General features: G+C 39.3%; 5 protein-coding genes across 7 annotated transcripts; 1 reads left to right on the plus strand and 4 right to left on the minus strand.

Annotated features, from left to right (window-relative positions):
* The first annotated feature begins 2,768 nt into the window (after window positions 1-2,768).
* On the plus strand, window positions 2,769-50,925 carry GLMN (glomulin, FKBP associated protein). Its single transcript, XM_032218912.1, is given in 20 exon segments — window positions 2,769-2,862; window positions 4,722-4,780; window positions 5,188-5,313; window positions 8,440-8,559; window positions 9,224-9,332; window positions 10,122-10,368; window positions 12,071-12,173; window positions 21,065-21,255; window positions 24,948-25,001; window positions 27,957-27,987; window positions 35,244-35,333; window positions 36,826-36,867; window positions 36,958-37,031; window positions 37,276-37,360; window positions 41,280-41,389; window positions 43,516-43,579; window positions 48,016-48,139; window positions 49,604-49,686; window positions 49,801-49,868; window positions 49,870-50,925. Coding segments are annotated over 19 exon segments (1,800 nt in total). The 5' UTR covers window positions 2,769-2,862; window positions 4,722-4,744; the 3' UTR covers window positions 49,913-50,925.
* Window positions 50,926-50,957: 32 nt separating this feature from the next.
* On the minus strand, window positions 50,958-59,802 carry C5H1orf146 (chromosome 5 C1orf146 homolog). Its single transcript, XM_032218913.1, has 5 exons — window positions 59,734-59,802; window positions 58,139-58,232; window positions 56,053-56,221; window positions 51,799-51,877; window positions 50,958-51,083 (listed from the first exon to the last, which is right to left on the minus strand). Exons 1-5 carry the CDS (start codon window positions 59,800-59,802, stop codon window positions 50,970-50,972), a joined length of 525 nt encoding a protein of 174 aa, XP_032074804.1. The 3' UTR covers window positions 50,958-50,969.
* A 9,371-nt stretch (window positions 59,803-69,173) lies between these two features.
* On the minus strand, window positions 69,174-116,340 carry BTBD8 (BTB domain containing 8). Of its 3 annotated transcripts, none has more exons than XM_032218270.1 (18): window positions 115,915-116,340; window positions 111,369-111,566; window positions 104,320-104,606; window positions 100,408-100,510; window positions 97,051-97,140; window positions 94,369-94,449; window positions 91,818-91,914; window positions 90,324-90,412; window positions 90,024-90,126; window positions 87,621-87,803; window positions 86,009-86,146; window positions 82,534-82,663; window positions 79,554-79,615; window positions 76,414-77,041; window positions 75,093-75,183; window positions 74,595-74,731; window positions 71,227-73,500; window positions 69,174-69,864 (listed from the first exon to the last, which is right to left on the minus strand). In XM_032218270.1, the coding sequence occupies exons 1-18, from the start codon at window positions 116,058-116,060 to the stop codon at window positions 69,395-69,397; spliced, it is 5,307 nt and encodes a 1,768-aa protein (XP_032074161.1). In that variant the 5' UTR covers window positions 116,061-116,340; the 3' UTR covers window positions 69,174-69,394. The 3 variants fall into 3 exon arrangements, with proteins under 3 accessions (XP_032074161.1, XP_032074163.1, XP_032074162.1); XM_032218271.1 differs by having other exon boundaries at window positions 69,772-70,403; XM_032218272.1 differs by lacking the exons at window positions 111,369-111,566; window positions 115,915-116,340 and having other exon boundaries at window positions 104,333-104,411.
* Window positions 116,341-119,523: 3,183 nt separating this feature from the next.
* On the minus strand, window positions 119,524-145,716 carry EPHX4 (epoxide hydrolase 4). The gene is made up of 7 exons (XM_032217206.1): window positions 145,519-145,716; window positions 136,859-136,944; window positions 129,912-130,069; window positions 126,425-126,553; window positions 123,291-123,394; window positions 122,067-122,215; window positions 119,524-119,755 (listed from the first exon to the last, which is right to left on the minus strand). Exons 1-7 carry the CDS (start codon window positions 145,714-145,716, stop codon window positions 119,524-119,526), a joined length of 1,056 nt encoding a protein of 351 aa, XP_032073097.1.
* A 7,532-nt stretch (window positions 145,717-153,248) lies between these two features.
* Window positions 153,249-196,435, minus strand: BRDT (bromodomain testis associated). The gene is made up of 20 exons (XM_032217711.1): window positions 196,429-196,435; window positions 192,960-193,213; window positions 183,527-183,664; window positions 182,342-182,471; window positions 180,086-180,243; window positions 177,613-177,948; window positions 175,476-175,604; window positions 174,316-174,492; window positions 169,968-170,137; window positions 169,591-169,886; window positions 169,379-169,477; window positions 167,208-167,351; window positions 165,200-165,261; window positions 164,843-165,026; window positions 162,709-162,818; window positions 161,734-161,881; window positions 159,608-159,747; window positions 156,421-156,626; window positions 154,336-154,498; window positions 153,249-153,317 (listed from the first exon to the last, which is right to left on the minus strand). The coding sequence occupies exons 1-20, from the start codon at window positions 196,433-196,435 to the stop codon at window positions 153,249-153,251; spliced, it is 3,120 nt and encodes a 1,039-aa protein (XP_032073602.1).
* Window positions 196,436-230,400: the final 33,965 nt, after the last annotated feature.

The raw sequence follows: 230,400 nt of genomic DNA on the forward strand, positions 1-230,400 counted from the left end.
CTACTGTTGAGCAAGGTACCACCTATACTGTAACTGTGCATTTCATTTTTGTTGCCTAAATGTAGAACCTTACACTTTTCACCATTGAATTTCATTTTATTAGATAGTGCCCAATGTTCAAGTTTGTCAAGATCCTTCTGTATTTTTAGCCTATCTTCTGGAGTGTTGGCTATTCCTGCCAGCTTGGTGTCATCTGCAAATTTGATGAGTTCCACATTTATTCCCTCATCCAAATCATTGATGAAGATGTTGAAGAGTACTGGGCCCAAAACAGAGCCTTGGGATACTCCACTGCATACTTCCCTCCATGAAGATGCAGTTCCATTGAGGACTACACGTTGAGTGCAGTTGGTGAGCCAGTTACAAATCCATCTGGTGATTTTCCCATTTCTGCTTCTTTAGGGCCGAGATAGAGTATCCCAAAGTCACCTGGGTGGCTTTGTGCCAAAGTCAGGACTAGAACTTAGATTTCTCAGTTTCTACTTTGATGCTTTAACCACTGTGCTGTAATGTAGCGTGTCCCTAATCTGGTTGCTGTCAAATGTCCCATTTGTAATGTTGGAATAACATCTAGCTGGGAAGCCAGTCAGTTTTAGTATATGCAATGGGGAATAGCATTGTTTTCGGTCAGGCTTCACCCCAGGAAATCACAGCTCTGCAGATACTTAAATTTGGTAATTTGGTTTAACTTGACAGAACTGTCTCCAAAGTAACAATGATTAGAATCTTTACTGAAAACAAAATGATTGGTCCTCATCAGTGCAATGAAGTCCGTGTAGTTATGTTATCTGTGATGTAGAATTTAAACTTGAGAGTTTTCCTTCTACCTGAATTAATAGATATTGGCTCATTCTCTCAATAGCCTTGAGACACGGGTGAGCTATATTTTATATAATGTTTTTCACCTAAATATATTGGGCTAGCTGTAACTAGGATGGGGCCCAGTCTGAATCAAAACCAAGCTTCATGTCATAAATGGGTGATCATGCCACCCTAGGGTACTCTTCAAGGGTGGATTCTGGCAGGCACTACTGCCGGTTCACTCGTGTGCGCCTTAACATGCACGCTGTATGCACAGTGCAATAAAAAATTGTTCTGCGCATGCACAGAAGTGAAAAATAAGATGGCGGGGCCCAGAGAACTGGTTCGGGGTTGTGACCCAGACCGCCAAACCACTGCTGGTTCGGCCGAGCCGGTCCGAGCCGGTAAGAACCCACCACTGGTACTACTCCAAGTTAAATCACAGCTTGCCTTATAATACACAACCTTGTTCTCCCACACTTATGAGTATGCACACTAGCTCTGGTTCTTCTTGCACTGCCATTGGCAAGGTCCAAGGGAATTGGATAGGGTTCCACCACAATACCGCAAAGCCCTTATCCGCGGAGACATAAGCGCGAACCCTAATCCACGCTGTCCGAATCGCTAAAGCAAATGCGACCTTACCGCGCTGACATAAGAGCGGAGGGCAAATCCGCGCCTTCCGAAGCACTCAGCACCCTAAACCTAACCCTGAACCTAATCCTAAACCTAACCCTAAACCTAACCCTAAACCTAACCCTAAAGCAAACCCCTAAACCTAATCCTAACCCTTACCTTAATTTAAATCGGCTTTCTGCCACCGCGCTGTTTTAAAGCGCCCTTCTGTCGTCGCGCTGTTGTCGCGGCGGTGATGATGCACGGTGATGATGTCGCGGCTTTAGAGACTCGGTTTTATCACCGCTATTTTGACGAGCGCGGTTTTGTCGTGCCACGATTGGATACACCATGTATGATCTTTCACTCATATGTAGTTCCTCATAATACTGGAATGGGCTGGGAAAGGAATACTTAATTAATTTGATTTAATTTTATGTACCTTTATTTTTATAAATAACTAACTGATAATCTGGTATTGCCCGGGTATTTATTTATAGGGGGAAACCTAATTTCTTTTTTTTTTTTTAATAAAGATTTTTATTAGCAAACATGTAAAATACACACACACAAAAGTTAGACGTACACCACATTTATATAATGCAGTACGAACAGGAACTTCCTGTTTTTATAATAGTAATCATCAATTGATACCGCTCACCTTATATTATTTCCCCTTCTATTGTATTTCATTTGGATTTCACCATTCTTAACCCTCTTATTTTACTCATAACTATTATTTTTGAGTTTTGTTATATTCCTTCATTGATTTTTGTTTCTTTCCTCCATCCACCTATACCATTTATCTCATATCTGGTAGAATTCTGATTCTTCCTTTCCCTGGATTTCTTTAGTTAGTTTATCCATTTTGGCACAGTCCATAATCTTTCTTACTATTTCATCTTCGCTTGGGATTAATTGGTTTTTCCATTTCTGGGCAAAGACAATCCTTGCCGCCGTAATTATATGTAGTATTAAATACTGGATTTCTTTTTTGTATTTCACAGACATAATTCCTAATTTAAAAAAAACTTCAGGTTTCCATTCTATTTTAACCCCTGTTATTGCCTCCAGCCAATTTTTGATCCTTTTCTAAAAATTTTTTGCCTCCTCACAGGTCCAACATAAATGGTTATATGTTCCGTATATTGATTCACATTTCCAGCATTTTGGGGAGGTATTTGTTAAATTTTTAGCTAACCTTGTTGGTGCCAGGTGCCATCTGTAAAACATTTTGTACTGGAGGGGGAAACCTAATTTCTAATGTTGGATTTTCCCCTTTACCAGAGAGAGCCCCCTTGTGGAATACTGTGAAGCCGTTACCATGGCAGCTCCACTGTGCTTTACAGTAGAAGCCAGTATGGCACAACAGGCTGCATCTTAACAGAATACACACCCCAAGGGACGGTAGGGGTGTGTTACCACCACAGTATTTTTCTCCAGAGAGTAAGTCATCTATGTACCAAGTTTGGTTGAAATTGCTCAAGGTGTTCCAGAGTTATGCTGGAACCTACACACACACACAGAGCCGTTTTTATATAGATAGATAGATTCAAGGTAGAGAACATACCTTAAATACTCCTTCCTCCCATTTTACCCACCAACAACAGCCCTGTGGGGTGGGTTGGTCTGAGAATGACAAAATCACCCATTTGCTTTCATAACTAAGGCAAAACTAGATCTCATAGTCTCCTGGTTTCTAGCCTGCTGCCTTAACCACTAAGCCAAACTGGCTCTTATATATTTGATTCTTAGTCCCATAGGTGATTTTTCAAGAGGCAACTGGACTTTCTGGTTTTCTTTGAAGACATTTTGGTTTCGCCGAAGAAGCTCCTTGGATGAGAAGTAAAACGTCTTCAAAGAAAAAAACAGAAAGTCCAATTACCGCTTGAAAAATCACCTATGGGAATACCATAACCGAGGTGGTGCAGTGGTTAAATGCAGCACTACAGGCTACTTCAGCTGACTGCAGTTCTGCAGTTCGGCTGTTCAAATCTCACCGGCTCAAGGTTGACTCAGCCTTCCATCCTTCCGAGGTGGGTAAAATGAGGACCCGGATTGTTGTTGGGGGCAATATGCTGACTCTGTAAACCGCTTAGAGAGGGCTGAAAGCCCTATGAAGCGGTATATAAGTCTAATTGCTATTGCTATAACCGGGATGACTGAGAATATCCATAGACATTTGACTCTTAGTCTGTTCTGCATTTGATAGTAGTATATCTTTAAAATTGCAAACAAGGTGATACAGGTAGTCCTTGACTCATGATCATGACTATACTTTCTGTTGCTAAACAAGGCAGTTGCTAAGTGAGTTGTGCTCCATTTTACAACCTTTCTTGCCAGAGTTGTTAGGTGAATCATTGCAATTATTAAGTGAGTAACATAGTTACTAAGTGAATCTGGCTTCCCCCATTGACTTTGCTTGCCAGATGTTTGCAAAAGATGATCACATGATCCTGGGACACTACAACCATCATAGATACATGCCAATTGCCAAGCAACCAAATATTGATCATGTGACCATGGGGATGTTGCAATGGTCATAAGTGTGAAAAATGGTTGTAAGTTTAGGACTGCCAATTACCTCCACTAGACCAATTAGATCCCACAGACTAGGCCTCCTCCGAATTCCATCAGCCGGCCAGTGTCGACTGGCGACTACCCGGAGGAGGGCCTTCTCTGTGGCTGCTCCGACCCTCTGGAACGAACTCCCCGTGGAGATTCGTACCCTCACCACCCTCCAGGCCGTCCGCATAGCCCTTAAAACCTGGCTGTTCCGATAGGCCTGGGGCTAAAGACTCGCTGCCCCACTTCGAATGGTATGACTGTTGTGCTTTTTTAATTATGCATAGTTTTTATGTTTTTTGTAACTTTGTTTGTTTTTCCCCTCCCTTTGAGTTGTGAGCCGCCCTGAGTCCCTTTCAGGGAAAAGGGCGGCATACAAATAAATTAAAATGAAATGAAATGAAATGAAATGAATGAATGCTTGTTCGGCTAGGATAGAGACCTAAATAATAACTGATCCTGGAAGCAAGGTATCAGCTGTAGACACTAGTAAATTATTCAGTATCCTGGATGCTGTGAAAAATTGTACAGTATCTGAAATCCTGAATATTGTTAAACATAGGCAGAATTAAGCTAAGTGGACCAATATGCCAACTCTGCATAAAGCTATATCCTTTCTCACATCTTTCTTTCTCCTTAACTTTTTCATAATTTTCCTTAAGAAAATTCACAGCAGTGGGGGTAGAGGGGAGGGAGAAGGAAACTTGCACTTGTTCACATCTGTTTTTATTTCACGATAGAATTCTTGAGAAGCAAGAAAAAAATGGCAAAAGAACTTCAAGAAATAATACAAAGATGTGTAAGTACTTTATTGCTTGCCGAGTTATCAAGTTTGAAAATATTGTTTTCATCTTGAAACATAATTAAATCTGATCTTCATTTTTTCAACTTCTAATTTGGGGCTGTATTATCATTAAACTAATACAAAGATGGAGATTCTAAATGTGTCTAAATGATCTTGGATTAGACCCTGATATTTATTCATGCTGTTAATAATCTTTGGAGTGCATCTCATTGTGTAGTCCATACTGAAAGAGAATGTTTGTATTAATAGTAGTTTGAATACAATACTCTGTAATTGAAATATTAAGAGACTTACAAGTTCTTATATCGTCTTTAAAATGTTTGCAATAGAACAATATCAATATCATATGTTTCTGAATACCTTTATATTGTGAATTATAATTAAAAGATATATTCTTTCAGCAATTTCTTGACGAAAAGAATTTTAAAGGGGAAGATTATAACCTTTTTCAAGTTGCTGCACATAAATGTTTCGAGGAAGGGAATATAGCTGAAGTATTGGAAATTGTACAAAATGAAAAAAATGTGGTAAGTAAAAAAAACATATTTTTGTTTTATGTCTGATTACAAACATGAAAAAATAGGAATTATGTATGTTCTTACTGTAAAACAGAGGCTAAACATCTTAGTATGTTATTTCAATTTGTTTATTCAATTTGGATGCTGCTCAACTCCAAATCTGGTGGCTCAATACATCATCAATACATAACAAAAACAGTGGGATGCCAAACATGAGCTGAAGCAAGTACAAATATAACCAGAAAATTACCACAATATGGTAATACAACGACAAAGCAAACATGCAGGTAGTCCTCCATTTATGACTGTAATTGAGCCTACAAGGTTGATTATACTTGTGGTAGTCCATAAAGCAGATCACCAAATGACTGCACTTGATTTTACAACCTTTTTTTTGTGGTGGTCATTAAGTGAACAGGGTGGTTAGAAAGTGAATGCTGTAGTCATTAAATGGACCATTGTTTGTTATGGGTTGTTATTTGTCCAGAAATCTGAAGTAAAGACATAAACCATGGTTACGTGCTCTACATGGGGCAGCCCTTGAAGAGTGTTCGGAGACTCCAGCTGGTCCAGAATGCAGCCGCGCGAGCGATTGTGGGTGCACCCCGGTACACCCACGTTACACCTATCCTCCGCGAGCTGCACTGGCTACCTATTGGTCTCCGGATACGCTTCAGGGTGCTAGTTATTACTTATAAAGCCCTACATGGTATTGGACCTGGGTACTTGAGAGACCGCCTTCTGCCGATTACATCCCACAGACCCATTCGATCCCACAGATTAGGCCTCCTCCGTATTCCATCTGCCGGCCAATGTCGGCTGGCGACTACTCGGAGGAGGGCCTTCTCTGTGGCTGCCCCGGCCCTTTGGAACAAGCTCCCCGTGGAGATTCGGACCCTCTCCACCCTTCAGGCCTTCCGGACGGCCGTGAATACCTGGCTGTCCCAGCAAGCCTGGGGTTGAGTTCCCCCCCCCTACTCGAATTTGCTGTGTCTGTTGTGCTTTTAAATTGTTCGTATTGTCTGATTGTCTTTGTCTTACTTTGTGTAATTTCCCCTCCCTTGGCTTTGTTCAGCCGCCCTGAGTCCCTTTGGGGAATAGGGCGGCCTACAAATTGAATAAACTCAAACTCAAACGTGCTTTGGGGCACTGCCAGCAGCCCATAAATTGGGCCAGATGCTGAGTGCCCAAAAGTCAGTCATGTGACCACAGGGAGGGATGTTGGTACTTCAGATCTGAGTTGTAAGTCTCTTTTTCGGGGTCCTTGCTAACTTCATATTGGTTGTAAATTGGGGACTACCTGTAAAACATCATAAATGGGAACCACTCTACTCCAAGACCTGTATGAATAGCCAGAGTTCTTTGGGGCTTTCTGGAATGTCATCAGGCATTTGATACCCATTCAAAAGGACCAGTGGGAAAGGTCCATGCATGAGATGGATAAATTTGTTTTTAAGTCAAGCTCCTTGGTGGTCTCTGAGCTTAGTTTGTTTTCTTGCAGGCGTTTCATTACCCAAACTAGGTCAACATACTGATGATGTTACCTTCAGTAGTTTTGGGTAATGAAACCTCTGCAGGAAAGTAACCAAACTCAGAGAGTATCAAGGACCCCTCATTTCAATCATGAGCTACAAATATTTTCCTTTATATTGTCTTTGTTCCATATGTTTGATGATAGCATGCATCCAGTATGTAAATATTCAGAGTTTTAATGGCATATGGCCAGAGGTGGGTTCCTACCAGTTTGCACCTATTCGGTAGAACCGGTTCGTCAAATCTATTGAACCGGTTAGAAGAGGTTCCACCAGTGGACCCGGAAAGCAAGCCACACCTACAGAAGAGGTTCCAAATTTTTTTGAAACCCACCACTGGTCCTTGGATATGATTATTCTACACTATCATGCTCATATTTATAAAACTCAGTGCCTCTGTGAAAGGTAAGGATGACTACTGCGTTTGTGGTGCAATCAGAACATTGCGTGTGTTGAAGTTGTTTTAACGCAAACCAAAGATGCCTTTTAAAAAACAAGTTTACATCATATTCTTATGCATGCCAGTGCTGTGTGTGAGGTAATTTAAGGTGGTTCTGACAAGTGTCGTCGGCCTCTTCATATCTGGTCACATGAGCGGCAAGCCACTCCCATCCGGTCACATGGCCGGCAAGCCACTCCCATCCGGTCACATGGGTGGCAAGCCACACCCACAAAGGAAGCTACACCCATAGAGTAGGTTCGAACAATTTTTGAAACCCACCACTGCATATGGCCATAGCTAACTAAATATCCATAGCATGTTTCCTATGTTATTTTGTTAGGAAAAATATTAACTAATCTTTTGTTAGGAAAAGTATTTCATGTGAAAAGGGATAAATACATAATGAAGATTGGATTTGCATACTGTAGCAAGCCATGGGCAATTGAATGAATTGTAATTGATTGGGTTTGTACAACATGCTAAGCAATAAACCCTTTTTTATGCAGCTCATTGGTCAAATTGACATAACAGGCTATGGCATAAAACAGATTGCATATTTTAATGCACTGTATAAATTCAATCTATGTTTGAATTTATCACAATAAGTGTATCTATTATAATTAGCCTTCTATAAAAGAATCTTGTTTGCACCTGAGGCTAAAATCTTATCTTAATGTCGTATGAGCAAACCTGTGAAATTCTGCTGCCCAACTATAAGTTTATTTGGGAAGATGCAATTTAACTGGATTAACATGAGCAGAATGGCATGAAACAAAGATATTTGTTGATGTTTCCTTTTTTTAGACTGTTAAATGCCAAAATATGATTTTTTTAATGTGCATATTTGGGGTTGAGAGGTAAAGTTTTTGATCTTAGCGTATTCCTCCTAATTTATCACAGGCCTTGAGAACTTGGTGCTTATCATCAGATATTCTGAACTACCACTTCCAAAATATTGTTTTCTGAACCTCAGTAATTAGAGCTAATGAGCTCTGCAACATCTGGGGGGCACTAGATCATCTATCCTTGTAATGGATTTTGGAGAAGCTTCCTGATTAATGATATGTGATGACATAGAACAGTTTGAATGTAGAGCACTGTGTTTGCCTTTGATGTCTATTTTTAATTTTTTGTCTGCAACTGAATTTTCTCTCTCTACAGGTTATTATAAAAAATATGGGCTGGAATCTTATAGGACCTATGCTCAGATGTATGCTGAAACAAGGGCAAGATGATGTTGAGAGACAATATTGTATGAAAATACTAGGCAAGTTGGTAGAAGTAAGTTGCAACATTTGTGCTGTAAGCTGTTTTGTAGTAGTGTTTTTAAAGATTGTCCTTTGGTTGTGTTCTTTCATGCTGATATAGACAATAGACATTCTCAGATTTGTAGGCAACTGATCAAGACATGGGTACAGAACTGTAGAAACTGGAACATTTAATGTCCCCATTTCCATAAACAGAGTGAAAAGTGTTTTGAGAATGTGAATGAATGAAGTGATACTCAAAAGAATAAGAGCATCGTTTAGACGTGTCAGCCACTTATGTTGCACAATCAGGATTTCTAATAGAACATAATGTAAATTGGCCGATCAAAACCTCTCATTTGAATTGCTATTGATGCTATTTAAATAGCTAAATAGAATCAATTCTGTTTTCATAGAAGTAGAATGGTGACATGTATTTTATTTCACCAGTTATTAAGTAAAAAAGTAACTTCATGTGTAACTTTTAAATATCATGCAAAGTATATCCATATAAAATATCTTTAACATGGTAAAGATGACTATATAAGATAGAAATTAAAAATGAAGTTGCCTTCAAATCTGCTCAATTTCTAGTGGAATAACGACCAGGTAATTATTCTGGCAGCCAAGAAAAGCGGCTTCCCCTTATTTTCCTGCAATCTTAGAAGTTTTGTTCTAGCTTTTCTTCTTTCTTGCAGTTGTGCAGTGCAAAAGAGCTTATACTGGGTTTTCTGGAACAGATTGAACAAGCTTCTAGGGAACAGACATCCTCCGTTATTTTACTTCTGCTTAAACCTTTGCAAAAAGGTAACAATTGTCTTACTTTTCAAACTGAATTGATAATAGATGGACTGCTAATTTATTTGCAGCAGAAATACTTGGGAACCCTTTGCCTGATAGCTTATCCAGTTGCAGTTAAGTGGTATCACACAAGGTTCTCAAAAGTCTTCCAAGGCTATAACTGTTGGAAAATACTTAGAGCATCCTTTATAAGTAACAGGTATTCAATTTTGATTTCTTAGAATATGTCCAAATCTACTTATAGGAAGGAGAGGCAATTGAATCCCACTTAGTCAATTAATCTTTTGAGATGGGTGGAAGGAGAAAGTTCTAGGACGCTGAAAATCGGCCCTTGTACAATATAAGTGAAAATCCTGAAGTGTTTTTTAGAAAACAATCTAAAATCACTTCTAAATCTCTCCCAATATTCAGGAAGTGATGAACTATAAGGATGGCAGTATATTTTATGGTACTAGTTTACTACTTGTTAAATCATAATCCGATTAATTCGAAGCCACAAATTTTCTAAAAATATGGCTGGTTTAACACCTCCTGTTTCACAATTTGCTTTAATTACAGTTTGTTGAACAAGACAAAAATGGTTCATGTAAAATGAAGCAGAAAACATAGTTCAGGCATAGTGTTCAAATGTCATGGCAAACTAAACCAAGCAAATCACATTATGACTTGATAGCTTTGAAGCTAGCTAATGGTTGTTCTTTTCTTAGATCTGTATGCCAAAAGTATCTCGGTGTCTATATACTCAAATAATAAACTTGAATGTTCTCTAACAAGTATTTTGCCTTTTTTTTTTAGCACTTTTTAAACTGAATACTAAGAAAGCCTATTCAGTGGGGTTGTCACTGTCTACCATTTTGAGCCAACTTTCCCTTCTGCCCATTCCTTACACAAAACAGCAACTACAAGAAGACCAGCATGGACTTTGCCAGTGCCTCAATGCTCTAGCACAGTTTGTCAGACCATTTGTCCTTGAAATTGTTCAACACATGGATATCATATCAGCTGGCAATCGCAACGATCTAAAGGAGGAACTACTAGGATTGTAAGTAAACCACTTTCTTTCGCAGGGGCTGTGTAAAAAATCCAGCACCATAGGTTTTACAGCTACTTGTAAAGTTGCAAGTAGCAATTTCAGAGACAGATCTGCAAAAGAAAATGTAGGCTAAAAGCGTTTTGGCTCCTCTTCCACCCTTTTTTCTACAACAAATGCTAATTTTATTGTAAAAGTGCACAGTTGTCTCAATGACAGGCAAGAAATAGTTCTAGAGGACAGGACCATGTTGATCATAGAGTGTGGACGTTAAAAAACAGGCCATGTTTCAATCATATTGTAAGATCCCAGAATATGTTTAAGCCCAGACAGAGCCAAAATAAGAACTTAAACAGAGGCTTGAGAAAGAATCAGTATTTAAAACCGTCTGGGTCAATGGTTTCAATACATACTAGAGGATATGCAAGGAAGAGCTACACTTAGAGAAAGTAGGATTCCCCTACAGTTAGAAACATAAGTAACTCCCCCATAGCCCAGATCAAAGGTGTAGGTTTTAGGGTTGTGGAGCAACTCCAACCTGAGATACTGTATGTGCTAAGTCCTAGATTGCAGGAAGAAGGTTGGCAGGAAGGAGATTTGATCAAATCTTCAGATCAAATGGCAGGAACTAACGTTTGACAATTACCAGATGCTTTTCAGAAGCCTAATACATCAGGAAGTTAGTTACAGGAAACAAATATATAATATACGATACATGTGTTACAAGAAACAAATGTTTACATACTATATGTGTGTTACAAATACAGAAGTTTACAGAACAACAGGTTTCTACTAATTTTAGTATACCAGTATTTTATATTCTGTTTTATTTAGTATATCCTTATTATTATTTCCCTACAATATCATCATGGCCACAGTCTTAACTTTTTCTACCATATGTGTAGAAACGCCAGAGGCTGCCTCTTATCCATCATTTTTTAGCTGGAAAAGAAATCAGTGTAAAACCTAATGCTTGAATTCATACTTGTGCTAAACTCAATGCATACTGTTTCACTTAATATGTTGCATGAAATTGTTTTGTAAATCATGATTCATAGTTTAGCACAGGTAAACCAAGGCAATAGGGCGTATTAAGCAAAACATCAATTCTTGTCAATTTGTGAATTTTTGTTACTTTTTTATTTTTAGTTCTTTTTATTGAAGCTCAATTACTTTAGTTCTATTGTGAAATTGCTAGCTTCATTTTCATTATAGCCAAAATATACCAGCTGTGTCTTAACTCATATTTTGGGAGGAGAGAGGGATTGAGATACTGGTCCACAATGTTTCACTAGTTTCATGTTGATTCTGGATAATACTAATAGATTCTGTAAAGAAAAGTTTGAGATTACGTAACTCTTTCTTCTTTGGCCATTCCACTAGTTCTTAGTTCTAAATAGCAATAGCAGTTAGACTTATACACTGCTTCATAGGGCTTTCAGCCCTCTCTAAACGGTTTACAGAGTCAGCATATCGCCCCCACAGTCTGGGTCCTCATTTTACCCACCTCGGAAGGATGGAAGGCTGAGTCAACCCTGAGCCGGTGAGATTTGAACAGCCGAACTGCAGATAACAGTCAGCTGAAGTGGCTGCAGTACAGCACTCTAACCACTGCGCCACCTCGGCAATACCTCAAATAACAAAGGCCTGTACCGCTGCTCTTATTATTTAGTGTCTTGACTGATTCTCTGATGTGCTCTACTTTTGTTTTCAGTTGCCTGAAAAGTTTAAAATATCCATTGCTAATGGCAGAGCTTGATCCATTGCCTGAAGAGATGGCTGAGAATCCACTAAGGCAGTTTGCAGCTGAGATAGTTGTAAGTACCCCTTGGGCGTGTTATCTTCTTTTTCTGCCCCAGTTGTAAATGGAGTTAACAGTTATTTGTAAAATGATTTGCAAACTTTGGCTTCCTATGTGTATTTATCAAGTTTTATGAACTCCTGAAAGCAGGGTGATTCAGATAAGGGAACTACAAACAGTCCCTTGAGGTGAAGACTTGTGAAGATAGTTCAAATGAATTTCACTTTACCATGCCGAAAGAAGTTCCGATGAGAGTTTGTTCTATGCAGCTTCATTAGTAGTATCTCCTGGAGGGGAATCTCAAGGGGTGGGGAATCACATACACATGGTTACGCCATCTCAAAGATGTGTGTTTCGTATATAGATGGCATTACATAAGCATGCCATTTGTGCAATGCCATCAGAATGTTATTTTTTTGCATCATTGCTTGCTTATACCGTATTTGCTGCTGATCTGATTATTTACTACCGTATACATTTGTCTGTGTGCTTTTCATATCAACATGAGCTTACATATACAATTGACTTACTGGTACTGCCACACCCACAAAGCCACGGCCACAGAACCGGAAGTAAAACATTTTGAATCCCGCCACTGATCCAGTGTGTTTAGGGGAGGTAGTCATTCAATTCTTCAGCTTGGTTTGCATTCAGTCTGACCTTCCTTTCTAAGCCCAGATTTAGCAGGAAAAGATGCTTGCGTTCATCTCGCAACCTACATGTAGTTTGCAGTTCAGTGACTAAACTAGAATAATAATTATAATAGGGGGTGCATTGGCTCAGTGGTTAAGGACGCTGAGCTTGTCAGCTGGAGAGCTGACAGCCCAGTTTGAGACCCGAGCTATCTCCGTGCAACAGGATGAATTCCTGTTACTTGCCCCAGCTCCTGTGTACCTAGCTATTCGAAAGCATGCAAATGTAAGTACAGCTATGTGAATAAGTCCTGCACGCTTTATGGTTTACAGTTTATGACATTTTTGGACAGGCCATTGATTTTATGATATTTTATGCTAGCTGCTATGCAAATATTGTTATTTAAATAAATTCTGGTTTTTAAGTGAAAAGCATAAGCTTTTTGCAATTTGGTGCTGCTTGCATGGGGATTGTGAATTTTCTTGCATGCTTACAATGCATGCTTACAATGACTATAAAAACAGATTAACTGATGCATACCCAGTGGCATATGTGGTATAGAAGTCTTATAATTTAAATATTAAGCTTGGGGAAGTGAAAAATGAAAGTTCATTTTGTCTTTTTGTAATCAAATGCCCTAAAACTTTGCATAGCTAGAGTAAGACACTTAGCATTGATCCAATCACAAAGGACATCTCCAACATCAGTCTCCTGTAGAACAGTATAGAGAGGGTAGAGTTCCAGTGAAGGTTTAAATATCTTTAAATGGGACAAAATGTATATAAATGGAATTTGCACAAAGGCAAAAATTTCTCTTTTAAAAATCAGATGCAATTTTTGCAAACTGATGGACTAATAACACCAGACTTCCTGGGAGGAGCTTACTGGTGGAAGCAGCAAAAAATCAGCTGCCTCCGAATTCCTGGCTACGTACCTGATTAGAGGATCTTCCATCTGACGTCTTATCAGGTTTTCTTATCCTTCAGGCAAGAGGGAAAGAAGAAACTGTTTTGCTGGCAAATGCTCTTCGATTTTTGCAGCTTTTGTGCTTGCAAGGAAAGGGGGGCTAGCCCAAGGCAGAACGGCTGTCCGTGCTGGGAACTTCAAACTGCCTTGTGCAGGACAAAGTAGGTCTCTCCCACTCTGCTCTAAGTTTTGTTTGATTTAATCTTATCACGAGCTGAATCCGTTTACTGCAAGGACAATAATTGCTTATCAACATTTTAGCTTCTTCTCTTTTTCTCCTCCGAAAAATTATTTACTCAGAGGCTTTTAAAATGGCGCCGAGCAGGCTGGTTTCTCCGGTAATAACGAACACTTTTTGCTAATTCTCACAAGACTTCAAAAGAATTCAAAACAAAAGAGATAGCTTATCACATGTTTTGGTTTCACAATAGAAGAATTTTACTCCTTCATTAACTTTGCTTATTTGGAAGTTAAATGGTGATGAATCTGTTGAACGGTCTTGTTACAATGTTTACTCACTGAAACTTTTGCCAAGCCTTAAATTTCAAAATAAAAGCCTCTTTACTTAAAGCTGCATATTTAGGCAATAGAGTTTTATTAACTGCAGGCAGACAAATTTTGAAATGGCCTCAAAACCAAATATTAACTTGAAGTCGTCACCCTCTACTTCCAGGGGCACATCCTCAGTGCCTGGTACAAAGCTGCAGCCTCCGCTTCCTACGCCCCCTGCTGGGGATGTGTTAACGAAAGAATTTTTTCTGAGTAATCTAAGCGAGGCTTTTAATGCACAGACAATTAAAATGGAAGATAAATTTAGAGATAATAGAGAGGAGAGAAAAGAGGAAATAAAAGAAATGAAAGAAGAAATTAAAAGTGAAATTAAAAGTGAAATAAAAGGACTTAAACAGGAGTTGTATGAGAAATTTGAGGCTAAGGTTGATAAAATTAGAGACGACATGCTGAGTCTTGTAACTGTATTAACAGAACATATTTCTGGAGTGGAAGATACTCTAGAGGTTCTTAATGATGCCAATGCTAACTTGACATTGAAAACAGAGGTGGTGGAACAAAAAGTGGAAAATGCTGAAAAAGAAATTATTATGATACAGTACCGACAAATGGAGTTCGCATTAAGAGTAAGGGGGCTGCGTGAGGAGAAACAGGAGAACCTGAAACAGATCCTATCGGAAGCTTTTGACCGCCTGATGGGAAGACCAGGGACCAACCAAGGCTGGCAAATTGACAAAGCTTACCGCGTTAACTCCTGGCTGGCAAAGCAGAAGCAGCTTCCTCGAGACATCGTTATATATTTTACTACAAGAGAGTTCAGAAATATGGTACTGCAAGCGTCTTATAACACTAAGCTTCAAATTGGCGGTCAAGACCTGGCTGTTTTGAAAGAGATACCACCTCAAATGTTAAGAGCCAGAAGAGACTACGCTTTTTTGGTCGAAGAACTCAGAAATCGTCAGATACAGTATAGATGGGATGCACCATTTGGCATCATATTTACATTTGATAAGCAAAGGTACCGCCTCAACTCTGTATGGAAAGCCCGAGATTTTTATTATAATATATTGAAGGCCGGACACCCTGCACCATCTGGACCTAGAGAAAGACCACAAGAAGGACAGGATAGACAGCAAACTACACAACCACCAGACAAGATGGAGCATCTCTCTTCTCTAGAAGTGCAAGGTGCTATGGAACCAAGACCTAGCCGCATGACTACTAGACGTATGGAGAAACAAGCTAAGAGGCAACAGCATCAACAATCATCGGCCATCGATCAAGGAACTACAACAACAAATCTGGAAGCAGTGGGAGGAGCTAGACCTAAGGTTAAACAGGCCGTGCAGGAAGCTCTAAAAATGCTTCAACCAACCAAAGATGACAACTAAGATTTTAACATGGAATGTCAACGGACTGAACTCTCCACAGAAGAGGAAGAAAATATTTCATTATCTTAAACAGTTTAAGAACGATGTAATTTGTTTGCAAGAAACTCATATCAAGTCAACTGATCAAAAATATTTGATCAACTCAAAACTTGGTCAACATTTTGCAGCTTCTGCTATGGAAAAGAAGAATGGTATAGTTGTATACTTAAGAAAAGATATGAAAGCTGAATTAATAGAAGCAGATCCCTTCGGAAGATATATTGCTTTAGACTTAATCTTAGAAGGGAAAAAGACATTACTTTTGGGAATTTATGCTCCCAATCAACAGCAAGATAGATTCTATAGAAATCTTCATGCTAAATTAGTACAGTGGGACTATAGTTCCTGTATACTATTGGGTGACTGGAATGGAGTGATAGACACTAAGAGAGATAAGAAGATTTCCCGCCTAAATACCAAGATGCGAGCAAAGTTACCCAAATCTTTCTTTGACATTATGGATGATTTTGAATTGAGAGATATCTGGCGAGAAAGAAATGCAGAGGAATATGACTTCACTTTCTTCTCGGACAGGCATCAATCCCTTTCAAGGATCGATTTTATTCTAACCACTAATGATTTGCTTTCTAGGGTCAAGAAAACAAAGATTGCAGCTAGAGTCCTTTCGGACCATAACCCAGTTTGGATGGAGTTGGGAAGGGTAGTGCAGGCAAGAAGGTTTTGGAGACTGAATGAAAATTTATTTAGATATGAAAACTATATTAATGATTGTAAAAAATTACTATCTGAATATTTTGTTTTGAATATGAATAAGGGTACATCTATGGAATTTGTATGGGATGCAAGCAAAGCGTATATGAGAGGAGTTTTGATGAATATAAATAAAACACATAGAAATAAGCAAGGGCTAAAACGAACAGAACTGGAAGAGGAAATTAAGAGAAAAGAGCTGGAGTTAACAAGGAAACCAGACGATACAAAGGTTAAGGAAGCTATTAACATATTAAAATCTCAATTTGACATGTTGATCTCTGACCAGGTAGCTACTAATTTATTATATGCAAAACACAATACTTTTTGTAATGCAAACAAACCTGGCAGATGGTTAGCTTATCAGATTAGGAAAAAAAGGAAAACTCGAAATATATCTAAACTGATTTACAGAGGGAAGGAGGTGTTCCAACAGGAAGAGATTCAAAAGGCTTTCTGGGAATTTTTTACAGAACTGTATAAAGGGGATAAAATTAATGGTTTAGACATAGACAAATATTTAGACAAGGAGAAAATACCTTCAGTTAGAGAAGAACACAGGCAAAAATTGAATCAACCAATAACCTCGGGGGAAATCCTGCAGGTAATTAAGCAATTAAAGCCAGGGAAAGCACCAGGTACAGATGGCTTGACAGCGGTTTACTACAAAAACTTACAGTTAGAAATGGTAGAACCTCTTAGAGAATTATTTAATATGATTCAAACGGAAGGTAAAGTCCCTCCATCTTGGAAGACAGCGTTTATATCTTTGATACCCAAAGAAGATCAAGATACTACTCAACCCAAAAATTATAGACCCATTTCATTACTGAATGTAGATTATAAAATTTTTACTAAAATATTAGCAAATAGGTTAATGTTGGTCATTCAACAATTGATACATACGGACCAAACAGGTTTTATACAAGGGAGACAGATGAAAAGTAATGTCAGATTAATTATTAATGCATTAGAATATTTGGGAAAGAACAACCAGATCCCTGCTGCGTTTATATTTTTGGATGCTGAGAAGGCCTTTGATCGAGTTAACTGGCAATTTCTGCTGAAGATATTGCAAAAAATGCAGATAGGAGATAATTTTTTACAGTCAATTAAAGCAATATACCAACAGCAAACAGCACAAATCATAGTCAATGGAAGTTTAACAGACTCTTTTCAAATTGGAAAAGGTACAAGACAGGGTTGTCCTTTGTCCCCATTATTGTTCATTATAACTTTGGAAGTATTGTTGAATAAAATACAGGGCTTGGATGGTTTAAAAGGGATCAAGATTAGGCAGCAAGAATATAGAGTCCGCGCTTTTGCGGATGATTTGGTCATAATATTGGAACAACCGCAGGAATCCAGTATGGTTTTAATGAATACGATTAATCAATATGGTCAAGTGTCTGGCTTTAAAATAAACTTAGGAAAAACCAAAATATTAGCTATAAATATGAATATTAAACAAAAGGAAGAATTAGGAGTGATGCTAGGATGTGAGGTAGTTAAAAAAGTCAAATATCTTGGAGTTAACATTTTAACTTCAAATGGGAAATTATATAAGCATAATTATGAACCACTTTGGCATAGCATACAGACAGAGATGAAAAAATGGGAGAAATTGCACTTATCTTTGCTGGGCAGGATAGCGGCAGTGAAAATGAACATTTTACCAAAATTTTTATTTCTTTTCCAAATGTTACCTATACTTAAAAAAGATGCGAACCTTTTAGAATGGCAGAAGGGTATCAACAAATTTGTGTGGGCAGGAAAGAAGCCGAGGGTAAAGATGAAAATAATGCAAGATGTACGTGAGAGAGGAGGATTGAAACTACCTAATTTAAAACTATATTATGATGCAGTGGCATTATCTGTAATTAGTGATTGGATTCATTTAACCAATGATAGAATATTGAACATTGAGGGACACGATCTGGTATTTGGTTGGCATGCTTACCTGTTATTCAACAAAAAATTGGATAAGAACTTTAAAAGTCATATTTTGAGAAATGCTTTATTGCGGGTTTGGAAGAAATACCAATATAAATTAAATGACAAGATACCCATGTGGGCAATTCCTAGATATGCAATTGAAAATATGAATACAGCACAAAAACAGGACAGATGTACTTACAGACAGCTTCTTACCTCGGAAAGGGGGGTATTACAATTAAAATCTTTAGAGGTATTAAAAGAGGAGAAGGTAGTTCAAACATGGTTCCAGTATGGGCAATTACAGGCTAGGTGGAAAATAGATCAAAAAATTGGCTTTATTCAAGTTGAGGATAATCTGTTTAAACAAATAAGAGATCAAAGCTTAATGCATATAAAGAGGATATATAATGTATTAATACAGATGGACTCGGAAACAGAATTAGTTAAAGATTGTATGATAAAATGGGCTCAAAATATTGAGGAACCAATAATGTTGGATACATGGGAAAGAATTTGGGTAAGAAATGTGAAATTTACACAAGCTCAAAATCTGAGAGAAAATTTTTACAAGATGTTTTATAGATGGCATTTAGATCCTAAAAAGTTGGCTTCTATGTATCCGAATGTACAGCCTAAATGTTGGAGGTGTGGTTCTCTCGATGCTACATATTATCATATATGGTGGACCTGCCAAAAGGTTAAGGCATTTTGGATAAAAATATGGTGGGTCATGCAAAATGTTTTTAAAAAAAGGATAAAGTTTATTCCTCAGTTATTTTTACTAGGTATATGTACTGATTTTACAGTGGTAGAGACCAATTTGATTCTGCACCTGATAACTGCAGCAAGACTGTTGGTGGCGCAATATTGGAAGAAGGAAGACTTGCCTACAATCCAAGAATGGACATTGAAAGTAACAAACTTAGCTGAAATGGCTAAAATATCGGCATATCTCAAAGATCATTCAAATGAGAGATATAAACGAGACTGGAAAAAATGGATTGACTATATACAAAATAAATACGGGACTAAGAAATTCCAGTTAGCCTATGCTTAAGATCAGAAATGATTTAAACTGTTAAAAGTTAGTTCAGTAAGAAGAAGCTAAGTTCAATCTAGAATGTCATTAATTTCTTTATTTCTTTTTTCTCAATAGATTTTAGACTGTGTTAGTTAAAAATCCATACCGTGTACGGGTTCTGGGAAGTCGGGGGGGGGAAGGAGGAGGGGGGATGGGGGGGTGGAGGGAGGGAGGGGTACACACAACAAAAAAAAATTGTATTTCAATGTCTTAATGATTGACAAATGATGACATATTTGTGTTTGTTTTTTTTAAAGAAAAATAAAAAAGTTCTCTTAAACAACACCAGAAAACAAAATACTATAAACACAAATCCACGTCTAAAATCTTTGTTAGAGATAGTCCTTCCTTATCTTTCTTTTCTTGGCTAATTTTATTTATTAAATTTGTTTGCCACCATCTCTCCACAAAGGTGACTCCATACACTACATATTTGTGATTCCTGTCTCCATAGATTGCATCCTTCAGGTGAAGTTTCAGAAACAAATTGCTTAAGGTTTTGATGATTCCCGAGAGACATTTAGGTCATATTTCAGTGTTTCCCTCATTTCCTATCCCAGGGAACTTTAATTGTAAGAGAAGAGAAAAATAGCTCAGGGATAGACTCTGGATTTCTTGGTGCTGTCTGAGCTTGATCGTTTTCTTGCAAACGTTTCATTACCCAACTAGGTAATCACATCAGTGTGAGTGTGGAGTTTGCTGCCTGTTTTGCTTAGTTTTGCTCTTGTCACAGTTCCTGGCAGTTCCAGTTACAGGCACTCTGTTTGCCTAAAGCCTTCCACTTGAGCATTGCTTTTCTCTGCTTCTCAACTTAGAAAAACCAGTTCATCTTTTTCCTTTCTGCATTATGCATACAACTTTTCCTCCCCTCCTTTTTCTCCCAAGTATTCTCCTCTTTCTTTCAACCCAAAGTTTTTATCCAGAAACAAGAAGTAAAGGATGTTGGGCATGCTCCAGATTACCTATTCTGGTTTTTTAAAAATGATTGAGAATCTCTTTCACTTCTTTCTCTTTGCTTGCCCTTCTGCAGACATGTACGGTATATCACCATAAGAGGGAGATGTTTCTTCACTTCTCTTACTCAGTGAGACTAGATTCTAAATGAGTGGTTTTTGGATCTAGGTAGCTAAGAAAGGAAAGGCCATAGATCTATTTCCCTTATGTCTTGTATTTGAAGTCATTATGAACTTCTTGCTCTGGCATCTGAGCTATGGTGTTTGAAGCCTGAGGATTTTGATTTTCATGAGGCACAAGGTTCCGTGAATGAGAGCTGGCACATTACTACGCTATTATATGCAGTAAAAACTATGAATGTCCTTGAAATATTATATAAAGCAGTGTTTCTCAACCTTGGCAACTTGAAGATGTCCGGACTTCAACTCCCAGAATTCCCCAGCCAGCGAATGCTGGCTGGGGAATTCTGGGAGTTGAAGTCCGGACATCTTCAAGTTGCCATGGTTGAGAAACACTGATATAAAGAGATGAGATATTAAATAAGGAAGGCACATATATTTTTCTTTATAATAGTTTTAGGGGAAGTGAAATTCATGCTTAGACATTATGTCTGGGTCAATATGTTTCAGTATTAAGATACTTAGTCTTTATTTGCAGTACGAGATATTTTGTTTCTTTTAACAGGGAATTTTAGCGGATATTAAAGAATTATTTCCACAAGTGCATTTTCAGCCAGTATGTAAACGTGAAAACTGGAACGATGAAGACATATCGGAAATGACCAAGGAACAATCTTCAGATGCTTTAGCGTGTCTATCTTACATAGTGTATGTTCAGGACTGCTTTGGTGTTGACGGTCTCCCAGTAGTTTTCAAGTAAGCACAACATTGCTTTTATTTTTGTTGGCTTGGAAATTACTATTTGGCTAAATGGCTGAGGCATATAAGACTCTGTCTTATATGGTATATTAGCAAAAGTATGCTTAGCAAAAGATCATTCTCATTTTGGGGGGGCGGGGGACGAAATTAAGGATCAGGTGATGGACAAGCAGACAAGAACTATTTAAGGCAGTGTTTCTCAACCTTGGTAACTTGAAGATGTCCGGACTTCAACTCCCAGAAATGCTGGCTGGGGAATTCTGGGAGTTGAAGTCCAGACATCTTCAAGTTGCCAAGGTTGAGAAACACTGATTTAAGGGAATAACATTTACATCAGGCCCCATAGGCAATTTTAGTATATACTTTATTTTAAATGTTCAGATTAGTTACCATAGCTCCTTACTTGTTTGATGCATCACCTTTGAACATTCCTAAGAGCAGTTATATTTTCTCTGAAAAAAAATCAGTAAAATGTAGTGGTTGGCATACAGTAGCTAACTTTGGTATACCCTGCCTATAGTTTTTGAAAGATACTAATTTTAGTGATTTTTAAACCATCCCTTCCTTCCATAAGAGCATGAAGACTTGGTTCTGTCAGTTGGCTTGGAGCTCCAATGGAGGGGTATCATATTGGAGGTGGTGGATACCTTAATAACGGATCCAAAGCTCCCTTTGCATCATACTCCCTCTCTCTACCTTTTTAACTAGGTTTATTTTTTTATAGTATTACATACATACATGCATGCATGCATACATACATACATACATACATAATATAAATTCACAATATACCCACACATACCCATATAAATGTGTTTATATTCGATAGCAACTTTATATAGTTTTATCTTTTAATATTGTAGCTGCTCAGAGTTACTGTGCAGTAAGGTGGGTGGCTAATGAATTTTACAAATAAATCAATAATCGCATATAAGTAGTATAAAAATTAGTAATAGTTGAGAAAAAAGGTCATGCCTTTAATTTTATTTAAGCTACTGCTAAGTAAATCAAATGCCTAAAGGTAGAAGTAATATCTAATCTGAAATATTCAATTCTATTGTCAGATATTAAAATAAAGTCAATGCAAAGTACAAATCCTAAATTTGTACCTACTTCTTTAGGAAGTTGTTATCGATTCGCATGGTATTAGATTTATTGTAAAAGTATTCTAATCCCAAAATATTTTCCACACAGCTACCGTATTTTTCGGAATATAAGACACACCTTTTTGCCTCAAACAAGAGGCTGAAAATCTGGGTGCGTCTTATACACAGAATACAGCATTTTTTTGCCTCCCTTCACCAAAATGGCCATGCATAGCCTTATGGAGACTTTTAGAGAACTCCTGGGGGCTGGGGAGGCCAGCAGCACCATATAAACTTCCTAAAGGCTCTGCGTGCAATTTTTTTGACAAAAAACGGGCAAGTTTTTGCAAAAAATAGACAATTTTTTGCTTGTTTTTGCCCCATTCCCCACCCCCAGGAGCACTTTGCAAGCCCCCTAAAGGCTATTCATGCCTTTAAAAGGGGGGGGGGCATTTTCACAAAAAAACGGGCTGTTTTGGGGAGGTTTGCAGAGTGCAAAAACTTTTTTCCCCCTTTCGGAAAGTTAGAGTGGTTGATGAGAATTACATTACAAGTGCTTCGCCAGCAGAAACAAAGTCTTAGGTGCTGCAAATTGTCAGCGATTTCCTTCTCCAGCACATGGATAAATACACCTGGAAACATCTATCTACCTACCTACTCCATCTCTCTCCCTACCTAACTACTATATTTCTCTCTTTCTCTCCACCTATCTACCTTCTCTCTCTCTCTCTCTCTCTCTCTCTCTCTCCCTACCTACCCTCTCTCTCCCTCTCTCTCTCTCTCTCTCTCCCTTTAACTACCTAACTACTCACTCTCCCTACCTACCTACTGTATTTCTCTCTCTTTCTCTCTCTCTCTACCTACTTTTTGTAAAAAAAAATTGCCTCTTCAAAACCTTGGAGCATCTTATACTCCGGTGCTCTTATACTCCAAAAAATACGGTATATAGTTTCCACAATTTTAAATAAAAATAATTTATAAGTACCAGAAATATAATCAGTATTTAGCACTGACATACATTCAAAATCTGGTCTGCAGTCCTTGAATGTGGCAAGATTGTTTTATTAAGTGTCTGAAAGATTACTTTATTAAAATTAGCAAAAAGTGGGGGCATTCTTGGCATGTGTCCTGTCTCATTTTTATTATCCCTTTAGGATTATCTCCACCACAATAAAAATGGGACAAAGTTACTTCTTTTTACAGAAATAAATTGTAAAGAAAATCCAATTTCTTTATCACTTGTACCAGAAACTTGAATTACATATTTTCAAAACCTTTTTCTGCATCTAATGATGCCAAAAACTGCTGCTTCATTTTCTTTCATTGTGGAATTATAATAAATCTACTAGTAGTCTGACATGCCCTTTCATAAAGCCAGATTGTGCAGGATGAATTAATGAAAGTAATGCTTTCGTTAAGCTTTGCCAAAGTAGCTGTTTCTGAAAGATTAGCTCTATTTAAAAAGGCTTCCCTCTGGGACTTACAATATTTCTAGAATATATATTCTTATAAAATTCCAAAAAATGACAATTAGTTTCTGCTTGATCACTATGAATTATCCCTATGTATCTCTTATTATTGTTGTCTTACTTTGTTCCAATTGTTTTAAATGAGAAGTTAATAGTGTAGCAGATTTCTGCTTAATATGCTGCAATATATTCAATTTTTAAAGTATATAATTAATCAAACTCCAGTTAACTTGATCTAAAGTACAATGTGCTTCCAGAATGCGAATCATAGCATACATGGTTAAATTGTCATGTAGAAATTCTTTAAAGGCTCTGTATAGTTGGGAAAAAATCCATTTTTTATTGTTGATCTTAAGTTTATCTGTTGTAATATTACTTCCATTAGTTGATTTTTTTCCCCATGATCAGCGATATTACTTGCTTGTGATAAATAATTGTAATTTTCACTAATTGAGCATCCATCAAGGTCCTTAGAAATAATGCCATCATAAACATGTGTCACATACAAAAAAGTATAGCCTTGCTTGTTTGAATATAACTGCTATTATATATCAGGTAGATTACACTTTTAGATGTAAGCTTGAAAGGTATTCTAACTCTGCAGACTCCCCCACCCCAAGTCTTGTCTCACTTCACTAACAACCAAAATTAAATCAAATTTCCTAGGAATGATAATCTGCCCAACTTAATAATTCAAATAAATTTGCAAAACAGTTATGTTAATGTGATATCATCTTCAATTTATAAAAATCTTCTCCAGACTTAGTTATGCCTCTGATTTAAACCAAAGGAAAATCAACAGTGTAAATATTTATTGTGAGGAATTATGATTAAACTAACTTTTGGTTAAAATACAAATATTCTAGCAGTTGAGACTTCTTCATCACTGTCAACAAATATAATGCAAATGTCATATAATACAAACTCCAATTAGCATTTCTATTTATCAGCATCTTTATGAATAGTGGTGTATTATGGTAGGAACCATAGTCATAACTGAAGAACAGCCTTCCTGTTTTTATATGAATAAACAAAAGAAAGAAGAGAGATATTATTATTCTCATTGTTTAGATGTTAAAAGTGACTGCCTTTATCTGATAAATTATTCTTACATGAATATATCTCTCTTTTGTAGCCCATCATATATTTTGCAATGCAATATGGTACATATTAGAGCTCTGTTGAAAAAGTAAGTACGCAATGTTTCTTGTTTATTTCACATGTTTCCAAAGATTTAAAATACAGTGTTATGGGGAAAAATAGGGCAATTAATAGTAATTTGTTTGGAAACAAGGAACATGTATACTTCAATCTTATTTGGCTAATTTGTGTTTTAGTTCATATACAGGTGAAACTCAAAAAATTAGAATATTGTGCAAAAGTTCATTTATTTCAGTAATGCAACTTAAAAGATGAAACTAATATATGAGATAAGACTCATTACATGCCAAGCAAGATAGTTCAAGCCATGATTTGTCATAATTGTGATGATTATGGCGAACAGCTCATGAAAACCCCAAATCCATCATCTCAGAAAATTAGAATATTACACGCAATCAATAAAACAAGGATTGTACATAGAACAATATCAGACCTCTGAAAAGTATAAGCATGCATATGTACTCAGTACTTGGTTTGGGCCCCTTTTGCAGCAATTACTGACTCCATGCGGCATGGCATGGAAGCTATCAGCCTGTGGCACTGCTGAGGTGTTATGGAAGACCAGGATGCTTCAATAGTGGCCTTCAGCTCTTCTGCATTGTTCGATCTCATCTTTCTCTTGGCAATGCCCCATAGATTCTCTATGGGGTTCGGGTCAGGCGAGTTTGCTAGCCAATCAAGCACAGTAATCCCACAATCATTGAACCAGGTTTTGGTGCTTTTGGTGCTCTTGGCAGTGTGGGCAGCTGGAAAATGAAGTCAGCATCCCCATAAAGCTTGTCTGCGGAAAGAAGCATGAAGTGCTCCAAAATCTCCTGGTAGACGGCTGCATTGACCCTGGTCTTAATGAAGCACAGTGGTTCCAAAGTCCTCTTTTCTGATGAGAGCAACTTTTGCCAAAAGCACCAAAAACTGGTTCAATGACCGTGGGATTACTGTGCTTGATTGGCCTCTCCATTCTTCCTCCATACTCTGGGTTCTTGGTTTCCAAATGAGATGCAAAAGTTGCTCTCATCAGAAAAGAGGACTTTGGACCACTGAAACGAAACACTTTTACTTTTCTTACTGATTATCCTGACTTGGCACTCCAAGGTATGACTGCTTGTTTATAGAGAGTGATAAGAAGAAAAGCATACAGATGTCCCTTTGAAGTATATCTTTAACCAGAGAAAAGTGAAAATAAAAATTTATTGTGAAGCTATGCTTAATCTTGTAAAAACCTTCCAAGCTAGAGCAGCAGTGTTTGTTAGCTGGAGATAATGGCACAACTTCAACAGCAGAAAGAAACTTTAAGCCTGCAAAAGATATTCTTAGAAATTCAGAAATTATCAAACATATTTGAGAGGACGGAGAAGAAGTTGGAAGACCTAGAGCATCTAACAGTAAAATATGATGAAGAAGTTGGAGATGTCTATCAAATGGAAAAAGTGGAGGTTAGAATCCTAAAAACCAAAGAGGAAAATGACCAGAAAGAAATTAAATCTGCTGATATTTATGGTGATTGGTTTGTTTCTGGAAATGGAAAAAGTGGAATACTGAAAGAGGAATTAAATGGAGGGGAACTCTACCCCAGATGGCAAGACACAGAAGAAGAAAAAACAAAAGAATTTATGGATTTAAAGAGAGAAATTTTATTAGCAACATCATTGATAACACTACTGACAATTAAAGATAAGCTAATTAAGGAAACAGAAGAAGAGCATCGAAATTACATGAAAGATTTTATAAGCAAGGAGTTGCTAAGAGGAGTCCATACAAATTTGATTAAGGAGATGATTAGAGGACTGACACCACAAATGACAGAAGACATGAGACTGTTTTGCTATTGGAAAGATACAGGTTGATAGATGGAAGTGTATAATTTAAAATTAGTTAAACTTAGTGAAATTTAGTGACAATAGATATAGTTAAATAAATAATTGATAATGATAATAATCTATACATTGTGTAGTGTTATGATAAGTAATAATTGGATATGAATATTGAATGGTACCCATGAAAGGAAGATTAGCAATCTTTTTGGATTATATATAAAGGTTAATAAAAAAGAACTAAGTTAGATTCAGTTAAGTCTTGATTATTAGGGGGGAGGAAATGTTATGATACAGGATATAGTCAAATAAAGGAGGGATAATGACAACAACATATATATATATATATATATATATATATATATATATATATATATGTATGTATGTATGTATGTATGTATGTATGTATGTATGTGTACAATATAAGGAAACTGGATATAAATTGTAAACAGTAATTTGGAAAGGAGGATTAGAAAATTTTCTTCCTAAATATTACGGATGTTTAGCTAGAATAGGACATAACGATTCAGTGTTATTGGAGGATTTTAGAAATAGTAAATGAAATGCCAGTATGTGGTTATGTATTAAATCTTGGTATATTTTATGATGAAGGACATTTAAACAATTATAGTCAAATGAAAATGGAGGTATGATGATGGTAACATGTATAAATATCTGAGTTAAAGTATTTGAGTTAATATGAATTATACTTGATGACTGTGGAAGAGAAGCACGAAAGTCTTTTGCAACCAATTGATACACTTTCTACAGTATGTAAAGAAGGAAGATTTTTTGTGTTGTGTTTTGAAAATTAAAAATAATTTTTTTATTAAAAATATTTAGTTTGAATTTGCACTGAACTATAAAAGCTCTCTCCTTAACACTTGAATTTGAGAACATGTGTACAGTATTCCGTTTCAATAGTTGTGAGAGGACTTGACAAGACATGCTGTCGTGGATAGCTGGCCTTGAAAAATATGATCCAATAATCCTGTCCTTACCTCTATAATCTATTCTCAGAATAGGTTTAATTTGAAAGTCTGTGCTGTGTCTTGTTAAGGAACAGACCATATACCTTGAAAACATTACATTGGTGACAAGAATCTGACATTGTTTCTGAAAAAGACAACAAAATAAAAACTTCAACAAACTAGGTGTTATTTATTTTGCAGGACAGAAGAACCTGTTTTATCAAAAGGACTTGTAAGTATATAATATGCGTACATTATTTTTCCTTGTGTTCTCAGAAAATAAAAGTTCATTCCAACTTTCTTTAAAATTGAACACGCTTTATAAGCAAGCTTGAATTCATGTCAGCTTGCTTGAAAATGAATCGGATTGAATTTTTAGGTTCAATTACGCTGAATTACTCTAATCTGACATCTAATTTCATGGGTGGTTAATAAAGGCTCCTCAACTCAAGCTTGACTTCTGGTGCCTATGTAGTTTTTGTAGCAGCAGTATAAAAGTGATTTTACCATGGCCACTGATTTCATCTAGTATGCATTTTCAATTTCCAATTTAACCTGGGATTTTTTTGAAAGTCTCTAGTCCAAATATTCATTACATTCAACCTCACTTAACTTTTTTAAAAAATAGTCCAAGTTAAACCAGATGTTTAGATATATACTACATGGATTTTATATATTGTTACAGTATAACATGAAATTATTCCTAGAAATATAATTTATTGTTAATCGGTGCGGTTGTATAAGGTGTCATATGCCATATGATCTAACAAAGAAATTGCCATAGTCAAAACAGACTCTTTAGCTGGGTTTGCACATAGCCTGAAGTTATAGTGTAGTTTGAACTTAAGATTTTGAATGAGTTGAGTTATTGGGACTTATAAAACAGATCAAGATTAGAACAATCTACTTACCTGTTATAAAATTAAGCTATAAAGCATGGTTTACAGATGTTGGATTTACGCTATCAACTACATTCTTATAAATTGCTGAACTTGCTTGATTGCAGCAGTTTAAAAATTGGATAATAGCAATAGTTAGACTTATATACCGCTTCATACGGCTTTCAGCCCTCTCTAAGCGGTTTACAGAGTCAGCATATTGCCCCCAACAATCCAGGTCCTCATTTTACCCACCTCGGAAGGATGGAAGGCTGAGTCAACCCTGAGCCGGTGAGATTTGAACAGCCGAACTGCTGAACTGCAGTCAGCTGAAGTAGCCTGCAGTGCTGCATTTAACCACTGCACCACCTCGGCTCTAATGTAAATGTAATTTAAATAAAGGAGAAGAATTTATTATTCTCCATAAGGAATCTGAATACATTTAAAAATAAAATACTTCCGGTGACTTCCTGGGAGGAGCTTACTGGTGGAAGCAGCAAAAAATCAGCTGCCTCCGAATTCCTGGCTACGTACCTGATTAGAGGATCTTCCATCTGACGTCTTATCAGGTTTTCTTATCCTTCAGGCAAGAGGGAAAGAAGAAACTGTTTTGCTGGCAAATGCTCTTCGATTTTTGCAGCTTTTGTGCTTGCAAGGAAAGGGGGGCTAGCCCAAGGCAGAACGGCTGTCCGTGCTGGGAACTTCAAACTGCCTTGTGCAGGATAAAGTAGGTCTCTCCCACTCTGCTCTAAGTTTTGTTTGATTTAATCTTATCACGAGCTGAATCCGTTTACTGCGAGGACAATAATTGCTTATCAACATTTTAGCTTCTCTTTTTCTCCTCCGAAAAATTATTTACTCAGAGGCTTTTAAAATGGCGCCGAGCAGGCTGGTTTCTCCGGTAATAACGAACACTTTTTGCTAATTCTCACAAGACTTCAAAAGAATTCAAAACAAAAGAGATAGCTTATCACATGTTTTGGTTTCACAATAGAAGAATTTTACTCCTTCATTAACTTTGCTTATTTGGAAGTTAAATGGTGATGAATCTGTTGAACGGTCTTGTTACAATGTTTACTCACTGAAACTTTTGCCAAGCCTTAAACTTCAAAATAAAAGCCTCTTTACTTAAAGCTGCATATTTAGGCAATAGAGTTTTATTAACTGCAGGCAGACAAATTTTGAAATGGCCTCAAAACCAAATATTAACTTGAAGTCGTCACCCTCTACTTCCAGGGGCACATCCTCAGTGCCTGGTACAAAGCTGCAGCCTCCGCTTCCTACGCCCCCTGCTGGGGATGTGTTAACGAAAGAATTTTTTCTGAGTAATCTAAGCGAGGCTCTTAATGCACAGACAATTAAAATGGAAGATAAATTTAGAGATAATAGAGAGGAGAGAAAAGAGGAAATAAAAGAAATGAAAGAAGAAATTAAAAGTGAAATTAAAAGTGAAATAAAAGGACTTAAACAGGAGTTGTATGAGAAATTTGAGGCTAAGGTTGATAAAATTAGAGACGACATGCTGAGTCTTGTAACTGTATTAACAGAACATATTTCTGGAGTGGAAGATACTCTAGAGGTTCTTAATGATGCCAATGCTAACTTGACATTGAAAACAGAGGTGGTGGAACAAAAAGTGGAAAATGCTGAAAAAGAAATTATTATGATACAGTACCGACAAATGGAGTTCGCATTAAGAGTAAGGGGGCTGCGTGAGGAGAAACAGGAGAACCTGAAACAGATCCTATCGGAAGCTTTTGACCGCCTGATGGGAAGACCAGGGACCAACCAAGGCTGGCAAATTGACAAAGCTTACCGCGTTAACTCCTGGCTGGCAAAGCAGAAGCAGCTTCCTCGAGACATCGTTATATATTTTACTACAAGAGAGTTCAGAAATATGGTACTGCAAGCGTCTTATAACACTAAGCTTCAAATTGGCGGTCAAGACCTGGCTGTTTTGAAAGAGATACCACCTCAAATGTTAAGAGCCAGAAGAGACTACGCTTTTTTGGTCGAAGAACTCAGAAATCGTCAGATACAGTATAGATGGGATGCACCATTTGGCATCATATTTACATTTGATAAGCAAAGGTACCGCCTCAACTCTGTATGGAAAGCCCGAGATTTTTATTATAATATATTGAAGGCCGGACACCCTGCACCATCTGGACCTAGAGAAAGACCACAAGAAGGACAGGATAGACAGCAAACTACACAACCACCAGACAAGATGGAGCATCTCTCTTCTCTAGAAGTGCAAGGTGCTATGGAACCAAGACCTAGCCGCATGACTACTAGACGTATGGAGAAACAAGCTAAGAGGCAACAGCATCAACAATCATCGGCCATCGATCAAGGAACTACAACAACAAATCTGGAAGCAGTGGGAGGAGCTAGACCTAAGGTTAAACAGGCCGTGCAGGAAGCTCTAAAAATGCTTCAACCAACCAAAGATGACAACTAAGATTTTAACATGGAATGTCAACGGACTGAACTCTCCACAGAAGAGGAAGAAAATATTTCATTATCTTAAACAGTTTAAGAACGATGTAATTTGTTTGCAAGAAACTCATATCAAGTCAACTGATCAAAAATATTTGATCAACTCAAAACTTGGTCAACATTTTGCAGCTTCTGCTATGGAAAAGAAGAATGGTATAGTTGTATACTTAAGAAAAGATATGAAAGCTGAATTAATAGAAGCAGATCCCTTCGGAAGATATATTGCTTTAGACTTAATCTTAGAAGGGAAAAAGACATTACTTTTGGGAATTTATGCTCCCAATCAACAGCAAGATAGATTCTATAGAAATCTTCATGCTAAATTAGTACAGTGGGACTATAGTTCCTGTATACTATTGGGTGACTGGAATGGAGTGATAGACACTAAGAGAGATAAGAAGATTTCCCGCCTAAATACCAAGATGCGAGCAAAGTTACCCAAATCTTTCTTTGACATTATGGATGATTTTGAATTGAGAGATATCTGGCGAGAAAGAAATGCAGAGGAATATGACTTCACTTTCTTCTCGGACAGGCATCAATCCCTTTCAAGGATCGATTTTATTCTAACCACTAATGATTTGCTTTCTAGGGTCAAGAAAACAAAGATTGCAGCTAGAGTCCTTTCGGACCATAACCCAGTTTGGATGGAGTTGGGAAGGGTAGTGCAGGCAAGAAGGTTTTGGAGACTGAATGAAAATTTATTTAGATATGAAAACTATATTAATGATTGTAAAAAATTACTATCTGAATATTTTGTTTTGAATATGAATAAGGGTACATCTATGGAATTTGTATGGGATGCAAGCAAAGCGTATATGAGAGGAGTTTTGATGAATATAAATAAAACACATAGAAATAAGCAAGGGCTAAAACGAACAGAACTGGAAGAGGAAATTAAGAGAAAAGAGCTGGAGTTAACAAGGAAACCAGACGATACAAAGGTTAAGGAAGCTATTAACATATTAAAATCTCAATTTGACATGTTGATCTCTGACCAGGTAGCTACTAATTTATTATATGCAAAACACAATACTTTTTGTAATGCAAACAAACCTGGCAGATGGTTAGCTTATCAGATTAGGAAAAAAAGGAAAACTCGAAATATATCTAAACTGATTTACAGAGGGAAGGAGGTGTTCCAACAGGAAGAGATTCAAAAGGCTTTCTGGGAATTTTTTACAGAACTGTATAAAGGGGATAAAATTAATGGTTTAGACATAGACAAATATTTAGACAAGGAGAAAATACCTTCAGTTAGAGAAGAACACAGGCAAAAATTGAATCAACCAATAACCTCGGGGGAAATCCTGCAGGTAATTAAGCAATTAAAGCCAGGGAAAGCACCAGGTACAGATGGCTTGACAGCGGTTTACTACAAAAACTTACAGTTAGAAATGGTAGAACCTCTTAGAGAATTATTTAATATGATTCAAACGGAAGGTAAAGTCCCTCCATCTTGGAAGACAGCGTTTATATCTTTGATACCCAAAGAAGATCAAGATACTACTCAACCCAAAAATTATAGACCCATTTCATTACTGAATGTAGATTATAAAATTTTTACTAAAATATTAGCAAATAGGTTAATGTTGGTCATTCAACAATTGATACATACGGACCAAACAGGTTTTATACAAGGGAGACAGATGAAAAGTAATGTCAGATTAATTATTAATGCATTAGAATATTTGGGAAAGAACAACCAGATCCCTGCTGCGTTTATATTTTTGGATGCTGAGAAGGCCTTTGATCGAGTTAACTGGCAATTTCTGCTGAAGATATTGCAAAAAATGCAGATAGGAGATAATTTTTTACAGTCAATTAAAGCAATATACCAACAGCAAACAGCACAAATCATAGTCAATGGAAGTTTAACAGACTCTTTTCAAATTGGAAAAGGTACAAGACAGGGTTGTCCTTTGTCCCCATTATTGTTTATTATAACTTTGGAAGTATTGTTGAATAAAATACGGGGCCTGGATGGTTTAAAAGGGATCAAGATTAGGCAGCAAGAATATAGAGTCCGCGCTTTTGCGGATGATTTGGTCATAATATTGGAACAACCGCAGGAATCCAGTATGGTCTTAATGAATACGATTAATCAATATGGTCAAGTGTCTGGCTTTAAAATAAACTTAGGAAAAACCAAAATATTAGCTATAAATATGAATATTAAACAAAAGGAAGAATTAGGAGTGATGCTAGGATGTGAGGTAGTTAAAAAAGTCAAATATCTTGGAGTTAACATTTTAACTTCAAATGGGAAATTATATAAGCATAATTATGAACCACTTTGGCATAGCATACAGACAGAGATGAAAAAATGGGAGAAATTGCACTTATCTTTGCTGGGCAGGATAGCGGCAGTGAAAATGAACATTTTACCAAAATTTTTATTTCTTTTCCAAATGTTACCTATACTTAAAAAAGATGCGAACCTTTTAGAATGGCAGAAGGGTATCAACAAATTTGTGTGGGCAGGAAAGAAGCCGAGGGTAAAGATGAAAATAATGCAAGATGTACGCGAGAGAGGAGGATTGAAACTACCTAATTTAAAACTATATTATGATGCAGTGGCATTATCTGTAATTAGTGATTGGATTCACTTAACCAATGATAGAATATTGAACATTGAGGGACACGATCTGGTATTTGGTTGGCATGCTTACCTGTTATTCAACAAAAAATTGGATAAGAACTTTAAAAGTCATATTTTGAGAAATGCTTTATTGCGGGTTTGGAAGAAATACCAATATAAATTAAATGACAAGATACCCATGTGGGCAATTCCTAGACATGCAATTGAAAATATGAATACAGCACAAAAACAGGACAGATTTACTTACAGACAGCTTCTTACCTCGGAAAGGGGGGTATTACAATTAAAATCTTTAGAGGTATTAAAAGAGGAGAAGGTAGTTCAAACATGGTTCCAGTATGGGCAATTACAGGCTAGGTGGAAAATAGATCAAAAAATTGGCTTTATTCAAGTTGAGGATAATCTGTTTAAACAAATAAGAGATCAAAGCTTAATGCATATAAAGAGGATATATAATGTATTAATACAGATGGATTCGGAAACAGAATTAGTTAAAGATTGTATGATAAAATGGGCTCAAAATATTGAGGAACCAATAATGTTGGATACATGGGAAAGAATTTGGGTAAGAAATGTGAAATTTACACAAGCTCAAAATCTGAGAGAAAATTTTTACAAGATGTTTTATAGATGGCATTTAGATCCTAAAAAGTTGGCTTCTATGTATCCGAATGTACAGCCTAAATGTTGGAGGTGTGGTTCTCTCGATGCTACATATTATCATATATGGTGGACCTGCCAAAAGGTTAAGGCATTTTGGATAAAAATATGGTGGGTCATGCAAAATGTTTTTAAAAAAAGGATAAAGTTTATTCCTCAGTTATTTTTACTAGGTATATGTACTGATTTTACAGTGGTAGAGACCAATTTGATTCTGCACCTGATAACTGCAGCAAGACTGTTGGTGGCGCAATATTGGAAGAAGGAAGACTTGCCTACAATCCAAGAATGGACATTGAAAGTAACAAACTTAGCTGAAATGGCTAAAATATCGGCATATCTCAAAGATCATTCAAATGAGAGATATAAACGAGACTGGAAAAAATGGATTGACTATATACAAAATAAATACGGGACTAAGAAATTCCAGTTAGCCTATGCTTAAGATCAGAAATGATTTAAACTGTTAAAAGCTAGTTCAGTAAGAAGAAGCTAAGTTCAATCTAGAATGTCATTAATTTCTTTATTTCTTTTTTCTCAATAGATTTTAGACTGTGTTAGTTAAAAATCCATACCGTGTACGGGTTCTGGGAAGTCGGGGGGGGGAAGGAGGAGGGGGGATGGGGGGGTGGAGGGAGGGAGGGGTACACACAACAAAAAAAATTGTATTTCAATGTCTTAATGATTGACAAATGATGACATATTTGTGTTTGTTTTTTTTAAAGAAAAATAAAAAAGTTCTCTTAAAAATAAAATACTTCCAGTGTTCTGTTCTATATTTGGGGATTAATATACTGGGAGAAGTGTCCATAGTTTTTAAAATTAATATATCCATTTAACTTATAGGCTCTTTTGGAGAACTGTCTCCTGAGATTGGAAAATAATAGTCTTTTTCGTCAGTATTTGGAATTGGAAGGTTGTATTACAACACCTCAGGTAATGTGGGAAAACCATAAACTTTTAATTATATGAATGCATTGGGTTGATATTTCTTAAGATGATTGTCAATAGTATTTATTTAGTGCTGTAATGGGACTAATTAAACAGACTAATGCAATGAGGGTCAAACCCCCCATTTTGTTAAAGAATTTAGTACCTTTTTAATCTTGTGTTGTTACTGTCATTTTAATAGAAAAATCATCTTTACATCCCAAAATTTATATGGAGCAAAAATAAAGCTCTGTCTCCAGACACTGATACTGTACTGCACAATATGCTTTCTACTTAGATAAAATTAATTAATTCTGCTTCTCCTAAAGGAGAGGTGAAAGTGATCAAATATTGTAAGTAGGCACCAATTTTTATTTCAGTATCATACAGAGAACATGAAGTATTGAATAAAATATTTTGTATCCACTTTTGGGGACATCAGTCCACATTTTTAAGTACAAATACCAGTTGGCCATTTATATTGGATGTTAAAAAAATTAAAGTGGCGTGAAAGGCCAAATTGATAGTGTTGTGATATTAGAAGCAAGAGTTTTTGCACACTGTACAATACTGGATTCTGGTTTCTTCTAAACATCTGCTATAATTTTCTGGCTGGCTATGGTATACAATATTGGGCTTGATATTTCAAACACTTATTCCATAATACACTTCTTTCTGCCTTTGTTGTAAATCATATTCTGCCTTTCCCTCTCCAAGCAATGTGCTCTACATGGGGCTGCTCTTGAAGAGCATCCGGCGACTTCAGCTAGTCCAGAATGCGGCCGCGCGAGTGATTGTGGGTGCACCTTGGTTCGCCCACATAACACCTATCCTCCGCGAGCTGCGCTGGCTACCTGTTGATCTCCGGGTGCGCTTCAAGGTGCTACTTACCACCTACAAAGCCCTTCATGGTAGTGGATCTGGGTACTTGAGAGACCGCCTCCTGCCAATTACCTCCTCACGACCCATTAGATCGCATAGATTGGGCCTCCTCTGAGTTCCATCTGCCAGTCAGTGTCGACTGGCAACTACGCGGAGGAGAGCCTTTTCAGTAGCAGGTCCGACCCTTTGGAACGATCTCCCCGTGGAGATTCGTACCCTCACCACCCTCCAGACCTTCCGCACAGCCCTCAAGACCTGGCTATCCCGTCAGGCCTGGGGTTAAAGAGTATAATCCATCCCCGCCCGAATGTTGAATGAATGTTGCTTTACTCTTTTAATTATGTATTGTCCTATATGTCACTGTATGTTTCCCCTTCCTATATAAATTGTAAGCCGCCCTGAGTCCCCTCAGGGAAAAGGGCGGCCTATAAATAAACTTAACCTAACCTAACCTAATATATGTAGTGCGGCTTAAGAAAGGAGTCTTTTGTTTTTGTGAATTAAAGATGGTTCCCATTGTACTTCATAATTACATTGCCTAACTAGTTTATAGGTAAAGTGTAACATATACTATATTGCTGGAATAATTTTTATTTTGTATTGTTTTTAATGGCAGGATTTGGTCAAGATTATGACTCAATGCCCTTTTGAATCTCTGGTATGTAATAAAGTTTTCTATGACTTTTAAAATTGTTGGGTTTAAAATGCATATAAATCTCACCTGTTTCATATTTGTGTTTCTATGTAGAGAAAAAAGACCCTTAAGATTTTGCAGCTGTATTTAGATAAGTTTGATGAAGAGGGAAAATACATATTATTTAGGTATGTCTCATATTACTAAGTATTTTAACCGAAAATATAGCTAATGTGATTGTAGTACTAGTCTTTTATACATTCAAAATACAATCTTTAAGAAAAATTGTACCTGATTTAGATTTTCCACAATTTTAGTCTGAAAATTCCATCAGTTGGCATACCAATTGTCAGAAATAATGAAACCACGAGGATGGAGAAAAATGAGTTGGAGCATAATTTTTCTTTTCTTTCTTGGGTCTTCTGGTTACAGATGTTTATTGAAGACTAGCAACCATTCTGGCGTGGAAGGACACATTATTCAGAATATTAAAAATCAAATTGATTTGTCCTTAAAGGTGAGGAAAACTAATGAAGGCAACATAAGTGAAGGAGAGAGATTTAAATCAAGTTTGGAATGTAAGAAGCACAATGTTGTAAATGCAGACTGAGGGAGAACAAATCAATTTTTCATTAGAAGCACAAATGAAATTGCCAACTTATCATACTTTATGGTATACATTGTATCATAATGGATTGATTTGTTCTATGATCCATTTGTTTTCTTCTTATTTAACATTTTCAGTACACCTGTGATGGAATACAATAGGCTGGATTCCCAGGAGGGAGGGGGTACATTGTAGAGGAATAAGAGGCAGCTGAATCCAGATGTTTTGTGTGAGAGGAAGAGAGGGAAGACAGCTCCTTCCTAATAGTACTCAGAGTCTTTGGTAGAGACAGATGCTAGAGAGCTTAGTCTGGCAAAATTCTGTAGGTGGGTGTAGAGAAAATAAAGAAATGAGCTTGAAAGTATCATCATGCCATTCTTGGGGCTTGGGCCTGACACAGAGGTGGGTTCCTACCAGTTCGCACCTATTCGGTAGAACCAGTTCGTCAAATCTACCGAACCGGTTAAAAGAGGTTCCACCAGTGGACCCGGAAAGCAGGCCACACCTACAGAAGAGGTTCCAAAAAATTTTGAAACCCACCACTGGTCCTTGGATATGATTATTCTACACTATCATGCTCATATCTATAAAACTCAGTGCCTCTGTGAAAGGTAAGGATGACGACTGCGTTTGTGGTGCAATCAGAACATTGCGTGTGTTGAAGTTGTTTCAACGCAAACCAAAGATGCCTTTTAAAAAACAAGTTTACATCATATTCTTATGCATGCCAGTGCTGTGTGTGAGGTAATTTAAGGTGGTTCTGACAAGTGTCGTCGGCATCTTCATATCCGGTCACATGGGTGGCAAGCCACTCCCACAAAGGAGGCCACACCCACAGAGTAGGTTCGAACAATTTTTGAAACCCACCACTGGCCTGACAACACTTCAGTCAACTAATTATTACTGATAATAATGCTACAAATAGAAATACCTATTTCTTCTATGCTATCTGCTAAAATACATATATTTTCAGTGAGTCCAGGTAAATAAAAGAAGAATGGAAGAGCAGAATAAAGTATTCAACTAAATATTTGTAAAAGGAACTACGATTTATTATCCTTTTGGTTAATGAAGGTTAACAATACAGAACAAATTAATGTTTAATTAAAACTGATGATAAACAGCTTAACAAATCCACATAGAGCCATATGCTATATAGTGTTGTGACTCAGCAGATGTCGGCTGTGAGTCTTTTCAGGATACAAGATTCATTATGCAGCTGGGGCTGGTTAGAGGCAAGTTTGGAGATAAAAGGACAGATGCTGCCACGCCCCAGTGGCAGGAGTCAACGTTCCTTCATGCCTTGGTTTGTACAACATTGTTTGATCATCAGTCGTGGTTTATGTAAGATTCCCTTGGATAAGTGCTCTGTATTTCTGTAACCCTGATTCATAGAGACTTTGGAAGAAGTGTTTTGCTTTCGTTTTGTTCAAATTGAGTTGCCGTAAGAAAGATTTGTTTTCATTACGTTATCTGGTTAAAGACTGTATTTATGTTATTTTTGGGCTCAAAGCCAGTCAGAGCCGAGAACTGATAAAGAAAAGTCCTTCTAAGTTTATTTGTCTGGCTGTTTGTTAAGAGCCGTGAAGGGGGGACAGAACACTATAGTATAAAATCCAGATAGATCCACATGCTATAGTATAAAAAAAAGTTCAATTCTCAACTGAGATTTCAACAGAGACTTTAGGTGGTAAGATAATTTTCAGCTATTGCGGGATTGTGAAAAGAAGGCTTCATTCAAAGATTTGAGAACAAAAATAACTGGATACCTCATATTTAAAAATTTCTTTGAAAAGTATGATGTATCCTTCTAACAAATGTGTTTCTATGATAGTGAATTGCCTTAACATAATCTGGGCAGAGCATAATACCGGATTTATTCTGTCCTCATTAAAATAAATGGCTAAAGCTTATCAACTGAACCAAAAAAAGAGGAAAAGCTGGAATGCAATGGGTTCTCTAGCAGATAATATTCTGGCAGAGTTAATACTTCCATATATTAGTGCTTCTATAAAAAGCACTAAAAATATTTTTCCTCTCTTACTCTGAAGTTCCTATCATGCTTAAATTAAACTGAAAAGATTGCTATTCCAACATTATATTAGTTGTAGAATTAGCTGTGAGACTTCCCCAGCCCTCCAGCCAATATAACCATGTTGAGTTGTTTAATTTTGTAGTTACAAAGTGAACATTAGTTTTGATATATCTCCCCCCTCCAGCCCCCAATTTATATAAGGTCAGGCATCATGTCTCTGCAATTATCATTATTATTATTATTATTATTATTATTAGTAGTAGTAGTAGTAGTAGTAGTAGTAGTAGTAGTAGTAATAGTATCATTGAAGCTATGAACATATGTGAAAGCAGAATAAAAATAATTACTTGTTTCTGGTTTAGTGATTATCTGGATATTAAAACTGCATGGCATGTCAGAATACGCTCTGATTATCTGTCTTGGTTGACTCTTTTCAAAACTTTCCATGACCTCATTTAAAAGCGAGATTTTTGAATAAATAGTTTTTACAAATCTTGAAAAATGTGGGTTGAACCCTGTAGATTAAAATACATTTAGGATATTTTATGCAATGAATTCCAAATATGACATTTGGGTTTTATTGTTGTGAACCTAAATGAAGATAAGGCCTGTTTAACTATATCTATCTATATACTACTAAAACTCCAGTCTGTCTGTCTGTAACCTTCAGTTACCCGAAATGGTGCATCATAAGGCAACAGTTTTTGAATCCTAGTATCTCAGAAGAATGTGTACAGAACCTGGGACCCATTACTCCTGTGGAATTGAAATTTCAAAGATCTTCAGACCCGTTGATTTGCAAACTTGTGGTGACTGCAATAATGCCATAGTCAGCTATCAACGAAGGTCACATGTTTGTGATTTCTGAAATTCCCCGCCAGCCTCTCATGACAATGCTTCAAAAAGCTTTTGTTGCCCTGCTTCTGGTCATTCTGTTTAGAAAAGGAAATACCTCTGGAAGGATGACCCAATGGGTCATCAAGTTTAGGCTACGCACAATGCTTTTGGAATTCAATTTAAATTGAGAGAAAGAAGCAATTAAGGAAAGAGATTAAACAGAATTATAGTGATGAAAGAAATGTCCTTCCGGGTTCGGCTCCAAGTGGGGAAAAAGACACTGGAGACATGGAGGCTGCTTGGAAAGATGGTTTATTGTTGGACGGGGCCACATGGCTTGAGCCCTGAACAGAAAAGGTGATCACATGCTTCAATGTTGGTGGAGAAGAAGAGAAGGGCTGAGGGAGGGGCTTGCTAGGCTTTTTATAACCTGTTCAGTCCCACCTCTCTGTTTCCTGTTCCTGTGTAAGAAATGTATTCTGATTGGTTGTCAGACTCCCATAGGGCCATGCAGGGGCAACTCTCTGGGCTGTGTTTTGAATCCAGGTTTAGTTGAGTTCTCAGATGCCATGTGGTCAGTTGAGTAAAGGGCCAATATTATCATGCCTTTACTCCCATCCCCCGAGGCTGCAGTGGAGAAGTCTTTATTATGTAAAAGGGACTAGCTTGGCCTTCTTAATGGCCCATTAACAGTGGGGATGGGCAGGAAGCTACAGGCAACTATTCTGTCTTTTAAAGCATGTTTCTTTATTTTTCATATCCAGAGAAATATTCTGCCTTTTCAATATTTCCTAGCATATTTCATTTTTCTGGGAGAGGGCTGGGTGATAACTTCCCACAATAGGTAGTTGGAATAAAAAGTAAATTTGTTTTCGGAAACCTTTTAGCTATAATAGTAATGCAGGCAGCATATGAAGCACTTACTACTGTTTCCTGTGTTATATTTTTTCTCCCCAGAGGGAAGAAGGCAGCAAGTTTTTTACTGGACTCCAGCTGGTCTCTCTGTTGGACATGGTGCTCTCACTTCCTGAAGGTGCTGAAACTGATCTTCTCCAGCACTCAGACAGGTGAGATGTGACAAAGGTCACATAGAAGTATCTCTTTGTAGAGCTAGTCCTTGATTTACGGCCATAATTGAGCTTAGAATTATCGTTGGAAGTCAGTGTGATTGTTAAACAGGTCACCAGGTAACCACAGCCAATTTTATGATTTTTTTTGTTTTTGTGGCAATGATTTTTTTTTTAAGTATTTTTTAGTATTTTATTAGTATTTATAGGCCGCCCTTTTCCCTGAGGGGACTCAGGGCGGCTTACATAAAATGGGGAAGGGAGGGTACAGACAATAGACACAAAACAGTACATAAAAGTAAAAATAGTAAACAACATTCATTCATCATTCGGGTGGGGACAGATTATCTTTATCCCCAGGCCTGATGGGATAGCCAGGTCTTAAGGGCTGTGCGGAAGGTCTGGACGGTGGTGAGGGTACGAATCTCCACGGGGAGATCGTTCCAAAGGGTCGGAGCTACTACTGAAAAGGCTCTCCTCAGTGTGGTTGCCAGTCGACACTGACTGGCAGATAGTACTCGGAGGAGGCCTAATCTGTGCGATCTAATTGGTCGCAGGGAGGTAATTGGCAGGAGGCGGTCTCTCAAGTACGCAGATCCACTACCATGGAGGGCTTTATGAGTGACAAGTAGCACCTTGATGATTAAGTGAATACCATGTTTATTAAGCCAATCCATTTTATCCAATGGGCATTTTTTTTTGCTAGAAACCAGAAATAAAGGCCAGAAATGGATAAAAACATAGAAAATCATGGTCACGTGATCCTGAGATTCTGGCCATGAAAATGAATTGGTCCCAAAATGCCCAAAATGTGATCATGTGATTGCAGGGGAATGTGTGGCTATTAGAACTTGGAAATCGGGCTTGTAAGTACCTTTGGGCGGGGGGGGGGGAGGTCACTCTTATCTTTGAACAGTTGCTAAGCAATTGGCCATTAAGAAAGGACTATAGCAATAGCAATAGCAGTAGACTTATATACCGCTTCATAGGCCTTTCAGGCCTCTCTAAGCGGTTTACAGAGAGTCAGCATATTGCCCCCAACAATCTGGGTCCTCATTTTACCCACCTCGGAAGGATGGAAGGCTGAGTCAACCCTGAGCCGGTGAGATTTGAACCGCTGACCTGCTGATCTAGCAGTAGCCTGCAGTGCTGCATTTAACCACTGCGCCACCTTGGCTCTTGTACACTACTTGTAAAGGGCTGTGAAAATAACCTTGAAGAACAGGACTAACAACTGCAGCAAAAGCAACTGTCATATTTTTAAAAAGTGAGTGCGAAGCAAGAGTGGAATTTGAGAAAATGTCTCCAACTTGAGTCTCCATAGTTCTCGCTGGGATAAAGACAGACAGACGGAGGCACATTCAGGCTTGCAGAGTTCTGTTACTTCAACCCTATAATGAAAATTAGTTTTAGTATCCATAACTTTGGTGTTTAAGCCTGGTCTGTCGCGAAGGGCTGACCTTCTCTGAGGTACTTCATTAAGGTTCTTATAATTTGTTAACAAAATAACTTTCTAAGAGTTCTTTGGCTTATTTGAGGTTTCACTGGAGTTTATAAGCAAATTATGAACTCCTGGTGCCAAAAAGGCACTATTAAATCAAAAAGATAATCTGTTAAAAATCTCTTGAATAATTGATTCACTAATCCAAATATGTAATTTTGCCTTTGCCATTCACTTAATCAGAACATTTATTGAGATGCTAACTATGAGGCCATTCAAATGTGTTGCAGATGTAATGCTGTATATTATAGATATACATTTGACAACAAGCGTGAAGCATATGTTATTTGTAGGAACTCAACATATGCTCAGCATTTGCCAGCACTCTTATTAAGGGTGAAAAATTGAGGCAGGGTATGAGGCTGCTAGGTAAGCCGGGAAAAAAATTCCTAGTAGAAAAGTAAAGATCAAAATGTTGTTACTGTTACTGGTCAATAGCAATAAATAAAATATCTGGAGGAATACACATTCATGCAAGGGAAATAATAAGAAACCTGTAATACAGTAATTTTTCTGTATTTGATGAAAAATTTATGGAATTGAGAATAGTTGTCACAAATTAATATATCAATGCTTGATGAATAACATTTTACGCAGCTGACTATTTGACATTTCTGATTTTCAGAATAATGGCCTCACTGAATTTGCTGAGATATTTATTTATTAAGGATAAAGAAGATGACAATAAGGTATTGTTTTAAGAAAAACATTATTCTGTAGTGATTGTATGGAAAAAAGGTTACGTTGCAAAGATTGGTCGTGTCATTGTAAACCTTTAAAAATGGTACAGCTGAAATATATTGAAATATTGGATTATTCTTGAATTTATTAATCAACTTTAAAAACTGCTCCTTTCTCTCACAGCAGGTTTCTGGGTGATGTACAAGTAAAATATAAAAGTGTATATAAAATTGTATTAAAAAGCAAACATAGTTAATATTCAGAATTAAAATACCAAGGGAATGATGTTGTGGGCATTTACGAGCCCCATGTGCTCTGCTTCTATGGGAGCCCCAAGCAAGGAGGTAGAAATTCTTCCTTTGATTTGCATGTTTTAGAAATTCAGATTACAATTTTAGTTGTGTTTTTTGAATAGCCACATATAACAATTCTTTTGAGTGATCCAAGAAACATCTTAAAATCTTTCCCCAATTTGTATCTCATGTAAGGATTTCTGCATGTGTCTTCATTATTATTATTATTTTTAAAAATATATTTCATTATATAGTTAGAATGAAATGCTATATCTTTTTCCAGTCTGTGTATGGAGAAAAACAGCATTAGGAACTAAAAATTAGTTCCATGAAAAATGATGAAGAACCTTGCTTTTCAAACTCCTGTTGCAACTTCATTCTCTAAACAAGTTCAGTTTGAACTGAATTCTCATGGTATAATTTGCTAAAGAGACCCCATCTGGTGTGGTGATTAAGACACCAGGCTAGAATCTGGGAGACCGTGAGTTCTAGTTCCTCCTTAGGCACAAAGCCAGCTGAGTAACCTTGGACCAGTCACCCATTCTCAGCCCCAGGAATCTTTAGCTTCCAAGATCTTTCCAAGAAAACTGCAGGGATTTATCCAAGCATTTGCCAGGAGTCAACATTGACTCAATGGCACACACAGAGAGATTTGCTAAAAGGAATAGCATGATTGGTCTGCATATATAAAATATCCATATTTAATCAGTCTATGGTGAATAATTCCTGATACAGAAATCAAAATGCCATCACTGCAGGAGTTTCTTTTCGCTCTCCAATCGATTTACTCTAATCTTCCCGATTAAGCCTGTTTGAGAATCTGCCCTTCTTTCCTCTGAGAATCATTATAGCAGTTCTTAGCATACCCTCTCTTAGGTAAGATGTAGAATCGAGGATGCCTCAAGACAATAAGAAGGGTAAATTTAGCATTTCAAGCATATCTTTTGAAATCACCCAAGGGAAAGAAGAAAGCGGGGACCAAAGGAGCCAGGACACAGCAATATAATTGCTGCTGGTAAATTATGCTTTACCAAACAGTCCTCCAGAGCTAAATCTGTTCTGCTGGAAGGTTGATAGCTGCCAGGAGCCTTTTTCAGAGTTCAAGTCTGCTCCAGCAGATATTTTATGCCTCTCAAGCAGCAAGGAGGGTATTGCCTCCATTTCTGAATTATTTGCTGCTCTTCTGTACATTCCTCTCCTCTTTTTTCGTTGAAAGCTTTACTCCCTGACCTGATTTTCAAATGTGCTTCTTTCTGTAACTAGTCAGTCAACATAAACCAATAATGCAAGCTATCTGACATCCCTGTTCTATTAAAAACAAATTACTGTAATTGCCCTGAAGTAATGTTGATTATTGAAGTGTACAACCTTGCATTCTGATTCTAGCTGCATGTACTAAGAAATAAAAAACTGGCTTTAACTGGATGTTTTCAAGTTTACTTCATCGGTTAGGCATGGTTCAGATTCACTTGGAAACTCTGGGATTCTAATACAAGATTGTACGTTTAATGTTTCATTTCAGTAGCACATGCTGGGTAGCCTGTGTCTACTAGGAAGTTAAATCTTATTTTTATTTGGAAAACAGGCCTCATCTCCATCCCAATGGGACTGGGTCTAGGCAGGTTTGCTGGCTCTGGCTGCCTATCCCGCCTGTGTTTAGCAACAATACTTCCTTCTCTTTCCCTCCAGCTATCATAATTTTAGCCTTGACTCAAGGTCTTACACATTGCTGCACCTAAGAAACCTCCATTAATCTTCTATGCTGTCATCAGACATAATACATCAAAGATATGGAGCTGCTTTTCTAGCTATAGCCAAAGATAAATATAAAGCCTCTATGGGAGCCATGCTGAGCCCGTAAACAGTGGGAAACATTCACTACCAACAAAAACGCCAAAGGGTTTGCTGTGTTGGTTCCATCTGAGATAAATCCCTAAATAGATGTAGGGCTTGTTTAGTGGTAGTTTTACCACTACTTTACTATGGAAAATAAAAGGATTTTCCATAGTAAGAGCGTCTGGAGATTCCTAAGAGATTCTGGATCCAGAAAGAAAAGGGGTGACAGGGAAATTTAAAAATAATTAAATAATTCAAAATGTTTTTTTTTCTTTTCTTATAAGTCAAGGAAAATAATTTAAAAATAAGATTTCACTTCTGATTACCGCTAGTTTTTACATATTTACAAATAAAGCATAGTAGGTAAATGGCTTTTTTAGGGTGGGGGGTGTATTTATACAGAAATTACTTCAGTATTTTTATATGACATGGTAAGACTCAGCTGCTTTAGCAATTCCATCTTGCATCATTTTTTTATAATGATGCTTATCCAGCTTAATATTCAGCGGTGGCAGCAGCTTTTCATAATGATTGATCTGTATTTTTTCCCAAAGCTTCTGCCTTATGCAGCTGGTATATTATGATGGGCAAATGGCTTGTGATAATCAAGGGAACAGTTTATATTAAAATTTTGAAACCAATTTTGATTGGATTTCCTCCCCTAATGTACTCTGAGTTTATGTTGTTCAGTTATTATTTATTAATCATGGGGTGTGGGGGTGTTGTTGCTAATTTAGTTCTTTGTCAGGCTCAATCTGAAGAAAGGGAGTTATTCCAAAACCACCAATGAATTCTATATCAACTTGAGGCTGAACATCTAATTAATTAGGAAATAGCAGGTTAATACTGCACAAAACAAAAAAAGGGAGAACTTGTCAATAAAGTAATATGCATTCTGTTGCACTGTGCATTTTTCCTCTTAATACTGCAAATAGAACATTTACAATAAAACATACTTAGGGTTGGTTTTGAAATATAACATCTATAAAATTTCTTCCTTAAGCTTAACTTGATTTCAAGAATGGAAAATCGCAATTGATGTGATTTTAGGGAGCAGCTGTAGTTTATTTTGCAATCTTTCTTTCTCTCAACAGTTTTTTAAATTCCTTATAGAAAGTTCTAACATGTTTCCTCCTAGTCTCTTCTTATCTTTGTCAGGTCCCTTTTGTAATGCCAGTGGGGCAACTGGGGCAAATCTCTATTGTAAATGAAATAAAACAAAATAATCCCATTGCTGTTCTAATTTATTATTGGTATAACGTTTAAATGTTTAAATCTTTGTCCAATTTCACTTGAAAATCCATTATTTCCTTCTCTTTCTTGTAGCTACAATTTTAAAGCCCATTTGTAAGTCAATTTCAGTTTTATTCAGTGGTGTTTTTTCCTTTTCAACATTCTGATTCCATTATAGAGTTAAATAACTCAGAGATCTACTGTACCCCTTCAGTAAACATTTCTTTTGAGGTAGCCATCTGTTGCCCTCTAGTATCCAACTTTCAAGGATCATATCAGCTTCCCAAGAAAAACGAGGAAATTTCCCCAGGAGAAAGAATCCTTTCAATTAACTTCAGCATCTTAAATCAAGCCCATCTGAGCCCTTAATCTGTTTACAACTTTCCAAGGCCAACAGTAATCTTTTATAATCTCCCTTTTGCTATATATTTGAAAAAGACTTTTGCTGATTTATATGAAAAGATGAGGTTTTAGAGATACGCTTATAGAGAATGGGGTGAGGTATGTAACAAAGAGGCATTTGGTTGTATTTTAAGAGATAGTGATAAGTTGTTGTTAACATTGATTATACTCTCTGGGAATTAAAGAGGAGACTTTTACTTTTACTTTTCTTCTTTTTGCTCTTTTTCTGAACTTTTAAATTTTTAATGTTTCGGTATTATGTACTTGAATTTGTAGTTAATATAATCTTTAATAAAATAATATTATTGGAAAGAAATCCAGTTCTTGCTACCTGAAATGGTACATCAGTTTTATAACATTAATCTAGTAATGGATATAGCACATTCAGTGATTACGGGAGCTACGCTCAGCTTAATGAATCACAATTCTCCAGGTCTGATTTGGAGGACATGTCAAAAACTGTGAAAAGATAATCTGAAGTTCAGTTATGAATAAAAATAAATGTTACATTATGACACTGGATTAACTGATTAAAATGCAGCTTAGCAATGCAGGTTAGGTCTTAAATCCTTTTCTTTTTAAAACCAGCAAATCATGTCATTGAAGGAAATATTTATTAAGACGTATACTGTAAATTATAGTGCCACTAATCTTATTTAATATTTCCTTTTTCACCCGAGACTTGTGTATGGACAGAACTTTACAAAATAGAGAGTAATTTCTTGAAGCCTTTACACACTGGACTTAATATGTCAAGAGCACACTATGAAGCAGAAATAAAAAGGAAGAAAGAAAATAAAAAAGGTTAGTTAACTTCATTATTTTATACATGTCTTAGTTTCTACAGGCACAAAGGAATACTGCACGTTAGACTAAGATATTTGGACTATGTGAAATTTAAGTAATAGATAGAGTAATAAATCTATTTAAGGGAGGGTATGTGAAACTTCTCCTTTCCATATGTAAATAGAGATGGCCAAAGCCTCAAAAGGATCTTGACGCAATAATTGATTTTAGGTTTGAATCCAGACACCTTTGGCAAAAGTACTGATATGTCATTAAATGTGATGTTTCACTATAAGAGAGAACTATTCTTTTCCATTACAAAGAGCAGGAATCTGTGACTTTTTAAAAATAGATCAAAATAGTTTTGTGTATTTTTGTGAGTTGGCTATTTAGCTAATAATACAGGATTTGCATTCTAATTTTTATTACATATCTTAATTAGAAGTCTGGTGTTAAATTCTATTAATGGTCCATTGCACAATATAAAGTGTGAAACACATTTTCCAGATGGGAAAGAGATATTCGTTGTCTTGCATAATGCTTGACTTCAGCATGACAAAATTGCTAATCCCCAGTAACTCTGTGAAAGAATTTATAATTTTGGTTATTATCTCAATATCTTTAACCTGTTCACTGTATGGAGGATACCATATACTTGGATACCACTTTTTGTTTTGTTTTGGGGCTATATATTCCAAATTTGAATTTAAAAGTATTAGAGTTTATACTCTAATATAGTGTTGGGTTGTAACTTTGAGTCAGTGTTGATTCTGCAAGTCTCTGACGTTTTCTTTGCAAGGGTAACTATTAATATTTTAGACAGCAAAAGCAACTAATTCAATGTCAGATGTAGTAAAAACACCAACTGCTCACTGGAAACAACAATAATGCAATTAAAATATTTGGAGCACATAATGCTAAGATAACAGACATCAGTGAAGGCTGATGGTTGGAAAGTACTAAAGAGAGTCTAACAGAGTGGGCAGCCAATGAATAACAAAAGTAACAAATTAAGTTAAATAAAGGCTGACAGAAAACATGGGGGTTAGTATTCTCATTGAATACACAAGTGTAAATTTACAAGGACTCAAAAAAACTGTTATATGTATCCTGGGGAAATGCTGTGCAAAGAGTTATAGATAAATGACCAACTGAACAAACATTTCTAAAAATAGTATGCATGTAAATCATTGGTTTACACTTGCCTATATTTTGTAAAATTCAAGATGATGTACATAGTAAGTAGCCCAGAGTTACCTGATCAACTTCCATGCCAAAGGGAGCACTTACAATCAACCCATTATTAACTTGCCATCCATTGGGTTGAGATGGGTGGGTATAGAAACTGAATGAATGAATGCTAGCTCTATGTTAAGAGTTGTCCTCTAAGGAATGCCAGGTAAGATTGACGGCAGGGATACTTAAATATAGTTTCAAGCCAAAGTGTTATATATTAATAGACTTTATTCTTTTCCATAGCAGAGCCTCACAGTTCTAAAAAGCCCCTTACTCAATTGATAACTAAAGCAAAGATGTCAGGAATTACAAAGGACATGGAGCTTCAAGTGAGTAATTTGGTTTTAGGGAAACTATTTAAAAGTGTGTCTCCTTTTACTTAAGAATTTGATACATCAGCATTCCCAAGATACTTCTAAATTTATAATGTCGATCTGTTTCAGGCTCTTCACTCTGCACTTTTCACATTTGATTTAATGGAGAGTGTTCTGGCGAGGGTAGAAGAACTCATTGAAAACAAAGGCTGCAACTGAAGAACCCACTGGAGTCAAATAAAATCTTTATTTCAGTATTCCACTTATCAAGTTGGACTCGCCGAAATATAACATGCCAATTTAATGCTGGTCTTGTTGTATCACTATGTAGTTTCACAGTAACATGTAACACTACCTATTTATAAAGGCATACTATGAAATAAAGTAGCAATAAAAAAGGAAGCAAGAATTACAAAAGATATTACTTGGTACAATCAATTTTATTCACAAGATTTATGATTAGATGGATTATTAAAAATTGAGGGAAACTATTGTTCTGCTTGAATCCCATGAAAATCAGATGCATAGAATTAGTGACTTTCTCCTGGGCAGTTTGAGAAACACAATGGAAGGGGTAGAAAATAATTGGCAAAAGTTGTTTGCTTTTTTCCGATCCTTCCCCTTCTAGACGCAAGTTTCAGTTAGATTGTAATTTGTTCTATGAATAGAAGGGCTTCTTCCATTAACAGAATCCAGCTGGTTCTGGATTTAATCCCATAGAATTAAGTCTCATACTAGTGAATTGATTGACAAAAGCTGCTTATAATTTAATTCCTATTTTTGTCACAGGCTTATATACAGATGTGTTGGTAAAAAGATTCCTGTTACTTAAATTTCAATCGGTATGATACAAGTCCCCATGGTACAGTAGTACAAAAAGAAGAAAAATAACATTGCTAAAATACAGAATAAGAATTGTCAAAAAGCAAAAATAGAAGCGAGTAAACAACTATTGTGATGTAAAACTGTAAAGTTAGAATCATGTCTATCAGCTGCTCTTCTGTACTTTTGAATAATGTCCATTCTCCCCTGAAATTAATTAGATGATATTGAGATCCTTATATACAAGCTTGTGGTTTATATCTGTCCTTCTTTTTACTATTGAAAGGAAAATGTATAAGGGTAATATTTCTTTCTTTATACTGGAGATTAAACATCTAACAACAGAGAGTTTTTTATTTTGAACATATCTACTAAAGTATATTTTCAGACAGGTGTTGATTTTTTTGTTGGATATGTTTTTTTAAGCACAAAATAAACATGGTCAATTTTTTGAATACTTTGGATGGTGTTTAACTTCAGTGCAATTGACTCTGATGAAGCATTTTCCAAACAGGGCTTTGTTCTATAATCTGTGTCTTTGCCATTTGCATTCTGTAGTGAATGTTGTCCAGATAGGATTTTGAAGAAGTCTTCCAATAAGAGAAATATTATAGTTATAGTTGTCATTTATGTATTATGTCATCAACAGTTGAGAAAGATTTGAAGATTTTACCATCCAATATCCAAGCAAAAATTGTACAAATAACATGTTTCAAGTGGTTGAACTCTTGGGCTTAATTCTGATTTTATATTGATATGATCTAAACAGAAATACCAGTGATTCAATACTATCTGCTCTTAAAAGCATATATTAAAATATTCTTGTAACACAATGTTTATAGGCATATTGAGAAGTAAGGTCTGTTGAAGTAATTTGGGACCTGCTCTCAAAATGGATTTTGAATGGGGCTAATGGATTGTAATCCAAAATGACCAGGTGGCATTCTGGGAGGGAGGAGGGAATGGCAGATTGAACTGAAAATGTCTGTGAAAAAGCAGAGTCGACAATTGCAGTATAGAAGACAAAGGGCAATGTGATTTTGTGTATGCTCAGCCCAACCAAATAATTGGGTAAAGACTTAGTATTATTTGTCTTTCTTCATTTTAAAGAAATTTTGGATTGGATGCATTTATAATTAATATTATAAGAAAAAGCTATCTTGAAATCGAAAATCTCTACTATGGCAGCAATCGGGCAGTTGTGTTCAAAGTACTGCACAACAAATGAATCTATTTGAGTGTAAATATTTATATTTAGATATTGCTATAGACGTAGAATTTTTAAAATACAAATTCTGCACTTACCTTTGCTATGGTCAACATTAATTTAACAGCTTCAGCACTATTATGGACTGGCACTATTCGTAAATTACTGCCTAAAAATCTTAAGCAGAGATTTTTTCAAATAAATATCCATTTGTACATTACATTTTTAGTACAGATAAAAATAGTATAACATTACATAAATGTATATGATAGTAACATTTGGGGACTTCATATTTCTTGGCTAAAATAGTGGGAGGTAGATATGTACTTGTTTAAAATGGGAAGTAGGCTGTTTTACTGATTATTTAATAAATGAAACACTAGTTCACCTACCTCTATTTTAGTATAGTAAATACAATCTGTTGGAAAACTGAAAGGCATACTTGCACCTTAACCCATGACTATTCTACGACAAACATTTTTGTGTCCATCCTCTCCTAAATCTTTGATCTGAGATCCTTTTGAGTTGTGATGTCAAAAATTGAACAAACATTCATGCAAAAAAAAAAATGTTATATTGTTGGATGCTATTGTTCTGGCAATATTGAATGTTAGCCTATGCTCTAGCCCAGGGCTGGTAAACTCACGTTGTCACGGTGGTGTCACGTTACATATCAGGACTTTTTCTCCCATTGCTAAACTGGGCATAGGTGTGGCCCGTGCATAATACATCTGGCCCGTGGGCCAGGAGTTTGACATCCCTGCTGCTGCCCCATCACTGTCAGATGATGAGTTAGAACTCATAGTTTAGTATATTCCTGGACCAGTGCATCACAGAAGACATAGTCTTGTATTTTTTCAGGATAAATGTTATCTGGAAATTATTATTTTCCCTGAATATGTACCACTCCTTTTGCCATTATTGGCCTTGTACTTGCTGTTAGTAACAAATATGGACACCAATCTTTCACAATTATTTATGAGTTAACCTGTGAAGCAAGAGTTTCCAGCCTTGGCAACTTTAAGATTTGTGGACTTCAATTCACAGAATTTCCTAGCCAGCCATGCTTGCTGTCGAATTCTGGCTATTGAAGTCCACGAGTCTTAAAAGTTGCCAACGATGGAGACCCTTGCTATATAGCATAGTCACCCACTCTCTTTCTTCCCTCCTAAAGCAAATAGAGGATAAACATACCTAGCTGCATGTTCACCTATTAGTTGTAGTTTCCTTTGCTGCTTTGTTATCTTTCCTCTACTGAAACAATGTTAAAGCTTCCTAAATCTAGCAGACTATTGTTTTGGTTATATTATTCTGTAACAAGCCATGTACTTGGATGACATAGAGTTACATTTTGTTTCTTCAGATAACAATGCATTCTATAATGAGAACCATAATTAAGAACCAAGTGCAAGGATGTCATGGTTTTACAATGGTTTAAGTTCCAACATTTCTAAATAAAGGGATCAGGAAATTGAAGTAAAATAGAATTTTAAGTAGACTGTCCCTTAACTTCTGCCAGTCACGATACTAGTGAGATAACAAAACAAAAGTTACACCTAATGTGATAAAATAAAAATGCCAAGTTGACAAGTATACAAAAATAAATTCCTTATACATATTGATATTATCTCTGCTAGGGCCAGTCTTCTATGCAGTAGTATTTATTCCAGAATATACATCCTACTTTTCATCCACTATAATATCAGGCTAGTTAGTTTGAGCTGATGTAGATCAATTTAAATATTTCTGTGTTGCTTTTCAGCTGTGAAACTCACAGCTGTTTTATAACAGTAGATTAAGCCCTGGAAAACCTTGTGTGTTTGAACTGTTTTATGAACTACATTTGCATGTCTAATTGCTTCCCTTTCAACAAAAATATAGAAATGCCAGCTGCTGCAATGAAAATGGTGATTCGGGATTGTACTCTTGCTAGCATAAAACCATGGATGGAGGCTTGAAATTAGGCAAAGATTGGTCTGGTCATGCTGGCTCTGTACATATGATATCTTTCTTATCCTTTTCTCTAACTTTCCATATTTTAAATTAGAATAACTAATAAGTTATATTCCCTTCCTTTTGGAAGGAACTGCATGCCTTATTTTCACATATGTCTATACATTAGTATTCCTGAATTTCTAGGAAATATAGCTCTTGCTGTAATACAATTTGCTAGCTGCTAACTTAATTTTAAAAACTTCTAATAAAAGATAATGTTGAATTTCTTTGTGCTTTCCAACCCACAAATTTAAGCACAAATTTGCAACATCATCAGGATATGTTCAGCTCCTGTAATATTCATAGCATGCTCCTCTTGTCATCCGGGATTTTATACTATGCATTTTGATCGCTTCTTAATTGGAAGCAAGATCACCCATTGTCAAACATAGGTAAATGTATGCTGGAAGTTTTGTAAATATTTACTTGGTAGTATATCTCACTGAAACCAGACTCCTGCTTTACATGAGTGTATATTTGGGAACTGCTAATTTGTTAAATTTTCTATGCAGGTCTTCACAATCTCCGGAAAGCTCAAGAGGGAGAAAAAGTGATGGCAGGTCTTACTGATTACCCCTACCTGAATGCTCTAGGCAACTAACTATGTCAACTCTTAAAATAATGATACCCCAAATACTTATTAAAAAATCAAGAAAGATAAAAAGTAGAAAATATGGTTCCACCACAAATGCGCGCACAACAAAAGCGCGCCTGACTAAACCGCGGTGTCTAAAGCGCGGTGACAAAACCGCGCGATGAATGAGTGACGAATTAGCCCTAAAGCGCGCCGACAGAAGCACGCTGTAACGTAACCCTAAACCTAAACCTAACCCTAAACCTAACCGTAAATCTTACCTTAAATTAAATCGCACTTCTGTCGGCGCGCTGTTGTCGGTGCGCTGTTGTCTGCGCGCTTTTGACATCGCAGTTTTAGCGCGCGGTGGTGTCGGCGCGCTTATGACATTCACGCTTTTGTCGGGTCATGGAAAATATAAATGCCCTATGCCCACCATCCGCCCGGGCAAGATGGAATGGATATTTGCAATCTTCAGCTTTACTAAAGTGTAAAAGATACAAAAGATGCCTACATCTGGGAGGGAGTTCCAAAGAAGCAGAGAAGCTACTGAAAACATCTGCTTTGGACACTCTTGTCAAGTACTGAACCTGGAGGGAATTAACCCTCTTTGATCCGGTTCAACAGGCAAATGCATACAGGAGGCAGACCTTTAGACAAAAACCACATGGGGCTTTAAAAATGCAAGTGGCAAGTCACATCTAGAAGCCACTGGAAACATGTAGCATTCAAGGAATAGCCTACAGACATACATACAATTCTAAATGTTCTTTCAAGGGCAAGTCAACGCAGAATCTGTTACAGTAGTCCAAATAGGAAGCTTTAGGGCATGAGTGATTGTGAACGGGGCTTTCTGATCCATAAATGGTCACAATTTAGATAGAACTGTGCAAAAGCCTCCATGCCACGGCTGTCGCTTGCTCTTCAAGTAGGAACTATGAGCCTATAGGAACTTGATTATCGGCCATCCCTGAGCAACTGCTCAGAGCCAGAGATGGAGTTTTCCTGAAAATAATTAGGTCGCAGATCCAAATCTATCTTGAAGGCATTTAACAGCTTTCAGCCACTGAGCCAGCCCTTCCATGGCAATGCTTTGGCCTGAGAATTAGACTGATCTCTCCCATCATCACCAACTGGCAACACAACTTCAGAAAGGAGGGAAATCGCCGCAGAACAGTACCATCCCCCCCCCCCAAATCCTTTAGAGACCATCCAGGAGATTACAATGGTCAATGGGAGACCAAGGAGGACCAGAAATTTTGCATCTCCCCAATCGCGGCCTCTCCAAAGGTTATCCACAAGAACAAAAATGCAATTTCTATGTGGTAACCAAATCTCAGCTATGACTGTAAAGGATCCAAATGATTGAGAGTCTATATATTATGAGCCGAGGTGGTGCAGTGGTTAGGGTGCAGTACTGCAGGCCACTTCAGCTGACTGTTATCTGCAGTTCAGCGGTTCTAATCTCACCGGCTCAAGGTTGACTCAGCCTTCCATCCTTCCGAGGTGGGTAAAATGAGGACCCAGACTGTGGGGGTGATATGCTGACTCTGTAAACCGCTTAGAGAGGGCTGAAAGCCCTATGAAGCGGTATATAAATCTAACTGCTATTGCTATTGCTATTATAACTTGCAATCTAATAATGTAAAGTGCTTTTATTATTTGGATTGCTTTCACTGAATGAACAGAAGTTATCTTAAATAGTATGAATCAGCAAATGCTGTAGATATATCCGTTTTCCATTAGTAGTAGAGCAAATTTCAAATTTTGATTTATTTCATACCTCTGTTGAATTCTGAACATCACTTCCCATTCTTTTGGTCCATGAAGGGCAGCTGATAAAAGTAAAAATCCATTCCTGTGAATGGTCATGAACTTTTTTATTCTGTCAAAAATGACTTCGCTGTTTGTCAATAGCAAATCTTGAGTGTCGACAAGCAAAAATGCAACACCTAAGCAAAAAGAACTTTTTATTAAATACACTTAACTGTTGATTTAAAAGAGTACACACAGTATATGGTTTGTATATGGTTTGGTATATACAGCTGTTGAAACTGAAAAATCTATATAAAGCTGCATCCTAACTCCACAATACTGAAGATTAATGGATAGTCCAAGAAAATAGATCTAGAAACAAAGATGAAAAATGGCAGTCGGCATTTTGGATAATATTTGTTACGATCGTATTTTACCTTGCAAGTTTTGTGCAGCAGTCCTAATACTAACGCAACATAAGAGAATTGGCAAGCCCCCCAACCCCCCCCCCAGAAAAACTGCTTTTCCAATTCAGAACCCCTCATCATCTTTGTATTATTCACTAATCATTTCATTATTTATTTTATAATCATCATCAAATCATTTATACTTTTCAAAACATTCTTTTCCGATGTTTGCATTAATATATTTATATGTACACCACCCATATATATGTATTCAAAATAATGTCTTCTTTCTAAGTGGAAATTCTCTAAATGTTTGTATCACTTTTTTTGTGAACTGAACCCATTCCCATTCATGTCACCTAACAGAGTAATCTTTTTACACTGGATCATATTCATTCACAATGTTTTGTAATTTTTCTCCAAATTCATGTTTAATATATTTTCATCATTCACTGGAGTTATAGCATGTTGGTCCATGAATCTATGAACTGATATTTTCATATGCATCCACAATAATTTATATGAGAACAACTACTTTCTGACATACTGTATTGTACCTGCTTCACTCATATGGGTAGTTCTCATTTAACAAGGGCAATTGGGAGTGGAATTTCTGCCACTAAGCAATACGATTGTATTGTAAAGTGTGAGGTCGCATGACTGAGTCCCTTAGCGATGTAATCCCACCAATTCCTATTGCTGTCACCAAATGTGAATCACAGTAATTAAGTAAGGAACCATTTACAACTTCTTGCCAGCTTCCAACAAGCATAGTGAATGGGGAAGCTGGCAAGAAATCACAAATCCTGGGCAGCTTGCAAGCAGGCTGGTGGGTGGCTAAGTAGCTGCTTTGACATGATACGAGCCTGGCTGAGAGTGGTGGCAGTTGTGATGGTGCTGACAGGCAGGAGGATGGGCAGACAGCTGGTACTGCATCAACATGGCTAAGTTGGCACATGTTATGGAGTGTGAGTAAGTAAGAGTGCTGCAAGAGGACGCATGCTGTAGAGTGGAGTATGACATCCCTGGATCTTGTACAACATAGCTAGGTTCCTCAGGAGTGGTTACAAAGGGAGAGACTTACAGGAGTGACTTGCAACCTTCCCTGCCAGCTTACCCACCGACTTTGCTTATGGATAGCTAGCAGGAAAGGTTGCAAATGGCAATTACATGACTGTGGAACATTGCAAATATTGTAAGTGCTAGCTACTTTCCGAGCACTCAAATTGCAATCACATGATCACAGGCATGCTGGAACAGCTGGACCTTTGAGGATGGATTATAAGTATCTCTTGTTCAGTGCCAAAGTATCTCTGAAAAGTCACTGAATGAATGGTCATTAACTAAAGAATGCCTGTAATTAAACCTACACTTTCACTTAATGTAGGAATAAATTTCACTCTCGTGAGATCAGTACGTTTTCATTTTGATCTATTATATCCTTTCCACTTCATGGAGAGTATTTTCAAAATGCATAAAGTACCCATTTTTCTTTCCTTTTTTTCATAAGGTTTGTGCTTGTTAATCATTTATCCCATTTAAAGTAGCCATTTTGGTGTAGCAATTAAGATGCTGGCTTAGAAACCAAGGGACCATGAGTTCTAGATCTTCCTTAGGCATGAAAGCTAGCTGCTGACTTTTTGCCTGTTACTCTTACACAACCCAAACCTTGCTGTTGTGGGAAAATGAAAAACTATAGTAATATACCAGAAAGTGAGAAAATAATAGATCCATCTTCCACTGAATCTGAATAACGAACTCGGTGTTGCTGATTTTGTAAGGTGGTTGAAATTTCATGATCCTAAATAAGTAACAAAATGATATATTAAAATACACTTGGTTCCTTAAGTAGAATGGTGGTTATTCACAATAGTTTTAATATATGAAACTACTAATTTTAAAAACCCTGCAATCTTTGTTATGCCGGATCAATCCAAGGCTCATCTAGCCAAGCCCTCTGTTTGCAAAAGCTGATAAAAATGTTTATAGATGTTCCAATCATGGAATAAAACTAATTATATTGTCTTTTCTTGTAGGGAGACATGCTCTCCTTGCATATCAAAGTATAATTTGGATTTGTTAGCTGAGGGTTATCAGATCTATCTGGAATATTTTTCTAACTTTAAAAAGTAAACAAAATTACTGTCTAAAATCCCACACTGTTGGAAGTAAAGTGTATAATTGAATAATTTGCTTCATACAATGCTTCAATTACTTGGTTTATGAGACAATAATTTTGCCACACTTTTTAGTTTAAAAAATATATTTTCACCTTCAACCCACTAAAATAAAATGCTGTGAGGTTGCAGTGTTTTATTTAAAAAGTTGGAGCATTTTTTCAACAACACAATTTCATTCTGAGTTGTTTTGAGCTTTCTAAAGAATTCAATATCATTAAAAACATGCAAGCAAACATAGTTAGATGTGTTACATAAGTATTATCATCTTGAGATAGGCTAATTACATTTTCTCATTTTTTTTCTACTTATCTATTCAGAAAGGCCTTTAAAAAAGTATTAGGTATGTTGCCATCTTGGGTTATTTATAAAAATAACTCTGGGATGCAAAGTAAATAAATAAATGGAATAATAATAGAGATAAACATTACAGATGTATCAAACTCTTTGAAAGCAAAAAGAATCTAGATAAAAAATTTTAGGCAATTTTCTCCATTGCATCTTTCTCATTAGACTATTCAATGTGCAGCCTGATTGCTATTAGCTGACTAAAGGAAGAATCTATAAGAGAAAAGATGAGAAAGACAACACATAGGTGAGCATCATCTCTATTCACAATTAATAAAAACAAATTATAAACTTTGTCAGGTAGCAAGAATAGTCTAGTGTGCCGTGGAAACATAACCCACTATTCTAAAATATTAAATAGCTACGGCTGCTTCTCTTCTCTCCAAAAAAAAGAAGCAATAATGTGATTCTTCAATAGTTATTTGTTTGTTCCAGTAACATAATTGCATCTAACATTGGGATAGACAATCTGATAATACTTGGGTTGGAGATTCCATATAGGATTAGAAGCATTACAGCTGAAACAAGGATGAGTGTCTGCAGCCCATGACTTAATTTAGACATAAACCACACCTCTTCAGAAATAAACAAATAAAAATAAATTATATTGACGAGCATATGTGAGGGCCAGAGAAGGATAAGGAGAAGTAACATCACCAACATGACTTTTATAAATTAGTGTTTGGTGTCTGGCCTTGCTGCTTCTATGTAACAAGTTTATGAAGAAGCAATCCTTCCAATTAGCCTTTTGGTGAGAGCATTTATGACATATATTACCTGGAAAGATGAACTCAGAATGATTGTAGTAACCCATCGTATGTTTTCTTGACCACAACTTGTAGACATTTTGGCAATCACTAATATTCCCGGAATGCAATCCTACTTAAAGTTACCTACTGTTGGACAAAATAGTAAAAAAAATATTATTTATATGTTGTAAGGAGCACGTGCATACGTTGTGATCCTTATTTTTAGTTGCCAAGATAATTATAGAAGCTGAGCAACACAAACAAGAAACTCCTCGCTGCCACAATTTTAAATGTGTTTAGGAGCACGTTCCTCTGGATTTTAACAAGACGGTGGTGTTATTTAAAGACAGAACATCTGCATATCCAGAATTAAGCTAACTTCTTGTGGATTAACTAATAATATCTCATGACTACGTTGCTCTTGCAATTAGGACGTTAAGGGGCACAGTAAAATGAATTAAAGACTGGGATTATAGTATAGTTTAGTCCCTAAAGTTCACTGGATGATGTGGGAATAACCACTATTTCTGAGCCTGGTTAAATGGATTCATACATAGAAGCTCAATGAGAAAAAGCCCTCCTCTTACTATCAGCAGCAGTAATGACAGGCAGAAATTCACCAGGTTCATTCAGTCTGGCATGCAGCAAAGAAAATGCCAGAGAGTGGAGAAATAAAAAGCATGCACCGTCCTTTCCCATTCTCAGTTCAATTTACTTACAAAAACAAGACTGTTAGGCAGCATTAGTTAACACGAATAAAAAGTGAGGTAGAATCCAAGGATGATGCAGTGTAAGCTTGGTGTAAGCTTCGATATGGGCAGTGGCTTAAATCTAACTCATTTAGTCCCTATTTTCGCTTCAGGCAGTTCATTGTTAAAAATGGAGGCCAGGCCACGATTAGGATCCCTCTCATTCGGCTAAGAAGGGGCTGGAAATTGGATTGTTTCGGAGGGCCCTATTTACTTACAGTCGGCCTTTATTATTTTTCAAAATAATGCCAGGCAGCAAACATATCCAACTTTCCTCCTCCTTATTTTCCCCACCATGTCCACCCTTTGAGGTGGGTTGGGCTGAGAGAGAGTGATAAGCCCAAGCTGGATTTTATGGTGAAGAAACCCAACATGTCTGCCTGTGCCGAGTTTTCCACACTGCTGTTTTTGAACTTAATCAACAGAAACCTCCAGATGGATTTCATCTAATATGATATGCCAGTGAAATGAGGTAAATAACAGGTAAGTAGACCATGTAGAATAATGTTTCAATAGAATTTGCAACCTGCTGACTAAGCCTGGAGTTGTTGTTGTTGTTATTGTTGTTGTTGTTTGCTAGTGGAAGAAAATTGAGTGGATCACCGAAGAGACTTGGGGTTTTTCAAAGTGTGGTCTGCATGAGATTTTGATCGGGTTTTATTGCAAACTAAGCCTCCCCCCCTTCATAATAACAATTATGATCTAAACAAACTGAAATTAAGCCTTTGTTAACGGTATGAATCCAGCTAGTCAGCAGTTCTACCTCTGGCTCCCAGAGGTACGCATTGTGAATCTCCCAGAGACAGCGAAAAAGTGCAAAACTCTCGTTTTTATACATAACGAAAGGGGGAGAATGGCTGGAGAATATTTGTGTTAGTGATGGTTAATTACAACAAAATATAATTAAGTTAAATAAAATTTGTCCTAGGCTAAATCAGTTTTTGCTCCCGGCATGCCTCTCAGTAACTAAGTGGAACCTTAAGTTAAGGAACAGTTTTACTGACAGAAAGCACTTCCATTTGTGCAAAATTTGGCGCCACAATAAAGAGAACACTGCTGGAATTTTCTAGGAGCAAGGAAAGTATCAAAGGTCAAAGGAAGGTTAGCGTAAGCCACTGGGTGCCTCCATGAGAAAGTTTGGAAATCCACCCAGAGACAGAGAAAGTTAAGGTGTGCTGTGAGGTAAATGTATTCAAACAATCAGAACTGATGAGGTAATCCGAGACCTGCTGTGAGGATACGCGGGGCAATCTTACTTTGTGGCTCTAATCCAGTGGTGGGTTTCAAAAAATTTTCGAATCTACTCTGTGGGTGTGGCCTCCTTTGTGGGAGTGGCTTGCTGGCCATGTGACCTGGTGGGGGTGGCTTGCCGGCCATGTGTTTTCTTTCTTTCTTTCTCCCTCTCTCCTTCCTTTTGTCTCTCTGTTCCTTTTTCCTTTTTTTCTTTCATCTCTCTCTTTTTCTTTCTCTCTGTGTGAGTCTGTCTGTGTGTGTGTGTTTGTGTGTGTGTATGTGTGTGTGTGTGAGTGGTGGGTTTCAAAAAATTTTGGAACCTCTTCTGTAGGTGTGGCCTGCGGTAGATTTGACGAACCGGTTCTACCGAACTGGTGCAAACTGGTAGGAACCCACCTCTGCTCTAATCCCAAACATTAGTTCTTGACTTCTGTACAGAAAGAAAGTTCTTAATATGTTCCTACTCATCTCTGTCTGATTATTGGCTAACTAATTCACGCCAGTTGAAACGAACCACCCAGTTTTGGCCTGGACTAACCCAAGGGCAATAATAACGATGATCTCTCAGAAAAAAAATGGAGGATTGGCGTTGTTTGCAATATTTTAACAAAGACTGCCAAATGCAAACCTGTGTTAATGGAAGCTGTTGTGTTCTGCCCAACGCGGCCAACAGATGGCGCTGTGTGAAGCACCTCTGATCGGCCAAAACGCGCCTAGCGGCCGGCGGGACAAATGAGGACATTCCATTGGTTCCCGTCTGACAGCTACAAGTATAAATAGCTGTCAGACGGGGTTTTGCTCACTTTTTGCCTGTTGACAGTTCTGTTAATAAACCGTTGCTGTTTACTGTTCTTGCCTCAGTTACTGACTCTCAAGACACAAAGAAGCAATGGCTTTGGGTACAAAGAAGTACTTTCTGATAGAGTTAAAATACTATTGTACAGGTATGAAAATTTAGCTACCAGACTCTGGATCATCAATAGGCAGAATTGTAAAGATAAAGAAAACTCTGTCTTTTTTAAAAGACATGATACAAGAAGTCCTCATCTTACGACCACAATTCAGCCCAAAACTTATGTTGCTAAGTGAGAAATTTCTTGAGAGTTTTGCCCCGTTTTACCACTTTTCTTGTCACATTTGTTAAGTGAATCACAGCAGTTCTTAAATTAGTAACACGGTTAAGTGAATCTGTTTTTCCATTGATTTTGCCTGCCAGAAGGATGCAAAACATGACCCCAGGACACTGCAACCATCATAAATGTGAGTCAGTTGTCTGTTATCCAAATATGAATCATGGGACCATGGGGATGCTGGAACGGTCATAAAAGAGCCGAGGTGGCGCAGTGGTTAAATGCAGCACTGCAGGCTACTTCAGCTGACTGCAGTTCTGCAGTTTGGCTGTTAAATCTTACCAGCTCAGGGTTGACTCAACCTTCCATCCTTCCGAGGTGGGTAAAATGAGGACCCGGATTGTTGTTGGGGGCAATATGCTGACTCTGTAAACCGCTTAGAGAGGGCTGAAAGCCCTATGAAGCAGTATATAAGTCTAACTGCTATTGCTATTGCTAAGTGTGAAAAACGGTCATAAGTCACTTTTTCAGTGCCATTCTAACTTTGAATGGTCACTAAGTGAACTCTTGTAAGTCAAGGACTACCTGTATTGGAAACTGGATGCCAGCTACATTAATTGTGAACTACAAACACAGTATCTACTGTATTTATTATGTGAAGTAAATTTGGTAAAAGTTTTGCATATAAAAAGTGATCGAGTAGTCACATTTGTATTATCTTTCTTCATTTGTGAGATGTAGGGGTTTTTTAAGAAATATTTTTATTTTTTAGAAAAAGTAAAAATTCCATATTGTTTTTTTTAAAAAAACACCCCTACTCATTCGTCATTTAGGTGATCCACATCTGATGGTTTTGTGTAAAGGTTTGCTCCCCTGGTTTTTATTTCAAAAATGAGTGTTTCTAAATAGTTGCCATTTTGTGGCCTCTTTAGACCTGTACCAAATATGTAGAAACTGGAATTATATGGCTCAGGCTTAGGAATATTTTCTTCTCTACTCTCAAAGTTTTAGCTTGATTCTTCCATTCCTTTTCTATATTTTTGTAATGAGTAAAAGTTATTTTTAAAAAATTAAACTTAGAACTATGTTTAATTCAAATGTTATGTGTTGCTACTTGCTACAATGTTTAACTGTATTATACAACTAATAATTATACAGTAGTTGTGAAAAAAATTAAAAATATTACAGTATACAATATGAATGATCCTCCCCCTCAAAACAGGAAAGCAAGCTCTGTAATGAGCAAGCTGAAATTATTTTAGAAATAAATATAAACTCGTCCATGGCATAGAAATTATATCTATATCTATATATATTTGAGGAGGAGTGGTCTGGTTGTGTGGTCTCGATGCTCTGAGACCGCAGCCCATACTTTTGCCGCTGGATGGACCTAAACCGTCCCGAAGAGACGGTGAACAGAAAGAATACATCTTGCTGATCTCAGGGATATCGCAAAATCCCTGAAAGAAGCAAGAGAAGTTCTTCAAACTGGCGGTAAAAAAATCCAGCCAAGGCTGACGAAGTCGGGGCGGCTCCAAAACAGAAGGATACAGAAAGAGAAAGTGTTTCCAGCTGGTGAGGAACTTTTACTGTTTTAAAAAGAGACTGCCCATAAAAACTTAAAAAATAATTTAAATTGAAGAATAGAAGAGACTAGCGGCGGAATTAAATTTGGAATGGTTTTGGACAGTGGTTATCTTACTTTTTAAATGCTATCTTCATGGATGGAATTTATGCAAGCCTTTTGAAATGGATGGATTAAGTTTTCTTCTTCTACCTTCTCTCTATGATTCTCTGTAATCTATAGGCTAAAGTTTTCCTCTTTCATTGCTGTGGGTATTTTTCTAATTCATTTAAAGGTTGGACTTCTTTTTCTAACTTGAAATACAAAAAAGATACAAAAGGAAAATTTTTAACAGTGTTAGCGCTGCTCGGAGGTTTTTGTTCTTTCACGGATTGTTTTTGACTTGGCACCATAAGGTTTTACTGCTTGGCTACAAAGGGTGATAAGAAGGGAAACACACAGATGGCCCTTTGTGAAACAACATCCTTTGTGAATCTATGCTTTAATCTTATTAACCTTCCAAGCTAGAGCAGCTGTGTTTGTTAGAATGGCAAATTTGCAAAAGATACTTTCAGAAATACAGAAATTATCAAATATATATGAAAGAATAGATGAAAAGCTGGAATACTTAGAGCACATAACAATAAAATATGATGAAAAAACTGAGGATGTTTATCAAATGCAAGACAGGGTGATTGAAACGCAAAAAACCAAAGTGGAAAATGAATATAAAGAGATTAAACCTGCTGATATTGATCGTAATTGGTTTGTTCCTGAAAATAGAAAGAATAGAATACTGAAAGAGGAAGTAAATGGTAAGGAAATCTATTCCAGAGGGCAGGATATAGAAGAAGAAAAAATTTATGGATTCAAAGAAAGAAATTCTACTAGCAAAGGTATTGATAACACTGCTGACAATCAAAGACAAGTTGAATAAGGAAACAGAAAGAGGGCATCAAGTTTATATGAGAGATCTTACAAGCAAGGAGTTGCTAAGAGAAGTCCATACAAAGCTGATCAAGATGATTAGAGGATTGGTACCACAAATGGCAGAAGATATGAAATTGTTTTGTTATTGGAAAGATACAGGTTGATAGATGGAAGAATATAATTTAAAACTAGTTAAACCTAGTGAAATTTATTGATAATAGATATAGCTTAAATAAATAACTGATAATGTTACTAATGTATACGATGTGTAGTGTTATGATGAGTATAATTGGATATGAATATTGAATGGTACCCATGTAAGGAAGATTAGCAATCCCTTTGGATTACACATAAAGGATAATAATAATAATAATAATAATAATAATAATAATAATAGCTGCTGTAAAAAAATCACGCAGACTGATTATAAATTGCGGCACAATTCAGTAGCACAAATGATCCATTGGAATTTGTGCAAAAATTATAATATTAAAACAGCAACAAACTGGTGGGAACATCAGCCTGAAAAAGTCACCGAAAATCAGATGGTCAAGATCTTGTGGGATTTCCGTATACAAACCGACAAAATACTGGCGCATAATAGACCAGACATCACACTGGTTGAGAAAAATAAGGTGACAATCATAGACATCGTAATACCAGGTGATAGCAGGGTCGCCGAGAAGGAACATGAAAAAATCGCAAGATACCAGGACTTAAAAATCGAAATTCAACGACTATGGCACAAACCAGCAGTGATAATTCCAGTGGTAATTGGCACACTGGGTGCTATTCCAAAAGTACTGGAATTACATTTAAAACAGTTAAAAATTGACAAAATCACCATCAGTCAAATGCAAAAAGCCGCACTGCTTGGATCTGCACGCATATTACGAAAATACGTAAAATACGGGCCCGACTAGTAACCAAATCCAGCGAAACAACTGGCCGCTGTGATACAATTGTATAATAATAATAATAATAATAATAATAATAATAATAATAATAATAATGAACTAAGTTAGATACAATTAAAGTTTTGATTATTAGGTGGGAAATGTTATGATATAGGATATAGTCAAATAAAGGAGGGATAAGAATAACAATGCATATATAGATATGAGTATAACATAAGGAAACTGAATGTAAACTTTAAACAGTGATTTGGAAAGGAGGATTAGAAAAGTTTGTTATTAAATATTATGGATGTTTAGCTAGAACAGGACATAAGGATTTACTGTTAGTGGAGGATTTTAGAAATAGTAATTGAAAGATCAGTATGTGGTTTTGTATTTAACTTTGGTATATTTTATGATGAAGGTCGTTTAAACAATTATAGTCAAATGAAAATGGAGATATAATGATGGTGACATGTATAAATATTTGAGTTAAAATACTTAAGTTAATATGAACTATGTTTGTTGACTGTGGAAGAGATGCATGGAAGTTTTTTTGTAACCAACTGATACAGTTTCTATAGCATGTAAAGAAGGATGATGTATTTGTTTTAAATTAAAAAATATATTAAAAAAAGAAATTATATAGATTTTATTGATTGTAAATTAATTCTGTAATTTTAAACATTTATTCAATTGGCAAGGTTGACACATTTAAGTTTCTAAATCTTTTCCCCCTGGCTGTTGATATCTGTATCAATAAGCAATTATTACTGCTTGCTTATTAATACTGGCTTAGCATATCTTACATCTCCTGCAATAATTTCAGAGCAGACTTTTCAAATAACAATACTCAATGTTTATAACATTGGAACTGTGTATTGGAAATGCTTCACACATTCTATCTCATTATCAATATAAGATTATAACCATGCTGTAATATCTTATCTTTAATTAGTTTCCACTACACACAAGGAGCTTTTTTGGATTTAGTATAACCGTATCAGTTGTGTAAAAATGTTGAGTTGTCTAGGAACACATAAATCAGATTTCTCTGACATGAAATTTGTGGAAATCTAGTCCAAACTATCTGTATAGTACCAGACTGGGGAAAACAAAACTGAAGGGTTTAGAAAAATAACCTTGTTTTTAATATCCTAGAGCTCAAGGCATTAATCCCTGTGCTACAATTATTTGTACCGGATGAAAATGTGGGGGGAAAAAACATATTCAATCATCTGAGATTCAATCATCTCAAACTCCTTTTATGATTTGAAGTGGGAATAGTCAAGATTTAGGTTCAGTGAGTTAGATGAGGCTATATGAATTGCCAGCCAACTTTTATAGCTGAGTGGTAGTAGAATTCTCATATCTTTGTGGAATTTTCTAAGTGGAAATGAGTGGAGTGTTGACTTACAGAATTTAATTATGTACCTTGCTGTACAGTACATGAAGTGGAGACCAATGGGATATTTATGGGTTTATATGTATGTCACAAGCATAATCCACTATTTATAAAGCATTATCATCTAAGCTCACTTCAAAAACTTGCTTCAATATAACTGAGCAAGCGGCAGAGAAACGTTTTTTGTTCCCTTCAGTATAAATCTATGAGCCATCCTCTGAGAATAGCAGTACGAATGTGGTATGGTATCATCATAACAATTTGCGAACAATGCAACCACACACCTACACAATTCCACTCCTGACCCCAGAAACCAGTGAAAATAGAAATTTCATCTCTAAAGACTCAAAATATTAGTTGGCATTGATGAAAAAAGAACCTATCAAACTTAAACTGTGCTCATCTGTAGAAGGAAGCAATAAAACAATGCCTGTAAAAAAGCTGACCATCAGGGACAAGGATTCTAATGGATTATATGGAACAAGTTAAGAATACTTCAAAAAAATGGACCAAACCCTTAAGTTATCCTAATCCTAAAAAAACAGTATCTAAAACCTGTACGATTATTTCATTATCTATCTAGATCTCATTTCCTCCTGTAATAAACATTCAATTAGTCTGTAGTGTTCCAAATTTGGCTCCTGTATTTTTTAAAGTACAGTTGAACTTAAAAATGTATGCATCCATATAAACATCATTTTGACCATTAATATTCACTTGTGATACAATTACTATGTCAACTACCACAATGAAGATCATCAACAGATCTCTCTACAATTTCCTTCAAAAGGACACTGTTGGGATACTGTAGTTTACAATACTTTCATTATAGCAACATAATAGTTCCATAGGAAGGGAGGAAAGTGGACCCAGGGAACATTCAACATATTGTAAAAGAAATAAACAATTTTCCACACTAAGGGGAGAATACAGCTATATGGCACCAAGCATACATCTTGCCATAAGTAAGTTGGATTTCAAGTTTCATCCTCAGTGATATTCCAAAAGAAGTCTCTACCAAGTTTTTTAACCATAAAAATATGGTAGCCATATTGCTTTGTTCCTGCACTTGCTCAAATCAATTTCCTGTAGCAAAGTTATCAATTGTAGTTCAAGAGAGACATACATGCGTCCTGTTTGATAATTGCCAGTCACCTTCATTTTCTCCAAAAAGAGGAATTGTTAATTACTGTATGCTCTTTTAACACTACATGTTTTTCTATAAAATAAATATCATACATTCCAATAATAGTTATGTGTAGCCTTATTTTTAAGCAATTTAAAAATTTATTGAAAGTTTTCCGAACAAAAAAAGATACAAAAACAAGTCAGAGAAAACAAATCTACATGCTGCTACTTATAAATAAATTCATAAACAGTTGCATCAAAACTTTCCTGCAAATTCAAACATAAATAGGTACATGTCTAGGATTTAAAATACCGTTGGCACACATCTTGACATAATCACTGTGAATTTCTTATTTGAAGCTACTAAATGCAGAATGATACAAGAAAAAATTGGTAGCACGACTTTTTTTTGCATTCCTATTTTAATTTATTGAGCATCCAGGAAGGTATGACTAAGTGATAAGTAAGAATACACTAAGCCAAGAGTTTTTCCCCACACAGAATTCTTCCTAAGATATCAAGAAAAACCAAAAATGGCTGCAAATGCTTTTTAGAAACATCCACTTAAATGATTTTACCTGCAAATAAATTTTATTTAGAATTGGATTGTTCATGCTTGACCAATATAATAGTTATCATATGGAAATATTGCAAAATATTTACTTGCAGAGGGAGGGAGAGAAAAAGAGAGGAGTCCTGTATCAAACAGATACCTTAATGATGGGTTTCCAGTTCAAGAATTGTCCACTCCCCATGTGGGGAAGAACAATCTTCTGAAGAAAAACTTGCCACGGTGATACTTGCTGAAGAATCATCCAGTGGAGATATTAATTCAGTCCACTTACTGAAAGTGTCAAACTGTGCTTTACCCTGAGGTTGTGAAGTGTCTCGCGCCAGAAATAGTGTTTGGTTGATGAGATACTGTGCTAAGTTAAGGTCTTCGGGAACAGAATTTTTGATGTCCAAGTTTGATTCCTGGTCAGATAGCAATTGCCTGAGAAGAGTCCAGTCCTGTTCGGCAAACTGGTGGTCTTCAAAATCCATATCTAGAAAATTCACTTCAGACTCCATGCTCTGCTCAAAAGCTTCTCCAACATCCATCTCGTATATTGGAGAAAGGGTTTTTGGAAGCCGATGCTCATACATGCAGGTTTGTGTCAATCTGTCACAATCATCTATGTCTCCTGAAATAATTCATAATACTACACATTGTAAAAATTGTACAAGTTTTCACTTTCTTTGTAGCGCTTCTGTACAGGTTACTTAATTCAGTGCAGGAGGACAATTACAAACCAATAAGAAATAAGAAGAAAATGTAATTGCATACAAAGTTCACAAAAGATTGTAACTTTTAAGTTACGTATTTTAAGAAAAGTTAATGAAACAAAATATGGCTTATACATAAAGTTACCATTGGCAATTAACAATATACTGTACCTTCAGAATTAGAAAAAATTCTAATACAGAAAGAGGTAAGTCGTGTAAACCAACATTTAATGCACATGGATTTCTAAACCACTGAAGCTGCAACTTAAAATAGGAAGAAATAGAGTATAAAGAGGAAAGTGGAACAAAAGAAAAGGAGAAAGGAAAGAGAAGGAAGACATGTTCACCGAGAACAATGACTTCAGCCAAGTCATCTTCAAAGGTGACAAAAACAAATATTTCCCCTGCTCCCATAAGCTTAGACTTAAAAGTAGTATACTGTACATGCAAAGGATAGCTGCAAGCAAGAACAAGCAAGCAAACAAAAAGAAGAGTTACAACTTGGTCAATTTTATCATTCAGAACACAAATTGTTTTAAATGCTTTGATACACGGAAATGTAAAAAAAAAAAACATTCAGGTGCACTTTGTGTATTGGGATATTGAGCTGAATTCCTGTTTCAAGAAACAGAAAAACTAGACAAGAAGTTAGCTAACTATATGAAGCAAGCATAGTACATTTAGATATATTTGTTGGTTTCTAAAGCATAGTCTTTCTCTTTCTTAAAAACTGTTCTCCTAGCTAGCATAATTTTAAGAATATCCTGAAAGTATTTCAGGTTGAAGACTAGTTTCCTCTGAAGTCCATGTTAAAACAACAGTACAAGACTAATCCCCAACTTTGTGCAAAACAGAAACTGTAGTAATCAATATATCTATTCAGCTTAACAATGCGGAACACTTTAAATTAACAAATTTATTGCACATCCCACTTTAATAGATTATATATATATATGTGTAAGTATATTTATGAATCATAGTTTTTCAAACAAATGGATATATGAGCTGCTAATGTCCTTTTGAAAAAAAAAATAGGCTCAAGAATAGAACCGCAGCCTGCTCTTTATTTTATCCAAGATCACATTACCAACTACCCACCAGAACTGCAAGCTACAACATATTCTTGACTATTCAGAATATGAATTGTATAGGTGTCTGCATAAAATTCCCAAGGGATTTACTAGAATTGAAACTCAGTCCCAGCATAAACTCTAATATTCCATTAATACTTAATATTTCAAGGAATTTAACTTTTTTTAATTTTTATTTCTGTACATTACCTGCAAGTAAAGCAGTGTCAGTGTATTCAGGGGATGCTGACTCTTTCATGGTATCTTCCTGAGCCAGGAAGTGAGTCTTATAAGGATCAACAGGTTTTGTAGAGCTGTTCTGTAAGTCAGTATTATCACGTTGATGAAGATCCAAGTGACAAGGTCTTCCTTGGGTTTTTGTATCATTGTCTAAAAGTTTATTGCACTGAAAGCCATTACTTCCTTCACACTTGACTTCTGCGGAAAGTTGGCCGTCCCCTATTTTCTCAGCTCTCTCCATGCATGTTTGCTCTGTAACTGAAGTAACTGGAGTATCTTTTAGTGTTTGATCACTGTCCTGAGGATCTACAAAGGGCTTTTCATTTTTGTCATCCCCCTTGCAATCCAGGAACCCGTCCTCAATGTCCAGTGAGTATCTTGAATAGAACGTTTTGCTGTGAGGCTCGTGGGAAACGCTGTCAAACACATCAGAAGGTGTTGCAGCATCCAGAGTACATTGCAGAGGAGTATGAACCTCTACACCATCATCAGATCCCAGTTCTTCACATTCATCCACTGACAGTAAAACGGAGCGCTTAAAATTTTTCGTGGCAGAGAATTCTTGACTTTCAATATCATTTTCCGTCGCATCATCAAATGCTAGATTCACTATCCCATGGAACTGCTGAACAGGAACTTCCGGTGGAGGCATTTTGTCCGCAGCATTTTCATTTTCAGACTTTTCCTCCTCGGTCTCATCCGCCGAAGAGGAGACCTGATCAGCTTCTTGAGGAAATTGTGTGGTGGCAAAATTAGTATTACCACCACTGGATCTACTTTGTCGTTCTCCACCCTGACGCAACCATGTTGTTTCAGGCTTTTTTCTAGGGATTTCCTCATCACTTGTTGATATTACCCGAAAGAGTTCAGAGTTTTCTTTTTTCATTTTTACTTCTATTCTTAGGCTTGTATCATACATTTTTAGTTCTTCAGGTGTACTTGTATCACTACTGCTTCTGCCAAGGAAATCATGGCATAGCATGGTGCTGCATTTTGAAATTCCCCTTTCATTTGATCCCTCATCATCCTGAGATCCTCCTGCGTCATAATCTTCGGATCTTGGCTTTATATCGTCCGATGATGTTGTTGCACTGCCAGTATCTGATTCAGGACTTTCTTTTGGATCAAGTCTGCTGGAACTTATATTCCATTGATCGGTAAAAGGAGCTTCTGAATTTTCATGACTTTCTGGAGTTTCTGTAGTGTCAGTATCTTTAGACGAGCATTTTTCTGCCGCTTGCTCTACGTAAGATTTTGAAGCAGGCTCTGATTCCACTGTAGCCAACTGCGAATCAGTCAAGGCAGACTTATCAGACAGTTCATCAGCACTTTCAGAATCTATCAAAAAGGTTTTTAAAGTAGAGGATTTTTTCTCTTCCTGTTCAGAGTTTGAACCATCGGATGAGCCATTCACCTGGCTAATATCCTTTTCGGCTTCCAAGGTATCAAAAGAGACAACTGATTTTCCTTGTACCAAATGGTTCTCATTTTTTCTTAAAGTTTCTAAGGAATTCTGGCAAGCAACAGACTCCGGAAGTGTTTTGCATTTTTCCATTTCATTTAAAGTCAAATGTGTAGCATTTTGGTTAATGTTTCCACGTGCAACACTCTCCTGACATTGAATAGGATGCAATTCAAGGGTACATTGCTCCATCTTTTTATTTATGGGAGATTTATCATCCTCATTTTTATGAGTTTGTTTGGCTGCCTCATCATGCTTCATTGACATGTTCCGCTCTGACATGCAAGAAGGTCCCAAATCTCTCTTGAAGGCCATTTCTTCAAGGGGAATATTTTTTCCCAAAATAGGTGTATTCTGCCTTTGTAATTCAGGTAAAGATGTTTCACTATCATTTTTGTCCTCTGGATTGAATTTAGGATCGCCACATGGTTGATCTTCCAAACTAGGGTGTTCAAGTTTAAGATCTGAATTCTTTTGCTCTTCTCCATGTATGTTCTTTGGAAGTAATGATTCACTTCTGGGAGGTTTCTGTCCTGATGGAAGTTTTAGAACACTAACTGTTTTCTGTTTTTGTTCCTTATTGTTTGTCATTTCAGTTTTCTTTGAATGAGTTTGGGTTTTGGTGGTTACTATTTTTGCAGTAGATTTAACTGAGGTTGCTTGTGAAGATTTAGCTTTTTTCTTCAGGGAAGTTAATGTCATATCTTGTGTCATACCATTCTCTTCATTCTGTTTTGGAGAAAGAGCAGCCTTAAGTGGATTTGACAAATCTCCCTGTAGACCTAAAAAGGCAACATATTAGACTTATGTTACATTCCATTCATCAAAGTTTATTATTAAGACAACCCCATATATCAAAAGAACCAATAAATTATCAGCTGGCAAAAACAGTAATATTTTATGTTCCTCCTTCAAAAAGGGGGAAAAGAGACAAAGACCAGGAAAAAAAGGATGTTCAAACAGACAAAGCAAATCAATATTTCATTTTCAAAAGAATTAGCAGGCACTGGGCCAAAATATAGGCATGATTAATAATTATCTTTTTTGAGGTATATATACATTCTGCTTTATAAATCCTAATATAAAGATTCCAGTTGAGAAGCCACCAGGGCTAAAAGCTATTGTTTCAATAGTTTCTTTTTATCAGTGAGTTTGTAAGAAAAAAGACAGAGAGGATGGATGTGAGAAGGTAAAGTATTCCAGATGATGTCTATAGCAATGGGCTAAATCATCTCGCACCATGAGATGACCAGCAATGGCATTTTAGGGACTATGAAGAGTAGAATGCATTTAAGGCAGTAGGATATTGGGAGCAAACTCCTTGGGGATCCAAGAGAGAAAAAAATGGAATTTGCTTTGGCCCAGCATTTTGATGATTCCCAAATAATCTTGTAAGAAACCAAACCACTGAACAGATGTTTGAAATTAAATTAATAATTCAAGTACTACAGTCGTCACATTAAAATACATTTTTTAAAAAAATATATGTAAATATACATAATTATTTTTACATGAATAGGTTTTGTTACAATTTTCTCTTATTTATTGGTTGTGCACTTAGCCTCCTATGTAATGAAATGTACATTCTTACAGACTTGAGAATATACGACTATGACTCTATCCATAATTATTATGCTTTGCCGCATAGAATGCAGTTGTCATGAAATCCATTGTGCCACCTATTCACAATCTCCCTAACTTTCTTAGTAGGTTCCAATACAACAGCCTGCTACCTTGGAATGGATCTCCTTAGTTTTTAACTAAGAATTTTACGCACACAAAATATACATAACATTGTCCATTCAGTTGTTAGACCATTGTGAACAAAAATTCCAAAATAGAAAACATAGTCAAATCATAGTCAACTTAAATTTACCTTGATTTTTTGTAGCATTAGCTATATTCTTTGTCTTCTGCTGAGGTACAGAACTGCCAGCTTCATTTGCCCTTTTCTTCACAACTGCTTGTGGTATGTGTTCATTGTTGCCTTTCCCAGTACATTTCTTTGTAACACTGAAATTATCAGACACTTTGTTTTATTTGCAAGTTTAAAGACTGGGAAACTTTGGCCTTCTGATTATTGTCAAACTATAGTCCCTAACCAAATGCCTGACTAAATTTTGAGAGCTCAGCACCCTTTATATTTTAATATTATAAATGAGAAAGGAGTTCATAAATCTGCATTTAAAGAGAGGATCCATACAGCCATTGATTTTGTGCTCTGGCTATATGTAAAGAGAGTTATTATTATTTTTTTAGTTTAAACATGACTGAAACAGAAAATTTGGAATTAAACACATGTTTCTACTAGGTAAACTTGATGCGATTTATTTTCAGTAGGGATTTAAAAGCACATGAAAAACAAATAACGTACCTGTTCGTTGGACTATTAGCCTCAAGCTCATTAACGTGTTTTTTGGAAAGGGCTCCATTAGTCATCTTCGTACCAGATTTTGTTTTCAAAGCTACATAATAAATAATAAAAAACAGAATTCAGGAAGCAATGAGCATTTGCTAAAAGTGTATGTATTTTAGCATATGTTTGTGCGTGCGCGCAAAAGTATTTGCATGTGTACATTCTTATTTACTTAATAAACTGTCGTTCATGTCAAGATATGGGACTATGGAGGACCATATACTTCTTGTATAAATGTGTATAAACAAGCTTTAAACCTTTTCTTATTCATGTTACAAACACTGATTATCCAAAAATCCTTCTAGCATTGAAGTTATTCCTATTTAATAATATCTAATAATGATTAAGATTTTTTTTTAAAATCCTCATATTATTCATTTGATTGATATAACAAGAAAAAAATATTTTAACTCTAATCAAAAGTATGTTCATGCAGCTTCCAATCTGTCTGTATTTCCTAAGAGGCCATCTATATTTACCATTGCCATTTTTCTTTTTTACTTGTGAATTAAACATAAAACAAATGCGATAATTACAACCTCTTCACAGAGCTGTGATGGTGAACCTATGGCATGCGTGCCACAGGTGGCACACGGAGCCATTTGTTAGGGCAAGCAAGGCACTGCCCTGTCAGCTGGCCAGAGCCCATGCACGCACTGGCCAACTGACTTCACCCTTCTTTTGAGGCCGTTTTTCGCCCTCCAGATACTTCCTTTAAGCCTCCGGAGCATGAAAAAACGGCCCTATGTGCAAACCGGAAGTTCAGGAACAGACTTCCGGTTTGGCCATAGGGCCATTTTCACCCTCCGGAGACTTCAGGGGCCTTCAGGAGGCTTTCCTGAAGGCTCCGGAAGTCGAAAATTGGCCCTACGGACAAACCGGAAGTCATTATTCCCGAACTTCTGGGTTCTCCGTAGGTCTGTTTTTTGCCCTCCAGAGCCTTCAGGGAAGGTCCTGAGGCCTCCGGAGGGCATCCGGGGTGGGGGGAGGCTGTTTTCACCCTCCACAGGCTCCTAGAAAGCCTCTGGAGCCTGGGGAGGGCAAAAAACCCGTGCCAAATGCGGTGGGGGCAGGGTGTTTGCTGGTTGTGCGGGCATGAGCGTTGGGTGTGTGTGTCCCTCACATAGCATTACGGGTATGGCATGCCCGCACATAACCCCCCTGTGCTCCCCCCACTTTTGGCACAGGAGCCAAAAAGGTTTCACCATCACTGTCATAGAGGAATAAGAAAAGAAAATAATTTCAGTGTAGCACTGCAGCAAATTAAAAGGGACTCTACCTGATTGCTTTTTGCTCTCATCTCCTTTTTCCTCTTTGGCGTCATCTTTTTCAATGGACATCCGCAGATCTGGACTTGAACTGTTTGATTTGCTTAGAGTATCTGTGCTCACGAGAGAAGGAGATTCCTTTCCAACTGATTTCTTCACAGGTTTTGCTTTAATTTGTACGTTTGAGATTCCTGCAAATACTTTGGGGCGGGCACCTGTCGTTTTACCTTCTTGGTTTTTTGACATTTTGCTGCTTCCTGCATTTTTGTGCCCGCTAGAAGGTAAGGGCCGGTCAGAATCTTGTTTGGCCAACAGTGTTTCATTCTTAGCATTCCCATTATTTTCAACTTTGGGCTTTATAACAGCTCTAGCCTTTGGTGAAGGCATTTTCTCTCCTATTTTGGATTCCTTCATCAGCTTACAAACTGCTTTTTTGCTGTCTTTCCCCTTTAAGTCATCATGCTTCAAAGCTTTATTATTGCTATTCCGATTGGTAGCTGAGGTCTGTCCAGATGCTCCTAATGCATCAGATTTCATTTTATCCTGATTAGCAGAGGGATCACCACAAGGGTTTTCCTTTTTACTTGCTTCCCAAGCAGTCTGTTTTAGAGCACAAGAACCACCAAAGCATCGGCTTAACTGAAGGAGAAGGGAGGAGAAAAATATAATAAGTGATCCAAAGTCTGGGAGGATCACTGTTAATTGCCATTAAAAAAACCATTTACACATTTCAGCATGAATCATAATCACAGTATATTCTTATTTTTTGAAAAATTCTGTATTTAATATGCAATGAATTATTTTGCAAAAATTTACAATATACCGTATATACTCGAGTATAGGCCGACCCGAATATAAGCCGAGGCACCTAATTTTACCACAAAAAAAACTGGAAAAGTTATTGACTCGAGTATAAGCCTAGGGTGGGAAATGCAGCAGCTACCGGTAAATTTCAAAAATAAAAATAGATACCAATAATGTTTTTGAATATTTATTTCAAAGAAAAACAGTAAACTAGCGGTGTATTCAATGAAATACTTCACTCACCTCATGATGCTGACGTCCCGCTGTGATGATGATGTCCCGTGCAGCCGCGGGAGCGATGTCCCGCCTCCTATGACACACGGCACAGTGATTCCTATCATTGGATCACTGTACCAGAGGAGGTGGGACATCGCTATGTGGCTGCTTGCCATAACAAGGAGGAGGTGGGACATCGTTGCAGAGCGGCAGGAGGGGGAGGAAGGGGAATCGTAAGACAGCCCTGCATTACATTAGAACGTGAGGAGGGGGGATGGTGCGGTGTGCGCTGCGCGGCAAACTGACACAGAGGGAGGGGAAACTCACAGGGGCACTGGGCCATTCACGAGTGTCACCCAGCGGCATGGCCCCGCCCCTTTTTCTCCTCCATTTCGGGCAAATTTTTCACTGACTCGAGTATAAGCCGAGGCGGCTTTTTTCAGCCCAAAATGTGGGCTGAAAAACTAGGCTTATACTCGAGTATATACAGTAATACTATATATTATAACATATGTATAAAAATTCATTCAGCCCTATTTTAAAATAAACTTTGACTACAAGAACACAACTAATCAGTCTTTCCATTAGAGTTCTCAGTAGAGAACTGGTTCATAAACGGAAAGTAAATCCATATCAAGAATTCTGTATTTAAATCTGGAGTCTCTTTTCAATGTTGAAATGTATTTTTCTTCTTCTGTCTCCTATGTTCAAAAGGAAGAACATGAGGTCCTCTGGATGCTGTTGAATTACATATTCCAGCAGTTCCAGTTAGCCTGGCTAATGATTAAAGATTACGCGAGATGCTGTTCAAACTTATTTGGAAGACACAAAGTCGCCATCCCTGTTAGAAGAAACTATACAATAATTCCATGTCTAAAATGCAAAAAACTACTGAAGGGATACTAGTGCACTGTCAAGATGAATGTTTTTGAAAGGAACAGGTAGAATCCCCCCCCCTCCACAAAATAAAGCACTAGCTTTAGGTCACCCTCATTTACGCTCTACATGGGGTTGCCCTTGAAGTGCATCCGGCGACTGCAGTTAGTCCAGAATGCAGCCGCGCGAGTGATAGTGGGCGCACCGCAATTCGCCCACATTACACCCATCCTCCGCGAGCTGCACTGGCTACCTGTCGATCTCCGGGTGCGCTTCAGGGTATTGATGACCACCTTTAAAGCACTCCATGGTAGTGGATCTGGGTACTTGAGAGACCGCCTTCTGCCGATTACCTCCCTTCGACCGATTAGATCGCACAGACTGGGCCTCCTCCGGATTCCATCTGCCAGTCAATGTCGACTGGCGACTACACGGAGGAGAGCCTTTTCTGTTGCAGCTCCGACCCTGTGGAACGATCTCCCCGTTGAGATCCGTACCCTCACCACCATCCAGACCTTCCGCACGGCCCTTAAGACCTGGCTCTCCCAGCAGGCCTGGGGATAAGTTCCTAAATTACCCGCCCGAGTGTTGACTGTTGAATGCAAGTTGTGTTTTATTAATTATTTAGTTTACTCACTGTTTGTCTTTTATTATTGCACCCCCTTCCCTGTGGTTGTAAGCCGCCCTGAGTCCCCTCAGGGAGAAGGGCGGCCTATAAATCTTAATAAATGTCTAAATGTCTAAATTTACCAAATATTTCTGTTCTAAGTTAAATGATTAACAAATGTAATCAACTACATAGCTCGGTATATTTTCCCCTCTCTCTTCATGCATATATTGAGTTCGATTCCCTTGCAAGAATATCTCTCAAAAGATGGATGACATCACAGGTAAGTAATGGCATGAATGAAGGGAATAAGCTCCATTTGCTAGCTATCATACCATTTACTCTGCAACTGAGAGTACTGCTGAGAGTTACTCAGCAGTAGTCTGAAGATGCAGCAAGAGAGTATGCAATAAATTTCTGCTATCTGATATATTGTGAGGTTGAATCTCAACATGATGCAATGAAATATTTCTCTGAGCATGGAAGTCAATAGATAGATATTTGCTTGTTAAAGTTACACAATAATTATATCCGCCTCAAAGCCATGTTCAACTTCCCAAATAATCACACATCATGTTTGAAAAACATATACAAATGTTTACGTACAGAAATGTGAATATCTTGAAAAATGTGAGGTGTTTTTTTTACCTGAGAACTACTGAATATGGGCTTATTGGTAGGTCTTCTGTCATCTCCTTTGTCAACAGCAGCTGCATAAGAAAAGGACATCTTTTTTTAAGGATATATTTAGAGAAAAGTGATGGAGGAAACCAAAGCTTTAAGAATTTTCTTCTTCAGCAGAAGAAGGACATATACACTTTTTAAAGTGCAAATTAATAAGAAACAAGTCATCCCAAACCTGGAGATTACAACAATGGGAATAATAAACACCACCAAATGCCTACCCTAGGTTCTTGGGAATGACTTAATGGGTAGATAAAAATGTCAAATCCAATTTAAATATCTGGCCAGTTGTACGATAAACAATAATGGATAATTATAAGTTTATAAGAAAGAAAAAATCCTAGTTAGTAGACATCGAAGTGCATGGAAACAGCAGAATAGAAGAGAAAGAACGGGAGAAAATCACAAAATAGAAAAATAATGACAAAATAGAAGTAGAACAACTAGTAAAATAAAACAAAGAGAAGAGTATCAATAGTAGTAGGTGCTTTGGGTGCTATTCCAAAACATCTGGAACATCACTTGAACACCATCAACATTGACAAAATCATCATCAGTCAATTGCAAAAGGCAGCTTTATTTGGAAACAACTTATATCCTGCAATAATACTGCTAAAACCATCAAATAAATTCTGCCTATCCCAAGGTTTTGGGGAGGATTGAACAGGTGGATAAAAATGCCAGTCTAAACATTTGGCTTATTGTGCAACCAACCACAATAATCATTGTTTTGATTTATACATCTTTAAATAATGTACACCCCCTGCTCTTTCCACATACAAAGTTTATTGCATGTTGCCAACTTATTTCACGTTTTTAATTTAAAAAAAGAAGGCTTTCCTCTTATATTGATACAGTAATATGCAATAAAATTATCTATGCTTTTAAGCGTAACTGAAAATGAAATACTGTTAGTAAGCAAGTCCAGTCTTCAGACAGTATATGAAATTATGAAATTTTCAGATGGAAATTGATTGAAACTCTCTGAGAAGGCACCCAAAATCAGAACTGATCAGAACTGATGAAGCTTCTTGGATGAGAAGTGAAATGTTTTCTTCTTTCTCAAAGAAGAAGTCCAGTTGCCTTTTCAACAAAAAAAGGCACCTTTTAAGACAACCATGACTTGGATGACCTGTGAGAATCTCCACAGATATTACACAAATTAAATTTCTGCAATGCAACAGCTTACATAACCTATACTAGAAAAATGCAGACTGAGGAATATACTGTATATATAACATCCTTTGCCAAAATCCTATTTTTATCTATTCCAAAGAATTCTACAAAGCATACAGTTCTACCAACCTATTTATCGTTGCCTGCAACTATTATTTATATATTTTATGAATATAAAACCTGTAAGAGTCAGCTGCATTCCCACCCTGCAGCGAACCTCTGATTTCCTAAGGGATGGCATGAGGCTGAAAATGGCACCTGGGGTGGCTTTTTTATTTCCTTAAGGGAATAAGAGTGTATGTTGCATATGCTGCATGAAATATAAATTAAAAAACATGTTCCAGTGGGAACCAATATCATGCACCAAGTAGTGTTGGAGGCAGCATTTAAGCTTCCTAGTCTAATCTTTTTTAATGTATGGGCACTGAAAAGGAATCTGAAGTAATCCCTAAATGGTGTATTTTTAAATTGCATGCTTCTTTAAAAGTTTATGTACCCATTCAAATAGCTCACATAGAAAAATAGGTCCTGCTCTGATTGTACAAAACAGGCATGCAATTACACAAAATGGAACATTTTTTAAAATCTCTCTGGATATTGTAATCAACCTGCAGTAATTAATGCTGTAGACTTTTTCAAGCAAAAAATCATCTGGATAGTTATCACAGCTGCAGTTTGGGTTTCCCAAATTTATCACAATATACTCTAATTAATCATATCAAGGAAAGATAGGAATTCTGGTCAAAATATATGCATGGGTTTATATGTATATATTAGAAAGCATTATTTAGAATGACATCATCTAACAACCCAATAAAATTGTATTTTTGGACATGACTGATCTGATTTCGATTTCCAGAAAGAAAGAAAAAAAGCTTAATATTCAAAGCTCGTAAATAACACTTTACAATGCAGGATATTGTGATAAGAATCACACCAAAAATTATTCATTTATATTACATGGCCATTTTATGTTTTTCTATGGAAATTCTTTACAGTAAGCTATAATCCTGAGCATGTATCCACTTCACCATACTAAAGAAATTACGTGACAACAGCAAAAATATTCAGGGATGCCCTGAAGCCATTTTCAATTATTTCATCTGCAAGATTTTATTCTATACATTTGAAAACAAAGGAGTCGAGGGGGGGGGGAGGAATGAGGGGGGTAGCAGAGAAAAGTGGGGAGGAGAGCAGAACAAGACTTCTTTTGTTTAGCTTCAAATTGTGCTGCTTAAATGTTTAAAGGCCACTCTGCAGCTTCTTTGATGAATCTTCCACAGCAGTCAGACAGAATCGTATCATCATATCAATCACGAATTCAAGGGACCCTTCATTTTCGACACAAATGAGATCGGCTGCTAAGCAAGGCATAGAACTCACATTAACACACACACACCCAACTACCCCAATCATGAAAGAAATGTATAAAATTCTATCATTCCTACGTACTTAACCATCCTAATGAATTACTTTTAATCATTCTAAATGCAAAGAAAAAGACAGCCTACCTATTCATAAGGCTTCCGTATAGCTGCATAATAACGTTCGTTCACAATAGGGAGGTGCAATCAGCTTGGCTTCCATACTTAAAGCGGTCTGTTTATTTTAATTGTTTATTTTTCACAATTCTTACATAATAATCGGGAAGCAGAAGGCTCATCAACAATTCCAGTTAACATTAATTACCAGCTCCGTATACCAGCTTCTCTATAATAAAGGCTCAGCTGTCATGCAAAGCCCTCAGCTCCAGCGATAGCTTGCCTACCTGCTTGTATTCGCTCCTGATCGGCTGCCTTAAGCAGTTTCCAGCCCTCTGTATGTCGAACGGCAAAAAATGACTGGAGCAGAAAGACCCACAGTTTATCACGCAGAGCCTGGATCCTGCACAGAAACCCCTATGAAAAAAAAATCAGCAGCTGGGAAAAAACCTTATTGTCATAGCAACCAGTCATTATTTCCTATAGAAGGTACTTGCTCCTTCAACTGGCTTAGATATTAATTGCTTAGCAATCATTTAGATATTACGATTGCTGAACAGATGTCGAGCTTTGCAGAGGCCAATTGTCCTGCATCATAATTTTGCTCTGCTTGAAGCCAAGCCACTCCCACAGATGCTGTAGCTCAAAAAAAAAATCACACCTACCTACTACTCTCCCCACTCTTCCAATTTTACACACAAATCTCTTTATAGCTTTGTACCCTTGGCTTTGTTACTACAAGGTCAAATCCTCTAGGGCCCAATAAAGCATCTGGTCAAATTTTCACTCCTGCTAAATTAGTAAACAACAGAAGAAATCTGCAACAGTATGGAGAATTTATATGTATATGTATATGTGTGTGTGTCTGTGTGTGTGTTTGTGTGTGTGTTTGTATGTATGTGTGTGTGTATGTTTTAAAATATGCCACCTGTCCATTGGGTCCCTATTGCAAAAATATGGTAATTTAATAAAGGTAATAAAGTTTTGTAAATATATATATTTTTAGTAGAAAGCCCCTAAGAATCTTTGTTTCCACGGCTGAAAAATAATTATCACAAATATTCAGTTTCCAGAATATGAAACCAAGGGAATGAGCAATTGCCTGAATAATAATTCCTTATTTTTTATATTGCTGATTGCTATTCACAGATAGAAGCAGTGCTATCACTAGAATATAATTTCATAGAAAGAAAGGCTCCCACTGGCCTGATCAATGTTCTATTTAATTTGCTACTATCTCTCTGGACTGTGATCCTCAACTCTAATTTTAGAGAATATCCATTGAGTTATTGATGGCTCAAATCTTTCATCTCCCACATTTTGAAGCTGCACTTTTACAGCATGTGCACATACATTTAAAGAGATTACAGCAGGGGGGGGGGGAGGATGAAAACACCAATTCCTGTGATTTAGAGCGAATTAATCCCATTTTATTTTTTAAAAAGCACATGAAGACAGATGTATAAGCAAGCCTGCTTAAATCCGAATGCAAGCGCTAATGATTTCAGCTATCTTCAGGACTAGTTTAGTTTATTCTAGTTTATTGTGTTTGTACGCCGCCCACTCCCGGAAGACTCCGGGCGGCTTACAATATTTAGGATGATTACTTTAAGCAGCAAAACGTCTCTTGTCCTACAAATTCCAATTGTTAGGGGCAGCCAGATGATTGTTCATTGTACTTTAGTAATTAAAATAGGACTCGGAAGCACATCATTATTAGTTCTAACTTTTAATGCTTCTAAGAGTTTCAGGTCCTCAGTTTCCTTTTAAGGATCCCACCCTTATTTTTTCTCAATGTGGTAGCTCTTCCAAAAGCTAAAGAGGTCAGGCTAAAGAGAAATTGTAGTATTGTAAAGATGAAGCATGCAGGAACAAAGAGTGAAGAAGGTGAATTAAGAAAAGAGCAACGAATGAGGAGAACTAAAGGACTACAGAGAATGGGTGGACAGCACAATCTGGAATGTAAACCTAGATCCTTAGTAGGGTTCCACCACAAATGCGCAAACGACAAAAGCGCGCCTGACTAAACCGCGGTGACAAAACCGTGCCGACAAAACCGCGCTGACGAATGAGCGCTGAAGCGCGCCGACAACAGCGCGGCAACAGAAGCGCGCTGTAACCTAACCCTAAAAATAACCCTAAACCTAAACCTAAACCTAACCCTTACCTTAACTTAAATCGCGCTTCTGTCGGCGCGCTGTTGTCGGCGCGCTTTTGACGTTCGCGCTTTTGTCGGGTCACGCCTTAGTAGACCAATCCTCAACCCATGCTCTGGTTAAGGTGAAGGAGCACAAACACTGGCCCCTTATTGAATTCTTAACAGTGGCAAGTACTGAAGAGATCTACTGTTGGTAACTGGATGTGGGCCAGGAACTGGCAGCTATGTATGGCCTATTCACAGGCATTTGAGCCCCCCCCCCTCCGCCCAGCACTCATCATGGAAGTACTTTTCTCTCAGGCACAAGAGTAAAGCAAAGCTTTCACAAGGGATCATCATCCACTATCACTAAAAAAAAATGCTGTAGCAAGGATGTGGCAATGACACCAGCTCCCATCACCCAGTAACACACCACATTTCAGCCCAAAGGAAGAGTACTGAAGTAACTCTCTGTGTCAGACCAGAAGACCAGTTAGAGAAAGCAGCTGGAAAAGGATTCTTACATGGGAAGTGTGAACTGGCTATCTTGCTAGAGGCTTTGGTGAGGACCATTTAGGATAGAAGAACTTGAAATATTAAATACAAGGAAATAAAATATGAAACAATAAGAGAAGCAAATCCCAAGTAAGGAGTGTAGGATTAAAACAGTCATATATATAAAATGTAAGTAACAGAAGTCATATAAGATAAGTTAGAAGATGATACAGGAAGGCACTTAGGAAAAGTTATAGTAGTATTAGGAAAAACATATGGCAAATACTTATAAAATTTTGAGGGACATGGGTGGTTTAGAAATGTGAAAGATAAAAACAAACAAACAAACAGGCTTATTATTATACAACTTCAATTTTGGATTCAAATCTTTATTTTGTACAGTTTTCCAATAAAGCCTTTCAACTTAAAAGAATTGCCTTGCCTCCTGACTGGTTCTGTTACCATCTCCTAAAATGGAGGTATTTCCATTTCCATTTCTACTTTATGATCTATGCTGATCTCCTAAAATGCCTTACTTTAAAGACAGTTATTGTGAGTAGGCTAAGAGAGCAGGGGGGCTCTTCTCCACAATGAGCCGAGGTGGCGCAGTGGTTAGGGTGCAGTACTGCAGGCCACTTCAGCTGACTGTTATCTGCAGTTCAGCGGTTCAAATCTCACCGGCTCAAGGTTGACTCAGCCTTCCATCCTTCCGAGGTGGGTGAAATGAGGACCCAGACTGTGGGGGCAATTTGCTGACTCAATTTGCTAAAAATCTGTAAACCGCTTAGAGAGGGCTGAAAGCCCTATGAAGCGGTATATAAGTCTAATAAATAAATAAATAAATAAAATAAATGACTCCATGCCTCTGGTACTCATGTTTATCTGCAAAGTCTTTCATTGCAAACTTCAATCCTTAACGTTTTATAGAGTTGCAATGGTATTTGAATTTGATATTATTTAATTAGTTGTTTTAACAGCTAGCATTTTAGAGCTGTATCATTATTATTTTATATCATCTATTCATGCTGTAGATCACCTTGGTACAATTTCTGCCCTTAAAGTTTGGCTTGAAAGGTTCTAATTAAAAAAAACAACCCTGAAATCAGTTTCTCTTAATTTTTAAAACCTACCATCTCGTTCACACTTGAAGAACTTAGCAAAGCGTCCACTGCTATAAGAAGGCAACAGCTATTTTCAACAGTAACCTCTTTTTTCACTGCTTCAAGCACTTGATCAAGAAGATCAGGTTTGCTGCTCATGGCCTGAGCCTGGAAGAAATGATCATAAAATCGAGATCAGCTGAAACCAAAACCGAACAATGCATTTTGATGGGTGAATCTAAAAAGGGGACACTTGTGGGACATGTGCTTGTCTCTATGTTCATGGATACTTTGTATGCTAGTTCTTCACACAAACACTAATATGCTAGAATATATGGACCAGCCTTAATCTATATACTTGTATCCAGGGGTGGGTTTCTCGCCCCGTTCCAACCGGTTCGGTTGGAATGGGGCCGGCATTGTCCTCGTGCACACGCGCAGTGCACGCATGCGTACTAGCGCCTGTGCGATGCTCCAGCTGCTCCTGGAGGATCGCGCAGGCATTGTATGCGTTCTGCGCATGCGTGGAAGTGCAGAACTCGTCAAAACCGGGTAAGAAACGCGGGCGGGCGGGTGGATCCTTTGGCGTTCCCGGAAGTTACTTACTTCCGGGTTCGCTGACCAACCGGTTCACGGGCACCGCTGCGAACCGCCTGAAACCCACCCCTGCTTGTATCTTACTTTGGCAAACTCTCCTTGACTATTTTCATTTTCTTTTTATTGATTGATTTATTATGTTTGTTTGCCGCTCATCTCACCGTAAGATGTCTCTGGGAGGTTTACAACATTAAAATGAAACCATAAACGTATGAATAAATATATAAAATCATATTAAAATTACAATAGGAAAGAAGTTCTTATTTCATTGTTGTGTTAATCCGATGACGGATGACTAATAAAACACTCTTAGGAACATGTATTCCAAATTAATTACACCAAATTGAAATGGAGTTATTCCCAGATAAGTGAATACAGAATTGCAGCCTAAATATTGTATCCGCTGGTTAGTCTGGCGGAAATAATACAGACTTTTTGCTTTCTTCCTATCTACTACAACATAAAAAATAAGTAGAATTTCATATTGAAAAAAATCAAACAACTGTTCTACTTAACATTATATTGTTTACTGCAACTGCTAATACTGTAACTCTTGAAGCAGCCTTCCCCAATGATGCCCTTATGGCCATTATGGGAATTACTGTTCCACAGTTCTGGAAGGCATCAGATTAGGGAAGATTTCTCTGGAGAGTAATTGCTATGTTTTAAGCTAGCAGGCTTCCCTGGGGCAACTTGTTGGCAATAAACAACGTGCCGTTAGAAAAATGGGAAAGTGGGATTGTCTCATGGCAGATTCTTATGAAAGTTAGAATAACCTGAAAAAGTATAATTTTGATCAACATACTTATATCAGCACAATGTGTTCACATTTCTTTTTAGGGCATTGTTACGTGGAATATTCGCCCTAATTAGGAAAGTTTACCTGTCAAACATGAACAAGCAAGATAAAACCCATCATGTGATCTAGGGCAACGTTTTTCAACCTTTGCTACTTTTAAGATGTGCGGTCTTCAACTCCCAGAATTCCCCAGTCAGCCCACTAATCTTTGCAATGCTACTACCGTATGAATTAGGTGTATTTTACCTGTAAGAGGGCTAAAAAGCTTTCACTCTGTATTATTTCTGGAAAATTGGTCACCATAAATGCCATACACTCTTCCTGCAGTCTAAAGGCCAACGTTCGAGCTGTTTCGGTCCATTTCACTTGGGGAAGACTATTAAGTAGCCTGTTGGTTTCCATCAAAAGACGGGCTGCATTCTGGGGGCTCTTAAAAGAAAAAAAACAAACACATATTCTGAGCAAAAATTTGACACAATTCTGTATGTACCCATTACACCATAGCATTAGCAAATTAATTCTCACGTTAATTATAGGTAAATGTAATTCACACATGCCAATAGGAAGGAAAGTGTTTGTGAGAATAAATGGAAAGCTTAGGAAATAATTTGACAATCAGCAAGGAGTCAGGGATATGCAACAAACATTAGATTGTAGAGTATAATGAGGTTTATAACTCTGAAAATTAATGTATCAAATTCAGGATAATTATGTTTGACAGGGGAAACAGTCTGAACAATTGAAAAAAAATCAGACAAGATAGTGGGTACTGTATGGATTTTTTAAAGGGATGTTTATCCAAAGTAGTAAAAAACGCAGTATGCAAGAATGTGTTTCTGCTCGTTTTGATTTTACAGAAGTGGAAAATATCTGTATGAATGAGACTGATATACTAAAGGAGCGCCTGCTGAAACAAGGAGGGAAGGAAAAAGAGAGAGAAAGATAGAAAGTTGTTTTGGCCCAGCAGGAGCCGTTGGAGCTGCCACCAGACTCCGACAGCCAGGGGCCCTATGAGTCGGCTTTGGAGGATGTGGAGGACCCTGGACAGGGTTCCGACTCTGAGCAGGGCACAGAGAGGCTGGTTGGCCACCAGGAGGCGCCTGAGCCTTGGACCAGTGGGGAGGAGACAAGGGAGTGTGATCCGGACGTCAGCAGTGGGGAGGAGCCAAGGGAATTGTTCCTAGATGCCTGGCACCGGAGAGCTAATAGGTGTAAGGAACAATAACGCAATTACAGGAGGTAATTGCACTCAGCTGGTGGTAATTAGGCTCCTCTCCAGACTATAAAAGGAATGCTTGTGCACACGCCCCTTTTGCAGAAGTCAACGCAGGAACTAATGTTGGAGAACATTATTGTGAAGTTGGCAGGCTGGATTGCTGCCATGGCTTATCTGTGCTGGATTGCTGCCCAAGTTTGTCTGTGCCGGTTTGCTGCCAAGGACCTGTCTGTCTGTTAATTAAATGCCGTAACTTATCTTTGGCTCGGAGTGTGTGTTGGTGTGGGACAAGGGGGGGGTCAGAACAGAAAGTGTAAAAATGAATGAGTATGCAATTAATGTAGACTGAATGGAAGAATGAATGGTCAGTAGAAAAATGTGCTTTGATTATCTACTTTAGACAAAATGAATGAGGCTAAATTGTAAACAAATAAAGGAAAGAAGAATGAGAAGACTAAAAAAATTAAAAATGGAGAGGGGTGGGAAATTTAAAGAACAAAATAAAATACAAATTGGTGTACAGACTTTTGGAAACAAGGATGATCTGGAAAGGAAGACGTATAGTAAATTGTATTAGTGTAAGCCAGATTTTTATTTATTTTATTTATATCCCACCTTTATTGTTTTAACAAGTCCAGGCGGCAAACATATCCAAGACCTTCCTCCTCCTATTTTCCCACACCAACAACCTTGTGAGTTGAGTTGGACTGAAAAAGATGGACCAGCTCAATGCCACCCAGCTGACTTTCATGGTTAAGGTGGGACTAGAACTCAGAGTCTCCAGGTTTCTAGACTGGTGCCTTAACCACTACACCAAAAAGAATCTAATTAGACTTTCTTTCCTTTTCTAGAATCAATTGCATTATTTCTTCATTCCTTGGCAGCCTCTCTGACATGTTGCATGATAGTACATTAGATGTAGAAATAACCAAAATATTTTCAGTCATTACACTGTAGGTTGTAAAATGGGGCAAAACTGTCTTGCTTAGCAATAGAAATTTTGGACTGTGGTTGTATGTTAAGCAATACTTGTATAAAAAGCAATGGATGGAGGGATTAAGATAAATTTCATTTACAGATATGGAGCACTCTATATTTAATTGGAATTCATTGTGAAACCTGGAAAGTTCAAGCAAGTGTGCCCAAGGGGGAAACGGGGGGGGGGACGGGACGGGGACGGACGGACGAACAGACGAAGACTTATTTCTCCAATGCCTTTCAGCAGCTGCAACAGAACTGTAAAATTTGAAATAGTGAACATTACTGATTAATTCACTAGATTTCAGTTTTGAGATAATCAATTATTTCAGTTTGAAGTAGAAGGAAATGTATATAATGAAAATAAATTAAATTACTCCACAAATTCAGTTCAGTTTCCCAAGAAACAAAATAATGTCAATTAATAAGAATAACTCAAACCGACACAAACTTACCAAAGAATCAATCAATGTAGTAAGGCAATTATTTTGAAGCTCAGAAGATAAATTAGCAAAGTTCTTTTCTGACCAACACCTTGAAAAATTTTGTATCAGCCACCTGTTAAAGGAAATGTCTTATTTAAATAAATCCATCAAACAGATTTAATAAGAAATGTATGTCTATTAGCATAAGCAACCAATAGCAAGGTGCACTTACGTATTGCATCAAAATATAAATAGCTTTCAAAAATTGTACTCCTAGTTTAAGATTAAGCTGTGAAAATGGAAATCTGTCAAATATTTTATCTCACTTACTTCATGCATGAATCATAAAGATGCTCTGATCTTGTTGAATAAGCTATAGCCAGACACTCTAAAACGGGTTGGTGCTTTCCGGGCACAGGCTACAATTGTTAGAATATAAGAGAAATTATTATCATTTAATATTTGCAGTAATTCATAAGCTAACATTTCCAACACAAAATTCATTGTTGCTGAAAGTATTCATTTATTAGACTTTTATCCCACCTTTATTACTTTAAAGGTAACTCAAAGTGATGAAGATGCCTAATACTTCTGCCTCCTGTTTCCCCACAACAAGTCTGTGAGGTGGGTGGGCTGAGAGATAGAGTAACTGGCCCAAAGGTCACCCACCAACTTTCATGCCTAAGGTGGGACTAGAACCTACAAACTCCTGGTTTTTAGGTCATCACCTTGACCACTACACCAAACTGACTTCCATGTATCATTCATATCTAGATTCTAATGGAGACAACATTATGCAATTCCTTCTGCAGCTTCATCTAAAGCAGGGGTATCACATTCAAGGCCCGGAGGCCAAATCTGGCCTTAAAAGAAGGCCGAAGTCAGTTGGCCAGCACACTGGAGCTGACAGGGCAATGCCTCGTGTGCCCTAACAAATGGCTCCATGTGCCACCTGTGGCACGCGTGCTATAGGTTCGCCATCACGGTTGTAGAGGATTCTAATTCCCCGCGACCCGACAAATGCGCGCACGACAAAAGCACGCCGATGAAACCGTGGCGCGAAAACTGCGACATCATCAACGCGCCGACAACAGCGCGATTTAAGTTAAGGTAAGGGTTAGGTTCAGGGTTAGGTTTAGAGCGCGCTTCTGTCGGCGTGCGGTTGTCACCGCGCTTCTGCGCTCATTCATCAGCGCGATTTAGAACTCACGGTTTTGTCGCCATGGTTTTGTCAGGAGCGCTTTTGTCGGGCGCGCATTTGTCGGGGAACCCTAATTCCCAACCACTAGTTTGAAGTTGGACAAATAACACTCACAAATGTTCCTTAAAATCCTAGCTGTCCCAGCAGACCTGTGGCTGTATGATTGCCATCTGACTGTTTGGCCTTCAACTTGCACTTATGATGCCTATAGCATCCTAAACTCCTTTGCGACTTCCCACAAGCAAAATTAATGGGAAAGCCAGCCGGAAGGACTGCAAGTTGCTCCAGTTAAGTCGCTTGCAAACTCACACAGCGGCAGCCACCCCCCAGCCTCCACAATGCTCACACTGTACCAATGCACCATCCCGCTTGGCAGATGCTCCTAATTCTTCTCTACACCACATTCTCAAAATGTTACAAAATGTAACGTATCTTAGCATTTGGATGAAAAATTCCTTGCAATGACCATTTGTTTAAAACAATTCATCTCCTTATTCAATATTGCTTAAGGCAATTCTAATTCAAATAATGAAATGTTTCTGTTTTATTCCCATCAGTAAACTTGTAATATTTGATTTACCTCTTATCAACGCAGTATCAAGACAAACAGATACATTAAATACCTTTTGAAAGAAGTTGCAGTAGTCTCTTTTCAGAATGTATATAGCTATTTCTCTTAAACCGTCTAATCCATACATATCTGCGATGCTTAGTATACATCTAAAGTAAAAGCAATAATGAAAATTAGCCATAAAATCATCATGACATAGTCACTTGGAAGTCCATAATGGAATTGTTCTATAATAGTTTATATCCAGGCAAAGATAATATGATAAGGCAAGCATAATTCATTCTAATTTTTGAAAGCCTAGTGAAGTAATATTTTTAAGGAAAGTTCTATTCCAACAATAGCAATAAATAGTTCAAATTAATAATTCATGTTGCAAACATGAGGTGACAAGTCTTGATACCTTAACTGTGCTGGGGTATGCATGGAAATATAACTAAAAATTCAAACTACATTTATTCATCTATAGCTATGTATTTTAAAAAGTAATAAATTTTAAAAAGTAATCTTTTTTTAAATTTCACACTAGTTGTCATTCTGTATAAGCCGGTATGAATTCCTTGAACAAGGTTGCTAATATAACCTGCTTTTGGAAATAAAATTAAAACAATTTTAAGAAGTTAAAAATCTTTGCTATATTGGTAAAGATTATAAATATTATAAATTATTAAATCATAGTCTCTTTAATAAACCATATCAAAAAAAGAAAGCCAGAATTTAGAGCCGGGGGAGAGCCTTCTCTGTTGCAGCTCCGGCCCTCTGGAACGAGCTCCCTGTTGAGATCCGGACCCTTACTACCCTCCCGGCCTTCCGCAAAGCCACCAAGTCCTGGCTGTTCCAGCAGGCTGGGGGGAGCTGAGAAGCATTTACCTCCACGGAAATTGTGAATGTTGGTTTTCTTTTTAATATGTTGTCTTTGTCTCGTTCCCCCCTTTCCCTTGTCTTTTGTGAGCCGCCCGGAGTCCTCCGGGAGTGGGCGGCATACAAGACAAATAAATAAATAAATAAATAAGAATGTTATTGATTCAGAGGCAGATGAATACAATTCAGTTCAGCATCCTATTTCTCACAGTCACATAGCATTTGGCTAAGGAATGTTTACAAGCAGAACATGATGGCAGTAACTGTCCTCTCCCAAGCAATCAGTATTTAAAAGTGCAGTAAAATTAGACAGATTTTACTGTTTTCAAATGGAGCCTTATTTTTCATATTTATTAAATTATTATGTTCTAATGTGCTGAAGACTGGGCTAAGACTTGACTAGTTTATCCCTAACATACAGGTAGTCCTCGACTTATACCAGTTTGCTTAGAGACAGTTCAAAGTTACAACCGCACTGAAAAAAGTGAGTTATGACCATTCTTCATCTTTGCAGCATCCCCATGGTCACATGATTTACATTTGGATGTTTGACAACTGACTCACATTTATGACAGCCGCAGTGTCCTGCAGTCGTGTGATCCCCTTTTGCATCCTTCTGACAAAGCAAAGTCAACGGGGAAACCGGATTCACTTAACAATTGTGTTACTAATTTAAGAACTGCAGTAATTCACTTAACAAATGTGGCAAGAAAAGTCGTAAAATGGGGCAAAATCCACTTAACAAATTTCTCATTTAGCAACATAAATTTTGGGCTCAATTGTGGTCATAAGTAGAGGACTACCTGCATTTAGAGTTTATCTTCTCATAGGTCTAGTTAAAATCTAATTAAAATTCTCTCTGGCCTGCTGTAGTCCTCAACTCTATTCTATTTAATCTGTTGGGTTGGAATAACCCAAAATATTCACCTTTTTAAATTGAAACATTCACCTTATCCCAGAATAGAAAACTTAATGCTTCCAAATGATCAGAGTATACTTCCTGTAATTGTTTGCCACTGACTAAACTGGCTGGTGCTGATGGGATTTGAAATATAAAATCTTTGAACAGTACCAGGTTGCTTAGCCTACTTCCTACTTCCTATTACCAAGGCAAGACTTCAATATCTCAAAGTAAGGTTAAGCACTTTAGATATAGTTCCTTAATTAGATAGAAGCTGGATAGAAGCTGGTTAGAAGCTGGTTACAACAAAGTCTGGTTAAGAGAGACAAGAGTGATCTTAATTATTTAGCTGTTTAGTTTCTAATTGATATTAGATTTCACACAGATTGGAATGAGGGAAAATTCACCCTTGAGATGGGATATCAGAGAGTTTACAAAGAAATCATACAATCATATATTCTGCTTAAAGTCCCTTAACTAGTAGCTAGGATCTGTATGTAAGAATGTTTGCATGCCTGCTTATTAAACCATAAACCAAACAAACCACAATATAATTTACTGCACTATGTGAACTCATTCAGCAATTTGCTGCAATAAATAGAAACATTCCAGCAAGCATTTTCTATCTGAGTCCCACCTACTTAGCATATGAATACTAAGAATAATTATCTCAAAAACACAAATACTATTATTCTTGTGCTAAAATACAGGTTACATTGCAAGGTTAATCATTTCTGGCACTATTATAACTTCATTTCTGGTTCTTAAGATGCTACTTCTGTTTAAATACAGTTTGTTAAGAGTTAGGAAATAGGCATGGAATGTTATTAAAAACAACACATACCCAGCGTTTACATTTTTAGGGAACTCCAGAACTGCTCCATAGATAAAATGCAGAATGACAGTCATTTCTGCATGACGTATGCTAGAAAACCAAAAGAAAAATTAGTTACACAAATGAGAATCTGAAGAGTATAATAGAGTCTTTATATTTTGTACATCCAATTTAACTCATCAAAAACTAGCAACATAATCTTATTATGCGAGAACCAATATGATGCTTAAGATGAAAGGGGTAGGGGTGATCAGGTTCTTATCTAACCTTAGCCACTGAGTGATTTTGGGCCATTCTTCCTCAGCCTTCTTTACTGGGTTATTGCTGGTTGAGGAATGATAAGCAGAAAACAAATGTACTAAAATAATTTTTATGATGCAAATCTTCTTCAGGATAGAACCCCATCTCTAAAATTTTGCATAAAGTTGTCTCTCATACTGCCAAAAGATCTCTGTTTGGAGAAACGTAACACTCTATCGGTCCACTAGAACTCTGATATCTTTTGAATGGGCTCTTCAAAAGAGTCAAGGAAGTGCTATCATGTTTATGCTCATGAGGTTCAGCTGTTCTTCTCTTGAACGTAGGAAATTTGTACTCCTTCTGAAGTATTTGGAACAAAAACTTCTACAAGATTTTCTGTTCCCTACATGTGTAAAATGTCGTGAAGATTTCTCTAGAAACTAGTGGGCAGAGACAAACACAATCAGCTGATACAAGTAGATGATAGCATACCATGTTTTGAAAATGGTATGCGGGGAACCTAATTGTAGCGCAGTAGCTGCGATCGCGTGGGCGTCGGCACTCCGACCCACACATCTCCTCCAACAGCTGCCTGCAGCCTCGCAGCGCCCATGCGAACCCAGGACACCGGAGAGGCTGAAGATGGTGAAAACGAGCCAATTAAAGGGAAAGGAAACAATTTGCTCATCAAGCCTGCTCACGAAGGACAAAAGGGAACCTAAAGAGGTAAAAAACAAAATTGGAGAGTCCAAGCAATCTGCTAGGAATGAAGAAAAAACTTGAAGCGCGTCCACTGGGCTGACTGAGTTGAAAAAAAATGGAGACTGGTCAGTACCAGAGGCATGGCTAAAAGTTTCAATTCAGTCCTGGGCAGATTGGCTATATTTAACCGACGCTTGGATTCTCCAAGCAGCGCCCAGGAAAATTACTCCATTTTGATCTTCCCTCCTTCCATCTCCTTATGATGCCTTTCAGGAAAGCTTTGGGGGCAGCATACCTCTGCCATGGCTATTCACAAATCATCCTGCATCCTTTTAGAAGAACCTCTTCTAGATTCTGCTAGTTCCCCTGAAATCTGAGCTTCCAGAAAAAGGGGGGAAATCTTTATTTTCACTTAAATAGCAAAATCCACACAGTTGTCTGACTGACTATGGAAACAGATATAACAGCAATAAAAACAGCCAAAAGAAGCAGCACGGCTGCCTTGACAGCTGGTCTCCTAAATATCATTTTCATTATTTTGGGATGAGCCATATGTACTCTGCTCTCAAGTGTTTATCAAAATTACACAAAAATTTGCAATTAGTAGGATGATATGAAACCAGCCATTTCTACTGTAGCAACAGCGCAGGCAAACTTTTGATATCGTCACAATTACATCCAATAAATCCCTCACAACAGTGGCCAACCTTTGTGTCACCAAGGAGCAGCTTTGTGGAATAATTTTTTTTCCACAGACCCGGGGGTGGAGGGTGGGGAGAGTGCAACCTAGATTCCTCACATGTGCAGTTTAGAGAAGGGTTCGCGCTTTTATAAGAATCTAATGCCTGATGATTTGAGGCAGAGCTGAGGTGATGATTCTAGCGCTGAGTAACGGCTGCAAATACAGATAAAGCTTTGCTTGCTCACCCATTGCTCACCTCTGGCTATGTGGTCTGGTTCATAACAGGCCACAGATCAGTACCGGCTTGGGCATTGGGGACCTCTGTCATGCACACTTTAAACTCCACTTAATCAAATGGAGTTTCTTGGATTAAAAACATATGTAGAGTGGCAACTTTACATAGGTATAAAATTACAAAGGCAACTCTGATTTCCCATTCCTAATCCATCACATAACCATTCTTCACACGACTACCATACAGTTGTACAAAACTTGCCATGCTCGTTGTTCTAAATCAGGGGTGTCAAACTGGCGGCCCATGGGCCACATGTATCACGCGCAGCCCACCCACCCCGGCTTCGCAAAGGCAAAAATGTCACGTCACGTGACACAATTGGGCTGACATTCATGCTCTAAGTCTAAGCCATCACACAGTACTATTCAGTGTGTGAATCTAGTCAGCCGTAGCTTATTCAACCACGATGGTTAAGCAAACCACCAAAATTGAAACCAGGGAAGCCTTTATACTCATTAATAGATAAATATTGCTGCATCTGCCACTGGAACAAAGAACAATGAAAACAAAGATGCAATCGCAATTAAATGCCAAGCAGACTGCAATCTAGCACAGCATGCTATTTTTACTTTTTTTAGACACCAGTTGTGCAAAACAGATGCTGACTGAATTCACAGATATTCTTACTCAGAACTCGGGCTCAAATGTATTCATCAAATACTATATCAAGCAGACTTAATATGAATTCTTTTACAGGTAGCTTCACTTCTTAAAATTTGCAGTGGTTTTAAATTGCCTTTTTTCCACATGATTTGTGAACAAGTCAGCTTACCCTTGAAGAGTGATGTGCTCTTGAGAGCTTTCTGCCCAGCTCCCATTCAGCATAGCATAAAAGTAACTAGATCTGGCACAAAGAATAGCCCTGTGAGAAAGAGAATTAAATATGAACTATGTTACTCAATAAAAATATTTATTTTAAAAGAATATCTACAGACTATTGAAATTTAATGTTCTTGGCATGCTAATGTATATTTGTTCACTCTGTACAATTCTGTCTAATATCTCTGGTATTTAATCCAATTTGCTAAAGAAAAATTAGAAAAACTCTCTGAGATGCTTCCAGTCAAAACATTTTATTACAGGGTACACACACACAAACATACACACCAAGAGGAATGGAAATCCCAAGTTCCTTTGGGTACACATTAATAATGCTTTCATGTTTTCGTCCAGAGAAGATATATTCTTTTCATAGTAGATTTACAACAAAGTTGTCAAACTCACGGCGTTACATTGTTGTCATGTGATGTATCATGACAACTCTTCGCTAAACTGGGGGTGGGCATGGCCAGGGTGTGATGCATCTGGCCTGTGGGCCGAACGTTGAACACCCCTGGTTTACAATAACACTATTTCAAATATGAATATACTGTAGCCTTAATAGAGATTTCCCTATATGTTCATATTACTAAAACAGATTTTGGGAAGGGGTGTTGGTGATGGAAGGATTTCTTGAAAAAGATATACAGCTCTGTTTTCATTGGCTGCAAAGTTTCATTTGAGGAATTTTTTAAAATTCAAATGGATTGGATGCCAGCTCTTAATTTAGTACTTAATTTGCTCTTTCACTCAAGAAAGTAAGAACCTCAACTATTCTACCATATTACCCTGTTGCACAGAATCATATAATGAATTTTTAACTGTTAGTTTTTTCATTCTGAGCAGTACCCCAAGTTCTTAAATATTTTGAATCAGTGGTAAAATCATACTATACCGTATTTTTGGAGTATAAGACACACCTTTTTTCCTCAAAAAAGAGGCTGAAAATCTGGGTGCGTCTTATACACTGAATACAACATTTTTTGCCTCCCAAAGCCCCGCCCCTTCACCAAAACATGCAGAGCCTTTAGGAGGCTTATAGAGTGCTCCTGGGGGCTGGGGAAGGCAGAAATGAGCAAAACACAGGCTGTTTTTTGCCCCCCCCCCAGCAACACTCTATAAGCCTCCATAAGGCTATGCATGCAATTTTTTTGACAAAAAACAGGTCTGTTTTCACGAAAAACGGGCCGACTTTTGCTCGTTTTTGGCCCCCTACTCCCCAGGAGCACTCTGCAAGCCCTCCCCCAAGGCTATTCATGCCTTTTTTTGAAAAAGAAACCAGGTCGTTTTTTGGGAGGTTGGCAGAGTGCAAAAACTTTTTTTTTCCTTTTGGAAAGCTCTTTAACTAATTGTGGAGAATTACATTGATCAAGTGCTGTGCCAGCAGAAACACCTACCTATCTACTGTATCTCTCTCTCTCTCTCTCTCTCTCTCTCTCTCTCTCTCTCCCTCCCCCCCTCTATCTATCATCCATCTATTTATCTATCTATCTATCTATCTATCTATCTATCTATCTATCTATCTATCTATCTATCTATCTATCTATCTATCTATCTATCTATTGTGTCACAACCCCTGGTATGCCCAAATATGGGAGGAAGCATACTGCTTCCTTTCTCTGTCTATCGACTCGTCACAAGAGACCATCCAGACAGAAAGCCATTATTTTTACTGTTGCCTTTGTTACATTTGTGTTGCATTTGTGCTGATAAATAAATAAAGGGAGACTAGTATAGATCTATTTCAAGCTATTTAGCTTCATCAGCTAGCCATACCCTTTCAAATCCCAGGAGGGTATGGGTAGCTGATGAGAGCTAAATAGCTTGAAATAGATCTACACTAGTCTCCCTTTATTTATTTATCAGCACAAATGCAACATATATATATATATATATGTGTGTGTGTATTTATATATATTTATATCTTTATATACATCTATATCTTTATATATATCTATATCTTTATATATCTTTATCTACCTACCTACCTACCTACCTACCTACCTACCTACTCTCTCCCTCCCTATCTACTGTATTTCTCTCGATCTATTTCTATGGCCTATCACTTTGTTGTTGTGTACATTGAGACCTTATGCATTGGAGACAAATTCTTGGTATGTCTAGTGACATTTGGTGAATAAAGAATTTTTATTTTATTTTATTCACTTTTCTTCTCTATTCTATTCTATTGCAAGTTTACTGGCAGGTTTGTATTAGCTATATCCCTCCTCCCTTTCTTCCTGTCATTATGACTCAATAAATAGTTTCCTGGCTTTATTCTTAGCAAGTAAAAAATGGTGGTATTGAATTTTAGCTTGGCAATTGGATGCTACTGAGTGAACAATATGCTAGCTTATTATTAACAGTAAGCCAAAGTCCTCAAAAAAATTCTAGGTTATTGGAATGGGCAAAAAATATGAATATTTCTCTGTAGTTTTAAACAAGCAACATCTAGAACCCAACATATATTCGCTTTTAAATAACATTGGCTGTCTTTCCAGTCTCTTATTTATGCCGTGGGCTGCAATAGTTCCTTGATATATCAACAAAAAAAATCCAGAAATAGGTGTCAGAGGTATCTGTGTAGTTTCTTATTTTTTCTTTTGCATTACTGATGATACGTTCTACATTTTGTGTTTTGAAAACTCTGAAGAGTTCCTGGCTCAAGCTACTATACTTCAAAGCTGTCTTCCTCTTTAAGCAAGACATTTTAAAGTGTTGATGGATTAATAACTGATTTTACCTTTTTCAATCTTTATAAAGGGTTATATGGATCATCCTCTTTTAACGATCCCATAATCCCTTGCAGGGTGTAGTCTGGGCAACTGAATGGAGCTAGCAGAATGTTTTAATGGCTGGATGCTCTTCCTGTCGCCAATGCAGAGTTTTTTTCAGCAAATATATTCTCAGTTTGCCCAGAGAGAGAAATATCTGCCTCTACCTAGGATCGAACTCACAGCCTCCTGATTCTGCACCTCTAGGTCATTGCATCACTCTTTTTTTTTTATTGAAAATTTTTGGAAAAAAAAGGCTTTTACAAATATTGTAAATGCCATTGCACCACTCTTAAAGGCCGTACAAATATACATTACCAAAATACATACAAGAAACAATACTGGATAGATGCAGAAAGCATAACACTACCTGTAATTCTACCCATATCAGAACTAGAAGAAATCACAATGTTTTTCATCTTTATACAGATGCAGTAACTTTTTAATACACAGTCGTATAAAATGTCTCTGTGTCTAATCCTTCCTTCTCCCTCCTGTACCCATAAAAGCCACCACAAAGTCTTTAAAGACAGTACCTGTGCACTTCAAAGGGTTTTCCATCAATCCAAATATTAATATCTGAAAACCAAGAATTCTGGTAGAGCATCAACAGGTCTTTTCCTAAGCCAGACGCGATTTCTGTTTTGAAATCAAGCAGACAAAAAGGGGGAAAAAATCTTTCTAATATATTTTTACTTGTACTGAAATTCAAACATTAATAGGTGAAAACATTTTTAAAATGTTCGACTGATAAAATATATACTACAAATCAGTGTTGGGATTCAAATAACTTAACAACCGGTTCTCTGCCCTAATGATTTCTTCAAACAACCAGTTCACCAAATTGCTCAGAAAGTTAACAACCGGTTCTCCCGAAGTGGTGCGAACTGGCTGAATCCCACCACTGCTACAAATGCTTAAGTTTTTTTTATATGAGGGAACCATAACTTAGCAGTGTTCATGCTATACATAAAGTATTACAAAATTCAAACTTGCCAAGAGTAAGATTCTGAATCAAGCAGTTCTGTAGCTTATAACCAATATAAATAAATTATTCATCTTTAAGTTTACGTGGCAATCTTTATAAACATGCCACCCTTAAAACAGATTAAACTTAAGTTCTCATTACAAGTAAGTACGAAAAAAGACATACCACAATCCTGGGATTCACAGTATAAAACAATTGAGAGGACTAATTTGGGTAAAGATTTACAATAGTGGTATAAAATATTCTACTTTGCAATAGTGGGAATTCCTATTCTTCCATTCTTGAGCAACAATGAGTTTTGCCGCATTTTATGATTTTTCTTGCCACATTTATTCATGCTATCTATGAGACAAGAGATAAACAACTGCTTTATCTGTACTGCAAACTTTCTCTCTTTGCATAGAAGGAAGAAATTCTGACCCTAAAATTCCTAATTATTTAGAATTAAGGTCTAGAATCTAAATATTGTAATTGGAGCAACATTTCAGTCTTTAGTGTTTCTGTATATATTCAGTTATTAAATATAGGTAGTTTTTGACTTTCAAATAAAATGGATTTTCAGCATAGGATAGAGGAAGAATGGCTATATCTGATGTCTAGGCAGGTCTCCACTGGGAATGCCTTTAGAAGAAACTGTTATCATTTTCTAAATTTTTAATTACAATTTTTCCTTCTTCACTTTCACAGTGACCCTTTGTGGGTTATTTTATTTCCCAGAATTATAGTAATATAGTTATGGGTTTTGTTTTATTTTTAACTTTATTATTACAAGTTTTGTATTTACATATAATCCTTTTTTTTCCTCAAGCTGGTTATATGATCTTTAGTTGATATACAAGTCAACTAAATTAATCTAAATAAGCACATTTACAAAAAATGCGATATATCCTAATTTTTAAAAAAATTATTTATTTTAAATTTTAGTATCCTAATTTATAATTAATTTGTTTGAGAATTACAATATCGCGTAAAAGCATTAGTAGTATTTGGCAAGAAATATCAAAGTGGTGCCTGAAGATATTTTAATATATCATTACTAGATGATTTTAAATTCTGGATTACCAACATGCATTTCATTATTTTTTCATTAAATAAATGGAGAAAAAAATATGACGATCATATGAGGGTAATTTAAACTTTTTATATAAGTTATGACTATAGTATATATATTCTGAAAAAAAAATCTGAAAGGTTTATATCATAATAATTTAGAGAATAAAGTATGGAAACTTTGAATAAGGAATCATATTTTAGAGTTGTATAATGCTTTTAAATCTGTTAAACTGTTGGGTACTTATCTGATGAGAATACTACACATGATTGCATTCAAATGCAATTTATTTTCCAATATCTATACTTGTCATTACAGTATATAGGCACAGCCCCTTTTATTGTACTTCACAGATATTGTGGTGTTTTTTTAAAAGACCCTCCACCATCAAAATATTATGATTCACTGAAGGCTCAGGTGATAAATAGTGTTTTTAGCAAAAAAAAGTATTTGTATATATGTATGTATGTATCAGGGGTGGGTTTCAACCGGTCCGTGGCGGTCCACGGGGACCGGTTGGTCAGTGAACCCGGAAGTAAGTAAGGGCCCTCCCTCCCTCCTTACCGGTCTTTGAAGGCTTCTGTGCTTCCACGCAGGTGCATGGCACATACAGCGCCTGCGCGATTCTCTGCAAGCAGCTGGAGTATTGCGCAGGCGCTAAGACACATGCGGGAACTGCGCGCGTGCATGAGGACGCCGCCGGCCCCATTCCAACCGTACTGGTTGGAACGGGACAAGCAATCCACCACTGGTGCGTGTGTGTGTGTGTGTGTGTGTGTATGCATGTATGTATGTATGTATGTATGTATGTATGTATGTATATTTTTAGGTATAATGATATGGTCAACTTAATAAGACTATAATATTGTGTAAACATAACTTTTATATGCACTGCAGACAAAAAATTAACATGATTTGCTTCATCATGATACTCACTTTATCACTAAAGGGACCCATATTTCTGAGATATGCTTGTAAATGTGGTGATACCACTCAAGCAGCTATTAATTTTGAAAATAAAATAGATCGTTGTAAGATTCTCATTTTCATTCAAAGTTTAGTCACCATTTCCAGCATTGCAAGACATTGATTTTATGAAATTTGGGAGGACCACTAGGGTAATTGGATTTTTGAAGAAAGGTATAAAAGCCATAGAGATCTTGGTTCCCATAAAAAAAGTTTTTTGAAAAGACTCCATGTATCATTTTATCAGACTTATATAACTGAATTTTAAGAGAGACTCTTTGGGGCATGAATATTGCAGAAGGTATAATTATCAATAATTAAACCTGCATAATTCATCTTTATGAAAGAATGCCAACCTTCTGGTAATGTTAGAATACTGGTAGATACTTTAACAATATATTCTGAGAGACTTGAAACTAGACGCAGAAAAAGCTCTTGATATAGTACAAAATAAATTTCAGAAACAAATTATGAAAAAAAAAAGATTCGCACAAAATTTTATTTCTTGGAAGCCAATCGTTCTGCAAGAATGCACTACTAATGAACTATTCCCATTTGTTGACTTTTATATTGTACGGGAATGAAAATTATATTGATAATATGCCATTATGGTCTCCATTAGGAAATTATTATTTGGCATCTTCAAAATCTTGGCAAGGCCTTGATTCTAAATACTAGGTGCTCAGTTGCATTACCAGCATTGAAGGAGGTCACGTACCTGACCTAAAATTAAATTACAATTTGATTCTTCCTGTTATGAAAAATTGAACTTTCAGACAAATCCTCATTTTAAAATCCTTCCCCCGTCTCTCTGTGCTCATGTCATACCAGACATGCATGCATGGGGTGCATGCATGTTGTATTGTATTGTATTGTATTGTATTTTATTATTTGTATGCTGCCCTTCTCCGGGAGGACTCAGGGCGGCGAACAATTCAAGGGAAAAAAAAAGGGGAACATAAAAGACAAAATACAAATAATAAAAGTAGACAACAGTCGCACAACCATACATGTCGAGAGGGGAGGGAACTCATCACCCCCAGGCCTGCCGGCAAAGCCAGGTTTTGACGGCTTTTCGGAAGGCCTGGAGAGAGGTGAGGGTCCGAATCCCTGCGGGGAGTTCATTCCCCGCAGGAATGGGTGTGGGTGGGGTGCATGTGAGTGAGTGCGTGTGCATACGTGGAACATGGGGGGGTTACGCATGAATTGCATTATGAGTGCAGGCGTGCATCCTGTCGCGCACATGCACTCTTTCAGCACATGACGCCAAATGTTAGCCATCCAGTCCAGTCTGACTAATGCAAGTCTCATTTACTCAGGAATCAAGTTACAGTTGTGAATTATTCATCTTGTTTGTGGAATAGCTGTAAATTTGTCTGAGGCAGTGAACAAGCACAAACTGATGTCTTAGATAACAATTCACACATTACATTTTAATCTCACCTGACATAGTTACCTCACTCTCAGCATCAATAGCTTTGGTTGGCATGCCACCAGTAGAGAAAGAGGACGCAGCACATTCTGTTTCTACAGCTCTCTTGCATAATATCCAGTGATGGTCAGATGTCCTTTCATGGTTTCCCAGCCTCTGCTCTGTACATTTTTGATCGCTGTGTAAACTGTCAACTTTTAACTCTTCATTTTCTTTCGCTAATTCAGGCGTTGAAACTTTTTTATTTAGAATCTCTTGTTCTTCCTCTGTAATGATTCTGTCCGATGAATACGCAGCCCTAGGAAGAGAACGTGTCAGGCTCCAATCCATCTGACAGTGTCTTGGCAATAACTTCCATTAATCTTAGTGGGATTTTGCTTCCTTTTAAATTACACCTACATAACATCATCTCACTGTACAACACAACATTGGACATTGCATCGTTCAAACGGTTTGACGTAAGAATTTTAAGATGGTTTCTTTTTTAGGAATATGCCCTTCCACATTATTATTATTATTTTGTTTTGTTTTTCAGTGTTACATAGACTGCTTGCCCTTTCGATAGTACATAAGGTCAAACAAGACAAAATAAAAAAGATACATATAATTAAATAATACTTTGAATTTCCAAGAGGCTTTTCCCAAGGAAACTTGGATTAGTGCTATAATTATTCTCGACCGTGCTTTAATGAGTAAATTCATCCCTTATTTCATCTGAACTGGTCAATTTTTCGCCCCATGTCCCGAGTTAAAAGCTGAAACTCAGCAGCGTACTGAATGTTTACTCCGCCAGAAGTGATGAATATCATGGTTGACAGTTACTTGTTCAACTGGATCTTTGAATTAACTCTCGGGCCTGCTACAAAATTAACATCGTTGTCCAAATTGCAGGCTGTTCTGAATCAGAAGGCAGATGTTGCCCATTTTACAGTTCTCTCTCGGTCACTGGTGACATTTTAGGAAGAGAACCATGACAATATATGACTATTAAAATTCAGAGCACTTTCTGAGCGAAAAAAGTAGCACCTTTCGAGGCTAATAATCTTATTTGAAGCATAAGCATTTGTGGATGCATTTGATGAAGTTAGCTTCACCCATGAATTTTAAATAAAAATGGCTAGTCTCAAAAGCTGCTACCAAACCCCTTTTGAATCTCAGCCATGGAGCTAATTTAAAATTCTAAGCTAGTTCTGCCTGCAGGGATGCCATCCAATTTTAAGGATGTATAGTTCCATTAAGCAAGGAAGGTAATTCAGTTGCCTGATTTCTTCTCATATTTGTTAAGCAAAAGTGCTAGTGCTCCCTGATGGGACTGGAGCTACTCCAACAAGTACAGGATGCTGAAATTAGTCCACAGAATACCAGCGGTGGTAGATTTTGTCCCATCTGTAGATTTTGTCCCGTGTGTCCCTAATCCACCAGTTAGCTTTTCATCTGAACTAATTAGTCCATCTGGTCACCACTTGGTTCTGAATCGAAAGCAAGACATTAGCAAACTTTAGCAACAGTTAACAGGACTCCCAGAAGTTGAATCACAGTTCTCTAGATAAAGACTCACCTCCCATATTGATAGCAGTAATTATGGGCAATCAAGCTAGCAATAGCAGTTAGACTTATATACCGCTTCATAGGGCTTTCAGCCCTCTCTAAGCGGTTTACAGAGTCAGCATATCGCCCCCACAGTCTGGAGGTCCTCATTTCACCCACCTCGGAAGGATGGAAGGCTGAGTCAACCTTGAGTCGGTGAGATTAGAACCGCTGAACTGCAGATAACAGTCAGCTGAAGTGGCCTGCAGTACTGCACCCTAACCATTGCGCCACCTCGGCTCTTCAAGCTATCCAGATTCACTTCTGAGCTCAGTATTAAATCATGACTCTCCAAACCCCACATGCAGGATTGATTAGTCTGGGCAAAAGATTCTCAGACTTGACTTGACTTGTCTAGCTTATAAAATCTATTGCTGACAAGAATGAAGTTTCTATCCCAATTGATTGTTCAAACAGTGTAATGAAGTCAGAGCCTGTATATCTATAAAACTGTGCTTCACAATTTAAACTCTAGGCTTTTTCTCTCCAAACTCCCAAGTCAATAGATACTTGGCCAGTCTCCTGCTAGCCTTTGGATATGACTGAGAAATGTGCATAAGGGGTTTTTTTTGGCTTTGGTTTCTATCTTCCCAGTCTCTGCTTGTAATTGTATGTTTGAAAGACCTTGGAAGACAGACTTACAAGATTCTTTTACAAAAAAAAGTAGAGTTAGTTCACCTGGGCGTGTTTCCTGTCTACACTATGTCTCACGGTTGATATCAATCTTGAAAGTCTGAAAGTACATTTCTCCCCCCATTGCCACCAAGGAAACAAGAGAACCACTTCTGAGATAATTGCCATGCCCACATTCCTTCTAAGGGCTAATCTGCCTCTCATCCAATCAGTATCGTGGCTGTAGTTCTTTCCAAGGTCATTCCAAAATACCATTACACTTCCCTTAATATATGAATGCAATTGGATTTATACTTGCTGGGTTCATTACTCAACAGATTTTGGTGAGAACTGTGAATCTAAGTATGACAAGTTTAAATAAAGGTTAACATTTCAAATTTGCAGAAAGGGTAACTAGTTGCGAACATCATTTCTATACGGGGAAAAAGCTATTTATTTTCAAAAGTTGCAATGCTAAACATTTTTTGTTATTTTTCAAAATAATTTTGAAAATAGCATGAAGCCCTAAAAATGCCCCAAATAAACAATCTCTTTTAAAATACGTAGTTATCTGCATTAATGTTGTTTCAAAAGCATTTTGTGGCTACTTTAATAATCATGTATGTTTGGTCAGTGCATTTGAAACTAATAAACATATAACAACAGACTGGAATATCTAAATAAACATATATAGATACTAAACATAACCTCATCATGCTATTTCCTTTCAGAGTAAGCAACTTTATGTAAAGTACAGTCAACAAGGAGGTACCCATTTTTCCCGAAAATAAGACATGTCCTGAAAATAAGGCCATGCCAGATTTCCGGGGTGGGCAAAAATATAAGCCCTCTGCCGAAAATAAGCCCCAGTGAAGGGGTGGGTTTAGCCAGAATAGAGGGCAGCCCTTTCCTTCCCCAGTCACCCCAGGGCTTCTCAGCCCCTTAATTGGAGCAGCTGAGCCGCTCCATCCGCTGATTCGCAGGTGCCGCTCCGGCGTCTGCCTACAGCAAACGCAGGTCGCTTTTACAGCCAATTGCGGTTGCAAAAGAAGCCGGAGGCCAAGCAACACAACAGAGCCAAGGTGGCGCAGTGGTTAGGGTGCAGTACTGCAGGCCACTTCAGCTGACTGTTATCTTCAGTTCAGCGGTTCTAATCTCACCGGCTCAAGGTTGACTCAGCCTTCCATCCTTCCGAGGTGGGTGAAATGAGGACCCAGACTGTGGGGGCGATATGCTGACTCTGTAAACCGCTTAGAGAGGGCTGAAAGCCCTATGAAGCGGTATATAAGTTTAACTGCTATCTATCTATCTATCTATCTATCTATCTATCTATCTATCTATCTATCGATCGATCGATCGATCGATCTATCCAGCAGGCAATTCCGTCCATGGAACAGGAAAGGAAGGCATGGAAATCAATACACCTGGGACATCGAAGAAGACCTGTGAGGAGACACCACTGCTGATGTGCAGGAAATCCACCACCACCACCACCTGCAGATCGTCCTTTCAAAGAGGAGTTTCACCAGGATGAAGGCGACACAAACGCCGCCTTCAGCCATCTCTTCGTCCTGGTGAAATTTCTCTTTGAAAGGACGATCTGCAGGTGGTGGTGGTGGGGAGATTTCCTGCACTTCGGCAGCAGCGTCTCCTCACAGAGCTTCTTCCGATGTCCCAAGTGTATGGATTTCCATGCCTACAGGAGGTTGCTTCTCACCAGCATATTCACATTGAAGGCTCGAAATGGGGCATTTTTGCAAATGGCTTGAAAATGTGGAAGAGGATATTTCTGCCTCTCACCCTGTTCTGAAGTTCAGCACAGACTGAGAACAGGATAAGAGACAAAATCCCCCCTCTCCATTTTCAAGCGGTTTGCAAAAAAGCCCCATTCCGAGCCTTCACATTATCCAGGATTGCAGGATTGAAGGATCGGAATGGGGCATTTTTGCAAACAGCTTGAAAATCAGGAGGGGGGGGGGATTTTGTCTCTTATTCTGTTTTCAGTCTGTGCTGACCTTCAGAACAGGGTGAGAGTCAGGAATATCCCAAATATCCCCCTCCCCATTTTCAAGCGGTTTGCAAAAACGCGCCATTTTGAGCCTTCAGAATTCCAAGATTGCAGGATTGAAGGCTCGGAATGGTCCATTTTTGCAAACCGCTTGAAAATGGGGAGGGGAGATTTTACTTCCTCTTACCCTGTTCTGAAGCTCAGCACAGACTCAGAACAGGATAAGAAGCAAAATCCCACCCCCCTTTCCTGGCAATCGTTCTTTCCTTGGGATCTCAGCGCAGACGCACATCCCCCAAATGCTCTATCCGAAATCTTCTCTGCGTCTGTGCAGAGTTCCCAAGGAAAGGATGGTGTGTGGGTGTGTGAGAGATCCCTACCCCCCCCTCCCAAGGCAGCCATATCCTTCCACTAACCTGCTTTCCTGCTCCATTCTCCACTGCCACATGTGGGGTAAGAATAGTAGTTTGTGGGACTACTTCCAACTTTTTTTTTTTTTTGTGAGAAGTTGGAAGGTATTTTCTGATTTTTTTTTTTACTATAGGCACACAGTCTACTTTTCTTGTCCTGCACATGGAGCGGAGAATGGAACTGGAAAGCAAGTTAGTGAAGGGATGTGGCTGCCTTGCAGTGTGTGTGTCTGTGTGTCTGTGTCTGTGTGTATGTTCTGCCAGGAAGAGCCCGCCGTGAAGCCAGAGCAGCACAGTCAGCTGTTCATCAGCCAGGAAGCAGGGCAGGCGAAGGCCAGGATGCAAGAACTTGGGTCATTGTGGCCACAGGCAAGCAGGTGGTGGGACAGAGAGGGTGGGGCTGATGGGCTTGTTGCCTCCTGCACCTGGAAAATAGTAAGACCTCCCCAAAAATAAGGCCAAGCCCTTATTTGGAGGGTCAAAAGAAAATAAGACCCTGTCTTATTTTCGGGGAAACACGGTAGTGAGATGCAATTAAGGATAGGAAATAAGAGGAAACAAGGAAATATAAGCAAATCTATTTTATACCACATCTTATTATTTATTATTCAAATTTATTTATTTATTTAAAGTTATTAGCTGGCCATCTTACCACAAGGTAAACTCTAGGCAGCTTATAATATTAATTTTTATATGTAATATTATTAGGTGATTTTATATTATTATATTGCAAATCATCAAGGTGCTGGTCATCACCTTTAAAGCCTTATATGGCAGAGGGCCAAGATATCTGCAGGATCCTCTTTCCCTAAGGACATCTAACCCTACCAAATTAGATATAGCGGATGTGCTCCTTTCCCCTAAATATTGCCATGTGGTGGAAGTTAGGAAGCATGCTTTTTCCACGGCAGACCCTGCCCTGTGGACTCTGCCTCTCATGTTCTGAAGGTCTCTAACCTTCTTAGACTTCTGTTAAGCTTTGAAGACTGGGCTGTATTACTGTAACATGCTCTACATGGGGCTGCCCTTGAAGAGTGTTCGAAGACTTCAGTTAGTCCAGAATGCAGCTGTGTGAGCAATTGTGGGTGCACCCAGGTACACCCACGTCACACCTATCCTCCGCGAGCTGCACTGGCTACCCATTAGTCTCCGGACCCACTTCAAGGTGCTGGTCGTCACCTATAAAGCCCTACATGGCATCGGACCTGGGTACCTGAGAGACCGCCTCCTGCCGATTACCTCCCATAGACCGATTAGATCTCACAGGTTAGGTCTCCTCCAGATTCCATCTGCCAGCCAATGTCAGCTGGCGACTCCCTGGGGGAGAGCCTTCTCTGTTGTAGCTCCAGCCCTCTGGAATGACCTCCCCGTGGAGGTCCGGACCCTTACTACCCTCCCAGCCTTCCGCAAAGCCACCAAGTCCTGGCTGCTCCAGCAGGCCGGGGGGCTTGTGAAATATCCAGCCCCACGGTAACTGTGAATGTTGCGTATTTTAAAGTGTTGTTTTGTTTATTTATCCCCTTCCCTTGTTTATTGTAAGCCGCCCGGAGTCCTTCGGGAGTGGGCGGCATACAAGACCAGAAAACTCAAACTCAAACTTCTGAAGGTTTGACTTGGTGCCAGGTCTTTGTTGTTTTGAATGATTTTCTCTGTTTAATTTTATAGTTTTAATATGATTTGATATGTTGTTGTAACTGCCCAGAGTTGGCTGGAAGATGGGTGGATATATAAATGTTCTAACCAATCAACCAACCAATCAACTGGCCAACCAGCTAACCGACTGATTAACTGACTTTTACTTCATTTCTTAGTTGATGTTCTTTGCCATTTATTCTTCCTACATTTTAAATTATATTTTTCCTGTGCCATGTTTATAAACAGATGGGCCTATAAATATTCATCTCTATTGCTTGTCATGACTTCATCAATCATGGATTTTATGCAATATTTTTAGTAAGAGAAGAAAAAGGAGCCCAGGTTAACAGTCTTAGTCATACCAATGCTAAATACAGAATTCTCTGCTAATTATAAGAATAGTATTAGTTAATTTTGGCACATTAAGGCTAGTATGACACAGGGCATTTAAAGACATATTCAGCTATGCTGAGATCAACAATCTAGATACCACTCTGTAGGACAACTTACTTTTATCCAAATTTTACCAATTATAAGATGCATTGGAATATGTGTAACAGGATGTTTTTCAAATTTAAACGTTAATTTTTGGAAAATAAAGCTCCAGGAAACTGCAGGTCAGGGAAAAATAAACAAAAAAATGTGTCTTAATATGCAACCCAAGGGTTAGATCTATCTTTGCAGTAGAAAAAGAATTCTGAACAATATAACTGGGCGGCTGAATGGGTTTCTTAACTTTCCATACAAAATCATAATTTCTGTTTAAAATGCAATTTAAAATGCAATGAGAAGAATAAAAGAAACTTACTGTAGAAAAGCTTTAAATTCAGAAGGTTCCAAATATTGCAGTTTTAAAGCTTCACAGCTGCTACAAGAATTTAAATGTCTTCCAACAACATGCAGAAAGAAATGTGGAACTCTTGCTAAAAGTACTGCTTTGTGAGCTTTGAAGAGCGTATTGCCCACATAGAAAGTGATGTCAGTTTGGATTTCTTCTCCAAGAAGTCTGCAATAGAATAAAAAAAAAACTTCACAAATAAGACAAAGGGGTGCTTGCAGATTGAAATAAACTGCTGTATCTATCTTGCTTTGAAATATAGGGGATTACAAATGATATAAAAGGAAAACAGAAAGAATAAAAAACACGTAAAACTGAAGCCCAATAACAATAAACTTCCTACCCATTGACACACTGTGGAAAACAACTATATAGCATCAAACAGCTGTAATCTACTCAGGAAAATATCTTGCTCTACAATCAATCCCTAGTGGGATTGGTTGTAAATCTGACTTCTAGTGGAGCACTTGTAGGAGAAAGAATGGCAGAATCTGGCAGCAGAATGAAAGGAAGCGCAGCCTAGAATCCCTACATGGTCACAAGCAGTGCCGGATTTAGATGAAAAGAGGCCCTAGGCTATTCCACTTATGAGGCCCTTTCACCTCCCATTTTTAAGTTTGTAAATTACATGAGAGACAATAAAATACATCATTACTGTGATATATATCAATATATATAGCTGGCTCCCGACGGAGGGCGCCTCTGCTCTGCGGCAAAGGCAGCGAGGCCAGCCGCCTCCCCTGCTGCGCTCAGCTGCCCGGCTCGGCCCCCTCGCCCTCACCTGCCTGGCCGCTGGTGGGCTCTGTGTCGACAGGGCGGCTACTGGGAGCGGCCGCGCCTCTTGCCCGACCACCGGTGCTGGGAACGTGGGCGGGCTCCCCAACTGCCGCGGCACTGGAACGATCTTAACTAATACATTTTTTATGTTTGTTTATTAGTCATATGCGTAGAATTTCTCCTTATTTTCGGTTCAGTGTTTTAGTGTTCACTGTTTTTAGAATAGTGTAATTTTAATTTTGCTAACAATTTGAATGTAGGCCCCTCTTGATCTTGAGGCCCTAGGCTGAAACCTAATTAGCCTATAGGAAAATCCGGCCCTGGTCACAAGCAACCCCTCCTTGAGTGCTGTTGACCCTTATCTAATTCTAACCAGATACTGATCATTAGTTGAGGAGATTCCTTTACTTTTAGCAATAAATCAGCTTAACTGAAACCTCATGTCTTTCGCACCTAATAGCACAGGGGTGTCAAATTGAAGGCTCGTAGACCGGATCTGGCCTGTACTTAGATCTGGCCCAAAGTGGAAACAGCAAAGGAGCAGGCCAGTGCCTCTGCCAGCAAAAACGGAGCTCAGGAGGGCCGCACGCACACACTCCAAGCTCCTTTTTTGCTGGCAGAGGCTGGTAGGAGGCCGTCACAGCCGAAAACGGAGCTTGGAGCACATTTTTGCGGCAGAGCACTCAGGCCACCACAAGCACCCCCAACACGAGTGATGTCAAGCTGGCCATGCTCCTTCCCCCTGCGGTCAAACCAGTGGTGGGATTCAGCCAGTTCGCACCTATGCGGGAGAACCGGTTGGCAACCTTCTAAGCAGTTTGGAGAACCGGTTGTTGGAAGAAATCTCATTTTGTTTTTTCCCACTTTACAGGGCTAATCCTGTAAGGAAGGCAGGAAGGAAACATTCTGGTGTTGTTTCTAGCCTAATCTTTATTGCCCTGCTTACAGAAACTGCCTCGCTGGTTAACCCTTATTACATTGTAACAGCTAAGGTGAAGCACCCATCAACATGAGTGATGTTGAGTTGGCCATGCCCACCCAGTCACATGACCACCAAGCCCAACCTACCCTGCTGGTCATTAGGGCAGAGAACCGGTTGTTAAATTATATGAATCCCACCACTGGGTCAAACCCAAACCTGATGCAGTCCTCAATGAAATCGAGTTTGACACCCCTGTAATAGCACTATTCTCAAGGGGGACAGGTACAGAAAAAGCACATCTTCATGGATCCTGAAGACAGCAAGGATAAAATTCATATGGTTCATTCTCAACTAGATCTTATTAGATAAGGAAAAACTGCTAAGAGATGGTCCCACAGATAACCAGGTCCTGAGCTATGTGGGGCTTTAAATGTGACAACTGGTATCTTGAATTGCATCCAGAAGCCAGTGGCAACTAGAGGAGTTCTTATGATGGTGACATTACTCAGAGAAAATTAAAAGCACTCTTAGCTACTCAATATGATCTTCTAGGGCAGCCCTGTGAGAATGAGTTAACCTCAACTGATGGAAGAGGTGACCAAGGTATGAATGAATAGGGTCTTCTGATTTAGGAATGGTCATGGCTTTGAAAAGCCTCCATAGCAAGAAAAGCAAATTCTAGAGGATTTAGTTGAATGTACGTTAGTGGTGTAGTATGTCATGTATGTATGTATGTACCGTATGTAAAATAAGGTTTGGGTCAGGAATACTAATGTATATTTTCAAATATTTCATCCTTTCTAGTTCTACCACAAATAGATCATGTGAACATAGCTTCATGTTTATGCTGGACAAAATTTGCTCAATCAGTGAAATTACTAACATTAGTAGCAACTTTATCTACCTTCTTATTGGAGCAGCAAAGAGCCTTAAATCAATCATGTCTTTGTTTCTCAAGTTCACCACTGCATCCCCTTTGGATATCCCCTTTTATTTTTTGTGTCCTTTTGGGGGAATTTCTTTACTTGGTAAGGAAAGATAATATTGGGGCAGCCTTTCTTATTCTGTTCTATGCATTTGCATTTTTAAAGTAAACTAATATGCAAATTTGCCTTTTAAAAAGTAATGAAAAAAGCATAAAAGAGAGACCAAAACAATTTACCAATTTCTTAATTATTACATAGGCCTTTGGAAGTGTCCCAAAACATGGTTGACTCAAGCTATTTTCAGAGTTTGATATTTTCTACCCCGAAACTATTTGCAAGCTTTCAGGAGGTACTCAGTTCAGCCTAAGCCACTCTCATCTTCTTAGCGCCTTTCAAGTGAGTTATTTGGATTTTCTAGTCTTTATTTTAGATTCTTAAAAAAATGAGATGGGAAGTGAGCAGGCTCCAAAGTCAAGCCCTAACGCATAATCTTTATTTCCCGATACGTTTCTGCCCATTCATATTCTGACAAAGTGAAAATGATGGAGCAAAACGCCACAGTTAGGGTGAAATGATAAGAAAGGCTGGTGGGGAGATAATGCACAAGTCTGCCTATTGTGAAAGTAATATATTATGAATGGTCAGACTCTTCCTGGTCATTATCCCAAAATTCCAAACATCTCATAAGTACAAAAAACCCACCATTTTGGATTTTTGCTCTCAATATTCCAGAACTGTTAAGAGAATACCATCTTCCATGTGAACCAAGTTATGTGTTCTGATGACAATCTAAATGCGTTTTCAGATAGATTGATGAACCCAACTGTTCTGTACTCAGGGGTGGGTTTCAACCGGTTCGCGGCGGTCCCCGCGAACCGGTTGGTCGGCGAACCCGGAAGTAACTAACTTCCGGGAACGGCGAAGGGCCCACCCGCCCGCCCGCGCTCCTTACCAGTCTTTGAAGGCTTCTGCGCTTCCATGCAGACGCATGGCACATACAGCGCCTGCGCGATTCTCCGCAAGCAGCTGGATGGCACATACAGCGCCTGCGCGAGTCTCCGCAAGCAGTTGGAGCATCGCGCAGGCGCTAAGACGCATGGGTGAATTGCGCGCGTGCACGAGGACCCCGCCAGCCCCGTTCCAACCGAACCGGTTGGAACGGGATTAGCAACCCACCCCTGTCTGTACTGGTACCCATCCAATGCCAAATTTTATCTAGAAAACTCTACTAATCTTTTTCTCACCAGGCTTTAACATGGTCAACATTCATCAAATCCTGTTGACCTCTAGGGAGTTTTACTGATGAGCTGCTGCTGCTGCAGGCTTCACTTCTTAAGGCTGTAAGGTGTACTACTCAGTGTAATTTCCAAAGGTCAGCTGCTGGGAAACACACAGGAAGGTACTATTGTCTTTTGTTTTGGGGGTTCCCCTGGGTGTCTTCTTGTTGTTTTCAGAGAGAGACTACTGAGGAATTATCTCCCTTTTGACCAATGTGGCTCCTGATGCTTTAGCAACAGTTGGTTGCCAAGCAGAGGAAAACCTTCTGTTTTTCTACACGGTGGCAATAATAGATCCACCGTATTCTGAGCAAACACTGTTTCAACTGGCATTCACATTGTCTTCCCCAAAGAGGACCAGAGAAGAGAAAGTGAGCTTCCACAACCCATCCTCCTGCGACTATAAAATTCGAAGAAAACCGCGGGTAGATGTCGTCTTTATAGACTGCACGTGTGAATGCATTTGACTCGGGTGCAAATCCGGGTTTTTTTCATTTCGACTCTGCTGCAGTGACACGCCCACGTGGGTTTCCACAGTCCTCCTTTTGTGAAGGGGCGAGGTGCAAAACAGCTAGTAATATGTAATATCCTGGCTTTTTTCTCTTTTTTTTTACCTTTCCATATCGCGCCTCAGTTGTTCCGCCACCAACTCTTTCAGCCTCCGCCTTTCCGCGGAACCCCTTTCGCCGCTTTTTCTTCCCGATTCCTCCCGGGGACCTCCGGAGCCTCTGGAGATCGAGTCCCCCCCACAACGCGCCATGGCGTGAATTAAGCACCAGCCGGCGGCGTGGCGGCATAGGCTCTTTTGGCCTGGAGATCGGATGTGTCACCCCAGTGGCGGGGTTTAACTCATAAGCGGACGGCTTCCAAACGCCGACCTTGGAAGGACGTCGGAAACCCCTTTTTGCCGATTAAACGCTTCCCTTTGTTGCCCTCTCAAAACAACCGCGCCGCTTCGTGTTGGCGGCGATCGCGCTTTGGTTCAGGAGAGGAGGAATGGCTTGGAACGGGCAGCAGTTTCACTAACGCCGGAAACATGTTTGTTCCGAGTCCTGTCGAAGATCATCCCGCTTCTCCGTTCTCATTGGGCAAAGCGGAGAGACCTAGACCAATCGCGGCGTGCCGTCCTCAAAAGGAATGACTGAAATCCCCGCCTCCCTGTTGTTTACCGTTCTGTGGAACACATGGCGAAGGGTGGTTCTTGCGTAGGTTGCTGTAGCAAGTGATGGGCTAGAGAGAATCTCTCTCTCTCATCTATCTATCTATCTATCTATCTATCTATCTATCTATCTATCTATCTATCTATCTATCTATCTATCTATCATCTATCATCTATCTATCTTATCTCCTATCTCTGTATCTCTGTATCTCTGTATGTATGTATGTATGTATGTATGTATGTATGTATGTATCTATCTATCTATCTATCTATCTATCTATCTATCTATCTATCTATCTATCTATCTATCTATCTAATCTCCTATCTCTGTATCTATGTATGTATGTATGTATGTATGTGTGTATCTATCTATCTATCTATCTATCTATCTATCTATCTATCTATCTATCTATCTATCATCTATCTATCTTATCTCCTATCTCTGTATCTCTGTATGTATGTATGTATGTATGTATGTATGTATCTATCTATCTATCTATCTATCTTATCTCCTATCTCTGTATCTATGTATGTATGTATGTATGTGTGTATCTATCTATCTATCTATCTATCTATCTATCTATCATCTATCTATCTATCTATCTATCATCTATCTATCTATCTTATCTCCTATCTCTGTATCTCTGTATCTCTGTATGTATGTATGTATGTATCTATCTATCTATCTATCTTATCTCCTATCTCTGTATCTATCTATGTATGTATGTATGTATGTATGTATGTATGTATGTGTGTATCTATCTATCTATCTATCTATCTATCTATCTATCTATCTATCTATCTATCTATCTATCTATCTATCTATCTATATGATAAAGGAATAGAGCCTGTGGCTTAGTGGCTAATATGACTGCCTAATATGTCATACAGCCCAGGTTCGATTCCCAGTAAGGGTATGGCTAGCTGATGAGAGCTAAATAGCTTGAAATAGATCTATACTAGTCTCCCTTTATTTATTTATCAGCACAAATGCAACATAGATAGATATATAGATAGACAGATAGATAGATATAGATATATATCATAGATATATAAGAGTTGAAATTATAGATCTATAAATCATTTCTGTTTACAGAAAGGATCTTATATAAACAGCTGGACAGGGGAAAACATGAACACTTGGTAGAGAGAATACTGGATGAACCTGACTCTGGAATAACAATTAAGAGTACGAGAATCTCAATGCATTATGATAAGGTTCCATAAATGCAACAGACCCATAATTTGTTCAAAGGGATTTTTGTCCATTGTCTAGTTTGGAAGGCATAAAGAATCAACTATTCACAAAAAAACAAAAAAACAAAAAACCCATGGCAAGGCTCAGGAAAAACAAACCACAGACATAAACACTAATTTGAATGCCTTTAATTCTGTATTTACAAGATTTGATGACTGAGCTTGTCTCCGATCTTGTTCCGAAGAGATGGCTTGAGGAAGGATGGGAAAAGCTTTCAGTTACTGATAATTCAACTGTTAAGTTTTGAGTTGAGATGTCACAACATCATCAAAAACATTCCTTAATTCTTGACCTTCCAAGGTGTGTCCTCAGCTATCTTAAAACTGATCTACAGTATATGATTGCCTGGCTACTCTTTGCATTAGGTTCCAAAGAGGCTTGGATTGTTTTGAGAAAACAATACTTCAAGATTTGTTCTAGATATATACCATTATAATTTAAATGTCTCGGACTCTTTCATTATGTACTAAGTTTATAGACTGGCCATACTCATTTGTAGATGCAAGTAAAAATTATCATGCTAAGTTATTTTTCAGAAAATCATATTTTGGACTTTTTAGTATTAAATGGTTACCTCAGGAAACATATATATATATATGTATGTATGTATGTATGTATGTATGTATATTAAAAGACAAAGTGGTAGTAATAAATGAGGTAAGCTAGTTATTGTGGTAGTGACCATTCAGATAAACCTAGTAATTGTTTAAAGGTAAAGGTTGCCCTTACACAAACGTGCTAGTCATTCCTGACTCTAGGGGGCGGTGTTCATTTCCATTTCAAAGCTGAAGAGCCAGCACTGTGCAAAGACGTCTCCGTGGTCATGTGGCCAGCATGACTAAACGCCGAAGGTGCATGGAACGCTGTTACCCTCCCACCAAAGGTGGTTCCTATTTTTCTACTTGCATTTTTACATGCTTTCAAACTGCTAGATTGGCAGAAGCTGGGACAAGTAATGGGAGTTCACTCTGTTATGCGGTCCTAGGGATTCAAACTGCCGAACTGCCAACCTTTCTAATTGACAAGCTCAGCATCTTAGCCACTGAGCCACCGCATCCCTCAGTAATTGTTTATTGGTTGGTAATGTCCACCTCTTCTGTCATACATTCAGAAATCTCATAATCAGAAGATACAGGGCACAATGCCAGATGCGGTTTATTAGAACGAGAGTAGAATATACAAGTCATGAGTGGTTCTTCATTTTCTATTTTAGTTTTTAAAATACTTTGTGCACACATATTATTATTATTTTTTTAATTTACACCACTGCACATGAAGCAATCAATTTTTTTTAATGATTATATCTGATTGATTTCTGGTGTGCCCAAACATTTTTAGACTTCTAAAATTATACATACTTTAGATCAAAAGATCTATTAGCATTTTTAATGATAAAAATATAGTTAAAAAAATTCCAACCAGTAGAATGAAAATTGATCATTTTACCAATAATTGTTTCTTTTACAACTGGTACCCCTGCACTGAGATAATTATAAATTCATAAAAGGCACCACACATCTTAAAGCAAGTAAGTAACCGAAACTAAGCAACTTTCTATGAGTTCCTTACTGTACAAGCACAAACATTTTAAGGCAAGTGTTCCATGTGCAAAATACACAATACAGGTAAAACCAACATTAATGTTACATAGTCTTACACCACCCTGGTAAGAATTTTGGCCTCACTATATACAGTACATTGAAAATATCTTCTCTAGCATAGTTCAATCTAACATTTTGCCATTAATGTGGCCCTCATTACACCGAACTTCGATCTTTTAATATTTCAGTTGTGCTTTCAAAAGAGTTACTCTCTTTTTCGTGACTCTTCTTTTAGAAAAGTCCATATCAACTTATTCACGATGTCGGGCTGATCTTCTTGGAGCCAATGGCTGGCTTCAGACAAAACAGTAAGTCGAAACTGATTTTTCACATACATTCTTGTGATTTCTGCCATCTCAACTTCCATAAAAGGATCTTTTTCTCCCCATACCAATAGGGTTGGCATGGTGACTTCATTATGCTCCAGCGGCAGGCAACTTCAACAAGAAAAGTTCAGTTTAGTTATAAATCACACGTTTCCATTGGTAGCTAAAATGGATGCAGATGTGCCGTTGCATTCTTATTGTACTCAAACAAACCCCTCTCCAGGGACACTAATTAATGCACACAATGGATCTGGTTCAGACCTTTGTATATTAGAATTAGTGACTGATCTGAAAATTTTACTTTTACTTTTAGCAGAAAGTATTTTGCCCTTTAGCTGTATAGGAAATCAGTAATATTAAGAAGATTCCATTAAGCTGTATAGAAGTTACATCAGAACACGTGCACAATTAATGTTTAATGCCTTATGCAAAAATACAGCAGCTTTTAATATATAGGTAGTCCAGTGACGTGCGGTCACCTTTAGCCCTGGTGAGGCACTTTTTAGACTTGTGGACTTCAACTCCCAGAATTCCACAGCCAGGCATGCTCAGTTCCAATTTAAAGCGACAGCATTTTTCCCCCTTGCAAAATAAGTTTTCCCATTCTTTTTCTTCTCCCTCCCCCTCCTTCCTCCCTCTCTCCCTCCCTCCCCCCTCTCTCAAACAGACACACACACACAGAGAACTTCGATCCCTCTCTCATTCACTCACTCTCAAACACAAACACAGAAGTTGGATTGGATATATTTTCCAAAGGCTTGAAAGCAGCTCCTCTGCCATACCCCCCCGCTTCCCCTGCTGCCTTCTGATCAAACTTTTTGAATTTCTCCCCCCTCCCCACACGCACCTTTTCCAGCTGTTTCAGAGACGATTTCAACTCTGCTTCTCCCTGCCCTGCCCTCCCCTCTTGAAAAGCCAGAGCTCTGTCAGACTGAGCTAGTTGCTCCCAGAGAACTCTAAAAAGCCTCTAAAAATGCCCTCTACAGGAGGCGAGAGAATACGTGCCTCATTTGCATAAGGAATTATTTGCTTGTTAACCCTTGCTTAACTCTTAAAAGGCGAAAAATTCCTTATGCAAAAGAGGCCCCTAGTTCTCTGGCCTCCTTCTAGTTAATACTGAGAGTAGACACCAAGCCACTGTGACTTGAAATCTGGTAGCAACTACCCTGGCTTTAATTATTTTAAGAAAATTATTTAAAATCCTTTCCTTTCCCAGAGGAGACTGGTGAGGCCCCGCCTCCCTTGCCTCTAGTGACTGCACGTCCCTGAGGTAGTCCTCATTTAGGGCCTGCCTTGTACAGTGATCATCTGAGTAACTTCAGTGGCGAGAAAGTAATTTTACGACCAATCCTTGTATTTATAACCTCTACAGATACGTAAAGGAAAGGAAAACGAAGTAAGATCATAAGCACAATAATGGTTTCACTTAGCAACTGCTTTGCTTACTAACTGCAAGTCCCAATTGTGGTCACTAAACAAGGGCTACCTTAATGCAAGGGTATCAAACTCTATTTCATTGAGGGCCACATCAGGGTTGTGTTTGACCTTTGGGGTATGTGTGGCCAGGTTTGGCATGGCCAGCTCAATGTCACTCCTATCAGGGGCACCTGTGATAGCCCAAGCGTTCTGCTAGCGAAAATGTGCTCCCAAGCTCTTTTTTTGGCTGCCACAACCTCCTACAACCCTCTGCCACAGAGCTCCGTTTTCACTGGCAGAGGGTTGCAAGAGGCTGTGGCAGTTGCCTCTTGAAAAAGCACCTTTGGGGAAGGTACTATCATACTTAGTTTAAACTTGTAAACCCACATGCATTGACTTGGCTGCTGCAAGATGGCTTGGCACGACAAAACCGCGGTCCACTAAAGCGCGCCCGATTAAAGCGCGTACCTGACGTCATTAGCAGCGCGACAAATACGACCGCGGAGAAAAAAGGGCGCTTTAAAAAGCGCTTTTAAAGCAAGCCGATTCACGTTAAGGTAAGGGTTAGGTTTAGGGTTAGGGTTAGGTTAAGGGTTAGGGTTAGGGTTAGGTTTAGGGCTAGGTTAAGCGTTAGGGTTAGGTTTAGGGTTAGGTTAAGGGTTAGCGTTAGGTTTAGCGTTAGGTTAAGGGTTAGGTTTAGGGTTAGGTTTAGGGTTAGGTTTTGGGGGGTTAGGTTTAGGTTTACGCGTTAATTTTAGCTTTACCGCTCACAGCGTGCTTTTTTCGTCGCGCTGTGATGACGTCAGGTACGCGGTTTTGTCGAGCGCGCTTTAGCCGACCGCAGTTTTGTGGTGGAACCGCAAGATGGCATGCTGTATTTAAAACATGATTATGGCTCTTACTTATATTATTGTGTATCATCAAAATCCAGAAAGTCTTGAAGGCAACAATGTATTGATGAAAAATAAGCCAGATTTATTTGCTTGATGTAAGAAGAGGAACTGACCTGAAAAAATTCCGATAGTGATTAATCGGACCAGTTAGTGCTCCTGGTTGGGAAAATACATAAAGATAAGCTTCAATATCTTCTGTTGTTAACCCACAGCTTTTCTTTCCAATTCTACTAGAATGGCTGGTAAAGATGTTTTTCAACACCTGTATCAATACATAAGCAAATAAATACAAGATTTTAACAGCTGCCCCAAATGATTCAGGGTTGAGTGTAACGTAATCCAAGTGTAACCCCACAAAGGAAAGACATCAGCAGGTTCTACAGATTTTCAAAATTAGCAAAATATATTGCGTTTGGGGGGGGGAGGACATTTCCACGCAGAAGCTGGTTTCAACCGAAACACTCAAAATTGCACTTGTGCTGCCCACAGGAATCTTGATTGCTGTGGAATCTATGGTAGTTCAGGAGTGCCCTCTCCAATTAGCCAAAGAGAGAATGTCAATATTGTTTGCCCTCTTAATCCGAATCTCATTGTATTTGTTTGGTTGCAAAGAAAAAACATGTGTGGAGAAAGGACAAAATAATCTCTTAGATCCACTAGGAAGGATGGATGAGGAGGAACCAAGACAAAGCAAGAATCCATGCCAGCGGGAAACAACCTGCAGCTCCAGAGGAAAATTTTCAGGATTTTCTCAGTCAGTACTAGAATTAGAAGCTTCATTGATAGTTACTAAAGTTTCACATTAAAACTGTTGTAAGTACAGATAGGCCTCGGATCATGACCACTCATTCAGTGATGGTTCAAAGTTACAATGTCACTGAACAAGGGGGATTTAAGAATAGTCTTTAGAGTTCTGACTGTCACAGCATCTCACAGTTGTTCATGCTAGCTTCCCACAACAATGTCAATGGGGAAACCAGCAAGAAGTTAGAAACTATTCTACATTCTGACGCATCTGCTTGTAGCATCCCTTTTCCCCTTCAAGCGAAGACTCTTGTAGAACATGCTGTAGTAATTCAGAGGACAGACAGAGTATGGACTTCTGAGTTACTTATTTAGTCAAACTTATTCTCAAATAAAAGAACAGCAAATTCAGCTGTGTTCATACGAAGTATCCTTATACCCACATATCACAAAACAAATATTTAAGGTATGCATTTTAACTCCAATATTTTAATGACTGTTAAATATTAAAAGCACACTTTTCATATCTGCATGCTTTTCCTTCAAGAGTGCATGGGAACATGGAAAGTCACCCATTCTCTAAATATGCTCACCTTAAAATCATTTATTGCGAATATAAGTTCCGGAAACCATGGCATTTGGAAGAAATAGTAGTTGGCAGATTTAATCATCTGTGATGGATGTCGCACAATGTATTCTTAAAAAGAAAACCATGAGTTAAAAATGAGAAACTATGGTCTTTGAGTTATGTTCCGTTATACTAATCTTTTCAAATAAGGTATTCTTAATAGGAGTAGCTCAATTTTGTACAAATTTACCAAGATACAAATCCAATTCTATTCAGTGCATCTTATTATTACTATTAGTACTCAATTCTTATGTCAAATATCTTTCTTTTTAGAGAAGCAAAAAGAGCTAAAATGTGTGTGTTTTAATTTAACACAGTGAGATCAGTGGTGGGTTCCTACCGGCGTTCCTACCGGCGTTCCTACCGGTTCGCTGCGTGAGCATGCACACTTGAAAGAAACTTGCTCGCACATGTTTGCAATTGAAAGAAACTTGTTCGGAAAGCAAGGAAACAGTGGAGGAGTGGCAATTCAATGTGCTGCCCCTGATCATCTGGGCTTCAGAAACTGAAATAAAGGTACATTATATTGCCGAAAGTGTTCGCTCAGAACTGCTTCTGATTATGTGGATGGGTGAGCGAATACTTTTGGCAATATAGCGTAGGTATAACCCAAAGGCAAGTGGACAGGCCCACTTTCAAAGCAATAGAGAACCAGTTCGCTCTCTGCTTGACAACAGAGCTACCAGTTCGGTAGAACCAGTGCGAACCAATAGAAACCCATCACTGACTAGATCCTGCACTGGTCTTTTTTTTTTTTTAAACGTAATTTTTATTAAGTTTTTTACAAAAACAAAAACCAAATTCAACATCCATTCTTCCCATTCCTAAGAATGTCCACTTTTGTTTAGCATCTTACATTCTTTCCATTCATTTTTCATTTGCGATTCCCTCTTTACATTTATAATTCCTATAATCTAATATTTACAAATATCAATATTTTACTTTCATTCATTATTCCTATTCTCTAACCACTGATACCATTTGTCCCATACTGTATAGTGTTCTTTCTCTTCTTTATCTTGCAGTTTGAGTGTTAATTGAACCATTTCCGCGCAGTCCATTATTATTTTTTAATTATCTGTTTTCGGAGGGTATGCCGTCTATTTTCCAATTTTGGGCATATGCTATTCTTGCTGCTGTCAGAATATGAATTATGATAAAATTGATTTCCTTTGTAAACATTCCTCTAATTATCCCTAACAAAAACATTCTGTTTTAAGGAACTGATAATGAAGATAAAGGTGATGAGGAAATAAGAATCAAAAAGGGGTTGAGAGAAAAATATAAATTCTTAATCTGGATAAATAATAGTTAAATAATTCTATTTAACTATTCTCGACTGCTGCTCAAATACCTCTTCTATAGGGAAGCATTGGGAATTTTTTTTCTGGAATATTTTACCTTACATTCCTAAGTAGCATATGGACCATTTTTGCATTCAATGTTTCTTTTGCAGATTTTATGCATTATATCAAACTTGGTCCTGTTCTATTCAGTTTTCAAAGTTATACTGCTGATGGATAGGTGGAGAGTAGTCCCAAGTGTCTTTCCATAATTTGTTTTCAACGTTATGATGAGTTGGAAGAAATAATAGATTGCAATTACATTTGGGGAAATTTTGCTATTTGAGAGATAGGGAGGGGTGTGACGTGCCACATCCCTCAGGAACTAAGTTCCATAGCTGTGTTCTATAGATGTTCCTATGAATTGAAAAAAATAGCTAATAGGTCCACAATTTAAACCAGATTTCTCTGGGAGACACTTTCAGATCCATGAACTTGGACGCAAGAATTTTCCAATCAGTGTCACCATTCCTAAGAATTTTGGAACTGAACACTATTGACAGGTATCAAGGTTAGGAAACATAGATTATAACATCTAACTGATAGAAGAAGCAGAAAAAAGTCAAAACAATGGAGCCATGTAAATAGTTAGGTTTAACTGCCTGTCTCTGGATATTTTTATATTATACATACTCCCACATTTGCTTATTTTCAATATTACTGCCTCCTTTTTTCCCTAGAACAGTGGTTCCCGAACTTGGCAACTTTAAGACTTGTGGACTTCAACTCCCAGAATTCTCCAGCCAGCAGAGCAGAGCTGGCTGGAGAAGTCTGGGAGTTGAAGTCCACAAGTCTTAAAGTTGCCAAGTTCGGGAACCACTGCCCTAGAACAACAACTATGAGATATGGGAGAACCCAAAGTTGGTAATAGGATTCACAGGTCTTAAAACAATTTCCCATATCTGGTGCCTCCCAGAAGTGTTTGGAGGACAGTTCCCCAAATTCTCCATCAGTATTCTGGGAAGTATAGTCTTGGCACATCTGGGAGGAAGACATCTTTGATACATTTATACTCACACATCCCCCCCCCACATATAGTTGAAGATTTATACCAGAGGTAGTATTCAGCAGGTTCTGACCAGTTCTGGAAAACCGGTAGTGGAAAGTTCGGAGAACGCCAGCTGACCAGGAGGAAATGGGGAGTTTGCAGTAACCTTCCCCTGGAGTGGAGTAGGGGGGAATGGAGATTTTACAGTATCCTTGCCCTGCCATGCCCACCAAGCCACGCTCATCAAGCCATGGCACGCCCACCAAGCCACTGGTATCAGCCACAGAACTGGAACTTAAAAAAATTGAATCCCACCACTGATTTATACATACATACAATTGCAGAACACGCAGTTTACCAATCAGGAAAAACATAACTTGGAGAAACCAAAGTACTCTACAGTTCTGTAATTTTTCCAAACAAACAAGATCTTTTGTCAGTTTTTCAACACATTCAAGCAATTATGGGATAAAGCAATATGTATACGTCCTGTATATTTCATTTCTGTTTATTTTGCTCCAGTTTCCTAAACCAAAGAATTTCCTAGTTATAATTGTTATGTTAGGGCCAGACAGATGCAACTTCAAATTACCACATAACTTTGCATTTGTGATTTTGGCCTAATAATTCTCTCAGATCTACAATTTAAGCTACTTGAAGTAAATGTAGGACATATATAAATGAAGATGATGGCCAAATACAAGCTGCTGTTTTTTAGAAATATTTGCACGGAATTTCTTAACGCTGCAGCTTTTCTTTTAAACTCACCTGTAAAAACGGAGGGATGCGGAAAATTCACAACAATAAGCTTTGTCACCATTTCTGGATAACAAATAGCAACTCGCCAAGCAATCATTCCACCCCAGTCGTGACCAATCAGCACACACTTGCTGTATCCTGTTGTTTAAAAATAGATTTTTGACAGATGTTTATCAACAGTTCCACGCAAATAAATTATCACATCAAAGGAAATGACAGTGGATTTTGCAGTATATTTGCAAATATCTCACATTTTTCTCCTTTGGCAAATGATTTACACCACCAGACGTAGGTGATCTATTAATAAACTTTTCAAGAATCATAGCTAACAACCTAGCAAGAACAAGGTGGGAAATTTCAATGTGTTTTCAAATGTGCCTTAAATTTCTACTTTCAACCTTTGTAACCCAAGAATATTTATAATTCTACTTTACCAGCTGATTTTAAAAATGGTTTGCAAAAATCTAAGAAGAAAACAATGAATTAATGCTAATTATTATTTACTCATATAATGTGTAGGCTACAACCCCCTGGTTTATGATGATCTAATTCAGTCATGATCATAATTAGATGATTTAGTCAGAAAAAATGTTTGAGATGATCCTTTGAATATTGCTTAAACAATACAAATCCAATGACTCTTTGGAGCATGTTATATTGTTTGGACAATTATATTTTGTCTAAATTTATAGGATCATTAATGATATTAATTGAAGAAATAATACATTATAACTCTTTCAGGCTGCTGAAGTAGTACATTAAGAGTGTATATGCCATCATTCATTTCTTGTTTGCCTCTGACTCTCTAGCATTATATTGTTTCAATCTTCCATGTGACTAAAAAAATAAAAAAAATACCCTTCTTTGATTAAATCTCAGTTTTCCAAAGCCATTTATTTTATGGGACTGTAGGGGACTGTAGATGTGGTATGTTTGTAGTGAGATTTAACTGCATCTTTTAAAAATAAATATATTTTAGTAGTTTGTTAATAGCCTTTTATTTAAAACGTCTTCAAAATTATTATCTCCCATGATTTCAGATCTGCCGACTTAATGGTTAAAGATATTAGGAATATTCAGGCATCTAATATGTGACTTAAACTCTGCTTATCTCAATAAAATGTTCTGTGTATGTCAAAACATCTGATTTTTAACATGTTGACTTCATAGATCACGGGTGTCAACCCCAAGGCCGGCAGGCTGGATCTGCCCTGTAATGTGGTTGGATCCGGCCCATGGGGCCATCCTGGAAAATGTAAGGAGCCAGCCCACATCACTTTGGCACAGTCCACCCAATGCGAAGAGGAAACATTGGGCCAGTGTGGTCTACCCAATGCAAAGAGGAACCATGCCAACAGTTTGGGGAGTGATGTCAAGCTGGCCATACATACCCAGTTGGCAATGCCCAGTGAGTGATGTCAAGCTGGCCACGCCCATTCAGTTGGCCATACCCACCCAGTTAGCCATGCTCACCCAACCTCCAGAGGTAAACCACAGCCTGATGTCTCCCTCAATGAAATTGAGTTTGACACCCTCTCATAGATAGTCTTTAAACTAAGATTACTCACTTGAATAAAGTAGCATGAGCATACTTGATACAACTGGAGTTTGGACATGGCCCAAAATATGCCAAAACTAATACTTTTATATGTGCATAGGTACAGTTAAGCTAATATATACCTTACTATCTTACTAAAATATATTATGTGGAAATTTCAATTGATCAAAGTAGGTGATGGGCAGCCAAAGTCCCTAAGCCTCAGATGATGAATAGCACCTGGGCAAATCCTATCAGCAACATCATCAATGAAGCACTGTAGATATGTGTTGTGGCCCAGCAGGAGCCGTTAGAGCTGCCACCAGACTCCGACAGCGAGGGGCCCTATGAGTCGGCTTTGGAGGATGTGGAGGACCCTGGACAGGGTTCCGACTCCGAGCAGGGTGCAGAGAGGCTGGTTGGACACCAGGAGGTGCCTGAGCCTTGGACCAGTGGGGAGGAGACAAGGGAGTGTGATCCGGACATCAGCAGTGGGGAGGAGCCAAGGGAGTTGTTCCTAGATGCCCGGCACCTGAGACTTACTAGGCGTAAAGAACAGTTGCGAAGTTACAGGAGGTAATTGCACTCAGCTGCTGGTAATTAGGCTCCTCTCAAGACTATAAAAGGAAAGCTTGTGCACACGCCCCTTTTGCAGGAGTCAACGCATTTACGAAAGTTGGAGAACTGTTGTGTTAGCTTGGCAGGCTGGATTGCTGCCAAGGCTTGTCTGTGCTGGTTTGCTGCCAAGGACCTCTCTGTCTGTTAATAAATTCCGTAAAGTATCTTTGGCTCGGCGTGCTTTGGTGTGGGACGAGGGGGGTCAGAACAGATATGTATATGGCAAAATATATAACAGAAGAATGAAAAACATTACTTTAAATCCAGGACAGTTGTATAACAATTTAAGTTGGTAGGCAAGGAATAAATCAAAGGTGCCCATGCAAATCTGACTTTTAAGAAGAGCATCTTCTTGCCATGATGATAAACCTTTAGTTTTATCCTTTGTTGATTTCTTTACGTCTTCTATTATCTCCTTCCCTCCTAACATCAACTTCTCACTCTTTTTTATTTTTTCTAATATGCTTTATCATCAAAGAAAATAACATGGTGGATATGCATTTGTGCACTGACTGAACATTTAAGCGCTTGGAGAAATGCTTTAGTTTACATTGTTTCTGTGTGAAAGGAATAGCTGTCGGTGGTTTCGTGTCGCTAGTATACAAAAACAATTACATCACACTGAACTTATAACTTACTAAATCTATGAATGTGCTCAATGAGAACATTATCCTAAAGTTTGAAGTTTCATTAAATGAGATTCTGACCATAAATAAATATAATTACTGTGTTATAAAGTATTTCCCCTAATTTGCATTCCAATTAGCAAAAACATTCAGAACTCTTTTGTTTTATTTTTAGCTAACAAGAGATTAATTTGCATTAAATCGAACCTTTTACCGGGGAGGGGGGGGGAGGTTCATCCTTTGGGGAGAGAACCAGAATCCAGCAGAACTTCCCTATGGTGGGAAAATGTAATGAGGTGATATTTGGCTTTTCCCCACAGCCCAAAATGCTAGAGCTTATTTTCAAGAAGATAGCAAATTGGAAGGAAAATGAAATTGTCTATCCTTTCGGTCCATATCACAATTATCCAATTCACAGCATGACTGGTTTAAGCTCTGGAGCTTCATTATCTGGAAAGACCATTCTGCACCCATTTAAGCATTGGCATCTGAGCTCTAGATATACAAAACCAATTAAAAATCCCCAAAATTTTAAAAAAAGAAACAATAAATTGTAGGAACTAAATTTACAGAAAGAAAAGAATATATGCTATATACATGCACATCAACAATCACCTCAAAAAAGACTTTGTTAAAAGAAATATATTATCATCTAGCTAGTCCCTTTTCCAGGGTTATTATTATAAATTGGGCAGCAGGGCTGCTCTTCACACACCAAGAAACTCCAAGACATCCTTTATATCTGTAATCAGACAATCCAGCTTGTAATTCTCTCGGTGGGCGGGAGCATCTGTTTCTCCATAACCTCTCAAATCCAAGGCCACGACTCGATATTCACTCTTAAATTCACGCATTTGATGTCGCCAAGAGTACCTAGTAAAAAAGAAAGTTTTGCTTCATAACTGTTCTGACTGCAAAAACAATTCATATAGGAAGCACAAAATGAAACCATAAAACTGAAGACAATAAGACCATTTGCACTGGTTAATAAAATTGAAAAGATATAAAACCCTTGTAAAATCAGAACAGAATCAAACTGTAAAAACCTGAATTACTTGATGCTTTCTTGCAATAATTGTCACTATCAAAGTTTAGCTGAATGTGATGAAATCATGGTCCTTTTCATACATAAACTAAACCAAAGTTTCAAAAATTATGTCTTGTTAAATAAATCACCATGACCTGATTATACCCAGCATGAATCTATTAAACTAATACCTACACATCTCTTTCTAGTTTTTAATGCATACATATTACTAATTGGAACACCAGAGAGAAGCAAGCTGAAACCAATTTGACAACCCAAAAAAAGAGAACTTTTAAGTTGATCAAAGCAGCTTTCACAGGGCTTGGTTATTTTAGCAGGGTTGGTTGATTTAGCACTAGCTGTAGATGTGCTTCTAATATATTCCCTGGATACAAAATAAATATTGCAATGATACAGTATTTTATCATCCAATGAACATTATTCCATTTGTGCAGTTTTAATACTGCCATTGTACCTGAAGGCTCAGGTATGATACTTCATTTTCCAATCAGAACAGAATATAGGTAGTCCTCGACTTACAACACTTTGTTTAGTGACCTGTTGTGGCCCAGCAGGAGCCTTTGGAGCTGCCACCAGACTCCGACAGCGAGGGGCCCTATGAGTTGGCTCTGGAGGATGTGGAGGACCCTGGACAGGGTTCCGACTCAGAGTAGGGCACAGAGAGGCTGGTTGGCCACCAGGAGGTGCCTGAGCCTTGGACCAGTGGGGAGGAGACAAGGGAGAGTGAGCCTGAGGTCAGCAGTGAGTTGTTCCTGGATGTCCGGCACCGAAGAGCTAATAGGCGTTAGGAACAGTTGTGCAAGTACAGGAGGTAATTGCACTCAGCTGGTGGTCATTAGGTTTTTCTCCAGACTATAAAAGGACTGCTCGTGCACACGACCCTCTTGCAGAAGTCAACGCAAGAACTAATATCGGAGAACATTATTGTGAGCTTGGCAGGCTGGATTGCTGTCTAGCCTTATCTGTGCTGGATTGCTGCCCAAGCTTGTCTGTGCCAGTTTGCTGCCAAGGACCTGTCTGTCTGTTAATTAAATGCCGTAACTTATCTTTGGCTCGGAGTGCGTGTTGGTGTGGGACGAGGGGGGTCAGAACAGTGACCATTCAAAGTTACAATGGCACTGAAAAGAGTGACTTATGCCCATTTTTTCGCACCTATGACCATTGCAGCATCACCATGGTCACATGATTTACACTCAGGTGCTTGAAAACTAGTTCATATTTATGACAGTTGCAGTGTCCCGGGGACATGTGATCACCTTTTGTGACCTTTTGACGAGCAAAGTCCATGGGAAAGCCAGATTCACTTTACAACTAATTTAACAACTGCAGTGATTCACTTAACAAATGTGGCAAGAAAAGTTATAAAATGGAGCAAAACTCACTTAACAAATTTCTCACTTAGCAACATAAATTTTGTTAGCACATAACAATTGTAAGTCGTGGACTACCTGTAACAGAGTTGGAAGGAATCTTGGAGGTCTACTAATCCAACCCTCTGCTTTGGCAAAAAAACTTATACCAGTGATGGCGAACCTTTATAGGAGCCTGGGGAGGGCGAAAACAACCTCCCCGCTCCCCCAGAGGCCCTACAGAGGCTTCAGAAGCTTCCCTGAAGCCTCCGGAGTGCAAAAAACCGGCCCTATGGGCAAACCAGAAGACTTCCGGTTTGCTTGTAGGGCCAGTTTTAGCCCTTTGGAGCCTTCAGGGGCCCTCTGGAGGCCTGAAGGCTCTGGAGGGCAAAAAACGACCCTATGAGGAAACCAGAAGTCACTTCCGGTTTGTTTATAGAGCCGTTTTAAGTCCTCTGGAGCCTTCAGGGACCTTTAGGAGGCTTCCCCCGAAGGCTCCGGAGGACGAAAAACAGCCTCTGTTTGCCCATAGGGCTGTTTTTTTGCACTCCAGAGCTTTGGACCTTCCCTGAAGCCTCCAAAGGGCTTCCGGGGAGGGCAGGGGGGCTGTTTTCGTCCTCCCCAGGCTCCTATAAAGCCTCTGGAGCTTGAGGAGAGCGAAAAATGGCCTCAAAAGAAGGCCAAAGTCAGCTGGCTAGTGCGCGCAATGCCTGACAAATGGCTCCGCGTGCCACCTGTGGCACACGTGCCATAGGTTCGCCATCCCGGCTCTCTACCATTTCAGACAAATGTTTGCCCAATTTCTTCTTCAAAGAAAACATTGTTTTCTTCCAATGTTGGAGTATTCACAACTTCTGAAGTCAAATTATTCCATTGATTAATTGTTCTAACTGTCAGGAAATTTCTCCTTCGTTCGAGGTTACTTTCACTTTCATTGCAATTCAGCTGGTTCTATCCTGTTCAGGCGAACCGGTAGCAGTGGTGGTAGGAGGCTCCGCCCTCCCACCCGGACATAATTACGTTCCGTTTTTGACTCTCTGCGCATGCATGGAAGGCCATACGCAAGTGCGCGCACTCACATTTGTGAACCGGTAGCGAAGGTAAGTTGATTTCACCCCTGCATTGAAGCCTATACAATTAGATATAATTAAGGGAGGTCTATTCATCTAAGACTGTAATTCCTTTTGAAGGAGATTCTTTCTGCACTAATAGTTCCCTGTCCCCAAACTACTCTCATGAACTCTCTGAATCATTTAAATAAATATAGCCATAAAGATGGCTAAGTGCTGAGGTATTAATGGCTTTCAGCAGCCCTGGGGAACTTGAAAGAGGGACAGCCGGGACAGATGCAAAGATAGCTGTTTTCTTTATCTTTCTTCCTTTCAAAACAACAACAATGGACAAAAAGCAAATATCTAGGCCAGAAATATTAGGTCTCCAGCATTTTGTTGGGAAGAGAATTATTTTTTTCAGGTGGAAAACAAAAGAGTAACATGTTCACATACTGCAATCAATGGAATATATCAAATGTGAAACGAATTAACTTCAGTGCACACTTTCTAAGATTATAATCATAATTATTTAACATTATTCAGTCAATTTCAGCTGTCCTTTTTCCCATGAAATTTCTGATTGTATGTTATGGGAAAATGTCCTAGTGGTCAAGGTGAAATCAATCACCCAGAATAGGACTTTTTACTGTGTGGGTTCAGTTGGAGAATGATTTGATTGGTGGACTGAATCTAAATGCCACAATGTACTGTGCCCTTCTGATTCTATGAAGATCAAAACTGTTGGAGCGTTTTTATCACTTGTATACTCGGGAAAAACTCTGTATTGCAAAACAGAAAATCTACTGAGAAATGAATTGCATAAACAAAAGGTAAGATGCATTGCTTAATTATTTATTTGCAATATTTATTAACTATTAATGAATAGTTACGCTGTCCTCGTTTAGTAGAATGATCACAATTGAACAAGGCTATAGGAAGGTTGGGATTTATATATCAAGGATATAAGAAATACTTCGGTATCTCTCACAACCGACTCACTTTTATGTATATAATATTGTAACCTATAGCATGTGTTTCTCTGTAGATATTAATACTTTTGTGCAAATCTCTTTGTAACAAGATAAATATTTCTTATCTATCCCCATTGATAAATTCAGGCTCTCCTAATCTCTTAACTAGGCAAAGTATGGGGCAGTAGTGGGTTTCAAATTTTTTTAGAACCTCTTCTGTAGGTGTGGCCTGCTTTGTGGGAGTGGCTTGCTGGCCATGTGACTGGGTGGGAGTGACTTGCCAGCCATGTGACTGAGTGGGAGTGGCTTGGCAGTCATGTGACTGGGTGGGCATGGCCGACTTGTAAAATGTGGTGAAACTCATTTAACAATGCTCTTGCTTAGCAACCAAAATGTTGGCTCAGAAATTCTGGCATTTGAAGCACGCAAGTCTTAAAGCTGTCAAGTTACAAGACCCTTGCACCCCTAACCCTTCTAAAAAAAAACAGGAATGTTCAAACTTGACAGCTTTATGACTTTAAGGTTTAGATAGGATTCTTAGAGGCGGATGGGGCGATTGGTGAGCCAGCCAATCAGTGAGCGGTGGGTGGGGCAAGCATGGTGCGGACAGGCGGGGGGAGTGAGCTGGAACCAGTTCTAAATGGCACGGAAGATTTGTGGAACCTCTTCTATAGAAGATGTTAGAACTGGCAGGAACCCACCCCTGGTATGGGGTGTGAGGCCATCAGACATTTTTTATATTCCATCATGCAACAGCTAAAGAAATTCCAAGCCCACAAGTGGAAAATATGACTAGATTGCAGAATTTGGAGATTTCTGGTATGTTCCCAACAACAGTAGATCCATTCTGAAGATGTGACTGGAATCTGATATTGTTCTTTGTGTGGCAATAGACTCATATTCTAGCAAATGTTGGAGACTTGAGGGAATACAGATAATATACAGTGTGTGTCCAAAGTGTTGTTTTCTTGGTTAACATGGTGAATAGAACAATATTCTAGAAGTATATTTTAGAAATGCTTTTGTTTTCTCAAGGAGAAATTGTATCATGTATACCCAAGGGTGATATTTCAGGAAATCAACTCTTGCTCAATATTGACATCTTCAACACCAGCGTATTATTATCATCAATATAGTTTTAGTGCAGAATCTTGATATACAGAATACACGTTTATACTGAAGTCACATGTTTTTCCCAGTGACATGACTACTGCTGGGAATACAAATGCCATGTAGTAAGCTACTTAAGTCTCAGCCTGGATGAAATATGAACAGCACCAGAAAATGAAGTTTTTTCCTACAGGCACAATCATGAGGTCTGAGTAACATTCTTTACAGCAAGATGCAGAGAAACTGAGCCAAGGGCTTTCTCTCAGCCTGCCTTTATTCTTTGATTTGTTTATGTATCTAAAATAGTCCCATGCTGGCTTTCATTTCATCAAAAATTCATATCCTAATGCAAATATAAGTATAAAGCAGTAAAGTAATATTTAAATGTAGGTGCCAAGAGAATTTCTTCAGGAAGAATATTCCATAATGGAAGCACCCTAGTGGAATTCCACCCCCCCCCCTTGCTTCCTTGGAACTGAATGACGCACTTCTAACTCAGGGCGCTGTTAGATGACCCTAATGCAAGAGCTCCATTAGCACTGCTTTAATAAGATTTTTTTCCTATGAGAACTGCGCATATTCTCCAAAAGAGGTTTCAGAACGCACAGGAACAAGTTTTTACAGTTTTGTGGAGCTGCCTTGAAAATAGCTTTTGATAGTTAGCAATAGCAATAGCAGTTAGACTTATATACCGCTTCATAGGGCTTTCAGCCCTCTCTAAGCGGTTTACCGAGTCAGCATATCGCCCCTCATTTTACCCACCTCGGAAGGATGGAAGGCTGAGTCAACCCTGAGCCGGTGAGATTTGAACAGCCGAACTGCAGAACTGCAGTCAGCTGAAGTAGCCTGCAGTGCTGCATTTAACCACTGCGCCACCTCGGCTCTTCCTGCGGTAGCTGCAGATTTTTTTCACAGTGAAGTCAAGTGGCGGAGAATACACACATGTCTAGAGGCAGTGAGAAACACTGTTCAAAGGAACACCTCAGCTTGGAAAAAGACACAATGGCTTTAGAAATTCAGAGTGAGTTGGTTCACGCAGGCTCCCACTGAAGCATTCAGTTTTGAAGGATTTGCCCAGCCCTACGACCCCAGTGGTGGAATTCAGCCAGTTCGCACCGATCCGGGAGAACCGGTTCTTAACTTTCTAAGAGGTTCAGAGAACTGGTTGTTGGAAGAAATCTTCTTTTTTTTTTCCTGCTTTACAGGGCTAATCCTGTAAGGAAGGCAGGAAGGAAACACTCTGGTGTTGTTTCTAGCCTAATCTCTATTGCCCTGCTTACAGAAACTGCCTCTCCGGTTAACCCCTATTACACTGTAACAGCTAAGACAAAGCGCCTATCGACCTGAGTAATGTTGAGTTGGCCACGCCCACACGGTCACATGACCACTAAGCCCTGCCTACCCACCTGGTTATGAGGACAGAGAACCGGTTGGTAAATTATTTGAATCCCACCACTGAACGACCCCTACGTATTATGTATAAACTGAGCACAGGATTGAGTCTACTGCTCTTGTTATGTGCATTGTAGGATAGTTATAAGCCATAGTAAACAGTTAATTTTCATCTTCGCATCTTCTGCAAATTTACTGGTTATTTAGCTTGCCCTAAATTTAGCCTTGGAACATTAGCTTTTAAATCTTGTTACATATACAGGTTGCTGTTGCAAAACTAATTTAATTTTAGATTACTTCATCTAAAAATGAAGAATTTCTTCCAGGGTTATGTCCTCTTAAAAGGTAATTACTTAATCTTATAATTTCAGTAATGGGAACTTCTAAAAAAAACCCGTAACAACTACACAAATACTGTGCTTTCAGCAGGAGCATTATATGCTGTGATTTCCCTATAATTATTGTATGTCCTCTTTAACTTTCTAAATTATTTTAATGTTGTCGCTACAAAGGTGTTCTGAAGCAACATAACAGTTCTATTTATATTAATGGTGTGACTAAAAGCATTCTATGCCATTAAATTGGTTAGATAAACAGCAGTGAGGTGGGTGGGTGTTGTTTTCCAGTCACTCAATGGAGCAGGATCCCCAACTGAAAACAGGATTATTGATCCAGTACACAAAAGTAGAAACACAAGTCATATCAATTAGAATAAGAAAGCAAGCAAACAGGGGATTTACCAGAATTCTGGAAAGCCATGAAGCAGAAGCATAAGAGGTTTACCCCTCTCTCCAGCAGCTACATAGTGGAATCTCAGCCCAGAATCCTGAAAAGGGAATGGAAGACACATTGTATTTTTACATTTATATATAATTAGCAATTTAGCAATTTAATAAATTTGTATGCCACCCAATCCTGTAGGACTCTGGGCGGCTTACAGAAACAAGATAAAAAATAAAAATTAAAAATAAAGAGAGATACAATTTAAAAAAAACAACACACCATACATTCCGTTTAAGTGGGGCTGGACCTTGTTCAACAGCCCCAGGCCTGCCGGAACAGCCAGGTTTTAGTGGCTTTTCGGAAGGCCGAGAGAGTGGGAAGGGTCCGGATCTCTACGGGTAGATCGTTCCACAGGGCCGGAGCAGCTACAGAGAAGGCCCTCCCCCGAGGGGCCGCCAGCCAGCATTGTCTGGTCGACGGCACCCGGAGAAGGCTTAGAAGGCTTAGGAGTTGCGAAGGCTCAGCGATTAAAGAAAGCTGGAAAACTGACAAGTCCAGGTTTGAGACCCGAGTGCTGGCAATGGGGTGAGCGCCCGTTCCTGTCTCAGCTCCTGCCCACTTAGCAGTTTGAAAGCATACAAATGCAATTGGATAAATAAGTATCGCTGGCCAATTGATCATGGAAAACGTCTTCAGACAACACTGGCTCCCTTGATCAAGAAAAGGAGATGAGCGCCATGCCCTAGATTTGGGCATGACGAGACAGGGAAACCTTTATCTTTTATATAATATTTATATATTTATATTGATGGAGAAAAACAATAACAAAAACTAGATTGGCAGCATTAGTAATCAAGCAGCATGCAAATGGATCAAGCATTTCCTTTAATCATTAAGACCAGGGCTGTTAAACTCACGGCCTGCAGGCCAGAATGTGTCATGTGCTGGCCACGTCCACACCCAGTTTAGGAGTGGGGGGAAGTTGAGACACGTCACCTGATGCCGCTGTGACGATGTGAGTTTGACACCCCTGATTTAAGACCTTAAATTTATTTTGTTCTCAGTCTGAGTCTGTATGTGTGCAGTTTGAACAGGGGTGGGTTTCTCGCCCCGTTCCAACCGGTTCGGTTGGAACGGGGCCGGCGGCGTCCTCGTGCACGCGCGCGGTGCACGCATGCGTACTAGCGTCTGCGCGACGCTCCAGCTGCTCCTGGACGATTGCGCAGGCGCTGTATGCGTCCTGCGCATGCGTGGAAGCGCAGAACTCGTCAAAACCGGGTAAGGACCGCGGGTGTGCGGGCGGGCCCTTCGCCGTTCCCGGAAGTTACTTACTTCCGGGTTCGGCGACCAACCGGTTCACAGGGACCGCCGCGAACCGGTTGAAACCCACCCCTGAGTTTGAACTGCAGCATCTGGTATTGGTTTATTGTTACTCCAAGCAGTTACCTTCTTAAATGATGTCCTTAGTCTCCCCTTTCATCTAAATTATAGCTCATACAGATCTAAATACATATAGATATTTATAATACAAAGGATATTGGAGTGACACAACAGATTTAGTATACTTGTGAGAATATTTGTCCCTACTGCATCTAAAGGAGATACTTCGCAGTTACTAGTTTAATGAGCTCAAGTGCTGCTCCCACAAATAAGTTCTTGTAGAAATTTATCAAAGTACCTCCAGAGAGTAAATGAGCAGAAGAGCAGAAGCCCGTTGACTGCTATATTGTGACTTTGCACCACCAATGAAATGACCAGATTAGAGGAACTGGTTTAAATAGAAAGGCAGATTGCAAAAGCGCTGTGGGAAAAAGAGAGCAAATGGGTACCAGAGACAATATTTTGCAAACACTGCCCTCTAGCATTCTGTAACGAGATCTCTGCAAAATTAAACGCATCTGTGATTAACTATTCAGTAGGATGCTGCAACAGCAACAATATTGGCTTCCCACAAAGGCAACAAGAAGATCTGTGACATGAAAAAGACCGACACATTTTCTATAGAAGCAGCTTTTGTGAGCTGTCACTTATTGCACAAAACATGTATTGATTCTGATCTATACACCCCATCTACACATCCTCAAATCTGGACTCTTATTTATTTTGCAGCATTTACCAAATGCCTTAATCTGAATGACTCTGAGCAGCACACAAGGGCAAATAAACACTCAGAAGACCCAAAAGTTTAAATAATACTATAGTGAATGACAACACATAACTGCAAGGGGGAGAAAAAAATAGAAATTAAGAGGAAGAAAACAACGTTCCATCACTGAAATTCAGCAGTAAAATGGCCACATTTCAGCACCCCAAATTTGGGCTGTTTTTGAGGGTTTACACTGGATTTTAAGGATAGAAATAGTGGTATCTTGTCTCATAAGAGTATCCTTGCTCCTCTCTGGACCCTTATTTTAGAGGAGTGGGGGAACCTGCAGAAATCAGTTTTTTTGTGATCAAATATAAATCTAGGGTGCCAGGAGATTGCAAATAATGTCCTTAGTGTGTTTTGTAATCAGCTGTGTGCTTAGATGGGGTAATCAATCCTAGTTTTAAGTTTCTGGTCAGCCATAGTGGGTTTACTGTGGGTCAGTTGTTTTCCTAAATCCCTCCATCTCACAGGGTTGTTGACGGACAAAGAATGAGTAAGATCCTCATATAATTTGCATTGAGCTTTCACAGGAAAGATGGGTATGCCATGCCTACATAAATAAAATCTTAGGGGGAAAAACCAGTGGTGGGATTCAATTTTTTTTTTTTACTACTGGTTCTGTGGCCGTGGCTTGGTGAGTATGGCATGGCTTGGTGGGCATGGCAGGGGAAGCATACTGTAAATTTCCATTCCCACCCCACTCCAGAGGAAGGATACTATAAAATCTCCATTCCCTCCCCACTCCAGGGGAAGGTTACTGCAAAATCCCCATTTCCTCAGCTGGGACTCAGGAGGCAGATGGGGGCGGGGCCAGTCAGAGGTGGTATTTACCGCCTCTTCGAACTACTCAAAATCTCCGCTACCGGTTCTCCAGAACTGGTCAGAACCTGCTGAATATCACTTCTGGAAAAAACTAAAAGTAAAATAAAATAAATAAATAAATAAATAAAAAATCTTAGTAACATAAACCACAGCATAATATGAGACCAGAATCCATTCAATATGTATTTGTTATCTCATAAACACAAGGTTTCTTCTATTCTATCTGGTACCCAGAACCAATAGGTGAGGAAGACCAAAGAAAGAAGACAATGCTGTGGCGCAATACTGGAAGAAGGAAGATTTGCCTACTATTCAAGAACGGACATTAAAAGTAACAAACCTAGCAGAGATGGCTAAAATATCAGCATATCTCGAGGACCACTCAAATGAGAGATATAAACTGGAGTGGAGAAGATGGATTGACTATATTCAAAATAAATACGGGACTAAGAAATTCCAGATAGTTTATGACTGAAGAAACAAGGAATGATACAATCTGTTTAGAGCTAGCCTAGCAAAGAGGAGTTAAAATTCAAATGAAAGATGATACTAACTTTCTTCAAGTTTATTTTAGAACATCTGTTAAAGATTTATACCCTGTATTTGTTCTGGGAAGTCGCGGGGGAGGAAGGTTGGGGGAGGGGTTCAGGTGGGGTGGGCGGGGGGGGGAGGTAAATATTTGCAAAAAAAAATTCTTTCTAAAAATTTTCAATAAAAAAAGGAGACAATGCCACTCCCCAAATCCAACTCATTTGACACGTCTCAGGAAACCTCCAAATACCAATCTACTGTATTTCCTTCAAATACTGTAAGCCAACTTCCCTTCTAAATTATTGCAGTGTGAAAACCTTGTAAAAATGTGAAGTGAAATGTTTGCAGAAAATCTGTTTGAACCTTTGGTAGTGGCTCTTTAAAGAATCTGTCAGCAAGGCAAATACAGTGAATCTTGGTTCACCTCTATTCCAGGAAATCCATAAGGTTGTCGGGGTTATTATCCCAAATTTGTTTTGTGAATAGCTACAGTTCATAAGAGACTCAATTGCCTCCATTTCCTTCTAGTTAATTTATCCCAATGTCACCGTAACATTCCAGGTACTGGATAAAGTTAGCTGTACGCCATGCACACTCGTGCCATAATAAACATGTAGTGAAACCTGGATGGAAAACATCACTTGATGGGAGAGGAGATGCCCATTTCTTCTGCATGACCATTAAATCTCACAAACTGCCCAATGTATGCCCTTTGCATAATGACATCATGATGGGAGTTACCTAATTACACTGTATCGACCTGAAGGATGTAATTTGTAGCTTTTGTTCAATAGTGCCATTATGTAAGGGATACTAATAGCTACGAATGACGAGACCTTAACGTAAAATTAATGTAGATTGATTTACCTCATCTGGACTTCTTCAAATGCATCTGTCCATTATTTGGCAGGGGGGGCATGTCTGGACAGAAACCTGGCCCATTACATTAAAAATCCCTTGAAATCCAAGGGTTACTGTAATAGTTTTTAAACTATTGCTGCTGTGGATAAACATCCTTCTTTGGATGCTTTTTATGGACCATAGGGCTGCTCAAAAAGATGCTGTCTCACTCAGCTTGCATGGTTATTTTTCATACTCTTTCAGTTCAAACAAACAAGTTCTCTGCTGAGGCTGCTAATAAGGACACCAACTGGGCACTGTGGATTCTTGTCTGTTAACAATTATCTTAAGAGCTTCTATTCATTGCATGCTGACATCAGACAGCTGTGAGAGACTACCATCCAGATGCAATGCAAAAATGTCTCTTAGGTTTTTGCTCTGGATAATTGCAAAATATCTAGGCAGCTGACTTCTGCTTTGTTCATATGGCAAGCTGAAGTTTGGGTTACAATTATAGTATAGAACTGTAATTACCACACCTAATCATTAGAAAGCTAAGACTAGGAAATCTTTTCAAGAGATTTTAAACAAGATATCCTTATCCTAGCTGCTCCCCTTTGCTGGGTTACGAAGGGGATAACATTTTGTTAAGCATTTATAGTGGTTCTTCACAAAGCTATTTCCTATAAGTCTTTTTACCACCATATTACATATATAATATAGAATGTACATATTCAAGAGCAAACAATAGCACTGTTTCGCTCAGTGCATTAACCTACAGTTTTGGTTTATTGCATTGTATGAACTCAGCAAAATGTTTTGAAAAACAAGCACAGCTTAGTGTGTATACAAATTCAGTCAGACATGACATAACATATAGCGTATTATGGCAAAATGTGTTTGTGTGAATTCAGCTGTGGTTTATTACATAAACCATGGTTAAAGAAATCATGGCTTCGCAAGTTATTAGAACGAATCAGTGTTAAAATTCATTTTATATCAAGGTAATTCAGTTTTGGATACTTTTTAAAACTACAGAATGCATTCTTATTATGAAAATATACACAGATTCCACTTTACAGTGCTCCTCCAAAAAAGTATTCAAAATCAGTATTTGTAGTAAACTACACCATTTTGAGAAAAATATCTATTCAGCGCATTAATTTAAATGAAATCATTTTTCTCCATTCGGCCTTGTTCTCAGTTTTGGGTGTATATGTTTAGGAAGGGCATTTGCAAATTGGGATGTGTACAGCCAAGGAGAAAACTTAGCACTGATGATGTTACTTCATTTGAGTAATAAAACATCTGCAAGAAAAAGAGAGTACCAAGGATCGTTTTAAGACAATAAGTGCCTGGAAAGAAAATGCTACAAGGTGCAATTTGAAGCCTAGGATATGTTTAACCTGGAATAGGAAAAAAACACCTGCAAAGATTTTGATAACTTTCTTCAAATATTTGAAGGTCACAAAGAAAACAGAATTAAAAAAAAGTTTAAATAACAAGTTGATTTTGACTGGATATCAGAAACTATTCCTAATGGTAAGAGCTGATCAGCAATGAAACAAATTACCTCGAAAGTGGTAAACATTCCTGTGCTAAAGGCATTTAAAGAGAGGCTAGGGAGCTATCTATCAGGGATGCTATAATAATATTATACTAGTACATTCTTGCACTGTCCAAGTAATGGACTAGATAATTTCCAACCTCCCTTACCTTCTACTGGTATGACTGTAATAGTATATGAGAAAGGCCTTGAAAGATGGATGAAGAATTACTGCCTGGAGGACAGTCAAATAACAGAAGGGGCAGCCCACAGCTGCATAATAGGCGGAGAAAGAAGCTCCAAATGGATCCTTGCTCAGGCTGTAAAAGAGATAGTGGAGATTGCCCCATTTCCGAAGACTGTGACTCTGATCTGTTTCTTGCCCCGAGGCAATCACATATATAATTTAAAAAAACAACTGAAAGGAAATCTTAGAAACACTCATCTTGAAAAAGACATACTTTATATCAGTGGTCTCCAATCTTGGCAACTTTAAGACCTGTGGACTTCAACTCCCAGAGTTCCTCAGCCAGCAAAGCTGGTCCACAGGTCTTAAAGTTGCCAAGGTTGGAGACCACTGCTTTATATAACTCAATCCATTCAAAAAGCTGTAAAAGTATGCAATACACATCATTAATTAACTCAGTTTGCCGGCTTTAAGTGACACCCAGAAACATCAACTAAGCACGCAACTGGAACACACCAAAACTAAGGTGTAGTTGGCCAGTTTGTATTGTGCTGACTCAGCCATGTAAGTTCTGTAGCATGGAAGATAGAATCCTCTTTCTGGAACCAGATTATCTTTGTCGGCCAACTACTATTGTTAATCTCTTACAACTAATGATTGCAATAATTGCTTATGAATATTAGAGCCAGTTTGGTGTAACAGCAAAGGCATCTGGTTAGAAAGGAGGAGAACAGAAAGCCAGCTCACCGATCTTGGGAAAAGAGGCAATGGCAAACCATTTATCTATTCTTATCCAGGTAATCTCTGTGAATCGAATACAATTGACCTTATCATTTCTATTTTCTTCTGCAGCTCCTAGTAAAAAAAACTATTGTGACTAGACATTTTTTTAAACATGAAATGATGATGTTGCTAAGACTTTAGGATAACAGCAGCGGTTAATGGTTAACGACAGAATGAATGGAGTTGGGAAGTGATCATCCTCAAAGTCCACTAATAACTGAGCTGATGATGGGAAGTTTTAATGTGTTTAGAAGGTATGAAGTTGTGGGGGACCACAAAGCAAGACAAAGTAAAGGTCACCTTGGAGCCAAGCATTGTAAGGGGCTCCCTCAAATTTAGCCAGAGATTAGATGACATCACCTCCTTGTGTCCTGTGCTGGGAAAATGTCAGCAATGGCAAGGCAGAAGAATTTACCCACACTAGTGAGTTGGTCTCGTGGTTAAGGCAACAGGCTAGAAAGACAGAGACCATGAGTTCAAGTCCCACCTTAGTCACTCGAGTCAGCAGGGTGACCTTGGACCAGTCACAATAAGCCCACTCAGAGGGTGGTTGTTGTGGAGAAAATAGGAGGAGGGAAGTACGTTGGGCATTTTCCTGTCTTGAGTTAGTTGCAAAAATAATAAAGGTGGGATATAAATAAATGAATATTTTAAAAAGCATCTTTCTTGCCTATTATAATTGGAATCAATAATGTACCACAACGCGGTCCACTTAACAAGAGGCAGATCTTGCATTAATTCATGATTGAAGTCCTAAGACTAGTTGCAAAGCACATCTGAAAAAGCTGCATAAATATATTTGCAGATCCTATCAACTTCCTGGTATACCTTGTTTAACTCCATCGGTGGGCTCAATTCCCCCCCCTTTTTTTTTTAAAAAAAGAGAAGATATATTTTAACTTTTGAAAAGCATCTATAGAGAGTCTCAGTCATCCAGGTCATGGCTGTGCCAAAGATGCCTTTTCAGAAGGCAACCAGCCTTTGTTTTTTCCTTGAAGTTTGATTTCTTATCCAAGAAGCATCTTCAATTCAATTCTGAAGAAGCTTCTTGGATGAGAAGTGAAATCAAGGAAAAAAACGAAGTACACTTGCCATTTGAAAAAGCCCCCTTTGAGACATTGAAAAACACTATCCCCAGCCAAACTACGTAGTTTCTCTACAAATGCTGAAGGGGTCATTCTGGAGAGATGTGGCCAGTTTGTGGTCACAGCTCATCAAAACCAAGCACTGATGAATCCAGTAATCCTCCAGTTCACAAGACCAGATCACCCAGCTCATCCTTGCCTTCCCAACACTGAATTTATATTCAGATGGCTGCCTGCAGTCCCATGGCCCAACCTTCCCCCTCTTCCAGGATTTTCACCTTGCCTGACATGCAGCGGGAGAGATTCTTAACACGCACTTAGCACACATCAGTCCATGACAAAGCGAACTGGACTCTCCTCCATTCAGTCTGCAGCGTCGGTTGAGTTTTTTTTTTTTTTAGTGGCAGCAAAAAAAGGTAGGAACGAAGGAGAAAGCAAGAAACGCAGCAAGGCAGCAGCGTCCAGGACCCACCGCCTAAACCAGTGTTTCTCAACCTTGGCAACTTGAAGATGTCCGGACTTCAACTCCCAGAATTCCCCAGCCAGCATTCGCTGGCTGGGGAATTCTGGGAATTGAAGTCCAGACCTCTTCAAGTTGCCAAGGTTGAGAAACACTGGCCTAAACTATAAGTGGCGATCGAGCCAACTGGCCCATTCGCCTCAAGAAGCAAAAGTCGGGTAACCCTCCAGAAAGCCAAGGGTCGGGTTTTTTTTTTTTTTTTGCTCCGATTTACCTTGATGCGGACATAGCAGTGAGTGCCCAAGGAAGGGTCACTGAGGCATCCCGGCGGGTTCTCTCGGATCAGCCACTGGAAGGTCTTGCCTGGCCTGGTGCCCAGGCTCCACAAAAGTTTCAGCAGCTCGATGCAGGCGCAGAGACCACAGTAGCCGTGCACCAGAGCCCAGAAGAGCACCGCCTTGACGCTCACCATGAGCCTGGCGGAGATGCACAGCCAGGGGAAGAAGCCGGAGTCGCGCTAGCTCGTTCGCTCTCGTCCTCTTCCAGCAGCAGCAGCAGCAGCAGGAAAAGCGGCGGGCAGCAGCGGCGATGCGCCTTCACTCCCCCTCCCGCGAACTCAAGATGGGCTCCGCCAGCGAGAGGACAGCGCGGAGGAAGCCGAAATCAACAGCAGCATCGCGACGGCGACGGCACGGAGGCGCGCAGATGATCAGGCAAACCGGGCAGGGGAAGGGAAGAGACACCGAAGGGACACCCGCCTGCCGCTCTTAAACGAGCAAACCTCCGGGGTGGGGAAACGCTGGGGTCGCGCCGCCGTGGTCTCCTTGATCGATCGGGCGCGAAGCGAGCACCCGATCCCCCCAGAAAGGCAATAGCAATAGCAGTTAGACTTATATACCGCTTCATAGGGCTTTCAGCCCTCTCTAAGCGGTTTACAGAGAGTCAGCATATTGCCCCCAACAATCTGGGTCCTCATTTTACCCACCTCGGAAGGATGGAAGGCTGAGTCAACCCTGAGCCGGTGAGATTTGAACCGCTGAACTGCTGATCTAGCAGTAGCCTGCAGTGCTGCATTTAACCACTGCGCCACCTTGGCTCTTATTCCGCGGTGCACCCACATAAAGCGTCAATCTGCGTTCTGACATTACATTTCGGGAATGCCGTCAGGAATAGACAAGAGGGCATTAAAAAAAAACAAACCCCAGAGTTAGGGCGAGACTCCCCGCCAGACGCGGCGTATCGCAGTCATTGGTTGGTTATGGCAGTGTTTCTCAACCTTGGCTACTTGAAGATGTCTGGACTTCAACTCCCAGAATTCCCCAGCCAGCGAATGCTGGCTGGGGAATTCTGGGAGTTGAAGTCCAGACATCTTCAAGTAGCCAAGGTTGAGAAACACTGGGTTACCGTGAAAAGTCAGTAAGTTTTGGCGTCGAGTACCACGGCCACGTTCTGCGAAGGAAGAGCGTAAATTCGTCGCTTTGCCTCGGGCAACGCGTAATTCTGGGTCGGGCCGCCGTGCGCCTGCGTCACTAGATGAGATTCAGGGCTGGTTCGGGTTGGGGGGGAGGGTCGTTTTGCGTATGAAAATTGCGGGCGTGTGAGCGCGTTCGAGGAAAAGCGGGGGATTCGGGTTCTCTTCCCGCGGACGGAACGATCTGCCCGCCCCGCCGAGTGTGTTAAACCAGAGCCGTTATAAGAAGAAGCGGCGAATAAAACCATCCATTCGGTGAAGTGGAAACTGGAAGAACTTTTATTTGAAGTTGTTCAGAAGTCACGTTGCATTGCACGACGCCTTTGGGAACTGTGGTGAAGGCATCTGGCTGGAAATCGGGAGAGAGTGAGTTCTGATCCCGCCTTGGGTTCAAAACGACGCTGACTGACTGTGGGCCAATCACTTTCCCTCAGCCCAAGGGAACGGACAATGGCAAACTACTTCTGAAACTCCTTGCCAAGAAAATTGCAGGGACTAATCCAGGCAGTCTTTGAGAATCCAACAGAATTGAAAGAAAACTGTTTGCTTGTTTGTACATGATATATATATTTGGGCATACCAGGGGTTGTAACACTTAATACATACATACATACATACATACATACATACATACATACATACACATGTGTGTACATCCATGTCAAATTTAGTGGATGCCAAATGGTAACTCTAGGTGGCTTACAGTCATATATGTATACTAAAAACATAAGTTAATGCAAGCCAAATGTTAACTGAACGAACTCCGTGTGTTCAAACAGTAACATGCTCCAAATCAGAGTCTGTCCAGTCTCCTGCTTGGTCGGGGGTTAGACTACAAGACCTCCAAAGTCCCTTCAAATTCTGTTATTCCATTCTGTTGAAGTCTGAAGACCAGGGGAATAAAATGGGGCAAAGCTACAGCTTTAAATTATGTAGCTTGGAAGGAAGTATAGATGAGTTGGATGATTTTTTTTTTAAAAAAAGTCACTGTAGTAGTGTTGGAAAGCAGGACAGGGACTCTGTGACCACTTTATGCTGGTGTTAAATTAAAAATAAATAAATTAAGAAATTGAAAGAATTCAAATAAAAGAGCAGCCTTCCAACATCCAAATATGTCAAGGAATCACTGCAGCCACAATAATTATACTTCCATTTTAATTTAGGGGAACCAGGTTGAAAATACTGTCTTGGGTTGTTAGTTCCTGATTCCAAAGGTGAAAAGCAGGGGGTCTCATGTGTATGTGTACCTGATTCTCTAATATCCTGGATATGTTGATCAACTAGAGGTAGAAATCCACCCCTTTTATGAGAAATACAGGTAATTCTCATTTACCAAATGTAATTGGGTCTGGGAATTCCATCACAAAGGGATGTGGTGGTAAGGCATAATGTCATGTGACTGTTCTGGCCATTCATGTTGCCATCCTTTTAAGCGATTCCTCTGCAGTCCCAGTGTCCCTGGTCACACAATTGCTCTTTGCAACCTATTGCTGGTTGGAAGCCAGCAGTGAAGGTTGCAAATTGCGATCATGTGAGAATGGTGCAACATCATAGCTATCACCCAATTGCCAAATGGCCAAATTGCAATTACATGACTGTGGGGATGCTGGGATGGCCAGCAAGGCCAGCCGTACAAGGACCTGTGATCAAGTACCCTTTGTTCAGTGCCATCATAACTTCGAACAGTTGCTGAATGGGCATTAAACAAGGGCTACACGTAACATACGTATTTCCTCAAACTCTGATATATTCAAGCAATCTAGTCATATATTACAAAATTGGTTGGCAATATGCTTATCTAAAATGTAAGTGGCCTCTGTGTAATCTGGATTTTGCCTTTAAGGATAGGCTGGTTACTTTGATTTCCATAATCATCAAGAAAGAAAATATTGCAATCTTCTTTTTTCCTTACTACCTGTTTTACTGCTTTGAGTGTGGTGGTAATATCATGTCTTGGAGATAAGGTAGGATTAAAGCAAGTCCCCCCCCCCCCCCCCGCCAATATTAAGTTTGCACCCTTTTTTTAAAAAAAAGCTATATGTTGAACTAGCTGGATTTTATCTATGCAGAATTTTAGCAGGATAAATTTCTTTCCTGGAAAGTAGGAGATAAATAAATAAGTAATTAGTAAGTAAATAAGCAACAGATTATATGAGATCTGGGCTGCAAAAATCCAGATCACCACTAGATGGGACCAGATTCCTCTATGAGTGTCTGGATTGTGAAATCTGAATCTGACACTGGTCAAGTACCTTTTAATCATTGCTGGCATTCCCTGCCTCCAGCTTTGGTGGTAGTAAAGGAATGGCAGTTGTTGCCTAGCAACCACTATACTTATTCCTTCCTTCCTCCCGACAGGACAACTATTAAAAAGGAAGAGTGCGAGAAAGATGATGTTCCTGCATGGAGCCATGTCATTTTCTTCTCCTCTAGAGTGCAAGATTCAGCTGAAAGAAATTATTGAACAATAACAATTTTGTTTTTAAGTGGGAGTGATCTTGCAGGAGACAGCATGTTTTCCGCTTCAGATACCAAAAATGAGTCAGGCTGGGAGGAAAACAGCTTGGAGTAGCAGAGCACAGTGAGATAATGGTGACTGCTGTTTCATCACTCTCCTTAGTGATGTATTTTTAGTCCGGGGTTGAAGGACCTGTAACTCTCCAGATATTGAATTGCTACTCCTAGCAGACCCAGCCAGCATAGCTCAAAATGAAAGGTCCTGGACACCATCATTCAGGAATAATCAGAAAGCGGCTATTTTCCACCCTGATTAAGCATAATTGAGTGTCTGCCCATTCATCCCCATTGCATAATTCCTTAACCTGACCAGCACATCATGTGGTTGGCTCTAAGTTACAGAGGCTTCCTAGTTTTCAAAGTTGCTGTAGAAATGAACAAGTTCGTTCACCAATAGTCTTCTCCATCTTTATTGCTGATCACTCATTCTCAGCTGCATTCCAGAGCTGAGTATGTTGCAAGCTTCCAAAATCTCTTAATTCCTCATTCATCTCTAGCTTCAGAGATGGATAAAACTTGCTTCCCAAGATAACCAGCATTTCAGAGCATTTGTTTTCTTTTGGCAGAAATTTATATTTATTTTTTAATTTATTTAAAACATTTACGCAGCCGACCAAGTCTGGGTGGCTCCCAATCCAAAATTAAAAGACATATAAAATCATTTGAAAACTATGAAATTCAACCAATTAAAATGTTAACAATCTGGGACCAATCCGTTCTACCGTGAGATCATCTAATCTTGTAACCTTTGCTTAGAAAAGTGGAGTCCTCAAAGCCTCAGGGAAGAAGAGTGGAGGCCTGCTGAACTTGGGGGGGGGGGGAGGCAGTTTTCCATAGGGGATGGGCTACCATGGAAAAGGACATGTCTTAGTTTCCATCAGATGGTAATGTTTAGGGGAAGGGACTAGAAGAATGCCCACCCTATTTGATCTGTGGGACAGGTAGATGTTCTTAGGGAAAGATGGTGCTGCAGATAGCCTGGACTTGTGCCATGTAGGGCTTTAGAGGTGATAATCAGCACCTTGAATTACAGCTGGAAAGAAATTGGAAGGCAGTGCACAAAACAGATCTAGGGGAGGTCCATTACTGTGCATGCTGCTACTTTCTGGACCAGTTGAAGGTCTATCAGCTTTAAAATTGTGTGTCTCCTTAGTGCTTTGCATCAGTCCAAGCTTGGGGGGGGGGGGAGAAAAGCTATCAAATGCCATTTTGCTTGCATGCTAGTTTATAGCCAAGCAATAATTCTCTCGTTTTTCTGGGAGAAGGACACAGGTAAAGTGTGTTTCTCTCAGAAAAAGGAGGGAGTTGTTGCATGGCTATAAACTGTAAAGATAAAGCAGGGTTGATCTGATATGGTGAGCAAAAGACATTGCAGGCTCTTAAGTGTTTTTGTTAATACTTTCAAAAATCAATCTGTCCTTGCAGTCCAAAGCAGTGCTTTGCAAACCAATAGATGAACACATGAACTGTGTGCATAAGGGGGGGGGGGGAGGAGCTTACATGCTTATCTTTTTATAAAGGAAGGAGAAAGGCTGTTAATTAACCCATAGAGTGTAGAAAACTCCAGGGGCCGCACATCCATGATTTGGGAAATTTGAAGTAGAGAATTGTCCTGGCATTTGAGCCAAGGTGGCACAGTGGTTAGGGTGCAGTACTGCAGGCCACTTCAGCTGACTGTTATCTGCAGTTCAGCGGTTCTAATCTCACCGGCTCAAGGTTGACTCAGCCTTCCATCCTTCCGAGGTGGGTGAAATGAGGACCCAAACTGTGGGGGCGATATGCTGACTCTGTAAACCGCTTAGAGAGGGCTGAAAGCCCTATGAAGCGGTATATAAGTCTAACTGCTATTGCTATTGCTATTTTCTGTGCTAGGCTATTTACCAGCTTTGATACCAAATCTGCCAACAAACCCTATAACACACTGCAAGCACTTAGAATATGTGTATGATAAAGAATAAGTAGAGGGATTGTTAAGATATTGAATTTAGAAGCTGGAACAGTAAAACTGGACAGTAGGCTAGAACACAGTTGTAGTTGATTAGTTAAGAGAGTGCTGGCTCATGCATGGGGCAATAGCAATAGCAGTAGCAGTTAGACTTATATACCGCTTCATAGGGCTTTCAGCCCTCTCTAAGCGGTTTACAGAGTCAGCATATTGCCCCCACAATCTGGGTCCTCATTTTACCCACCTCGGAAGGATGGAAGGCTGAGTCAACTTTGAGCCGGTGAGATTTGAACCACCGAACTGCAGATAGCAGTCAGCTGAAGTGGCCTGCAGTACTGCACTCTACCCACTGCGCCACCTCGGCAAACTATCCTATGATGGGTTGCTGTAAGTATAAAGGGGAGGTTCTCCTTTTCCCCCTCCTTTTTTCTTGTGCGTGTTCGGTATATTGTTTGAGATTGAATTTGGGTCAGCCACCGGGACCAGAGATTTACTCTTCTGAGCTTTCAGGCTCATGCTGGAACCCATCCCCAGGGAACTTCTCTCTACTGGAATACTTGCTTCCGGCTGTTCTGTGAGTTGTGTTTATGGGGTGCCTTCCTATTGGCTGATTGGTGTGTTGATGGCTGGCGATTGGCTGTTGTCTCCTTGTGCTGCCAAGCCCTCAGTTACTATTTGATGAGGTGGTGATAAATCAGCCCTCCTGTTAACTGACAAGGGGGCTGTTTCCTAGGATTCAACCATTTCCCTGGCTCTCTTTGTACCTGCTTGGCCAAAGATCTTAGTAGCTGCGAAATTAAATGTGTATCCCTTGTTCATTGCAGTGTGAGGCTACCCATGAGTTCATGTCTCGTCTGACCGCTCGCTTGCGTTTGTGCAATCTAGTCAGTAGTGGGATTCAAATAATTTAACAACCGGTTCTCTGCCCTAATGACCATCTGGGTAGGTGGGGCTCGGCGGTCATGTGACTGGGTGGGTGTGGCCAACTCAAGGTTACTCAGGTCGATGGGCGCTTCGCCTTAGCTGTTACAATGTAATAAGGGTTAAACGGAGAGGCAGTTTCTGTAAGCAGGTCAGTAAAGATTAGGCTAGAAACAACACTAGAATGTTTCCTTCCTGCCTTCCTCACAGGATTAGCCCTGTAAAGTGGAAAAAAACAAAAGGAGATTTTTTCCAACAATCGGTTACCAAGTTACCAACCGGTTCTCCCGAATAGGTGCGAACTGGCTGAATCCCACCACTGAATCTAGTGGTCAGCAAGGTTCAAAATTAATAACTTCAGTTCGAAAACCTATTTTATTGTCATATGAAAGCTGTAAATATAAATGCTCTTTGTTATCAAATAAAGCAAGATGGTATTCAAGACAAAAAAATGTAAACCACAGGGAAAACAAAATGACAATTCATTTGCAGATTTTACTAAGAAAGAAAAAAGGATTTATCTTTTCAAGTCAGATAAAGTTCTAAATGAGCTAAAAATAATATTAAACTGCCACTTTAAAAAAATTAACAATCATATTAACTAAAAATCAAAGCCAGACAAAAATTAACCTGAAGGTATCCTTACTAAAATGTTAAGCATAACAAAAATGCATTTATATGTACAGAATATAATGGAGATGTCAAACAGCAGTTAACTTTCCGATTTAAGTTTTCCCCCCAAAATTATATTTGCCTTCGTCTCTGTTCTAGATGTATTTAAATGGCAGTTTTGAGCCCTCACATCAATACCTTTCCTTAAATTCTTCACTTCCCAAAATAAAAAGTGGGGTTAATTGTAATGTTGTCAAAACACATTTCAAAACGTTTAGTTTTTCTATGACAATACCCAGCATACTTCCTCAGAATGGCTGACCAATTATGCCACGGAAGTTTACATGGGCTTTTTTGATTTTAATAAGCAAATGTAATTTTATAAAACTGAAATTATGTTTATATACTAGCTCTTCAAAATAATAATAATAATAAAAATAATAATAATAGTGGTACTCCAATATCAAGGATCAATTCTTTTCTGCAATCTATAACCAGTTTTGAAGAACTGCAAGCAATGTAATCATCCATTTCCATTTCACTGCAGGGTTTCTTCAAATGTTGCCATAACATCACTCTGAAAATTCATGTCAATGGTGCTTTTCAACTATTAAAAACAACAACAAGGAATTAGGGAGGGAAAAACACGTAGATTGAAATAAATGTTACTGGATTCAGTAGAATTGGATTCTGAGCAATAATGCAATTCGTGGCACGACAAAACCGCGCTCGACTAAAGCGCGCCCGATTAAACCGCGTCGCTGAGGTCATCAACAGGGCGACAATAGCGAGCGCGGAGAAAGAAGGTCGCTTTAAATAGCGCTTTGAAAGCAAGCCGATTCAAGTTAAGGTAAGGGTTAGGTTTAGGGTTAGGGTTAGGTTTAGGGTTAGGGTTAGGGTTAGGTTAAGGGTTAGGGTTAGGGTTAGGTTAAGGGTTAGGGTTAGGGTTAGGTTAAGGGTTAGGATTAGGATTAGGTTTAGGTTTAGGGTTAGGTTAAGGGTTAGGGTTAGGGTTAGGGTTAGGGTTAGGTTTAGGGGTTAATTTTAGGTTTAGCGTTTACAGCGTGCTTCTGTCTCCGCGCTGTTGTCGCCCTGTGATGACGTCAGCTACGCGGTTTCGTCGAACGCGGTTTTGTGGTGGAACCAATGCAATTAACTTTTCAACTGTAAAAAGCAAATGTGCAGAAATGACAATAAATTTGTGGGTGCACAACAATTTTAGGATTGAGAGCTATGTTTGATTTTCAGTGGCCTGTTGCAAGCTACATTCTTACAAGTAATTGAGGGCAAAGGGAAAAAAACAGCTAAGATCAGACAAAAAATTGATCCCTCAACTTTCTTCAGCCTCAATTTCTAAGCCAGTTCTTCTGACAATTACATCAATAAAGGTCTGCTGATTTCATTCCAAATAAATAAAGCTTCTCTTTAACTTTTTCATTGCGTTAGGGGACCAGCATTCTTTAAGCTGGCATTTTTCAATCTTGGCAGTGGAATGTGTGTGGACTTCAACTCCCAAACTTCCCCAACCAGCATGCTTGGCCAAGGAATTCTGGGAGTTAGAGTCAACACATCTTCAAGATGCCAAGTTCAAGAGACCCTGCTTTAGGATGATAGCAGTGGCTTACCGCTTCTCTTCTTCTACGTTCTTGCTCCAGTTTTCTTGCCAAATTACGATCTATGACAAGATTTGGTGCTGAGTGTGATTGCTCTCTTCCAGATCCTGTTACATTTGGAATGGGACAGCCTTCTTTTATTGCTGTGGATTTCAAATCCTTTTCTCTACCGTTTCTAAAGAAAAATAATCAACAACTTTTGTATGGGAAGTCAGATATGCAAACTTTACATTTGAATGAAAGACACACAGTGTATTTGTTGCTTACAATCAACAGTGATTTAGTACAGTGATTTACCCATTGTCCCTACAGTGGATGATGGGATGTCTTAAAAATCAGCACACTGGATACATCCACCACTATATGCCAACTGGATGAAAGCATAACTTTAATGCAAGCTCCCTCACCCTCCCAAAATATCCTGGAAATGGAAATAAAGATGTACTAAGCTTTCCTGAATTGTTGAAGTAGTAGTTGACAAATATAGAGACATTGCTATTACCCTTGCAGAGAAAAATATGGTTTGGTATTAGAATTGTGACTACCTGGGCAGAGCAGGTCTTAAGGAGATGCTACCTAGCACCCTTTCCTCGGGAAGGAAACAGGATTACCATGAATAATGATAAACATAACAAATGCATAATGAATTGATTGTGGGGAGAATGCCTGTTCGTTGTTTCGGGAAGCTAAAACAAAATTAAATATTGTTAAAGCACTTCATCATTCATCAAATGGTAAGTAATCCAGGAATAATACTCCGAGAGCAATGGGAGAACCCCCTAGAGGACAGCCTGGCTCAGCCGGATAACTCAAGAGTACCGTTGCTTGTCCCCAATTAAAAGTGACAATGTTAAGTATGCATTATTAATGAGTAGTTTGCTTCTTTGAGTCTCACACAAATGCTTGTGTCAGTGTCACATTACTCCAGTTGGAGAACAATTCTATGCTAGTAAGGATGATGAGAGTTAATTCTCCTGAAGCCCATTAAATTTCTGAGTCAAAAATCATAGGATAGGCAATTTATTCTAGTCAAGGAAACTCAGAGGATGAATTTTTTTTTAAAAGAGCAACTCAAGTGCGTGGTGACATCAACTCACCAATTCAAAGAGTGCTTAAATTTAAAAGTTTTGGAAAGACTTTTTGTTTTGTCAATCTTGATTTTGCGGATTATTCCAGAGGACAGTATGAAAACCTGGTTGGTGCTTTTATATTTATCATCAGTGAAGCTGTCCCACATTTTCACCAGCTTGAGTGATAGTTTCCACTGTAGGAAGTTATCACCCAGCCCTCTCCCAGAAAAATGAAATATCCTAGGAAATATTGAAAAGGCAGAATATTTCTCTGGATGTGAAAAGAAAGAAACAAGTTTTAAAAGACAGAATAGCTGCCTGTAGCTTCTTGCCCATCCCCACTTTGTCAATGGGCCATTAAGAAAGCCAAGCTAGTCCCTTTACATAATAAAGACTTCTCCACTTTAGCTACAGGGGGATGGGATTAAAGCATGATAATATTGGCCCCAACTGACCACATGGCATTTGAGAACTCAACCAAACCTGGATTCAAAACGCAGCCTAGAGAGTTGCCCCTGCATGGCCTTATGGGACTCTGACAACCAATCAGAATACATTTCTTACACAGGAACAGGAAACAGAGAGGTGGGACTGAACAGGTTATAAAAAGGCTAGCAAGCCCCTCCCTCAGCCCTTCTCTTCTTCTCCACCAACATTGAAGCATGTGATCACCTTTTCTACTCAGGACTCAAGCCATGTGGTCCTGTCCAACAATAAACCATCTTTCCAAGCAGTCTCCATTTCTCCAGTGTCTTTTTCCCCACTTGGAGCCGAACCCAGAAGGACATTTCTTTCATCACCACAACCATCAATTTGTTCTCTATAAACCCAGTTATATTTAGAAATGGGGGCTAATTCCGAAAAAGATATTCAACATTTGCTGTTTTACCAGCATGTCCTCTTGCTATTAACTTTAAATTTTTTTTTTTTACATAAGACTTAAGTTTCACAGATCTACAAAACAATGCAGCTGGTTAATAGACATGCAAAATAGAGCCTTTCAGTTTAATTCTATGGAATTACCAACCTCTCTTTTTCCTGAGGATGTTTTTTCAACTTCTTCTCCGCTTGCTCCAATCGTTTCTTTCGTTCCTTAGCCCACTCACTTTCTCCTTTTTCCAGCGCAGCTTTTTGAAACTGTCTGAAGCTTTCGTTGGAGGATTTGACCGAGACTGGAACACTCACCATTTTACCCAAACTTGTCCAAGAATCTGCATGTTTGACTTTTATATCCTGCAATTATAACCAGCAACATGGTTTTAAACACAAGCAGATAACTGTCTTCCACATCTGACGGGATTCCTCAAAGATAAATAGCAGGTAGGTTTTTTAAAAAAATGTAATTATTATATTCCAGTGTTTCTCAACCTTGGCAACTTGAAGATGTCTGGACTTCAAGTCCCAGAATTCGCTGGCTGGGGAATTCTGGGACTTGAAGTCCAGACATCTTCAAGTTGCCAAGGTTGAGAAACACTGCTTTAAGGCCTCCCTCTAACAGTATACTTAGTTTGAAAAACATCTGTAAGGGGGGGGAATCTTATTTCCTTTTAAAACTGGCCCATGATGACTAGGAGTTGTCATTACTTCATTGGATGCTTGTGCAGCCTCGTAGGCTATTTCTGTCCCTCGTTATTTTTTTTCATTTTTTTTCAGTTAGACTTATATACCGCTTCATAGGGCTTTCAGCCCTCTCTAAGCGGTTTACAGAGTCAGCATATCGCCCCCACAATCTGGGTCCTCATTTTACCCACCTCGGAAGGATGGAAGGCTGAGTCAACCCTGAGCCAGTGAGATTTGAACCGCCGAACTGCAGAACTAGCAGTCAGCTGAAGTTGCTGCAGTACTGCACCCTAACCACTGCGCCACCTTGGCTCTCTAACCTTGGTTATCTTCCCTTGGTTTGTTTGTTTTGGGGAACTAAATTACTGCCTTTCCCAAAGAAGCTTCACCTAGGAGATTTGTTTCATATATTTACAAACAACGTTATTAATTTTAAATAGAGTCAAGTGAGGGCATTTCGATGTGGGTTCTTTGGTTATGAATGATCTCATACCATTATCTCTGTTTTGTTATTTCTGATTCAAATAAAGCATATATAGAATGTCAGAAAGGTCATATTTTAATCTGAGTCCCTGAAGCTTTGGAGAACCTCCAGAGAGGTCAATTTGCCAGGAGCTGTAAATTGTTTCAATTTCCTTCCAGCTCATGGCTGGAGAACAATCACATCCATCTGCCACCATAGGATCCCCATTTCAATGGAGCAACCATGCCTTGGTGGTTTCATTGTACAGCTTGATCTGGATAGCAATAGCAATAGCAATAGCAATGAAAGAAGTTCCTTTCTTTATTTTATTAACTAAATTCAAACTTAAAAATACAATAAAAATGCAACTTGTCTTGCTTTTAGGAATACAAATTTATCAATAACACTGTGAGAAACAAAATGTGCAGTCATGTGGTGGCCTAGAGATGCAGCTCTTGCCTCACTATCAGGAAGCTGTGAGTTCAATCCTAGGTAGAGGCATATATTTCTCTCTCTGGGCACACTGAAAATATATGGGATGAACAAAATTCTGCATTGGCAACAGGAAGGGCATCCAGTTATTAAAACACTCTGCTAGCTTCATTCAGTTGCCCAGACGCCACTCCGCAAGAGATTATGGGTTTGCTAAGTGAAGATGATGACTGTGAGAAGCAAAAGGCAACTAAATGCATAATTATCAGAATAAAGTTTATAATCAAAGTTGTAGGGAACTTTTTTTAAAAAAATGGATTTCTCATTTCTGAATAAATATAGAGGAATCATGCTGCTGCTGAATAGTACAGTATCAGCTGATACTACTGTTTTAATTATATTCACTGTGACTAGTAATAAAACAACTCAGCAGAGTCGAAGAAAATTCTGCATAGATGTGCTTTGGGAGATAAATATACATATGCATCCTACCAATTTCTCTTTGGGATGAGCAAAAAGAAATGAAAGATAGAAAATAAGAGAAAATGAATTCTAACTAGATGAAACAACAACTGATACACAATGAGGTTGCCAGTGTGACATTTTTGTTGGCTACAAAATATAATTTGTGGAAAGCCATTGTGCATCGGTCCAAACCAGCTTGATGGAGATAATTGATTGTGGCTGAGAACAACTATCTCCATCAAAATGAAAAGCATTCCCAAGGTCATGCTAATCAGCTCTTAGAATGCTGTCTGCATCTGTAGGGTATCTTCTGGGCATTATTAAACATGCCTTCCGATCGGTTGAAGAAGCGAACTGAGATTGTACATCCTCCAGATCTCTTAGTAGCAGTGCTCAATTATGCCCATCATTTGTTCCTGCTGCAGTGATGAAGGGGTGGTTTAGAGTTGCAGGAAGCCTGGGCTTAGGGTGAAGGAAAGTGCTTGGTGACAATGTAAACCGACTAGAAAGGGTGGAGTACATTCTATTCAGCGGGGGGTTCCTGCCAGTTCTAACCTCTTCTATAGAAGAGGTTCCACAAACCTACAGTGCCGTTTAGAACCGGTTCCAGCTGCCTCCCCCTGCCCATCCGCACATCATCAAGAATTCTGGGAGCTGAAGTCCACAAGTCTTAAAGCTGTCAAGTTTGAACACCCCTGGTTTTTTTTTCTAAAGGGTTAGGGGTGTAAGGGTCTTGTAACTTGACAGCTTTAAGACTTGCCTGCTTCAAATGCCAGAGTTTCTGAGCCAACATTTTGGTTGCTAAGCAAGAGCGTTGTTAAGTGAGCTTCACCACATTTTACAAGTTGGCCATGCCCACCCAGTCACATGACTGCCAAGCCATTCCCACTCAGTCACATGGCTGGCAAGCCACTCCCACAAAGCAGGCCACACCTACAGAAGAGGTTCTAAAAAAATTTGAAACCCACCACTGATTCTATTTGTTGTTTATGTGGCTCTGAAGCCACATCTGGTAATGTGAGCAATGCAGTAATGAGAGCCAGTTTGGTCTCATGTTGAGGACACCTGGCTGGAACTCTGAGTTCTAGTCCTGCTGCCTTCGGCATGAAAGCCTGCTGGGTGACCTTGAGCCAGTCACTCTCTCTCAGCCCAATTCACCTCACAGAGTGGTTATTGTGGGGAAAACCGAAGGAGGAACTCAGCACCTTGAGTGATGTGTAAAACAACAAAGGCAAGAAAATAAAACAAAATAAAAATAAATGCCCAAAGATATTGCAGAAAATAGCTTGTTTACCTTTATTACAGGCATCTGAGGCTTAGCTTCTCTCTTTTTTTTATCTTCAGAGTTATCAGAACAGTTTTCTGTAATAGTCGCACCTGCAGATTCTGTCATCCTTGGTCGCCAATGGCCATCTGGGAAACTAGCCTTCGTGTCTGGAATCCAAGCCAAGCAGAGACAGAATGAGCTTTCAAAAGGGCAAAGATGTACTCCATTAGTTTTCGTTATTAGATAGAGCTCTTCATTCGAGTGCTATCAATTTCAGCATTCTTGTCTGTTTGAATTACAGGGTGCATTTCCATTTGACAGACTTTGTTTATCCCTTCTTTACTTGGCATGGTTTCCAAGTAAGCCGAAGAATAAGAGTGCCCTATGTGACTACAGCTTTCTATTTTCAGATGCCTTCTTGACTGTAGAAGGTACACATTTCCCCCTTCCTCCCTTAGCATGGACCATTTAGCCTCTTGTAATGGTCTTTCCTGGCTCCCCAAGGAAGGAAAAGCTGGAACCTTATATTTAATATAAAGTTCTCCGTGACAACTGCTACCAGTTTCTCCCCTAAGAATAAGCCACCCCCTACATCTAGTGATGCTACAAATTTTAATATATATTTTTTGCTTTCCTTGGCTAAAGGAACAAAGAGCAATATGTGAAGTGATAAGCCTTTGAAAAGTATTGTTTTGCTGCAAAACAATGGCGCTATTTAAAATCAAGTTGCACTGATATGCATATAAATCCAAGGTAATCAATAGAAAATCCTAAAAATAAAATGAGTAGCAGCTCTATGCTCCTTAACCATTCCAATTATATTTCATTCTAAGTAGGCACAGTTTGAGGGCAATGGTGGGATTCAGTAACTAAGAGTGGTTAACAAACAATGCAGAGTTACTGCTTCATAGCTTTAATGCACAATGCTCTTACGTTCTTCTTCTTAAATCAACTCACTGGTATATCCCTGAGGCTATAGAATATATATCTGGATATTTCCACATTTGCACTGAATCCCACTTTTATTTCTTTTTGTTCATAATTCTTGTAGATTATCAATTTTAGGTAACAATTGGGAGATAAACCAACAAAACCCAAGTTTCTTGGATTCCCACGATGAGTCAAAAATATTTAGGGTACTTCCGTAGGCGCTTGAACACTCAACCTCAACCTGTTCATTCTCGCCCTATCAGCCAAGTGCAGAAGCTGAACCAATGGCAGACTGCGTTAAGACATAGCGACCCTATTTTTTTCTTTCAAAATGCTGCAGCTCTACAGAACTTCCATTTCCCCCAGTTGGCAGGAACTGACCTCCAGCACTGCACCTCTTCTCTCCCCCATAGTGGGGATACTTGATTCCGCCCCCACCTGCATATCCTTTCTCTGCCTGTAAAATCATGCCCTATATTTTGAAATTTGGGCAGGTGTGATGTAGTCATAGTCAGGGCCGGATTTAGATGAAAAGAGGCTATAGGCTATTCCACTTATGAGGCCCTTTCAGCTCCCATTTTTAAGTTTGCAAATTACATGAGAGACAATAAAATACATCATTACTGTGATATATATCAATATATATCAATATATATAGCTGGCCTCCCAACAGAGGGCGGCTCTGCTCTGTGGCAAAGGCAGCGAGGCCAGCCGCCTCCCCTGCTGCGCTCAGCTGCCCGGCTCGGCCCCCTTGCCCTCACCTGCCTGGCCGCTGGTGGGCTCCGCGTCGACGGGGCAGCTACTGGGAGCGGCCGCGCCTCTCACCCAACCGCCGGTGCCGGGAACATGGGCGGGCTCCCCAACTGCTGCGGCGCTGGAACGATCTTAACTAATACATTTTTATGTTTGTTTATGAGTCATATGCGTAGAATTTCTCCTTATTTTCGGTTCAGTGTTTTAGTGTTCACTGTTTTTAGAATAGTGTAATTTTAATTTTGCTAACAATTTGAATGTAGGCCCCTCTTGATCTTGAGGCCCTAGGCTGAAGCCTAGTTAGCCTATAGGAAAATCCGGCCCTGGTCATGGTTGAACTTCCTATTGTTTTGGGAGAGTGGTAATGGTGACATGAAAGGACACTTAATATGTCTGGTCTTTGATTGTAATAAACACTGATTTGGCTTGATACTTAATATGTGATGTTAATATTGGTAGCCGATACATACTCTGTTCCTGGTCAGTTGGTGTTACTTTGGCAACTCCCATAGAGGATTTAACCTGGAGAGCAGATGGAAGCCGCTGATGCAATATTGATGGTTTCTGAATATCTTTCCTGTTGTCCAAAGGGTTATTTGAAGAGGAAGAACAAGGTACCTATAGGAAAGTTGTAAAGTCTTAAAGGAACTATCACAATTGTAGAGGTCACCCATCCTATCATGGTTTTGCCTACAGATGGAGAGGCTGACATGCCTTTTTGTATTCCCTCTGGCCATTCCTACCCATTTATGTAGGGTAGGCTTCATCCATGGATGAAACAAATAGAAACTTAAGGTTGAAATGCTCAGAGATGGTATAATGCTACTTATTTTCATGACTTCTGGAAACCAAGTTTTTGAAATATAAAGTGATTTCTATCTCTGTCTCTAACCTTCCCACTCCAAAAAGCTGTGTGTTGGGTCAGGACACTTCTTTCTAATGCAGAAGAAAACAAACTAATACAATTTCTTTCTAATCAAGTAACTTTTAGTAACTCATCATAATTAATTGGATTAAGGGAAATTCTGGCTCCAGCCTGGTATTAACCAGGGATGAAATTCAGCAGGTTCTGACAGGTTCTGGAGAACTGGTAGCGGAAATTTTGAGTAGTTCAGAGAACTGGCGAATACCACCTCTGATTGTTCCCAGAGTGGGATGGGATTGGGGATTTTGCAGTATTCTTCCCTTGCCATGCAAACAGAACCGGTATTTTAAAAAAAATGAATTTCACCACTGGTATTAACCCATGTGTGAAGATACAGCAACTCTGCCCACCAAAACTATCCTCCTTTAAAAGTCTTCCATAAATGCTAATCGCTGAAAATATCAAGTCACTGAAAAGGTGTTTTTATGTATATGTATAATTATATGTATATGTATATGGTATATAATATACTTTAAATAAAGAGCCACTTTCATTTCCCAAAGTTGTCAGTGATATCCACCTCTGAAAGCTTGTAAGAAGAGTTGTGAGAAGCCTGGGTTGCTAATGCATCACTCTGAGCTGTCTCTTGAACTGGCTTGCAGTGCAGGGGTGACACAATGGCGACCATACCTGCAAGAAGGAAGGGAAACACATAGAACAACACCCGTCCCATCTTGCATCTCTTCACCCTGACGGCTTCAATTATAACGTGGCAAACTCATAACTCTGCATTGCTCCAAGTCAATTAGTGCTTTTGAGTTTGATGACCCCGTGCGCAGGACCTCTTTTAACTGGCTTGTCCCACTCCCAGAGGTTTTATTTGAGAAGGAGAGGACAGAGCTACAGTATATGAAACGTGTTTCCAAGAAGGGATCTTTATTATGGTCAAAGACCAGCAATATACATTTGTTTTTACACTATGTTAAAAAATACTAACATTAAAAAAGTATTGACAGTATAGTACCATCTTGTACCAATTATCTGTACCTTTAACAATCTTTGGACCATAATGTTATTATCCACTTTTAATGTCAATACTTTTTAATTATATTTTAATGTTAGTATTTTTTAATATAGTGTAAAAACAAATGTATATTGCTGGTCTTTGACCGTAATAAAGATCTTACTTACTTACTTACTTACTTACTTACTTACTTACTTACTTACTTACTTACTACTCCAAGAAGGGAGGCACATAAAAAATCCACACAATGTACCCAATTTGCTGAGACATAAAGTAACTGTGCACACCTAAGAGCTTCAGGAAGAAACTGAGAAGATGTGTGGAGCAGGGAAGGGAAATCCATCCGAATATTTTCCAAAATAAAAATGGGTTTTGGATGGCAGGCCTGCAAAGAGCTGAAACACGTTTCAGATAGATTGTGAATAAAACACAATCTGTTGGATGCATGGGGGCACATGTGGCCTCCTTCCATCAGCTGTTTGAACATGGAATGTCTTTTGGGATAGGACTTTCCCTCTCTCTTGGAAAAACAGCAACAGTATTGTACACTTGTTATATATCTATATCTATATATCTATATATGTTGTATTTGTGCTGATAAATAAATAAAGGGAGACTAGTATAGATCTATTTCAAGCTATTTAGCTCTCATCAGCTAGCCATACACTTACTGGGATTCGAACCTGTGCTATATTACATCTTAGGCAGATGTGTTAACCACTAAGCCACAAGGTTCTCCTCATCTACATCTATATATCTATATATCATCTATATATCTATATATTTATGTTTTTTTATTTGTGCTGATAAATAAATAAAGGGAGACTAGTATAGATCTATTTCAAGCTATTTAGCTCTCATCAGCTAGCCATATCCTTACTGGGATTTGAACCTGGGCTATATTGCACACTAGGCAGAGATCTTAGCCATTAGGCCACAGGCTCTTATCCGTTATCAGTGAAGCCAGGGTGAAAGGTATCTATTAGATTTTTTTACAACCCCTGGTAAGCCCCAATTATGGGAGGAAGCTAATCATCTTCTATCATATTTATCAGCACAAATTAAAAAACACAAATATAACAAAGGCAACAGTAAAAATATTGGGTTTCTGTCGTGATGGACTCTTGTGACGAGCCGATTGACAGATGATGGAAGCAGTTAGCTTCCTCCCATAATTGGGGCTTACCAGGGGTTGTAAAAATCTAATAGATACTATATATCTATATCTAATCTATATCTAATCTATATCTAATCTATATCTAATCTATATCTTATCTATCTATCTATCTATCTATCTATCTATCTATCTATCTATCTCTATCATCTATCTAAATCATATATATTTACTTTAAAAGTATGTAAGTACTGTGTCTGAGTGGAATACCAATTTTTCCCCTTAATTTAAAAGGCACTTTATAAAATTTATTTTAAAGCACATGCTTCTGTTTTGCTGGTCCATGTTGTTGATTCTGGCAAATGTTCCAAAGATGCTTGTAAGTCTCCAGTGTGCTCTCAGTCAAAAAAAAACAGCAGATCCATTGCGATACCCGCCCTTCTCAAAGAAGCAGGAGTAGAATTTTAAGGTCACTTTTTCACTTTCTCAGTGAACCAAATATGTATTTTGAGCAGCTCCGAAGAACCAGTTGAGTGCATCTTACTGGTGCATGAGAATTCCTGGAAAACATTTTACCTGAAGGAGAAACAATGCTTTGTTCTCGTGGTTTAAGAGGACTGAGCTGCAGAGGCCGAGAGCAAGGCAGTAACTGGTGAGAGGCCCTGGCTTTGGATGCTCTTTGGGGAAGCTTGCTAAGAGGTGAAGGGTTCCATATTTGAGGAACAACGTTGCAGGATATCTCTGGATGATGCAGTGGGATCTGATGTGGAAGGAATGAAAATCATTATACACATTTTGTATTTCGTGAATCTTTTATGCCAAGGGTTCTATGTAAAAAGCGGTCTTTCAGGGAGAGTGAAATCTGAAGGAGCAGGAGCAGTGGAGAAGCCCAAAACGGAAGAATTTAGGGCTTGAAAAATGAGAAAAGTTTACCTTAAGCTGCTCTCTGCAAAACAAATCCTTTTCCCCATTTCCATGATCTGTTGTGTATGCTTCTGTAAAAAGATGGCAAAAGATGCATGTATTTTGCTATCAGACATTATATTTGTTGTAAAGCCTTATTATTCCATAATTCTATCATGTGTAGTGTTTCCAACAAGGTTTTTCTCAGATGTTAATTGGGCACTTCTCACAATTCCATCAATTTGTTTCCCACATTTTACACATCTCCTCAAAGTTCTGATTCAGATAACTGAAGACATAACTGACTTCTATGTTGCAGCGAATAAACTATATAGGGATTCCTGATGCCTCTAACATCATTGGAAAAGAATATTTCTAGCTGAGGGTTGAACTCTGGGATCTCTTGAGTTTGGTGGTTGATATTACCTAGTTGAGTAATGAAACATCTGCAATGAAACAACCATGCTTAGACACCCCCAAGAACTCTACTCCCAACATCTTCACAAATTGTATTACCAATCCCGTTTGTTCCTTTTACAACAGCACAACTATAGGACCAATATTGTGGACTTCTCCCTAGAGAAATTGAAGCAGCAGCTAGACTAAAGGTTGCCATTAATTCCCTAATAAACCCAGAATGATCCATTGATGAATTGAAAAATTCACAAGAAGGAAATTTGTCCAAGACCTGACAAATCTATGATGAAGGTTTGATACACACGGCCCTGTAGGAGGAAAATTAAATTAATCCACTTAAATATTAATCAGCAGTGTGCTGCAACCACCAAGAGAGCTCACACAGTCTTGGGCTGCAGAAACAGAGGGATAGAATCAAGATCATGTCAAATGTTAGCACCACTTTATAATGCCTTGGTACACCCACACTTGCAATATTCTATCCACTTTTGGCCACCGCAATATAAAAAAGATGTTGAGATTCTAGAAAGAGTGCAGAAAAGAGCAACAAAAATGATTAGGGAGACTAAAACATAAGACAATGGTTGCAGGAATTGGGTATATCTAGTCTAATGAAAAGAAGGACTAGAGATGATGTACCAATACTTGAAGGGCTGTCGCAAAGAAGAAGGGGTAATGTATTCTTCACAGCACTTAAAGATAGGACAAGAAACAATGGATGACAAATAGACACACATATTGATTTTTTTTTACCCCTCTTTCTCACCACTATGGTGGTGCTCTCGCTCTTCTTCAATCTCAGATCCTCTGCCAGAGGCCTGGTAGTTTGAGGGTCCTGTGCAGAATCTTAGCTGATTCTAGCACTTTAGAGTTTTGGACAGAGAGCTTTGACGTTCCTTAGATTATATATACTATTAGATTATAATGTTATATGTTTGTGAGTCAGTGGTGGGTTTCAAAAATTGTTCAAACCTACTCTGTGGGTGTGGCCTCCTTTGTGGGAGTGGCTTGCCACCCATGTGACCGGATGGGAGTGGCTTGCCACCCATGTGACCGGATGGGAGTGGCTTGCCGCCCATGTGACCGGATATGAAGATGCCGACGACACTTGTCAGAACCACCTTAAATTACCTCACACACAGCACTGGCATGCATAAGAATATGATGTAAACTTGTTTTCTAAAAGGCATCTTTGGTTTGCGTTAAAACAACTTCAACACACGCAATGTTCTGATTGCGCCACAAACGCAGTAGTCATCCTTACCTTTCACAGAGGCACTGAGTTTTATAAATATGAGCATGATAGTTTAGAATAATCATATCCAAGGACCAGTGGTGGGTTTCAAAAAAGTTTGGAACCTCTTCTGTAGGTGTGGCCTGCTTTACGGGTCCACTGGTGGAAGCTCTTCTAAACGGTTCGGTAGATTTGACGAACCGGTTCTACCAAATAGATGCAAACTGGTAGGAACCCACCTCTGATGTGTGTGTGTGTGTGTGTGTGTGTGTGTGTGTGTGTGTGTGTGTGTGTAGTACATCAGGATTTTAGCTTTCTAGATCAAAGATAATATATTTTACAGGAAGTCTGCCAGAAGCATTCTTTCTGAAAAATCTTAATAAAAACCTGATTCAGAATTGCTGCTGTCAGATGAACTGGAATCATTGCTGGTGCTTTCAGACACAGAGGACGTATTGCTGCTGCTGCTGCTGCTGCTTTCACTTAGTCGGCTAGGCCTTCCGTAGATTTGTGATTCGGCATTTTTTCCAGCTGTTAAGACACAGAGAACTTAAAAGTTAAAGGAGGCAAAAAGTACAGAGAAGATAAACTAATATGATTGAAGGTCTGTAAGACTAAAAACATATGAAGAACGGTTGCAGGAATTGGGTATGTCTAGTTAGTTTATTTGTCTTGTATGCCGCCCACTCCTGAAGGACTCCGGGCGGCTCACAATAGACAAGGGAAGGGGGATAAATAGACAAAGACAACACTTAAAAAACCCCCGCAACATTCACAGTTTCCGTGGGGCTGGATGTTTCACAAGCCCCCCCGGCCTGCTGGAGCAGCCAGGACTTGGTGGCTTTGCGGAAGGCCGGGAGGGTAGTAAGGGTCCGGATCTCCACGGGGAGGTCATTCCAGAGGGCTGGAGCTGCAACAGAGAAGGCTCTCCCCCGGGGAGTCGCCAGCCGACATTGGCTGGCAGATGGAATCCGGAGGAGACCTAACCTGTGAGATCTAATCGGTCTATGGGAGGTAATCGGCAGGAGGCGGTCTCTCAGGTACCCAGGTCCGATGCCATGTAGGGCTTTATAGGTAACGACCTAGTCTAGTCAAGAAAAATGAAGGAGTAGAAGTGCCACGATGGCAGTATTCCAGTATTTGAGGGGTTGCAACAAAGAAGAGGGGATCAATTTATTTTCCAAAGTACCAAGGGCAGGAGAAGAAACAATGGATGGAAACGAATCAAGGAGAGAAGCAACGAGGAATTAAGGAGAAGCTTCCTAACAGTGAGAGCGAATAACTAATGGAATGACTTGCCTTCAGAAGTTGTGGCTGCCTCATCACTGGAGGCTTTTAAGAAAAGACTGGAAAGCTACTTGTCTGAAATGTTATAGAGTCTTCTCCTTGAGCAGGGAGTTGAGACTAGAAGACCTCCAAGGTCCTTTCTAGCTCTATTTTGATTTATTAATAAAGTTGCTGTGTTGGGAATCAGTGAGAACGGAGCAGTGGTGGGTTTCAATTTTTTTAGAACCTCTTCTGTAGGTGTGGCCTGTTTTGTGGGAGTGGCTTTCTGGCCATGTGACCAGGTGGGCGTGGCCAACTTGTAAAATGTAGTGAAATTCACAACAACACTCTTGCTTAGCAACCAAAATGTTGGCTCAGAAACTCTGGCATTTGAAGCACGCAAGTCTTAAAGCTGTCAAGTTACAAGACCCTGGCACCCCTAGCCCTTTAGAAAAAAAAAACCCAGGGGTGTTCAAACTTGACAGTTTTAAGACTTGTGGACTTCAACTCCCAGAATTCTTGATGATGTGCGGATGGGCAGGGGGAGGGAGCTGGAACCGGTTCTAAATGGCACGGTAGATTTGTGGAACCTCTTCTATAGAAGAGGTTAGAACTGGCAGGAACCCCCCGCTGAATAGAACTGCCGGGAACCCACCCCTGGAAAGGAGCAACATTTAAGCAAAAGTAACTGATATGGAGTTAATCGGCATTATTAACCTAATAATGTTTGCCACAGAACAGAACCCCAATTCATCTGGCCCGTTTCAGAAAAATATAAATACTGGATAAAGGGCAAGGAGATTATCAAGATCCCCACACCGTTTTTTCACCAGGGAGGGCTCACTTCAGAGGTGGGTTCCTACCAGTTCGTACCAGTTTGGTAGAACCGGTTCGTCAAATCTACCGAACCAGTTAGAAGAGGTTCCACCAGTGGACCCGGAAAGCAGGCCACACCTACAGAAGAGGTTCCAAAAATTTTTGAAACCCACTACTGACACACACACACACACACACACTCACACAGAGAGAGGAAGAGAAAGAAAGGAAGAAAGAAAGAAAGAAAAAAAGAAAAAAGAAAAAGTGAGAGAGAGATGAAAGAAAAAAAGGAAAAAGGGACAGAGAGACAAAATAAAGGAAAGAGAGAGGGGGAGAGAGAGAGAGAGAGAAAAAAACACATGGCCAGCAAGCCACTCCCACCAGGTCACATGGCCGGCAAGCCACTCCCACAAAGGAGGCCACACCCACAGAGTAGGTTCGAAATTTTTTTTGAAATCCACCACTGGCTCACTTACATTTTGCATTTTGCTTGACTGAGCAGAGCAGACCGCTGACATTCAGCAACCTCTGAGCTTGTGGCTTCTCTAAAGTAAATTGGTCTTTGGGGTTTTTTGCTAGATACAAAAGGAAGAGAAGGAAATCAGGAACAACATCCAAGCAGTTATCTAGAAACAAAAAAAATCATACAATTTCCCCTCCCCTTTTTAAGGCATGTTGTATAACACACCGTAATGTTTCTTGGGCCTTTTTCTCAAGCAAGTCATGACATATTTCTCCAGTGCCCGTAAAGTGGAAGCTTGGAGAGCTTCAAAGTCTATTTCAATTTCTTCAAGATTTGAATGTCTCAGTGATGGCTCCCTTGACTGAATGATATACACGACTCTGCCAAGTTTCTCCCCTGGGAGTTTATTTATGTCTAGGCTTAATTGCCTCTTTTCATCATAACTCATCGGCTTGGCAGCATCTTCCTCCTCGGTCTTGAGTCCTGCAAGTTCTTCTTGCTGCTGGCTTTTCTTGGAATGACTGCAAGAGAGAGATATAAACAATCATTAACTCTGGGACCAGCGGCTTTGAGTACAAATCCATGCCAACAAGCAGCCTTACAGGTTCAAAGCCATTTTTTTCTTCAGCTGCTTCATTTTTCTGCTTTTCTGGATCGTGGGCTGGATTCTGGCTTTGCTTTTCCTTTTTTCCTTCTTAAATTTCCCTTTCTTCTTCAATCTGGGCACGGTGGTTTTAGCCAAAGCTTGCAATTGCTGGTGAACAGCTTTAAGCTAGAGAGAGGAACGGGAAGAGGAACATGAATTAAAAAAAACCTGATTTGTTCAAAGTTGCAAATTTTCTGTGAGATTTCCTGAGAGTGCTCTAACCTGAGCAGTGGTGGGATTCAGCAGGTTTGCACCTATCCGGGAGAACCGGTTCTTAACTTTCCAAGCAGTTCGGAGAACCGGTTGTTGGAAGAAATCTCGTTTTGCCCCCCCCCCACTTTACAGAGCTAATCCTGTAAGGAAGGCAGGAAGGAAACATTCTAGTGTTGTTTCTAGCCTAATCTTTATTACCCTGCTTACAGAAACTCTCCAGTTAAGAGCCGAGGTGGCGCAGTGGTTAAATGCAGCACTGCAGGCTACTTCAGCTGACTGCAGTTCTGCAGTTCGGCTGTTCAAATCTCACCGGCTCAGGGTTGACTCAGCCTTCCATCCTTCCGAGGTGGGTAAAATGAGGACCTGGATTGTTGTTGGGGGCAATATGCTGACTCTACAAACCGCTTAGAGAGGGCTGAAAGCCCTATGAAGCGGTATATAAGTCTAACTGCTATTGCTATTGCTATTGCTATTAACCCTTATTCCATTGCAACAGCTAAGGCGAAGCGCCCATCGACCTGAGTGATGTTGAGTTGGCCACGCCCACACGGTTAAGTGACTACTGAGCCCCGCCTGCCCAGCTGGTCATCAGGGCAGAGAACCGGTTGTCAAATTGTTTGAATCCCACCACCAAACCTGAGCAATTAGTGAAGTAACTTTGACTGTACCAAAGGTTCTTTTTCAAAAGGCAACTGGACTTTGTTTTCCTTGAAGACGTTTCGCTTCTCATCCAAGAAACTTCTTCATGAACGGCTTTTTTTAAACAGTTAAGCAGAGTCGTCCATTGGAGGCTCTGGCAGCAGCAGCTTCTGCCTTTTTCTTTTTACATTTTTTACATTTTCATCGTGGCAGACAAGAGGAGAGTTGTGACACAGCTGGAAAAGGTATGTGGGTCAGACGGAGGGAGGGGAGGAGGAATTCAAAATTATTGTAATTTGTAATTTTTTATTGTAAGCAATTTGTGTGTGTGTGTGTGTGTGTGCGTGTGTTTGTTTCTTCACTTCACTCAAACAAACTCTCTCTCAATTTGAGAAGAGAGGGAAGGGGGAGAGGCAGGGAGGGCAGCCTTGTTTGAGAAGAGAGGGGCAGCCCGCCAGCAGAGGTGGGTCTTTTACCCACCTCTGCTAGCGGGCTGGAGCTTTTTTTCTTTTGCCTGCTGTGCCCCCCTTCCCTTTCTCCTCTCCCCTCCACCGGAAGCCCCATCCTGCTCCCCTCTCCCTTTCCTCCTCCTCCTCTCCCCTTTCTTTGCCAGCTGCCGCCTCACCCCCCGCCTCCTCTGTCCCTGCCGCTGTGTCCGACAGAGGCGTCTTGCGTCTATGGCGGACACAGATGTTGGGGACAGCGGCAGGGACGCTGCTTCTTGCCGCCGCCATGTCCGCCGCTTCACTCCCACCTCCTCCGTCCCCACCGCTGTGTCCAACAGAGGCGTCTCGCGTCTATGGCGGACATAAATGTGAGACACCTCTGTCAGGGACAGCGGCGGGGATGCTGCTTCTCGCCGCCACCGGGTTCTTGCCTCACCAACCATAAACCTCACCGCACGTCACTGATAGATAGTGGATAAGAAACTGCTAGGATCTATGGCTGAGAATCCCCCCCCCCTTTTGGGTAAAGTTTTCTAAATTTTGGACTAGACCGGGTTATTCAAAAGAGCCACAAATTAAAATTGAATGCTAGTAGGGAAGCTTAGAAAATAATCAAGAAGGCTAGTGGGTGTTTTCTTCAAATTATTCCTCTTATTTGCTTCACTAGCCTGCAGTCCAAGAATACTGAGATGAGATCCCATATAGTGTGGTTTAAATCTTTCATCCCTTCGTTTCCCATTTCTAGTTTTTCTATTAGAAAGGAATGTTCAGTAATATTTAGGAACTAACACAGTTTCTATGAACAAACAGATGGTGTGCGGGGTAAAATACGGCTCTTGTTTAGCTGGAGAGCAACTTCAACTATTATGAAACACGTATAGACTTTTTTTTAAAGGGAAAAATGTAACATCTTGCTGGAGAAAAATGCCCAAAGTGATATTTGCTGCCAAAGAGAAGAGCAGGTATTAAAGCAAAGCAAAGGTTTGTTTCAATAGCTACAGCATTTTCTATCTTGGCACCTTCCTCCTAATTATGTCTCCTTGCCAGCATGAAAGGTTAGCACAGAACATAATTGTTTACTAATAAATATTTCAGCTGGAATGAGCCCAAGTAAAGCATTTACTTAAATAAATGTTATTTAAAAACACCTGAACACTCCTTTTGCTTTCCTTCGGTGCCTTGATGTACAAGGTCAGGTTCTGAAAATAGCAAAGAAGATGACCTTGATGGAAATATAGAAGATCTGTTACCAAAGCAGGTGAGGTGTGAAACAAACCTTAAGTCCACAATCACCTCTCTAATTCTAGGAGTATAAGAAGGGGCTTCCAACCAGTGGTGGGTTTCAAAAATTGTTCGAACCTACTCTGTGGGTGTGGCTTCCTTTGTGGGAGTGGCTTGCCGCCCATGTGACTGGATGGGAGTGGCTTGCCACCCATGTGACCGGATATGAAGATGCCGACGACACTTGTCAGAACCACCTTAAATTACCTCACACACAGCACTGGCATGCATAAGAATATGATGGAAACTTGTTTTTTAAAAGGCATCTTTGGTTTGCGTTAAAACAACTTCAACACACGCAATGTTCTGATTGCACCACAAACGCAGTAGTCATCCTTCCCTTTCACAGAGGCACTGAGTTTTATAAATATGAGCATGATAGTGTAGAATAATCATATCCAAGGACCAGTGGTGGGTTTCAAAAATTTTTGGAACCTCTTCTGTAGGTGTGGCCTGCTTTCCGGGTCCACTGGTGGAACCTCTTCTAACCGGTTCGGTAGATTTGATGAACCGGTTCTACCGAATAGGTGCAAACTGGTAGGAACCCACCTCTGCTTCCAACTTACTGTAGCCACTCTCAATAAAAGTAGATTTCAGCCTTCCTGTAGGGTTGATTTTCTGCTCTTATATACCTGGTTAGGCTTATAACTCATGATGATTAAGTAAGCAAAGCTGTAGTATAATGAGTGAAGTGGCTCTAGTTATATCTTGTTGACTTTTTAAAAAGCTCATGCTATACATGATTATGCAATAGACTAGTGATCTCATTGTGTTGTGAAATTACATAACAAATGCATAATTTTTTCTCACAAAGTAGGAATGAAAATACAGAAATGCCTTGATTCTATAATAAGACAATGTTAATGTAATTAAATATCTTATCTCCTAATTTCTTATCTCCTATTAGCTGTGTTCGATATGGAAGTGATTTCAACACAGTTCTTTCTCTCTTCTTACACATTTTTTTCTCCCCTTACACCCACAAATGATCCCATCTTTTTCACTAAGCACAAATGGAAGCAAAATATAGCCATGTGGAATTGTGGGAAGAATTTATAAATGTATATAATTATGTTAGAAATATTGGATAGGGAATCATATATGTTAACTAATCCAGGTCTCCAAAATAAAAGTGTCTTATTAAACACTTATTTCAAATTGTAAACACACACAAGCAAGCACACAAAACTCAATAAACACAATATAAACGTAATTATAATGCCCACAGTTCAAACAAAGAGACTCAATCCACATCGCTTGATTTAATCAACCTCTTCTCCAGGGTCAACACATACACACCTCATGTGTCACACACTAGAACCAGGATGCCCATCAAGCCCACACAAAGGACCCCCTATAAAACAATCCCTCTGTGCTCCATTTTCTCTGTGGGCAAATCTCTTTGATTTGGGGAATAAATAATTCTTTTTTCACAGCTGTCTGGACCTCATTTTTATGTATTCTTCCGCAACCCCTGCTCAATAGCAATAGCAGTTAGACTTATATACCGCTTCATAGGGCTTTCAGCCCTCTCTAAGCGGTTTACAGAGTCAGCATATCGCCCCCCACAGTCTGGGTCCTCATTTCACCCACCTCGGAAGGATGGAAGGCTGAGTCAACCCTGAGCCGGTGAGATTTGAACCGCACCCTAACCACTGCGCCACCGCGGCTCAAGTTGGAACCCCAAATTCTTCTTTTGACAGAACTATGTACACAGCCACTTACTTGATCTTGGAGCTCCTCAAGGCGTTTCGCTTGTTCTTTTTCAGAGCTTTCATCAGATGAGATGTTAGAGCTGCTATCGCTGGATACAGAAGTGGGGCTCCTTGTAGTGGAATGCAGCAGAGGTCTACCAGTAAGTGGTTCATCTGGAATTCTGGCAAACATCATCTCAAATACATCCTTCACAAAAGAAAGGTAGCTAGATTTAAAAACCTTCTCCATGACTGCAGTCTAGGACTTTTAACCCAAAGTGCTATGTTGCACGAGCACCAAAAAAATAAGCAAAATCCAGAAGTGGTGTCTGACACACAATAAAGAATGGAGGACATATAGATGTGCTATTAAGTAGCTAGAGAAGAGATGTGTATGTCAGATGTGTATGTCAGTGGTGGGTTTCAAAAATTGTTCGAACCTACTCTATGGGTGTGGCCTCCTTTGTGGGAGTGGCTTGCCACCCACGTGACCGGATATGAAATTATGAATTAGTACTTAGTTCGGTCCAAGTAGCTTTTCAGAAACTCTGGCATTGAAGCATGCAGGTCTTAAACCTGTCAAGTTACAAGATCCTTGCACCCCTAACCCTTTAGAAAAAAAACTAGGGGTCTTCAAACCTGACAGCTTTAAGACTTGTGGACTTCAACTCCCAGAATTCCTCCTCCAGTCACATTGGCTCAGGAACTCTGGCATTGAAGCATGCAAGTCTTAAAGCTGTCAAGTTACAAGATCCTTGCACCCGTAACCCTTTAGCAGTGGTGGGTTTCAAAAAAATTTGGAACCTCTTCTGTAGGTGTGGCCTGCTTTCCGGGTCCACTGGTGGAACCTCTTCTAACCGGTCCGGTAGATTTGACGAACCAGTTCTACCGAATAGGTGCGAACTGGTAGGAACCCATCTCTGGTGTATGTGTACGGTACTAAGTAGCTTGCCCTTCATTCACAAGCTGATCTTCCCACTCTTGGCTGTAATGGAGGATATTGCATGATAACCAGTATAGAATTTCAATTTAATTGCCAGTTGGGCAGGTTCATATAAATGGAACTCAAGAGGGTAACTTAATCTTTATTTCAGGCAGCAACAATTCTCAGCTATATACTATGTTGAACAACAACACTTACTGTAATTTCACTAGGATCCCAGAAATGTATTACTTTCCCCCATAACTCACCTGAAGTTTTCTTGCCATCGACACTATTTCATGATCTGGAGAATGGTATCTATAGTAATTCATAAACATTAGCCTGATATCAGCAGCAAATTCTTGGGTGTCTTTATATTCACAATTGTCCAGTTTGTTCTGTGAAAAATACAAGAATTCTTTCAGTCAGGTATCTTACAGCAATATAGAGATATCAGTGCTCTGAATGAGAAGGTTGAGTAAGCAAAATCACACAAAGTGTCAAGTTTTATGGTCACTGGGGTTAACATATTATTTAGCCTCACATTTACAACACATCTTATGTTCCCATAGAATAAATATATTTAATTTTACTTTCCAAGAGACAGTATTTCTGAATAGGCTTCCCAATTTGATATCCACACCTCTATTCAGTCACCTCAAGATTGGATTATTGTAATGCGCTCTACATGGGGCTGCCCTTGAAGAGTGTTCGAAGACTCCAGATGGTCCAGAACGCAGCTGCGCGAGCGATTGTGCGTGCACCCAGGTACACCCACGTTACACCTATCCTCCGTGAGCTGCACTGGTTACCCATTAGTCTCCGGATCCTCTTCAAGGCGCTGGTCATTACCTATAAAGCCCTTCATGGCATCGGACCTGGGTACCTGAGAGACCGCCTCCTGCCGATCACCTCCCATAGACCGATTCGATCACACAGGTTAGGTCTCCTCCAGATTCCATCTGCCAGCCAATGTTGGCTGGCGACTCCCCGGGGGAGAGCCTTCTCTGTTGCAGCTCCAGCCCTCTGGAACGATCTCCCGTGGAGATCCGGACCCTTACTACCCTCCCGGCCTTCCGCAAAGCTGTTAAGTCCTGGCAGCTCCAGCAGGCCATTGGGCCCTCGATATATCCAGCCCCCCGGAGATTGTGATTGTTGTATATTTTAATGTTGTTTGTGTGTTATTCCCCCCTCCCTTGTTTTATTGTAAGCCGCCCGGAGTCCTTCAGGAGTGGGCGGCATACAAATCAATAAAACTATAAATTATAACTATAAACTATTCAGCAACAGCTGGAAACACCTGTGGATTACCTATTCCATATCGCCTTATATCTTGCTTTTCTACTATTTTTTAAAACTCATCTTTTATCAGGCCTTCACTTTCGCAGGATCTGCACCAAGCCTTTGGTTTCTGCACCAGTACGATGCTCCCATATTTTGTTTTACTTTATACAAAGATAATGCAATGAATAACTACAATGGCATCACCTCTTACATGACAATACTTTGATTCAAATCAGGCTGAGACATTCTTCCAGTCTCACAAATTTTATTGAGATGCCAGATAGTACAGAAAATGAGAGATTGGTGCTAATGCAGAAAAGTGACGCTTATCCGACTGTTACCTGACACACTGATTTTAAAATGACATAATATACAGGTGGTCCTTTACTTATGTCATTATTGGAGTCCAGAATTACATTTGTAAGTTGTGCCGTTTGTGGTTGTACTCAAAGTTTTATGAGTGGTGGTTTTTGCAGTGGTGCTTTTTGCAGTGGTGGTTAAATGAATGCTGAAATCATAAAGTGAATGTGTGGTTTGTTTAAGCATGCTGGTTTCTGGCAGCAAAGGTAATCATAGTAATGTGACCAAAGGATGATGCAAATGACTGTAAATACAGCCTGGTTGCAAAGCAACCAAAATGTGATCACACGACTGTCAAGGAGGACCACCACTGGAACTTTGAATCTTGATTGTAAATACCATTTTTTTGGTTCTATCCAGGGGTGGGTTTCAACCAGTTCGCGGCGGTCCCTGCGAACCGGTTGGTCGGCGAACTCGGAAGTAAGTAACTTCCGGGAACGGTGAAGGGCACGCCCACCCGCCCGTGGTCCTTACCCGGTTTTGACGAGTTCTGCGCTTCCACGCATGCGCAGGACGCATACAGCGCCTGCGTGATCCTCCAGGAGCAGCTGGAGCGTTGCGCAGACGCTAGTACGCATGCGTGCACCGCGCACGTGCACGAGAACGCCGCCGGCCCCGTTCCAAACAAACTGGTTGGAATGGGGCAAGAAACCCACCCCTGGTTCTATCATAAGTTTGACCAGTCTCTAAGCAACTGGTTGTAAGTGGAGGACCACCTGTATAGAGCAATCAATTCCATTTACGATGCCAAACCCCACTTACTTTAATTGTTCCAAGATCCATAGGACATTTAATAATATTGAGATATTCTTCAGGGTCCAAGGAAGCGCTCTCTATTGGCTTGTAAAATGGCCAAGCGTAAGCCGCATGCTGGTTTGACATCAATTCTATAAGAATTTCATTACAGTATTCCAGTGGCTCTATTAGCTGTATGTTTTCCGTGGGTTCAGTTGGCTGCCACGAATCTGATAAGGCTTCTTCGGACAGGAACTCATTTCCGGTGGAAATCTTGGTTATTTTGGGTTCGAGGAGCGCCGGAGAAGATTCGCTGCTTGCAGTGATGGTTGCTGTAGTGGTATCAGCTTTCCTTTTCACACCCTTTTCATTACAGGAACATGGCTTATTAAAGAGAGAATTGTACATTTAAAATCTGGTTTACGATCCTTGGACTAAGACAGTCAAAATTTAATTATAATAGGTAGCTTTTTAAAAAATCCTCCTCTTGCCCCAGATCAGTGGTGGATTCCTACCAGTTTGGATCGGTTCGGCCAAATCAGTAGTGGTTTGGCTGCCTGGGTCGCTGGAATCGGCAGTGACCCAGGCCTGCCACGCCCCCGAACCAGTTCCACAGGAGCCGCCTTATGCCCTGCAATAGGCACCACCATCTTCTTTTTTCAGTTCTGCGCAAGCGCAGAACAATTTTAACAGCACTGCACATGCATGCCCATTGCACATCAAGCGTGCACATGTACGCGGTTCCCTCCACGAGCAAACCGGCAATAGTGCCTGCCAGAACCCACCCCTGCCCCAGATGCTATAAGAAACTTACTAATATGTTAGTTGAAGCCATTCATTATTTTTTGTCAAAATAAAATAAAAAAATATTTTTTCAAGTATGTAAAAAACACTTTTTCAAAATGTTCAGATTTATAGACTATTCTTTGGCCTAAACACTGTAGTGTACCATTGTTTCAGAGAGTGAGAGAGTAAGGAGAAAAATACAAAATGAGTATATGAATGGATATAAAATTTCCTCATTGTATACTGTTGTGGCCCAGCAGGAGCCATTGGAGCTGCCACCAGACTCCAACAGCGAGGGGGCCCTATGAGTCAGCTTTGGAGGATGTGGAGGACCCTGGACAGGGTTCCGAATCAGAGCAGGGCACAGAGAGGCTGGTTGACCACCAGGAGGCGCCTGAATCTTGGACCAGTAGGGAGGAGACAAGGGAGGGTGATCCGGACGTCAGCAGTGGGGAGGAGCCAAGGGACTTGTTCCTAGATGTCTGGCACCGGAGAGCTAATAGGCATAAGGAACAATTAAGCAATTACAGGCGGTAATTGCACTCAGCTGGTGGTAATTAGGCTCCTCTCCAGACTATAAAAGAAATGCTTGTGCACACGTCCCTTTTGCAGAAGTCAACGCAGGAACGAATGTTGGAGAACATTATTGTGAGCTTGGCAGGCTGGATTGCTGCCATGGCTTATCTGTGCTGGATTGCTGCCCAAGCTTGTCTGTGCTGGTTTGCTGCCAAGGACCTGTCTGTCTGTTAATTAAATGCCGTAACTTATCTTTGGCTTGGAGTGTGTGTTGGTGTGGGATGAGGGGGGTCAGAACAGTATACTATTTTAATATTTACATTTGTACAGTCTGATCCTACTAGACATATACCTCTTTACCTCTAAAAGACCAGCTACTTCGAGCTATGAGTGCTTATCTAAAACAGTCTTCCTCAAGGTGATGCCCTCTAAATCAGGCATGTCCAACTCACAGTCTACAGGGTATATGAGACCCTGGACAGCTAATAATGTGGCCCCCAAAGATAATTTAAAAAATGAAAATAAAAGAAGCTTCTTATTTATATACATTAACTACTGGTATAGTATATATTTTGTATGCAGCACAAAATGATTTCTCTTTCCTTAATGAGGCCCAAGCAAGGCAAAGGTTTGGATAATCGTGCTCTAAATCAATTTCAGTCCAGTTCTTATCATGCGATTCCATACTGTGACCATTTCTACTCTCCATTTCCTAAACAAGACGTTGAAGTCAACGTGCAATCAACCTCACAGCTCCTAAATATAAAGAACTGTTCTGACCCCCACCTTGCCCATTCAGAAACTACAGCCAGGCAGAATGTTCAAAGGAATGTTTTTATCAGTCTCGGCTCGGGCTGGCTGCGAGCCCAAAATAAACACAGATAAAAGGCTCTGGCAAAAAAGTTAAGCAGCAAATGCAAAAACGAACTCTTACAGCAAACCACTTCTCCAAGTTGGTTTCTCTGAATCATGAACACGAACGGGGAATGTTGATTAGAACAGGAACGGAACGGAACGTTGACTTCTGCAACTAGGGCATGGCACCATCAGTGTTTTATCCGCAGAAGGAGATCCTAACGAGCCACAGCTGCTTGTTATCCTCTCCTGTGAGTCGGTCAGCCCTGAATCCCGAAACAACTCACAGGAGGTTTCTGCTGAGTCACAACAAAGAACTATATATAAATATATTTCATCTTACTTTGATAACCGCTTCAGATGTTGGTGTGACACTCAAAGAAGGAGAAGGCTCTGCGGTGTGCAGTTGTGGGATCACTGTTTTCATTTGGAACGGCTTGGTTTTTCTGGACTTTTTTGTATGCTGAATTTGTGATTTTTTGGCATCATATTGCTCAGCAGCTAATAAAACAAAGTGACAGTGTACTAGTGATGGGCTCCTAGTAGCATTCACACATAAAGAGGCAAGACTCTCCATTCTGATCCTCCCCCCCCCTCCGGCTTTCATAGCCCACAAGACTATACTATCTTATATAATAACTAAAATGTAAACTATAGCATTTATATATAACCACGGCAATCTGTTTTACTTTAGCATGAACAATTCTATATTTATTTATACTTAGCTATTTATAACTAAATATTGTTTACCTATATTGTGCTTTATATTCTTACTGTCATTTATTCTCTTACATACAATTATAGGTATACATTCACATAGTTATTCTTTTTCTTTGCCATTCTTATACTATTGTTATTCTATTTAAAAGGTTATAAGGTACAGTTTGGATTGCTTTGTTTACCATCCCTAGCACCTGTTGTAACATCACCTTATTTTCCCTTTCTTTTCTCCCTCCCTTCCTTCTCTACTTCCTCCTCTCCTTCCCCTTCTTTCTTCCCTTACCTCTCCTCTACTCCTACCCTCTCTCTTCCCCTTCCTACCCTCTCTCCTTCTCTTTCTCTCCCTCCCTCCCTCCTCTCCTTCTCTTTCTCTCCCTTCCACCCACCTCTCCTTACCTCTTTCTTCTTCCCTTACCTCTCCTCCACTCTTCCTCTTCTTTTCCTACTATCTCTCCTTCTCTTTCTCTCCCTTCCACCCTCCTCTCCTTTCCCTTCCTTCTTCCCTCCCTTCTCTACTTCCTTCCTCCTCTCCTCTCCTTCCTTCTTCCCTCCCCTTTTCTATCGTTATAAGTGTCTCTTTCAAATCTCAGTTTATGTTTTCTTGGGGATGGTATTTCCACAAACCCATATAGTTTCATATCATTTCCTTTTTTCTCTTCCGTTCTACAGTCTATATGCCAGCTATCGTCCTGATTTGATTTCACCATTCTTCACCCTCTTATTTTACTCATAACTATTATTTTTGAGTGTTGTTATATTCTTTCATTGCTTCTTGTTTCTTTCCTCCATCCACCTATACCATTTATCCCATATCTGGTAGAATTCTGATTCTTCCTTTCCCTGTATTTCTTTTGTTAATTTATCCATTTCGGCACTGTTTTACTTTAGCATGAAACAAGACAAGACCCGAGTGCTATAGACTCCAATAGGAATATAACTGGATATTTAATATTTATATGACCGAAACAAGAAACACCATTTGGGTCATTGGTTCCTAAATGATAATGCTTCTACCAAATAGTATATTACCGTAGTATCTAAAGAATGGCACATTAATAGAAGATAATTATCATGGCTAATTTGAATGCAGATGATTATCTTATAAGTACCAAAGATGTAGTTATATTTTACAAAATGTTAGCAACTAGGGTATGATGTGCAGCTTTATTATGCATGATATCAGGCAATGGGAGAAACCCATGAGAAAGAATTACCGGGATGAGCTAGCAATTGAGGCTCTAATGCCAAAAAACCTTTAATACCAATAAATAAGTCAGACGTTGGATAAAAATAATCTGGTCTCCCTTTAGGAGTTTAGTGTGTAAGGAAGAAGAGAGAAAGAAAAACCAGTTTGACAGAAAGAGAAGAAGAAAGTACCAGTAGTAACCCTAGAATATGTGGAAAACATGGTCTGCTCGATTATTACTGTACAGAATTATGCTCAAGTGATGGAACCAATCCATTCTTTTATCTTAATCCTGTTTAATAACAAAATAATTTAGAGACGTTCTTATGAAAGACACCATTGTGTTTTCAAATGTAAATATACAGGATCAATGTTTAATTTTTATTTATAATCAGGTGGCTTAAAAGTACAATACGTTTCACTGCTCTTCCATCCATTGGTATATGGTTGCCCACCTTAATTTCATGAGCTATTCGAGGATTTCAACTTAAAAAGTGCAGTATTCTTTATCCTTCAGTAATTCAGCAAAAACTGCTAAGACCAAATACCAAACTGTCTACAGTCACCATATACTCCCCGCCCCCCAAGCAACTGCATTTTGAGAGGCTTCTGCCCAGCTATTGAGATTTTAGAAAAAAACACTTTAGCAAGCAATATAATCTGTTTAGAAATATCAAGTCAAGCATTTCTTACCGTCTGTGATTCCTTCCCCCTTTTTCCCTTTATTGGTCACCACTATTTTCTCATCTGGGGGCATCTGGGCAACTTTCTGCAGAAATACTTTTTCAAGTTCTTGGGCCATGAAAACAATGTCATCACCAGGCTGCAAGATAATGTTGGAGCCTATTACTGTCCAAGGTAAAATTGCTCATAAAGCTGCTAGATCTTACCACTATACTACTCAGGGTATAGAAGCCCTCAATTCTCTGAATGTGTAAGAAAATATTCGTTATACTAAAAGTTGAAATTTTTTAGAAGTCACTCGGGACTGTAAGTATTTTTCAGATGGAGGTTTTATTTACACGTTTGAACTTAAGAATCACTGACACCAGTCTAACTTCTCATCAAAACAGTAAGATCAGCCCCATCCACATGCTGAGATAATTGACAGAAATTGGTGGAAAGAGGTAAAAGAGACAGTTTGAGACAAATCATTATGTAGCTTCTGCAAATGCATTTTTCAGGCAAAATGTGCATGTTTTCTTGGTGAATAGGAATGATTAAACAGGCTGCTAGAAAAATAAAACAAGAAATAGAGAAGCAATAAAAGAAATAAAATGGTTAATAGTCAAGTGGAAAAACTAACTAGGAAAAAGGAAAAGGCTTGTTTATTACTTCAATTTTCACCAATTCATAACGGCAACAAGTGGTGTTGAAGAAGCCCAAATACAGGTACCCTGTTTCCTGAAAATAAGTCCTCCCCTGAAAATAAGCCCTCCCCAAAAATATTGCAACACAGCAGCAGCCATGAGGTGACCACGTTCGCTGCCTCCTGCACCTCAAAAATAATAAGACCTCCCCGAAAAAAGGCCTAGTGCTTATTTCAGTGGCCAAAAGAAAATAAGACCCTATCTTATTTTGGGGGAAACATGGTAGTACTCATTTAGCAACCACAATTTGGACTGGCAGCTCATTTGTTAAGTGAAGTAGTCACTAAATGAAACTGTGACTGTGCTTATAATCTTACTTCAGCTTTCCTTTGTTTTACATATGTACAATGGCTGTAAATATGAGGATTGGTTGCAAAGTTACTTTTTCACAATCATCGAAACTGAGAACAGTTAACAAAGCAGTCACTAAATAAGGACTAACTGTATCCCATCCAAACGTTTGTCACAAATATTTATATTTATAGATATGGTCATCCATTGTAGATACCTTATTGTATAAATAGCAGTTTGCAAACATTGTCTTGAAGTTATCAATACATTCTGCAGCACATGTATAGTATTGATGTTCCAGACGTTTCTGAATTGTAGTCAAATCCATGGGCTCTTTTACAATATTATAATAATCCTGTATGTTTTTAAAAGAAATAAGAAGCAGAGGAAAAACAACAACATATGAGGATTGTAGATTTAAAGAGCATAGTTTGTAAGTCCAAGACTTACATACGTGACATGAATATGGGGAGATTGAGAAGGATTTCTCATGTGATCAATGTCATTGCCTGCAATAATTTTTAACATAAAACAATAAATCAACCAAGGTCTTACTGATACCTAAATCATTAGTAAATACAAGGATTAAGAAGCATTACATTTATAAAAGGAAAATTCAAGTAACCTCCCTCAAAACAAGCTAATGGCGAACAATCATATAGGGGCTAAGACAACAGCAACTTACCAATATCCAGTAAGATCAAAGTAATGTTTGAATCGGGGAATTTCATTTGTCTCTTTTCCAAGTTTTAATTTTTTTTTAGATTTGTAAAATCTTTTTAAAATTTCAAATAGTTGTTACATGATCTGTCGTAAGTCAAAGATGATCTGTACTTGAATTCCACCAAAAGGTAATTTCCCAATAAGCAGCAGTGTGGGCACAAAAGATTCTCAAACTGTAATCATGGCCAGCTCATACATCATTTGTGATCAAACAGCAAAGGAACAGTGTCACTATGTTTCTGTGGCCTTCAGGAGTCTCATTTTAATGATGCTTAAGTGTGGTGGCCCAGCAGGAGCCGTTGGAGCTGCCACCAGACTCCGACAGCGAGGGGCCCTATGAGTCAGCCCTGGAGGATGTGGAGGACCCTGGACAGGGTTCCGACTCCGAGCAGGGCGCAGAGAGACTGATTGGCCACTAGGTGGCGCCTGAGCCTTGGACCAGTGGGGAAGAGACAAGGGAGAGTGATCCAGAAGCCAGCAGTGAGTTGTTCCTGGATGCACGCCACCGAAGAGCTACTGCGTCAGGAACAATTACGCAATTACAGGAGGTAATTGCGTTCAGCTAGTGGTCATTAGGCTCCTCTCCAGGCTATAAAATAGACTGCTTGTGACACGCCCCTCTTGCAGAAGTCAACGCATTGACTAAAGAGAACTGTTGTAACTAACTTGGCAGGCTGGATTGCTGCCAAGGTTTGTCTGACTTGCTGCCAAGGTCCTTATCTGTTTGTTTGCTTGGCTTTCCGCCCCCGAGATTTTGGCTTCTTGCTATTAAAAGTACATTCTAGTTAAGCTTGTCTCGGCTTTCGTTGCTGGACAGAGGAGAGGGTCAGAACATTTAAGTATATCCTGAGTTTTGGAAAATTGCAGATTTCTAGGGATTATTAGTGTAGAACAGGGTGTCAAATTCGATTTCATTGAGGGCTGCATCTAGGATGTGTTTGACCTCGGAGACCCGGGGTGGTGGTGGCCGGAGTGGGATGTAGGCATGGTGGGCGTGGTAAGCGTTTGACACAGGCTCAAGATGTACTTTCCCCCCTTCTTTCTTTCCACAGTTCTTTACTATAACCATTTTCCTATCTCTTCTACCAGATATTACTGACAAAACATTTATTACTTATTCTTCATATTCCACTAAACATTTTATTTCTAAATTTGTACCTCTTTGTTTAATAGTAAACTGCTTTTCTAGGCAGAAAAGCTATTTATACTATTTTATTTTTATTATTCAACTAAGAATAAAAATATAATAGGATAAATAACATGATCTAACAGCAGAGGTAAATTTCCCAGGATAGTAAATAGAAAATGCTGTCAATTATAGATACAGAATAGAATACAGAATATAAAATGCATAATAGATTGTTGATTATAGATTAAATGGACCTACAGCATGTAAAATCTGGCGTTAAACTGTAGTATTAACATAGGATGTTGCTTGTTTTCTATACAGATCGGGCACTTACTTGAGGCCACATAATTGTAATCCAGTCCAAGCCAGACCTCCTGCATTACTCTGCCGGCTGAGAACGGGCTGTGCGGAGGCCCCAGGTAACCCATTTTCACCCTCCATGGTGTCCTGTAGCACCCTGCCAGCCAAAAACAGGCCGGTCCTTTGATATTTCCAGACTAGCCCCGCGGACCAGATCTAAGCATCCTGGGAGCTGGATCCAGCACGCGGGCCTTGAGTTTGACACCCCTGATGTAGAAGGTATAGAGCAGTGTTTTTCAACCTTTTTTGTGCAAAGGCACACTTTTTTCATGAAAAAAATCACGAGGCACACCACCATTAGAAAATGTTAAAAAAATTTAACTCTGTGCCTATATTGACTATATATAAAGTAATTTTCCCATGGCACACCTTACACTATGTCACGGCACACTAGTGTGCCGTGGCACAGTGGTTGAAAAACACTGGTATAGAGTAGGTAGAAAAGTAGGTTTTTAAAAAAAAAACATTTCCTATTGTTCCTTTAAGTCTTCTTAAAGGCCCATAGACAAAAAAAATCTGCCACAGTGAACAAGTCAAGGTTGATAGTGTAATAGTTTTACATCAGTGGTGAGTTTCAAAAAATTTTCGAACCTATTCTGTGGGTGTGGCCTCCTTTGTGGGAGTGGCTTGCCAGCCATGTGACCTGGTGGGAGTGGCTTGCCAGCCATGTGCTTTCTTTCTTTCTTTCTTTCTTTCTTTCTTTCTTTCTTTCTTTCTTTCTTCTTTCTTTCTTTCTTTCTTTCTTTCTCTCTCTCTCTCTCTCTCTCTCTCTCTTTCCTTCCTTTTGTCTCTCTGTCCCTTTTTCCTTTTTTCTTTCATTTCTCTCTCACTTTTTATTTCTTTATTTCTTTTTTTATTTCTTTCTTCTTTTCTTTCTCTTTCTCTTTCTCTCTCTGTGCGAGACTGTCTGTCTGTCTGTCTGTGTGTGTGTGTGTGTGCGTGCGCGGGCGTGTCAGTGGTGGGTTTCAAAAATTTTTCGAACCTACTCTGTGGGTGTGGCCTCCTTTGTGGGAGTGGCTTGCCGGCCATGTGACCTGGTGGGAGTGGTTTGCCAGCCATGTGTTCTCTCTCTCTCTCTCTCTCTCTCCTTCCTTTTGTCTCTCTGTCCCTTTTTCCTTTTTTTCTTTCATCTCTCTCTCACTTTTTCTTTCTTTTTTTCTTTCTTTCTTTCTTTCTTCCTTTCTTTCTCTTTCTCTTTCTCTCTCTCTGTGAGTCTGTGTGTGTGTGTGTATGTGTGTGTTTGTGTTTGTGTGTGTGTGTGTGTGTGTATGTGTGTCAGTGGTGGGTTTCAAAAATTTTTGGAACCTCTTCTGTAGGTGTGGCCTGCTTTCTGGGTCCACTGGTGGAACCTCTTCTAACCCGTTCGGTAGATTTGACGAACCGGTTCTACCGAACTGGTGCGGACTGGTAGGAACCCACCTCTATTTTACATGCAAAAACAAAATCTTTTAAAGTGTCTGTCTGAGAAATATACAAACAGGCAGAACAGGCCCGGTGGTAACTTCCAACCCTAAATTGTTATATTAAGCACAAGTGACAGTTTCTCTAGAGGTCCAACACCAGATATGCAAGGTGGCAGTCACTTTGAGAGCACTTTTTGGATACACTGACAAATTGAATTTGTCAGAAATCCAAAATGGGCATGTGTCTGAGGGATTTAGTCTTTACTGGGGGGGAAAAAAACCAAAGCCGTAGAAAGATTTGTAAAGGCCCAATGGTCCAGATGTATTATGGCACAGCTAAGAACAGACAAGAGAAGCCTGAATATAAATGAACTTCAGAACCAGTTATTAGTAGCAGGGGTGACCTATCTGTATAGATGAACTAAGGGACTGCCACATTATATAGGGCAACACATTTTAAGAAAAAAAAAATTAAAAATTACATGTATGGCAGTGGTAGGTTTCAAAAAATGTTGGAACCTCTTCTGTAGGTGTGGCCTGCTTTCCGGGTCCACTGGTGGAACCTCTTCTAATCAGTTCGGTAGATTTGATGAACCGGTTCTACCGAACTGGTGCGAACCGGTAGGAACCCACCTCTGATGTATGGACTGAGGAGTACTAATTACTGTACATGAATCACACCTAGGGTGCTGATTTATGGTAACTAGTCTAAGCCGTTAGTAATTTCAATGCAGCATAATGCCTGTAAAGAAGAATAAGATGCTTTATTGATGACTAACTGATAACCCGGTATTGCCTAGTTATTTATTTATAGGGGGAAACTGTCCAGACCAAATGTAATTTCTAATGTTGGATTTTCCCCCTTACTAGAGGGAGCCCCCTTGTGGAGTACTGTGAAGCCATTACCACGGCAACTCCACTGTGCTGTACAGTAGAAGCCATTTTACCGCAGTATAGTAGAAGCCATTTTAAGGTACAGCAGGCTGTATCTTAACAGAACACACACCTAGAAGGGTTTTAGAGGTGTCTTATCCCCCACAATATTTTTTTTCCAGAGAGTAAGTCATCTGTGTACCAAGTTTGGCTGAAATTGCTCGAGGCATTCCAGAGTTATGCTGGTACACGCACACGCACACAGACAGAGCCATTTTTAAATATATAGACTGGAAGGAACATTCTATTAAGATTCCTTTCTTCAAATCTTGTTTGGCTCCATCTGTGATTGCTAGGCATACATATCCTATTTGGATCGCCCTATTGTTAGCTGCCAACAGCCTATTTGAATGATCCACCAGAAGAACCTAATGGATCTCACTGCTTTCAAAAAGTGTTTAGAGAAATCACCAGCTCTCTTGGCAGAAAGTTCTATTCAGTGCTTGATGAACTAGCAACAGGAGGTGAACTAAGTACTGAACATTGTTGGCTCCAAGAGGCCTCTTTCTAGGGGAAGATCCCAAATTTTGCCTCAGTTTACTGAAGCCATCCAGGAAATAAAATACCAAAAATGACACCTGAAGCACTGGTGGAGAAAGACAAGAAGCCAATCTTATCAAGCATGGTAGGTATCCCTGTTGGAATTATGGTGTGGCAATAAGGAGGCAGATTGTATCTACCTCTCCTTCCCTATTGTGTTGGAGAGCTATCATCCAATAGCATTGTCTGGCATTAGCAACTCATTATTGGGAAGGAGAAAGATTTGAGATCTCTTACCTGACCCCTGTGACAATAGTAAAATCAAATAAAATGAAATAAACTACCATATTTTTGGAGTATAAGACGCACCTTTTTCTCCCCAAAAAGAGGGTGAAAATCTGGATGCGTCTTATACACTGAATACAACATTTTTGGCCTCCCAAAACCCTGCCCTCTTTGCAAAAAATGGCCATGCATAGCCTTTAGGAGGCTTCCAGCATGCTCCTGGGGGCTGAGGAGGGCAAAAATGAGTGAAAAATGGGAAGTTTGCTGCTTGTTGTTGCCCCCTCCCAGCCCCAGGAGCACTCTATAAGCCTCCTAAATGCTATGCAGGCCCCTTTTTTTGACAAAATGGGCCCATTCTCATTTTTTGTTTCTTTTTGCCCCCCCCCCCAGTCCCCAGGAACACTCTACAAGCCTCCTAAAGGCTATGCATGCCCTTTTTTTTTTGACAAAAAATGGGCCCGTTTTCACAAAAATTGGGCCATTTTGGGGAGATCTGCAGAGTGCAAAAACTTTTTTTAAAATTTGCCTCTTCAAAATCTTGGCGTGTCTTATACTCCGGTGCGTCTTATAATCCGAACTGTTAAACCTATGTTGTCTCAGTGACCGATTTGCACAGCATTTTGCTGACAAAATTACTCAGATTCACTATAGCCCCCTTAATCTCAGCATATAGACAGACTCAACCATAGTTTCAACTGGGAAACTGAGAATCCTAGACCAAGCTAAATCCCCCCCCCCCAAAAAAGACCCCCAAACCCCTAGAGCATTCTGGGAAGTTTGGCACTCAGCTATCCCAGCCACATAGAGATAAACCACATTTACACAGTATTCAAAAGAGACAACTAAAAAAGCTAAGAAGAAAACAAAAAGATCAGGACACATCCCATCCAGCAACCTACAGGGATTGAATATCAGACTAACAACCAAACAGAAAACAATGTCCTAATCAAGAAACTACCAAGGAGACAAACATTCAAACTTATAATCAAACAAAAAATAATACTCTAATCAAAGGACTACCAAGGAGAAAACCATACACCCACCAATACTGCAGGCCAAGTTATAAACAGAGAGCAACCCCACACCCACTAGCACTGATATTACCTAATTGGTTATATCTGCAAGCAAATAACCAAGCTCAGAGAGTACCAAGGACGCCACAGTTCAATGCTGCCCTACAGATATTGTCTATTAATACTGAAGGGACATAGTAATAGGGACATAGTAATAAGAATTAGTTTAATCTTTACTGCAACGGGCTACCCTTGAAAAGCATTCGGAGACTCCAACTAGTCCAGAATGCAGCTGCGCGAGCGATATTGTTACACCTATCCTCCGCGAGCTGCACTGGCTACACATTGGTCTCTGGACGCAATTCAAGGTGTTGGTTATTACCTTTAAAGCCCTACATGGCTTAGGACCAGCATACCTGCGAGACCGCCTACTGCCACATTCCTCCCAGCGGCCGGTAAGATCCCACAGGGTTGGCCTCCTTCGGATGCCGTCAGCCAGACAATGTCGGCTGGCGGCTCCCCGGAGGAGAGCCTTCTCTGTAGCTGCCCCGACCCTTTGGAATGAACTACCCCCTGAAATCCGGACCTCACCCACCTTCATGGCCTTCAGAAAAGCTGTCAAGATCTGGCTTTTCCGGCAGGCCTGGGGCTGTTGACCTCATTATTGAGGTCCAGCCCCGACTGAAATGAATGTATCTGTGTTGTTTTAACTTGTCTCATTTTATTTTTACTTTCTTTTATTTTCTTGATGAGCCGAGGTGGTGCAGTGGTTAGGGTGCAGTACTGCAGGCCACTTTAGCTGATTGTTATCTGCAGTTCAGCGGTTCTAATCTCACCGGCTCAAGGTTGACTCAGCCTTCCATCCTTCCGAGGTGGGTGAAATGAGGACCCAGACTGTGGGGGCGATATGCTGACTCTGTAAACCGCTTAGAGAGGGCTGAAAGCCCTATGAAGCGGTATATAAGTCTAACTGCTATTGCTATTGCTATTGCTTTCTCTTCCCTTCTGTAAGCCGCCCGGAGTCCTTCGGGATTGAGCGGCCTATAAATAAAATTAAACTTACAAACTTACAAACTTACTTTACTATTTTGCTTCTGTTAAGAATTAGTTTAACTCCTGCTATCTCTCTTCTGTTCCTTGCTTCCCCGCTGATGCTAGACACAACCTTGGAGAATAGATAAGGAGGACAGAACAAAGAACTACTCAGGAACATCCTGCTCAATAAATAACAAGGGCAGAACAAGGAGCTGCCCAGGGTTGAGTCCAAATAGATAAGGAGAGCACGAACACACAAGGCTACAAGGGATGCTGCATAGATAAGAAAGGCATGGACAAAGAATGCTCTATAGATAAAAAGGACATGAGCCCAGGGTTGGATGAGCCGAGGTGGCACAGTGGTTAGGGTGCAGTACTGCAGGCCACTTTAGCTGACTGTTATCTGCAGTTCAGCGGTTCTAATCTCACCGGCTCAAGGTTGACTCAGCCTTCCATCCTTCCGAGGTGGGTGAAATGAGGACCCAGACTGTGGGGGCGATATGCTGATTCTGTAAACCGCTTAGAGAGGGCTGAAAGCCCTATGAAGTGGTATATAAGTCTAACTGCTATTGCTATTGCTATTGGATAACTAACTTTTGTCTCTGATTGGCTACATGAATGTATAAGATGTTTGCCACATTCTTCCCAGGTGTGGCCTTTGCTTGTATGCTTGCTGCTTGTATGCTGTGGAACACAGCTGTTTTCTTGGCCAAAATAAAAGCTGTTACATTCCCCAAGCCTCTGCTTAAACCTCTTTTTGGCATTTGATGACTTGAGTACATTTTGGACCTTACAGTACCTTTGTATACATTCCTAGTTTTTCATACTTAAATAAATGAATTTTTTAAAAGGAGATTTAGATCATATGCAGGAGAGTTAAATTTGATTGGATTGCAGATAGTCAAAGAATAAAAAAAACTACATCTGGTTGAGGTTCCACCACAAAACCGCGGTAGACAAAAGTGCGCTCGACGAAAGCGCGTACGTGACGTCATCACAGCGCGATGAAAACATCGCGCTGTGAGTGGTAAATTTAAAATTAAAGCGAAAACCTTACCCTAACCCCCCCAAACCTAACCCTAAACCTAACCCTAAACCTAACCCTTAACCTAACGCTAAACCTAACGCTAACCCTTAACCTAACGCTAAACCTAACCCTAACACTTAACGTAACCCTAACCCTAACCTTAACCTAACCCTAAACCTAACCTTAACCTAACGCTAACCCTTAACCTAACGCTAACCTAACCCTAACGCTTAACCTAACCCCAACCCTAAACCTAACCCTTACCTTTATGTGAATCAGCTTGCTTTAATTTAATTTTAATTTCAATTTAATTTATTTTTAATTTTTTTTGTCGCGCTGCTGATGACGTCAGGTACGCGCTTTCGTCAAGCGCGCTTTTGTCTACCGCGGTTTTGACGGGTCACGCTGGTTGAATGGCACATACTTGTAGTAGGGTTTGGTTTGGGCTTCTCATAGCCACGAGAATTTTATACTAGAATTCTGTTAGTAATAAGTTTTAAAAGTGGTAATGTTTTATGGCACATTGTAAAATTATATTAGAAATAGCTCTTAAGTTTTTTACACTCGAAAGCGGGACCTGTAGCTCTCAGATGATGCTAAACTATAATTCCCAGCATCCTTCACTATTGGCTATACAGTACTGCTGACTGCCATAGTTCAGAAATTTGGAAAAAGACAGACTTCCATCTCTGTCTTACGTAATTGTATAGCAATTACTTCAGTATGACACCCATGCTTCAAAATTCAGCAGTTAAATGCTGTAATACTAAGCAGGTTATGTCTTGAGATAGAATGGGGTATCTGCAATGTTGGGGGAAAGCAGCTAAGGATATAACACGTGGCCTGTGCTGCATTGCATCTCTTTAGCAAATGATTACCCTTGACTGGTAAGGAAATCTGTGTCATTCAGACTGAAGTAAAATAGACTTTCTGTTTGATGAAGTCCTACATTGGAAGATGGTGGAAGATTCTATTGAGATTGGCTTGGCTTGACCATGTGCAGCATATACAGCAATATATTTATATGTACTATTTTATACAGTTATACACTACTTCCTGCTGTTGGTACAAGTCTTAACCTTGTTTTTATCTGTCATTATTTTTAAAAGAAGCATTATATTAGCTTTCATTTTTGCTTGGAGAATTTTCCATAGATCAGACCAGTGTGCATTTATATTACCAAAATTTCTTAACAATTAAACTTTACATGAAACTACATTGCTTTTCTGTACACACAGACACAAATGACTGGAAATTCTTACTGGAAGTTTTAGGCCTTCAGCATCTACAGGTTGATGAAATGGCCAAGAAAAGTTGTGCCTCCACATTGCTTTCATGACCGTTCTCTGTAAATATTGAAGCTGATTGGTTAAGCAGCCTGTTCCTTCAAGATTGATGTAATTTGGAGGAGGAGGATTGATAATTGTCATATGCTGTGGGTTTGAAGCAGCCATCTTTATTCCTGATGGCTTTCTGATGTCAAAAAGATCTGCTTCCTCCATCTCCTTCAGACAATCTGTAAAGAAAAAGAGTTTCAAAAGGCCAGTTGATTCATTGGTCTCTATCTCACTGATTTATTGGTTAGGCCACACAACAAGGATATATAACATTTATCTATGACCCATTGTTGTCTCTGTCAAACAGTAAATCCGAATATGTTTCAATTTTTACCTAGTATATAGAGTGAATGTAAAGATAGTTTCAAATAAGAGCTTATATTTGAGCATAATGTTTGTATCAAGCCATTTGGCTTATTCAACAGACAATAGGATTTAATGGGATGCATGAATTTAGCCACTGATATTGAAATGGTACTAAAACCTGCTTACCAGACAGACTTAAACTGAAGGTATATTACAGAGGATGCAAATATTTTAGGAACTCTTCAATATCGTTTTGAAAAACTTCTTTAATCTTAAGGAAGCCAGGAAAAAAACAACACGGACAGACCTCTGTATTACATCTTTGCATAAAACAGGCTTGGAATATTATTGTAGCAGATGACCAGATTGATCCAGAGGGAGGGGTCAAATACATCATCAGTCATGGCTACAATGCCTACAAGAGATCTAAGTCTCTTTGTATTCCAAATTGAACCCCTTCTACCCTTAACTACTGTCCATTTCCGTTGACAATTAGTAGTTCAGATTCTTGTACAGAGCTTAAGCTTGCTATAAATCTTCATGCTTATTTGAACTGCCTGAAATCTCCTGATTTCCCCAGGGCTTGACATTTATTAATGGATGAATGATCTCTTAAACAAAGAGCAAGCATCTTGTTGGCTATGCAAGAACTCCAGGATATGAAGGCTTCTGAGCAGCTGAAGAAAAATGTACGTACTGGACAGGAAATACTCTGTATGGATCTTAATTACTTTTACTGTAATACTTCAGAGGTTATACCATGAGCTATTTTCCATGGTGTGGAATACATAGTAGGCAACCTTGCTATTTTGAAATAGATTTGTCATTCTTCTGAGTCTCCCAACTGTCCTCTCAACTGCCATAGAATTTTCTATGCTAGGGAGACTGATCAAACTATGTATCTGCTCTACCTGGAGAGATTTCTCTGCCATCCAGCTAAAATTCATTATACCATCCACGTTGCAAAATATATTCTTTACTACTTCCTGAGCTTTTGGTTAACACTAAGTGCAGATCTTCTTCTAAAAATGTGTTTTGATATTCAGTTCTTTGTTTTAAAGAGTTCCAAAAGAATATCTTCACATTGGAGAAAATGGGCATTGAAGGGGCAGATATAGTTCGATATAGAAAAATATGTGATGCACAAGTGGCAAAATAATTCAAAATTTCCACATACATATAAATAGGCACTGACCTTACAGTAATTAATTAAGAAATGGTCCTTGGAGTTTGTGTGAGGTACAGCTCAGTAAAAATGTTATTGAGATAGCAATGTATATACATCTAATCAATAAAATATTTTGTAGATTATATGGATAAGTTAGATGCTGTATTTGGGGATCTTTAAGAAAACAATCAAAAGCACTTTCTAATATTATAATTATCTTTATAGAACTCTGTGATTCAATTCTGGTCATATGTCATAATAAGGGTAATGTTATATTGGAAGAGTTCCCAAATCTGGAACGAAAATGTGCAGTGGACTAGAACAAAATCATGTCATGAAAGGTTACAGTTTGGACTTTTTTACTTTTACTTAGAAAAAAGGATGGAGAGATATATGTGATAGAAGGTATGTTGGGAAAAAAATGAAAAAGGATTTTTAAAAATACATTTAATAAGTCATGAATATAGTAAAGTTTAGCTGACCATGGCTGATCTGAAGAAAAAAGCAAATCAGAATCAAAATGAAAGAAGACAAGACAAATCACTTTTATACGATTGCTAAGAAAGCAATGGGAGAGTTTCCAGAACAGTCTTTAAGAACTGATCTCAACTTGAGGAACCTTCATCTTTTCTTCAATCTTAAGTTCAATATGTGTCATTCAAGACAGAGGAAAGTACTCTTTCAGGTGACCATTCTCAAATGATAGAGCTGCCACACAAGGTAAGACTTGACTGGGGGAGATGGCAAAAGCCATAGGCTGAATTCATACATTTCATTAAGTAATTTGATTTAGTTCAACATATCGTGAACATATTGTGCTAACCGTAACTATGGTAGGCACTCAGCTGTACAACTACCTCCAAGTTCTGAGGCAGAAGAACACAAATAATGGGTGCAAATTATTGATTATATATGTTGTGCAAATTTAGATATTCCACCATTTCCAATTAGTACTAAGCCCACATAAAACCAGCTCTCAATTAGAGAGATGCATTTTCTCTGTAGTCTTATGTTTAGCCTAGCAAATGCTTATGGATCCAGTTGATGCACTGTATTAGGTCATAGTTTTCTGAATAAACCACAGGTTAAAGGGTTCAAACAACATAGCAAACCAACCATTGGTTTGAGGAAAGCATGAGATCACTCAAGGGATGAGAACAGCATGAAGCAGCTCACCAGCTAGTATAACTCTGTATTAATGTAAGCCCAAAGCTGGTGGAGCAATAGTATTAAAAGCTACTTCAAATTTCCAACAAAATAGAGGTTTTGTCAGCTAATTAACACAATCAGCCATTCAGATATGGATTCAAAGCCTAACCTGAGCCCACATTCAGCAAGTACAAAGGAGAAAATTGAGCTCACAATTATGTGAGGATTAAAAGGTACTAAGAAACTTAATAGAATTAAATCAAAGCAACTGTTAATGAAGATATTAAAACACTAAGGGATATAGGTTAAACTCAAGGAAATTCTTATTTTATCGGACTTTGTGTAATAAAGATAATGGCTGAGGCGTGGATATTTCTTGGTTTAAAAAAAAGAGAGCCTGTCATTCAAATGAAAACTACAAATGCTAAATCAATAATCAAAATGATAGTAATCCTATCTTAAAATATCCACTCCCTCTCCTATTTAATACCATAATGACCTTCAGTTACAATTATTAGTGGAACACATTTAGTCAAATATAGTTACCTTCTGGTTATTGGACAACAACTCCTATTAGTCCTAATTGGCTTGGCCAGAAGTACTCCATCTGTGGGCTAAAAAGTCCCAACCCCATTGAACTTCTGAGTGCAAACAAGATTGGTCAGGTTGCATCAGTGGTGGGTTTCAAAAATTGTTCGAACCTACTCTGTGGGTGTGGCCTCCTTTGTGGGAGTGGCTTGCCACCCATGTGACCGGATGGGAGTGGCTTACCGCCCATGTGACCGGATATGGAGATGCAGATGACACTTGTCAGAACCACCTTAAATTACCTCACACACAGCACTGGCATGCAGAAGAATATGATGTAAACTTGTTTTTTAAAAGGCATCTTCAACACACCCAATGTTCTGATTGCACCACAAACGCAGTAGTCATCCTTACCTTTCACAGAGGCACTGAGTTTTACAAATATGAGCATGATAGTGTAGAATAATCATATCCAAGGACCAGTGGTGGGTTTCAAAAAATTTTGGAACCTCCTCTGTAGGTGTGACCTGCTTTCCGGGTCCACTGGTGGAACCTCTTCTAACCGGTTCAGTAGATTTGACGAACCGGTTCTACCAAATAGGTGCGAACTGGTAGGAACCCACCTCTGGGTTGCATCACCTCTTGAGACAACTGTCTAATACCACTAGCATAAACCTTTGAACAGGGTTGGCTGTTCATTGGAAAACCTGATGACTGGTTTAAATGAAATTAAAACAAATTCAAGGCGTCTCAAGTTAGAAATTTGATGAATGTTTAAAATGACTTGAGTTTTTACATTATACTCAAGGAAAACATGGTTTCACTTTGGCCTAACATATTGTAAGCCACTCAGCCAATGGCTAAAACCTAGTTTATCATGTGTAAGAAAAAAAAATCAATATAAAAGCTCTTCTGATTAGATCGAAGACTCAGCATCCTTTTGCCTATGTGTTTACAATACATTTAAACCAGTGTTTCTCAACCTTGGTGACTTGAAGTCCACAGGACTGAAAGTCGGCAAGGTTGAGAAACACTCCATTAAACTATAAAGTAGCCATCTACATTTTAGAAGTGTATTGGATGTGTAAGGTTCTCGACTTGCAACCAGTCTTAAGTCCTTGACTTACGACTGGTTGCAAGACCTCAACTTATGACAGACTCGACTTCCAGCCCGGCAACCAAAGGCTCGCGCCTATTGGTTAAGACGCGCCTGGCTGGAGGCGGGATTTTTACTCTGTTTCAATTGGTTGCTCTGCTTGACAGCTTCCGTATAAATAGCTGTCAAGCAGAGCAAGGTGAAAGTTGTTTGTAGTTACCATGTTTGCTGTTCTATTGCAATAAACGCTGTTCCTGTTACCCCCGCTAGTCTGTCATCCATCCGTCAGTCTAGACGGATATTAGTTAATGGTTCCATTTATCATGTGACAGTCCCTCCCCTTAGTCTGAATAAGCCGAGGTGGCGCAGTGGTTAAATGCAGCACTGCAGGCTACTTCAGCTGACTGCAATTCTGCAGTTCGGCTGTTCAAATCTCACTGGCTCAGGATTGACTCAGCCTTCCATCCTTCCAAGGTGGGTAAAATGAGGACCCGGATTGTTGTTGGGGGCAATATGCTGACTCTGTAAACCGCTTAGAGAGGGCTGAAAGCCCTATGAAGTGGTATATAAGTCTAACTGCTATTGCTACTGCTATTGCTATTGCTAAACCATGGATGAGCTAACTATGGAAAAGTAATTTATTATTTATTTTATTATTATCCCACCTTAATTATTTTTTATAAACAATTCAAGGCAGTAAATATATCTAATACCCTTTCCTCCTCCTATTTTCCCCAGAACAACAATCCTTTGAGGTGAGTTGGGCTGAGAGAAAGGGATTGGCCCAAAGTCACTCAGCTGGCTTTCATGGCTAAAGCGGGACTAGAACTCACGGTCTCCGGCTTTCTAGCCTGGTGCTTTAACCACTAGACCAAACTGGTCATGCAAAAAAAAAAAGCTACAGTCATTCAGTAGCCAACTGAGTATACCCCAAAACCTCACGAGGATGACCTGACAGAAACAGAATTCTTCCACTCTCACTTGCCATCATCTGCATTTATGATATGCTGTCTTTGATGAAGCAGCATTTAAAGCCTCAAAATTGCTAATTATTGAATTCTATGAAAATCTATTCCCGTTGGAAAACTACCCAAATTGTCAGTTATTGCCATATTTAATGATAGCAGATGCTATGGGATAAGTAAAAAATACTTGAAGGAATCCTAAACCTTTTCACATTTCTTTTTAATGGATGACCTTGAGTTCTAGTGCAGTGAGAGAAGAACATTTTCTCACTAATCCCATTTCCAATGGCACTTGTTATGTTACACATCTCTATTATTTTTTCCTTTCACTTTTTAAAATCGAAATGCTGCCTTTAATTTTCTATATATTTTCCAGCAATAGTAATATTCTGAACTTAACAGAAATATACCCAGTTATGCATATATTTCACCACATATGTTATTTTTGTGGTACCCTGTAATTTTGATAACTTCCCTTTATTTTTACAATCAAAACCAAACTCGTTAAAAGGCCTCTTTTTACTAAAAATATGTGAGATCATTGCCAAGTCTTCTCCTCCCCGCTCAGATTCATGAATGTAGATTCTAAATAAGTATTACGAGTAGAGTAGTTTGTTATCATAAGTTCTCTTTGCTTCTAAGTGGAAAAAACTTAGAATATGTCCATACATATTTTATATCATCATAAATTCAACAAAATACAAAGCTTTTACAAATATTAGCCCTTTCCTAAGCCAGAAATAAAAATAAATATAACTGAAAACATACTGCACAGCACACCAAAGTATTAAAGCAAATCTAAACTTCATGCCTAGACTTTTTAAATTATTATTTCAGTTTTTATAATGCAGCCATAATTTCACAGAAGTAACATTTGTGTAAAGTTACAGCCTCATTACCTTCAGTTCATAAAAGGCACATACACCAAAAATGTTTAATGGCTAAGATATATTTTTTATTCTGGCTGTGTTCTTTTTTTTACCATGACTGAATCAGAGAATGATGATGGCCAAGATAGACAAGGCTCCACCTTGAACAGGGTGTTTTCCATGATCATTTACTGATGTTGGTTTAATCGAGGCAAGTATTCATTCCCAATTCGTTTATGGCTTGTTAGCAATGTTTGTATTTTCAACTCCAGTATGGGGGCATACATTACCTCTAGAAGACTCTATTTAAGTCACAATATAATGAGGTTTAAATATTTATAGAAGACATGTCCTTGGTGAATTACCAAATTTGCTGAACTGGTATTTATCTCTTTCCACTCAAATTAAGTTAAATTTATATGTCAAAACCCCATGCTGCATATTTTCTTAGAAGTCCCATTCAATTAAGTGGCAGGTATTTACAAATAAACACCTTAAGATTGCAACCCTAAAGATTTGAACATTTGTGATCTGTGTTATGAGAGAGAAGGGGGAGAGGGGAGAGGGGAGAGGGGAGAGGGGAGAGGGGAGAGGGGAGAGGGAGAGAGAGAGAGAGAGAGAGAAAGTAGAAAAGGGAAGGATGAAACGTGGTACTTTAATTTCTGGGTTAATGGTTAAATATGAGAGGGGGGGAGGAATGAGGAGTGAAAAGGGGAAAGAGGAGTAGGAGAGAGGAAGGGGAAGTAGAGAAGGAAAGAATGACAGAGGGAAGAAAGGAGGTAGGAAGGGGGAGGAGAGAGGGAGAAGAAAGTGAAGATACAAATATAGTGTATGGAGAGCAGAAGAGCCAATAACGGGGCTTTTTTGTGGGGGGGGAGTTGATGGTAAGATGAATTGATATAAACATTTAATAATACAATATGATGCTGGCTATGTAATAGTACACATGTGATTAGATGTTATGAAAATGAAAAATACAGAACTTTATAACAATGAAGAATTAGAATAACATAGTTGGAAGGGACCTTGGAGGTCTTCTAATCCAGCCCCCTGCTCTGGCAAGAAACCCTATACCAGTGATGGCAAAAAATTTTCGCCTCGGATGCCAAAACCACAAGCGTGCCCACCCCCATAACTTAATGTCCCCTGTGTTATGCCCTCTGCACATGCGTGCATGACAACCCCCCCCCCGCTGCCCCGCACATGCATGCACGGCTTTCTTGGAGCCTGGTGAGGGTGAAAACAGCCCATTTTCTGACTTCCGGTGGGCTTGGTAGGTCCATTTTCCACCCTCCCCAGGCTCCAGAGGCTGGAAATGGCCCATTTTCTGATGTCTGGTTTGTGCGTTGGGCCTTTTTTCACTCTCCGGAGGCTTCAGGAAGCCTCCAGAAGCCTCCGGAGGGTGAAAAACGGCCCAACGTGCAAACCGAAAGTTTGGTAACAGACTTCTGGGTTTCCCCTTAGGGCCTTTTTTCTCCCAATGGAGGCTTCAGGGAAGCATCCTGAAATCTCCAGAGGGAGAAAAATGGTCCAATGTGCAAACTGGAAGTCCATTCCCAAACTTCCGGTTTACGCATTGGTTTGTTTTTCGCCCTCCGGAGGCTTCAGGGAAGCCTCTGGGGGGTGAAAAACGGCTGAAAATGAAAGCTGAAATCAGCTGGCCAGCATGGGTGCTGGAGCTGACAGGGCAACACCTTGTGTGCCCTAAGAAATGGCTCCGTGTACCACCTGTGGCACACATGCCATAGGTTCGCCATCACGACCCTATACCATTTCAGACAAATGGTTGTCTAATCTCTTCTTAAAAACTTCCAGTGTTTGAGCATTCACAACTTCGGGAGGCAAGCTATTCCACTGATTCATTGTTCTAAATGTCAGGAAATTTCTCCTCAGTTCTAGGTTGCTTCTCTCCTTGGTTAGTTTCCACCCATTGCTTCTTGTCCTGCCTTCAGATGTTTTGGAGAACAGCCCAACTCTCTCTTCTCTGTGGCAGCCCCTGAGATATTGGAACACTGCTATCATGTCACCCCTAGTCCTTCTTTTCATTAAACTAGACATACCCAATTCCAGCCATTGTTCTTTGTATGTTTTAGCCTTCAATTCCCTAATCATCTTTATTGCTCTTCTTGGCACTCTTTCTAAAGTCTCAACATCTTTTTTACATCGTGGCGACCAAAGCTGGAAGCAGTATTCCAAGCATGGTCTTATCAAAGTATTATAAAGTGGTATTAATCCTTCACGTGTTTTGATTTTATTCCTTTTCCCCAGGACTATCCAAGGATTTCTACTCAGCACTGGTTATTGGCTGGATTCTGCTATATCCAACAGTGAGAGGATTGGGTAATGATAGTTATGTGAATGCAATTTATGGATATCTTCCCCAATTTTTCTTCTGGCCCTAGTCCTACCAATCCTACTTCTTAAACCCAGATTATAAACTCTTTTTAAAGAAAAACTAGATATCCACCTCTGCTTTAACTTCCTGGTAAATTGAAATGCCAGAAGATTATTTTTGTGGATTCAAACCTTACAAAGTCTTTCCTAGATTACATAATTTTACTGTTCTAACTTTACTGAAATAATGGTTGCTATAACAACATTTAAATTTACTATACTTATACATACCATCAAATGTTCAGAGACTTCCAGCAGTTTGCAACAATCTCAAACAACTAACATGGGTAATAATGTATCAAGCTCAGAAAAACAACATGCAAGTTACTTGTTCTTCAATTGTAGTTCTTGGCATATCATGAAAACATGGCCACTACCTTAAAATACACGAATACTCTGCAAACATTTATCTGACCTGAACTCAGTTCACAGAACAGAAATTTAGGAAATACTGTATGTCAGGCCTAAGCATGTGGATAATTAAAAGGATTTATCACCTTTATCTCTAGCAGGACTTCCATATTTCCAATGCTGTATGAAAGTCCATTACATAGTCAGCAAATGAAGAATTTTAAAAATAGCAATTGTGTTTGCAAGATATGCTTAATTAGTAAATAACTAAGCATATTTTAATTAGCATTCTGGATGAATCTCATGCAATTAATTTATGGTTCAGTGTATTATGGTATGCAAAAGCAAAAAGATTCTGAATACTTATTTTTTTAAACTCTGGATAAGCCAGTTCATGTGAATACAATCTTTTCTTCTGGGTCAATGCACGCTCTTAAATATACAGGTTTCATGGAGCACTTAAAAATACAGGAATAACACCATTAAGAAAGTTGACTAAGTTTGAAATGTATTGAACAGCAAATTCTCCAGTCAGAGGAATAAATGCAGCTACTTGTTATGTGAGTACATTATAGAATATTTAGTTCCCCCCCCCATTGTTCAAAAAACACATAGGCTTAGTTCATATAGGGCTCTAAGTCATGGCTTGTTTAATCCATGGTTTAATTCATACACAATATAGTTTAGTTAATGTGGTAACCCAATTGTGGATAGCTAATAGATATACAAAAAGCAACTGTGTAGTTGTATGTAAGACATAGAATATTAAGACAAGTGATTAAAATGAATATGTGCACCTTACCTTTTTTCCCCCCAAGACTTTCTATAAAAATTCTTTTGAACTGGGAACCTAAATGATAAAGGAAGCTTGATTGAGCAGTAGGGTTTTTTTGTTAACTTGCAAATCCAGGTGGCTCTAATTGCTGAATTTACAGCATTTGCCTGGAACATAAATTGTTTCAGCTGAGGATACTGACTAATTGTGTAAACTGCTATAATTGTCACTAAGATCAGCAAGGTTTGTTTTAGAATTTCCATTCCTTCTCTCAAATATCTACTAAACAGCAAAGGTGATCTGGTCTTATAGCTGACCTTATTAGGTTCTTTAGCCAGAGGCATTCATTGCAATTTTATCATTTCTTAGCTTATTTGTAAAAGTAAATCAGGTTATGCAACATAGTTGGCTAAAGTGTGGTTAGCCAGTTATGGTCTATTTTAAATTTGAATTTATTTCAGGAGATCATACTTTGATGAGTATATACTAATGACGTTATGTTGTGTCTTTTGGAAAGAGCACAAATGCTAAAAACTAACTACCAAACAAGAAATGGGAATATTCAGTTTAGTTTACATGTCACACAGTTGCAAGTATTAGTGTCCCAGAGAAGGTGTGTGGGTCAACAGAACTACATACACCAGAAAGGGTGAAGCAAGATTGTTTTTTTTAGGCCAGTAGGTGGCACCCTAGGGAAGAATTCCTGTATTCATGGCAAAAAGGAAGTCCTACCTCTTTTAAAAGGCTAAAAACTAAGGAGAAAAGAAAGCTGTTCTAACTTTTCAAGTAATCTTAGTGGATAGGGAATGAATTGCCTGCCATAATTTTTTTTTTCCTGATGATGGAATCTGAATTTACGAATTATATTTTTTCCCAAATATTTGAGTATATTTGTTGGTCTTGGAAGTCAAATGCGAAAAAAGTTGTCTTGTGGCTCAGTTGTTTGGTTGATTGGATTTAGCTGTGTGGTTCCTTTGGAAGTAATAATAAATTCCTTTAGGGATAAAAAGGGTATGAAGGGGGTATTAATCTTTTCAAGTGCTTCTTGAGTCTTTAAGTACTATGAGATGGGCTCCCATTAGATCCTACAAAATAGGAACAAAACCTACATTATTTTCAGAGAGAGGGAGTGGGTGGGGGAAAGAAGGGGGAAGAGAGGGTAGAGAGGGGAAGAGGGAGGGAGGGAGGGAGAGAGGGAGAGAGAGAGAGAGAGGGAGAGAGAGAGAGAGAGAGAGAGAGAGAGAGAGAGGTTTATTTTAAACTCTTGGTTTTCCCATCAAAGTGTTCCATGCAGAATATTTTTTCCTTTTTATTAGTCTTTTTTTAAACATTAGGGAAGGCTACCAATTTAATAAATAAACAATCAAAACATTGGTTGGTTCAAAGGCTGATGTGGGTTTTATAGGGCATGGCCCTGTTAAAGTTAGAAGGAGCCGGGAGTCATTTTTACGGTTGTCCTTTAATGCTCTCCAAAATATGCCAAAAACATGTGTCATTCAGTGGTGGATTTTCAGATCCCGTTGCAACTGGTATGGTGCAACGGGGCCGGGCGTCCACCACATGAACGTGTGCAGCACGCGCATGCACACTTACCGCCCACGACACCTCCGTGATGCCTCCGCAATGGCCCAGCTGCTCGGCGGAGGGTTGCGCAGGCACCATACACTCTGTGCGCATAAGCCCGAAAACTTCAAATACAGGTAAGGAGCGTGGGTAGGCGGGTGGGCCCTTCAGAGCACCATACCGGAATGGTGCCTAGTGCTCCCGTCAAGCACCGGGACCTCCGTATTGGGGCGTACCAGTCATAACCCACCACTGGTATCGTCACCCCCCCAAAAAAACCCACACTGACTTGACTACAAATTTTTTCACATTGCTCTAATAACAGAGCTCCAGGAGATGAAACTTCCCTCAGGACTGGAGCTGTCCTTATGAGGAAATCCTCCTAAGTATCTCCTTGTTGTTATTTCTTTTTTTAAAATAACACTACAATCCAGTGGTGGGATTCAAATAATTTAACAACTGGTTCTCTGCTCTAATGACCAGCTGGGTAGGCGTGGCTCAGGGGTCATGTGACTGTGTGGGTGTGGCCAACTCAACATCACTCACGCTTTAGCTGCTACAATGTAATAAGGGTTAACCGGAGAGGCAGTTTCTGTAATCAGGGCAATAAAGATTAGGCTAGAAACAACACCAGAATGTTTCCTTCCTGCCTTCCTTACAGGATTAGCCCAGTAAAGTAGAAAAAAACAAAATAAGATTTCTTCCAACAACCGGTTTTCTGAACTGCTTAGAAAGTTACCAATCGGTTTTCCTGAATAGGTGTGAACTGGCTGTATCCCACCACTGCTACAGTCCTACAAGAGGGAAAAAATTACAATAGGAATGCCAGCTTTGGATTTCAGAGACCTTGCAGAAAAGGATATTTTGCCTGGTTAGACAGGAGCAGCCCGATTCTAATGAAGATGGGGCTCTTCCTTTCTGATAGTTGAAATCCTACTCAAAGTGCAAAAGTCTTATAAAACATTTGACTAGGCATCCTTAGATTAGGGGTGGGTAATTTGTGATGTCTGTTGAACTCTTTAGGATGGGAGATGGTGTCGAACAACATCTGAAGGCCACTGTTGGCCATCCCAGAAGCTGAAGCATGGAGACCTAGGCAAACCTTAATAGTAGCTGTCTTCTTAGTGTCCAAGTTCATACCCTTTATCCCTAAGATAAATTGTAGCAAATGTTTTATTTTCTTATTATAGTTCTTGACTTATAACTATTTGTTTAGCGACCAGCCAAAGTTATAAAAGTTATTGAAAAAAGTTACTAGTTACTGTTTTTCACACTTAAACTGTTGCAACATCCCCATGGTCATAATTCAGACACTTGGCAACTGGTTCATATTTATGATGGTGGCAGCATCCTGGGATCATGTGATAACTTTTTACTTTTAAAGTCAATGGAAAAGCCAGATTCGCTTTACAATTTACAAGTGTACTAACTTAACTGCAGTGATTCACTTAATAACTGTGGCAAGAAAGGTCATAGAATGTGGCAAAACTCACTTAATGACTGTCTCGCTTAACAACATACATTTTGGGCTCAATTGTGGTCATACGTCAAGCACTACATGTACCAACTTTCCAGGATCCCTCAAATTATTCTGTTTATATAATTTGTGTTGAACATATTCATTTTCTGATTATCCCATTTCAACAGAAACCTCCCTATTTACATCTGAAAGGGGTTTTCTCCAAATGAATTATCTGCACAATTACAAAGAAACATAAATTTGGCCCAAATCTATACAATTAGTTGTAAACAGCCTTTCAATTTAGTCATTTTCTGCACCAAGGCTGCCAATTTAAAACCCTTTCATTGGTTCTTAGGAACACAATGCTGTGTTTTATCAGGCTTTTGGAGAAAGCGTTTCTAATCCTAGATCCGTGATGGCGAACCTATGGCACCTGTGCCACAGGTGGAAGGCAGAGCCCTCTCTGTGGGCACACAAGCTGTCACCCCAGCTCAGCTCCGCTGTGCATGCGTATGTGCCTCCCACCGGCCAGCTGATGTTCAGGTCTCTGCCACGCATATGAGGGAGGTGGGGCACATGCGGGAGATGTGCATGCGTGCGGCTGGGAGTGGGGGCACAGTCCCCCACACGGCCCGTTTTTGCTCCCAGGAGCCTGCAGGGAGGCTACTAGACCCAAAATGGGTGTGTGGGGTCGTACGGGGTGGTGGTGTGCAGAGTGGCCCCTTAGTGTCCCGTTTTTTCTCCCAGGACGTTGCAGGGATTCCTACTAGGCCCAAAATGAGGCATGTGGGGGTCACATGCGCATTTGCATGGGGTCACATGCGCATGTGCGTGGGGTCACGTGCGCATGTGCAGGGGTCACGTGCGCGTGTGCAGGGGTCATGTGCGCATGTGCAGGGGTCACATGCACATGTGCAGGGGGTCACATGCACATGTGCAGGGGTAACGTGCGCATGTGCAGGGGTAACGTACGCATGTGCAGGGGGACACATGAGCATGTGCAGGGAGTCACGTGCGCAGGTGCGGGGCGTGGGGGGAGTACAGGGGCCACGTGCACATTCACAGGGATGGGGGGTAGCAGGGAGTTGCACTTGTATTTCATTATGTATTTCGGCACACAAAGACAAAAAAATTAGCCATCACTGTCCTAAATTAATAGAGATACTTTTTTTTGAAATTTTGTTGCTATAGTTATATTGGTATTAGGAAGGTTAGTGTGCTTTCACTATTGTTGTATTTTTATAGTAGAAATAGTTTTCACCTCTTAAAAGCCTGCCCCGTTCATTTTTAAAATATCAGATAACTGTCCATCCCAAATTCTCCTTAGTCATTGTTTTCCTTCCTCCCATAAATATTGCTCACGTTACGGGATTAATATATTTCATGTATTTCTTAGTTGCCCTGTGAGATTTTAGCCTTTTTCCTTCTGTTCTTAACGTCTGGATTATTGTTTCCGTTGAACATGCTATTTCCTGTTTAAACGTTGGGGGTCACTTATCTCCAGTTATATGAAATTTGCAAACATTTAATTCTAATTATGTCTGCAATGCTACTTCCAGCTTTCCACCAGTAGATGTCAGCTCATTACTGGATTTGATTTATTCTGAAGCTCATTAATACGAATGAATCAGTGGGGGTGTACAGCTTCAAAATGATTTGGAAGGACTGGTTTGGAGCACAGCACTTCTTGATTGCCATTAATGTAGCTTAATTCCGCCCCCCCCCCCCCCAGGTTCTGGTATTGCTGAAAAAGTTGCCCCTGCTATAAAACAAGTGCATTCTCTTAAAATAGCAGCACTTTTTCTTTAAATGTATTCAAAGGAAACCCGAATAAAGTTGAGTTACATTAGGAAACAACAGAAATGTGGTGGGCTAGTCCAAAGCATTTCTGAGTCATTTTCATAGCATACACAACCCTATGAACCAGCTACTTCACCATAAATAACAGAAATATCAAGGAAATAAGTAAGGACTATACTATGATTTTAAAACTCTAGTTAACCATATAAACTACGGTTATAAATTGTATGAATTATATTCATAATTGAGAGCTGGTTTGGTGTAGTGATTAAGGCAGTGTTTCTCAACCTTAGCAACTTTAAGACCTGAGGACTTCAACTCCCAGAATTCCCCAGCCAGCCATGCTGGCTGGGGAATTCTGGAAGTTAAAATCCACAGGTCTTAAAGTTGCCAAGATTGAGAAACACTGGATTAAGGCTTCAATCTACAGTGTTTTTCAACCTTTTTTGTGCAAAGGCACACTTTTTTCATGAAAAAAATCACGAGGCACACCACCATTAGAAAATGTTAAAAAAATTTAACTCTGTGCCTATATTGACTATATATAAAGTGTTTTTCCCACGGCACACCTTACACTATGTCACGGCACACTAGTGTGCCACGGCACAGTGGTTGAAAAACACTGAACTAGAAACTGCGAAATTGTGAATTCTAGTCCTGCCTTAGGCATGAAGCCGGCTGGGTGACCTTGGGCCGGTGAGATTTGAACAGCCGATTCTCTCTCAGCCCTAGGAAGGAAGCAATGGCAAATCACTTTTGCAGGGACTTGTCCAAGCAGCCTCTAAGAATTAGACATTTGGTTCAAAGAAAATAATAATTGGTAGTCCAAAAAAGAAAAAAAAGAAAGCAGGAGTCATTTGTACAGTATAAGGATTGTAGCAGTGATTATGTAGGACAGAGAGAAGATTAGCAAAGCACATCCATGAATACCAACAGCTTCAGATGAAGAGGTGACTGCCATAGATCACCCCTTAGAGAAGCTCCTCTAAATTTGCTGCGAAGTGGCGCAGTGGTTAGAGTGCAGCACTGCAGGCTACTTCAGCTGACTGCAGTTCTGCAGTTTGGCTGTTCAAATCTCACCGGCTCAAGGTTGACTCAGCCTTCCATCCTTCCGAGGTGGGTAAAATGAGGACCCGGATTGTTGTTGGGAGCAATATGCTGACTCTGCAAACCGCTTAGAGAGGGCCGAAAGCCCTAGGAAGCGGTATATAAGTCTAACTGCTATTGCTAACTGCTATTGCTATTTTCTACAAGTGGAGTGCCTTTCACATCTAACATTGGTGGAATGTCACCTTAAGGCTCTGAAGCACTTTGGATATTATATGGGGAGTCCTCAACTTACGACCATAGCTGAGCCCCAAATGTATGTTGTTCAGTGAGACATTTGTTAAGTGGGGTTTGTGCCCCATTTTACAATGTTTCTTGCCGCAGTTGTTAAGTGAATCACTGCATTTATTAAATTTGTTGTTAAGTGAATCTGGTTTCCCTGTTGACTTTGCTTGTCAAAAAGCAATCACGTGACTCTGGGACATTGCAGCCGAGCGAGTCAGTGATCAAACATATGAATGTAAATCATGTGACCATGGGGATGCTACAATGTCGCAAGTGTGAAAAACGATCATAAGTCACTTTTTTCAGTGATGTAACTTTGAATGGTCACTAACTGAACTGTTGTAAGTTGAGGACTACCTATACTAACATGGGTACTACTAGCTTTTCTTTTCTTTTCTTTTTAATTCGGACAATAGACAATTCTGATTCAGATATTCTTAGCAATAGCAATAGCAGTTAGACTTATATACCGCTTCATAGGGCTTTCAGCCCTCTCTAAGCGGTTTACAGAGTCAGCATATCGCCCCCACAGTCTGGGTCCTCATTTCACCCACCTCGGAAGGATGGAAGGCTGAGTCAACCTTGAGCCGGTGAGATTAGAACTGCTGAACTGCAGATAACAGTCAGCTGAAGTGGCCTGCAGTACTGCACCCTAATCACTGTGCCACCTCGGCTCTTTCAATTCTTATTGGAATACTGATGCTATAGTATTCCCACAAGCGAATATGTCCATAATCTTCATCTTTTTTGCTCAAGGAAAAGAAAAATAACACATTTTGTTAGCAGAGATCTCCACTAATATACTTGCTCATCATTCCTTAAACTGAAGGAAGTAACATTCAGGAAGCGGATGGGTTGTGGAAAGTTAAGAATGCTGCAAGCTTGCTGAATCTGATGTGAAATTGGGGTGAGGACAGGATCTGCATTTCTCTGCATGTTCAAAATGATGGACTGCTCTGGGTGTCAAAGCAGTAAATGCATGAGCCTGATTACCATGAATAACAAATTCAGATGTGTGTCAGCCTGAAATCCTGGTTAATGAGACTGTAGCTAAATGAGGTGGGTATAGCATCAAAGTTAAAATCCCCAAAGCCTTGAGGCTTGCACAATGTACGAACTCAGTTTTAACACAGCTTCTAGGTATCTGAAAGTTTTTTTAAAAAAAATCAATGTTCTTGTCTTTAATAGATCACTAGCTTCTTAGATATGGTGTCTTAGTACAAATTTTCTACTGCATAAAGCTGATTATAACATTTATTTATTTATATTTATATTTCATATTTCTAAACTGCCCATCTTCCTCAAAGAAAAGGGGCCTGAGCAGTTTTTACATCACAAAACATTATACTGATTAAAGAGAAATTTGATAAAGCAAATAATATATAAATAAATGTTGCCCAGAACGCTTGGGTAGCCCGAAATGCTGCATTACTTCAGTACAAAATAGGCTTTGTTTGCTGTTTGTTTTTATATTTTATATGTCTGCCCCTTTCACCATAGTGAACAAAAATAAAATGGAAACCACAACATAAAAACCTTAAAAAGCATACAATGCAATTCCCCCACAATGGAATTTTTTTTCAAGAAAACTTGCAGTGATATACAGAAAGTTTCTACTTAAAGAGAAATAATATCCAGTTAGGCAGCAGCTAAGATAAAAGGAAAAGTCCTATAGTTGAGACCATGGTGAAAAAATGAATACTAGTCTATTTGCATAGTGGAAAAAAAATACATTACATTCATACTATTACTTTTGATACTGCCAATCCTGGCAGAGTTGAATTCTTTTGCCCAGAATCATCTTTCCCTTTGCAAAATATTGACTTACCCATTAGAAGTAGTAGCAGTAATAGTAGTAGTAGCTAGCACCATGAGATGTTCAATGGCTGAAGAGATCTCAGAAAGAAAACTCCACTGTGTAGGAGGTCTTAGATATCTAATGAAATCCTTGATGGGATAATTTTTTTTTTCAGAATAGTTGCATGGATGAACCTTCACCTTGATGTCTCCCTCAGAGACTGTCTCCCTGTTGTGCTATTTTTTTTTCTTCGTTTCAGGGCCCTTTCTAAACCAAAACAACCATTAAAAGGACACATTGCTGGAGATAACAATTTTTTCCCCACTTTGAGAAGCAAAGTTGTATCATTCTTTTCCCATATTTATCCATTGGTGATTGCTTTCTGTTTGTCAGTGCCTAGTGCTAGAGACCAATTGCTAGGATATTCTAAATATAAATACCAAGAAATGAGATGAGAGTTTTGAACAAAAGCATACTGTAGTTGTCTCCATGCTTAAAATGTTTATTTTGTATCTTCAGGATTTGATTGGTTTAGGTGAGCCAGGTTTTTGGTGAGCCACAACACAGGTATGGAATGGTGAGTTGCTAGGAAGGGGGTATGGTTAACAAACCCTCTTTGCAGATTTTGTTTAGTGCCAAGTTTGTTCATTGTCAAGCGGTCACACTCATTGACTGGGGTCACCCAATATGCTAAGCTCAAGTGTCCTTTTGGTGCAGGTTATTGTGTGAATCCAGCAGAGGTGGGTTCCTACCAGTTCACACCTATTTGGTAGAACCGGTTCGTCAAATCTACCGAACCGGTTAGAAGAGGTTCCACCAATGGACCCAGAAAGCAGGCCACACCTACAGAAGAGGTTCCAAATTGTTTTGAAACCCACCACTCTCACACACACAGACACACACAGAGAGAGACAGAGACAGAGACAGACAGACAGAGAAAGAGAAAGAAAGGAAGAAATAAATAAATAAAAAAGAAAAAGAAAGAAAAAGAGTGAGAGAGAGATGAAAGAAAAAAAGAAAAAATGGACAGAGAGACAAAAGGAAGGAAAGAGAGAGAGAGAGGGAGAGAGAGAGAGAGAGAGAGAGAGAAAGAAAGAAAGAAAACACATGGCCGGCAAGCCACTCCCACCAGGTCACATGGTCGGCAAGCCACTCCCACAAAGGAGGCCACACCCACAGAGTAGGTTCCAAAAATTTTTGAAACCCACCACTGGAATCCAGGCACTAGTATTGGCAAAACCTGCTTTATAACTTAATAGGAGAGGTGATCCCATCCTGTTGTGATTTGTTTAACAAACCATAATGAAGTAATATGTGTGAAGGGAGAACCAAAGACTGGATTTACATACCGCAGTGAAAATTATATCAAGGCATGGCTGGGATTTTCCATTTGGAAGATTTTTCTTGGTTTTATTATTTTCTTCCACTACATGAAGCCTATTTTAAAGCGTATGCAACATTTTTCATATTTCGCTGTCTCTAGGGATGAAAAAGTACAATACCCCGTATTGTATATTTATGGATAATATTGCCATTTATGGACAGCGCAATGAGGAGACTGAGTTAGCCCACACAATTTATTTCCGTATTAGTGCTTGTCTTCATTTGGGATGCTGGGCAAAGATAAAGAACACTTCTGTTTAGTGAAATACTTTTGGTGCTTTTTATCTACAACACTGTTGTTTATTAGTCTTGTTTGTCTACATTGGGTCAAGCAGCTACAAGAAATTGAACAAATGCAGAGCGGAGTTTCCTGCTTATTAGGAAATTAAGTTAAGCAGGATTGGATTTACCATGGTTAATAGCTCAGATCCTTACTTAACACTGGTATTTTGAATACCCAATTTTCACTTTTAATTAAAACAAATGAAGGCAAGCGTCACATTTGTCAAGTCTATTCCTGAGATAAAATATTAACAAACAGTTACATTTTTGGATAAATACAGCATTCAATTTTTTATTTTATTTTTTATTTTACTCTTTCTAAGAGGTTGGAGATACATTGTGTTTGGTTTGCTTGCTTTCTCCTTAGAAAATATTTTTTTTACAATTCTTACGATTTCAGCTTTCAGAGACTGATGGTTTTTCAATTGTTTATACCATGGGTCCTCGAACTATGGCCCGCGGGTTGCATGCAGCCCGCTGAAGACATTAATCCAGCCCGCGCAGGACCACAAGGTTGCCCCACCCACATCATCCTGCCCACCCTTCGGCCGAGCGCAGGACTTACCTTTGCAAGCCAGGCGGGCTGGAACTGAAAGGTAAGGCCAACAATTTGGGCCTGCAGAGACATTCTGGAGGCGGGGGAGGTGAAAAAGGGGGTGACAGACACCTCAGGAGGCCAAAGACCAGGCAAAAATAGCCCGTTTTTCAGCTCCCCTGCCTCCAGAAGATAGATAAAGAGAGATAGACAGAGAGAGGGAAAGAGAGAAAGAGAGAAAGAAAGAAAGAAAGAAAGAGACAGATAGACAGACAGACAGACACGGAGGGAGGGAGAGAGAGAGAGAGAGAGCGTGAAAGAAAGAGAGAGATTGATTGATTTCTCAATCTCCTTGGGGCTGAGAAGAATTGCTGCAAAACTGAGTTTCCTGAAGCGGACCCCTAGACTCCTAAACAACTGAAAAAAAATGATCTAGTAAAAAGAAAATTCAACCAAAAGAGCAACATGCAAACAAAAGTAAATAAAACACCCCTAGGAGCAAAACAAATTAAAGTTTAATTTGTGTGCATTGTCAGATGGACTGTTAAATTGGCCACACCCACCTAGTCACATGACCTAGCCATGCCCGCCCAGTCACATGCCCACCTAGCCACGCCCCCTCACTGGTCCCCCACAATAGACCAGGTTTTGAGAAATGCTGCTTTATGTGGGCTCCCATGGGAACTAGCACCCGTTTCCCAATTCAGAGAAAGTCCCTCAGTGAATGGTATTGTATTGTATTGTATTGTATTGTATTTTATTATTTGTATGCCGCCCTTCTCCGGGAGGACTCAGGGCGGCGAACAATTCAAGGGGGAAAAAAGGGGGAACATAAAAAGACAAAATACAAATAATAAAAGTAGACAACAGTCGCACAACCATACATGTCGAGAGGGGAGGGAACTCATCACCCCCAGGCCTGCCGGCAAAGCCAGGTTTTTTACGGCTTTTCGGAAGGCCTGGAGAGAGGTGAGGGTCCGAATCCCTGCGGGGAGTTCATTCCAGAGGGCCGGAGCTGCCACAGAGAAGGCCCTCCCCCGGGTAATAGCCAGGTGGCATTGGCTGGTAGATGGCACCCGGAGGAGGCCGACCCTGTGAGATCTAATGGGTCTGTGGGAGGTAATTGGCAGCAGGCGGTCTCTCAAGTACCGTGGTGGGAGAGGCTTGGAAGCCCACGCTTTATGGGCTAGATACCCTCCCCATCTCTGCTGTGGCTAGTTGCCAAGATCCTTCCAGTGTAGTCTTGCTTCTTAACCAGGTGACTAGTGTTATTTTTAAAGCCGTAGAAGCACCTCGGGCTACATACAGATTTTTCTCTTGTTGATGATATGCTGGTGTATGATTGAACTCTGTTCATTGGAGAAATAAAAGAATAAGCCCAAACTAGGCATGCCTGATCCTGTAACATCTTCAGAATGGAGATCTTTGGGGCAAGTCTTTTAGGTCAGCATGCCAAGGACAACTTGTGGCTCTTCAATAAGACAATAGTTACCATTGAAAACATATGCCAAAAATTTTTTCCCCCTCAGTCTAATTTTCTCTGACTTGGACTTAAGTACTTGAGTAAAAGAAACTGGAGGAGGCAAAAATAACATTGGAAGGAAGAGCAGTTTCTGCCAAGTTCAGTGTCAAGTTTAAGCCTCAAAATGTAAGAATTTAGTAATGTCTTTATTTAAGATCAGTTAGATCAACAATTATCTCCCCTCCTATTATGCATGCTGGCTTTCCTGTGTAAGAAGCTGCTTTACTACAAATCAGGCTTTTAAATCCCTCTCTCATAACAATGACCCATGAATCATCCGTGACCCGACAAAAGCACGAACGTCATAAGCGCTCCGACAACACCGTGGCGCTAAAACCGCGATGTCAAAAGCGCACCAACAACGCGCCGACAACAGCGCGCCGACAGAAGCGCAATTTAATTTAAGGTAAGGTTTAGGGTTAGGTTTAGGGTTAGGTTTAGGGTTAGGTTTAGGGTTAGGTTTAGGGTTAGGTTTAGGGTTAGGTTTAGGGTTAGGTTTAGGATTGGTTAGGTTTAGGGTTAGGTTTAGGGTTAGGTTTAGGGTTAGGTTTAGGGTTAGGTTTACGGTTATGTTACAGCGCGCTTTTGTCGGCGCGCTTTTGTCGGCGCGCTTTTGTCGGCGCGCTTTAGGGCTAATTCGTCGCTCATTCATCGCACGGTTTTGTCACCGTGCTTTAGTCACCGCGGTTTAGTCAGGCGCGTTTTTGTTGTCCGCGCATTTGTGGTGGAACCGAATCATCTGCAGTTGTGTCTAATTTGTGTCCCCAGCATCCAAGGTTATGTCACAAAAATCATGGAAAAAAGGATATCAATAATTCCTTTTTATTTATTTATTTTAACTTCTTCACAAGTATGGATTGAAATTGAAAAAGAAAGCCTCTAGAACAGTGATTCTCAACCTTCCCAATGCCGCGACCCTTTAATACAGTTCCTCATGTTGTGGTGACCCCCAACCATCAAATTGGTGTCTCGGTTCCTAAGATATGTGTTTTCCGATGGTCTTTGGCGACCCCTGTGAAAGGGTCATTCGACCCCCCCAAAGGGTCCCGACCCACAGGTTGAGAACCGCTGCTCTAGAAGGAGAAATACAAGACTGAATTTTGGAGCAGAGGTGGTTGGGTGGTTGGAAAGCTTTTTAAGGATAAAATAGAGAATGATTTATCTTCCAGAGGCTTTCTGTTTCCATTCAGTTCTTAAAACTGCCCAATATTGTTTCTGCCTCATTCTTTGATGTTACTCTCCATTTTTTAGTGATGACCCTTGGACTTGTCATCTGGTTGAGAGAAATTACAGTTGCCCAAGAGAAAATCTACACCAGGATTACATGTTCCATTTTAGGTGAAGGCCCCAGAGCCCTTTCTCAAATCAGTATCAAGTCACACATTTAAAAATGTGACAGAATTGGGGAATTATTAAATACCTGGGGAGTTATTGTATGAACACGATTTATTTCAGTGCTATTTTCTTTGACAATACCTCATGGTATGTTTGTTGAAGATTTATTTCACTTGGCAGCAATGGAAATATAGAAAAGGTAGTTTTCTTTGTTTCTGAGGCTGGAAAAAATATGTCAGAAACCTTCCTGTGGTCAAATGTGTTTTGTGATCCCCTCCCATTTCATACTTCTCGGCCCCCTGATCTGTAGTTAATTTTATCTTCTGATGACTTGTGGTAGCAATGAATTAAAGAGTGTGGTAGACCTCCTTTCATCTTGACCATCACTTTGCAAATCTCTTTTATGGGGGACTTGGGCCTGTTCCTTTTTCTGGTCAAGGCCAAATTACTCTCATTATATGTTAATTGTGTGGTTTTCAGATGCATCGTTGGGTTTCTAAATTAAAGTCTTAAGCAAGAAATTCTCACTGAAGCAGATTAGGGTCTAATTTAACCATCCTCTGCCATAGTCGCAATGAAGCAAAGAAAACTCCTATATGCTGCAATTAACAGCAGACCATGAATTTTTAATGTTTACATCTAAGGTGTTTTGTCGATGTTTGTTGAACTTACAGCTGAGGAAAGAAGAGTCAAACTTCATTTCTTTATGCCATGTGGTTCCAATGAAATCTGCCCCCCCCTTTATATACATACATTAAAATAAAAACTTAATTGGGCTGTTAACTATATTGCATCTACAGAAAGCCATAATTTTCTCAGAACAAAATGTGTTGTGATGCCATAACACAGCTCTGTCCATCATGTACTTACATTCAGTGCTGGGATGCAGAAACGAAACGTAGAATTTGCATTACAAAATTGCAACCATTTTGTCAAGTTTCCTTTTGCTCCTCCTTATGGATGCCAATGGACCTAATATGTCCAAGAGCCGAGATGGCGCAGTGGTTAAATGCAGCACTGCAGGCTACTTCAGCTGACTGCAGTTCTGCAGTTCGGCTGTTCAAATCTCACCGGCTCAGGGTTGACTCAGCCTTCCATCCTTCCGAGGTGGGTAAAATGAGGACCCGGATTGTTGTTGGGGGCAATATGCTGACTCTGTAACCGCTTAGAGAGGGCTGAAAGCCCTATGAAGCGGTATATAAGTCTAACTGCTATTGCTAATATGTTATATCCTAGTAATTATGTTAATATGGATTCTCTAAGGTCCTGATCTTGTTAGCTTCACTCTCCAAAACATACAACAACAACAAACCTTGTTTCAAGCCATTAAGTCTGGTTTTGCACATCACACTAAACTAGTTTCCTGAACGAGACATAGTGGCTGTATTTATACTATGCTGCACCATAAATCATGGTTTATGATTATGATTAAACCCACAAAGATTGAAACACTTTAAGCTGCTCAGAGTTGTCTTGGAGAGAGAGATGGGCAATATGTAAATGTAATAAAGAAATAAGCTAGAAGCAAACCAGCAATGGCTTAGCATCATCAATAAACACAGCTTAATAGTCTAAAGCTAGAAATTTCAGACCATTAAATTGTGTATAACTTCTCAAGCCTAATAGTACATCTTATTCTCAGTGCATATCTCTGTGAGAATCTATATCAACTGCAGAGAAATGGTTAGAAATTGCATGGATATCTTTATATTAATCAGCTAACATAGATTCTTAAGCCTATGTTTGACCTAAGGATGCTGGACTCTGTTCTTACCTTTAGACTGCCTTAATTTTGAAGTTTGTATCTGTAGGACTTCTGTGGGAGATCACAGGGAGAAAATGCCCTGTTGTTATATTGAATTGTGATGTCACTAGTTTTGGTGTTATGACCCAAATCAGAGATAGCTCCATGGATGACTGTTGTGATAATCATAATCACAGGTCTAAGTCATTTGTCTTGTGGTTCTGAATTCCCCAGGTCAGTGTTTCTCAACCTTGGCAGCTTGAAGATATGTGGACTTCAACTTGCAGAATTCCCCAGCCAGCTGGGAGAATTCTGGGAGTGAAAAGTCCGCACATCTTCAAGTTGCCAAGGTTGAGAAATGCTGTCCTAGATTAACAAAAGGCTGCTGACTTTTCTCTGTGAGAAGTACAGAAATAATGAATAACCAGATTTTTAAGTTGGCATGTTTTCTGACAGCACAAGACGGTTCTCTCTCTCTCAAGATCCTTGCTGAAAGCAATCCAAAAGAATACATTTACAAAATGACACATTTCTTTTTTTATATATTATTTCTCTCTCCCTCCCTCTCCCTCCGCCCCCCCCCCCTCTCCAATGACAAAGAATCTCATCCAGGTCAAGCGATGTGTAAATCTGAATTGTTTGTTAGAATTAGAAGAGAACTTGTGATCCTTCATATATCGGGAGATCAGCTCTTGTCTTTTTTCTTAAAAAAAAAAAAATCCATCTCCAGTTGACCAACCTCTAATTTCAGTTTCTTTGTCCTTGCAGTTATATCTGTGAGTCCATGACCTGCTTCTTCTTCCACAGCTTAAGAGCTTTGCTAAATCAGAATAAAAATATGTCCAGAGCGATTTCCTTTTCCCAATTATCCAAATGTTGTGTGATTATCTCCTGCTTAAACCTTGCTTGCAACCTTGCCATTTCTTAGTGGCGCCAAATAAAGAATGTTATAATGTAAATAACTTGAGTAGACAGAGAATGTCCTGATTATGCTAAGTCAAGGTTTGCTTAATCATAATTTTCTGGGTTATCATAATTGATTACTCATTCAACTCACTAAACAAGCAAATGATGTTATAGCCTAAGGCAGTGTTTCTCAACCTTGGCAACTTTAAGAGATGTGGATTTCAGTTCCCAGAATTTCCCAGTCAGCATGAGGTTCTTAGAATTACCCAGTATGCTGGCTAGGGAATTCTGGGAGTCCACATATCTTAAGGTTGAGATTGTTGATTTATGTCTATAGGCGTAGTTTTGGAATATAAGCCCTATAAGCTTTCACCCACCGACCCACCTTTCATCTTTCCTTCATAAATAAAATGGCTTTAGCTGGCTTGAAACAAATCAGAAGATTTACTTGTTTCTGAAAATGGTTCTCATAGTTATAAAAGAAGTACAGGCTGGGCAAAGCACCATGCTCCAGTTTGAAAAAAGAGAGGTAAAAGTTGTAGTGAATGTTTTTTCCCAAAAGAGATAATTTGAAATATACATTTTGATTCATTGATATTAATATACTAATTATAAAGCTGTTCATTTGGATACAATTGATACATTGTACGATACAGGATATTGATTAGCCTCCAACTCCAACCACATTTATGCTTCCTCTCTGTTGCGTTGGAATCCTGAAAAATGGAATTAATTAATAATCTGACTTTGGTCCATGGACTTCTTGTCCTTCCACGTTTTGTCCTGAATTTCCTTCTAGTCTGGTCTGTTTCCTTCTTCCTTAGGACACTTATAAAGTATGAGCTTTGCATTTCGGGTTCTATTCTTGTTTTAAAATAAGTATCTCATGTTTAAGTGTGCAGGCAGCACAAGTAATATGAAAGACTTGTTCCCGAGACCTCAAACAGCTGATAGACAGGACTGCTTTGGAGGGCTGACTAGATTGCAATCATGTCATGCCTGTGGCAAATTTTGATGTTCTTCTTCTGTTCTTCCTTAGTTTCCCTCCTTTCCTTTTTTTTTTTTAGCAGATTTTATTTTATTTTTTCCCTTCTACAACACTTTACAATCATTACATCAAAATTGTTATGTCATCATACCTGTACATGTATATAATATTTCGCTTCTATATTTACACACCTTTATACACAGTTCTCTATATATTTATATATAGTTTTTGGGCTTAATTAATTTTATTCTTGTTTTGCAGCCATTTGTACCAATTGTTCCAAATTTCATAATATTCCAACTCTTCTTTATCTTTTAATTTCAGTGTTAATTTGTCCATCTCTGCACAATCCAAAGTTTTTTTTTTATCACTAATTCGTCCGAGGGGGTATTAATTTTGTTTCCAGCATTGGGCAAATGCTATTCTAGCTGTAGTTAGCAGATGTGTTAATATGTACTTAATTTTCTTTGTATATTTCCCTTTGATTATTCCCAGTAGAAAGATTTCGGGTTTGTATTTTATCTATTTACCGTTCCTTATTGCAAGACCATGTGTTGTAGTCCCAAAATACTTTAGTATTTTTGTAAGTGTTTATTTATTAATTAAATGTACATCGTTATGCAATTCATACATAAGTGACCCCGGGTGACTTGCAACATTTAAAAATCCATCATGGATTAAAACAATTTTAAAAAAATCTACCCCACCTCTATGGCAGCAACAATACAATTAGATCGGCCCATGGCAGGGGTGGGTTCCTGCCAGTTCTAAACTCTTCTATAGAAGAGGTTCCACAAATCTACAATATCATTTAGAACTGGTTCCACCTCCCTCCCCCCGCCCGTCCGCACATTATCAAGATGAAGGAGGAATTCTGGGAGTTGAAGTCCACAAGTCTTAAAGCTGTAAAGTTTGAACACCCCTGGGGTTTTTTCCTAAAGGGTTAGGGGTGCAAGGGTCTTGTAACTTGACAGCTTTAAGACTTGCGTGCTTCAAATGCCAGAGTTTCTGAGCCAACATTTTGGTTGCTACGCAAGAGCATTGTTAAGTGAGTTTCACCACATTTTACAAGTTGGCCACGCCCACCCAGTCACATGACTGCCCAGCCACTCCCACCCAGTCACATGGCCAGCAAGCCACTCCCACCCAGTCACATGGCCAGCAAGTCACTCCCACAAAGCAGGGCACACCCACAGAAGAGGTTCTAAAAATTTTTGAAACCCACCACTGGCCCATGGGTGTCAAATTCGATCATGTCATGTAACATCACTTGACATAGTGGGACATTTTATGCCTTTGCAGAGGTGAGCATGGCCTGTGTGTGACACCTCTGGTTCATGGGCTGCCAGTTTGACGCCCCTTGCTCAGCTCCATTTCTATTTATGGTCCCCAGGTCACATTTTTAGGGCTTTTTGGCAAAGGAGCTAGGTGGGAGGCAACCATACCTGGGCTGGAATCAGAGGTGGGTTCCTACCAGTTCGCACCTATTCGGTAGAACCGGTTCGTCAAATCTACCAAACCGGTTAGAAGAGGTTCCACCAGTGGACCCGGAAAGCAGGCCACACCTACAGAAGAGGTTCCAAAATTTTATTAAACCCACCACTGGTCCTTGGATATGATTATTCTACACTATCATGCTCATGTTTATAAAACTCAGTGCCTCTGTGAAAGGTAAGGATGACTACTGCGTTTGTGGTGCAATCAGAACATTGCGTGTGTTGAAGTTGTTTTAACGCAAACCAAAGATGCCTTTTAAAAAACAAGTTTACATCATATTCTTATGCATGCCAGTGCTGTTTGTGAGGTAATTTAAGGTGGTTCTGACAAGTGTCATTGGCATCTTCATAGCTGGTCACATGGGTGGCAAGCCACTCCCATCTGGTCACATGGGCGGCAAGCCACTCTCACAAAGGAGGCCACACCCACACAGTAGGTTCGAACAATTTTTGAAACCCACCACTGGCTGGAATGAAGTTTAATAAAGAAGGGGATACTACCAAGAAAGTGCTTTTTTGTGGTCCCACCAGATGATACTCCCTAATTGATGGGACCCATAACATGCTCTGTCTCCTTGCCCTGATGAGCTAGGTGGAGTAATAGAGGAGAGGCAGTTCCAAGTATTGCTTTTGGGTGCCAAAAAATACAACTCTGAAGACATCTAACCCAACACACTCATCTTAATACCCCAAAAAGGTTGTTTCATGCCAGCCTTCCCTATCCTGCTGCCCTCCAACATTTATCCTCAGCTTTAGGCCACTACCTAAAGAAGAAGGAAGACAACAGGTGAAGGATCTTTAGCGACTAAGTTTAATGTAACTTAGTGTAAGCAATTTTAGATATGCACCAAGCTGGATAATCTTCCCCTTGGGATGAAAAAAAAAAGAAGGCTATTGATTAGTTATTTCAGTCTCAGCAGAGGCTTCTTCAATCCACTTGCATCACTGTAAGTTAATACTACTGGAACAAATGCTGATCCTTATTTACAGATACTTCCCCCACCACCACCCATAAATTGAATGCTGGCTAAGAGAACAAATCCTTTGTCAGAGGAAATCTGATATATTTTCCAATCCATCAACGATGGATTAAATAAACAAGAACCACACATTAGTGCAACACAGCTATATTTCAGAAGAGGTAAATGCTGAATTGTCATACATGTTATGGGCTAAATAGATTCTTTGACTTTCAGAGCCCTAAGATTTTACCCACTGCTAACCTTTGATCTCAGGTGTCAGCATTAGTAATAATAAAAGTACCTAATAGTGGGAAGTTTGCGATTAATAGAAGAATATTATCCTGCTACACAGAGATTTTTTCTCTCCGTAAAGCTGAGGAAATGGATTGTACCATGTAAGAATGTTGGTTCCTATATTGCCAAGTATAATAGCCAGTGCTCCAGGAATTCAAACCAAAATACCAACTAGTGAATCAGAGGCCTAACCCTTCTCTCTGTTCTTTAAAGCAAGAAGACAAAAGGATCATGTGTTGCTTTTTAAAAAAACAAAAAACTCAAAGAAATGTTCAGCCAGATGAGAGGAACTGGCTTAAAGTCACCAGCTGAATCCAAGGTTAAGGACAAAGTTGACAAATTTTGTGCATTGGCTTACAACTGGTCTTTGTTAGTCTTTCTATGGAAAATGTATCAGGAAGAAAAGTGGTGTTCCTTGAAATGTTTTTACAATCTGTATTTCCTTCCATGTGAGATATAAGTATTTTATTCCAGTGTTCCTCAATCTTGGCCACTTTAAGATGCGTGGACTTCACCAACATACTGGCTGGAGAATTCTGAGAATAGAAGTCCCCACATCTTAAAGTGGCCAAGATTGAGAAATACTGTTTTATGCCATTGGCAACTTAGATGTAAAGGTTGACTTCATTACTAATGTTGCCCAACAACAGAGATAAATGGTGAGTTAACTCTAACCCCAATGATAACCAGCTGGTTCATATTAATAGTGTTTTTGCTAAAAAGACAACTACAGGTAGTCCTCAACTTACAACAGTTCATTTAGTGAATGTTCAAAGTTACGACAGCATTGAAAAAAGTGACCATTTTTCACACTTATGACCATTGCAGCATTCCCCATGGTCACATGATTTATATTCAGATGCTGGACAACTGACTCACATTGATGACCGTTGCAGTGTCCCGGAGTCATGTGATTTTCTTTTGTGATCTTCTAACAAGCAAAGTCAATGGGGAAACCAGCCTCACCAAACAACCGTGTTACTAATTTAAGAACTGCAGTGATTCACTTAACAAATGTGACGAGAAAAGTGGCAAAATGGGGCAAAACTCTCTTTAAAAGAAGTCTCACTTAACGACATAAATTTTTGGGCTCAATTATTGTCATATGTTGAGGACCATCTGTATACACCACCCAACTCAATAATCAAGTTATTCTTATTCTTTTAAATGGCATTTTGTTCATTAGCAGGTATCTCTCTCTAATGAGGAAAATACCATTCACTTTTGCAAACCAAGCTGCTCTTAATAACATAAAAGCAATTCAGGCTATTTTTTTTTCAGTGGTGGGGGGAAAGGACATTGGACAGCTTTAATGTGACCTTTTCTGAACAGGTTCTGCTAGAATGGAAATGCCTCAGATTCCAATCTAGTTGTTGGGTTAGAGCTTTGGCCAACAGGCATCGTAAAAAGTAGTTTTGCAACATAAAGAAATGCAGTGCAGTTTTTTTTGCCGAAAGAACCCTCAGCGTTCCTACTATCCTTATTCTCATTTGAAACCCGAAGAAAGATTTGGTTCTGTAGTTGTAGAACTCATGGTAATTTACACTAGATACATATTCAGTACTCCACCACCCTCCAGCTGTTGAGCAATAATAGTAGCAAGGTGATTTCCACCATCAAAGAAAGGAGTGGGGAGTCAACCTATTCTGCAAAGCACCTGAAGCAGTGGTGGGTTTCAAACTTTTTTAGAACCTCTTCTGTAGGTGTGGCCTGCTTTGTGGGAGTGGCTTGCGGGCCATGTGACCGAGTGGGAGTGGCTTGGCAGTCATGTGACTGGGCGGGTGTGGCCAACTTGTAAAATGTGATGAAACTCACTTAACAACGCTCATGCCTAGCAACCAAAATGTTGGCTCAGAAACTCTGGCATTTGAAGCACGCAAGTCTTAAAGCTGTCAAGTTACAAAACTCTTGCACCCCTAACCCTTTAGGAAAAAAAAAAAAACCCAGGGATGTTCAAACTTGACAGCTTTAAGACCTTAAGGTTTAGATAGGACTCTTAGAGGCAGTTGGGGTGATTGGTGAGTCAGCCAATCAGTGAGCGTCAGGTGGGGCAAGCGTGGTGCGGATGGACGGGGGGAGGGAGTTGGAACCGGTTCTAAATGGCATGGTAGATTTGTGGAACCTCTTCTATAGAAGAGGTTAGAACTGGCAGGAACCCACCCCTGACCTGAAGGCAGGCCAAGAAGCAATGGGTGGAAACCAATCAAGGACAGAACCAACCTGGAACTAAGGAGGACTTTCCTGACAGAACAATTAATCAGTGGAACAACTTGCCTGCAGAAGTTATGGGTGCTCCAACATTGGAGGTTTTTAAGAAGAGATTGTCTGAAATGATGTAGGGTTTACTGCTTGAGCAGAGGGTTGGACTAGAACAGGGACGTCAAACTTGCATTGTCACATGACATATCGTGATTTCAGCATGCATCTGGTGTATTGGCCATGAGTTTGACAGACCTGGATTAGAAGATCTCCAAGGTCCCATCAGTGGTGGGATTCAGCCAGTTCGCACCTATTTGGGAGAACCGGTTGGTAACTTTCTAAGTAGTTCAGAGAACCGATTGTTGGAAGAAATCTCCTTTTGTTTTTCTCCACTTTACAGGGCTAATCCTGTAAGGAAGGCAGGAAGGAAACATTCTAGTGTTGTTTCTAGCCTAATCTTTATTGCCCTGCTTACAGAAACTGCCTCTCCGGTTAACCCTTACTACATTGTAACAGCTAAGGCAAAGCGCCCATCGACCTGAGTGACCTTGAGTTGGCCACGCCCACCCAGTCACATGACCACCGAGCCCCACCTACCCAGATGGTCATTAGGGGAGAGAACCAGTTGTTAAATTATTTGAATCCCACCACTGGGTCCCATCCAACTTTGTTATTCTGTATTCCCTAAATTATACTGCTGAAAGGAAGCACTCAGACTGGGGTTTGCTTACAGAAGTGACTGTAAACACCATTAAAGTCTTAAATTTGCCTTTAAAAGCTAGTCAATGAAAGGGGAGATGTTTGTGACTTCACTTCCTGCTGTGGCTACTCTGGATCATTATTAGTTCGAATAGTGTACTGACTATTTATCCAAGTAAATTCAATGCAATGACTCCTGACAGCTTGTTTTTGAAATGAAGACTCTGGTTTCCTAGCATGATTGTTTATGGTCAGGATACTTGTTTTTCCTGAGATTTGCAGAATTATTGCTCCCCAATAGGCAAGGCTAATAAGGAAGATGCTGAGTTGAAGTTTGTTAATGTACCTGGGACCACAAGTTTTCCAACCCATCTGGAAATCTTTGTTAAATTCCCTCTTGGGTTTACTTTTCTACTCATGAGCGTACCATGGTAGCTAGATTTTCTAAATTAAATGTGTGTTTCTAGATTTTCTTCTACCAAAGGGTGTGGTAGAAAGATGGAAAGATACACCCCCCCTCACCCCGCTTTACTAAGGCTACTAGATCTGGGCTGCAGAATGTCAGAGAAACTCCAGATATACCACAAAGAGTTACAACAACTCTCTTCGCTTTCATCTAGTAGTCATCGGGATTTTTGCAGCCCTAAGCTCTGGTCTTTATTTTCAAAAATTGCCTGCAGCAGTTTTTTTTTCCTGAAGAGAAAGGATCATGGATGCCAGCTGCCAGGATACCCTGTTCACTCAGAATCTTTTCTTAAGATACTAAGTGCTTAAAAGCATCCCACTTTTTCTTGAGACTTGGCTTCAGTGGAACCAGATCGGTTGATAAAGCCTGGTCAAAAATTTATTTTTAACAACACATTTCATTTTCCCCTGTTAGAATTAGTAATTTTACATTTCAGATCAAATGGAATTGGTTAAGTAACTTGATTCTTTATCTGTACTGTATTTCTGATCGACCAAAACTATATTTTGTGGTTTTATTTACCAAATGTTAATATTTACTCTAACTCTCTTCCTCTGCTGTACGTTTGATACAGAGGCATAATTTATTTTGCTTTAGATGTTATTTAATATACAGTGGTGAACCTGTATACCCGCAGTGCACGTGCAGGATCGAAAGATCAGTTTATAGCTTCTACAGATGTTCACCACATGTGTAACTTACATATGGAAAAAGAAGTACAAGCTAAATGATTCTGCCCCCACCTTCCTTTCTGCTGCTTTAAGAAACTCACATGATTACGGATTAAAAATAAAATTTAAAAACACCCAACATAGCAGCACATATAACAGAACACAAATGTTTGGAACTTATGGCTTTGGTTTGGACAGTAAAAGAAACTTGTGCTTCTAAAACTAGAAGTGGAACGTAGGAAAGTCTAATAAAAAGAGCTGAATATGTAGTTCTGGAAATGCCAAAGTTAAAACAAATAGACAAAACCATATCTGGGTTTCAGTTACACTTTTATTTCCCCCCCATAAAAAGACTCTAGAGCTTTATCTGCATTCCAAGCAAAATCAGCATATCTGTTGTTTCTATAAACACAGGTTTTTCTGCTACTCTCACCCCCATATAAAAAACTGTGGCAGACAAGGAAGTCTGCCACACTTTTTATATGGGATAAGAGCTAATCTTAAAGCAAAAGAAATTAAAAGAATGGAAAGAAAAATAATTTGCTGCTTATTTTTCTGTCACATCGATGCTTTTATTACTTACTTACTTTTTTTGTATTAAAATCTATCTATTAAAAAAACAGACAGTAGCAAGGATCCACTATGAAACGGGAGCAGAGATTTGCATTTTTGCATCTGCGGAGCATTTTTTGCTAAAATAATAATTTTCCTTAACATTTGTACTTGCTTGGAGCTTCTTAATCAGATGAGTCTGTCACCACCTGCGCTGCCAAACTACAGAGATCTGAAACATTATATAATATTGCTATAATTGTGTGCATACATACAAAAGAAGAATAAATAGCTACAGTACAAAATCTTCCAAAAGGGTACTGGTGGTGGGTTCCTACCAGTTCGCACCTATTCGGTAGAACCGGTTCGTCAAATCTACCGAACCGGTTAGAAGAGGTTCCACCAGTGGACCCGGAAAGCAGGCCACACCTACAGAAGAGGTTCCAAAATGTTTTGAAACCCACCACTGGTCCTTGGATATGATTATTCTACACTATCATGCTCCTATTTATAAAACTCAGTGCCTCTGTGAACGGTAAGGATGACTACTGCGTTTGTGGTGCAATCAGAACATTGCGTGTGTTGAAGTTGTTTTAACGCAAACCAAAGATGCCTTTTAAAAAACAAGTTTACATCATATTCTTATGCAAGCCAGTGCTGTGTGTGAGGTAATTTAAGGTGGTTCTGACAAGTGTCGTCGGCATCTTCATATCCGGTCACATGGGCGGCAAGCCACTCTCATCCGGTCACATGGGCGGCAAGCCACTCCCACAAAGGAGGCCACACCCACAGAGTAGGTTCGAACAATTTTTGAAACCCACCACTGAAGGGTACATTTCTTAAATATATAGCTTTATATTTGATCTTAGAAAATGGAAGAAACGTGGGAAGGGTGACAAGGCAGGAAGAGGAAGAGAAGAAAGAGGCAGAGGAAGAGGAGGAGGAGGAAGAAGCCAGCTGGCAAGGCTAATTATGAGGATGACAGTGGCCATGTGAATATCAGCCTCACCATACACAATACAGAGCAGTGGAAGGTGGACAGAGGTCCAAGGTCATGCTTCTCCATTTTGAGTGGAAGAGAATTTCCTCAAAATTGACAAAGATCTGGTACCATTGGAACACCAAAAGACAGGAACAGACCATCGCAAAGAAAATCTATGTGTTCACTAAGAATTGACACTGATTTGCTGGCAATCAAATTATATACCCCCAAAGATAACTGAGTCAGAAGCTTGTTCAGGTAATTAAGTACTTAATTTTTTTTTCTGGTATGAATAAATTTTATCATACAGATCAAGGAAAGATAACCCCAACCCTAACCTATAGAAATGCATAACTGAAGGCAAAGCGCACTGCCTTCCTTGAGGTCTATGATTCAATTTAATAGCAGAGTTAGCTCCGAGGACTGTTTTTATTATTAGTGGCGGTCATATATTCATGATACAGTAGTGATTGCCTGCTAGGCTATCTTTTGGATTAAATATTTCGATAGGAATTAAGAGTATGAATTAAGAGTTTCTTGTGCTCTATGGCTGAATATAACAGTCAAGAACAATATAACAGTAGAGAAAGTTCGTGACCCGACAAATGCGCGCACGACAAAAGCGCACCGACAAAAGCGCGGCGCTAAAACCGCGACGTCATCATCACGACGTCATCAACGCGCCGACAACAGCACTCCGACAGAAGCACAATTTAAGTTAAGGTAAGGGTTAGGGTTAGGGTTAGGGTTAGGGTTAGGGTTAGGGTTAGGGTTGGGTTAGGGTTAGGGTTAGGGTTAGGGTTAGGGTTAGGTTTACAGCGCGCTTCTGTCGGCGCGCTGTTGTCGGCGCGCTTCAGTGCTCATTCGTCCATGCGGTTTAGAACTTGCGGTTTTGTCACCTCAGTTTAGTCGAGCGCGCTTTTGTTGGTGAACTAAGAAAGTTTGGGTGTGTTAAGTCCATAGTATGGTAACAGTTGGCTGAAGGAGTTACTTATAGTGAAAAACACATCTGTGCTTAAGAGTGAGTGTATAGTTGGAGCAAAGTTTCCTTGAGCCCTAGAGCTTTATTTTGAGGCTGTAATCCTTAGGTAAGCCTCTAGTTCTGCTTAACGAGACTCTTGTGAATTGAGTGGGTAGAATTATGATGTGTACATCTTCCTTAGCTTTTTTCTGGATTAATGAGAACTGACTTGGCACAACTATTATGTGATATGACCCGTGTTTGTATCTGTAAATTGATAATATTCATTTTATGTTTATACGGTGGACATCTGCAATTCCATTCTTTTCTTCTCCTGCCCGTTTCCCTTTGAATGTTTAGTCATCTTGATTAATGAAGAATTCTCAGAAATTCTAGAAACATTCCACTATTTTTTAGGCTCTTATTCCATATGTCTATTTCTTCCTCTTGTTATTTTTCTCGTTCTTCCCCCCCCCCCCGCCGCCCTCCTGACTTGGAATGTGTAGATGCTGATCATTCAATTGCTTATGTAAACATCCTCCTTGAAAAAGCAGATCCAATAATCCTTAGGCAAACCTAGTAATCTTCACATTTAATCCTTGCCAATGTAACCACTGGAATAGGAACTACTTTATGGAGCTTGCTCATCAGAGGGCTAGGCCCTTCTTTCTGAGTTTTTGTGGGTCCTTCCTACTTTCTCCTTTGATCTTGTTTTCTTCCATTTTTTGAAACCGCAATTAAGGCAGCTAAAAATCCACTTTTGACTTCCAGTTTACTCTGGATAATCTAAGGCTGATCAAGTAAAAGTCTGTCACTTCCTTTACAACCTTTATCCTAAATAACATCTTTGTTATATAGACTTAAACACGGCAACATTCTCAATAACTCAGCCTTTCTATCTTTTACTCTTTGTTTTTTATTATTACCCAATTTGTGAGTCCTTTCCCCGCATACACTTTTTGGAAGAAATGTCCTTATGGGTTCAGCTCCAAGCAGTGGTGGGTTCTGGATCCCCTTCCAACCGGTTTGGTTGGAACAGGCCCGGCGGCAACCACATGGATGTGCGCAGCGCGCACATGCGTCTTACCGCCTCCACGAGCCTCCGCAACACTCCAGCTGCTCAGTGGAGCATTGCACAGGCGCTGTACGTGCCATGCGCATGCATGGAAGCGCGGAAGCCTTAAAAGACAGGTAAGGCACTTGGGCGGGCGGGTCATCCGGAGCAGCGTACCGGAACAGTATCTGGTGCTCCGGGCAGGCTCTGGTATGCCCGTACTGGGGCATACCGCCTGCAACTCACCACCGCTCCAAGTGGGGAAAAAGACACTGGAAACATGGAAGGTGCTTGGAAAGATGGTTTAATGGTGGACAGGATCACATGGCTTGAGCTCTTGAAAAGAAAAGGGGAATCACATGCTTCAAGATGTTGAAGAAGAAAAAGGGCTGAGATGCTGAAAGTCCCTGGTTTTATGCCCTCTCTGCCCTTTGATCTTGAGCGTGTGTTCTAATTGGTTGTCAGACTCCCATGTGGCCATGCAGGGGCAACTCTGTAGGCTGTGCTTTGAGTCCAAGTTTGGTTGACTTGCTAGTTGATGTAATCTTCCCAGGGGCCTTGTGGTGAGTTTCTGTGCAAGGCTAATCCTACCTATGTTAGGTAGAGTAGACTAGCTCAGGTTTTTAATTGGCAAAGGTGGGGGCTATTAAGAGTGAACCTGTTTCCTGCCTAAAACATGTTTCTCCATTTCTTATCCAGGGGAATGTAATATTCTGCCTTTTCAATATTTCCCAGGATATTTCATTTTTCTAGGAGAGGGGTGGGTTTTAACTTCCTAC

This window comes from Thamnophis elegans, chromosome 5 (assembly GCF_009769535.1).
Source record: "Thamnophis elegans isolate rThaEle1 chromosome 5, rThaEle1.pri, whole genome shotgun sequence".
Lineage (NCBI taxonomy): Eukaryota > Metazoa > Chordata > Lepidosauria > Squamata > Colubridae > Thamnophis > Thamnophis elegans.

Coding starts and splice junctions, on each gene's coding strand:
- BTBD8 (XM_032218270.1), bottom strand. CDS start 116,060: ATGGCGCGTTGTGGGGGGGACTCGATCTCCAGAGGCTCCGGAGGTCCC. Junction 87,804..90,023: donor CTACATTGATTGATTCTTTG/GTAAGTTTGTGT, acceptor TTTTCTTTTAAG/AGCCCCCAGAATGCAGCCCG. Junction 77,042..79,553: donor CCATATTCAGTAGTTCTCAG/GTAAAAAAAACA, acceptor CTTCTCCTTCAG/TTAAGCCGATGCTTTGGTGG.
- EPHX4 (XM_032217206.1), bottom strand. CDS start 145,716: ATGGTGAGCGTCAAGGCGGTGCTCTTCTGGGCTCTGGTGCACGGCTAC. Junction 136,945..145,518: donor ACTGCTATGTCCGCATCAAG/GTAAATCGGAGC, acceptor TTCCCTTTTCAG/GATTCTGGGCTGAGATTCCA. Junction 123,395..126,424: donor GCATCCCTCCGTTTTTACAG/GTGAGTTTAAAA, acceptor TTTCTTTTTAAG/AATACATTGTGCGACATCCA.
- BRDT (XM_032217711.1), bottom strand. Junction 175,605..177,612: donor TGGATCTTGGAACAATTAAA/GTAAGTGGGGTT, acceptor TATTTTTCACAG/AACAAACTGGACAATTGTGA. Junction 165,262..167,207: donor CAGCAGCAATTCTGAATCAG/GTTTTTATTAAG, acceptor ATCTTTTTACAG/AAGCATACACAACAGATCAT.
- C5H1orf146 (XM_032218913.1), bottom strand. CDS start 59,802: ATGTCTACAAGTTGTGGTCAAGAAAACATACGATGGGTTACTACAATC. Junction 58,233..59,733: donor TTCTGAGTTCATCTTTCCAG/GTAATATATGTC, acceptor TTACTTATTTAG/GATCATGAAATTTCAACCAC. Junction 51,084..51,798: donor TAATGTTGACCATAGCAAAG/GTAAGTGCAGAA, acceptor TCTTATTGGAAG/ACTTCTTCAAAATCCTATCT.